This window comes from Dermacentor albipictus, chromosome 3 (genome assembly GCF_038994185.2).
Source record: "Dermacentor albipictus isolate Rhodes 1998 colony chromosome 3, USDA_Dalb.pri_finalv2, whole genome shotgun sequence".
NCBI classification, from domain to species: Eukaryota; Metazoa; Arthropoda; class Arachnida; order Ixodida; family Ixodidae; genus Dermacentor; species Dermacentor albipictus.
This window is the reverse complement of record NC_091823.1, coordinates 5,451,993-5,695,785: the sequence shown is the minus strand read 5'-3', so window position 1 is coordinate 5,695,785 and position 243,793 is coordinate 5,451,993. Positions and strand designations below refer to the sequence as shown.

The following is a 243,793-nucleotide window of genomic DNA, read 5'->3' as shown; positions in this document are numbered from 1 at the left end:
TTAATGTCGCCAAGTTTGCGACAACTTAGCCATGTCCACTTTGAGGGGACAGAAACAGAGATGGGCGCGCTTAGCTGCCAGTGACATAAGGGCGGTTTATAGTCCGACGTAACGCCCGCGCGCACGCTACGTCACGTCGGCGAAAACGACCCCTCTATTCGCGCTTTCCAGATACGCTAGCGCCGCCACACGGATTTTTTCGGAACCCGGGAGGGGGTGATGGACCTCCCGCCCACGCGGTTTCTGCAGCTGTATTGGCGTTTTGGTACTCTTTGATATGGGGGAAAAAAAAACAGTCGACGAGCGAAGAGCAACCGCATGTGCAGTGTGCCACAATGCACAAATCGTGCAGTATTGGGAAAAGTATTGGGAAAAGCACCACTTTCCAAAAAAAAAAAAGACAGGAAGTTGTGGGTGATCAAGCTCCGCATCGGGAAGCAAGTTAGCGAAGAAATAGTCATATGTAGCGAGAATTTCAACAAAAACTTCTTTTGGGGCCACCTTGGTGAGTGTACTTGACTGTTGCTCAATGATTTCATTTTATTTTTGTGGCGAGCTCTTACGAAAGCGGCTGAAGAGAAACGCTGTGCCTTCGCAAAAGATCCCGCTGCGGTCCCACGAAGCAAGACTGAGACCATGGTGTAACTGAGACCTAGCGTTGGCCGAAGAAGGCCCTCTACAGATTCCCAAAGTAAATTTAAGTACACAAGTGTCACCGTTTATTAAGTTTTCTGCCTGCACTCGCGCTGTTTCGGCAAATACTCTGCGACGGTGCCTGACGCTGCGTCGCGAGCATTGCAAACTAGAGAACCTATTCCGCAACTGTTCGTAGTCGTTTTGTGTGAGAACGAAACAGGCGGTCTATGCACAAGGCGTTCGCTGATTTTTTTTCTTTTGCTGTATTCAAAGGTGTGTACTGATCGGGGGTCGAGCGCACGTGTTTCTGATTTTGTAGTTTTGTTTGGTCTTAAAGTATCTCTTCTATAACAATGTTGCAAGAAACAAGGGCCAGGACTACGTACCTGAAGCGGTCATTGATGAAGAATGCGCATGCGAGCTTCCCTACAGCACGCGAAAACATTAATCGTGCTGTAAAACGGGGCGCGCTGGCACACGTCATAGTGTCACTCATATATTGTAAATCGGCACTACTGAAATGTTTACGTATTATTTGGCATCATTAACAAGCATTCCGTATATAAGCCGGTGCGTCTAGCCATTTATCTCATCGTGAATGCACCCAACGTTTACCTTATGCAGCGGCATAAAGCGCATACTGCGCTTTGTTTACATCTGAGCGCTACCGATTAACTGCTTGGTGTCAATTCTTGTACATCGCGTATAGATTACGAAACGTAAGAATACATAGTGACCTTTACGGCGCCGGTTACACTGCAGACTTGAACTTTTATAGTATGCGGCGGGCCTCTCACGGCGCTTGTCTGCAGACAGAGTTACTCGACCTGAACAGTCGCGCTTGTCGTCTTTCGTATTTCACACCATATTATATGGCCAGCGTTAAACGTAGCCTCTCCCTCTACAACACATCTCTGCGTTTCCTTAGCAATGTTAAGGATCGCGCTTAGAGATACCAGAGGCCCGTAAGCCGCCTGCTTCTGCTGATGCGCACGCATTCGTATCGCCTCCATCACCTCTATCCCCGCCATATTGGAACGCTCTCCGCGCCACCTATAGGCGCTGGAAAGTGCGAATAGTCGGGCGCACCGGCGGCTTCCAACGCGCCCCGACGGGCCCGGCGCCGATGTGGCTCCTGAGCCATTCGCGCGTCGAAGTCGGCGGAACTCTCGCACCACAATGCATTGCGCGCGAAGAAAAAGGCGCCAACACAACTTCGTAGACGGCTTTTGCGGACGGCGCGCGACTTGGCAAACCTGCGCATGCTCCGAAGATAGCAGCCTACGGCGCGCGCGTTGTTGAGGGGTTGGCATCTCGGCTGGCGCAGCGCAACCGACGTAGCGTGACTGACCGCGAACGACGCTCGCCCGCGCGCCGATAACGTCGGACTATAAACGGGCCTTATAAACACATGGCGGGCATGCTGCGGAAACGGCGGCATATGTCTTCACTGCTATCCTAATAAAGACATTTAGCCTGTCCGCTATTCCGGCAAACGGAAGTGGTTTGGGCGGATTGCCGTATTTGCGGGGGCGTAGACGTGAGTGGCAAGAGTGGCGCAGCCGCCTGGAGGCGTAGAGTTTAACCAGGCAGACGGAGGTAAAACTGCAGTAACCAACTATATCCTGCTTCGCTGCTGGTGCAAATTTTCGTCAGCGGCGTAATTGTGAACGCGATTACCCCGCTGTCGAAAATTCACACCAGCAGCTAAGAATGTAGTAATTAGCTTTATGTTTGTTTGCTTGAGCTTTGCGCCAGCAGCTGGCGCCACCAATCTGGCCGCTCACGTTTACGCCCCCGCTAAACCGGCAAACCGCCCGCGCTTGCCGGAATATCGGACGCACTAAAATTCTCTAATGTGGCACATTTCCGATCGGCGCGCGGGCGACCGTCGTTCGCGGTCAGTCACGCTACGTCGGTTGCGCAAAAACGGCACCGAGAGCGGCGCATGCGGAGCAAAATTCTATTGGCGGGTGGTACCCCTCTCCCACCTCTCGTTCGCACCGCCTTGATTAGGGAGATTTAGAATAGGGGCCCCAATATTTTGGGGCTCCAAAGAGCTTTGCGGGTGTTAGCGTTGGGGCACGCAAGAGTGAAGAGGTTTAGAATAGGGCTTTGCGTTTGCGGATAGCGTTTTGCGCTGACAGCGCCACTACGGCGTCTAAGAAAAACGATTAAAAATAATTAAATAAAATATTCCATTTTAAGATATGAATAGTAATTTTGACTTGCGTGTATTCGCGTTTAATTACGATTTAGAGGTTATTCTTCAAGCAGCAAACAATTAGTTGTGCTTAGTTTTGAGCAACAAAACCAACTTTACGTGCCTTCACCAGCCAAGCTTAGCCGTGTAAGGCCTACGAGCCATAAAATCCACACTCGAATTCGGAATCAGCGGCGTCTAATGAATCAATCTTAATAACACACGCTAGTTGAGAGAAAGCGGTAACTGCAGTCATTTTTCCTAGCTTGCGAACTTCACGCGTTACCGCGAATCGAACCCAGTTTGGTGCTAGGTTAGAGCCGTCGCTTCGATGGGTGCCGCCATGTTTGTTGACGCAAAGCTTTTGGGAACGCTATTTGAGCTCCCGCTAAATCGGTGAAATAGCGTTCCCAACGCAAAACCCAAACGCAGTTTGCGTCTCGCGCATGCGCAGTGGCTTCGACGCTATTTCTTTGGGGCCCCAAAACGTTTGGGGCCGACCGCACGCCAAGTTTCATCCTAGACGCCAGCGCTCGTTTCTCCCCTGGCCGCACGATTTCATCTCCAACGGGTGTAGGTTTTCGCCGCCGCTTCCGTTCACGATCGCGCCCGCGTACAGTTCGCGCTGCGCGCGAAACGTCTCTAGTTTGCAACGGCGTCTCTTCGGATGACCGGAAATTATGATTGTGTTGTTAACTGTCACGACAGCAATGTAAACACGAAAGGGTTGATGCCACCGGTGAAATTCTGCCGATTCACAAGAAAATGGTATGATAAAAGCAGAAGAGAGACATGAATTACTGCGGTGCGCCGAGCGAAGTAAACAACTGGCAAACGAAGCGAGCTCGTTCATTGATCGCTCCTGAGTGTATGACGATTCTTATATGTAACCCACATGAATTTAATAATTACTCGGTACATAATCCTTTTATTCATAGAAAAACTAAGTTGTTCGACGAGCGCTTGTCCTGTCTTCTTTCTCGTGTTTCGTTTGTGTGTGCGCTGCCCAAGAATGGAAACCACTTCTGTTGTATGCGCTAGCAGCGGCCGAAGTTCACGCGTGCCGAGAAATTGAATATGTGCACGATGCATTGAACATGACCGGAGTTCATTACCGCTTCACCACTGCACCGATCGATCGAGTTACTGGACGATACACGCCCGCGTCTTGGTCGCGCCAGCATTGCTGAAGCAGGAATTACTAATACTTTCAACTTCCGTCTCTTGAGTACTGTTAAAAAATGGCCAAGCTGCCTACATTGCTGCCTCTATTCTATATTGTAAGGGGCGTACTAGTTAAAGTTGTGTGCGCATGTCGCACTTGTGCTATGCAGCGATATATTTTGTTTATTTCCGCACACTGTCGATGGAAATCTGTTGTCGCCATCAGAGAGAACACGAATTTGTAGCAAACATGCGGGAAACTGCAAAAATGACTTTAGCTCGTATGCGCCGTATGTATGTGCCGCATCGTATGTGTTGACAATTTTTCCGGCGGCACATACGATGTCGTTTCCAATTACCTGCTCAGAGTCACTTACAAGGTTCAGCAGACGCTGCCCTTTCGCCGCATTGCAGCCATTAAAATAATCGTCAAGCGTACCGATCTTCTTAAAGGCAAATAGCATCGTGTACAGTCTGTTTCGCACTTAGGGGAAAACTCGGAACGTATTGCCTCGCGACGCGGCAAGCAATGGAGTCGTGCGGCGGCAGCAGCTCGAGCAGGCGCAGACGCTCGAAGGGCGGAGTCGTGATCTGCGTCGTCTGCTACGGCGGCGCGCGCTGGCCGCATTGTCGGAAAGCGTGCTGCTGTCAGGGGCAGTGCACCGACTTCATCGGTACTGCGGGAACTGAGCTGATATCCTTTACTAGACGTTGTGCGTCGCTAAACCCTGAGCCTTCATTGGCGATAATGGAGTTCCACAAACTTCTTTTGACAGCATGCTTCGTTTGTTCTTTCGAAAGGCCGGGGTACTGAGCGCGTGTACGTATATTTCTTCACTGTGTGTGCTACCGTAATAAGCAGCGACAAGACGCACCAAGATGTGTGCGCAACGTGCTCAGTCTTTGTTTGACTCGAAAGGAAAACAAAGCACTCAACAATGATAAATGTGGGGGTCGAACACGATGAAACAAACGGATACGATTAAAGGAATGTTTTACGTTAAGACAATGAGCTGGAAGTGATTTTTCTCGACAATCATTCACTACACCAGACAGACCCTGCCCACCGGCGGGGTATTGGACACGTCACGCTCGGAACGTCAGTTAGTATCTCGTCATGTCCCCAGCGGCAGCGATGACAGCGCTCATCCTGGAAGGCAGTGAAGTGTAGATTGACTTGATCAGGGATGTGTTCATTCGCAGCACGTCTCAGTCGCTGGCGATGGTGGATCGAAGCCTATCCTCGGGCGACTGATGGAGGAGATGGCGCGGCAGCGATACTTTCAACGAGCCCCAGGCATTTTAAATGATGCTGGCGCCCGGGGATTGAGGCGGCCACTCCAAGAGAGTGACTGCGCGCACTTCCAGCAGTTCTTGCACAACACGAGCAGTGTGGATCGGCGACCTATCGCGTTAGAATATATAGTCGCCTTCCAGAAACAGGCAGTCAAGAATGCATGGAATCATTAGGTCGTCTATGACTGTCCTGCAGCGATGAACTTACCTTCTAGGCGTATCAGTGGGCGTCGCACAACGCTTAGTAAAAAAATGGCTGTGGCTTAGCTAAGGTTAAGCCCAGGATGCGAAGCATACTAGCCTTTATTTTAGTTGTTGAACCGCTGTTTAGCCTGGTGAACTGCTGTTGCTTGGCTATATTTGGTTCGACTAGACGAAGAAACAACTCGTGCAGGCGAGCGCACGAGCTGAGACCCGGCTATGTAGCTACGCGGGCGCAAGCGAGCGCACGAGTTGAGCCTCCGCTTTTGCAGCTGTTATAATGTCATATGGTAGCTACGCGGCCGCGCGCGGCGCAGCAAGGAAGAGCGTGGTTGTGCGGCTAGTATGCTTCGCACAAAAATACCGGCTCATTTCAGGCAGTAACGATGAGATCGGCGCCCTGCAACTGACAGTAGAAGGTTTCCTGGCAATGCGGCCAGCGCGCGCCGCCGTAGCAGACGACGCCGTTCAAGATCTCGCCCCTCGAGCACCTGTGCGAGCTGCTGCCGCCGCCTGACTGAAGCGCTCGCCTCATCGCGATGCAATGCGCTTCGAGTTTTCCCCTAAATGTGAAACAGACTGTACATCGCCCTTCGAATCAAATGTCCACGCGCCGCACGCAGGCAGACACCGCGCGCGGCACGAAACGTGCCCAAACACGCGCAGTGCAGGAGGCAATCAAGGCGGTGCGAACGAGAGGTGGGAGAGGGGTACCACCCGCTAATAGAATTTTGCTCCGCATGCGGCGCTCTCAACGCCGGCGCAGCAGCGCCGCTCTCGGTGCCGTTCTTGTCTATAGTGTAGTGTTCTTGCACGCTCCCACCCTTTCTTTTCAAGGCGCGTAGGATGCTGGGAGAAGCGGGTGAGTGCGGCAAATAAGTTACCCTGTGTATATAGCTTAACAAGGCGGTCGTTTAAACGAGTGAATGCTGCATTTTAACTGCACGCGCAGCAAACAGGAATTTTTAGGAAGACAAGAAACATAATGTGACACTTCGTTTTTGCTTAGAAACACCCGCCGCGGTGGCTTAGGGGCTGTGGTGTTGCGCTGCTAGGCACGAGGTCGCGGGATCGAATCCCGGCCGCGGCGGCCGTGCATTTTAATGGGGGGCGAAATTATACAAAAACGTCCGTGTCCCGTGCATTGTGGGAAAGTCAACGATCTCCTGGCGGTCAAAATTAATCCGGAGTCCACCCCCCCCCCCTTCCTCTCACTACGGCGTGCCTCATAATCAAATCGTGATTTGAGCACGTAAAACCACGATTTGATCGTGAGCACGTAAATGATTGACAAATGCGTGACGTGATCATAATTTGCGGTGCCGCCCCGCTGTCTCTGACGGCCTCTGACGCAAGCAAAATTTTGACCAATCAGATGAGGCCAAGTGAACCGGTTCCCTTCTGAACCATTTTAAGATTCGGCCCCTGATTTCGTTTTTTCCTGGTTGGATGAACGGATGTTATGAGCGTCCCTTTTGGAACGGGGCGGTGGGTTGTGTCACCCAGCTCTTGCTATCATACTGCTTAATGTCCTACCTAATGTCCTACCTAGGCGCTACTCTCATCGCGTACCGCCGTCTGCCGAGGGGCGTGTAAATCATTCACCAGCTTGCTCAAGTGCGCATGCGCTGAGTGGCGGAGACCGGCGGCGACGGCGGCGCGGAACGGGCGGTGACAGCGTGTCGTCTGCTAGAAACTCGAGCCCTCGACCTCCTCAATTGGACAGCAACGAAACACACACACACACACCACACACACAAAAAGAGAAAAAAGAACATATGCACACAAATGATAAAAGCGCAAATGAACGCATGGTACCGCTTTTTCTGCACGTATGTGAAACATTTTGCATGTTTTTGGAGGAAACTGATGAAAAGTAATGCTGTACAAAAAGGGCACAACAGGCGTACTTGTTTTTCATGCCTGATCGTCTGCGCGGAAGCGAAGGTTCGAAATCTTCACGTTTCTCGCTTTGTTTGCCATGTCTGCAGCATGTTTATACATGCCAGACGGAACAAGGTATCTTGATACTTGTGCGTGAAGAGACGGATGCAACAGGACAGGAAAGAAGTGTTTTGTTCACCGCTGTAAATCTGGGTATGGCAAAGGATGGGAGAAGTTTTCGCTCTGCACGGCACCATCTGATGCGCAGCTAGTGCACCAGTGGAGACAAAAAATTCCTGAAAGTCAGCGACCGCTTAAAGCAAAGGACAAACTATGTGCGCGACACTTCGAGATGCACCTTATTTTTGAACTTCAGCGAACACAAAGGTAATGTCCTACAAGGTGTAAATAAATTGCCTCGACTTCGAAAGGCAGCCGTCCCTTCACTTTTTGAGGGAACCCGGCGCAACTCAGTGATGCTAAATGCCAGCAGGGACCAGAAGAGGCCGATGCCGAAGGACAGGAGGAAATCAATTTGTCTGCAACTACACACAGCCCTCCCTTCTTGAGACACGTGCCATAACGAAAATTCTCAACCTCGCTTTTGAGAAGAGTCCTTGAGTTGGCAGCCTGGTAGGAATCCATTAAGCAAAGAAAATAGTTTGGGTGTGCCTTCAAAGGAATAATTCGAAAAAAGTGGCACAAGCAGCTCCACTGCTCGAAACGACAACACACAATCCCTGAGCACAGATCGAAATTCACTTTTGCAGGAGCTCTTTCTGCATCCAGAAAGAGTGAAGCTTCCGCCTAACACGGGGCCACAGCAAGATACGAAAAAGTTGGAAATCAAATAGTTGGGTGCTGCTCCCAAAGCAAGAAGCGGGTTTTCCTATGTGAAGACACAATTCCTTCTGTAACGGAGTGCATCTATTTCACGGAAGGCCTTCGCGGGAAAACATTCAAGGCATTTATACTAAACTGCAATTTTCATAACACAATCGACTTTGAAGGACAACCGACTACTATCGTATACTTAGAGCGCATGGTATACAGGCTACTGACTATAGATAAAGATGCGCCGGGGGAGTCCCGCAAAGCAAGAGTACCCCGGCCCATAGAGTTTCTGACTACAGTACCTAGAGGGAAATCTGGTGCTGCTGCGCTGTGGTATGCATGGGAATGCCGGTATGTTGTGGATTCGAATTGGCATCGTTCTCGTAGACACAGGACACCTTGAAGACGCGCTTGGCAAGTACCGTTCCGTCTGTCACAATGATTCATTTTCTACTAGAACAGCACGTAAAAAGGTGTTTTAGCTTTATTATTACGCGAAAATATGTTTTGTTTAACTATGAGAACTTGTTATTGTGTGTACGACTACATGTTACGTAAAAAGTATCAGCGGGCCGCTAAAGTTGGAGGACAGACGACAAGTTTCGCGCTCGCTTTGAAACAGTTCGTCGTCTGTTCTTGCTTTTCTTCGCTTGGTCATGCATCGTGGGTGAGTAAAGATGTAATATGCGCGAATGGAAACATTTTATGAAGATTTTACTTTGAGAACGCGTTATTTGCGTAGCCATATTCACGTTTTAGACGAAGCCTCTTACAACACCAGCCAACACGAGCCTCGCAGACACATATACCGTCATTCTCATGACGGCACGGTGCCCCCTTAAGAAACTCCCATAGACGGTGGCGCCAGATTACCCTCTAGGTGTTATAGTGAGAAACTCTATGCCCCGGCCTGAACGCTCAGTGTGCCTATACGTGGATGTGTGGAGGCACAGAAGGGACGCTGACCAGTGTCCGCACTTCCGGGCGCATTGCGCGCGTGGCCACGCGATGCCCATGACTACTTTCCTCGCTACGCAAAGTCGACGAAAGCGACCATTCGCCACATGCTGGAGGCACATAATCTCAGTGTCTCTTGTTAAGTTCATAAGGAGGAAGCAATGTATCTGCATTATTACATTTTAATGAGAATTTGCGACGGAAGCGAAGGGCAGTGCCAAATGCCCTGCGCTCGAGAAGTCTCGACCGTAGGACTTCTCGTATAAATAAATAAATAAATAAATAAATAAATAAATAAATAAATAAATAATGTTTGGCTGTCTTGGGCATCCAGCGTAAGCGAAACGAACAAACAAATAATTTCGAGTTGAATTTATAAGCCAGATACTTGCGAAGATATGTCAGAGGGTGTTATAAATCTTCTGAAAATTTGGTACAGTAAATTTCATTTACGGAGTTTGTTGGGGATGTCTTGTTCTAGAGGAGGAAAACAAGTTATCGTATGAATTCCGTCACTGCTGTTTCGTATACGGCATTTTCACTGCAGCGTATAACGCACAGCGGGAGGGACCGTAAGCGCTTGTGACCTAATGCGCTGCAGCCAGTTAGTCTACGCATACCACAATCGTCTTTTTTACATCCAAACAAAATAAATCCAGTCTTTTTCAGCACGCGGCACAATATTAACACGAGTCGGAGGTTTTTCTGTCGGTGGCATTTCGAGGCGACGCTGTGCCGGTGTCCCTGTGTGTAGGCACACAGAAAGAAACAAGTGTTCTTATCGTGCACTGAGTTTCAAAAGGAAGCGAGGCCTCCTATAGGTGGGTAAAATCATCGGTGCATCATATGCGCATGATTTTGAGAGCTGTTTAATAGCAATCCTCGTGAGAATTAGTAGACGTTTCAGAACATCCGGGGCTGAAGCCACCGATGTTCTCGTTAATTTTGTAAGTGCTCCCTGCTGATGCTGCAGCCGCCTTCGCTAAAAATTATGTCGAAAACCTCGACTGGCCGCCTGCGCCTACGGATAGCTCTAGCGTAACAGCTTTTTCTTTAATGCGCAACTGTCGGTGGTCTGCTTCCGGGAGAGACAGGACGCGTGTCGAGTGATTTGCTGAACAACAATGCGGTTTGAATCGTGGATCCGGGATCTCAAAGAGGTGCGACGTAATAGCAATTTCTCTTGCATTTACCGCTAATTCATCACTGAATTTCGGTGTGTGTGTGTGTGTGTGTGTGTGTGTGTGTGTGTGTGTGTGTGCGTGTGTGTGTGTGTGTGTGTGTGTGTGTGTTTGTTTGCGGGCCCAGAAATTTGCAGCACCGTTGAAGGTACAATAATATCAAGGGTCTTGTAAAATTATTTTGATGCCACAATACAGAATGTGGATGTTGGCGCGTACCGCGAAAAATCGACAAATGTTTACAATGAGCTGCATGTACTGGTTGGATCATTTATCTGAACTGGTTGTATGAAATGCGAAATAATCAATATGGAGAAAAATTATGAAGGTATAGGTTCGGACTCTGGTATAGATCATGCGTCCCTCTGTTAAATTTTTTCTTCTTCGTTTTCATGGAGAAAAATTACGAAGGTATAGGATCGGACGCGGGATAGAGGATGCGTCCCTCAATAAAATTTTTCCTTTTTCCTTTTCATGGAGAAAAATTACGAAAGTATAGGAAAGTATAGGTATAGATCATGCGTCGATCCCTCTGCTGCATTTTTTTCTTTTTAGTATTTTTTCTTCTATTTTGCGGCCTTATGGTGCAGTTTCTTGCTTTTCGCTTCGACTCAATTATTCAGCAACGTTCACGGCCGCAGACAAAGATAAGCAGTCGCGCAGCGCTCCGTCTTCCTACCAACGCACGTTTTAATATGCTAAGTGGCCTTGCGGGCAGTGTAAAATAAAGAACGTAATGACCAAAGAGGACGAGGCAATCCTCACTCCGCCAGCAAGAGGGTCTGTGCGTGGACATACTTTTCCTTTCTTTTTTCTTTCCTTGACGTCCGCGAAGTAGCGTGTCCGGCGTGATGAAACAGACACCGCAAGAACTGGCACGCACGCATCCATCGTAGGGTCACGTTTAATGCAAAAACATAGGAATAACAAACAAGGGAACAACAAGAGCAGGTGCGGCGCGCCTTTCGATTTCTCTTTTTTCTTCGTACGCCAGCCGTCACGGAGGACGGCTGGCCGCAAACGCGGGTGTTTGTATGTGTTGGGGGTTTTCGGCGGTAAAAGTTACTTTATTGCTCCCTGAAAGCTTTTGTGTGATCAGCAATTGACTGAGCTGGTAGACTTCTCCCGTTCATTACTTTCAACACACTTCTCCATTCTTGAAACTAGCTGTGCTAGCTGTTTTCCAACAGAAAAGTTAGAAAGCAGGCAGTTTCGGTTCCGTTTCTGGCCGCTTCGCCTTTTCGTCCGCTCCCGTTTTTGAAAAGCAGACGACCGGAGCGACGCGGCGAGAGAGCAGACGATGCAACAACCACCATTCGCCGTTCGGGGAAGTGAGGGTTGCGGCGGCGCTATGAAGTGGACAACCGTGGCGCGGCTACCATTTCGTGTGTCCTGGTGATTCGTGACCAAAACCACGCTTCACGTGCCTGTCTTACCGTCGCCACTTTATCGAAGCATCACCCGGATACAGCGCCGAGTACTTGGAAGAACACGAGGCAGGTGTTGTGGTGGTCCGCGCAAGCGTCGGTCGCCCTGCGGAGACAGGCCGCTCCAACAGGTAACGTGATGGTCACCCATCTGCACGTTCGGCGGCTCGGACGCCTTGTGTTCGGAGCGTTCGCCGCCTGCGTGTGTGTATGTACCACGAAGTGACCGTCGAACGCAACGCAGCGGCTCAGGGCTCTGTGTGAGGGACTGTCGAAGCAGGTAAACATTGCGCGCGATAGACGCCCGCCACTGTTTCGCGGAACCTATACGAGGAATAGCGATGTGGGCGCGTTAGTTCTTCCTCCTCTTGCTATTCCTTCGTCCTTTTTTACTTTTCGCGTTGCAGAAATTACACGGCACGGTGTCTTGGCGTAAGCTCGGAAGGTATCATTTATATGGCTCACGATGTTATAAGTTCTCGTGGCAAATCAAATGTTCCATATCGTGTAACGCGGCGTTGTGCTTCTTTTTTCATTTCTTTCCCGTTTAATTCTTCATGTGGTTCGCGTTGCGTGAACTTCTCTGTGGCCGCTCATCGCGCCGTGAATTTTTACACGGCATAATTTCTCGCGAGGGCCTAATGTTCACCATCTTTGCGAGTGACATACAATTCGGCAAACATTAATGTCAACTTTCGCGTGCAATTACGACTTTTAGTAGACCGCGCCACTCTTCTACTTAGTAGCGCACCTCCGTAAGCGTCAAAGTGAAAGAAGCCTCGTGCGCTTCGCGGAAAGCGTGGTTTCACTTGGATTCATCAAGCGTAGACGTTTTCATATCAGCGCCATGTATGGTCTCTTGTAAGAGCTCTGGAGGTGTTCCATTTGGCAAGCCGGTCCTGCGGATGCCCGCTAGGGAACCCGACTGTAGCGCAAAGATATATCACGGCAAAATTAAAGTTAATAATCATCGCCATTGTTTAGTGTAGCTTTAGAGCATGGTGTAAGCACATTTCCACCGCTCCTTAATTATAGTCTGCGGATTGCGACACAAGGGGCGCACTTTTGTTTACAAATGGTGATGTTCAATGGTCAGTGGAGCTTGGAAGTATTAACAGCCATTGATTAAACAAGCTCTTCGTAAAAAAAAAAAAGCAAGCTCAGTACATAGAAATAATTGCTACCTAATTACAACATAATGAATGGACAAAGAAAAGCAGTTATGACGTTTGTTGTAGGAGTTTGAACGTAGACGTCTGGGCATTTGTTCGCGGCGCCAGAATTTGGTCACGGGGTGGGTTTATCCTCTTTTGCTCCCTTTGACAGTAATGAGTTACATCTTGCAAATATATCAAGTGGCTGTGCGTTTTACAGTTACACTGCACTTAAACAGGCCACTGTGATTCCGTACTTGAAGTCTTTTTTTAGTCTTGAGCATAGAATCTGCTTTGCGGTTGCAGCAGAGCGCAGTGAAAGCACTCACAGGAGGTTTACAAGTGTGTGCCGTGTACATGCTCGTGTAATTGCCGCACCCAGAACTTTGCAAAAGAGTGTGTGTGTGTGTATATATATATATATATATATATATATATATATATATATATATATATATACACACTAAAACAATTACCCGTGTATAAGCCGTAACCTTGATTTTTGAGAAGGTTGGCAGTGTTATCTGTTGTGTGGTGCGAAATTTCGTAAGTCTTTTTTTTTTTGTTTTAATCCGTGCTAAAACAAGGCAGCCGTGCCGATTTTCGGCGACCCCAGGTGGCAACAGCACAGCTTCCGAGATTTAGCGGACGCCTCCGAGATGCTGCCGCGAATGGTTTGTGGGGCGTCACCATTAACTCGTCCGAACGGCCTGTACGGACCCGAGTTTTCTGAGCACCCTCAGACCTGTGACGCAGCAGAGGGTGCTAGGAATGCCTGGGTCCGAACAGGCCGCCATTGGAATCTGAACCTGGCAACGTTTAACGCTAGAACGTTATCTAGTGAGGCGAGTCTAGCAGTGCTGTTGGAGGAATTAGTGAGCAGCAAATGGGATAAAATAGGGCTCAGTGAAGTTAGGACAAATGAAGCATATACAGGCTAAAAAGCGGGCACGTCCTGTGCTACCGGGGCTTAGCGGAGGGACGAAAACTAGGAGTCGGATTCCTGATTAATAAGGATATAGCTGGCAACATACATTAATTCTATAGCATTAAGGAGAGAGGAGCAGGTCTTATTGTTGTGGGCACGTCTTGTTGGGGCAGGTACAAATTGAAGGTCGTACAGGTCTACGCCCCTAAAACCAGTCATGATGACCAGGAAGTCGAAAGCTTCTATGAAGACGTGGAATCGGCGATAGGTAAAGTCAAAACAAAATACACTATACTAATGGGCGACTTCAATGCCAGGGCAGGCAAGAAGCAGACTGGAGACAAGTCAGTGGCATAGAGACAAATCAGGATATGGCATAGGCTCTAGGAATAGCAGGGGAGAGTTATTAGTAGAATTTGCAGAACAGAATAATGTGCGGATAATGAATACCTTCTTCTGCAAGCGGGATAGCCAAAAGTGGACGTGGAGGAGCCCGAATGGCGAGACCAGAAATGAAATAGACCTTATACTCTGCGTTAACCCTGGAATCATACAAGATATGGACGTGGTCGGCAAGGTGCGCTGCAGTCACCATAGGATGGTGAGAACCCGAATTAGCCTAGACGTGAGGAGGGAGCGGAAGAAGCTGGTACATAAGAAGCCGATCAATGAGTTAGCGGTAAAAGGAAAAATAGAGCAATTCCGGATCAAGCTACAGAACACTTATTCGGCTTTAACTGAGGAAGAGGACCTTAGTGTTGAAGCAATGAACGACAATCTTATGGGCATCATTAAGGAGTGTGCAATAGAAGTCGGTGGTAACTCCGTTAGACAGGATACCAGTAAGCTATTGCAGGATACGAAAGATCTGATCAAGAAACGCCAATGTATGAAACCTCTAACCCTACAGCTAAATAGAACTGGAAGAACTTTCCAAGTTAATCAACAAGTGCAAGACAGCTGACATAAGGAAGTATAATGTGGATAGAATTGAACATGCTCTCAGGAACGGAGGAAGCCTAAAAGCAGTGAAAAAGAAACTAGGAATAGGCAAGAATCAGATGTATGCGCTAAGAGAGAAAGCCGGCAATATCATTACTATTATGGATGAGATAGTTCAAGTGGCTGAGGAGTTCTATAAAGATTTATACAGTACCATTGGCGCCAACGACGATAATGGAAGAGGGAATACTCTAGAGGAAATTGAAATCCCACAAGCAACGCCAGAAGAAGTAAAGAAAGCCTTGGGAGCTATGCAAAGGGGGAAGGCAGCTGGGGAGGATCAGGTAACAGCAGACTTGTTGAAGGATGGTGGGCAGATTGTTCTAGAAAAAAATGGCTGTGGCTTAGGTAAGGTTAAGCCCAGGATGCGAAGCATACTAGCCTTTATTTTAGTTGTTGAACCACTGTTTAGCCTGGTGAACTGCTGTTGCTTGGCTATATTTGGTTCGGCTAGACGAAGAAACAACTCATGCATTACTTCTTCGCCTTCAAGAGTGGAACGCGACAGCGTTCCCGTCGACCCGCCAAGGGGTGTAAGACAATGGGCTACAGGGCAGCGACTACGCGTCCCGCATTGGACGCGGTGAGCGTCGAGCAAAGCAGCGTTCGGCGCGGCAACGAAATGTGCGCCTGAGCAAGAGACGCACGCCTTAGAAACAGCTCGTTTCTAAGGCAACACCGCATTCACTAGAGGCGCTTTTGTACCGCTTAGAAGCGTCGTACTCGTGGCTCAGTGGTAGCGTCTCCGTCCCACACTCCGGAGACCCTGGTTCGATTCCCACCCAGCCCGTCTTGCAAGAGTTGAGCCAAAGCCACTTCCGTTCCGTTCCGTTCCAAAAACTTTTATTTCCATCAGAGAAGGAGACCCCCTACTCCCTGTCCCTGGCGCGCAGGCCTAGGGACAGGAGTGGGAGTCTCCGCGACTAGATGCAGGCAAAGAGTTGTTGACTCTTCGCGGCCTCTGCCGCCAGATGGATGGCTCTCCTCTGCATGGCGGGGTCCGCGCTTTGCAGAAGGGTGTCCCAGGCTTCTCTACTATTTATTCCTTCCTTGACACCTGGGGAGTCTACGCATTGCCAGATTATATGGTCGAGGGTCCCCCTCTCCCCGCATCTCTTACATTTATCGTCTATATCGTCGTCTTTCAGTACGTGTGACGCCATACTGGATTTATGTAGTTTCCTGCTTGCAGTCTGCGCCAGGCTCTCGCCTCTCTATTTCCGAGCTCCTTGTCCGGAGGGGGGACAGTTCTACGCTGAAGCTTATAGTTTTCAATTATTTCTGTGTAGGTCTGTAGTCTCTCGTCTAGTTCCTTGCAAGCGGGCGGCTCTGTTCCTGCCCGGAAGTAGAGATCTCGGGCTAGGAAGTGTGCCGCCTCGTTGCCTGGGACCGACGTGTGAGCTGGTGCCCATACGAGGCTGATTTTTCTGTCAATTTTCTTTCCTGTTAGTATTCGTATCGCTTCTGGTGCGATTCTGCCTTTTCCGTAATTGTGGATGGCTGTTTTGCTGTCGCTTATTATGTAGCTCGCCTTGGTCCCGACACAGGCAAGCGCGATTGCTACTTCTTCCGCTGCTTCCGGATTGCGGCTGCGTATTGTTGCTGCTGAGACTGCTTCACCTTGGCCATCAACCACTGAGGCTACTGCCGCACCCAGTTTGCCGCTGGCCGCATCCGTGTACGCCACTATCTCCCTATCTATTTCGCTGAAGCGTCTGACCAGTGCTTCGGCTCTCTTTTCTCTCCTTTCTTTGTTGAAGGTGGGGTGCATGTTTTTGGGAAGTGGGTCTATCCTTAGCTGTTCTCTGATTTCTCTTGGTATGTCACGTTTCTTTTGCATGCCTCTGTCTGTCTGCAGCCCCACCATGTTCAGGATAGCTCTGCCTGTATATGTTTGGCTGAGTCTTTCCTGTTGGGCGGTTTTAACTGCTTCGGCTGTTTCTTGCCAAGTATTGTGAATTCCCATTGTTAGGAGTCTCTCAGTAGAGGTGCTTATGGGTAGTCCGAGTGCTCGTTTATAGCATCTTCTGATGATCGAGTCTAATTTGTCTCTTTCTGAAGCCCGGATGTTAAGGTATGGTGTGGCGTAGCTAATTCTGCTGATGACGTACGCTTGTACTAGCTTAACTAGGCTTCTTTCTCTTAGCCCTCTCCCCTTGAGAGCTATTCTTCTGAATATCCCGGTGACTTGTGCTGCATAACCTTCCAGTTTCCTTATGGTTTCGTCGTTGTATCCATTGCTTTGGATGAAAAGTCCTAATATTCTTATCTTATCTACTTTGGGTACTGGTTTGCCCCCAACCGTGATGTTGAGATCGCTGTCTCTTTTCAGCCTTAATGATTTGGGATTGTACATTAAGAGTTCCGATTTTTCTGGTGAGCAAGTAAGTCCCCTAGTTGCTGCATACTCGATTACTGTGTCCGCGGCTGTTTGCAGTTTGTTTTCTATTTCCGCGTCGTTACCTTTGTGTATCCAAACATTTATATCGTCTGCGTACATGCTGAAGTTTAAATTTTCTATTTTCCTGAGTTTAGCCGGGAGGCCCCTCATAGCCAGATTGAAGAGGAGTGGGGAGAGTACAGATCCTTGCGGGGTACCTCTGTTTCCCAGTTCTATTTCTTCCGATTCCAAATCCTGGTATCTAATCTTTGCCGTCCTGTTTGTCAGGAAGTTCTTTATATAGTTGTACCAAAGCCACTTCTCCTCTGTCGTGACGTCACGGTGTCACGTGATTTCATGGCGACACCGCCGCGCCTGAGGAGCTGGGTTGACCTCTCGTAATATGCTTCGCATAAAACTGGCCACTCTGTATACGCAATGCTTCATGACCTCGAGCGTACCGGAATCTTGGAAGAACGCTAACATAATCTTAATCCATAAGAAAGGGGACGCCAAAGACTTGAAAAATTATAGACCGATCAGCTCACTGTCCGTTGCCTACAAAGTATTTACTAAGGCAATCGCAAATAGAATCAGGAACACCTTAAACTTCTGTCAACCAAAGGACCAGGCAGGATTCCGTAAAGGCTACTCAACAATAGACCATATTCACACTACCAATCAGGGGAGAGAGAAATGTGCGGAATATAACCAACCTTTATATATAGCTTTCATTGATTACGAAAAATCGTTTGATTCAGTCGAAACCTCAGCACTCATGGCGGCATTACAGAATCATGGTGTAGACGAGCCATATGTAAAAATACTGAAAGGTATCTATAGTGGCTCCCCAGTCACCGTAGTCCTCCATAAAGAAAACAACAAAATCCCAATAAAGAAAGGGAGATACGATTTCTCCAGTGCTATTCACATGGTGTTTGCAGGAGGTATTCAGGGACCTGGACTGGGAGGAATTGGAGATAAGAGTTAATGGAGAATACCTTAGTAACTTGCGATTCGCTGATTGCCTTGCTTAGTAACTCAGGGGACCAATTGCAATGCATGCTCACTGACCTGGAGAGGCAAAGCAGAAGGGTGGGTCTAAAAATTAATCTGCAGAAAACTAAAGTAATGTTTAACAGTCTCGGAAGAGAACAGCAGTTTACGATAGGTAGCGAGGCACTGGAAGTGGTAAGGGAATGCATCTACTTAGGGCAGGTAGTGACCGCGGATCCGGATCATAATCAGAGGAATAAGAATGGGCTGGGGTGCGCTTGGCAGGCATTCTCAGATCATGAACAGCAGGTTGCCATTATCCCTCAAGAGCAAAGTGTATAACAGCTGTGTCGTACCAGTACTCACGTACGGGGCAGAAACCTGGAGGCTTACGAAAAAGGTTCTACTTAAATTGATGACGACACAACGAGCTATGGAAAGAAGAATGATGGTTGTACGTTAAGGGATAAGAAAAGAGCAGATTGGGTGAGGGAACAAACGCGAGTTAATGACATCTTAGTTGAAATCAAGAAAAAGAAATGGGCATGGGCAGGACATGTAATGAGGAGGAAAGATAACCGATGGTCATTAAGGGTTACGGACTGGATTCCAAGGGAATTGGCAAGCGTAGCAAGGGGCGGCAGAAAGTTAGGTGGGCGGATGAGGTTAAGAAGTTGTTTGCAGGGACAACATGGCCAAAATTAGTACATGACCGGGGTATACAGTTGGAGAAGTATGGGAGAGGACATTTCCCTGCAGTGGGCGTAACCAGGCTGCTGCTGCTGCTGCTGCTGCTGCTGCTGCTGATGATGATGATAATGATGATGATGACCATTAACTCCAGCCGGCAGGTGACGCATTACAGGAAATAGCCAAGAATAGCCTGACCAAGTACAAGCGAGCACTGTAGTTCAATAAAGGCATGTACCACTGAAAATATTTACCTAGAAAAAAGTGTTGTGTCTTTTTCTCTATGTAAGGGCCGCACCCCTGATTCTCAACCCAAATCTCGGGGAAAAAAAGACAACAACCTGCAGCCATTACACGGTATGTACGGTAATTGTTTAAGCGTTAGCTGTGGTGCTGACTAGGCGTTTTCGTAACCCGATCTCGAGCTCGTCCAATCACTTGGGGGTTTCAAGGTACTGATGCCTCGATGACATTTCAGTGTAAATGATGTTCTATAGCGTTTTCATTTAGTAGTTTAGTATTTTCTAAGCACTTGACTTGGAATGAATATGTTGATTATATCAGATCAAAAATATCTTCAGCAGTCGGTGTTATGTGACGCCTGCGCGCTGTTCTTCCTGTTAAAGTTAAGCTACTGGTTTATTACTCCAGTTTTCCGTCCGACCGTACGGGGTACTACCGCTATCACTAATTTGCCCGAGTTACACCTTGAAAAAAAAAAAAAAAGCTGTGAGATGCATTTCGTGTATGCCTTACTGTTTCCCAACACGTGACCGCTTTTTAAAATATGAAAGCTTATCAGTTTAGGCTTTATACAATTACAGACTTTTAATGAGTTTCAAATCTTCATGAAGTGATGAAAATTATATTGGTCATCTTGCACAACTTGAAAAAAACACCCATATTCCGCAGACAAGACAAAAAGAAATGTGGTTAGTTCCGACAGCTATAGCATATTACACTGAACAATCTGTTCCTTACCTAGTGTTTTCTATTCTCTTTTCTTCGAATGTTTGTTTGTGTGAAAGGATATATTTTGTTGTTGGTCTGCTGCATTGCCAAATTAAAAGGGGGCAGGGCCTCTATGAAGCTTGCGAGCTTTTAGTCCTGTCTCCTTCTATAATTCAGAGGAAATAAAAGACTGATTCATTGATTGACAGTAGCAGGGAAACTTTATTGGTGATTCCATAGAGTTTCATATTAGTATACCTAGAGGCAAATCTGGCGCTGCGATCGTTCAGCCATCATGGGAATGATGGGAAGTACAGGCTTCGGATTGGCATTCTATTGACTGGCGAACTAGTCTACAAGTATTTTCTTGGCAGTTTTGGTTTCGCTCCAAGCGCAAGTGCTATAACCTGCAGTGGGACATTGCAACGCAAAGCCCTCTGCCTTTGTTATGTTGCTCGGAGTAGCGATAGCGCGCTGGGCCAGAGACTGGGACGATGCTTGTGTCGCGGTGTGGCGTCGAAGCCCTGACGAGAAAGCGACGGCATCGTAAACGTTGAAAGAACATGTTTTGATCGTTTGGACCTTTGTTAAGTGTGTTAGGTTGGCACTGTACCGTTACGTGCTTTATGAAGCTTCAGAATAGGAAAAAGAAGGCACTACTGATACAAGACATATACAGTTGTACTTCTAGTGGCTTGACAATTAAATTTTATTGAGGACTTCATTATGCATTGCTCGTTTATGGGCTCATGGAAATGCGTGTTGTAGGTTTTTGAGAACACAAACTTACTTGTGGTAGGAAAGGTTGCTGCTTCCTGGCTGTAGTCTAGTGTCGCAAAATGGGGAAGTGCAAAGCCATGCCATAACGCTTCGGAAGCGGTACGTCAATATAAAATATGATGACGAAATACTCGTAGGAGGTCACTAGCGTCCTAGCTAGCACTGCATCAGATGTGCTTAAAAGTACTTGAAGACGTTCAGCAATCGTGACAGCCGACGCAGCCTTTAGAAAGAGTGAGAGTGTTCGCAAGTGTCTGTCGTCTGCTAGAAAAGTCTCGCGTTTGCAGCGAGCAGGCGTCGTAGCAAACGAGACTTGCAGCATTCCGCTCAAGGGCGGAACGCTTTGTCACATTACAACATTTTTATTTACAGAAATACTTGATGAGTACTTTTATATAAGTACATGCACGGTTGTTTTGCTGTTGCAAAAATGAATAAATAATTATTTTTTGGCGTTAAATCGGGAACAGAATCGCACAAGTATGCGTACCCTGGTGTGTCCTGGTGAGAAACCATAGTAAACCATGCTTCCATCTCAAAGCCATACAAAGTTTATGTAGCGTGTTGTACATTATATAACATACTGCAGAAATAAAATTGGATTTTAAGCGATAATATTTGAGTATAGCTTTGTTTACTGCGCCACAAGCAAACGCCACTAGCCTAAAGACCGAAGTCAATCCGAAGCCTGTACTTCCCATCATTCCCATGAAGGTTGAGGCAACGCTCATGAGAACCCCCGGAGACACTAGCGCCACATTTCCCTCTAGTATTTGTTTAGAAACTCTATGGGTGATTCCAACTAAATGCTCGCCACCTAGCGGCCGCGCCAAGGAACAGCCATCCAGGTTCGAGCTTGAAGCGAAAGGAGGACTCCTATCGCGGCGTGCGCTCGATGAATGCTTCGTAGTTCTCAAATCGTCGTGATGTCGCCGCGCACAAGCCCGAAAAAGAAAATACGGATGCCGAAAGACTTGTAGTGTCCCATAATGCGCGTCATCGCGGTGGAAAGACAGCAATGTATGATTTCATCTTTTCGCGAAAGAAGCAGACGACGCGCATCGGAGGGCGACTTGGATAAGAAACTTCGCCTCGGCTGATACGATATACTGGGTTGTGCGTAACACTTCACTCTGGACTTTCTTCCCGGCGAGCAGAACACTGCTTTCAATATGTTGCTGACGTTTCAAATCGCGGAGGCTGCTTTGTTTAGACAAGCTCATTAATAAGTTATCGTGATGCACGTTTAAGCTTAATTTGGTTTCGTTCGTTTATAGCTTTCTGCCCGAGAATCAGTGTTTCTAATGCTTGAAGTAGCAGGAGTATTCTCGCTAATGTACTTTTGTTTGCAGGCACAGTAGCAGGAATTATAACTACCTCCGAAAAAGTCTGAAGTTGATCGTCACACATGTTATGCCGCGATGCGATATATCGTTTTCATAGCGTGCTTTAATTTAGCGGTGCAAGCAGAAGATGCTGTTTCCTCATTCAACGCGTTGAGTTGTAAGTTTACTTGCTCGCAAGAAATATAGAAGCAACAGCAAACAGCGCTCGTGCCAGCTTTGGAGCGCACACCGCCGCTACAGTTTGCTTTCCAACACTGTGCACATGCCTGAATTCCGCTATACAACTGTTCATAACGGCGCTGTTTGCGTAGCGCACGAAATCAAGAAAGGGAGGACCGAGACGAGTAAAGAGCACTAACTTCCAAGTGATCTTTATTTGCGGACGAGCGTAATATATATGCGCGGCAAGCAGGCAAACACACAGAAAAAGGGGGACACGCAGAACCAGCATAAGCAAACCCTGCCACTATATATACTGGTTCATCTCCAAGTTATAAATTTACACTAATAACAGTCACAAATATCAACAGGCTGTACATACTGCAAAAGAAGGCTCTTCGCGCTATTTGCAATAAGCCATACGATTTCCCTTCAGCTTATTTATTTCATAAACTTAACACACCGAAAGTACAGGCCCTTTTAAAGTATCGTTTAGTGCTTGCGTTTAAAAATGAACAGAAAAAGAACATCAACTACATTACTTCTATGGCTAACTTAAAACTACACGAAACTCCATACAGCACAAGAAAGCCAGAGTACTGGCACGTACCAAAATCGCGCACAAACTATGGATCACAAATGTTGTGCTCCAGGCTACCTCGGTTATTAAACGATCTTATTGTTAATAAAATTGATATTGCAACTTGTTCACCTCCTGATATTCTTGATTTTTTCTCTCGTATGTGAGTTGTACAATGCCTGTGTGCTTTTGAAGTGCAGTGAGATTTCGTGTTTTTGCTTGCTTGCTCACATCTTGCTGTTGTATTTTTTTTTCCTCGCCTGATTTGCGATGCGTATGCATGATATGTTGTAATGCTTGAATATGTAAGTACTTGGGAAAACTGTGTTTCCGCTCTGCTGCTACCTTATTTTCTTTTTATATTTTTAAGGGTATTTGGGGCTGGTCAAGCTGCTACGAGCAGCTTTTTTCCCCACTTTACCCCCGCAAAGCTGTATTTAGTTTTTGTGGAAATAAAGCATACATACATACTTTGCCCAAAAGAAAAGCTTCGATAAATTTTGGAAACCTGTTGGAAGAAACTCAACTTGGTCCGATTGGTTGTCATTGACTCCTCGCGTTTCACTGGGGTTTGATAATTGCCACGTGGGCGGCGGGTGTCTGCTGCATTCGCGAGCCCTATAGCCGCGAACACTTCAAGCATAAACGAGCATCGGGCGCAGACGACGTTATTGCGTGTGTCGGCTAACTATAAAAGGTGCGGCGCGAAAACGGAATTCTCACTCGTTTTTTTTTTTTTATCCCGAGCACACTGACCAGGTATACCGTTACAGTTTTTAGCCTCAGTATATATCCGTATCCTCAGTACCCTCAATATATCCTCCGTATCCGTATCCTCAGTATAATATCCGTATTTAGCTCCTTAAAAGCAAGACAGACGTTACTGCTAATATATTGTGAGGTGAGATGCTATATGTGACATACTACGACACGAGTCGCAGTACGGAGTGCCTAGAAAACCACTCGAGCATCGCACCTGTATACGAGTGGAGCAACGCCGCGAAAAAGTGCTTAAGCACCTTTCGGGGGCCCGCTATACGCGCACGCACCTCCCTGTTTTAAACCTCCGGCTCGTTTGAAAGGCTTTACGTCCTTTAAAAAAAAAAAAAAACAAGTGATGCGGCTCGTTGAGTGAGGTCAGACGTTGGCAAGCACAGCACGACGATTTTGCGCGGCTTAGTAGCCGAAACCCTCGAGAACGGTCAAGGTGACCGGCAGCAAAGAACCTCGATTCGACGCTATACAAACGAGAAACGCGTGAGCGCAGCACGAAGAGCCGCCGTGAACCTGGATGTCGTGGGCATCTCTGTTTATTTGGTAACGGTGTTGCCAGCACGAGTAACAGATTCTGTGTTGGCCAATGGATACAAGATTCTCTGCGAGGTCCAATCTCTCCAGCAGGGCCCCACTGGCTTCCGCGGCTCTCCGGGCCTGCTTAAGCTACTACGTTTATCTCCGATGCTCGAGTACTCGCCGGCTTTCTAAGCATACACTGGCGCAGCCGTAGGCGGCATGACGACAATGGATGACGGTTGTGAAGCGATGAAGATGGAATAACGACGACAGCGCGAAGACGTCACGAGGGATGACAAGTGCACGACGGCGAGAATTGGGTGACGAAGCCGGAATGACGACTATGAGACGACCTCGACGGCATCGCGACAATGGTATGGCAACGAATAAATAACGGGAGCTGCGTGATGATGACGCAATGACGATGATGGCATGACAATGGCGTCATAATCACGACGGAATGACGACAGCACAATTACGATAGAATGACGAAAAAGGAATGACGGAACGATAACGGCGGTACGACAACAATGGCGGGACGACAATATGATGACGATGGTGTGACGCTGACGGTGTTACGAGAACCGGATGACGACGATGGAAAGACCGCGAAGGCATTACGACGACTGTACTGCCTTCGCGGTCTTTCCATCGTCGATGACGATGACGAGAATGATGACGCGATGACGTGACGTCATCATTCGATGACGTCAGATGACGTTTCGTCACGTCATTCGATGACGTTTAGATGACGTGACGAGAATGGTACGATGATGCTGGAACGACGGCATCAGGACGACTGTACGACAATGAATGCGTGAAGAATGCATGACGACGGCGCAACGGCGACGATGGCACTCCATCGCCAACATGCCGTCATCGCCATACCGTCGTCATTATTGTGTCCTTGCGAGGCATTCGTGGTCATGCCATCGTGGCCGTTCCAGAGTCGTCGTTCCACAGTCTTCGTCGTCTTGTGGTCATGCAGTCACCTTAATTTCAGCGTCGTCATCCACGTGGTCCGAATGCTCGAGTTGATCGAAGCGTTTCCCGGGGTGAACGGTGAAGACATCAAGGCTGCCAGATTCGAGACCCTCGCTATGAATAAACGGGAGAAGAAGGGAAGCCGAGGGGCTCAATTTTTGCTAAAGGCACCCTGAAACGATTTTGACATTTTTCTACAAACGTACTGAGTCGTTTGAGTAGGTCCTTCTGATCATTAATTGACGCATCTAAGGGCTCTGCGTAAAGCGTGTAATTTATTATAAGGTTTTAAAAATGCACATCACTGCCGATCGCAGCACACTGCTCGGCGGAATTTTAAGCCGCCCCTACCCATATGACCGAAATCACCCATATGACGTCAGTGGTGCGAGCTATTCGATTGGCTGACCAGGGCGCGTGATCGATAATTTTTCCAACTTTATGGTAAACAAATGATGTTTGTAATAATTGGAATGTTAGCTAATTTGATTTTATATAAAGAAAGTAGCATAAAGGAAATGCACAAGGAAAATTTTTCAGCACACTTAAGCCCTTCCGGCACACAGCAAGTGTCGTCTGCTTGTGTTACAACGTGCTCCGTCTTTGACGAGAGCTCCGCCGTCAGTGTCGGTCTGTCTTTTCGCGAATGCTGTGATTAGACTTTGTTGCGTTGTGAACTGCAAACGTAGCGACTGGCAATATGCCAAGCTGCGACGTCGTGTCCCTCTGCAAGCCAGTACACGAGCGGACTGGCTGCAGCGCATCGGACTGCCGCTATCCGATCGGCGCCAGGATTGGCGTGACTGCGGCCGTCACTTTACACCGGAAGATTACTAGACACTATTAGTTACACGTACGCAGAGACTTCACGCACGCAAACGTGAAAGCTAAAGCAAACGTAAAGTACGCAGAGACTTCACGCACGCGCACTGCACCTGAAACGCTTTTAGCTACACGTACGCGATGCACGCTAAAAGCTAAAGCACTTTAAACTTCGTAAAGTAGCGACACTCGCTTCCTCCGCCTTCACTCCTCCTCGTTTCTCCACTCTTTCACGCTCCCTCCTCGACCGTGGCGCCGCCTACACTGCTCGAGCGTACGGTGCTAATATGTGCTCCTCGTCACTTGGTAGACGCTTCTCGAGCAAAAGTGGCGCTGATGCACGGTGCGAGGGCCCACGTGATGCTGTAGGCCTCGTGCACCGCCTATAGAGGCGCCACTGATAGCCACCTAGTGGGCGCTTCCAACAATACGCGCGGGAGCAGTAGCAGACGACAACGCTTTGCAGCAAGGGTGACTGAAGTTCGCGGCTGCGATTTGTCCTTTGTTCGGGCGCCAGACTGCTTCTTCTGCGGTGACAGCTGTAGGGAAGACGCAGACCTCTGTGGGAGCGGGTATGAACAAGATGTTACCGGTGTTTGGGGCAACATGGTCAACATACGCGCCAGGTGCGTCCCGCAGACAAACGCCATGAAGACCATTTACATGAAGTGGAGCTCATGTAAACTAACCGACAAATTTTGTTGACTAATGCGATGTCTCGACCGTTTTTTTTAAATTCTACCCTTGCCGTAATGCTGCTTCTGTGCCTCAATAATAAGCACCCGTCGTTAGTGCAGACTTAGATATATAAATCCGCACGGTGCGATGTCTGCATATGCCGTTGTTATTTTTCTGCCGATGAATACATGTGACGCCGCCGAATAAGTGTAGTGAAAGTCGCCTGAAGAAGAATAATTACGAATTTATTGACAGAAACGCGTACACTATAGTCAACGAAGCCACCGAACGCACGGGTTAATAAAAGCGCGTGTTAGCGCTGTACCGCCGATGAACTGCCGTTCGCGCTGCAGTTTTTGCAATTTTAAATTCCCCAAGGGAGCTGCTTGGAAACGTACAAAGCTATATAGTCTGACTAACTTTTCAGTACTTTTTTTAAATGTTACTAGAGAGAGGTGCCACGTGATATATTTAAAGGCAGAGCAGCGCCAGTCAAATTAGATCCAGCGCTGGCGGCAAGGCCGGGTTTAGTCCTAGGCGGCGTAAGCATAATAAGAAATAATTCAGTTGAGTACAAAATTCACTTGCAAGAAGCGACTACGTTGTGAAACAAACAAATCACTCGGCGTGTTAAGTCTGCTCAGACAGCATCAAGGTGTAATAATAATAATATTTTGGGTTTTACGTGCCAAAACCACTTTCTGATTATGAGGCACGCCGTAGTGGAGGACTCCGGAAATTTTGACCACCTGGGGTTCTTTAACGTGCACCTAAATCTATAGCACACGGGTGTTTTCGCCCCCATCGAAATGCGGCCGCCATGGTCGGGATTCGATCCCGCGACCTCCTGCTCAGCAGCCCAACACCATAGTCACTGAGCAACCACGGCGGGTACAACATATTGTAATCGAGGCCCGAAATACAAATACCAGGCTGCGTTGCGAAGTTGCGGAGATATTCAGCTTCTTCTCAGATTTTATGGTCCGTCATATCTTTTGGCCGCGGGTGTGCAAGGCATGACATGAGTATATTGCATGATGTCATGTTCATTGCAGGCGCGCTCGCTCGATCGGCGTTGACGGTGAGCCTTTGCCCACGAGCCATGATTGTCGCACTGTATCGCAGCCTGGGTTAACAAACGCGCGTTTGTTGACTATCTGTCTGTGGTTCTTTCTCTGCGCCGTATCGACGAACACGACCGTAGCGCCCTTTGTGCGTCACGGCGTGGAGGAACGTCGGGTCCTTTCCTGACTGCACTTGCAGGGTAAGCCCTCGCACAAACCCGTCTCCACAAGACATCGACTACATTAGTTAAAATTTGCAGGGTATACGGTAAGCACACGGGCGTTGGACCTTGCGACAAAAGTGCTTGCTGCTGCGCCAAATATGCTTTTTGTCTGTGCTAGGACGTGCGCCAAAAGGTTAATTGGCTGTTCCACCGCTGAACAATGCTCCCAAGCTTTATGCATGCGCTCGTCCTATCTTTATCTGTGTGTGGAATTTTTAGCGCTGATCCCCCTCGGCAGTTATGGTTAACACGATCCGGAAGGAGGTAGAGTCGCGCCGTGAGTGAGGCCGCAATATTTCTGTGCATGGGATCGGCCCCTTGCAACCCCCCCCCCCCCCTCTCTTGGGCCTCCCCTTGCTTTCACATTCAAGCTTTCCTTTGCATCCACATGTCGCTCTTTCGGAGCCCACCTCCTGAAACTTTCTGTTCCGTGGGAAAGTGGGGAAAGGGGGGGGGGTCGTCAGAAAACTTCGGAGGGAGGGGGTTCGACCACGCCCAGGCAGCGCCAATGCATGCCAGCCCGATAACTATACGCGCAGTTGCCCAGCTTCACGAGTCACTTCTCCAAAATCGGCCTGAAGCATTGCTAAGTATAAGATGATAACCAGCGAAGGAAACAAGGTGCTTCACAGGACGATGCTGGACTAACAACTTTACTGTTGACATAAACCTGCAAGTTCTCACCAAGCGCATGCGCCAGCACAAAGTAACACTATATCCGCCACGAGCTAGACACAATATCACTCAACCGTACTGTCACATTCAAGGTTCTAGATACAATATTTCTCCTTTTCACTTAAGGCGAGTGACGGCACATTAATGCAGATGTCGTTGTGCTTCTTAATATGGAAGGCTTGATCTGGCATTCGCGTTTAGCCCCAGCCAACAATTGTTGCAGAGATGAGTGGTAGAACACACACACGCACATCTACATCACTGACGGGCTAAACGACCATCCTCTCCTGAGGCTACCTTGTTTTTGCGATCTCCATGCCCAGTTTATACATTACCCGGTTTCACTAATGTGGACCTTTCCGCAAGCCACAGGTCTGCATTAGTCAAACCGGATAATGTATAAACCCGGATTGTCTGGCTTGTGAAGCGCAGTTAACATTTTTTGTTGTTATTGCAATGTTGTTTTTTGTTGTTATTGCGAGAGCAACCCGTTAGTTGCTCTCGCAATCTGCCGAGATGCGCGAACACAAAGTACACACTCTTAACGGTTATATGTCAGAAATAAAGTTTTGTTAGTCCAGCAGTCGTCCTTGCGTATGCGTATCTTTCGCTGGTTTTTCGTCTTGTAGTTTACCATATGCCAACTTGCCCAGCACCTATAGCCTTACTGCAGCCTAAAGCACCTGTTTAGCCATTTCAATATATGCCTTCCGGAAAACAGTTCAAGAAAAGAACGTTTCGAAACCACAGAAATCCATGCCAAACGTCACCAAGATGTTTCCGAAGGCGCCAGAACATGTCCAAGCACCGTCCACACGCGGACATACACATCACGGCGACTACGTAGCGGTCATCATTGAGTGTCGAAAAAAAAAACGGCTCATGTTCGTGTGCTCCCTCAACAAATCCACTTAAAAGCAAGAACTGAGCACCTATCCGTCTCCCGAGCAGCTCTGTTACGCACGAGTCGGGCATACTTTCAGTCATTCAGAGCGGCTCCCTTTCCGCCTTGGTTTTCGCGCGCACTTCCGTCAATATCTTTATTTCGTTTGTTCATTTCATTTGACGTCTGCCTGATTTAGGTGCGCACTCCGGAGCATGCACTAATTTCATTCATATGAAAACAACGTGTTTCACGAGTGTGTATACTATTGGAATCTCGGCGCTGACGCCCGTTGTTGCAATCGGACCGCTGGCACGAGTTGTTGCAACTCGGTCGCAAGCCCCAAGGATAGCGTTGGCCTGGCGGCCTGGGGCACAACTGGAAGCATCCGAAGGTCCTGGCAAAGCATGAGTCGACTGCTAACAAAACAACTTGTTTATTCTAGCATCGCAAAAGAGCGGCCGGCCAGGTCGACCGAAGTGGAGAGACGGGAGAGCACGTTACTCAACAGAAGAAATCGGAGCCTCTCTCTTGGCGTCCGGGGGCAGCTGCTTTTATACTCTCGGAGTCGAGGGCAAGAAGGAAGGTCACGGGATGAAGCCACGTGACGGCGGGGCACGGACAAGCTGAGAGACATGTTGAGACGAGTGTAGTGACTCATCCGCCGGGCCGGCGCTGATCAGACCTCCTCGCTTCACACTTGGGGAGCTCCTCTCCCCGGCTGCCGCGCTTTGACAAGCGTGGGCACCAACATGCACACACACACACACGCACACACGAATACACGTGGCATCGAAACATGCCTGGACGCGCTTGGCGGAGAGGCGTCGCGGCAGCGCCGAACAGGCCAGAATGTCCGCCGCTTTGAATGAAGCCCCGGCGTCCGTTGCATCCGCGCCGGCTATACCGCGCGTCGTAGGCGAAACGTAACAATACCAGCAGGTGCCCGTGCGAAGAAAACTCGAAGAGCACGCATCCTCCGAGGGCTTCCGTTGCATCGGAGTCGGGCGAGGAAAACTCCCGAATCGATCGTCCTTATTATAGCGCCCGGCAGAGTCGCGTCGGCTCGTGAACTCCCGATCAGCGATCGCGTGCTCACGCGGACACAGCGTCGTTTGCATTCCGCAGTCCGTCCTTTCGCGTGCGTTATTACTTGTTCTCTCTTTCTTACTTGCCTTATCGCGCGCTGTGAACCAAGGCGAGACCAGGCTGGAACTTCTGTTGCCAATGGCGCCGTATCAATTTCGCAGTGGTTTGGCACAAACGGGAAAACGTGTTTGTGCCCTCACACCTGTGCGGTAGGGCACACATGCACTTCTGCTTGGCAGAGCTCGACTGACATATGCTGTGTGCAGTGAGTCATCGTTATGCGAAAGTGTTGAGCAGAGAAGTGTGTGCCTCTATATAAAGTGAACGTAATGGACTCGCATTGTCTGTACGGTTCAGAAAAGGGCGGTTACAGCGTTCATACATCGGGCTGTGTGCTACCACCGTTATTCATCAGTAAATCGGTATATATCTATGTATACACGCACACAAACACACACAAATATATATAATAGGTTGAGGACGCACGTACGAAAAAAAAAAGAACGATGCTTTATCTCCTACGTTTCGACCGGCGCCCGGCCGAAGCGTAACGCAGTTTTTTTTCGTACGTGCGTCATCAACCTACAAGTGTCTCTTCCAAGTACCGGATCCCGGCAGACTCTCACTTTATACATTTCAAGTGCACTAGCAGCGCATTGCTATTTCCGTGTTGTAAACCTGCACGCACCGCCTATCGCGAGAAAGCAAAAGCCGTTGTAGCCGGCAGGCCTGCCTGCACTTTTTCGATGGTAAGTGCATTTGTGTATTTCACGAGCGTCCTGAAAATGCGAGCGCCTTCTTGCCTTCGAACCAGCTCGTGTTCTATCTCTCGCTGCTTATCTTCGCACGCCGTGTGGTGCAGACGGTTGGCCAAGGCTGAACAGACCAGGTTTACGCGTCTCCGCGCACCAAGGAATGAATACGAGTTACCGGCTGCATGAAGGTGCGACACCACCTTGTGGCCGCGCTTCGAATCGGCGCAAAAGCGGTGCTCGATCCTTGCCGAATATGTTTCATGACCCTGGTTAAGAAAGAAATACGTCAGAGCCTTTTTAATGCGTTAGCATTCTTTGGGTACTTGACGCACTTTCCGGGTGCTATCTGTGTATGTTTATCAAAGCGTTTTCCCCCCTTGTACCTGGGCACTGGGTGGTTCGTGGTCGAAATGTTAGCTCATAGGGCTGCTGTACTGAGGTAACAGAGTTCAAAACCAACCGTCGGACCAAATTGAGGTGCCAAATGTGCCAACGTGTACAGATGTGCCGCTCTTCAACGAACCCCTTTCACGCCAAGATGAGTCACTGTATAAACGCGGCAATCGGTGTGTGTACTGCTGTTCGAAGAAGCTCCGAGGCCGACTGTAGGAGCACCGGCTATGTTCCACTTGGTCCGTGCTGGTCTCCAATGAACGCATTTGACGCCAATTTAGGGTGACCAGGTACGTGCCAGTATGTGTGCCGCTATTCAATCAATGTTTTTGACGCCATCTTGGACTACTATGGGTATGTGCCACTGGGAACGTGCACCTCTGGAATGGCAAAATAAGATCCCTTAAATTTCTCCGAGGCTTAGTGGAATGGAACCCACGCCACAAGAGTTCCGCAAGGACGGCAGCCGGACGAATTAGCAGGCCGTGCCACAAATTCTGAGCTTTCGCGCCCATGCCTCTCGTCTCGGCGGAACTTGAAGGCCGTCGTTGTTCCTGCGTGGTTAAATTCAATTCAGTTTTATTGCATTTTTTTTTCGCATCAAAAACTTTAATACAACTAGAAAAGCCGTAATATAGCCTTATAGATCTATTATTTTTCCTCAAATCTACGAGCACGAGCGATGGCGACGTTCAAGTCTGGCATGCGCAATCCCACACCGTTTCAACTATTTCTACAGCTTCTCCGGCAAAATATCCTTGTGCATTTGATTTTATTGAAAGCGAAAGTCGCAATGCTTCTAGCACAATATGTATACATGGTTTTGGTACAACAAATATATCCAACCGGCATTTTTTTCGGGTACGCTAAGAGCAATATCAGTGCCAGCCGGTGCATGAATTCCCACTGTGTTTCCAGCGGTGCGTGATGCCCTTGACACTGCCTGGTGACGAAATGAAAAGGGAGAAAATGAGAATGCTAATGATACAAAGAAAAGCACTCTCTCGATTGTCAGCGCGTCCCTGAAGACAACAGACCCTGCAGTTGCCGAAGAAGCGGCCGTGGCCCTCGCACTCGCACAGCCGAGCGTGGACACGGTAGTCACCGACTCAAATACAGCCTACAGAAGCTTCCGCAGGGGGGTAATCTCCTCCGCGTCCCGAGCCATTTTATCCAAGCGCAAGCCTCCGGCAAGAGCCATAGAGCTCGTGTGGTTCCCGGCTCACTCGCATGCAGGTAGCAGGCAACACCATCGCCGACTACCATGCCCGAGAAATGTCAATCCGAGCCGAGCACTAGCCGGAAGAGCTACCGCACCCGGTTACCAGCTTTCGGGACATTACCCGGATGTACCGAGAGGAAATGTGCAGACTGCCAGAACCGCACCCAAACTCACCAGGCAACAACAGACGATCCTGCGTCGAGCGCAGGCGGGATCGCTTGCGCATCCCGTACTCATGAACTGCATGTACCCTGCGGAATACGATATGCTCTGTCCTTTTTGCAGAAGAGAAAAAGGCACCCTGCCGCACGTGTTGGCAGAGCGCACAGAACTGAAGACCCCCTCCTCCCCTTCCCACCAACACCCTCAATCCCCAACCCTTGAGCGATGGGAGACCTTGTTATCCAGCCCCGCCCTACCGATTCAGCTCGCACTGACGGACAGGAGCCAGGAGCTGCTGGGAACATATGGGTCCCGTAACTAGGGAACCACCCCGTCTGGTGCCTGCGTGCACCACCGATTTATTTCGGGCCCAGGAAATGTTGCTTCATCATCATCGATTTCCGAGGAATAAAAAACTCATTCTGGCACAAATAAACGTCGACTCTGTAGTTTCAACACCATGTGAATTGGCCATATTACTGAAAGAAATTGCTAAAGGTCTAGAAAGCCGCTTTAAAGGGTAACTCCGGCGATTTTTTGACCATGTCAAGGTAATGGAATATTAAGCTTCCCGAGACACCCCCCCGTAACGCGTCTGATAGGAGAATTGTTCCGCAAATTCGAAAATAATTTTAAATAAGCAAAAGTGCGCGAAAACGAAACTGAAACCTGACCAAGCAGCCGAGCGAACCTGAACTACAGAAGGAGTTTTCTTCATCCTGATGGTTTATTTAGCTTCAGCTCAGTCGTTCAGGCGCGCGAGCAGTAGACGCATCAACTTCGCGACTGTGACATATGGACTTGAGCTCGGCTGAATGCGTTCGGCGTCGACTCAACCTGTGCGTGCAGATGGCGAGGGTGGATGTTCGTGCAGCCAACAACGCAACACCGCTTTCCAACCCCCATCCCGCCTACAGGGAACGCAACTTCTCACGCCATGCACAGGCTCACGATCGCCGCCTCCTGGACGCTGTCGTCTGCGTGATCTCGGCATGATATGCATTGCAAACTCCTGACGTCATACGCAATGCGGCCTGTAACTGAGGAGGAGGTAACGTAGGGTGTTCGAGGCAATAAACTAAATTAATTTGTAGAACTGTGCAACTGTCAAACCTGATTTTTTGAAGACATAACGCGGTTGTTCAGAGGAACGTACCCAGCTGAATTTCATCGACATCCGTCGTCATCCAAAAGTCGCCGGAGTTGCCCTTGTAAGAGGAAGCTTTACCTCGGGTCAGGCACGTACCCAGGGGGGGGCCCGGGGGGGCCCGGGCCCCCCCCGAAATCAAATGGCATGCCCCCCCCCTCCCTACCCACGCCACCACTCCTCACACATTCCTAAAGCGCCGCCAGATCAATGTTGAGACTTGGCAGCTGTTCATCGGTCAGCATTATGCTGCCCTTTTCACTCCTTTTAGATGGCGGTAGCTATCGGCATCTCTTGCAATGTGAAAGACAGTTTTCTCATAGATTCCGTACCCGTGTGATTAACTCGAGATGCGTTCAGTTGTCACCATCTATGTTGCTTTTGTTAGTTCAACCTTCTTTGTTTAGGCTGATCCTGGGACCAGGAGAGGGAAGCGGCTGTTACTCAGCTGGTCTGTACTCTCATGGAACGAGCTGCGGCCGGAGAAAACGCCAATTGCGTTTAACTTTTCCCTTTGCTTCATTATTTCCTTGAGTTACGGCTCGCCGCAACGCTGGCAGATGACCGGAACCATATACACGTGATATGGGTTAGATAAGGTGGGAAATCAAATAATGTGAAAGAGCGTCCATCATGAAACCCTGCAATAACCATTAAATCCATAAGCAAGATGACTGTCGCCCGTTACCTCGTCTGTTTTCCCTAATTGTATAGCACTTTTCGTGCAAAATTGGCAACTGGAAACAAAAATCGCAAGGATTTGAGAAATTAAGCGATCTACTAAGGGAGAGAGCCAAGGCAACAACGAAACTGCAAGCAAAAGCGAATAATAAAAAAAGTTAACCGTTGTTTATGAGAATCTTTATGGATCAACATCTCTTTATTTAAAAAGGAAGTAGAGAAAACGCCGCCGGAAGTGGAGAACAATTACTCGTTTTGAATGACCCTTCTACAGTTATCGGTCGAACCGCCTCACGTAGCCACTTCTCTGCTGTGCTTATGTGGGTGGTTTTCTAACCTCTCGCGGTGAGCGCAGTACGTCTAGAATCGCAGAGTACTGCGCTCTACGCGGTTGTATATGGGACTGGCGGCCGCACAGCGTTACGCAATTCGCAGAACTGTCAAAAGTGACCAACAAGGCCAAAATCACTGATATTCGAAACAATAACATGAGAAAGACTAGAGAAGCCGTAAAAAAATGTGAAAGCAGCCTGAAATCAGTAAAAAAGAAACCTGGCATAGGACAAAACATGATATATGCACTAAAATATAAGAAGGTCAATATCATCAGCAATCTCGAAGATATAGTAAAAGCAGCGCAAAAATTCTAAGCTGACCTGTATACAGTACCCAGAGGAGTCACGATACCTCACTTAGAAAGAGTAATTAACAGGATACAGAAACTCTCCTATAACTAGCAAGGAGGTCAGAAGGGCCCCGCAAGACATGAAACGATGAAGAGCGGGAGGAGAAGGTGGAATAACAGTCGATTTAATCAAAGATGGAGGAGACATAATGCTTGGAAAACTGGCGGCTCTTTATAAGAAGTGTCTATCAACTGCAAGGGTCCCAGAAAACTGGAAGAATGAAGACATTATACTAAACCACAAAAAAGGAGACGTTAAAGAATTGAAAAATTATAAGACCATTAGCTTGCTCCCAGAATTATATAAAATATTTACCAAAATAATCTCCAATAGAATAAGGGCAGCACTGAATTGTGTCAACCAAGGGAACAGGCTGGCTTCAGGAAGAGATACTTTACAATGGATCACGCCCATGTCATCAGTCAGGTTATCGCGAAATCTGCAGAGTACAATAAGCCTCTCTATGTGGCTTACATAGATTACGAAAATGCATTTGATTCAGTAGAGATACCAGCAGTCATAGAGGCACTACGTAATCAAGGAGTAGAGAATGCTAACGTAATAAGCTTGTACAATATTGCTACATGCGTGTGGTGTTTGTTTGAACGAGGCGCGTGGGCGCCATCACTCCATAAAAGAGGAGGAAGAATGAACTGGGCTGGCGTTGTGAATCTAACCGGTCAGCGCTGCAACCGTTGTTGTAAATATAATCTGTAAATAGTTCCTCGTCTTACTACTGACTCGGCCTTCGCGTAAGAATATCTACAGAGGTTCTAAAGCTAACTTAATTCTACACAAGAAAAGCAGGGAGATACCTATATAGAAAGGGGTCAGACAGGGAGACACGATTTCTCCAAAGCTATTCACTGCGTGCTTAGAAGAACTCAAGCTATTAAACTGGGAAGGCCTATGAGTAAAGATCGACGGCAAATATCTCAACAACCTTCGGTTTGCCGATAACATTGTTGTATTCAACAACAATGCAGACGAGTTACAACAAATGATTGGAGACCTTAACAGAGAGGGTGTAAGAGTGGGGTTAAATATTAATATGCAGAAGATGAAGATAATTATAAATAGCCGGGCAAAGGAACAAGAGAGAGACCGCCAGTCGGCCACTAGAGACTGTGAAGGAGTACGTTTACCTAGGTCAATTAATCACAGGGCACCCTGATCATGAGAAAGAAATTCACAGAAGAATAAAAATAGGTTGGATCGCATACGGCAGACATTGCCAGCTCCTGACTGGAAGCTTAGCATTGTTAATGAAAAGTAAGGTGTGCAATCAGTGCATTTTGCCAGTGCTGACATATGGGGCAGAGACTTGAAAGCAAGTTAAAGACCGCGCAAAGAGCGATCGAATGAAGATTCCTAGGCATAACGTTAAGAGAGAGAAAGAGAGCGGTTTGGATCAGAGAGCGAACGGGTATAGACGATATTCTAATTGACATCAAGAGGGAAAAATGTAGCTGGGCAGGTCATGTAATGCGCTGGTTAGATAACCGTTGGACCGTTAGGGTTACAGAATGGGTACCAAGAGAAGGAAAACGCGATCGAGGACGACCAAACACTAGGTGGAGCGATGAATGAAATTAGGAAATTCGCCGGCGCTAGTTGGAATCGGTTGGCGCAGGACAGGGGTAATTGTGGATCGCAGGGACCTTCGTCCCTGTGGACATTGGAATTGTGGACCTTCGTCCTGCAGTGGACATAAAACATGATGATGATGATGATGATGGTGACGATGACGATGATGATGATGATGATGGAGGTGGTGGGCCCCCCCCGAAAAAAAATCCTGGGTACGTGCCTGCCTCGGGTCCTCCTATATAATTACATGTAAAAGGAGAATTCGTTTTTTCTCGGCAGCCACTGCCCTAAATCTGACGAGGTTTGTTGCATTTAAAAGAAAAACTTAAACTCTAGTGACTGTTTCTTTCGAATGCTTGAGTTAGGTCGCTAATTTTTTTTTAAAAAATTGGCAATTCTTTAAAAACGAAACTATTGAGTTTACAACATTGTAACTCAACAACGAAAAATGATATCACAATTCTGTGAATTGCATCTAATAGTACATTTAAAGTGGACAAAATTGATATGTTACACATGAATATAAAAAAATTGTAATATGTAAATGCAGCTTTTGCAGAACCCTTGTCACCAACGTAACAAATTCACGTAAGATGTAAAATGACATACTGAATTTTTCCGCTTTTAATGATCGAATGGGTCCCGTTTACAGAACTGCGATATCTGTTCTTGATGCAGAGCTATTAATTTTGTAAATGTCGTGCCTCCATTTTCTCCAAGCGGTCGAATATTTGAAAATCTTTTAAACAAAATTCAAGCCCTAAATCGAAATTTCGCTTCCAACAGTCACTAGAATTTAACTTTATCTCTCAAATACAACAAATTTCATTAAAATCGGTTCAGGGGTTATCTCAGAAAAACGTTTTTGCGTTTTTGACGAAGTTACAGTTTCGGAGCTGACAAATGTAGTGAGCCAGCTGCCCAATCCAGCGCCAGGTCTCGATGGAATTACTATGCCAATAATAAAAACGTTATATGAGATATCGCCTCGCGCATCATGTTTACCATGACAAGCCACTCTATTAAATATTTGTGGATTCCTCCGGAATAGAGACTTTCAAAAGTAATCCCATTATTAAGAAAGCAAGGTACTGGTACTTCTTAGATAACATCAGCCAATATCTCTTACATCGAACCTAGCAAAACTCATCCAAAGAATCTTACGCGACCGCATAGATAATTGGCCGATAGAAAACATGATTTCGAGCCCATGCCAAATTGGCTTCAGACGTGTGTGCTCGATTTGGTGTGCCCGAGTCGACATAGAAAGTCCAACTAGCTCGATGTCAGAAAAAATGTGCTGGCTTAGTCACTTAGCTTTAGGAAAAGTTGCGCCTAAGAAAGAACGAGCACAGGAAAAAACGAGGTAGACGAAAATAGCGCATACTAAGTTCGCGCTCTTTTCGTCTACCTCGTTTTTTTCCTGCGTTCGTTCTTTCTTAAACGCAGCTCTTCCTAAAACATAGCCATGCACCAACTCGCCCAGCAAAAAGTTCTAAAGAAGTCACTTTGGATGTCGCTAAATCGTATGACAGTGTGGAGTGTGCAAACCTAATAAATGCACTTCCGAACGCAGGTGTGCGAAATTATTTTATTGTGCAGGTTTATGAATTCTTAAACGTACAGCAGGGAATTTTATTGCTGTCTACGTGGATTGTCTTCATGAACGTATGAACAGTCAAGAGGTCTACGCCAAGGACTATCGTCATTGCTGTTTAATGTTTCACCGAGTACTGTACTTTTCAGCAGGATGTGCAACAGCACGTATATACGCCGACAAAATGGAATCTTTTGCTGCATCGGCAGATTTACCTGAATTGTTCCAAACGATACAGTCTTATATGAGTATCCTTGAATTGTGGCTTGATGGCATAAATCTCTCTTAATGTCAGAAAAGGCGGCGTCGTAATTTTCCCTCAATGCATTCCTGTGCAGATTTCGATTTTTTATCGACAAGAGGGTATGTCGCATGTGAATTCACTTATATATTTCGGTGTCATATGCACCGAAAAGCTTAATTGGAGTCCGAATTAAAGAGAGAACGCGCAGTATACTTTACAGCAATCGATCAGGGTTGCGTCGGCATGCCCTCGTTATGACCTATTGCGTGTATGTTCGCCCGATCATAGAATCCGGCTGCGTTTTGTTTTCTGGCGGACCTGCATACGGTCTCTGCTTCTACTGGAACGAGAGGCATCGCGTCTGTGTCTTGGGCTTCCTAAATTTGCTGCTAACGATATATTATACCGAGAAGCATGCCCGCCTTCTCTTCTCGTGCGTTTTCATATCCCAACAGCACAAACTTTTCTAAAGACATGTGCACTACCACAGAGGAGGTCACAATATGTTTTCGTTAATGAATCGGCCTCATTTTTTAACTATCAGTGCTATCGCTCGCGTTGCCCTCAAGTTGTTTTCATACAAAAACTATTGGACCCATTATATGTCCGCCAATGCGAGGTGCTCTTACTGAATTCCTCTGCCCCCGTCGCTACAATTGAATGTGATATTTTTTCAAACAATGCTAAGCAGTTGCCCTATCAATATCTGAACGGTATATTGGAAGACTACCTTGCGCACCTGGATACAAAGACCATTATAGCGAGTGATGCTTCCGTCTGTGCAGAGAAGGCAGGCGTGGGCATTGTATCACCACATCTAAATTGGTCTCTTTTCATTCAACTATACCTGACCTGACGCCAATCTTTCAGGTGGAATTATTGGCAATCGTTTTAGCTTTACGCAAATTACCATCGTCTCAGACGAATACATACCCCAACCTGCACCACCTACACAGAATACCCAACGAGGTTCACTGACGAGTGCCCGTAGTGCACAGACACACCCACACTAAAACACATCACATGGGAGTGTCCCAGGAGGCCTCCGCACATAGACAGTCCCATATTACACGAACATCCACTAATGAGGAATAGGCAGTGGGAGGCATGGCTTGCGGACGAGGGTCGGGAGAGCCAGTTGGCTCTTCTGGACCAAGCCCGGCGAGCCGCTCGTGCCAGTGAGGCCCTGGAATAGGGGCTCCAACCATCGTGCCTTGTTTTATTTACATTAATAAAATTTTACTCTCTCTCTCTCTCTGTCATCAGCCGTAATTTTAACCGATTGTCTGTATTCGCTAACCATGTCCATGCATTGCCACATTCATTAGAAACAAGCTGTAGCGGCGTGACCATCGTCTCCAAAGCAGGCGAATATGTGCTCACGTGCAGGTGTATACCGCGAGAATATGGGACATGCGCTCGACCAGAGGGGCCGCGGTGTCGGCCGTCCCGACATCCCGCTGCACCGTGGGTGGCCGGCCTAAATAAACCGTGGCCATGGGGGCTACCTCATCTCGACGCCTGTCTCTCTCTCCTCCCAAGACAATTGCGCCCCGTTCGTTTAGGGTGGGTGCCAGGCCACAAAAGTCTAGCTTTAAATGAATATGCAGATGCACTCGCAGCAGCATCCCACGATGGTCCTGTAATCCCCTTTTTTACCTACGTCAGCTTTCACCAGTGCGGCGCGATTAAGAAAATGTACTACTGCAAATAACTTGGCCAATTCGTCGTTGTCAACATCTGATTTCCCCGCACCTAAATTTTCCTGGGAACAACCAATGATGCGGCGCTAGGAAAATTGAAGTAACGATTACGAGACTAAGGCGCCGGGTCCCCCCACCTTTACTTCCACAGGTCTGGCCTGGCTATATCACCTCTGTGTCCTTTGTGCAACGAAAGCGAATCTCTGCGATACTTGTTCTTGACCTGTCACCGGTTCATTACTCAAAGGAAAATATTCTTTAGAAGAACCCTTCCAGAACCTTGGCTCGAATTTGACTCTTCCGGCAATTCTTTCCTTGGGGGCTACAATGATGAGTTACAGCCTCAGGAACGTTTGTGAAGCCCTCTGCAACTTCCTGCGCGAGTCAAAAATAATTGCACGCTTAAAGCGTTCTTCACACAAATTTTTACTGTAATGCTCAGATATTTTGGTCATTCATATCTGTAACAGGAGACACTCACATTTGCAGATGGCTCACTCGATTTATTTCGCCAAATGCGCTGACAATAACAGTTTTCTCACCGTTCTATCCATGGCCGCGCGCCTGCAGGCTGGCACCAACGCGCGAACGCGACGATACCGACGCCTCTCGCTCGAGTCGCCGCCGCCAGCCGCGAACTGCGAAGGCGTCGTGCGGCGCCGTGTCGCTAAAACGCGCCTGGACGCCGTCAGTGGGTTCGAGAAAATCAACGCCACTCTGCTTACGAAGTCTCTAATGGCGTCTGCAATGTGCAGAAGCGGAACAAAAATTGGAGGACGCTTAAGCTTCGCTTTCAAGAGTGGAACGCGATAGCGTTCCCGTCGACCCGCCAAGGGGGGGTGTAAGACAATGGGCTACGGCGCAGCGACTACGCGCCCCGCATCGGACGCGGTGAGCGTCGAGCAACGCAGCGTTCGGCGCGGCAACGAAAGGTGCGCCTGAGCAAGCGACGCACGCCTGAGCCTTAGAAACAGCTCGTTTCTAAGGCAACACCGCATTCACTAGAGGCGCTTTTGTACCGCTTTGAAGCGTCGAACTCGTGGCTGAGTGGTAGTGTCTCCGTCTCCCACTCCGGAGACCCTGGTTCGATTCCCACCCAGCCCATCTTGCAAGTTGTTTTTTATTTATGAAGGACCTGCTGGGATTTATCGCTCACGGCCAACGCCGCCGACACCGACGCCGACGACACCGGCTTTTCTGCGACACGAGCTCCTTAACGCTGTCGCGTTAAAAGTGATCGCTTACTCCGACGGCGTTTGTACAGCTTCTTGCACTCGTAAATTGTACTTCGCTGAGACCCTGCACCGCCGTTGGCGCGGGTATCGTTTCCTCACCCTGGAAAACAGTTTACTGTATGCAATCCTCGCCCTTCTCTATAGTTATTAATGCGAAGGCATTCTATGGCTCGCGAGGCGGAAAACACTGCCTTGGCGTGACCACGCGATGGTCCAAAAAAAAAGGCTAAGAACGCTCGACCTTCGGTGGGAGTCGAACCCACGACCATTGGTGTTCGTTATGGTGTTTGTTATGGCAATACGCAAAGTGCCCCGAGCGGCCAGTCGCGCGACAATTTTGTGCGTATTCGCGAGCTTCTGTCACGCTCGAAAAAAAAAAAAGAAACACTTCTATTTGGCACGTATATTGAGCAACAGAAATCTGTATCGGGAGTTTTTCGTGTTACTCTGCAATTTTCTCATCGACACTTTTCATCTAATTATAATAGGTTGAGAAGTTGATTAATTGATTCATACTAATTATGGAATTAGGCTGTATGCAAAAAATAATCTGAGTGTCTCCAAGCGACAGCAAACAACATTACCTTGGTTCCGTCCAACTACGTTGCATTTGCATATTTTTAAATCTTGTTGCATGATAGTAGGGATACCCTGTATAGGTTTGTGCAAAAGAGGGAAATTTGAATTGTACATTCTATGTAACGTACATTAAGACCCAGTCCCTGCGGTCATCTGTGCCAATTTTCGGGGTGGTCGCGGATGTGCTTTTGTCGATTTAACGCCCGAGAGAATTGAAAAGGAAAGCGGTTCCGGATCGTCGATAGGCATTATTCGCTTTGTCATCGACAAGCGCACCGCCAAATAGAACGCAATATGCAGAGATCGATTGAAATATGACGATCGCATTAAATTTTGCGCCCATCAACACTGTATGCGAACTTGATGTTTGGGGTTTCGGGGTCTAGGAGAGACATGCCCGCGTAATGGGAACCGCAGTTGAGGGCACGCAACCGTGCGTAAGTATACTTGCATCGCGGAGCATCGTTGCTTGTGTAGGGCCCGCAGGAGGTGTCTCCTCGGGACACAAGCACGCGATTGTTAAGCACACGTCAAATAATGACCTCCAATAATTCGAACGACTCGCAACAATCTTAATTTGCTAAATGTTGACACAATTACGACATCGGAGGCGTTGCTTTCTATAGAATGCCACGCGTATATACGCTTTGCGAAAAATAAGGAAATCGGGCGATGCAATTTTCGGTGGCCGGGTAAGAAAGAAATGATTCAAGTCCACCGCTAATTTTCTTGCATACCGGCCTCCTCTCGGCTCGCATCGCTGGAGTTTTGAAACTGGTCTCTCATTTCAAATTAACAAACGACCACCGAAAAACATCTCCGATGTCAGCGGTATAGCTCTTCTTTCACCTGGCCGGCTGTGGTAAGCACAAGGTCCGGCAGACGGTCTGTCGAAACGCCCTTTGCATGCACGTGCTGGTGAGTTGGCCGCTTCCGGTGTCTCGCTCGCAGCCCCCTGCGGCGACGCTCTCGACAAAGGGATCAGCGACGCGTGAAGTTCGCGTCGCCCCCACTTCCGTCCTGGCTCGGCCGACGAGTGCGGCAGCGGGCCGCGTCCGCGTTGCACCGTTTTCGCAGTGCGCGTCGCACCTGCTCTGCGAGACGTGTTCCCTCCGAGTGGCTCCGAACACGCGGTGCCAGACTTGACCACGCAGGGTGGCCCACTTTAAGCGGACCGCGGTCGATGCAGCTACGCTCCTGTGTACTCGTGCGTGAAGCGGCATCCCTAGATGCTGGACGGATGCAAAAAGTCCCGCGGCTTTCAGTTCGGTCATCCAAACATTTCGCTTGTGGCGCGGGATGTTTTGCCGAGACGCATTCTCCCGACCGACGAGGCCCGGAAGGAAGCCCTGTCCGCGCCTCCCGTCGGCGCAGCTCGGTCCACTCGCGCACCCGAAGGGCTTCCAGGCGTCGCGGCGGCAAGGTCCGCTCGTTGTCAACACTTGCTCGTGCTGGATGCGTGCCCTGCTTGCATGCACGGCGATGGCCTGGGCTGCCAAGTCCAATGTGACGTCATCGTGACGAGGGAAGAAACAACGCTACGGAGCGGGTTTTATGCCGCGCGCTTGCTTGATCGTGCAATGCATGGTCTAATGGCAAAAGATTGATCCTAGTACTAGTCAACGGAACTAAGGGTTCAGGAAAAAATAACCTTCAAGAAACTCCGGTCCATCCCGGAGCCTAAAGAGCCGTTCGTTTAAGCCGTGATGCGCGGTCCCGACGCCACAATGTTCGGAGATAAGGATACGCGCACAGCACACTCGCCGTATTCGCTCTGTCTAAAATGCGATCGACTCGGCGCGTACACGGTCTCCTTTGCAGCGCTCTGCCAACACTTCCTCGAAGCATCTGTCGCAAGCACTTGCTTCAAAGCGTCCGAGAGTGAGACTGAACTGATTTAACAATGTTGCACTATACATGTATTGGGTTTTTAGCATATGCCCCCAACTCCTCCCCCACTCCCCGAAACAAAATTTTGGCTATGCCTCTCGTCACGGCCTTCTTGATGGCCTCCACGCTTTTATTACGAGGCGCCTTGATAACCCCTTACAGCTTTCGAAATACAAAAAGAAAAAAAAGAGAAAAGAAAAGAAAAACGAAAGGAAGATCAGAGGTGGGCAACGCCATGGAAACAGACGCTGTTCCAAGACGGCGATTCTGGAGCTGTCATATGACTTGTCCCGACGGTGCAGGCAAGATTTGTCCTGCCGCGACTCCCGTCTCTCCTCGCGCACTGAGCAACGCAAACGCCGCATGACCCATTTGCGGTCTTGAACATTGATCGCCTGGCTCTATGACAAGAACCCATTGCAGACTGTGCCTCCAACATCGAAAAGCGGATCAGCATGACTTTCACATTTCACTTGGACTGCCTTCGGCCAGGGCGGAGTTTTCCGCTAACAGCAATGACCCTTAAATTCAGGTTCGTACTCAAGAATGTATGTCTCTTTACTACAGTGAAGTTAAAGGAACCCAGGAGGTCTAAGTTAATCCGGTGTCTCATAATCGTATCGTGGATTTGGCACGTAAAACCGCAAAATTTTTTATGCGAAGCATATTACGAGGGCTCAACCCAGCTCCTCAGGCGCGGCGGTGACCATGAAATCACGTGACACCGTGACGTCACGACAGAGGAGAAGTGGCTTTGGCTCAACTCTTGCAAGACGGGCTGGGTGGGAATCGAACCAGGGTCTCCGGAGTGTGGGACGGAGACGCTACCACTGAGCCACGAGTACAACGCTTCAAAGCGGTACAAAAGCGCCTCTAGTGAATGCGGTGTTGCCTTAGAAACGCGCTGTTTCTAAGGCGTGCGTCTCTTGCTCAGGCGCACATTTCGTTGCCGCGCCGAACGCTGCTTTGCTCGACGCTCACCGCGTCCAATGCGGGGCGCGTAGTCGCTGCCCTGTAGCCCATTGTCTTACACCCCTTGGCGGGTCGACGGGAACGCTGTCGCGTTCCACTCTTGAAGGCGAAGAAGTAATGCATGAGTTGTTTCTTCGTCTAGCCGAACCAAATATAGCCAAGCAACAGCAGTTCACCAGGCTAAACAGTGGTTCAACAACTAAAATAAAGGCTAGTATGCTTCGCATCCTGGGCTTAACCTTACCTAAGCCACAGCCATTTTTTTCCATTGCTGCACTGATGTCTGGTTCCGTTTGGAGGCGTCCGATGATGTACAGTCACGTGCAATATGACTTGCAACACCCTTGTTCATGGTCCAAGGGGTTCCAGGGCTGCGCGCGGCGTCTCTGGCATGCAGAATAGCGGTTTAACAAATACCACTAATTGAAGCTGTGTTTCTGTCTAGAACTCACCCTGTGTCTGCGCAGCCGTACAGTCTTGGAGCCCCTTTGACCACGGGCACCGGTGTTGCAGGTCATATTGCACGTGGCTGTACACACACTGACACACCTGCATGCCCTCTGAATAGCCGAGATCTCGCTATCCGACGACGTATCACGCGTGGGGCTTCACCGTAGGCGATATTTCGCGGCACCGAGGAGAGTCGGGTGCGCGTGTGGACGCAAGCATAGAGTTTCCTACAGGACGCAAGCGTGCAGGCAGCGCCACCGCTGCGCTGGTGGCGCGGAGAACACCTGTACCGAAAGGCTCCTGCAGTGCAGCGCCTTTGAGGAACAGCGGGAGGAGCTCACGTCAAAACACTTGTGCGACTTCCTCGAGCAGTCGGGCCTCGCTACCCGGACGCTCTCGGTGACCCAACAGCACGCCGACGATGTGGTGACCCCAACTCTCTCGAGGAAGAAACTCCACAATGGAACTATGGATAACTCTGGCGTGTAGCCGCTCTGTTGTATATTATGATTTTCTTTTTGTGCCCAGGAAAACAGCGATGGCGGCGGGCGTCAGGACGTCATCAAATGCGTCGGGACATTGATACATTCCAGCGCTCCAGAATGTACATAGAATGTACACTGAATGTACTATTCGCTTCGTAAATGTGACCTCACGTGGAGCTCCTCTGTGGTTGATGTTTGCGGCACAAGCGCAGGGTGCTGCAGGCGCCGTGTGTTGCGGAGAGCAGGCACCTCCTCTATGTAATGTAGTGCACCTTCCTCCAGGAGGTGGAGCTCTTTGAGCTAGTGTTCGCTCCAGAGTCCCAACGGTTGTAGCGGCTCACCCTTGCGTATTGCGTCAGCCACTCGTCGACATCTTCGCCCGCTTTCTTCCGCGAACGAGGGTAGTTCCGTGTAGTGCTGCAAAGGTCCAACCGGCATTGACTTTCGAGCAAGTACAACTAAAGTTGGCGTTTGTCCACCTCCATCTTGAGCCATGGGGATGTCGTTGGCAAGAGCCAGGCAAGATGGCGGCTCCGGTGAAGTTCTAGGTGTTGCGACTCCGTGGTACGTTTTGTCGTACCCCGCACACTCCAGCACTCTGTTACGCCCACGAAAGGCGTCAATTGACAAGCTAGGTAGACTTAGTCGCGATGGTCCCAATCAGCTGAGCACCTGTCTTGTTATTGTTCCCTAATGAAATGGCGCAACCCACTCTGGGGGATCGGCCATGAATCGGGTGGTGAAAAAACTGTTATAAATTTTTTTAATAAATTACGGTGAGTATCTTGCAAATGGGATATAGAGCCTATCGAGATTCAGCTAACCAGCCGCACGTCGTCTTCCTGCTTCACCCGTCTTGGATGACCCACATCCTGTTGAGGCGTAAACCTACTACGCACGTAAGAGTGTCACGAGATATAATGTTGTTTCTGCTACGCGAAAAGGAGTAGGGATTTTCGGGTGCACGTTCAGTGAGCACAACGCACGTCTCGATCTTGTGCTAGGCTGCTAGGGAAAAACGGATTTGGTGCTCAACTCGAAGAAATGTCATTTTGGAGAGCGCCAAACACAGGTTCCGGGCCATCCATCCACGGCGTGCGACCCGATCCAGCGAAGACTGCTGCTGTGGAAGCATTCAAACAACCTCGCTCTGTGAAATATGCTATGCAGTTTCGTATGCCTTTGCTCATACTTCCGCCGGTTTATTCGTGGATTTGACATCGCGTATCCTCTCACACGCCATCTCCAGCAGGGCGTTAAAAATTATGGGGTTTAACGTGCCAAAACCACTTTCTGATTATGAGGCACGCCGTAATGGAGGACTCCGGAAATGTTGACCGCCTGGGGTTCTTTAACGTGCACCTAAATCTAAGTACACGGGTGTTTTCGCATTTCGCCTCCATCGATATGCAGCCGCCATGGCCGGAATTCGATACCGCGACCTCATGCTCAGCAGCCTAACACCATAGCCACTGAGCAACCACGGCGGGTCTCCAGCAGGGCGTTCCCTTTTAACGGACCCCTGAATGTAAGGCCAGTTTTCTTGAGCTGAAGTTTTTTCTGACCTTTATTTCTCGAAAGCCTGTTTGACTTGCCCGGCGGGCTTTGTTTGCGCGGAGGGAAATGCGACACTCTTACGTGCGTAGTGGGTTTACGCCTGAACAGGATGTGGGGCGTTCTGTGCAGACGGGGAGGAAGACGACGCGCTGCTGGATAGCTAATTATTTTTTTTTCCTCTACGTAGCATGGCAGTCTACTGAACCGTTTCGATTTTCTCTCGCTTAAATTCATGTAACAAAATTTTACATTTTTACCTCCATTTTCTGAACACTTAAGCAAAGTCTGCCCGACTCTTGGCCAATCCCCGCGAGTGGGTAAGCGCCAAACTCATCAAGGACATCATCATCATCATCATCCATTCGCGCTGGGCTGGCCGTCGTGGCTGGTCAATAAACGCCTTTCGTGGGTGTAACAATATACGGGGTGTGCCTTTAGCCAGAGCTTAAGCACTCTAAGGCCACGCGACCAAATGCATACTGCTCACTATTGTATGGAGTAACTCACACCATTTCTTTTATTCTGCCTAATTGCATAGTTATACTCAAGATTAATTAACCAACTTCTGAAGGAACGACGTTAGGCAAAAATTGCCAATTACAAAGTTGTAGAGCGCTTTGCAAAACGCCCGATTGAACAGTTTCTAACTTTCTATCTATTAAGTATTAGTGTTTTTCCGCTTACTGCAGGTGCCCGCGAAAGAAAATAAAATTGAAAAAAATACCACGTGACACGCCAGCTTGCGCGTTGGGATTGCAGCGCTCCCAAACATTTCTCGTACAAATGAACATAGCATCTGGCAGGATGTGCTGCGGCTTAAAGGGCGACAGGGCATTGACGCGGGCGTTGGCTGTGCGATTTACGCCACCGATGAGCTTCCCTCGCGTCGATTCATGGTAGCTACAAGCAGGCGCTGCACCTGTTCTCGCTATGCTCGGGCGGAGGAAGACTTTCGCTGAAACGAGCGTTTGTCTACCGACATAATGTAGCGCGGAGGTACAATTCCGAATAAGAGACACAGAACACGTCACAGGCGCTACTAACAACTTTATTTGAAAGACAGCGAGAAGAGTGTATATACTGTTCCCAACTCGCAAGCGCCCCTATACCACTACTGAAGACGATTATCAGGGCTGGCAAGATCACTTGGTAGATCCAAACAAAGTAAGCTTCGCGTTGAACAAAACAACAAAAGCCTTGTCGACCAGGCGACTTTTTGTTTCGCGAGCACCGATTCACCACCGAGGTTTTGAACTATGGACGATCCGTGTGCGGCGCATGGCTTGGCGTTTTCTTCCTTTTCTTTACAACTCGCCAGTCGGCGTGCTTTCCACGCCCGTGCGGTAAAGGCGACGACTTGTGTTGCTTTGGTGCTCCATCGGTTATGCAGGGAATGTGCTCCCCAAACGCTGTACTGCTCCCGGAAGCACGAGTGCCTTCGTCAGGTTTCGACTACCAACCGTCCGGACCACTCTACGACTGCGTGAATCTCATTTTAGGAGACAATGTTTGTTAGTTAGCCCACTTCATTTTTTAAATGTCCATTGGCCCAGTTTTCATACGCCACACGCATGCACTGCTCGATCGCGAGCCCTTGAACTCTATGAGATTACTCCAGCAAATTTTACCACCGTCTCTCTAGAAAAAAAAAAATGTTCGATAACATCCACCCAAATAATGCTAAACGCTCTTCTTCACGATTTCTCATTGACTTGCCGGATGACAAGTTGAGTCATATTCAGACCAACGCTATAGTAGCGACAGATGCCTCACAGAGCAATGAAAAGGCAGATGTAGGATTTTTTTCTCATTCGCTAAATTGGTCCTATTGGATTAGATTTCCTTATTTTACTCCTATCCGTCTAGCAAAATTCTTAGCCGTACACTCTTAATCAAATGTACACCCTTTGGAGCTTATCTTTCCACAACGATAGCCGTCATCTGTCTTGCCCACAATTCCTTTCTTTAACGCTGCGAGCCCGGTACTTTGAAGTCACAAACGGCATGCACGTTATCAGCATGACAGAGCATTCTCGACAGCAAAGTAGCGAGCGCAGATTTTAGAAGAAAGAAGCGCAAGCAAGACAGATGACGATTATTGTTCTGTGGCAAGACAAGCGCCAAAGGGTGTAACTTTGTTTAATAGTCTAGTTTTAGCACTGCGCAGATTGAACTCTTCTCGTTAGTAGGTATAGACGTATAGACTTACTCTCTCTATGTTCATCGCTTACAACGTGTAGTGACTCAAAATTTTTGAAAGCATTATATATCTGTTGGCTTCGTCTCATTTGCGTTTCCGTCGTTTAATTTGAGTGCGTTGGTACAAAGGCTGGCCTTTGAAATAGTGTGCCGACTCATTGGCAAATGTTTCCCTTGGTGGCCCTTCGGTTTCTGCCATTCCTTTGACTGCCTGTATCACTGCCGCTAGGTTTCGGAGATTAACGGTGATGAATGAGTTTTGTGGATCTAGCCTGGCCTCGCATTCTGGCTGTCACCACCTACTTTTCCCCTGGAGCCGTAAATTCTGCCCAACACGGAAGTTAGAAGTCACATTAACGAGGCTACGCTCTCGCATCCCGACACTGCATTTCTATGTACACAGGGTCGGTTTGGCGGCATCTCCTTTGCGTACACAGTGCGGTGAACCGGAATCTACCGACCGCTTTCTCCTTGCGTGTCGACGACTTGCCGCGGTGGGAAAAAGGTCCAGGAACGTCCTGCTTTTGTTTGGAGCTTCCTCGTTAAGGTGCAGTCACCTGAGTGTTTGTACAGCGATGAAACACTTTATTCTTGACACTAATCGGCTGCTTTCCTAAAACAGTCAATTTATGATAATTATATATACATCTTTTGAAACACGTTAACATGATGACTGTTCCACTTTGAACACCAAGCAAAGTGCGTCTTTCCCCAGTATCTTTTTTTTCTTCTAAACTTATTTCACCCATTTTGTGCACACCGCCCAGTTCTTGGCCGATCCCCAACAGCGGGCATGTGCCACTGGCGCAGAGAGACGACAACAACGATAATCGCAAGAATTTGTGTGTCGCAGTGTTCGATTTATTAATTGAAACGAACGGTTTACCCTGCTAATATTTGTAGCTTCGTTCTGCTTACCTGATCACTATTCATTTCACTGAATATGTTTCGCCAAATCCTTCGGTAACCTGTCGTCCTTGTTCTGTCCCCGACTTCTTTGTCAATTTTCCTTTCGTCCTTCCTCTTGATTGGCGCTTCTACTCTCCCGGTCCACGGCGCCCGAAGCCTCCGTAGGGGGCATCGTCTCCGCGACCCAGACAGATCCGAGCGCGACGCTCTCGGTGCTCCTCCGGGATGCTCGCCTCTCGGCTGGACGTTTCGGACCCGCCCGCCGCAATGCAACGACCTGGCCGGCTGTCGGCATCTCCGCCGGCTGATGACGAAGGGGGAGGGGGCCTTTGAGAGCGGTGCGTTGACCTTCCGTGCGCGGGACACACACAACAAAAGTGTGACGGCACGCGCATTCCTGCCCCCCCCCCCCCCCCCGACACTCACGTGGCCCCCGCTCGATGCAAGAGGAAAAGCAGGAACCGGTCTCACCCATTGTGCTGCTCAACTTCTGGCCCTGCTCTCATTGTGCGCGCATCTCGCTCGGCTTTTCCTTCTTCGTGGAGTTTCTTTTCCGTTTGGCTCCTTCTGTGCGCGCATCATCACCCGCCAGGTGGGGTGGCTGCTTACTTCCATGACGTAACTCCCCCCCCCTCTCCCGGCTTGGAACCACCTGCACGGGAGCGCAGAAAGCGCATTTGTGCGAGGCGGCAAACCTCGCGCTGTCGCAACCTGCTCTCTGCCAGGACGGCAAAGATGACCGCGCTGTAGCGCATCGTGTGCTTCCGTACTCTCATATAAGCCGCGCCGTAAACAAAGAACTTCAGTGCGGCTGATTTTTTTTGTTTTTTTTTGTCTGAAGTGTTGCGAACTGCAGTATCAAGAGCTCAATAAGTTTTGTAGGTTCTTTATCTTTTTCTTTTGTTTCAATGGGTATATATATTCAAAAATCGCATGGAGCCTCTACCGCAGTTTTGTATATTCTGGTGGACTACATGGACTGGGGCATTACATAACGGGTGACCAATTAAAATATTCATTAAATAACTTTATAATTATTCACTTCAGCGCACATTGCGAAATCGAAAACGCCTGTAGGACCAGCACCGCGGGCACCTTCGAGATACGTCCGTCCCCCTAAGCTTGCTCAAGAGTGCGCGGCTCTTGCAGCTTGGCTTTCGGGAAAACTGTTGGCTGGAACGCCACATTAACGAACACATTGGTGCACATGTTAAAGCGACCCTGGATCACTTCTCAAGCCTCTCTGTTGCAGGTTGCGTAGGCTGACGGCTGGGGAGGCTTCTAGCAAAGCACGGACACCGCAGCTGCGGCGGCTGGGCGCGGCCATGCCTTCTGCGCCGGGGTCAGGGTCTTGGTGCGTCGACGGCTCGTAGCTTTGTGCGTGCTGTGCGTTCTCGGCGCTCAGCTTGCGCTGAAGTGATAGCGTTTCGACAGCGAGTCTCCACGATTATCGAGTGTGATGTGTTCATGTTTGCTATGCGCGCTGACACCATGCTTGTTAATTTAGTTACCAAGCGAATGTTTACAGGTCGATGCGGCCGATAAAAGTGCTGTCCTTACTTCGTATGGCTGTCTGCTGACGTGCTATCGCAATCGATGCTTCGCCTTTCCGGCGAAACTGCGACTTTTTTTTGAAGTAAACGTAGGTTTACAAAAAGCAAATGTTGCTCAGCCGAGCATTGTCGATACTTTTGCAGCTCTTTCTTGCGTCAACATGGTTGAACGATTCTCTCGTGAACGTGGTTCAAGGCCTTCGCTGCTCGAAGTAATTGACTCTCCCGCCCACGTTGAACACAGAACGACGTAGCGACAGCGAGGAATCAACGACAGCGAGGCAGTGATTACAGACCGTCGCTTGGCACGTCGAGAGCACGCGTAAACGAGACGAGAACCTCGTCTCACTTCCATTCTGTCGGCGCCACGAGAATCGAGGCGTACGGCCGAGCTCTCCCAAAAGGCATCACTGCCTCACCGGAGCTCGCGGTGCGCGAACAGGCGCTCGCGGCGGCCTCTCTTCACGCCGACGGCTCGGAAGGTTTTTGCATTGGGCGGTGAATTATTGACACTGCATGCGCGCCTGCCGTTGCAATTACCGAGTGGGCCTGTCGCTATGGAACGTTACAGGAGCGAGGAACCTGGTACTGGATGGTGTGGGGACCACTCGTGCGTTGACCTATCTAGTCATTCATGTTAATTATGGGGTTTTACGTGCAAAAACTACAATCTCATTATGAGGCGCGCCGTAGTGGGGAAATAATTTGAACCCCTTGGGGTTCTTGAACGCGCAGCTAAATTTAAGTACCGGGGGTGTTTTCGCATTTCGCCCCATCGAAATGAAGCCGCCGTGGCCGGTATTCGATCCCGCCACCTCGTGCTTAGCAGCGCGGCACCACGTCCGCTAAACGATCGCCGCTGGTAATTCGAAGTACATGTCTTTACATATGTATACATGTTTATCTTCTGTGGGATTCCGGACTCATGTACGAAAGTTAGTGTTCTATTTTTTATTGAAATGGAAAACAAAAGAACGATCGAGATTTACTCACCCTGTAATAGTGGCTACCCCTTTTCGTGTAGCAGAAACAATATAAAAATATATGGAGTAAGAAAGGCAAATAAACAACGTGATTGGGCCAGACATCCACAGCACACATTCCTTTACATCCACCAACACACAAGTATAAAAGGCCAAGTGGCATCACAATGAGTCGAACCACAACGCACACAAGGGTTGAAATGTGGGCTTGTTGGTAATGCATCTTCAAGGGGAGTATGGTAGCGCGATTCAAAGACGGGACAAGAGAAGACACAAAGGGACACGCACAGCGCTGTGTGTGTCCTGTGTGTGTCCCTTTGTGTCTTCTCTTGCCCCGTCTTTGAATCGCGCTACCATACTCCCCTTGAAGGAGCACACAAGGGGCCGCGATGTAGACTGCGATGAGCGCATAAACAGATGAGGAATACACACAATTAAAATAATGCACGCACTGAACATGACAGTCAATAGTGAGCTTCAGCACAGAATACAACACCTAATATACAAGCTTTAATAATTACAAATAATGGAAGCAAGTTGTACTTACATCGTGTGACTATTCGGTGCGGTATCTAGTACTTGTTAAGGATGCCTGTTTCTTCGAAAAAATGTTCGAGTGTGTTCAGTGATTTTCGCTGTGTTACCTTCGATGATCACGGACCCAGCAATTTTGCGAGTGAGAAAGGTTAGTGAGGATGAATGGAGTGTAGCTCTTGTTCCAGCTGCCCTCTTTTCTTCGCGTGCCTGGGTCATTCGCGGAGTGGGTGGCGAACATCTCCATCGTCGTTGCCATCGGAGCAAGCCGGGGATGAAGCCCGTTTTGTGTGATGTAGAAAATGTTCGTTGTATGCTGTCCCAAGGCGCAGTCGGTGACTTAGTGTCTCTACTTTTCGAAAGTTCTACATCCGGCCGGTGTTTGAGTTGAGGGATCCACTTCGTAAAGAACCGATTCCTTAGTATTTTCATTGAACCAGGTTGACATAGACAATTCCTTCTTCATTACCCTTAAAATGCGTTGCGTGTCCATTGGTGATAAAGGGACGCGTTGAATTTCTGCATCTTTATGGGTCAGTTTTGCCAACGAGTCCGCTAATTCGCTGCCTGATATACCAGGATGTCCCGGTACCCACTTTGTTTTCTTTCAGTAGCCTCAGTTAAAGTGTTCAGTACTGCGTATGCTATGTGTGCGTGTGGTTGGCTGTCATTAATATATTGAAGACATGCTAAAGCGGATAAGGAGTCCGCACAAATTACCCACTTTTTTGTGTCTCATATGTATCGATAAAGTAAGTGGCTTGAAAGATTGCCACTAACTCCACAGTTGTTGGTGACGAAGTGCGTCCCAGCCGACAAGCGTACTCTACCTGTAAGGATGGCATATTAGTAGCTGCAGTCGCACTTGCTTCGATTACAGAACCGTCCGTGTAGATGTTAATAGATTTCTGGTACGTGTCAAATAGCTGATGTAAAGCTTATTGTTTCGCTGCTAGTGTGGAAACGTCGCTTTTATGTTAAGACCTTCGATTGACGTTTCTCTTTTTGGTGCCTATAGAAGCCACGGTAGGCAGCAGAGGGCTGGATGCCAAGAAAGCGACCATGGAAGTCGTAGTTTAGGCTCATGAAACATGCATGACTTGGATCTGCGCATCCGGGTGGCTCTTTATCATTGAAAGAAGTGGATGCACAGAATGGTGGGTAGAAATTCTGAAGAGATGTCGGCATGTTTCCAGGCTGTGAATTACGGTGAAATGTGGTTCCCGCGCTTCTGCAATAGTGAGGTGACTGGATGTAGCTTGCGAGACTGCTGTAGACACACTCGTAAACCCTGAGCTTGCAACAGCTGTAGACGGTGAAGGAACGTCACGATAACTTGCGCAATACATGGGCGGTGTAAGCAATTTTGTGGTGGATAAAGTGAATGCAGTTGTTCCACCCCACTTCGTACCTGTGATTCTGCGGAGAACGTTTATGTCACAAATAATTTGGTCCTCCAAGGGAGTCAGATGACGAGTCCATCGAAGCTGGTGGTTTAAACTCACGCCGAGAAGACGATGTTTCCGAACCAGGTAGATCTCATGGTGGTCTGCTGAAAGACCGATCTTTTTTTTTAATCGTGAAAGGCAAAACTGCTGATTTGGCATAAGACACATGCATGCCCTGTTCTCTTAAATAATCACTTATTGCAACCTGCAACCGATGCTTGACAACCTCTGGAGACTAGTGCCATGTCCGTGTGCAATTGTCATCAGCATACACAGATACGGTTATGCCTGCCGGAAGTACCGCTGGTAAGCCTGCTATTGCTGCATTGAAGATAAAATACACTTCCTTGCGTAGCTTCTTTGTTGATGGTGTTATGCGTCGCTTTGTCCGTCATTTGTGTTTGTGTATATCTCTGTCTTTCAAGAAGCTAGCGATCCATTTGAGAACTCAGCCATACACTCTGAGCGTTGAGAGTCCAAGCAGGACATGAGAGTGCACTGACCAAGTCAAAGGCCTTCTTAACATCAGTAAACACAGTAGTGGCAATGTTCCCACAGCTAATCTTGTGGTCAACAAACGTTACCAAGTCAAAGATGCAGCACGTTGCACATCTTTGTTTTCTAAAACCAGCCATTCGAACTTTGTGTTGATGTTGACTGACTGTTTTTTGCAATTCATTTGTGCCATCTTTTGTACCAAAATAATATTTTTCTTTGCCAAGCGACGAGTAGCCGGTGCCACCTAAAGGAACCAATCTCTCCAATTACGTCATGCTGATAAAACATATGCTTTGCATCAAAAGTAAATGCGTGACCCCTGGTAGGATCGAACTTGTGCCTTCAAGCACAGCAGCACGATGCACTAACCGTTAAGTCACGACCGCTTTGCTTTCTTTATTGCCTCGCTTGACACATTACAACAACAAACACACAGAAATAGTAAAAACGAACGTGTCAAGCTGGTGTGCTAAGCCACGATCTCTCGTGCCAAAGTCGACTCGCTCTTGGAGACGTTTGGCGCCAGTTCCTCTTCGTGGCAGCTAGCGCTCCAAGAATGCGCTAGCTGCCATTGACGTTTCTCAGTCCTTTCCCCATAGCAGCTAACGCCACGTCGAAGCTCTGCTACGTGTCGCATCGCATCGCATTTTTAGCGCATCACATTCATGTAAACAGCAGTAATGCGCTAGGAAGGCGCATCGCATTAATGCGCCAGGCGAGGGTAGATTTACGGGCGCGAGTCGACTCTCGCGGAGCATGTAAACGCAGGTTCGTCGCATTAGGAATCATGGGAAGGAATTAGCCTCCAACATGGCGGCGGTCCCGGCTGCCCGCTTCGAATTGAATTTGGCGTTGCTTTTGTAAAATGCACTTCGTTCGCAGCAAATGATTGTGTAAACGGTTTTCGCTTAGTCTCAGGTTGCTTCGACGACAGAGTATTATGGATAATCTCGTGGTGTTTTCGAGATCGCTTCTCATTTCGAACGAGTGGAAGCCTAACGAAAGAAACATTCTAGATGTCAGCGCTACCTATCGCTAGAGTCGGAAAATAGCCGCAACATCGGCATATGGCCTCTGAGATCCAAAGACCTCGCTGGCCAACTAAAGCTGCAAAAGACGTGCGCGGCTTTGCGTCCGCTACACTATAGCGTATAGCGTACGCTGTAGGTTGCGTACGCTTAACTAAAACTGTCTATTTCTCGGCACTCAACCACCAACGTGCACTCGGCCTACTACCGGAAACCAGTTGCACCGGAAGTCGGTTGCACTTCCCTTCTAGGACACCATGTGGCGCTACGTTCTCGCGAGAATTAAGGCGCTACATGTAAACGGCGTCGCATCGCCTTTCCCAAATGCGCTTGGAAATGCGATGCGCCACTGTCGCATTCATGTAAACGGGGCTAATTGATCGAGCCAGGCTGATTAGGTTTTAACGTTCCTTCGCCAGAGTGCCAATTGTACGTACGATTGCGTACTCCCAATCCGTGTTCTTTCGCCTCGTATGCCCGTCCACTCATGGGCGGGGACCCAACAGTCGGCATGTTGTATGAACTCGCGTCGAACGGCCGGTGTTTAAATCATGCCGCCACACTGTTGTCGCCACCGTCGTCGTTGTCTTGCTGCTGTCGTCACACACGCAACTGTTTGGATTACACAGACACGTTGCTTTGCGGAACAACAATTGAGGCTGGATAGCCATGCTTCGCATAGCAGTGATTACTAAATGCGTATGCATTATTTATTTAGTTGAATGCCTCGTAACATGCAATAGTGAAGGACAAACGGCGAACCACCGGCATCCGGTCCTGAGCATATACCGTTTCCGCTTCATCCGTGAATTAGCGCACGTTGTATACGTCGATTGTCATTTATGTCTCCCGTGATGTAGCGAAAAAAGATAATAGAGCTGTGCGCTTAATAGAGAAAGAAATGCGTAAATTAAACGGGAGGGTGACAGGTTTACGAATACCGAAACCCTTGCAGGACTGCAGCCATGCACATTCAGCGACCATCTAAGAAAGAAAGAAAGAAAGGAAGATAAACTGTTGCCTCTGAAAAAGAAGAAAAAGAGTATAGACGCACCCGTAACTTACACACACTCTGTCCAGGCAGCGGGTATCTCTTATTCGTCTAGGAGTGCGCTGTCTGCATCAGACGCCGGCGACGAGTCACTGCTCTGATGGACAGAGCATCGAGTGAGCAGCCAACGAAATCTTGGCGTCAGAGAGGACTCGTCCCACGTGCCGCCGCCCACGTGTGGAGTCTTGTCGCATACGCCCTGCCGCCTCTCCTTGAACAAGGGACTCGCTGGCGTTCTCTTCTCGCCCAAGAGATCTCGAGACAAGGGGCCCTGCATCGCGAAGACCAGGATTCGCCCAAAGGGAGCGAAGGCGCTGTCCTGCTTGCGCCCGAAGGACATCTCTGTACATACGGACGCGATCGTGCTTGGTGCAATATTTCAGGAAGCGGATTACCTCTTGTTAATGAGGTCGTTTAATTCTCTTTGGGACATGGGGACTATAGGGTCGACGTTGAGCTCGTCTTGGCCAACTCCTCGGCTCGGCTCTATTTTGTTAGAGCCGGCTCGTTAAGCTATGGTGAACGGTCGTTGCCTCGCGTGCTGCACCGCTCCAACGTCGTGCATCGTGCTCGAGAGCAACGGCTATCGCTTCCAATGCTCCGGCCGAAACTGCCCCTCTCTTGAGTTGGGAGTCGGTGGGAGGGAGTCTGCTCTCTTCTTTCCCTAAGGTTTCGCGCTCTAGAAAAGCAAGGCTTCCCAGAAAGGGCGGTCACTTGGCGCACGTGAGCAGTACTACACTGCATCGTGGCGTGCTGACTGCTTCCCCTAATCTCGACGAGCGTCGACGTCTAAAAAGGTTGCGGCGTAATTATTTCGCTGCCGCGATCTTTCTAACCACGCTCTACGAGTGACAGCCGCGTGGCGCGCACCGCTGGCACATGTCTGCCGGTTGACTCCCCCCCCCTGAGCCGCTGGGGTTTCGATCGCGTCGCGCGGTCACGTTATCACATGGTGGGCGAGGAGGCGCGTTTGAGTCGGTGGTACACACTTGGCTCGTGGTGCGCCTCGGCGGCGGCAGGGCTGGGCTGCAGCAGCGATGCGAGACAGGACGCGGCCCAAGTGCTCTCAACGATCGGTCTCAGTTGCGCGGCCGTTGCAGGCACTGTCGGGGCGGAGGAGCTAACGCGATGGGCCCCGCGGTGCAGACCAAGCGTCCGGCCACTGGTTTGCAATTGGACGGGATTGGTGCCGTTTAGCCCGGCGCGGGAGAGACCCCGCGGCGTTTCCTGCCGGACATCAACGACTCCCGGACGCCCCGAATTTGCGCGCTGGAAGCGAATTGTGCGAGCCCGAGAGGGGGGCGGCCTGCGTTTTGTAATGCACACACGACACGCTGCGAGCTCCAGACTCCAACGAGGTTTTAGGCCGCGAATACACAGCGCGAAAACTACAGCGTGTTTTTCTGTCTTAAATGACATCAATCGGGGCCCCAACCGTCCTCCTGCTCAAACCATGCGCTCGTTCATTTTTCTTGTGCTAAGCACGGTAAGACGCAATGGGGACGAAGCGAACGCCGGAAATGAGGCGGACACAAAGTGACCCAGGGGAGCTCAAAATACAACAGCAGTTCGTAGTTCACAACGACGCATTGCGACTGCGTTAACTAGGTTATAGCAGATTATCTCAGATCGCGTTCTCACCTACCTGGTTGTTACTATTATACCAATGCGTTCTGTGTGTGTATACACGCATTACTTGCGTAAGTGATCTCAACTTTAGTAAGCATGACTGAACGCGTGCTCACGCAGTTGTCATTTTCTTCGTCTATTTCTAATGCTTCTCGGATTTCCCTGGCCATTTTATCTTTATCTTTAACGACGACTGTCGTCTTGTCAAAGAACGCTGTCAATTTGCATATTCTGCGATACATAGCCGGATTGCTACGTGCGGCTGTTTGTTTACATGCGTAACTATGTTCTCAAGCCTGTCGTTCGGACAGCGTCCCGTCTGGCCCACGTATACATTGCCGCATTTAAGGGGAATCTTGTACAACACATTACTTTCGCAGGCTACGTATTTTTGCGCGTTTTTTACGTTACACGTTCCCTGCGCGTTTTCGTTGTCTGAGTTCAATTTCTTGCACAGCCCTCTTAGCCTGAATATCGCCTGGTGACGTCATCACGTCAAACGTGACGTCACGCAATGGTGTCGCCTGATGACGTCATGTGACTCCGCTTGGAGAAGCAGCCCACTGTGCGCTTCTCGCTTTGCACTGTTTCCGGGATCGGCCCACATTTTTGTGTGAGCAAAGGTCGCGCACGTGGACACGAAAAATACTAACTAACTAGAGGTTCACAGATTCGCTCTAAAACGTTGGCGGTGGTGAGTTTCTAACCTCCGACTCTACGCTCAGAAGCCCCGTCTTACCCACTGGGGTAAACACCCACGCTTGCAGGAGGTGAGTATATATCTGAACCATATGAATGTGTTGTACCGGCGGTACAAAACAAATGTCAAAGGAGAACAGTTTCTATGAAAGCTTCGTTTAAAGATCTGGCGGAATCAAAGCCATCTCTAAGGCCACAGCCGACTCGGATCATTGTGGACATCAGCAATGTAATTCCGAAATGTAATGCCAGACACGCCACATCCCCGATGCCATTCGGTGGTCGCGGGGTGCGCCTTCCCTCGGGGGGCTCCACTGCAGAAATGTGTCACTCGCGCAGGCGGCTTTGGCTCTCGGCGCACCCGGCAGATTAGTGGCACGCGCCGCCAAGTCTCGTTTTCGTTTCTTCTCTCTTGTCTTTTTTTTTTGTTCTGTGACCAGTAACGTTGCATGCATCATCGAGTGATTTCACGCAGGTGCTTGTGCCCCTGAATATATGTTGCGATGACGAATGCACAAAGGTGTGTCACTTCATGTTAATTTTATTTAAATTCATACTCGTTACGTTTCAAGTTGCAACTTAGTGCCACACTCATGCCAACTGTTTATGGGGATGTATATCTTTATCGTTTGTGATACTGTACTTCTAATAATCTACACAAAAAGAGTGTCGTAAATGAATATGTCATGTTCTATCAATATCAATCAGCTTGCTGGACAGCCAAGAACAGAAAGACAGTAGACAAGAATTTATTGCAGCAAAATTGTGAGAACAGTGGCAGACACATGAAAACGGGATGAAACTGCGAAATGCAAGTAATGGAGAATACTCGAAAATGAATGGCGTGCTGGAAGCAAGCCTTACACAAGCGTAACAACAAACACACAAAATGTGTTTGAAGTATCCTGATAATGAAACTAAAAAGAAGTACACAAACAAGCAAGCAATTAATTTACTCAAAATGGGATTGTTCTTGAAGGAATAAATATGGCGTTGTTTCTAGTACTTGACGAAGGAGGGTGAATTAAGGTAGCAAAGTTATGTGAGTGGTTGCGGGTCAAAACAAAATGGCTGCATAAACAATGGCGCACGCACCAACATCATCGTCTTTAATGTTCAATCCAGTGGGTCCCTGATTAAACGGCTGCAAAATCTTGGCATCTGAGCCAATTAAGTACTTCGACTATGCCGGGGGTCCGTTTTCTTCGAAGCCTTGCAATCGTCTTCTGATACTTGGAAATTCGCCCTTGAATGTGTATGATGTCCTTTGGCTGTAGAGTGTATGTTGAGGAAGGAATAGTGGAGATTCCTGCAATAATAATAAAAAAAAGCTTTTGAATGTAGATGTTCCTTCGTTTAATGCATATTGGTATTAATGTATGCAATCAAAAAGAATGGCGTAGAAAGTTTAGACTTTCTACGCCATTGGCCGTGGAGTCCTTACCGTAGAAAGGTTCTTAAGAAACTTTCTATGGTAAGGACTCTACGCACAATTAAAACATTAAAACACGTATCTTCAGTCCAATACAAAACAGCTAACAACGCTCGAGCGCACGTGCATAGCACAGAGGCTGTGAGAGCGCAAATTATTGCCATACTGCAAATATTACACGTGTACGGCTTTAGATAAAGCCATATTTCTTTTGCAAAAGCGGCACGCCATGCTTTTTCAGAAGCCGCTGCGAGCAAACGCCTTCAGTGAATCACCATAAGGCCCTCTGCGCCGAACGGCATGTACTCGTATAGGCTGCATTTCTTAACGAACCACTTTCCTTTCTTTTCGAACTTCGTCATTGCCTCGCACGTGGCTCCTAGCTCGCGTCGCTGTTATCGCGGGCACCACCACTCCACAACAAAAGTAGGAAGATAACTATAAAGAAAGGGTCACACGAGGAGACACAATCTCTCCAGTGTTATTCACTGCGTGCTTGGAAGAAGTATTCAAGCTATTAAACTTGGAAGGCTTAGGAGTAATGATCGACGGCGAATATCTCAGCAACCTTCGGTTTGCAGATGACATTGTTCTATTCAGCAACACTGCAGACGAGTTAAAACAAATGATTGAGGAGCTTAAGAGAGAGAGAGAGTGGAAGAGTGGGTTTGAGGATTAATATGCAGAAAACAAAGATTTCTTTATTTTATTTATTTATGCAATTCCCACAGCACCTCTGCAAGCATTATTTTCTTTATTTTATTTATTTATGCAATTCCCACAGCACCTCTGCAAGCATTATACAGTGGGGGGAAATACAGAACATCAAGCGCGTTCGTGCAATACGATTTAGAAATGAACGATACAGTACGAATGGCAAGCATAATGGTCAAATAATTATAGACACTGTTCCCATGGAGAAAAAAAGAAGAAACATAAGTAAAGTCGCATCAAAAACAAGGAATAAAATGCATCATTCGATACCGACGTAGTAGTTCTGCGGAAACCTGCAAGGTGGACAGAAATAATTAATAAAGGCCAAATGGAGACATCTACCCAAACGTAGCTAAGTGCTATAAAGGAAAAGGAATTCGTCCCGAACCAGGACGAATTTTTCTTCAATTGCGAGGCATTTCTTTCGAGGAAACCGTATGGGTTTCCTTTGTAGCACTTACCTATGTTTGGGTGGATGTCTCATTTTCCCTTTGTTAATCATTCGATGTTACATCAACCACTGACGATGATAGTCTATCCATATTGTTCTAGGAAAAAAAGACATCCTCAATAGTTCTGTGTGGCAACACATTTCTCGTACTTTATGGGGGTGGTCGCCTCGAGCTGATGCACAATAAGGTTCAAGTATGTACTGCTGCCATTCAATTCCAATGGTTGTGCGAAAGATCTATGAAAAAGCTTTAAAATAAGTTTTTTCCTGCGATTCTCAAGATACTCCCATGGTAAATTATTGTTTGCATGTGTAGCGCTAAAGGTAAAACTATAATTTCCAGTAACAAATCTTGCAGCTAAATTTTGTACTTATTCAAGGCGTTCCTTGTCACCAACAATCGGTGGGTCCTATACCTCGCATGCAGGTTCTAACACAGACCTGGCGAACGTCTTGTACAGTATATCTCTCTAATAGTCATACTGAACATTTTTAGCGTTGTGCCGTAGAAACCCTAATGATTTGCGTGCACTCGCTGTTGCATGATCAACGTGACGATGCCATTTTAAATCAGTGGTAAAATAAACGCCTAGGTATTTATATACAGACACCCGTGGGGGACAATGCAATATTATCTAAGGTATACTGAAACAAACATGTTTTTTTTTCTTGCTAAATGACATAAAAAATGTCTTAGCCGGATTGAAACTCATGTTCCACTTACAACACCGCTGAGCAATGCGGCTGAGATCACACTGTAAAATGCGGCAATCGTCTTCAGAACTAATAGGCTTGTACGAAACGCAATCACCAGCGTACAATCTCAAATGTGGCAGAACTCCTTCACTGATATCATCGATAAATAAAAGAAACAAAAGTGGACCCATAACTGTTCATTGAGGGATGTCAGAAATGGTACCCGCCGTGGTTGCTTAGTGGCCCTGGTGTTGGGCTGCTAAGCACGAAGTCGCGGGATCGAATCCCGGCAACGGCGGCCGCATTTCGATGGGGGCGAAATGCGAAAACACCCGTGTACTTAGATTTAGGTGTACGTTAAAGAACCCCAAGTGGTCGAAACTTCCGGAGTCTCCCACTTCGGCGTGCCTCATAATCAGAAAGTGGTTTTGGCACGTAAAACCCCATAATTTAATTTCTTGTCAGAAATGGCGTCTCATCTTGATGACTCAGCGCCATTCAAAACTACGTACTGTTTGCGCAGTCTTAAGTTTTCATCAATCCATCCAATATCTTGTGTGTTAATTTTGTACGTATGATGTTTCTCAATTAACAAAGAATGGAATACAGTGTCGAATGCCTTCCTGAAATCTAAAAATACAATATATAGAAAATCGTTCATCCATAGCACTGGCAATATCATGTGTGAATTCAATTGTGTTATGCTAGACAAATTCTTTCTTAAGCCATGTTGAAAGGGATTAAATAGGGAATACCGATTCATATGTGCTGCAATGCTTGAGTATAAAACGTGCTCTGAAACTTTGCATGCAACACACGTTAAAGAAAGCGGACGATAATTAACGACGTCACCTCGCGGACCAGATTTGTGGACTGGAACTAGTGCATCAATCTTCCAATCCTTGGACAGCTAGGAAGCTTCTGCCACTGGTTTTCCAAAGAGTATTTTCAAAAAAAGGAGCTATAGGTCGGGCACAAATTTTAATGAAGTTATTAAACCATCACGTCCTCCGCCTTTAGCAGCGTTCAATTTCAAAAGCAACTGTTCTATGCCACGTGTGCTAATAACGACGTCATGCATATCGCCCATCGAGGCTATCAATGCTCGCAGGCTACTTCTGTGGTCATCGTCGCGTGGCATCACAGTGGAAAACACGGAAGCAAAATACTGATTAAAGCACTCCGCTTTAGCTTTGTCGTCAGAAACGACGCCGTTTCCAGTGACAAGTGACGGAGTACATGTTGCCTCTTTTCCATTTCTTTTCCCGTGCTTCCAGAATTGCTCGGGATTATCTTTGATTCGCAACTGGATAGTTTCACTAAAAGCAGTCTTGGCTATGCGAATCGTCTTCATTTCTGACGTAATTTCTTGCAGCTTCTTCCTGTTACCACTTGACGGCACTTGGAGAAAATGGTGATAAAATTTTTGCCTTTTCTGCGTAAGGCTGCGCAACGCTTTCGAAAACTAAGGGCCAAACAATGAAATCTTGCTTACCTCAGTAAGGAAGCCTTCATTGCGGTGAGGCTACCCTATTCTGAAAGCTTCCTTACTGAGGGGCCCTCGGTGAAGGCTTCCTTGATGCTTCCTCAGCATAAGGTAGCTCCAACCCTATTGCAAAACCCAGTGCCACTGGGACCCAGTGCGCCTGATTATGGGCCCAGTGCAGCGCGCTGGGATCGCGCAGCGTGCTGGGAGGCACTGGCTACTCGCGCGAAAAACAGCTCTAGCGCGTTAAATATGCGATGCCTGGACGCCGTATATATTTTTTTGAATATAGAAAGCAACAAGGAGCGTTTTAGTGCAATAAAAAAAAACGCAAAAAACAAACTGCTACGACCATGATTCGACCGTCCGACCTAGAGATCCGAAGCCCGACACCTTACCACTACGCCACGCTAGCAGACGGAAACACGAGCGTAATTTACCATGTCAAAGCCGAGAAGCAGTTTGTTTCGCAAAGCTATGTCTTGTACAGGCATGGTTGATGCGCTATCGCCCAGCAACTAAAACTCACGCCTGTTCCAGAAAGAAAAGGTTGCTGTCCGTATTCAGCAGCATGCTTGGAAGTGCCAGAACATCGATTTTCACTTGCGATCACTATTTTACCTTCGAAAAAAGTCCTAAATGAACCGCCGACTCGGGACGGTGTATGGACTGTTTCTGCCGATTTCGACAGCCGTTTCTTGTTCTTCACGCAAAGGATGTGCAACGTTTCCTTAGTTCAGTGATGCCTTTCAGTCAACACGCCTGTCTAGTCATATATCTTCGTCAGAGAAGCGCAGGCTAGTGCTGGGAGCCTTCGGCGATAGCGCATATACCTGTGTTTATGACGCGTCACATCAGCGGTCATCGCTTCTTGTGCTGACACTGTACACATGAAAAAATTGTTTATTTAAGAACACCGGTGCGAAAGCTTAAATATAGAGTGATTTATCCTTGTTATATTTCTTGATACCTGAGCCTAGACGCGCCGATAGCGTGAGGACGGAGTCGGCTGATACGCTAGGCCTAAGCTTCGGTGGGGACCGATCTCGGCGCGGGTAGCTGGCGAAAGCTAAGAAGTGCGTATTTTAGCCTCAAAACTTTTTTCAGTACAATAGGGAAAGTGGAAGCGCACGAATCACTTCAGCTTTGTTATCGGTGCGATAATATCATTCAGCGATAAGCTTCGAACTCGGGGTCCGTCGCGCGTCTGAACGACTTCTGCATTTCATGTCCACTCCACAACACTCAGTCAAGCGTTACGTGCGAACTACTTAAAAACGCGGCGTCCTCTGCGTTTACGTGGTTTCGTTCAAGAATTTAGCTATCCGCCAAGTCCAAAGGGAAAATAAAAAAAGCGAAAGTGATTTTCAGTTTCAAGTGCTCATGAATAAACATGGGCAGCTCACGCACCTTTATTCAAAGCTGGGACACGAAATAGGGTTTGATAACCCCAAGATATAGCGTTATTTAGGACAAGAGACTAGTATCAAGCGATAAAATTGCATAAATTAGGTATTAAATATTCAGCAGCGCTCGTCCATGCGTATGGAACCAGCGCGGCACAAACACAACCAGCGCAGTTTCCAGTGCGAACCAGCGAACTGCAGCGAGAACCAGCGCCTGTACAGCACAAACCAGTGCGCCCCGGCGTCATGGCAGTGGAACCAGCGTCTCTTCCAGTGTGACCCAGCTCTTATCCAGCGTTCTCACTGGTGTCCCAGTGAGTCCCGGCGAGTGCCAGCGTAACCAGTGCGACCCAGCGCCAAAAAGCGCGCTGGTTTCACGCTGGAACACGCTGGGAGACGCTGGTTTTTGCAATAGGGAAAGCTACCTTCATGCGTCCTTACGCCGCTCCTGGCCCTGAACGAGCGCTTCACCTAACTGCTTAACCACGGGACGTTTGCTTGCGCATGCGCGCTGTCACCCACCTGCGGAGGAGCGCGAGCACGGTACGTCTTGCCAGGCATGTTCGTTTCAATCACGCGTGCAGCATGAAAGCGTTGCTAGGCGTTGCTAGGCGTTGCACGACGCCCGCGTGCCAGCGTTGATGTAGCACATCAAGTTTTGCACTGTAATGCGCTACTTTTTTAAAGTTTAGTAAACAAAACTAGAAGAAAGCATCCACGCTTCTCTATATTAGCTCTTCAATTTAAAGATTGTGCGACGATACAACATTTTTTTATTGAATAATGGTGTTCGCGTAAAGCTTTTAAGAGATAATCTCGAACCCAGGCATGCGGCAACAGCTCCTTACGTGAGGACGGATGAAGGGAGCTTTCAGAGTACGCTTGCTTCCTCCATTGGTCCTTCGCTGTAGGGAGGCCTCACGTAAGGTTAGGAAGCGCTCGAAGGAAATGAACGTTTCATTGTTTGGGCCTAAGGCTTACTTCAGCTTTATCTTTCATTTAGCATCCGCTACACGGTATAAAACGCTGCCGAAGTTCTAGCATTTTGTTTTTGGGGCGAGTCCATAATTCATCTGTATTTTTATGTTCAGCTTCTGTTGCAAAAACATCATAATGCCCGTCCAAACCTTCATTTATTTTATGAACCTGAGCTTTCGAATAGTTATACATATGTCTCGCCACTGTGTGCGTAGGTTTTACATGTGTAATTTTCATTTCATATCAAACAGCACTGTGGTCACTAATCCCGGGAATAACAACCGTAGAAATAAACAGTTGAGGTTGGTTTGCGAAAATCAGGTCCATAACATGATTTTCTCTAGTTGGCTCAGACACTATTTGAGATAGTGCCAACAAATCAACAACGTTCATCATTTCCTGGCACAAGTGACCCTTACTTGAAATTTGTGATCCCTGATCGCTCCACAGGGCATTTGGGAGATTGGAATCTCCACTTATAACCAACTTGATGGATGATGATGAATAACGATGGTTAGCCGGGCAAGGGAGCAATAGTTCAGGATCGCCAGTCAGCCTCTAGAGTCTGTGAAGGAGTACGTTTACCTAGGTCAATTACTCACAAGGAACCCTGATCATGAGAAGGAAACTTACAGGAGAATAAAAATGGGTTGGAGCGCATACGGCAGACATTGTAAGCTCCTGATTGGAAGCTTACCAAAAGGAAGGTGCACAATTAGTACATTTTACCGGTGGTGACACATGGGGCAGAAACTTGGAGGTTGACAAAGAAGCTCGAGCACAATTTAAGAGCCGTGCAAAGAGCAATGGAGCGAAAAATGTTAGTCATAACGTTAAGGCACAGGAAGAGAGCGACGTGAATCAGAGCGCAAACGGGGATAGCTGATATTCTAACTGACCTTAAGAGAAAAAAATAGAGGTGGGCAGGTCATGTAATGCGTAGGTTAGGTAACCGGTTGTTCATTAGGGTTACAAAATGTGTGCCAAGAGATGGCAAACGCAGTCGAGGACGGCAGAAGACTAGTTGAGGTGATGAAATTAGGAAATTTACAGTCGCTAGTTAGAATCTGTTGGCGCAGGACAGGGGTAAATAGAGATCGCAGGGAGAGGCCTTCGCTCTTGCAATGGACATCAAACAGGCTGGTGCTGCTGCTGACGATGATGATGGAACGTGCTGTCAACTTCACAAAGCTTAAGCGGTTCGTCTCAGGAAATCGAAGAGAGGATCGAAGGTCGCGGCCTCCGCTGGCCCATCGCAACAGTGTGCCTGTGTGTGGCATAGGATTTCCCGTCTTTCATATTCTTTTCGTTAACTTTGCATTCGCGAGCGCCTCATTATTGAAGAGAACGACGAGCCCGCCTCGAATCGGGAGTGGCTTCACCGACGCGGCCTCAAGTTGTGGGAGAAGCCGCCCGGGGGGGGGGGGGGGGGGGGGGTTGGACGAGGAGAGCGCGCACACGCTCACTCTGACGCCTGCCTCCACTAAAAATTTAATCGGACGCCTCCGCCACGCCCCTCGTTACGTTCGGGCGTGGCGAAGTGAACCGGTTGCGTGTAACGCTGGCGTTGTCACCCTGCGTTCTCTGTCCTTCGTTCAGGCACGGCCCTCGAGACGTCCCGCGTGTCCTGACCTTTTAAAATGTTTCTGTGCATTTTGCGGTTCCGCTCTGTAACTTAGTCTGCTTGTGATTTAAGTTGTCTTTATCTAAAACTAACTGAAAAAAGTACTTTCTGGAGCGAATTTCTCTGGGGCTTATTTAGATTTCGTGCGATCCGTCATGTCCTTCCGTGAAATACCGAACCGCGATGTTTATAACAGTCTACGAGTTTCTCCCTTCACGTTCCGTCCGTCGGTGTATACTATAGCAGTTTGGCGTGTATGCAGCGGTCTTGTTGGCACTATTATGCAGCACTTTGACAAGGAAGCTAGCATTAGCTGCGTTTGCGAAATGCCTGTCGTGTTTAAGAATTTGCGGTTGTTCGTAGAAAGGATAGGAAACTACGCGCACACCGACAGAGCGTTTTTCCCTTATGTTTCAACACGGCACATTCTTGGATTAGGATGCGCGCCGTGCGTCAGCCCGTTTCTGTTGGAAACGACCAATAACGGTCGGACAGAGCGAACTCGTCGGGGCAAAGATTGGCCGCTATACGCTGTTTGTTGCAGCTACGCGGGAAGCACGTCGTGAAATTAGAAGGTAACTGGCCCATGTCGTCGTCCAACTTATCCACGCGGAGGACGTTGATGAAAGGAAGGACTGCTTCTCATCGAGAACGAGGAATATGGGTTTATTTACAGTATTTATATCAGTATAACATAACTGCTTGAGAGAGAGTGTAAGTCTAACATGACCGCTTAAGAAAGTGTCCTGAGCAGCCGCACAACAGCAGTTTTTAAACACTCGGTCCTCTCCCGATACTCAGGTGACGGAAACGGCCGTCCAAGCACCGTAGGCGAGTTGACCAGGCACCGAAGGGGAGAACGAGGCACCGTAGGGGCATTTATTCCCCGAACTGCAGCGCGCCCGCCGGCCGCCCATTGTCTGGTGTCTTGTCGGCGCGTGGGAAGGGGTGTCAGTAGATGTTCCCGCGGCTCAGTAACAATAGTTGGTTCGCCGAGCTCGTTTAGTTACAATGGCGACTTCGTCAAACTCGGCTCCAGCGACGGAGATTCGATGACGCACGTATTGTTCTTCACACACAGTCGACTTAGTCACGCCGTGGGTAGAGGTGTGCGGCGACTCTCCCGGAATGTTGACTCCACAGTCGCAACTGGTTGGCAAAACTTGCACTGCAGCTGGCCGTTCTTAACAAGATACAAAACAACCACACACAGAGGTCGCAGGCTCTGGCTGCTCATGCAGAACCTCCAACTTTCCTTCACAACAACTTTCAGACGCCTACGCGAATCGGCAACACTGTCAACATGGGCACTAGTCCGGAACTGGTGATCAGCCGCTCCCTCCCTGATGTGACCTGGACGAGAACACAACACACACTGGGCAGTGATCATTACACGATACAAGTCACTGTACCATTCAAACCACCTCGCCACACCTGCATGACACACAAACTCATTAACTGGGACGCTCTCCGCACCACGCGGACTGCCCTCCCTGACAACCACATCACCGACATCACCGATGGTTAGACTCTCTTCAGACTGACATCCAACACCATACGCAGCAGATTGGAACCACCACAGACACCCCAACACTCGACACCCGACTCGCCCACCTCTGGGAGGCCTACCACAGCCTTCTAGAAAGGTGGAAATGGGGTAAGCATAACGTGACAATAAAAAAAAAACGCTTAGCCGTTTTACAATTCCAAATTCAACTGCATTCGGAGGAGCTCTGCCACTCAAATTGGGGGCAAGTATGCGACGGCATCGCCGGAAAACTGACCACCAAACAGGCGTGGCACCTCCTCCGACACCTCATCCATTCATCGAAAACAAAAAGCACCACCCAGCACCACGTCACCCGGCTCATACATACACATGGACAACACCGATGCCCTTTTGGGTACACTCCGCGACACATAGACCTCACCTGGCATACCATCTCTCCTCCCCTCATACACAGGATAGCCGAACCCCGAACTCGACACCGACATAACAGAGGCGGAGGTCAGAGCAGCCCTCATGGCTCTCCGCACCAATTCCGCGCCCGGCCCCGACCAGGTCACCAACACAACGCATCGTAATCTGCACAATCAATCGATTACTCGCATCACGGAGTACTTCAACCAGTGCTGGAAAGAGGGCACCCTCCCCCAGTCCTGGCGACATGCAAAGGTAATCTACATTCCGAAGTCCAACAAACCAGTTACACTCCAAAACCTTCGCCCAATCTCGCTAACCTCGTGTCTCGGAAAGCTTTTCGAGCATGTGGTATCAGCGAGGCTCACACAGCACATGACAGACCATGACTTAAACCCTCACAGCCTGGTGGGACTCTTCCCCCATTTGTCCACACAAAACACCATGTTGCAAATCACCCATGACATCTTCGATCTGCTCATTCCAAGCCACACTGAGGCAGTCCTGGCTTTGGATTTATCCAAAGCCTTTGATCGCGTCGAACATCACGCGATCATGACTGCACTCTCCCTGCTGAATGTGGGCGCACGTACGTACACCTACATTCAGGCATTTCTCACAGCACGCACGGCTGAGCTTTACTTCGGGCACCCCGCAACGCTCCGTCCTCTCACCTTTCTTATTTAATGTCACTCTCATCCCCCTAGCACGACGATTGGCAACCGTTCCTCACCTGAAACATACTCTCTACGCTGACGACATTACGCAATGGACTACCCATTGCAGTGATGGCGCCATACAGGGCACCATCCAAGCAGCCACCAATCTGACCCAAAACTATGCAGTTAGCGTAGGGCTTTCTTGTTCCCAAGAAGTCCGAGCTTCTGTGCATTCGTCCCAAGAACCGTAACTTGCCCTGCTCCCCAATTGTCAGGATACTTGGTGTGTATATCCGGAGTGATGGGAAGCACACGACTACACTCCGGAGACTCAGGCAGGTAGTGTGGGCGATCTCGCACCTCATCCGCCGGGTCTCGGGCCACCACAAAGGCCTGAGGGAGCGTGATCTATGCCGCCTTGTTCACGCCTTTGAACTCAGCCGTGTACTCTACTCCCCCCCCCCCCCCTATCTCAAGCTCCCTCGCCGTAAAACTGACGCCATGGACGCTCTCATTCGCCGAGCATACAAAGTCGCCCTCCAGCTTCCCAGAAATACACCTACCGACCGACTCTTACAATTAGCCCTCCGCAACACAATCAAGGAACTTGTAGACGCGCACCGCCAAGCACAATACCTTCGTCTCACACAAAGCAACACAGGCCGGTACATCCTGCATTCCCTTGGAATCCGGATGCCAGCCAACAATCCGACATTACTCCCCATATCAATACCCTTGCACGGCGAATTGCTCATTAAGCCACTCCCACCTAACATGCACCCCGACCACCGCTATAAGCGCCACAAAGCTCGAGCTATAGTACTCCTCCGTTATTACGGCTCGGAACCGGACGCCGTATGGGTAGACGCAGCCTGCAAGGGTGATGAACCGGTCGCTGCCGTGGTGGATCACACTCTCTCTCAGATCGGAACGCACACACTCCCCCCAGACACCTCTCCCGAAGCTGCAGAGGAAGTCGCCATTGCCATAGCCATCATTAACACAGAAGCACGGTATGTTTCATCAGACTCCAAAACTGCAATCCTAAATTTCGCACGAGGCCGAGTCCACGTCCCTGCTTTTTGCATACTCGACTCGCCCGTTGCACCCCCGCCCCGTCATGTTGAGCTCATTTGAGTGCCCGCGCATTGCGGGAATCCTGGAAACGAGGCCGCCAACCTCTTAGCCCGGGGTTCTTCAAACCGGGCTTTTGCGGCCTCCGATCCGGGGATGCACGAAGGAGCGCGCGCACACTTTGAACGTGCTGACGAATGCATCCAGGGCGGCGCGTCAGCTGTACCCCCCACCGCACAAATCCCTTAGCACTCAACAAGCAACCTTTTGGCGCCAATTACAAACTCACACTTTCCAATCTCCTCTCACTCTTTCTCGCTATCACTCACTTTTCCTCACATCAGCCTGTAATCTCTGTCCCGAACCTCGCGCTTCTGCTCCACCTCCTTTCTCATTGCCCGGCGGATCTTCCCCCGCGGGGCCTAGAGCACTGAAGACCTGGGAGGACTGGGAGTCCCTGCTGCGCTCTGGAGACCGGGTCGTGCAGACCATGGCTACTTATCGGGCTGCCAGCGTTACGGACCGAAATAACATAAACGTTCGAGTGCAGTGGGGTCGTGCGGGAGCCTGGAGCCTGCATGCCCCAAACTCCTCAGTCTGTACAGTTAAGTTTTTATGATGGTGATGATGCTCTTGAACCAGGCCGTCTGTGGTTGGACAACCAGGCGCCCAGAGACAACTCGCGAAATTTCTATATGGCCCCCTTTCGAGATGTGAACCCCTACGAGAGCCGAGCACCAGGGAACATCTCTACATCTCATTAGAAAACATTCATTAGAAAAAAAAGAACGATGGATTGCCGGTGGGATCGGAATTCGAACTCGGTACCTCCCGCATACGAGGCGGATGCTCTACCGCCAGGCAATCAAAACAAACAAACAAACAAACAAAGCATTGCCTGTAGGGAATGGGCGTCCTTTGAAGGGCTCAGACTTTCGCGCGCATTAAAGAAGGCTCAGGAGGAGAGAGTGGGCCGCTTGTAGCAGGCCTGAGAGTAAGGCGCAAGCTGCTGTTATTTCTCGCATCTATTTTATGCGAAGCATATTACGAGAGCTCAACTCAGCTCCTCAGGCGCGGCGGTGTCGCCTTCAATATCACGTGACACCGTGACGTCACGACAGAGGAGAAACGGGGCTCCAACTCGCGCCGTCGCTCGCGGCGTCGCGGCGGTATATAAGCAGCTGCGCTTGCCTCTGCTAGACACTCACGAGGTGAGATGCCTCCTGGAGACAGAGCTGCCCGTTGGAATGAGAAGCGAAGGTTGCGGCGTGCTACAGAGACTGTTTCTAGGTGGCTTTGCTACGGCGCAGCGACTACGCGCCCCGCATCGGACGCGGTGAGCGTCGAGCAACGCAGCGTTCGGCGCGACAACGAAATGTGCGCCTGAGCCGACGCCGACGACACCGGCTTTTCTGTGACACGAGCTCCTTAACGCTGTCGCGTTAAAATAAAGGCTAGTATGCTTCGCATCCTGGGCTTAACCTTAGCTAAGCCACAGCCATTTTAACGCGATAGCGTTAAGGAGCTCGTGTCGCATAAAAGCCGGTGTCGTCGGCGCCGGTGTCGGCGTTTTGCGGCGTTGACCGTGAGCGATAAATCACGGCAGGCACTCCATAAATAAAAAGCAACTTCCAAGATGGGCTGGGTGGGAATCGAACCAGGGTCTCCGGAGTGTGAGACGGAGACGCTACCACTCAGCCACGATTTCGATGCTTCCAAAAGGTACAAACGCGCCTCTAGTGAATGCGGTGTTGCCTTCGAAACGAGCCGTGGAAAGTTATACTGTGGTGTATATCGGTAATTATGAACATGTAACTTACAGAAGTCGCAATTACACGAGTAGCGAAGTGCGTTTCGCTGCATTTCTTCTGCGCTTTCCGCACACGGAGAGCCATCTTGCGGCAAACACGGAAGACCCCCTCCTCTCCATGTACGGCGCTGCCCCGACAGATGGCGCGCCACGCGCGCATTGGAGCTGTCGCGGCTCGGACTCTCTCCCCTGACAACGCTTCGCCTTGCTCCCTCTGTAGAATCAAGCGTCCTTCCTTTCTTTAGATCACTATCTCTCCATCTCTCTGCCCGTGCCGATCACGGCGTTTGGCTGGCGTGCATCATTTCCCCCTCCGGGATACCGAGTTCTTTGGTTCGCTCCGCTTGCTCAGGCGCACGTTTCGTTGCTGCGCCGAACGCCGCGTTGCTCGACCATATGGCTCGACGCTCACCGCGTCTGATGCGGGGTGCCTCGTAAGTGATGGCTGCCCTGTAGCCCATTGTCTTACACCCATTGGCGGGTCGACGGGAACGCTATCGCGTTCCACTCTTGAAGGCGAAGCTTAAGCGTCCTCCAATTTTAACGCGATAGCGTTAAGGAGCTCGTGTCGCAGAAAAGCCGGTGTCGTCGGCGTCGGTGTCGGTGTCGGCATCGGCGTTTGCGCCCGGCGTTGACCGTGAGCGATAAATCACGGCAGGCACTCCATAAATAAAAAGCAACTTCCAAGATGGGCTGGGTGGGAATCGAACCAGGGTCTCCGGAGTGTGAGACGGAGGCGCTACCACTGAGCCACGGGTCCCATGCTTCAAAGCGGTACAAACGCGCCTCTAGTGAATGCGGTGTTGCCTTGGAGGCGTGCGTCGCTTGCTCAGGCGCACATTTCGTTGCCGCGCCGAACGCTGCGTTGCTCGACGCTCACCGCGTCCGATGCGGGGCGCGTAGTCGCTGCGCCGAAGCCCACTGTCTTACATCCCTTGGCGGGTCGACGGGAACGCTGGCGCGTTCCACTCTTGAAGGCGAAACTTAAGCGTCCTCCAGTTTTTTTTTTTTTTGGTTTCCGAACCGTGGCATCCGCTCGTCCGGATCTGCTTTAAGCAGTGTCTGGCATTGAGTGAGTGAGTGCACTTATCCTTGCACTCTAAGACAACGTCGAAAGTCGTACAGCATTGACCAAATTAGACAGAAAGGTGACCTTCACTAAGGAACTTTCTCCCCGAAGATACCGAACGAACACTGCTGTGCATAAGCACCGCCACTCAGCGACGCAGCAGCGCAAGTGTCCCTCGTGAGTCCCGTTTGTACGCGGAGCGGCATCGAAGTTCCTGCCACGTTGAAATAGGCTCACTTTTGTATAAGGCGCACGCGTTTTTGCCAGGGCTGCAAAGGGCTTACACTGGCTGCGGGCGCTGTGTTCGATTCGGCAGTTTGTCGAATTCGCTCTGCGAAGAACGAGTGAAGGGAGAGGAAAATTCTGCTCATCGCGCCGTGTTGACATCTGCCACCAGGAGGAAGAGGGGCCGTTTGATCTGATTTCAGTTACAGCGTCTACAATATTTCAAAGAGCTACGGAAAGTTCCGCGCTCGTGGAGCTATGAGCGCGGCGTCCGCTAATGTCAATACCGATAATACACACGCAAACATACGTTAAATAATACGCGGGTAGGTGCAGCCGGACATCATTGGTGCACTGACTCGCAGGCTCCGGTTCGTATGCGAGCGGCGTCCTGGCGCGTCAGCGGGCGACAGCGCTCGAGCGTGCTGCCAGTTGGCACAGTGCCACTGGAACGCTGTAGACGCAGGGGCCGAATCGCGAGTAATATATCGCGCGAAGGCGATCGCATTCCCGAGGGAGTACGACACAGGTGGCGCCCTCGCCTGCGTGCCTCGCTGCGAGTGCGCGGCCGGAACGCTCGAGTGCAGTTCCGTCTGTCCGCCACCTGCGCGTGTCGCATCGCCGGGCGTGTACGCGGCCGGGACGGCGGCAGGTGCGTTCACGGGTAGCGTGCATGGCTGTGTCGCTCACGCGCGGCCGAGTCCTCCTTTCACGCGCCGCTCGTCTGTGTCGCAGTCGGTCGTGTCCGTCGTCGACGCGGGCCCCATGCAGACACGCTTCGCCCGAACAGGCGCCCATATCCGAGCTCGCCACCAGGTGTCCCACCGGGCCTGCTGTAACTAGAGTTACTGTATATGCTACCGCAGGTACCTGTGGTAGCATATACAGTAACTCTTGCTGTAACTGCCCCAGAACGTTCCGGAAAGGGCGCGGCGGTGCTGTTTAGCAGTGTGCAAAATATCGACGCGTCCAAACAGTTTAGTGTGCGCGTAGAATTAAGTGAAAGAAAATGGAAAGATTGACGTCGATGAAAGATAAAGTCTTCCTGAGAGAGTTGGGGGTGAGAATTGGGTGATGAACCATATACAGTAATATATTGTGAAAGCCATGCCGGAGTGACAACGTTTGATCGATTGATGGTCATCAAGTAAAGGTTAAATTGCCTTCCAGATTTGTGTCATCGGTTATCATCGTCTTCAGTCATCGTCATAGTCATCACATACCCAGTGGTCCCATGAGCGCACATCCAGGGGCCCATACCCATGTCACATACCGAGTGGTCCGTATGTCCTGTAACTCCAGGGGCACATACCCCTGCAGCACGCCATACTCAGTGCACTGACACTCCAACTGCACTATCTCCGGGATCGGCCCACGAAAGAGGCTAGAGAAACATACGGAAAAGTAGGCCAAGAAAGCCTTAATTCGTCCTTAAAAGGTATACATACTTTCCGACTGGCACACGGGTATGTTTGACTCCGCCTCCATGGGCATGGCTCCTGCACAGATGAATTTGTGGTCGCCTCTTAACAATCTTCGAATCGCTTGCAGCGTACTACACACCTGAAATTGCTCAGTTGGATCAGGTCTTCATGTCCATTTCATTCGAGGCGTTGAGGTCACACCGCACGAAGTGGCGTCGGCTCGAAAATAAGGCGGATGCGCTTCGAGACGATGATTCGACCACTTATACACAACAGTCGACTTAAGGACGAATACGAACAGGCTCATACCTCTTCCGCGCAGACAGACAGACAGACAGACAGACAGACAGACAGACAGACAGACAGACAGACAGACAGACAGACAGACAGACAGACAGACAGACAGACAGACAGACAGAGACAGACGGACCGATGGACCGACAGACAGACAGACAGACAGACAGCCGGACAGACAGACAGACAGACAGACAGACAGACAGACAGACAGACAGACAGACAGACAGACAGACAGACAGACAGACAGCCGGACAGACAGACAGACAGACAGACAGACAGACAGACAGACAGACAGACAGACAGACAGACAGACAGACAGACAGACGGACCGACGGACCGACAGACAGACAGACGGACAGACAGACAGACAGACAGACAGACAGACGGACAGACGGACAGACGGACAGACAGACAGACAGACAGACAGACAGACAGACGGACGGACGGACGGACGGACGGACGGACGGACGGACGGACGGACGGACGGACGGACGGACGGACGGACGGACGGACGGACAGACAGACAGACAGACAGACAGACAGACAGACAGACAGACAGACAGACAGACAGACAGACAGACAGACAGACAGACAGACAGACAGACAGACAGACAGACAGACAGACAGACAGACAGACAGACAGACGGACGGACGGACGGACGGACGGACGGACGGACAGACAGACAGACAGACAGACAGACAGACAGACAGACAGACAGACAGACAGACAGACAGACGGACAGACGGACAGACGGACAGACAGACAGACAGACAGACAGACAGACAGACAGACAGACGGACGGACGGACGGACGGACGGACGGACGGACGGACGGACGGAGTGCCTCTTCCCAGTCGGCTTCGCTGGATAGAAGGCCGTTAGGTAACGCGGGCATTGCCAGAGCACGTGCAGTCCGGACAGCTTGAATCGATGTCTGTGGAGATATGGCTGAGAAAGCCCCGCGAGGGGAATGAGCCCGTCTGGAGCATTCTAAGTGGAACTGACTGATACCTGTCTAACTTTGGGTGACGAAGAGGATAGGCCCTTCTGCTAAACCTATAGTGAGAGGTTACCTCATGAAAAGTAAGGAGCGGATCGTGCTGGATTTCATCCTGTTCCCATATGGCCTCCATGCCGCCGCGGCGTGTTAGATCTCGCGCACGGTCATGGGCAAGCTCGTTGAGGTTAGGCATGTTCTGATGAACGTCCGCACCCACTTGGGCGGGAAACCAAGAGATGAAGTGAGTGCAAGGGTTCGTTCTCTTTTCCAGAATGGAGGCAGCCTCTCGGGCTAGGTTACCCGATTCGAAAGCTTTGATGGCCGCTCGTGAGTCTGTGAATACGTTGGTGTGCGAGGGGTCGGTGATGGCCAGGGCCATCACCGACCCCTCGCACCAGTAACTAGTAACCCTCGCATCTGTCCGAGCAAGTGGTTACTGGTAATCCCAGTACCTTTTTGATGCTCTTGAGCATGAGAATATTAAGCTTATTCTTTTCGGTTTTGGTCCAGTTAAGGGCCGAGGCTACACAGTTGATGTGACTCATTAGGAAAGCGTGATAGATCCTGAGGAGGTTGTCTTCGCCTAGTCCATTCTTTCGTCCGTATACTCTAGCAACTAGTCTCAGCGTGCTCTCGGTTTTGGCCGTGATGCGCGTGAGCGTTTTGGCGTTACATCCACGCGCGTCAATCAGTAATCCTAGGATTCGGATAGATTCGACTTGTCGAATGGGCTGCTCGTTTCTTGCCAAGAGGGATATGGGAAGTTGGTTAAGGGGAGTGAGCCCTCTAACACCTTGCCTGGCCGGCCTGTGCAGTAACAATACAGCTTTGTTTGGGGACAGTTGGAGGCCTGTGTCTTCCAAGTAGGACTCCGTTGCTCGTTGCTACGTCGGTGGCTAGAGACACAACCCCCGATCTCGCCCTTATCAGAAATGTAGAGCAAACAACCTGGTATAACAAGCAAAAAAACCTGGGCAGTGATCACTTCATCATTAGTGTTACCCTTCAGGTCAGAGCCCCCCAGGCCAGGGAATTTAAGGTGACGGACTGGGATGCTTTCCGTAAGCTCAGAAAGGAGGACACGGGCGAATACGCCAGCTTCAGCTAACTCGTCGAGACACTCAGAGCAGATGTTGAAAAGACTACAAAACCTATTCAAACCGAGGTCGAGGTTTCCAGGATGGAGCCGCTCCTCGCACATCTCTTGGAAGCCAAAGCGTCCATTTTGAGGATGGAAAACACAAAGACTTAACCGGAGGTTGCGAAAGAGGGTGGCCGCACTTAACAGGTAGATTGAAATTGAACAGTACTGCGCCGAGTTAGCTAGGCTACAATGAGATGAAATTTGTTCAGCAGTCGATGGGCACATGCGCACAGGGGGGAAAATGGAATCTCCTTAAACACATGCTAGATGACACGCAAACCAAAGGCAATCAAAGGCAGACATTGCGCCGACTCATTCACAGGCACAAAAAACAAGAGGGAGGAACCGAACAAACGCTCTTAGACGAGGTATCCAATAGATATCTCCCGATAGGCGCAGTACACTCGGAGGAGTATCGCACCATCGAATGTGACATGGTAAAGGAACTCGATGACCCCTTCATGGAGTCCGAAATCAGAGCAGTACTTCACAACTTAAATAGCAGGTCGGCCTCAGGGCCGGACGGCATCTCAAACAGACTGCTAAGGAACCTGGCTGATAGGTCATTTGAGCTGCTAACGAAAGAGGTCAACAAGACTTAGGAGAACGGATGCGTCCCGGAAGAGTGGAAAGCGGCCTCGGTTGTGCTTATCCCGAAACCGGGTAAGCCCCTAAACCTTGACAACCTAAGGCCGATATCGCCAACCTCTTGCGCAGGCAAGGTAGCGGAGCATGCGATCCTGCACAGGATCTCGGATTACATAGAACGCAATGAACTGTTCCCGCACAACATGATCGGCTTCAGGCCCGGCCTTTCCGCACAGGATGTAATGATACTCCTTAAGAAGCACATTTTCGGTAACAGCACTAGGGATGTTAGGTGGATCTTAGCCCTTGACCTGACCAAAGCCTTTGACACCGTATCTTATCGATTTGTCCTGCAGGACACGGCGAGCCTAGGTCTGGGAGCAAGGTTTCAGGCTTTTGTTAGTTCGTCCTCATGAACAGAACAGCCATCACCAGGATTGCACAACTCAAGTCAGATGAGTTCGCACTAGAGGCCAGAGGCACTCCCCAAGCAGCAGTCATCTCCCCCTTACTGTTCAACATAGTCATGAAGAGCTTGTCGGAGAGGCTCAGATCCCTTCCTAATATAGGCCACTCGCTATACGCGGATCTGGTGCCCGGGAGGATCACTCGCAGAAGTAGAGCATGCGCTGCGATCAGCCCTAGACGCAGCGCATGTTTTTTTTTCTTCTATTATCCTCATAGTCACGAGATATACTACAACAGCAACACCGCCTTAAATTGAGACTGTCCAGCAACGTTCGGAGGATTAATGAACTTTAAAAGAACGCGGGCGCATGGCGTATTTCATTCGGTAGCCGTGGATCTTTGATTCTCAGAGGCATCCGCAATTTATTCTCTCCAAGAAATCGGTTGCACGTGTGTGCTTGGTACGATCTCACTGTGCGTGTTGGAGAGTCTGCAGCGACGAACCGCGGCGAAGTGAAGTTGCGAATGCTGGGGCCGCCGCTCACTGATATGCTTGGTGCATTGAAGAACACCACGCGGCGCACCATTCCTCCGTACAGGTTCCACCCCTGGGTGTCGTAGCTACGTGGCACAGCGCGCGTGACGCCGCAGTGCACTTTCTGTGCTGCTCCGCGCCCTTGCCGAGAATGTACTACGTGCGGCCCACTCGGAACGTCAGTGAATGCCCCGGCGGCACCCTTAGTTTCGCAACCTTTATTAAAGGCGGACATTTCTTCATCTTCTGTGCACTGCTAAAACAGAGGCTGCGTTGTCACCCTTGTGCACTCTTGCCGCACACCAGTGGCTGTTCTAAACTTCGCGATTGGTAAGTTTTGTTTCTTCGTTTACCGCAGAGTATAGCGCTCGAACAGCGAACCCACTGTGGCCTGGTTTATATGGTGACGAATGTGGCGTCATTTCGTATGCGGCAAAGGTGAAAACCGCGACACTGCAGATAGCAAGTCGGGGGTGTGGCCAGTCCTCTGCAGAGCCCTTCTGCATCCAAATCAATTAGCATGTTAATTTCCTTATTGCCGGAGAACTACAATACCTGATAGCGATTTTTCATGTTGCTCTGACGAACTGAGAAAATGTACACACCAAATATGCAACTATACAGAATATATCGCGAGCCGGGACATCCATGCGAGAAAGGGGCGAGTGGTAAAATTAAAAGTTCTAAAGTTTTTAGAATGAATGAATGAACACTTGTGGTCCGCGATTTAAGTGCACGCCCGGTAACATGTAACAAATTTTCGTGCCAAGGAGATAGCAGGCGAGTTCACGCGCAGGACACTGATCACGCTGTAACAGACGGAGCAGAAATCACAGAGCAAGCAACCGGCAGCGGACAGACACGGATGGGAACGCGAACCCACCGCGAGAGCGTGGTTGCCCAAACGCCGCGTGACAGACCAGTTCTGTATACTGCCCGGCCAGAAGAAGGAACCAAGAAGGGACGGCAAGTACCTATAGTAACCCGTAATGGTGGCTGTACAACGTGACAAACGTACCACACTCGACCGCAAAATACAGACTGTGCTAAGTACCTTCTTACAAATGGGGGCAAATCATACCCTTGATCACTTTGTGTATTTCGTCTTACATCTTCAAGGATTGAGAGTCACACAGAGTCTGATATGCCATCATAAGTGTATTCAGGTCCTAATATACGAATAGAGTCACTTTTTTGAAGACGGCCGGAAAATGGGACTTAGGCGTGTTTGTGGTGAAACAATGAACAAATAACGACATTTTGAAAAATTTAACGCAGCACCTGAAATATTTCCGTGCTCAGTGAAAATTCGAATGCTGCGAGATAAGCTATCTTGATTCCTGAGATACAATGTGATGTCATCAGCGAAGGCTGCCACTTTTACAACACCGCTACCAGGCCATGGGAGATCGTACACGTAAAGGTCTCTCAGTACTGAGCGCAGATATGGTTCAATTGAGGCTGAGCAAGAAGAGTACTGGGGATAGAGGGCACCCTTGGCGAATACCATGAGTATTGGAAAATAGTGCACTTTCCCGGCCATCAAGAAACAATGTACTTCGGATATTTGAATAGGCAGTCCTAATAAGTTCAACAAAATTTGGCGAAAAGCCGAACAAGGTCAGTACATTAAATATGTAGCTATGTTCAAGGAAATCGAATGCCTTGATCTAATGAAACTAAGCGACCACGTGCTGACCTGGTCAGCGTGTGTGTCATTATGTCACGCGTGACAAACGAGAGACTGTGTATCTCTCTGCCAGGAATTGAGCACGCCTGATGGTGTCCTATTAGGGAAGCCATCAGGCTTCCCAAGCGTCGGGTGAGAACAGCTGTGAAGGTTTTGTAGTCAATGTTGAGAAGCGTGATTGGCCTCCATTCCTCTGGACTAACTGATGATGTATCGTGCTTAGGTGTCTGCACAATACGACCGTCGCGAAAACTAGACGGGAATTCAAAGTTCTCGAAGCAGCGGCTGATAACAGACGCGAAAGTGGCACCAATATCTTCCCAGAATGTTAGATAAAACTCCACTGGTAACCCCTCCGGCCGAGCCACGCTTCATGGAAGATAATGCTGCTTTCACTTCGTCAGCTGACGGTCGTGTACAAAGACGTTCAGCGATTTCAGGTGGAACCTGAGGCAACTCACTAAGCATTTCGACGTTACCATGATCCATTCGCATATTCGTACGCGCAATGTTTTCAAAATCCTATACAAAGAGCGAATAATCGCGCGTGGGATGCGACCTAACAGGAAGTGCTCTTGGGGCCACAGAACCGAATACATTCAACGGCCTAAAAAGAGAGTTTCCTTTGAACGCAGAACGCTAGAGTGTGCACACGGATTACGTCTGCATCGCCAAGCAGCAGCTGACAAAAATGACGCTACGATGAGGCGTTGGAAACGCCTACGTAGCTCACGCTGCCATGACCGCAGTGATGCGGGGTGATGCGGTGATGCGGGGCGCCGTCCGAGCAAGAGGATGACGCGTGGGCACGCTTTACGTCTCGTGGGACCGCCATTTCTATCTACATCGAGTCCATCCAGGCTTGGTGAAAGTCCAACTCTACTATCAACTCCGACGCTGAGGCTATTTTCAGAGGATGATGATGATGCTGGTAGTGGTTGGGCTGCGAGATTGATGTCATCGCCGCCGACTACTTCGGCAGCCGGGGGCTGATTCAGACGCAACGGCGCAGTGGCTTTTGCAGAAGAGCCACAAATCGGACGTGGCGTTGTAAACGACGCAACTAAGGCGCATGAAGCCACCGCAGGCTTCGTTGGTGTAGCGAGCGCAGGAATTGCAGGGCCAGGTGTTTTAGCCGTGTCCAAAACTTTCGTGCGACCAGGACATGATGGTAGCAGCCGAAGCGGAGGCGCCACCGGCCATAGCACGCGTGTGCCTCGCTGCCTGGGAGGCCAACGAACATGGCTTGCTGCGATCGGGCACGTCATCAAGAGCACGGTCCTCCCTTTTGGCCGACGAGGCCGGTGAACATGGTGTGTTGTGATTGCTCGAGCTGCATACTTTTTTTTGTCATTTGCCGACGCTGGTTGATGCGGTGTCAAGGCAATTTCTTTGGTTGCGGCGTCACGCGCAGTCGCGACCGCAGCTGACGCCGGCGGTAAGGGGGGAAAGGCACCAGCAGTAGCGTCTGAATACGAAAGCCGCACAAGGAACACGACTGTAGGGTGACAATACCCGCAACGCCGACGAGGACGGTCACGTTCGTCGCTTTCGTGGCCATGGATACTACAACGGCCACAGAATGCTGCGGTGGACTGTGCACGGTAGTGGTCACCAGAGCCACAGCGACGACACACGCGTTGCAAGCCACGGTAGTCAAACGCCACACGATGACCAGGTACTCGCCGATAATTGGGGACAGGAGTTTGTGGTGCTCATTTCCATTCGAACGAAGCGAGTGCCCGCGAACACGCCGCGTCGTCCGCTCATAACATCAGTGTTGAAAGACAGAATCTCGCCGTATGGTGCTTGTACCTGGACTAGGACTTCGTTCGGAACGAAGGACGGCAAGAAGAGGCAGGTCAGGTTGGTGACCTGCGGGCCGACGGGAACGGCGGGACAGCGCTCGCCACTGATGACAAGGCAGCCAGCATCGACGATTAGAGCCATGCTCTTGACGGTGACTTGGAAGTTGAAGCCTCCTATGTGCTGAACGCAATAGACCTCAGAGAGGCTAACTGTTGAAGCCGTCGCGTCGACGACGGTCTCAGGAGCATACCCCGCAGGGACAGCAAAATTGAAAACCTGGGCCTTCGAAGGAGTTCATGGCACTGTAGGTGTAATGGCATGAGAGGTGGGCGCCCCTGACGTGAAACACGCAGGGACGTCAGCAGAAACACTCCCTCTTATGTATATATAGACACAAGGTGTCATTTTGTTGCGAATGTTTCTTTCTGTACGTCCTTGTTCCCAGGCAGCCAGAGCGTGCCTCAAAAGCAAAGCGATGCCCTTAGTGTTGTGAAAATCTGCTTTCGCTGCATTCTTTTTTGACATCCTTGTAAAGCTCCATGAACCTTTGTTTCCATTTCGCTGTCTCTGTTTACTTAACCTTTTTAATAACTCTGGGATGTCTATCTGTGCTTCTAATTACCCTGTTCACATTTTCCATCTTTCTTGACCTTTTCCACCATTCTGTGTCCATGCTTTTGAGGTACAGATATTTGTGCACTCTACTTGCCCGTTTCTTAGCATCCATGTTCCTGACTCCTTTCTCATAACACAATTTTGGTCTGCGTTTACCCTACTCCGAAAAAAAAAGTTCAGACCATGTCACGCAGTACGGCCTCACTTGTAGGTTCACTGAGGGCACTCTAATGCTCATCTGCCCACCGTCCTCTTATTAACTTCAAACCAATGCAAGACCTCCGATTTCAAGCAGGCATTATTTCTTTCCTAATTCTGCATGCCAACACTGCCGCGGAGGCACACCGGCGCGTACATTGACGATCAGCAAACGATGGATGCAGGGGGGACGCACATAAGGTAGCCAAAGCACTCAAGTGGTGTCCACGTTATCGTTCCGGCATGCGTAAGACCCGCGCTGTGCGCATTGTCGCAAACACTGCTTGAGCACGTGATATCCTGGTGTTCTGTCAGCGTCCGCTGTTTTCGAAACTCTGTTGTAGAAGTGTCACCATCATCATCATCATCATTCTATTTTTATGTATCCTGCAGGACGAACGCTTCACATTCCCAGCGATCTCCAATTACCCCTGTCTTGCGCTAGCTTATGCCAACTTGCGCTTGCAAATTTCACAATTTCATTACCGCACCCAATTTTCTGCCGTTCTCGACTGCACTTCCCGTAGAAGCGCATTTGCCGGTAGGTGCTTCTTCGGAGAGGACACGGAGAGCACATCTGCGTCCTCGTCGGGCAGCTCCCGCCGTGGTGTAGTCCGCCAAAGCTCTCCCCGCGGCTGCGCTGCACACGGCATCATCGAAGGAGGCCGCATTGCGGGTTCCCGTGACTGGGCACACAATCCCGTCCCATCGTTCGCGCCCGTAGACTGTACCATTGTGTCGCGCCTCTCGGGCCGACGCTGGATGACTGCCACTGCGCCACAGGGCTCCGCCGCGGCGTGCGCCCTGCCCTCGGTGCGAGGTCGCACCTTGTTATGTCGCGCCCCTGGAATGCTCCCCCCGTTTTCGCGTTCGCGCGCGCCTTTTGTCGTGCCGACGGCGGCTCTGCCCCTGCAGTCAGATAAAAGGGAAAAGAGCGGTTCTTGTGCGTCGTCTCTCTGCCCTGTTGCGGAGGCACAAAGAAGGGAAGGCAAGCGCGATAGAAGGAACTTGACAGTGGAGAATTAAACCGTTTTGGGGGGGACCCGCCTATATAGGATGATCGCGTCGTGAGTCAGCGTGTTTGTGCGGTGAGTTCACTCTTGCGTGCCCCCTCTTTTATATTCGTACTGAAAGATATCTCGCTACCTGACTGAGAAAATCGCGTTAGTGAGCGCCGAGTAAGAAGACGCCTTTCACACGCCGATACAGGCCACCAACATACCGTGTTCTGAGGCAGCAACAACGACATGCAACACTATTTCGCGCCAATCGCTCGCTATGAGGAGGTGCATCCAAGGACAGTGGCTAGGGTGACTGGACAATGGCGTGGTCATGCAGAGGGTGGCACACCGAGCACCGCGCCCCCATCCCCTCCCAAAATTTCTGTATTCCAGCCAACGTCCTCCCTCTCTCACCGTTCCCGTCCACGCCCAAAGTACTGTACGGAAGGATTCTTCGAGTCAGGTGCCCTTCTGTCAGGAACGAGGAATATGGCTACGCCGTGATGGAATACCGCGAGAACTCACCGGCTACGTTTCCTAAATTACCGTGTGCCTTAAAGTAATCAATGAAGAAGTTAATTATTGCATTTTCGTCGTTAGTTGAATACGTGTTTCGATTTTTCGTGCAAGAAATGTCTGCCTCCCTGAATAATCCAGCTCAAGGACTATAATTATGTTATCTGCAACAGGTGATTTTTTTTTTAATCCGGAAAAGTGAGAAATGGCCACTCTGTGTAGTGCGGAAGACTGATACGGGATGGTGCCGCAGGCCACACAGGCGCATCGGTGCAACCTTTCGCACGCGCTTCGGCACTCGTGCGCTGCGCGATGACTTGCGGCGCCGCTGACGATCGCACGGCGGCAACAATGCTGCTTTTGCTCTGCTCCGATGGCTTTTGCGCCACTTGTCCGTAACGCTTGACGGCGAGAAATACCGTGTGTCCTAGCTAACGTTGGCCACGCTGTTTAATGCACAGGAAGTTTCAGCGAACACTTTCAAAAATTTTTAAAGGTTGCCTGTGGCAGATGGCTCAATTCCAGTTCGGGAGGGGGTCTACTCGAATGGGCGGACACTACTTGCACAAAAAATTGGCATGCAAAATCGACAACAAGAATTCACTAACTTTTCAGCTAATTGTCTTATGACGCATATTGCAATCTACAAATTCTAGCACTGGACTTCGCAAGGTGGGTCAACTTGGAACGAATTCTCAGGATGATATATATATATATATATGTATATATATGGTATGTCAGGATCCAGGAAATAGCTAGTATATACAGCTTGTGGTATATATGCACACATTCGGCAAGTCAGCAAGGAAATATGCATAATGTATTCTGGTGATGCTATTAAGTGCCTGGCCTTTGGTCTCGCGTGCAAGGGCAGGTGATACACGATATGACCCGTTTGTACAGGAACACGCACAGGAACACGCACAGGAACACACAGGGACAGGTAACTATATATACAGTATAGTGTGGTTAAAGCCAGTGTCCTGGATGAAAACTTGGAGCACGCGAAGCACAGTCTCCAAGGTCCGGATGTGTGGTGCCGCTCAACGTATCTGTAGCACAGTGTAGGTAAATTTCAAGCAGAATTCAATCGGAAGTGGAGGCCCTTGTGTGTGTATATATAATATATATATATATATATATATATATATATATATATATATATATATATATATATATATAGGAAAAAAACGGCACACGCGGCTATGCGTGTCTTTCTTTCTGCGTCTTCCGCGCTGTGCTCGTTTTGCCAGATTTCAGAGGCACGCGCTGTGCGCACAGACGTGTAAAATGGCGCTGGACCGTTGATCGATGAGCCTTCCGATTCAGTAGAGATCAACTGTACTGAACCCGATTGTGGCCACGAGCCAGTTCATGCCAGCGCCGACAGCACGATCCGCTTCGCCGGTTGCACGGCAGATTCCGACTGCGCCTGCGAGTCTCCCGGGCAGGCGTCGCCTGCGGGCGCTCCGCTTCGATCTGCCGAGCACGGAAAATCCGGCCCCACGCGAGTGCCTCGCAGCTGCTGTGGCTGGGAAGCGGGAACGCTTGGAAACGTTAGTTTCTTTGCCTCCGCAGCTGGACCTTCGACGGCGCATGAGGGAGCGTGATATATATGTGCTCGACGTATCAACACACGGCAGATGTGGTTAACAAGAAGCTTTCGATTCCGCGATAGCGTGGTTAGTTTCTTTCTCCAAAGTTTACGTACGTAAACCAGTAATTTTGGTTGTCCTTTTAGTTTGCATGCAGATCCACATATTGGACTAAGCGATGAAATAATTCATTGGACGTTTGCAATTATTCGTACTACAATATTTAGTGGATGCCGAGTCCTGTACCGTAAAGCATGGTTAAAATTGCACGCGTTGCACAGTGGCGATCGCGCCAGTTGCAGTCTGATTTAGAAGCAGCTTGCGTAGCTTGAAACTGTGCACAGGCACTATAGCATGGCGCCTCGCAACTGAAACACGCGTCCCTGGTCGACAGGGCCGATCCGTCGGTGCCCGCATCACACCAGACAGTGCACTGAGAGTGCCATGCGGCGGCGCTAGGATCGAGCCAGCACTGAAACAGGAACGAGAAGGGAACAGGATAATTTATCGAGTGCTCCCCGCAAATTTCGCCAAGAGTACAAAGCGCCTCTTCAATTATACGACTAGTTCACACAATTTCTGCTGCCTATGCTGGAGGAAGGCTCTAGAAGGTGATCCCAAGTGAACACGTTGGCCCAAAGAACAGCTGCCCCTGATGGGCCTCAGTCGATTAAACAACACCGATGTACATCTGGTGGCCTGCTTCTCGGTGGCCTATTTGCTTTCCTACAGCCACGCATCATTTTGTAAGCAACAACTTACTATGCCCGGAAGAAGATGAAGAAACACTTTATATGCTAAATTCAAGTGCTGCTGCGTATTGCCCTTCCTGGGGCCCCAGCAGTAGGGTTTGGCCACAGGGACGGACGTGTTTGGTGCTGTGTGTAATTTCATGCAAGCAACAAAACGTGTACCATGGTTATTCATAGGATATAAATTTTCTAAATTCCTTCTATTCTAAACTGTTCAATGAATCTTCTTCTTACTTTTTATGAAATATAAGTGTCCATTCGCCTCCATGGTCTCGCTTCTCAATTACGCGCTACTCGTTTATTCGCAGTTTTATGTTTTCAATTTCTTTTTTCCCATGAAATGTCAGAAGCGTCGTCAACAAACGAGTTGCTTTACCATCCTCGACAGGCACCTTTTCGCAACAATGACATCACATGTTCGTGCTTTCGTCCGCATAACTCGTCCTACGGTTATTCATTTAAACTGTGCGATGTACTGTGCGATTTGCTCGTATACGGTTTCCAAGCTCGCCTGTTTTCCTTCGAGGTGACTTTAACTTTGCAAACACTTCGTGGACTGACTCTGTTCCAGTAGCGGCCTGTGAATCATCTGAATGTGTTAGTTTTGTTGACACTTGCATAGAATTTAACTTTGCTCAACTTGTCAAATCACCAACTCGTACTACACCGACTAGTGCTACTATCGTATACCAAGCATTAACATCGCATCGACCGCTTGTGAGATCTGTTTCCTTGCTACCGTGCTCAAGCGATCATTCGGTTCTCAATTTTCTCATAGCGAATGATCTACCTAAAAAAAAAGACACACACACACACACTAAATGCTTTAGAGACTATGGCAGAACTGGTTACGTGGCTATTAACACCGATCTCGAACACTGATCTCGAACTGTTCTTGCATCTCTTCTTTATAAACTTCTCAGAAAGATCGGTGCAGGGTAGTTGGCGTCTTTTTAGGCAAAAAGTCACGTAACCAACGGGCCAGTACATACCACTGCGTAAGAATAAAACGTACAATCGGTCCCCGTGGTTCTGATTCTGATTCTGATTGACATGAAGAGAAAAAGATGGCGCTGGGCAGGTAATGTAATGCGCAGATTAGATAACCGTTCGACCATTAGGGTGACAGAGTGGGTACCAAGAGAAGGGAAAGGCAGTAGAGGACGGCAGAAGACTAGGTGGTGCGACGCAATTATGAAAAAAATTTGCTTGTGCTAGTTGGAATCGGTTGGCGCAGGACAGGGGTAAATGGAGATCGCAGGGGGAGCTAGGCCTTCGTCCTGCAATGGACATATATACACTTAAAAATGTGTGCATTCGTACACGCTTCGCTGAGGCGGCGCTAGGTGGCACAGCGTGTCCATAGAGTAGCCCTTGGGAGGAGCCGGGCTGCATGACGCCTGATACCTGACGCTTTTCGGCGGTTGTACGTAAGATGGTGTGTCGATACATTACTTCACTACTAACGGCATTAACGTCGACATTCATTGTGAAAGGGTTCTGCCAAATTTTTCTGTCTTTTTTTGCTGACAATAGTAGCGCTTGGTCGTAGATACCGTAAGTCACGAAAAAAAGAAGACACGTTATTTGCAGCCAAGGCCACGCTCTTTACACGTATCCTATTTTGAGGGTACAAGTGTCTGACGAGTCAGTTCAGACCTTCGGACTCCCGCTACCTTCGGTGCACAAGCTCTCCGGCGCGTCGAGATGCGAGGTGAACGCCGCAGCTGCTCCACCGGTTCTGCAGGGATCTCGGCCAACGCCTTCCTTGTCGTTCCAGGGAGCACGCGGCGGGATTTACAAGGCTCATCTCCCAGCAAGGAATTGCTGTCAGGCATAGAGTCTTTTACGCTACATTTTAAGCAACTGTTGAATACCAGAGGAGCCGAGCCACAGGGGACATTGAACTGTTGTCCCGCGCGCAGTGGCTTGCATACTTTTGTCAAAGTGTAGTCACACGCAACAATCGCATGTTTCGCACACTGCAGGTTCTGGATTTTATAGCCGTGCGTTAGTCCCGAGCCAGGGATGAGCTGGTGACAATGTAAAAAGAAGCACCGCGGGTTCACGCACTTGTTCAGTGTTGTGCACATCAGAGCGACTGTTTGAATTAACCAGCCTTAACGCCGGCCTATAATCGGGGTAGTGGATCCACCTGAAATGGCAGCGCACAAAGGCTGTGCCGGTGGCGTAACGCCGCCCATTCTCGCGTCCTCTGCCGGAGCTCATCGCCGTCCGCTGCCCCGATTGCCGTCGAGTGTGCGGGGTGCGCGTCGCCGCTGCCTCGGGGCCGCCCTCGCCGCCAACCGCAAATTGCCCCGAAAGAGGAAATCCAACCTCTTCACAATCTCTCTCGTTCTCCACGTGCCTGTCTCGTGCTCGATGAGTTAGTTCCTCTTTCTCGGCTCTGCGCGCAATGTTGCGTGCAGAGCATTCACGTGGCACGCATCGTTTCACTCTTCGCTTTGTCGGTCGTTAACGGCCTCTGCGAACTGTATCTCTGGACCGACGTGTGCAGTTGCATTACATGAAAAATGTGTGTTATGAAGCTTGTCGCCCTGTGGGGGCCATTTCCACGCTTGAGCCCGTGTAATCCGACATCGAGGGGGCTACACAACGTAGCGACAGACCGCCTGTCCGCGTATGTAAATCGCTCGTTCTCATTTTGCCAGCGGCACGCCGAAGCTTTTCAAGCTGAAACGATGGCACCTGAGGGCCAAGCTGTGCCATCTGTCGTCGCACAAGATTATATAAACAGACCAACGCCCCGCGGTTGTTACGCAGCGATGTGTACATGACTTTCTCACCACTATGAAAGTGCAGGAACTTTGATGGAAGAAAACATCCATAATCGTTATTATAATTATTATTATGACGTGTCTTATTACGGAATAATTTATACAGTGTTGTGTTTGGCCGAGCGCATGGAGGCTGTGGGCGCGGGAGACGCCGAGTGCAGTGTATGTATTTACGAGGCGTTTACCGCTGTCTCCTTCTGAGGCGAGAAGCGGCCCCACAGGCTGTCGCTTGACGCACCGAAATGTGCAGCTCGCTCATTGTGAGCGTTGGCAGCGAGCTGTGCTTACCCGATGATGGTGGCGATGATTTAGTGGCATCCTGTATGAAAGGAGGTGGGGACAAATCGTCACCTATAGCCTGGTTGAGTTACTCAGGTATGCTATCAATGATTTCCCTTATGTAGCATTCTGCTGTACATCTTTTTAATCTTCTCTATCTGCCTTGTACCGCTGCCTATGCCTGTAATGGATCCGATCGTATCAGTCCCTTCCCTGCTTCTTTTTTCGCCAATACTCTAAACGTGTGTTGCATATCTCGACTGCTGACAGGTTGATACTTCCGTCTACGTTAAATCCAAGCGCTTCTGTAAGTTGTACGTTACGTACTGGTCTCGCTGGATGTATCCCTCCGCATATTCCGTGAGGATGTGTGCTGAGCGGTCTCCGGACTTTTGCTGCACGTGCCTCACCTAATTGCGAATATTTGCTCCGGTATGTGTTTGTCCTTGGGCAACCAGCTCGAGCTTCAAAAAGCAAGGCACTTCCCTTCGTGTTATCGTACAGATTTTCCCTTCAAATTTCGTTCTTGTAAATCTCCATGGTCTGTGTCGTTTCCATTCTGTGCACCCAAATTCCCCGTCCCTGTGTCTCTCTTTTTCTGATTACTCCTGGTTGTGTATCTAAACTTTCAATTACCCTGTACTTGGTTGTCAACTTTCTTGACCTCTTCCTCCATTCTGTCTCCACGCTTTTAGGTACAGGCACTTGTGCACTTCGGCCACCCATTTATTTTGATCCATGTTGCTGGGCCTTTCTTCAAAACTGATTTTGCTCTGCGCTTCTCTGACTTCAAGCGAGGCCCAACCCATGTCCCCCTGCGCTGCGTCATTTGTGGTTCTTCCATGGGCTCCCAAGGCCAACTGGCGCGCCGATCTTTGGTTAGCTTCCAGCCCCGACGATGTATCCGATTTTTGGCACAGAATGGCACTTACGAATGTCAGCGCTGACGCCGTCACCCCTTTCCCACGCCACATCAATTGCTGGACGCGTCCAGTGTCGCCGCCTGCCCGAGCGCGCAATCCCGGAGGCCGTGCACGTGCACGCTGCTGTCGCGCATACTGCCGCGTCTCCGTGTCAGGTGCACATTTGAGGTTTGCGGCTGTGCTGTTAGTCTGTTACATTCAATAATAGTGACGGTCGTGATAGCTTGGTGTTCGGTTAATTTTCGTCGGTTCAAAAGGTAACATGTATACAAAGGTTGTTTGCTGCTTTGACACAAAGGTTACTGCGGAGCCAGGTCTAATGTTATAACATGCGCCAGGACGCACTGAGACACGTATAACTTGACGTCTGGCGCCACAGTTATCGGTGGGTTGCTTCCGTAAATGAGACTTCTGCCCATATTACATTTAGAGATGATGAAACATATCTAAAGCTAACACATCGGTTGCCGGGTCCACCTTAAATGTACAAGGGCGCACCTTTGTAGCAGCTACTGTGGATTGGCGATGTCTGTGCTTCTTCCAGCGCAACGCTAAACCTAGCTTGCTGTCTGTCACTGCCGCATTTATCTAGTTATATTGCTGCAGCCAGACCAGACGCAGTGGTTCCCCGCCGGCTTTGTATAAGCTGACATCATGCAACCATCTCGCGGAGCGAGCTAAAACATCTTCACACCATTCCACGCCAAGCGGTGGCGACGCATTCAAGCAGCACCGGTCCGACTCGCACAAGGCGAGAAGGAGGAAAGGCTCGCAGGGCGTTGGTTACCAAACGTTTCCTCCTCACCCTTGCAAAAGGATATTCAAATGCGAGGGTAACACAATTGCACAACAAGGCGAATAAGCACCTTTGTGTCTCGATGTGAACGAGAGCGGAGGGAGCAAAAAGAAACGCTGCTGTCACCAAGCACATTATAATGGATGTACTTCGCGGAATATGTGGAGAGCGCATAGATACCGAGTCTCGCATTGTAAATGCAGTAGTATATACCTGGGCTCGGATACGGAATTATTAGTCTCAAAGTTAAGCAAACGGCTATCGGTAGACCAGCATTAGGCATTCCTTCAAATGAAGTAATACAGGCTGAAGTGTAGGTGTGTTCAGTGTTGGAAGCATGACAGGCAATAGAGGAGAAAACGTATACGAAATGTGGTTGAGGCAAGTGGAGAGAAAGCGATGGATTTTTCAGGTGTACCTGTACCGCTTCGCCTTGGACACTCAGTATAAAAGGGCACGTATAACTTGCAAGAAAATACTGATGGCAAGGTTGTGTTCACTTACATCTGCATCTGTGTCAGATGCACAGAGGCCGTTTGTCGGGTGTGGGCAGTTTCTGTCTTTTTCGCTTTCTTTCTGCCCCCCACCCTCCCCCATTCTCCTTCGCCGCTAAGTGTACTTGGAACAAAGAACAGAAAAGGCCACCGTTAATAGTATGGTTGCAGTTCAAATGGGCACGGAGCGGACGGATGCGAAACTTCCGCAGTAAACCTGAATGATGTGCACCTGATTTTCCCTTTCTTCTTCCACATGCAGGTGCAAGGACGACCGGAAGCGGCCGCCATGATGGTCAGCCCTCGCCTTCGGAAGTTGCTTCCGCTTATGGCTGTTTCCTTCTCTTTTTTTGCCGGTGAGTGGAGCGCAGGATACACTCTTTCGTTCTCTGTTACACACTCTGTCAGTGGCCTTCGTGAGGCGCAGCACAGACGCCTCTTTGTCGTAGCGCATTTTAAAGACATTTTGTTGTTTCTCGTTTTTCTAATGGGGTGTTCAAGTATCTTATTTCTATGCACTGTAAAATTCGCATAAGGTTATCATCTGTGATCCTGCTATTTCCCTCGAGGCCATCATCTCCGGGATACGCGTAATGCATTCGCAGCCACAGGCAGCCTGAGCCCATTCCTGGGCCTGCAGCTGCGCGCCGTCGGGTTGTCCGACGAGGAGTCCGTGCTGGTGATCACGGCGGCCGCGTTCGCCAGCCTTCTTGGTCCCGTGCTCGTGGGGCTGGTGGCTGAGCGGCGGCGGGCCTACCGGTCGCTGCTGGTGCTGTCGCTGGTGCTGGCAGGCGCCGGCTACTCGGCGCTGCTGGCAGTGCCCCCCGTGGTGCGCAGTCCGCGCAGCCCGCTGCTCGAGTTCGACTGCCCGTCGGGTCTGTACCTGGAGCGCTGCCCCGAGTGGGACTCCTGCACGGCGTCCGAGCTGAACCCGCTGGGGCTGGCCACGTTCCGCGTGTCCAACTGCCACTACCAGTGCGGCGGTAACCGCAGCAGCAGCAGCAGCGCCGAGCGGCGGCAGCCCATCCACTTCTGCTTCCTGAGCCACGAGGGCAACCTGTGCATCATCCACGAGGCCGGCACGCGTGACAATTCCACCACCGAGTTCGGCGCCAGCTTCCTGGCCAAGACGGCGCGCACGCTGGTCGACGTGAGCGTGGCCAAGTTCCTCGAGCACGAGGGCAGGGGCGACGACGAGCTGGTCGACGTGTGCAGCTTCGACCTTCTCGCGCCCATCGTCGTCAATCAGAAGCAGTTCAACGACTACGAGTGCCGTCCGCACCCGGAGGGATGCACCATCCGCTGCTCGGTGGCCGTGGCCGACAACCTGGGTCGCCGCATGCAGTCGGCACGCTGCACGCAGGTCAAGGGCGACCCGCAGCTCACGTTCTGGGCCACGCTGGCGCTGCGGGTGTTCGCCGACCTGTGGCTCATGACGGCATTCTACCTGGTCGAGGCGGTCACGGTGCTCTCCATCAACGACTTCACCGGTCTCTACGGACGCATCAAGTTCTGGGCCGCGCTGGGCGTCGCCATATCCGCAGTCGTGACCGGAGTGCTGGTCGACTACTACAGCGAGCTAACGGGGGCCGCCGACTACTCGCCGGCGGTGTTTGTCTTCGACGGGCTCGCTCTCGTCTCGTGTGCGCTGGCGGTGTTCCTGCCCGCCGTGGAGGACAAGAAGGCCAACCACCTGCTGCACTACGGCCTCGGCCAGGAGCCCCGCTTCTGCTCGCTAGACGCGAGCGTTCTCTTCTTCCTCGTGCTCGTGCTGGGCACGGTGTGGGGCTACATGGAGACGTACCTGCACTGGATGTACGCCGAGATGGGCGCCAGCCACCTGCTGGTGGCGCTGTCGCTGACGCTGCCTATGGGCTGCGCGCTTCCTTTCTTGGCCATCGCCAAGAACCTGGTGCGCAACATCGGTCGCGCCAACCTGCTCGTGTTCGGCTTCCTCTTCTACGCGACGCGCGCCGCCGGCCTCTCCTTCGTCACGGCCCGCTGGTGGGTCGCGCCTTTCGAGGCCATGGAGACGTTCACGCTGCCCGTGCTCTGGGTCGCGCTGGTCGCGGCCGCCCAAAAGGTGGCGCCCTCCAGCCAGAGGCTTACCGTCCAGTGCGTCCTCGTCGTCCTGCACTTCTGCGTCGGTACGTTCGAGTAGCTGTGCAAGCGAGCGCTGTGGGCGCACGCAGCTTTCTCTGGTCGCAGGCCGCGGAACGGGCACCATCGCGGGCTTCTTCCTGAATGCCACTTTCGGCCAGCGGACCACGTTGCGCGGCGTGGCCATTGTGTGCGCGGGTGTGGGCCTGCTCTACCTGTTCCTGTACCACACGTGCCTGCGCAGGATCCGCAGAAAAAGCCGCCGGCGACAGTCCGCCATGCCCGGTAAGACGGCCGAAACAGCTAGAGTCGGGTTGCGTGCGGCGTGCCAGCTGGGACACGTTCTGCGCATCTCGGACCCAACGCGTATGGTGATCTTGCACTGCACATTTTCCCATGCCTGCTGTTAGGAATGTATTTAAATGGCAGGTTTCATTGCCCCTTGTGCACACTCGCGGAAGCGTAACACCGCGGGCTGCCCTAAAGGACGCCTTGTCGTTCTTGACGACTCGGCATGTAAGTGCATTTTACAGAGAGATGAGGTTTATAACGTAGCGTGTATCATGGGTTAACGAACAATTGCGGCAAAGGAAAGAAACCTATTTTGGGCGACCTTGTAAGAAAACATCCTCCTCCACAGACCGTCTACTTGAACTCTTGTCATCACCTCGTGCCATGCGCCGGTGGAGTTCTTCGGCCGCGGGTGCCGTTTGGGGGTCTGTGGAAATATGGAGCTGGAGGTCCCGTTTCACAAATGCTGTTTTCAAATGAAGCGAACGCAGAACGGGGCTGGTAATCAATCAATCAATCAATCAATCAATCAATCAATCAATCAATCAATCAATCAATCAATTTATTTAACGTGCCCAGGAACAACACTGAAGTCTTAGTACTGGTGCACAAAAAAAGAAGCTATCAACCCAAGCACTCCGTACCAGGCAAGTACCCAGGAGGGGGAAGGGGGCCCGGCGCCCCTCCCCCCCTATGTTAAGCAGCGTAACCCCCCCGCCCCTCCCCGTCCACGCCACTAATCCTTACACACATTCCTAAAACGCCGCCAAATTAATGTTGAGACTTGACAGCTATTTGGTGGTCAACATTTTGATGCATCTTTAGCTCCTTTTGGATGACAGTATTTATCGGCACCTCCTGGGGTGTGAAGGCCAGTTTTCTCATCGATTCGGTGCCCGCGCGATTAATTGGAGATGCGTTCAGTGGTCACCATCTATTCAACAGTCACTCGCATGGCTATTGCTTCGTTAGTTCAACCTGTTAAGTTGAGACTAATCCAGGGACCAGGAAAAGGATTCGGTTCGTAGTCAGCTGGTCTGCATGCTTGAGGAACGAGTTGCAGCCGGAGAAAACGGCAGTTGATTAACTTTTCCTTTTGCTTCATTATTTTCTCGAGTGACGGCTTGCCGCGACGCTAGCAGATCGTCGGAACCATATTACCGCGATATGGGTTCGATAAAGTGCAAATTACAATAATACGAAACAGCGTCCATCATCAAACCATGCAATAACCCTTAAACCCGTAAACAATATGACTGTCACCCGTTACCTCGTCTAGGTTCCCCTAATTGTACGGCACTTTTTGTGCAAAATTGGCAACTGCAATCAAGATTCGCAAGGAGTTGACAAATTAAGCCAAGGCAACAGCCAAACAGGAAGGAAAAGTGAAAATAACAAATTTAACCATTCTTTATTAAAATATTTATAGATCAACATCTTTTTGTTTAAAAAGGAAGTAGAGAAAACGCTGCCGGAAGGGGAGAACAATTCTGTGTATTTTGAGTGACACTTCTACAGTTCTGAGTCGAGCCACCTGACGCAGCCACTTCTCTGCTGAGTTTATGTAGGTGTTTTATAACCTTCCGCGGTGGGCGCAGTACGTGTAGAACCGCAGCGTCCTGCGCTCTACGCGGTGTCAAGAATGGCGAGCTACGAAACAAGATTGCCACACAGTTACGACAGGGCGACACGACGCGCACCTCTCCCTCTCCGTCGCTGCAGCTGGGAGGCGTTCAAAGAAGCGGCCTTTGCGCTGGAATCCGCCGCCTTCCACCCGCCCCATCGACATTGTGACGGGACTAGTTCGGCGTGTGTGAACAATGATTCCGGAGTTCCCCAACGCGGAGCTGATTTGACACGCAGGGACAAGCTGCCGTGGGGACGACGTATTTTGGTGCGTCTCACGCTTCGGCCTAGCACGGAACAACGAGCGACCCTCGATCGGCGCCGATAGTTCCCGGAACGGCACCCGCCAACGCCGTCGTCGGGCATCAGAGCGCGGTTGCCTTTGTGTACGTAAACTGTTCTGCAGAGCAGCGGCGCGTTGGTGATGAGTGAACGATCAGTCGCCGCGTCGTAGGACCGGCGGATCGAGTGTATAAAAACTGTGGTTGTGCGAATGCTGAGGACACTTCTCTTGAGCAGTCATGTTAGACTGAGTCGCTTCTCTCATGCAGTCATGTTGGACTGATACTCTTTTTCTCAAGCAGTCATGTTAGACTGAGTTAATTTCTGTAAATAAACCCCTTTTCCTCGTTCTCGATGAGAAGCAGTTCTTCACTTCATCAACGATCTCAGCTTAAATAAGTTGGACGACGGCATGGGCCAGCTACCTTCGAATTCATGCCGTATTCCGATCTTGGCAAAGGACCACGGACGATGGGATTGAGCCCCCAATCCTGACAACTGGCTGACAGCGGTGAGATGGACTTTGCGACATGGTGCTGTATCTGCGGTGAGTGCTTGGTTTTTGCTTTGACTCTCTAGGCTTCATTTTGGGGTTGTTCTGTTTAGAACAGTAGGGAAGCTAGATTGTTGTGTGTTAGCTAGGTTGTGTTTTCCTAGCTAGATTTAGAGAGCAGAATCAAGGCAGTAAAGCAGCAGTCATGGAGTTAAGGACACTGCTGAGAGACGAGTTGTTGATTGTTGGTGAGGAACTGGGCCTAGATGTACGCAAGGAAATGCTCAAATCGGAATTATTGGAGCTAATTTCCAATCAGGCCAGTGAGGAAGATATTGAAATGGGAATGGAACTTCTCAAAAAGAGAGAGAAACGGGAAAGAGAAAGAGAAGAACGGGAAAGAGAAAGAGAAGAACGGGAAAGAGAAAGAGAAAAGCGAGAGAGAGAGGAACGCGATAAAGATCGCGAGTTTCAGTTAAGGAAAATGCAACTTGAACTTGAAAGCAAACGTTTGGAGTTGCCTCAAGGAAGTGAAGGCGCTCTGGGTCGATCAAGTGAGGCAGAATCGTACCGCATGGACAGGCTATTAAAGCCATTTGAGGTCGGGACCGACATAGGCTTGTTCCTAAGCAATTTTGAAAGGACTTGCGAGAAGATGAACTTCGGCCCGAGTACATGGCCACAGCGGTTGCTGTCTATGTTGCCGTGTGAGGCGGCGGAAGTAATCGCCAGACTGAGTGTGCAGGATGCATATGATTATGCAAAAGTTAAGGCTAGTCTCCTGAAGAAATACCGCCTTTCAGCCGAAGCTTTTCGGCAAAGGTTTAGGAGCACAGGCAAGAAAGATAGCGAGGGCTATCCGGAGTTTGCATATAGCTTAAAGGCCAACCTAGTCGAGTGGCTTAAAAGCGCGGAAGCGTACGACAGCAGAGACATGATCATTGAATGCATGTGTCTAGAGCAGTTTTACAAAACCATCCCCCAAGCTGTGAAACTGTGGGTGCAAGACAGAGGTAATGTAAACACTGTGGAAAGGGCGGCTGAATTAGCCGAAGAGTACGCAACCCGTAGAAAGTTGAACGCCGAGGAGGGAAACTGGGACGGTCGAAATGGACCGCGGAAACCATTTCCGTTCAAAAAGGGTGCGCAAACTAGACGATCAGAGCCCGTAGACATGGCGGAAAAGCCCGCAGAAAAGAGCGAGGAGAAACTTAACGGAGAAACCGCACAAAAAGAACAGAAAAGAAAATTCGAATCTGTTAGACCAATTCGCTGTTACAAATGCCACAAACTGGGACATATAGCTGTAAACTGCGAGAAGTCTAGCGTAGTTTTTTCCTACGTGGAGGAAAAGGATGAGAATATGGAACTTTTAAGTCCATATCTCCACGACCTGCAAGTTAATGGAAAACCATGCCGAGTGCTAAGAGACAGTGCCGCCACGCTGGACATTGTCCATCCGTCTTACGTGATGGTAGATGACTTCACCAGAGAAGTAGCATGGATAAAACAGGTTGTAGAAGAACACAGCGTGTGTCTGTCCATGGCCAAAGTCAAAATCAGTGGACCATTCGGGGAGCTAGAGACTGAGGCTGCAGTTTCCAAATTTTTGTCACTGCAGTATCCCTACATCTTTTCGAATCGCTCGAATCAGTTACTGCGTGACAGAGGGCTCAAACTGGGAGAGGGCATAGTACAGGCATTGACCCGAGGCCAAGTTCGTAAGATCGCGGCGCTTTCGGCTGAAAATGCTCAAGCTCCTCCAGCGGAAGCAGAAAAGGGGATAACTTCCATACCCGAATCCGAGCTAGGCCCGAGGGACAAAAGAACAGTTGAGGAGAGCCTGCCAGCTGACCAGCTCAATGAGAGCGTAGCACTAGAGTGTCAGAGTTCTAGCCTGCAGGAAGAGCAAGCAGACGCGCTCACAAGCGAGACAGGGTCGTTATTATCACCGGCCTCAAAGAACTTTGATCAACTCTTACGCGTGGATAGAGAGTCACTGGCAGCTGAGCAAAAGAATGATGAGAGCTTAGCAAAATTACATGACACAGCTAAAGAAGGCATTGCTAGGCGCAACGTAACGATACATGAGAGAGGAGGATTGTTGTATCGGCATTACAGAGATCGAAAGGGTAGGATTTTAGATCAGTTAGTCATACCTACTAAGTATAGGCAGGACCTTTTGAGTCTTTGTCATGGAAATGGGTGGTCCGGCCACCTAGGCATAAACAAATCAAAGGAAAGATTGCTTATGGAATACTACTGGCCTGGCTGTTTCAAGGATGTAGAAAACTTTGTAAGATCATGCGACGCCTGCCAGCGTTCTGGTAAACCAGGAGAGACATGGAAAGCTCCACTGAAGGTAGTGCCCTTAATAACAGAGCCTTTCAGACGACTGGTAATAGACACGGTAGGGCCTCTTCCAAAAACAAAATCAGGCTACAGGTACTTGTTTACCATGCTGTGTCCGGCTACCAAGTTTCCAGAAGCAATCCCTTTGAAAGAGCTCAGCTCCACCGAAGTAGTAGACGCGCTTTTGACAGTGTTTGCACGAGTTGGGTTTCCAGCCGAAATTCAGGCAGATCAAGGGTCAGTATTCACGAGCGCACTGACTTCCACATTCTTGCAAAAGTGCGGGGTAAAGTTAATACACAGTTCTGTCTATCACCCTCAGTCAAACAGTGTAGAGAGGTGGCATTCGGTGCTTAAGCGAGTTTTGCGTGCGCTCTGTTACGAGCACAAGGAGGACTGGGAGAACTGTCTGCCGGCAACTTTGTTTGCTTTGCGAACGGTTCCACATGAGGCGACAGGGTTCTCACCAGCAGAACTAGTGTATGGGAGGACACTCCGGTCTCCACTGAGAATGTTAAGAGAGATGTGGGAGGAAAGAGGGGAGAGTCCAACCGTGGTTGAATACGTGCTAAATTTACTGGAGCGGCTAAGCGCAACCCAAGAACTAGTCGGAAAGAACATGGCACTAGCTCAAAAGAATGCCAAATTCTATTATGACAAGAATGCGAGGCTTCGTACGTTTAGCGCCGGAGACCAGGTAATGATCCTCAAACCTTCAAGAAAGAACAAGCTTGAAGTTCACTGGGACGGGCCCGTTAGAGTGTTGCACAAACTTTCAGATACTAACTATGCTTTGAGAATGCCCGGTCGCAGGAAGGAAGTGAGGATATATCACTGTAATTTGATGAAGCCGTATGTAGAGCGGAGCGGAGTCGTTAACTATACCGTCAAAGAGCTGGATGGCACTAGTACCAAGTTTGACGAATATAGGGCGACCTCCAACTCTGAAATCGGCCTAGAAGAAGTAGTAGAGCACTCGGTAAGCTCGCACGCTCTAAAACCCGAGCAGCTAGATGAGCTAAAAGGGGTGTTAGGGGAATATCTCGACAGATTCAGCGATCGGCCGGGTAGAACCGAACTGATAACGCATGAAATTGAGCTGACCTCTACCGAACCAGTAAGATCAAAACCTTACAGGGTGTCTCCAAGACAGAGAGAGATTATGGAGGCAGAGATACAACTCATGCTAGAGTTGGGAGTTATTGAGCCCGCTGAGAGTGACTACACGTCACCGCTAATACTCGTAGAAACCCCTAACAAGGACCCTCGTCCGTGTGTTGACTACAGGAAGTTAAATGCCATCACTACACTGTAAACGGAAATAACTCCGAGGTGGGAGTATACTGCTTGTCCTCTAGCGACCCCCCGGTTCGGAGTTTATTATGCTCCGTATGATCGGAGTAGAATTTTTACTCCGTACGAGCGGAATTTTTGCGTGGAATTATGGGAGGTTTTTTTCTGTCTTTTTTTATTTTTTGCTTTGCAATTGACGGAGTTTTTTCGAGTTGCAACGGGAGTATAAAAAGAGGCATCGCGTCAGTTTGCGCGAACATGTTTACATGCAGAGGCTGCTGGTCAAATTTCGAAATATGCACACGAGACCGCGTCAAATTCGATGACAGAAGTCAATGAAAGCACATATATCATGACATACATAAACATTCCAGAAACGCCCAATGCAGAAATTTGAAAGACATCCCACGTACACGCGATACTCAAGATGCAACAGTGCCAGTATATATAGCCACGATACTGTGTGCCTCGAAACCGCCAAGGGAGCAGCTGTGCTGTTTTCAGAATTACGACTCACATGCTCGTTCATACGAGATCTGCCTCTTTGAAACTAACAGAATACGTTAATCAACACAAAACTGTTAATTCAAAATAGTGAGATAAAAAAAAGTTAATGGCGTTATTTTTCAAAACTATGCCATTCTGTGAGTGCTGAAGCGACTTCGCACACTGCCGGCGTTCGCGGCCAAAAAGTAGTGCGTTAGTTACAGTACGCTAGAAAAATGTAAGTGCATGTGCTGCATAGCAAAATTACATTTTTTCGATATAGTGGTAGCGTAGCAAGAAATTATTACGTGTGAGCATGACCCGCAGCAGCCGACGTAACACCGAAAAATGCGCAGACATACATTTTATACACCGCACTACTTGCTCTGAGTACAAGCAATCTGTCTCGGTTGCGAAAAGGAGCTACATCGCTGATCTGTCGAGTGAACCCCTAAACTCGTAGCCAGCCGGCATGCGTCTAAATCAGTGTCTCGGATAGAGCGTAATGTTAATGCAATATCGGAAGCAACGACGTGACCAAAACCTATATGCGCGATAACAATTCGATTCACATCGCTCAATAAGAAGCTTTATTTTAAGCACACATATATACCTATGTCCTACCGTTTTTCTTCGGGCGAGGATATCCGTTAAAAACAGTTGCTTGCACTCCGGTCTTTCTCACTGGCAACACAGCACCGCAACGAACTTGGGTTACGCCATTCATGCGCGACTAGCACGGATGTCGTCGCTCGAACAGTGGCTGCTGTTGCCATTGCTACGCGGTCCTTACACACATTACACCGGACGTTGTCAGCATGTACTCAAAAGGACATAGAAGTGGCATTTCACGTACTGAAGAACACAAGACAGGGTGACGCAGCACGGAAACACAGCCAGAACGTGAGCCGACATCACGAGCCAGTGAGCAGCTTCGAGGTATACCTAAGCCTTTTTCCGCACTTGAAAACGTGGTTCTTGCAATCATCGTTGTCAGCAAAGTGATCACAGCTAATGTACTTGAAGCTGAGATACAGTGAGCTTCAGGCATGCCTATAACACTTTCTGGAAGGAGATACGGGAAACAAATTGACGAAACGCTGTCACGGAACGACACTTCACAGACGTAAACAAACCGTCAGCCATGAGCACTGCCCGCTCCGCCGAACGCGCCCGGTCGCTGGCGAGGCGCACAGCCTCATGGGAAGCGCCACGTGACTAACCTGTATCGGCGGAGGGGAGTTTTTCAAAACTCCCTGTCGGAGTTTCACGGGAGAACAAAATTTTTAAGCGGAGTAAAATCGCGTCATGTCGCCTTAATACTCCGGCAGCTAGCCAGCGGAGTGAAACGAGGGAATGGCGCTGTTTTGCTCCCATACATCGGAGTAAATATTTGAGGAGGGGAGGTTTTAGGGCACATCACCTCTTAAAAACTCTCAGCTGGGTTTATTTTCGTTTACAGTGTAGGGATCAGCTGTACCCGATACCCAACATTGAGGAACGAATTGAAATAGTTAGCGCTGCTAAATACATTTCAACTATAGATCTCGTGCGGGGGTACTGTCAAGTTCCCCTTTCAGAAAGTGCCAGCCGCTATGCCGCATTCATCTCGCCTGTAGGCACTTTTCGCCCTCTCGCACTCAGCTTCGGGCTGAAGAACGCGCCGTTTAGCTTCTCTAAGTTAATGGATATTGTCCTAAAGGACTTGCAGGAGTTCGCCTTACCTTATCTTGATGATGTGGCCATTTTTTCCGACAGCTGGGAACAACACGTATCGCACCTCAAACAGGTGTTCTCACGGTTGAGGGAAGCCGGCTTAACGATGAAAGCGGAAAGGTGTAGGTTTGGTTGTTCGCAGGTTACTTATCTGGGCCATGTTGTCGGTCAGGGCATGAGACGGCCGGCTGAGCTGAAAATAGCGACGATTGGAGATTTTTCTCAGCCGCGCACGAAAACGGACCTTCGTTCATTTTTGGGACTTGTGGGGTACTATCAACGGTACATTCCGAATTACTCGCAATTGGCAAGTCCATTAACAGACGCCCTCCGAAAGGGAGCACCGAGTAACGTACACTGGGATAAGGAGAAAGAGAACGCTTTTCAAAGTTTGAAAACGCTATTGGTTTCTCGCCCTGTGCTTCGCGCGCCAGACTACACAAAGGAATTCATAGTTCAATGCGACGCAAGCGACAGAGGTATGGGCGTGGTACTTAGTCAGGTCGGCGACGATAACGAGGAGCATCCTATCCTCTACGCCAGCCGTAAATTAAATGTAAGAGAGGAAGCCTACAGCGCTTCAGAGAAGGAATGCGCTTGTTTGGTTTGGGCCGCCCAGAAGTTGTCGTGTTACTTGTACGGAGCGAAGTTCATCTTCGAGACCGACCACTGTCCTCTGACGTGGCTCAATCAAATGTCACACAAAAACGGCCGCTTGCTCCGATGGAGCCTCACTCTCCAAGAGTACAACTTCTCCGTTAGATATAAGAAGGGAAAGTTGCATAGCAATGCGGATGGTTTGAGCAGGCTAATTTGAATTCTGCGTTTGAGGGTCCCGCCTAAATTTTGGGGTTACTAGTGTTAGCTTTTCTTTAGGCGAAGAAAATCCCCTCTCATTCAGCAGAATTCCCTCCATTAATTGCTGAATTTGTCAGCAGGAATTTGCTTCAGAAATTGGCATAGTGAAATGTAGCATTTTTTTTTTGTTTCTGCACTTATGTTGTTGTTTTTTTGAAGCCTAGCGAGTCTAAAGCGAGAGCCAATGCACGTCATCTCGGCGCAGAGCCGCGTTGTGGGGTTCATTTTGCAGTTGCCTGTCCTTGTTGGATGTTTTGGGGCGGTGACATCAATGCACAAGTGGTCGCTGCGAGCCAAGACATCAATCCCCCCCTGACCAGCAGCCGTTCTCTTCCTGCCTAGCGGTTGTCAGCGCTAGACAGTCGAGACTTTCCGGGCCATGGAGGCGCTGTCAAGAATGGCGAGCTACGAAACAAGATTGCCACACAGTTACGACAGGGCGACACGACGCGCACCTCTCCCTCTCCGTCGCTGCAGCTGGGAGGCGTTCAAAGAAGCGGCCTTTGCGCTGGAATCCGCCGCCTTCCACCCGCCCCATCGACATTGTGACGGGACTAGTTCGGCGTGTGTGAACAATGATTCCGGAGTTCCCCAACGCGGAGCTGATTTGACACGCAGGGACAAGCTGCCGTGGGGACGACGTATTTTGGTGCGTCTCACGCTTCGGCCTAGCACGGAACAACGAGCGACCCTCGATCGGCGCCGATAGTTCCCGGAACGGCACCCGCCAACGCCGTCGTCGGGCATCAGAGCGCGGTTGCCTTTGTGTACGTAAACTGTTCTGCAGAGGAGCGGCGCGTTGGTGGTGAGTAAACGATCAGTCGCCGCGTCGTAGGACCGGCGGATCGAGTGTATAAAAACTGTGGTTGTGCGAATGCTGAGGACACTTCTCTTGAGCAGTCATGTTAGACTGAGTCACTTCTCTCATGCAGTCATGTTGGACTGATACTCTTTTTCTCAAGCAGTCATGTTAGACTGAGTTAATTTCTGTAAATAAACCCCTTTTCCTCGTTCTCGATGAGAAGCAGTTCTTCACTTCATCAACGATCTCAGCGTAAATAAGTTGGACGACGGCATGGGCCAGCTACCTTCGAATTCATGCCGTATTCCGATCTTGGCAAAGGACCACGGACGATGGGATTGAGCCCCCAATCCTGACAGCGGTTATACGGGACTGGCGGCTATGGATCATTACGCAACTTCCCAAATAACAATACGAGTCGGTTTAGGCATTCACTTGGTAGAGCAGTAAACGAGAGCTCCAAAAGAACTGTGATTGTTCCGCAAGTATATATTTCTCTATAGCTCTTCCAGAGGTAATTTTAAAAAAATGCCACTATAGTAGGATACAACTTACGTCTGCAGTGAAGCCCCGCGCACGCCCTCATAACCGCCAGCGACTGTCCCTCCGCGAGGCTGCAAAAAATTCGTACTTCAACCTTTTCCTGTTCACCAATTAAGCCGGTAGCCACAAAAATAAAATTATTAGCGCGTATTGTTGTACGTTCTCCTTCGCCTAATGTGGTGGAATGGCGAACGCCTAATTATTTATTGAGGTGAAATGAAATGCTTCGCTGCAACTATTTGTCAAGTTTCACTTCGGTTGACAGTGAAATTTCATGAGTGAAACGGGCTTAGCAGTCAAAAGAACTCTACCGCAGACTTTTGAAGTTTTAATTCATTATGGAGTTTTATGTGCCAAAACCACGATCCGACAATGGGGCACGCCGTAATGGGGGACTCCCGAAATTTGAACCACCTGGGGTTCTTTAACGTGCACTTAAATCTAAGTAGACCGGTGCTTTCACATTTCGTCCCCTTCGAAATGCGGCCGCCGTGGCCGGGATTCGATCCCGCGATCTCGTGCTTAGCAGTTCAACACCAAAGCCGCTAAAGAACCATGCCGGGTAGACTTTTGAAGAGTGAAATGCTCAGACTCCATACGCGTTGTCCATGTCTGTTGCATACCTCATTGCTTCCGTCGATGAAAAGACACTTCAAGAACAGCAGACGCTCCGGACGTATCAAGTACGTCGCCATTTGTAAAGGCCGCATGACGACGATATTGTTTGCTTCTGTGATTGGCAGGCGGAGCATGCCAACCACGCGCGGTCCGTGTTCTTTAGTTGCCAACTGCTGTTTTTTTTTTAAGTTGTATGCTACTATAGAAGTATGCTACTATAGAAAGGCCTTCGTCCTGCAGTGGACATAAAATAATCTGATGATGATGATAAAAATCTTGATTTCGCACTTTCATTTGTTTGCTCGTTCTTGACAGAGCTCTTCTTGCGTTTCTTTCCTGCGCAAGTCCATTCGATGCGATTCCTTGTTTGCTAAGTAAAGAAGAGGGAGATACACCTTATTTCATTTCTCTTTTGCGGGTTTACGTGTCTTTATGGCGAATGGCGGGCGTTATTCACATTTGTACTAGTAAAGGTACCTCCCCTTTCATTTGCATAGAAAAGGTACCTTGGGTTGCCCCCCCTCCCCCAACCCGAGAAGGAATCCTGGGTACGTGCCCGCTTCGTACAGATAGTTTACCAGCGAAGCTGAAACGTGCGGCCCCGGTGTTTATCGCGGCTAAACCCTGACTGTTCATTAAAGCCTTTCTCAATTATTGGTCATCTGTGCTTCTTAATTAATTAATCAATTAATTAATGACGACGACGAATGCGGAAGCAGTGGCGCGGTAGTGCCGAGGGGCGCCAACGAGCAAGCTGCGGTAGAAGATGGTGGAGCCATTGATGAGGATGATAATTTTTTTCTACACACGGACACATAGTGGTGAAACTAACCCTTAACAGCTTCGCTGTGAAAGGTAGAAATTATGGTTGGCAAATATTCCATGTTTCGAATAGAAATCGAATGTTTTACGCTAACTATTCGTATTCTTATTTGAGAATAAGTATTCGGTATTTTCGGATATTCGCATATGACGAATGCTTTGTCACAACCCAGTGTCAAAGTATGGTTACGTTTTTGTGCCTGCTAAACAAAGTGTCGCAAGATATCACAAGTGAAACAAGGGCAAAAGTTTTCGAAGTAACGCAAAAACAAGATGGGTAACGGAAGGTTTTTTTTTTTTAAGTTCTGCTTTTCCTTCCTGTTTGGCTGTTGCCTTGGCTTAATTTGTCAACTCCTTGCGAGTCTTGTTTCCAGTTGCCAATTTTGCACAAAAAGTGCTGTACAATTAGTGAAAAACAAGACGAGGTAACGGGTGACAGTCATATTGTTTATGGGTTTAGGGGTTATTGCAGGGTTTGATGATGGACCCTATTTCGCATTATTTGAATTTGCACTTTATCTAACCCATATCGCGGGTATATGGTTCCGACGATCTGCTAGCGTCGCGGCGAGCGGTCACTCGAGAAAATAATGAAGCAAAAGGAAAAGTTAATCAACTGCCGTTTTCTCCGGCTGCAACTCGTTCCTCAAACATGCAGACCAGCTGACTACGAACCGAATCCCTTTCCTGGTCCCTGGATTAGTCTAAACTAAATAGGTTGAACTAACGAAGCAACAGCCATGCGAGTGACCGTTGAATAGATAGATGGTGGCCACTGAACGTATCTCGAATTAATGGCGCGCGGGCACCTAATCGATGAGAAAACTGCCCTTCACACCGCAGGAGGTGCCGATAAATACCGTCATCCAAAAGGAGCTAAAGATGCATCAAAATGTTGACCACCAAATAGCTGTCAAGTCTCAACATTGATTTGGCGGCGTTTTAGAAACGTGTGTAAGGATTGGCGGCGTGGGCGGGGAGGGGGGTATGCTGCTTAATTTCGGGGTGTGGGGGAGGCCCGGGCCCCACCCTGAGTACGTGCCTGAAACACGTCCTACTTCCCAAAGGTTCGTCGTCTCTTTCCTGCATACGTTACGTCGGGTCCTGCGTTTGAACTTTGAAGAAACACTGTATATATATATATATATATATATATATATATATATATATATATATATATATATATGTTTCTGACACTTGAAGAAAATTTCGTGTGACCTCGAAGAATTGCTCACTGAAGTGACAGCCTTATATGGGAATTTACAAGACCTCATACAAGAAGATAGTTCAATTCCACAGCCTGAATGCTCTCCCCACACCAAGAATCTGGCGTCTCTCGATGGTGTAATCTTCTTTCGTGTAATTGTCGTATACTTCGCTATCACTAATACTGCTTCGTGTTTTCGGCAAAAGTGCAGCCTCTCTCTCTCTCTTTCTATGGGTCCTACTATAAGCGCTCGGGTGCGTGATTGCTGTTGATTCTGAGTTGGAGTGAATCCGGCTTGGCCTCATTTCGGTTACTGAGGGAATCATACAGGGTGCCCCCACAATCATGCACGAAAATTCAAAGAAAGAGCAGTTGCGTTACTCGAAGAAAACCTAGTGCATATTGTTTCCGGTACAGTGGGGTAGCCACCAGTAATTCTTTCGTTCCTGAAATTTAATTCGACATTGACAATTAATTATCTAATTCGAGAAGTACTGTCCTAAATATCAAAGTGTCAATGAGGCATTCGTAGGAACCCCAGGTACCCCCAAATGACATCCAGCTGCTGTGTTTACAGCGACGTACTAATTGCGTGAAATTTTTTTTTTCTGATTGGCAAATGAACCTCACGAAATATGAAAAATACCACGTGACAGCTCTTCCACCCGCATCATAAAGCAACACCCTCAAATAAGCTGATTGAAAGCAACTGCATTCCTGTCGCAAACCCGAAGAGACGGCGCATCACTTTGATAATGGTAGAGAAGGAGAACCAACAGCAGGCTTCGCTGCTTTGTACCTATTCCTTCCTCTCTACGTCACACTGATTATCCGTCATTCAAGGCCGGGTGATCACATTGATAACAAAAGCCCCTTGATAACGCGGCCGAAGCGCCGCTCCAACCACGCACGAAACACGAAAAGCAATGTAATAGGCATAGTATGTTTCAAGATCCCGGCGTTGCTTGCACCGCATCGACAGGGTACGCGCGCAGCTACATTTCGTGCCAGAAACTTGCTTTGGACCAAAGCCAAATTAAAGTGACGGTTTTAGTTTTTATGAGAGTGCATACGTGCTGCAAGAACAGGTTCTTGGCGTAAAAGAGAAATTAACAGACCGGTAAGCGGGCCCACGTGTTCAGGAAAGGCAAAACCGTTGCGTTCAAGAGAGTAAACAACCACTTATAAAGTAGCCGAATTGGCAATCGGGCCGCCTGCACAAAAACAAAAACAAAAGTACATCAGATTTCAATGGGACCTTATTATCTATGAATACGTAAGGCCGTTGAACAGCGCAGCTGCTGCCTAGAGGACGTGTTCGAATAGGTCTCCTTCACTCCTTCTGCAGCTACGCTGTACTGAGTCCGCTTTATCACATCTTCAGTGGCTTTCTTGAGGACCGACGTTCGAATTCTACGGCAAACATCCGTTATCCTTGTCTTGAGCCAATCTGACGTCCATCTCGATCATGTAAGCACGATCTTTCACATAACCCCAAAGAAAGAAATCGAGTGGAAAGAGAGGTCAGGTGACCTAGCCGGCCAATTTACAGGCCCGTGCTTTCCAGTGCATTGTGCATGAATTACAGGCAAGGTGAAATTTTTAGGGCTACTGGTGGCTAGAAATAGCTTCGCTAGAAATTGGGTTGTGATACTACAATGTCGCTCAAGTCTGCAATCTCTCTCTCGTTTTCTTTTGATGTTCCGAACGCGGAACGCGGAACGGAAGAGCCGTTCAAGAGATAGTGCACCGCAAGCAATTGAAATCGATATTGTCGAATGTGTAAGAAAGCTTAGTATTGAGATGTCTGCCGTAAGAATAATAAATAACATTTAGTTAATGAATTAGTATACAGTAATTAGGAGCAATGAATATACTGGACGCTTTTCCAGGTTGTTGCTATGGAACACACAGCTGGTGTCATCCGCATCGTTTTCGTTTTACAACTTGGTGTTTGATGCACCATGAATACGTGTAAGGCTAGGTTATGGAGCCTGAAACTGTATGGTGTTAGGCGCTCTATAGCAGGATATCGTCGCTGGTTGGTGTAAACACATGCCGAGGTGCACTGTTTCGGTTGTGCAGCGACCATCAACGGCGGCTGGTACCCGATGCAGAACTCTCGGGCGAACGGCGACACGCCCGCCCACCGGCCCATGATGGGCGACCAGGACGACTCGGACACTGGCGGCTTCGAAGACTCCGGCTGGTCACACAGAAAGAACAGGAACTGACCCCTCGAGAACGAGGTATGCAAGGACGAGCCCTGCCTGACTGCGCAGCATTCACTTTTCTTCTGAGGTGTGTCGATCGTTTCTTGTCGTGTTGTAGGCGGCGTCTTTCTTTTAGTCATGTCCCCCACGGGTATGCTGAAAATTGGGTTGTTCTTTTGTAGAAATTCATGGCTTTGAAAGCAGTGAAATTTTCGACTCGAACCTAATGCATATGTACGGTACGGACAATGGGGGGTTTGAATGCAAAATTTATTACCGCTATTTTTGTTTTCTTTTTCCCTGTCACTTCGAAGAAAAAAAGAAAGCTAGCAAGGTCACGCAAATTGAGAGGTGGAGGTTGGGACGGGAAGGAGCTGAGTTAAGCTGCAGTGTATGCGTGTAGCGATGCATGCTTTTCTCGTCAGGTGGGCCGACCCGCAAGCTTGAAAAACGTGCGAGAATTCCTTTGTCCAGTAAGACTAAAAGAAAAATTGCAGCTCATGGGACTCCATATAATGAATCGCGGACGAACAACAGAAGGCTGGAGTCAATCCTTCGTCAAGAGTACTTGTCTCTCAAGGCGCTGTGGAAGACATTTGCCCTTGTCGAAATTGAAATCTCACATCTACAGATAAACAAGACAAAAATAGACAATATGACATGTACACTTTTGAGGTGTTCTTGCCTGTACGCGTGCCTCGTGGCCGAAGGAGCAGCTCTTTGTTTCACGACGAACTTTAGCTGCACTCAGTTTTTATAGAGCGCAACTCTTAGGCGCCCGTTCCTGCGTTGAGCATTGGCGTGCCACGGCGCTGTACATCGGCGTAACCGAGTGCAGCGGGGGATTAAATACGGCGAGAGTGAAGAGACCGCGATGAGGAAAGCGGAGGAGGAGGGTGCAGAGGAAGCATGAGGAGGAAAGCGGAGGAAGCCACCTTGAAGCACCTCCAGATAGCGCTCACGTCAGCGGTAGTGGCAGCACCGGGCGTCCGGGGGAAAGGATAGATCCAGAAAGCTCGCCTTCTCACAGAGCGTGCGCAGCAAGCGTTTCTCGGTAAAGATTACGGCTGAATAAAGCTGCAGTTGCGGGGAAGCGGCAGCTGAGTGGCCAGTTCATATATAGCACCGTGCATCGCGGTTCCGCCAGTCGGTGCGGTGGTCGGTGTAGTACGTCAATATATCGCGAAATGAAGACGCGTGTTAAATTAATCTCGGCACAGTCTCGGATCGAAGAAGAAGCGCCTACTTCCTAGAGGGAGCCCGTGCTCACGAGCACGTCAAGCCAAGGGCTACCTGAATGACAAAAAATAAAAAGAATGTCTGATGCTTTGAACCTCGCTTCTTGTCAGTAAACCGTACGCCATCTTAAACATTTGGAGCCCAAACCCGGGAGCTACTATCGGAGACCACGGAAGGCTACGAGTGAACTGACCATCATGGAGAGGCTCCTATCGAAGTGGACGTCGAGACGATCTCTGAACACCAGGCTTATCAATGAGACAAGAGCTCTTCTCAGCGATGAAACAGCCACCGTAGATCAGCTCAACACTATTTACGGACGTTTCAAGGTGAATAACGATGAGCTGAACAAGATCAACGAGAAGCTAGAGAGCCACATAGTTGAGAGTTTGAGCAAGAATACAACACCGTTGTGGAATACGAGGACAACGCTACCTGCGTCATGAGTAAGCTGCTTAGCAAGCGAGACCGCGTTGTCACGTCATCGAGACCGGAGCTTCGGACTTCATCGACAGTCAGTACAGCGGGAGTCTCTGGAGCTAAGCTATCCAAGCTTACCGTCGCCCCATTTGATGGTGATTTGTGTCGATGGAATGATTTCTGGGAACAATTCGACCAGATAATTCACCGCAACGGAAGCCTCACAGCGATGGACAAGTTTAACTACCTGAGGTGCTTCCTAAGAGGCGACGCAGCCTCAGCTGTTATGGGACTGCCTACAACAGAAGCTTGCTACAAGGGCGCCATCGATATACTGAAGAAACGCTTCGGCGATAGAACGAAACTCGAACAGGAGTACTTCTCCAGGCTTCGTACTTTGCCATCGGTCCGTTCCGAATCCATGTCCGAATCCAGGAAGAGAGAAGGCACCAAACAAATCTCGCCATTTTCGTGACTCGAAACCCACGCCTTCAGTTCTCCACAACAACACTATGAAAGTACCTGAGAACTGTGTGTTCTGTAAGTCGAGTCAACATTCCACGGAAGACTGTGCACTTGATCTCCCACTATCGGAAAAGAAGCAAATATTATCAGGAGACATGAGGTGCTTTCGATGCACGACTAAAGGTCACAGGGCGTGTGATTGTAGACGCAAGGTTACCTGCTCTACCTGCAAAGGACGTCATTCGACGAGTGTGTGTGATCCGCAAAAAGTAAGCCAGAAGACACGGGAAAACGGCAGAACAACTGCCAGAATACCAACAAGTAATCCAAGCACAAACACGACTGTGTGCGCATCTTTAGGGAAAGATCGGCGTACTATCGAGGATTCATCGACGAGCGTCCTCCTGCAGACGCTCCGAGCTTGGGCAGTAACAGACGTCACCTGTCAATATATCAGAGGTGTCATAGACGGAGGCAGTCAGCGCACATTCGTCACAGAACGGCTATCACGACAGCTGAAGTTGCAGTGCAATATCTTTACGACGCTTTTTAGTGCGAAGGGGTCTACCTCGCGTGATTTATTCAGACAATGCAAGAACATTTAAGAAGACGTCAAAAGACTTAGAGGAGCTTTGCAAGTTGCTTTCCCAAGAGGACGTAACGGCATATACTTGAGCCAGGAGAGTATCACTGAAAGTTTATTCTTCCCAGCGCACCATGGTGGGGCGGCTGATGGGAGCGTCTGGTCGGGACGATCAAGCTTCCACTGAGAAAGGTTCTCGGCAAAGCTCCACTTAACTTTGAAGAGCTGACGATTGTACTTAAGGAAGTCGAAGCGGTCGTGAACTCGAGGCCTCTCACCTACGTTGAGCCGGACAGAGAAGAACCTGGTGCATTAACACCAGCAGACCCCATCATATAGACGGAGACTAATGACGCTACCACAGGGCAGCAACGACGTGTCAGTGGACTTTACGCCCACGGAACCTGTCCGACGACACGCCTACAGGAAACGCCTAACTGAGAACTTCTGGAAGAGGTGGATAGAAAGAATATCTGCTTCAGCTTCGATCAGCGCACTTTTCCCATGGGTGACCCACCAACGAAATGAAGACAGGAGATATCGTCATAGTCCACGCCGAGAAATTACCTCGACAAATGTGGAAACTCGCAAGGGTTCTTGAAGTCTACAAGGGTGTTGATAGCCATGTCCGCTCTTGCAAGATTCAACAACAGCAAGGAGTTATTACCACCTGACCAATACAAAAACTTTATTCGCTCGAGCTGAACGAGTGATTTGGCGCCCGGGAGTGTGTTGAATTAATCTCAGCACAGTCTCGGATCGAAGAAGAAGCGCCTCCTTCCTGGAGGGAGCTCGTGCCCACGGGCACGTGCAGCCAGGGCATACCTGTACGGCAAAGAATAAAAATAATGCCTGATGCGTTGAACTTCGCTTCCTGTCATTAAACTGTACGCCATCTTAAACACACGTATAGAGCTGCGCTCAAATTTTGCCTTAGGGATTATCGTAATCGTCGGTTATTATTTTAGCATATAAATCGGCAAGTGAATGAAGCACTCTGCGACAGATTTGGATCGAAGGGACAATTACAACGGAGCTTTCACGTGGCTTATAGACAAAAATTTATAGACACTTTATTTTCTTGGGTTTCTCCATAACATTTCAATTACGATACGTCATTGGGCCAAACTAGAAGATTTGTCATGGCATGTTTATGTGTACAGCTTCCTGCATTTTTAGTACTATCGCGCGAGCAACCACCCCACGCATGTCAGTGCTTTACAAAAGGTGAGAAGCGGTGACATTGATGATTGACAATTAATGAACTGAACCCTGGCCTCAAGAATAAAGCACAGGGTACCAGACCAGCTACCCGATTAGCCAGTAATTCTTCTTCTGACGAAACTTCCGAAAATAGTCATTACGAGCCCTCAGTTGCCGAAATGTTCAATAAACTGCTTTCAGGACAGGAAAAAATGGCCCTTGACATCTCTACCCTCGGTCAGCCTGTCAATTCTCGATTTCAAAACTTAGAACTTCGGGTTACTGCTCTCGAATCCTCGTCACCTAACACAGAGGCCGCTGCGGATGTTCGATCTAAAATGTCATCGTTTACTCAGAAGGTCGATTCTCTGTTGGCAAAAGTGGTCGCCTTGGAAACAACTTCCTGGAGTTATTAAGTCCAGGTGACTGCTCTTGACTTCTCTTGAATCTTCTGTCTTCTAAACCCAGTGGTGTTATTACTCCTCCTGCCGAGTCTTCTAATGTATTCTTGTCCCTAAGTAACACGGTCAACGAACTTGTTGACAAGAATGATCATCTTGAGAACCGCTTGCGCAGAAATAATCTCATCCTGTTCAGACTTCCTGAACATCCTGAAGAAAGCAATAGTTCACTGCTAAGCAGCATTGCTGCGTTTTTCGCAGAAAAGCTACAGATCAGTTGTCCCAAGATCGAAATATGCCACAGAATTTGAAGACTCCAGCAGGGACATACGCGTCCGATCATTCATAAGTTACTCAACTTTCACAATGAGATTGAAGTATTAAAAAAAATTAAATTGTGGGGTTTTACGTGCCATAACCACTTACTGATTATGAGGCACGCCGCAGTGGAGGACTCCGGAAATTTTGACCACCTGGGGTTCTTTAACGTGCACCTAAATCTAAGCACACGGGTTTTTCGCCCCCATCGAAATGCGGCCGCCATGGCCGGTATTCGATCACGCGACCTCGTGCTCAGCAGCCTAACACCATAGCCACTGAGCAACCACGGCGGGTAAGATTGAAGGATTAAGGAATGATCACAAACTTAAGAACTCGGACAATAATCTAATACAACGCATTAGCAGCCGTAGTATAGCAGAGTGTATTTGTTTCTAAGGATTAGAACTTGTTTTGTTCAATGCTGAGCCTATATGAAAAACAGTTGCGCACAATTGCGTTTACAAAACATCGAACTATATCCATGTGCGAACGAAGCCACTGCAAGAAGTCCGTCTAGCCTTCACAGTGTGTTGACTGCTATGTATGGAACTGCTATGTATAGACTGCGCATATCTCTTAGGGCCGGGCGCGTGTCCTCCCAAAGGGAACAGAGTAGCACATGATGCTGTCCCACTGGCGCCACACCAATGTGCCGCGACAGCAGACGTCGGAGCTGGGAATTGTAGCGGGCACAGCTGTAATCGCTGGGTTTGCCCAGTGAGCGCGACGAATGATAGAAAAATATTGGGAAATGAAATGTAGCGTTGCAAAATACGGCCCACGTTGTTGGCCGGCTCCAAGAAAGGCCTATCCGGAAGGTCGCGCTGGCTTCGCACGCAACATTGCACTCGAATGCCCGCCAACAGAGGGGGCAACGCTGTTGACGTCGTCGCGGAGGATTGGCGCAAGTGGTTGGCCGGTTCTTTCGCACGTAATGCTTTCGAGGTGCGTTTGGCGCTGCGTTCTTCACCGGTCATCCCGTACGGGCGGCACGACGGTGGCCTCGATGAATATTGGATTACCGAATCTAGTTGTGATCGCTGGTTGGGCAGTTGTCGGCGGGTGTCCTCAGCTCTTGAGGCATACGTCAATCTTTTGGGGGACATAGCGCATAACGCGACGCCGCCCTGAAGTGGTGGACGTCCTCTCCGCTGGATTTTAGCCTGTTATTGCTGTTATTCCGCAATGTTCGTGGAAACTGATATCGCCGAGAGTCGCTGATCCGATTGCGCGTGAAAAATGCGATACTGTACTTCGGGAAGACGGTGGCACTCGAGCTAGATCTGCTAGGGAATCTCAGGTAACCCGCACAGAAGTGCGATTATTATTATTATTATTATTATTATTATTATTATTATTATTATTATTATTATTATTATTATTATTATTATTATTATTATTATTAGTTAATATTTTGCTTCTTGCCTGGCACCGCGTTGCGAAGTAACCTTCACCCGAATAGATTCGTGCTTCCACGGCTGCTGCAGCGTCTCCTGGCAGCAGAAGCCACGATATTTCTTTCTTTCTATTCTTTCCGTCTCTTTGGCTCGGATGTAGCCTCACGCCATTATCGCCGCCGGAATCAGCCAGTTGGTGCGAGGGAATGATGCGGAGAATAAAAATAAAAGGTTGAAATGAATCCTTACTAAATACGGCCCTTAGGCACTGTGGATTAATACTTTCCCTACGCCGCTGGGAATATGCCTAATGAGCCGATCCAAGTGGCGTCTGCTGATTTTTTCCCCTGTTCTCCTTCCAGATTTCCGGTCAGGCGAACCACCAGGAGTCGCACGGAAGAGATCGGCCCTCGAAAAGAGGGAACACTTCACCGCGGGACATACCTGCTGTGTGGCCCTGTTGCAGAACTGTAGTCCGTGTTTCCGACGATGCGAGAACAACCAATTCAGTTTTGGAGCTGCTCGGATTCCGCGATAACTAGCGCCGCTGCAGCATCCCGGGCAGCGTAGGCACACACACACACACACAGTGGCAGCTCTTGCCCGGGTGGGCGAGTTGGTGCGAGTTAAACACATTGGCTTCAGCGCAACGTGGATGAATACACTGCGTTGTCGTCGTCCTTCTATGCATCGTTGAAGCTAGTGTACGACGGCGAAAGGCGAGGGAGGCCATAATAATTTGCAACGTTAGGTGCGCGTTAGGATGTGTGAACGCGGAGCGCATGTAGGGTCCGTTGACCAGAGTGGTGCCTCGACCGTACTGCGGCGTCCGCAGTTCTCAACAGCGCTTCTGGACTACGTAGGCTTAGACTGCTGTGGCAAGGACGCGCGCGGATGCATTGTTGCGTGCTTCCTTGAACCGAGCGTTGCTTGCGAGCGCTTGTCTTGCCGGAGTGTCGTGCGCCCTTCGCCTGCTCTATTCGTGCGCACATTCCCGCTGAATGTGCAGCTACACCAATCCATCTGTTTGAAGCAGCGACTCACTGCACGGGGACACAGGATGCGGCGCTTCGTGAAATAAGTTTGTGAGCCGAGTGCGTGGCGAGGAAGGGGAAATTGACCGTGGTAGCAGAACGATCCGAGTCGCTGTGCTGTGCAGTAACTTGGAAAAAATCCAGCTTGATGAACAAGTGCCTGTCGACGAACACTGTGGTCTTTGTGCTGCCAGAACTTCCGCGGTCTGCTAGTTGCGCTTGGTTCCCGTCGGTGCAGCGATCGACGTTGATCGAAGTGCAGAATACGACGAGTGCAAACCGCGCCCCGATAGGTGTCGCAACGCCAGCGAAGTTAAAAATAAATTATGTGGTTTTACGTGCCAAAACCACTTTCTGATTATGAGGCACGCCGTAGTGGAGGACTCCGGAAATTTTGGCCACCCGGGGTTCTTTAACGTGCACCTAAGTCTAAGTACACGGGTGTTTTCTCATTTCGCCCCCCATCGAAATGCGGCCGCCGTGGCCGGGATTCGATCCCGGCGACCTCGTGCGCAGCAGCCCAACACCATAGCCACTGAGCAACCACGGCGGGTACCAGCGAAGTACGTGCACACAAATCGTACTCGGCTTAAATGTAGTAGCGAGAATGTGTCACACGCCCGCTTCTTTTCCCCTGCCACCCTGCGGCATTTGATACTAGAAAGTTCGATGCTTTTGTATTATTGAGGCTCAGTGCCTCGAGTATCTTATGCGGCTTTTGTTAATAGCTACTTTTTCGTCGGCCGCCCTTGCAACTGTGTCACATGTGACTGAAAGCGTTTACTTAATTAGTGATAAATATGTGCGGTGGCTTCTTTGCAATACCGAAGGAAGATTCCAGCCGAAAGCACATATTTTCGCGCTGATCGCCAGTAGACAGAAAAGAAAAACGAGCGCTCTTTCTTTTTTTTCGCGTCTGTTGAACACGGCGAAACGATGAGCAGGCACGTAACGAGCGATGTGTGCACGTGACCTAAACGCTTGCGTAATATCAAATTAGGCCAACCTGCTTGATTTTCAATGAATGATGCATTACAGCACTTAAGAAGCAAAGAACATGTCTTGTGAGCTTTGCGTGCAGTACATGTGCGAGTTCTTCCTCGTGTTCTGCGTTAGCTGCAATATTTTGAGCTCTCCGTGCGTTGTAGCAAAACGCGAGAAAAGTATTACCGGTGCACATGTGCGAATGTAGATGCGGCACGCATACCGGCATTAGAGCTCGAGTTGAAGTATCTGTCATTTGTCGTACACGTCGCAACAGTCTATGAAAGTTGCAAAGCCAGAACTTCGAAGCTTGCTCTACAGCCGACCATTCCTTTCCAGAGAAAATAGTAGTTTCACACTAAACATATCAAACTTAGACTAATATAAGCATATTTTTTAATGTATTTTCTTGAGCTAAGGCGTATATAGGTTTTATTGGTCCCAGAGGAACTGTTGGTTTATGCTTTACTGTTATATTTTCCCCTTCATCGTTCCATCTCAGGGAAGTCAGTAAAATGCACTCAACTGCGTTGAAATGCCTTAAACTGCTCACGCATGATGCCATTCGACAACGACGTGGCCGTTTCTGGGTTCACTGCCAGCGTGCCCACACAACAGCATGGAGCAATGCCAAGGCGCTTATGAACAACTGGTGCTTAAACTTGACGGGCCTACCGTAGCGCGATAACACGCAGCCTAGCAGGCGGAGGCAACAGCACATGCTGCCCGATGTCGCGTCACCAAATTTGCCGCTCATTTTGGGGCACATGCATGCAGCTTCTGGCCCGAGTGGGCAGCGGTGTACTACAACGTGCAAAGCTCGCGCGCTCCTAGCAACGCGCGTGGACAGAGCTCGGCTGTACGCATCGGGCTATGGGAAGCGTTGGTGCAGGCGAGCGTATGTTAGCGTTAAAAATGACGTGCCATTCTTGTGGCCTCCCTGTCGGACGGCGACAGCGTGTTGTCGCTGCGCACTAGAACAGCACCAACTGACTTGCGCTAGCTCCCCGTAGACGCTTTCGTTTTACTATTTCTTGAAGGCGCAGTAAAAGAAAAACATAAGAATGAATGTAACCACGCATCTTGGAGGAACTCCATTAACGGTCTTTGTCATCTTGAAGCCATGTGCCGTGGTCACAGCCTGAGCGCCGGACATGTGGTGCGCCTAAGCACAGCAGCAGGCATCACTGCCATACAGTTGTGGCGGGCGTTCTTGGTAGGATACCCGTGTGCCCCCCTCTCCATTAGGCGAGTTTTCCTGAGCCGAGCTGGGTACACGTGTTCGATGAGTGTCCACGTTCCGTTGGACATTCATTGCTCCAAGCAGGTTCTTTCCGCAGGCAGCACACAGGGGATCTCGGGCAACGGCGCCGCCTATCTCGAGCCGGGAGAGAATTCGCAAAGGAGCACTGTCATAATTGTGGCGGCAATGCTGAAGGCACCTTCGCTTCCGCGCAATCCGCTACGAGCACGCCGCTGCACTGTCGCACGCTTTCCCAGACGAACCAGCTTTGGTCAGTCGCTCCTTGTTGGGCGACAGGGCGAATGAAGCGTCACGCGAGAGAGCCACAACCGTGCATCTGCGCGATGCGATGCCGTGAAATTCCGAAGCCCCCCGTGTAACTGTGCCACCACCGTCCGTGACCGCGGCCTGCTGTGCTTGAAGCTCCCCGTGTAGTTGATCTTAAACAAAGGCACGCGAAGAAAAAAAGAACAGGTTCGTAACAATAATGACACAGGAATGAACGCTCGCGCTTTCTTTTTTTTTTTTTGCCTGTGTCTTCCTCGCCTCATTTAACGAGCTATTCCAGCTTATATACTGTTCGAAACGGCACAATCGCTGGTGAGAAGTCCATGGTTACTGCTGAGCGGGTTACAACGGACACTTAATCTCAATTTACAGTCCGGCAGTCCCGCTCTTTTATACTTAGTGTGCTTAAAGTTAAGCGCACATTAAGTTAAATGAACACGTGAACAACCCAAATGCCTCTTCCAAAGTGCGTTACGCTCCTAGGAGAACACTTCTTTCGCGGTGAGTAAAAAATTATAAAAATGCATAATCAACAAATGTTGATATCTTGATCGCTGTAAAAGAATTGCACAAACTGAACTTGCCTTAGATTACGGCTCTCTGCAAGTTTTCCATGTAAATGTAGACTTTAATCTCCGAAACAAGATTTCGTAATCATTCTGACAGCAACTTGCCCTGTACCGCGTGCCGTCCTCAAAGGAGCTCAAAGCATCTATGGAAGACGTTGCTCCGCCTCGAATAAAATTAGTTCAAGTTTGAAGGCATGGTATATCGCTCGCCCTTGTGCCCGCAAAAGGGGTCCGTCACGATGAAGCTTCACCTCGACTTACCAGTCATTGCGTATCCCGGCCCGCCATTCGGGAACGAGGGTTGTGTACGAGTCACGACTCATTCCGAACACTTGCTTCACTGGACGATGGTCGCAGCTTTCGCTGCCGCACCATTCCCTGCACGCTTGGGATCGTTTATTCTAAGTGCGTGTTGACCATGTTTCCAGGGTGAGCCCCATTATGGACTAGTGCGAACAAGCCGTGTTGTGAGTGTCGTTGTAAATAAAATATACGTTCATCACTGAATGTTTGCACTTCGTCATCACTGAGCCTTCTTGGGGGGTCTAGCGCTGGGAGGCTTCTTACTGCACAAAGCACGTCTACTTGTAGCATCGCGATCAAAGCCTGGGAAACAAAATAAAGATGGTTAACATTCCACGGATTTACGCGCGTTGGACCGGATAGCCTCACCACTACTCCACAACCACATTATTTATTACAGGGAAACAAAGCCGAAGCAATTCCACGGGCTCAAAACACGGCACAAGTGTTTGGTGGGGCAGATGTAATCGCTAATCAATATCTTGAGAAAATCCGGCAGAACCCAGCTCACGATGAATGTCGACTTTAAAGCGATCATTAATGAAGCAATGCAGTGACCCCGCACTGCCACCGCTGAAACGCATCATGTAAGCGGCGTACATGCAAGCCGGCCTCTCGCGCTTCCCTCCGGACATGCTGCTCCATCTAGCGGCACCGCCGCGAAGTCTGCGAGAAGCATTGACATATATATATATATATATATATATATATATATATATATATATATATATAATCTATTTTCTGTTTCATTAACTTAGCACTTTCTCTGATGCAGGCCTTGCCCCGGCCGAATCGGCCGAAGAATGTTTTCGTTTATGCTTCCTATCATTCAAGCACCTGAAATCACTAGATCCAAGGGCACATCTGCTATATATATATATATATATATATATATATATATATATATATATATATATATATATATATATATATATATATATATATATATATATATATATATGTGTGTGTGTCCGTGTGTGCGTGTGTCCGTGTGTGCGTGTGTCCGTGTGTGCGTGTGTGTGTGTGTGTGTGTGTGTGTGTGTGTGTGTGTGTGTGTGTGTGTGTGTGGGAGGGAGGGAGACGCCGGTGTTAAGGATTTTTTTTGTCGTAGGAGAGAGAGAGAGAGAGAGAACTTTAATAAGCACCAGGAGTTTTGAGCGAACAAACTTTTATTGGGTCCAGCAAAACGCGATCGAACGAGAACGCGCCCCCGGCTAATCCCACGACGGGACTGCCAGATCAAGTCTACCGGCCCGATCGTAGAAGAGCAGTATACATCCAATTTTACACACCCAATGACAACACCTGCCACCTCTTCAGGAATTTTTCGTAATTTTTACGAATTTTCGCCCGTTCTCCAACTTAACGGATGCTACGCCGTGTTTTACGAAAAGTAAGTTCGATTCGCGAAAAAGATTTAAAGGTGGTGAAAAATTCACCGACTCGAGATTGCAAAACATTGCATGCAAGAAATTGCGATGGCACTTTCGCCTTCTCCTTACAGCGCATTGCGCTGTTTACCAGTAAGCTACCTAATTGGTTCGAGCAAACTTATTCGGTCAAGTTCCTGAAGCAGAAACTCCAGCAAACCCTCTGAAAAAGTCACTGTCATATAAATATACACGTCGCTTGTCAGTCTTTGCTGGGCCAAGCTTACTACTATTTGTCCTGTGTGTAAAGCTAAAGCGTAGTACTAAAAAAGTGCTTATGTAAAGGCGTTTTCTCAGGGCAAAGTTCTTGAAAAATGTGGTCTTACGGCAAGGTTCTGCTTTTTGTTACATCAGTTTAATTGCTCCGGACTGGATTAATTTCGCAGAATTCTTCAGCGTAAGCTTTTATGGGCTCATTCCAATAGCCATTTCGGTTGGCGATGTTGTGCACTGCCGCCGCCGGTATCGGTAACTTGTAGCGGAAACATGCCCTATAAAAGCGTCCTATAGCGCGCAAAAAAAAAAAACACGCGATGGGACATGCGCGCCACGTAGCGTCCTTACGTGCAGACTTTGCATTGAAGAAGGAAATAACTTTATTGTGTCCTGAGGAACCCCTCCCCACCCACTCTTGGTTTAGTGGTCGGCAGGGGTCGCGGGCCGCACCCATGTTGGGACGGGAAGCCCGTGAGCCTCCGCCCTTTCGTGAGCCCTCTGGACGGCCAGGAGCTGGGTCTGGTGGTCGTCGCTTCGCAGGGCGCCCACCCAGTCTTCTTCTTTGCTGAACACGGTGCCGCATAACGCGGAGCATTGTTAGAGCATATGCGCTAGCGAGCAGTACGATTCGCCACAATCCGGACATTGCGGCTCTACTTCATTGAAGTTGCCAATTATTATTACACTAGGTGACACGAAACGTAGCAGCTGCATAGGTAGCGATCGATGCAAGGTAGATAAAGAAGGTTCGGAGAAGAAATCGAAAATTAAAGAGATGAGTAAAAAATTCTAGAATGAAAAAAGAACTTGTGTACTTGATTAAATCAAGCTGGTTCGGCGACTATGTCAGCGCCCCGTTTCAAAGGGGATCCCAATAAACCATGATCATCATCACTAGCATCGTATCGTGCCACTTGTGATGCGAGATGCGTGCCGCCTAGCGCCTATATGTGCGTCCTTTGCATTGCAGTTGCATATTGTTGCGCCAGCTTGCGCGCCATGTAGCAGTTGCACAGTACGTAGTCGCAGTTTCACATTTCATCATTTATATTAATGATATTGTAAATATAGATCGATCAATAACATACATTATCTATTCAGATTACACGAGCTTATTTTTTACAGGAGCAAACCTAGATGAGTTGATTCAAGCAGCTAATGAAACTTCACCCAAGTTATCCGAATGGTTTGGCGTATAATTCGTTACAAACCAATAGCTCTAAAACCAATGCCCTTCTTTCCGCGCGATAGGAACGGCTTGCAAGTACTCCCTTAAACTGCTACTAAATAATTTTGAAATTCAACTTTCAGAGACTGTCAAAACATTAGGTGTTAACTTTCATCGACATATGCTGTGGGATTCTCACATTGATGAATTACGTATTAAGCTAAGAAACGCCCTCGGTATGCTAAGGAGGTGTCAGTCGTTTCTGCCGGTTCCCCAGAAACTTCATATCTTAATGCGCTTTTTAGCTCCCACCTACGCTACTGCCAGTTGGTATGGGCATCTGGAACTCAAACATCAAAGAAAAAGCTATATACACTTCAGAAGTGTGCTTTGCGGGCTGTTGCGGATTTAGGCTATAGAGATAATAAATCTCATCTATTTATGAAGATTAAGGTGTTAAAATTCATTGTTGCCTATGAACATCCATTGTTGTTGTCGTTGAGGTCTGAAATTCGCAGAAATAGCCTAAACTTAAGAGGTTTAGCGCATTTACAGCCGAACATTTCATTGCGTCCCATCAGAAATTCTGAACACTGGCACATTCCCCGAACACGAACGAATTACGGTCTTCAAATGTTAAAACTCACCATTCCACACAAACTCAGTACGTTCAAGCTTACAGAAAATCACTTGCATGTTCTTTTAGGAAGGGAGCTATTCAACATGTTCACATAATCCGCTACAAGCCTAGGAAAATGCTGTCGAAATAAAGCACTCCTTTCTGTTTACAGTATGTCCTACTGTTATGTTACCTTGCAATAATTTTCTTGTCATTGATTTTGGTTTTTTGTGCGTGAATGATTGATGTACTTTTAGGCACCCAAGGACGCATATAATTATGTCTACTTGACAATTATCGTATAAGTTTTATTTATTTATTTTGTTTCTTTTTCTATCATACGTTAGGACTGTATGAAGTTTGCTGTGCTGCCGTTCTGCTGCCTTGTACGGATGGGAGGTGGGGCTAGTCAAGCTGCATCAGCGCAGCTTTTTTCCCACTTTCCACTCCGCAACTGTTCTGTGTAAAACACACTGTACTGTTGGTGGCGAAAATAAACTTTAACTTTCAACTTTCAACATGGCGGTACAAGGTAGATAGAGCAGTCCTGAGGAAGAAAATATGATGGAAATGTGCAAAAATTGATATTATGAAAAACACGTAAGGCATACCTCATTAAATCAAACGGGCTAGGTGACTGTCACCACCCCGTTTCAAAGGGGATGCGAATAAATCATGATCATCATCATTAACATCGTATCGTGCCACCTGTGATGTGAGATGCGTGCTGCGTAGCGCCTATATGTGCGTCCGTTGTATTGCAGTTACATATTATTACTCCAGCTTGCACGCCTTGTAGCAGTTGCATAGTACGCAGTTGCAGTTCTACGCGGCGGTACAAAGTAGATAGAGCAGTCCTGAGGAAGAAAAGATGATGGAAATGTGTAAAAATTGATATTATGAAAAACAGATAAGGCATACCTCATTAAATCAAGCAGGCTAGGTGACTGTCACCACCCCGTTTGAAAGGGGATGCCACTAAATCATCATCATCATCATCATCATCATCATCATCATCATCATCATCATCACCATCATCAACTTCGTATCCTGCCACTTGCGATGTAAGATGCGCGCCGCGTAGCGCCTATGCGTGCGTCCTTTGCCTTGCAGTTGCATATTATTACGACAGCTCGCGCGCCATGTACCACGTGCATAGTACACAGTTGCACTTGTAAGTGGCGGTACAAGGTAGAGGGTTCTTGAGGAATAAAAAGAAGTTTATAGAGATGTGTTTATTGTGTGCACTAAACATTGGCGCACCCATTTCTTGGCCAATCCCCCATCGTGGGTAGGAGCCACACGCATCACAGGCTACAACAACAACAACATACCTTGAACATTTATAAGTTATTTTGGTGGTGGTGATGGTGGCGGCGGTGGTGGTACAACGGACGGGTATATATATGTATGTATAGTACGCTCAAGAGACACGGCGCAAACGAAGACGACCATCTGGGCTTGGTACGAGCTGGTTTCCCTCTTGGTCTCTGGCTGCGCTGCTATTTTAAATACTGTGTAAATAGCTCCTTTTTGTCTGTGTCTTTCGAGGAGCTCCGCAGTGGTTGCTACATCGAGCTCGCTACCATGCCTCCCGGAGATGAGACCACATTAGCGTCGGCTACGACTCGTCAGACAGCTCCAGTCGTGACGCTTTCCCAGGCTCGCGACCCTGGTCTGTTTTCCAGATTGGACGGCATCGACTTCGAAGAGTAGATCAACGTTTACGAACGAGTCAGGACTAATAACAGGTGTGATCCAACGAACATGCTCGCTATCGTTGTAAAATACCTGAGCGGCACCCCACGCGTCTGGTACCGAACCCACGAAGACAAATTAACAAGCTGGGACAACTTTAAAGACAAACTTCGCGAACTGTTCAGCGACGCCTTCAGGCGCACGGTCGCAGCGAAAAAGGCCCTTGCGACGCGTGCTTAGAGCCCCACAGGGCCCTACGTCTCATACATGCAGGACGTCCTGACTTTTTTTTATCGCAAAGCTGACGACATGTCTGATACAGACGAAGCGGTGCATATATTAAAACGTATCACGGATGACGCCTTCAACTTGCTGCTTTTGGGCAACGTCTCTACATTTAGGGCATCATCGAAGAATGCCGCCGCTTCGAACAAGCAAAGAGCGGATGTATCGTGCCCCACATCGTGCGCCTGCCAAGCACCGCTGCTACGTCGACTTGCGAGGACCATCCTCGCCAGCCAATCCCATGTGACAACGTAACTCGCGTCGTTCGTCGGGAGTTCGAGGCCGCCTATTCGCCATCCTACTCCGCGACGTCCACCGATCCATCACCAGCCACAGTTACTGTGATTTAGGCCACGGTCCAACAGGAATTTGAAAACATGCGTCTCAACTCCGTGTGCTTGTCGACCCACGAATCCGGCGTGCAACACTTCTCTGGGGACCTCCAGAATCTACCGCCTTCTCTCTGCCGCCTTCAGGCAGGGAGCTCCACCCCATATGCTCACAGACCGAGGCCGTATCTTCTTGTACGTGGTCATTTATGACATAATGCCCGTCTACTCTATGCAGCAACACCTTACCACCTCATACCATCCACGAACCAACGGCCTGACCGAGCGATTGAACCAGACTCTTACATATATGCTGGTTAAACACGTTTGAGCCGATCACCGCAATTGGGACATCGCTCTACGTTACATTACCTTTATACATTACCTTTATACATTACCTTTATACATTACCTTTATACATTACCTTTATACATTACCTTTATACATTACCGTTACATTACCGTTACATTACTGTTACATTACCGTTACATTATATTTATTATCGCATTGACACTACCAGCTATTCCCCGTTCTACCTCTTGTACGGCCGTGAATCCGCACTAGCGGTAGACACCTTGCTACGATCGATTACGACCTCGACAAATGAATAAATTATGCTCGTGATGACATCGCTCGCGCTGACCGCGCCCAACTTGCACGCGCTTGCCTGTCGGTGTCACAAGAGAATCAGAAGCGTCGCTACGACCTCTGTCACCGTGACGTGCACTTTTCACTGGGCGCCTTAGTGCTGCTTGGTCGCCTTCCCGTCGAGTACGCCTTTGCGAGAAACTCCTGTGTTTACAAAGGCACATATCGCGTGGTTCGTCAAGTCACTGATGTCACCTATACGAAATCTTTCCAGCCAGCCTCGCAGCGTCCTCCACTCCTACCACCAATGACATCGCTCTCTGGCCCTACAATTGTCTGCTTGTCAGTGTTAAATACGGACTAACATCGTTGCTAACCTAACCTAACTTAACCGATGCTAGTTAGATATTAACTAGATCGGTCAAGTTCCCCGAACGCATTCCAGTTGTGGTGCGCATGTGCGCGTCGACCAGACCTGCCAGACAAGACTCCACGCGCGCCCTCGTGTGCCGCGCGTGGAGCTTTTGTTTCCGCCCTGTGTGAGGCTCCCCGAAAGTGCAACTGGAGGCCGGGACGGTTCGAGGTAGTTGACCTTAGTCCCAAGAAAAGCTGCTTTGAAGCAATAGAAGGTCGTTTCAAGGACGACCAGTTCCGCCTGCTGAGCGCCTACCAGGAAAGGAAGCAACGCCGGACGGAGGCAGCCATGGGAGATTAGAGCCTATGGAGTGCACCATTGGCCGAACATGACGCCACTTGCACGGGCCCTACGATTGGATGAAAATGACGACACCTGTACGGGCTCGCTGATTGAATGAAAATAACGACACCTGCACGGGTTCGACGACTGGCTGAAAATGGCGTGACCCCGACGGGCTGAAGGGGTTATAAGCTTCGGAAAGAGAGAGATGTTCTTCTTGCTACGGGCCGCAGCGTACGATTTGCTGCCGGCCGCGGATTACCTTTTCCATGATAGAGTGTATAAGCGCGACTGAACGAGGACGTAGAAAGAAACAGATACACAGAGAAGAGCCGTCTCTGTGTATATGTTTCTTTCTACGTCCTCGTTCAGTCGCGCTTAGACACTCTATCATGGATTCTAGCAACAAGCCCGCCAACGTGATTACCTTTTACTGCTATCTTGCTTTGGACCTATTCCTGTACATAATGTAAATAAACCTTAATTTCTCTAGTCCTCCTCAACGTCGGCCAACTCCCGTACTCAACGGCAAGATCAAATACCACTGATATACAACGGCACCGGGATGGTGCTTTCGTTTCGCCGCCAGGGGTTGTGTTGCGATACAACAGATGCTCAAGAGACATGTCCCAAATGAAGGCGATCATCTGGGCTTTGGCATGAGCTGATTTCTACCTTGGTCTCTGGCTGCACTGCTTTTGTAAATAAATGGCCTCTTTTGTCTGTGTGTTCCCACGCGTAACAATATAAACGCGAAGAGTAGTTTATCGCCGCTCCCGGAACCTGCGCGATATGGTAACCTCGTCTTAGACTACAGCATCTGTTCCTGCCTGTTGTCATCCCGGAAATGAACCGCGTTGCAATGTTTGTGGGAATATGACATCATCTAAGACTGCTAGAAGAACCGCATGAACTTTTTTTTTATGTCAACAGCGATTTTACTTGCAACCGCATTAACGTCATCAACATACTTGAGTGTTCAGTGTGTCATATGCAATACATCGGTCAGACCGAAAGATCCGCTCATATCTGTTTTAACAACCACAAGTCGCATACTAACAACTTGCCGTATATTCTATTGTCTGAACATGTTTGACCGCCGGCTCATTCGTTTGGGGATGTGAAGCAACGATACTACAATCGTGTTTTAAGTCACACCGCTACCGGGAAGCATGGGAATCTTCAAATTAACAAATTGAACACTGTACTGTTTAGTATAACAATGACAGGGTAGAAAAAGTGCCGGATATCTTTGTGTTATTATTATGGTTGTATGTTGCTTATGGCCTTTGGTTTACTACTGCAGCATGCTATCGCACTTAGTCTAAAAAATTCTTGCTATGCAGTATTTGCTTTCTCACTACTGCTGCCCCATTTGCAGGCATCGCGAAATGTCGGGCCAATGCAGCAGTTTGTCGACTGACTCGGAATTGACTTTTCATGTGTAGTCGATGATCCTGTATCACACTTAGATTTGCATCTTTCACTCTTATCTTCTTTAGCATTTATACCCTCTTGTATCTTTAATATTACCCACACGTGGATGCCCATAAAAGCGTTTGTGTGCTTGTATATCGGTTTACTCTGACGAAGGCCGTGGCGCAACCGTAACAACTAAACACGTTTTTTTTTTCGTATGTGCGCGCCTTCTTTCTAAACTACGTGCATACCGGACCTACACAGCATTCCCTTTGGAATTAGGTATTTATATTTACATTTATGCTGCAACTGATGGTGGACTGCTCCGGACCACCGTCAGTTGCACTTCACTCCATAGGCAGGAAGTGTGTCGAGTGAACTCCTGAACAACACTTTACAATGTGGTGGACGCGGTCTGAATCTATATGTATCTGGGTCATCAAGGAGGTGCGACGTAAAGCTAACGCATTTCTCTCACATTTACCGCTAAATCCCCACAGTGTTCCTTTCTTTTCAAACTGCGGGCTCAACCAGACGAAGTGTTTTACATCATCAACCCCACCCCATAAAGCAAAAATGGGGTAGTGGATTGTCCAGTCTTAAATAACCATATTTGAATATGTTGCTGGGCTCGTGGGTTCATTCTTGCGGGGAACAACAAGCGCAATCTTTAGACGAGACAGTGTACCTTGTCTGTCTCACTGTGGCGTCTAAAGCTTGCGCTTATTACAATTGCCGTGCATCTGTGTGAGTGGAGCCGTTCTAACTCGATACAGGATGATGAAAACAATATGTCGCAGTAAACGCAACGCCATATTCGAGGGTGCCCTATTGGCGAGTAACCCCCGTATTCAGAAATGCATGTTAACTTGAAGCCCAGGCTTGACTTGAGTTAAAGGACGCCTATCGTGAACGCACGTAAGGAAACGCTATGAGCGCCTTGGGCACGTTCACGCGAGGCATCATTTGTATCAGGCCAAGCATGGGCTTCAAGTTAAGATGCATTTCTGAATACGGAGGTTCTTGATTGCACAGGTTAATGCGGAGTTTTATGCAGCGTCTGCGATCATATTCAGGTTCTCATCAGTTAGCGTATGTAGTTAGTTTGCGTTAAGATTTTCTTTGTACTATTGTCTTTGCTAGTGCCGTAAGTTAGCTTATGCTTGTTAGTACAACTACTGCCATTTCTGTCTAGAGCGATGGAGAGCTGTGCTGCTGAAGGAATACACGCATATTTGAGAGCAAAGATAAGGCTTTAGAGACAGTGCTAGAACTCAAGGAAAGTCGCACGAATCTCATGACGTACCTTTAACTTAGAGAATGTTGAGTGTACGCTTTCTTTTCTCTACACCACAAGGCTACAGCCCTTGAGATGTGGTGATGGCTGTATAGGTTGGCACACTGGACAAAAACTTGGCCAACGCTTCCTGGAAACTATTGTCGGCGGCCTTTTTTGCACAGGAGCAACATTTCTTAGTGTGTACATATTCTCGTCGTGTATCCCATTTTTAATGCGTCAGCATTAGAACGCTTGTGCGACCGGAAACCTGGCGGCGTCCGTCGGTTACCTTTCGGCGTGGGAGAGGAGGAAAGATTGGAAAGGATGAGGGAAGTGTGACCCTTATTTCCTTCACTACCGTATCCTGCCCCCTGCTGGCGCTGAGCCTAGAGTTACTGTATATGCTACCGTAGGTAGCATATATACGGTAGCATATACAGTAACTCTAGCTGAGCCGTGCTCCCGCAAGGGTTGCAGAAGATAGTGCCAGCCTTTCCTCCTTTCCCTACAAGAACCACTTCTCTCCCTCTCTCTATTTCACACCTGGAGAGGAGGAAGAAATGAGTGAAATGAGAGAGCGTGCGGAGTATGGGGGAGGGATGTGTGACGTCACACCTTAGGAGCCAATAAGAATACAGGTGGCGCGTGACGTCGAGCTTCGACACTCCTCGGGCGTCTTGTTAGTTACCCAAGGCTTGAGAATGGACAATGAACGTATTTCCGTCGGATCAACCAATTGACCGACCTTTTCTTTTTTTTTTTTTTTGCTTCGGCACCATGGACAATATTCGCAGGCACTGTTGGCCGATGCATTGTCCAATTTGATGGGGACCTTAGTGTGATCGGAAAGGAGCAAGAGCCGGCTGAATGTTTGCAAGGCCGAAAGGTCTTAAAGACACTGAAACATCCACAGATATACGTCTTCGATCACAGACCTCCCGTCCATGGTGTCGGCTGACTGTTAGCTGACTCTTGTTATGTGTTTGTATGTGTCCCAGTTTACCACTTCGTGGACATATTGAACGAGAGGTACATGGATGAAAGGGAAACTCTCTACCTGCGCATAGAAGTCACCATTTACTGGATATCATGTGTGTCCTTACCTGAATGTAATCGAAATGCCATTATCACAAGCTACTCGCAGTGAGTGCTTTAACCCACAAATCAGCACATCCGTCTATGGGCACATGTAGCTTCGTTCATGCACATAGTAGCACACGGTTGCTGCAACGCCGTGGCGGCAGGGGAGCTCATCTTAAGAATAGCGCACCACATTCCGGTGCGCAGTGCTTCCCACAATCCTTGACGAGTTCCTCGAGCACGATGGGGAGATCTTATGCAGTTCAGTGCGCTCCATTCAATATCTCTCGAGGAACTCGGGAACTACCCGAAGATGCTGAATGCGAACAAGCAAAGCATTAACCTCATTTGTCCTTTGTCTAACACAGCGCCATGTTCATGCTCGGCAGCATCTTGGCATCTGATTCTCATACCGAGCACCATGGACACTGCAAGTAGCATTCCTGCCTGTGTATACACCTGAGCGATGAGTGTCTGTGAAAGCGCGCTATTCGCACGGCACAGTCTTGTCTTAACAGCACCTCCTCCCGAGAGGACAGGCATTCGGCATCGTGGAAGTCCACTTAGGCCGGTAACGTTGCTGCTTCGCGAGGAAATCTGAGTGACAGTTTGCTTGCTATCGTTGGACGCTCACGAAACGGTGAGCGTGGCCAATCTAAGCGTCTCCGCTCTCTCCGGAAACTGTCTTCTCAAACACGGCACTAACCTGTGCCGAGGGAATCCCATTAGGTTCGCTTCTGCCTATACGGAGCCTAAGACGGCGCCTTTGGTGTTTGCCATCTTGGGGGCCTCAAATGCACTTGACGCCGCATGCATCTTCGTATGTCCTAATTCGCGCAACCGGTGAAGGACGTGCGAGCACTCCTGCGCCCGGTCGGCGCATCTCCGCAGAATGGCGCGGTGTCGGAGCGCTCAGCAGCGACTGACTCGTGAAGCACAGCGGCGCTCCCTGTTACGAGACTTCGGGCTCCGAGCGGCCCTCGCCCGGCGCCTTGGCCGCTGCGCCGGCGTCCTCGTTCCTCGCCGGGCCGTCGGTCGCCGACGACGCGGCGGGCGCGTTCTCGGCGGCCGGAGAAGGTAGCTTGTCTCCTGCGCGAACGGAAACGAGAGAGCGGGTGACAAACTGACCAAAGTGCGAACAAATGCACACAAACGTCGCTGGCGCGATACTGACCTGTGTTGCTCTTACTATTTCCGCTCGTGATTCCCGAGCGCTAACTCACATCTGTTGTTCCCCGTCGCGATGGGAATCTATCTTTGGTGTTTAGTACCGCGAGAACCGTAGGAAAACGATGCACGTTATCTACGGCAAAGGGTAGAAACAGCCCATAAAACCACGACGACAGAAGAAACGAGAACGCACACCACGAAGCGATTGTGATCCGCCTGAAGGTCAGTGAACTATCGTCTCTCTGAAAGAGAGATAGAAGAAGCGGCAGAAAATGGTGCTCGTCGAAAAAGAAAGGGGTAAATATATAAACAAAAGAACGAAATGGATGACTGAAAGAAAAGGGAACTTGGAAGATGATCGACAACCGAATTAACGAGAGAGAGAGAGAGAGAGAGAGAAAGGCTAAGCAAATCACTGAAAAATAACTAAAAGCTGTTGCCTATATAGTTTGAAGTTTAACATAGCGAATAGATTCTAAAGCCGGCAAAACACTATGCAGCAAGGGAAAGCTGTATCGGGAGTTTTTCATGTTGCTCTACAGTATACTCATTGACACTTTTAATCTAGTTATAATATTTGAGGAATTTGTTCATTAATTAAGACTACTTATGTAATTGGGCGGAACGCAAAAAATAATCTGAGTATCTTCTAGCGACGGCAAACAACATTACGTTGGTTCTGTCCAGCTACGTGGCATTTTCATATTTTTAAATCTTGGTGCACGATAGCTGGGACACCATGTATACATATTTTTTTGTAAAAGTGCTACGACTGTGAGACATTTGTCGTCTTCCCAAAGGAGTTCTACGATGATCGAGGCGGAAATACTTTGCCGCTGCTTAAGTTAATCTAAAGAGACTAATTACCGAAAAGGTGTTGTTAACTGCATTATAATTAACTTGAAGGTAGTTGTTTTATGGAAAAGTCGTAGGACGTCACAATTTACGGCAGCGCTCGCAGTGCGCGATACCGACACACAGCGGCCCGTGCTTGGCGGGCGGCACAAGTCGGCCGCGGCTTTTGATCTTCCTCGCGCGTCACGGGTCTGACGTGGCGATAGCGGGGCCGCCCTTTCTGCGATTCGCCGTTGAAATTCGATGACAGCCGTTTCAAATTAGCTGCGATTTTCAATGTATCTTAAAAATGAAGGTCCATTAAGATGCGACTGCCTTTAAACTCGCCATTTAAACAACCGCCCCTAAAGTACTAATCAAAGGCTAATTGATAACTTTTTTTGTAATTAGCCTTTTCAGTGTCACTTAAACACACACACACACACACATTATATATATATATATATATATATATATATATATATATATATATATATATATATATATATATATATATATATATATATATATATATATATTGCATTGCACTCGTGGCGTCCAAGTAGGTGTAATTCTTGTGCCAACTCCGCTGGTGAGTAACAATAGAGAGTTTCAGAATAGGGGCCCGAATAGTTGGGGCCCCCAAAGAGCTTTGCGGGTGTTAGCGTTGTGGCATGCAGGAGTGAAGAGCTTTAGAATAGGGCTTTGAGGTTGCGCATAGCGTCTTGCGCTCACAGCGCCACTACGGCGTCAAAGAAAAGCTATTACAAATGACTAAATAACATATACCATTTTATGATAGGAACAGTAATTTTGACTTGCGTGTATTCGCGTTTAGTTACTATTTAGAGGTTATTCTGCAAGCAGCAAACAATTCGTTGCGATAAGTTTTGAGCACACGAACATTACGTGCCTCCACCAGCCAAGCTTAGCCGTGTTAGGCCTACGAGCCATAATATCTACAATCGAATTCGGAGTCGGCGGCGTCTAATGAAGCAATTTTCATAACACACGCTAGTTGAGAGAAAGCGATAACCGCAGTCACTTCTTCTAGCTTGCGAACTTCACGCGTTACCACGAATCGATCCCAGTTTGGTGCTATAGGTTGGAGCCGTCGCTTCGATTGGTGCCGCCATATTTGCTGACGCAAAGCTTTTGGGGCCGCTATTTGGGCTCTCGCTAAATCGGTGAAATAGCGTTCCCAGCGCAAAACCCAAACGCAGTTTGCGTCTCGCGCATGCGCAATGGCTTCGACGTTATTTCTTTGGGGCCCCTATTCTAAAGCTCTCTAAAATGCCTCGTCGTGCAAACTTCGTCCCGAGAGGAGCGCGTACCGGTGGCGCCCCCTGGCGCCTGCGTCGCCGCCGCCGGTGGCCGAGCGGCGGATCGCTGCCAGCAGCAGAAGCAGCCGTACGAGGCCGAGGCCAGCGCCGCCACTGCGCCCATGATGCGGAAGGCCGTCTGGGCGCCCAGGAAGTACATGGCGGTGCCGCCCACCAGGCTGCCCGTGCTGCGACCTGCGACGCGCGCCGGACACAGGGTGAGAAGACGCCGAGCGGCAAAGAGCCGCCCGAGGAGACCCCGCAGATACCAGCATTGCGCTGCGGGGCCTCGAAAAGCGCCGGCGCCCGCAAGAGAGAGGTCTCGCACAGAACGGTATCGCGTTTGCTGACAGACCAAAGCAAGTCGCGGCCTATCAAATGCACCGTCGTGCGGGGGGCGCTGGACTTGCACTTAAAATGCTGCTTCTTCTTCAAAGTATAAAATATCTGAAACCCAGAGTTCTCTTGGGACATTGGGAAACCTAGCTATAGTATCAGTAGCGTGATACTCTCGAACACTTGCTCGCAATTGTTTTAACGCCGTATTTGATCGACACGCATTTATCATCGCACATAAACTTGGCGTATTGTTCCAGTTGTATTCGCAAAATTTGGCCTCAGTTGTTGTAATTATGCCAGCGCAGCCGTCTAAGTCTCACACCACTCGTAAAACAGACCAATAGCGCTATGGACCACTTGCATGCTTATTCTACGAGAAAATGCGCATTAACCCACCCATTTGGAACGTTGCCTACGCCTTACCTATACCATGCCCCTAACTTTCCTTGGATATAAACAAGATGCCTCGTTTAGCTCACCGAGGACACCGGAGAAACAAAACACCAATCTCGTAATGCCCCATCAGTCACACCATTAATTGAACGATATAAATTTTACACATTTATCGACAGTCGATCGCACTTCGTCACTGAAGGTATTTCATGAAAATACATGAAAAAACGAGGGTTTAGTAATTATCTGCGACGCTTGCATATGAAGCAGGAAATGAAAGTTCACGCAAGACCATTGCGCTTAAAATACTCCTATTTTCACTGAATTTCACGTCCGTATCTCGTGCGTTGTTTTGGGAGCCTAGAAAATATCTAAATTAGCGGTAGTATGACGCGCTCCAATGAGTAACTTTCTACCATGGCTTTAATGAACCTACACAGTGTAAACATTGTTAAGAATGGCGAGCTGCAAGGCAAGATTGCCACCCAGTTATGACTGGGGGACAAGACGCGCATCCCCCACTCACCGTCGCTGCAGCTAGGAGGCGTTCGAAGAAGCGGCCTTTGTGCTGAAAACCGCCTCCTTCCACCAGCCCCGTCGACATTGTGACGGAACGAGTTCTGTGTGCGAACAATGGTTCCGGAGTTCTCCAGCGCGGACCTGATCTGATACGCATGGACAAGCTCCCGCGGGAAAGCCGTATTTTGGTGCTTCCCATGCCTCGGCCAGACGCAAGACAATGAGCTACCCACGATTGGCACCGATACTTCCCGGAACGGCAACCCTCCAACGCCATCGTCGGGCATCGGAATGTGTGTGCCTTTGTGTACGTAAACTGTTCTGCGGAGGGGCGGCAGGTTGGCGATGAGTAAACGAACAGTCGCCGCCTCGTATGGCCGGTGGACCGAGTGCATAAAAACTGTTGTTGTGCGAATGCTGGATACACTTCTCTCGTGCAGTCATGTTGGACTGACACTCTTTTTCTCAAGCAGTCATGTTAGACTGATTTAATTTCTGTAAATAAACCCTTATTCCTCGTTCTCGATGAGAAGCAGTTCTTCACTTCATCAACGTCCTCAGCGTAAATAAGTTGGACGACGGCATGGGCCAGCTACCTTCGAATTCATGCCGTACTCCAATCTTGGCAAAGGACCACGGGCGATAGGGATTGAGCCCCCAATCCTGGCAACATATATCGCTCGCCACTCGGAACATTGTTTCGTGCGTAGAACAAATATAAACACCATGCCTCGCACATTTTGCCGAGGATACCGGGGGGAACAACCAAATTCCGTGTATAACGTATGAAAATTTAGATAAAGGGACCAGTCAGTTAGTGTTTTCAAATTACGTAAGCAATCTACACAGTGCAAATTTTCGGTACACATCACCAAAAAGTGGCCCTCATTTTTTCAAAATACGAAATATCTGCTGTGTTTGTTCCTGCCAGGAAACAAGTAATACTGCAGCTATTATTTACAAACACCCTGAAAATGAAATCGTCAGTCAGAAGTGACACATGTTTTTAGAAGAAGTCATCGTTCTATTGGTATTCAAATGGATGTGCGAGTACGACCAAGGTCATTTTCACGAGCATTTCTACGATAAATCGCGACTACACAATAAAATTTGTCAGTTTTACCTGTAAGTGCTTTGACTGTATTTCTGATGGTGATAAGATATGGAGCTGTAACGCTGCAACAGACAGAAATTAAATAGTTCCAGCATTTGACAATCCAGCGATTTCAGGCCGTAAGGCACACCAGTCGTTGAAATGAGTGCGTCGGACGTAATCGACTTTTTTTACAGTGAAGCTGTTTATAGCTAGTATATATATATATATATATATATATATATATATATATATATATATATATATATATGATAATTTTATATATGTGATAATTTTAGTGGGTCGCCTTTTGTACAATCCCCGAGTGCAAAGCGTACACACGCAGCTTCGGCAATGGTAAGAACATGCTGGTATCTAATTTACAGTTATACCTTTAAGCCCGGTATTCGATGCTCAAACAATTCTTTTTTTTCTCACCACACAGCGCAGACGGCACTGAGATATACGCGTTCACTGGTCATCGCGTCTCATTCATTCCCAACTGTACGAGAATGACGCGCCCTGAAGTTCTGTCAACGTCTGGTCACTGAGACTCTCCTATATTACACGTCATTAGCGTCCACAAATTCGCAAACATGAGGCATTGCTAATCGCGCGTCTCTCTCTCTCTCTCACACATACACTCACACACACACACACACACACACACACACACACACACACACACACACACACACACACACACACACACACACACACACACACGCACGCACACACACACACACACACACACACACACACACACACACACACACACACACACACACCAATGTGGTCCATTTCCCTACGCTATGCAAAATTTGTGGACGAAGTTAAATGTAATATGTGGACCAAATACAGCTTTTCTAAGAAATTCCGTCAGCAAGTGCTTGAAAGCGTTATATGGCCATTTTACGCCATGTTTTCTTGTGCCCCGAGGGAGCTCGAGGTTGCACAAGGTTGACATTTCGTAGGAACCGTAAGGGAAATGTGTAGCAAAACTTCAACGTTTCTGACTTAATTAGGGGCGTTAAAAAATTGTTATTTAATCCTCGCTTGTTCATTGTATCAGACGCGCGTGCGCTCATTGTATGGGCCCTTCGCCTGTCCCCATCTCTGCATGACGTGACTTATCAAGCGGTCACCTGAAGGCTATATATATGGTCAGGCGATCAGGAATAAATGTCGTTATTCTTGTTGCGCCCACGCTGCGTGTTCTTTGCTGGACGGGGTGGCAGAAGTTTCTCCGCGCAAGCAGTAGCGTGCAGGCAGAAAAGGCGTCGCAGGGCATGGCGGATCTAGCGAAGCCGCGTATCGAAGCACTGCGAAGAACTGGAGCCGGAACAGCTTGCATGGTATTTCGGTGCTTTATGCATGGTTCGCCCGGTGTCCTCGATGAAGTAAACGAGGCGCCCTTTTTGAAGCGATATTTCTATGTCTCACTGATTCGTCCGCGAGTGCCGAAAACGAACTGCAGGAAAGCCAACTTACACATCTGCGCAGGACATTACAGCTTACACACGCAGTGCCGTGCCAGCGCCGACTGGCCGACCGGTCAGTGCCTGATAACGGCGTGAAACGACGAGCTCAGCGAGAGTAGCGCATGTGCACAAAGCGCAAGTTGCGCCTGCTAGTTATGACACCACCCCAGTCGCGATTAACTGAGCGTCCCTACTTATCGGAGACAGCAAGTGCGCGTAAACACGGGCTTGTATTAGGGTCTGGAAAACGCAATTCTAAACAAGCAATCAAATCACGTATGCATAGCATCGGGTCGTTCAGCATCTCTTGGGTTCGTTGCGTGGTCGTTGGCTTTGGACTTTGATTCAGCTTACATTGGGGGAAAGCTTCGCGTTCAACCATCTTTCTTTAAGAAAGGGGCTTTGGATTTTGTTATGTTTTGTGAAAGAAATTAAGGGGGGCCAGGTAGCTGGTGATGTTGGTGTGTAGGAAAAGTTCAAGGTAGGTTGGTAATTGTGGATTTGCATGCAAGCGCTCCGGAGCCTTATGAGCATATGTAGTGGAGATGGAGGTCATGTCAAGTGCAATGCGCGTCGAGACGATAACGTTCGTCACGTAATTAGAATTGTCGCAAATATTTACTCCACCCTCGTTTTTACTCTTTTTTATGTGTTATACGAGGTTTGTAGTGCTTTGTTATACGAGGCTTTCTCGGTGAAATAAGCAAGTCTCTCTTTCTCTCTCTCTCTCTCTCTGTCTTAAACACAGAGAGAGCGAGATCACGTGCATACTGGACTAAGGCCACCTCACTTGCCCTGTAGTTTATGACAGCATCGATGACAGAAAGCAAATGCAGCCAAAGCCGAAAAGAATTACACGGAGCGAATATACGGTGAATGCTAGCTAGCAGTTCCAGGTCTCCGGTGACTTTATTTTGCGGCGTGTGGTTTCACCGCATCATTAGTCTTAATGCGGTGAAGCCTACTGTCTGGCAGCTAAGCAGAAGTTTTTCGAAACTGATCGGGGGCCGTATCCTGAAACGATCCACTTCGGCGATAGTTCGCCGTCAGGCGCGCGCTGATTGGTTGTTTTAGCAAAATCGGGTGAGCTAAGTCATCTGATTTTGCATCCCCCCCCCCCCCACTTCTAACCACCTGGGTCCGTATTCAAGGACCCCGGCTGTAAGAATGGGGGGGGGGGGGGATGAAAGCAGCAGATGACAACGGAGGAAGCGGGATGGTTACAGAACCGAAAAAAAAAATTGTCTGTGTGGTTGTAGCGCAAGTAACATCAAAAACAAAATAAAAAGAACAAAAGTGGGACGCTGAATAGCCAATGAAACGAAGTGCTATTTTAGAAAATAAATAAATAGAACGTAGTGAACTGGTCCTCCGATGTCACCGCGGCGCCATGACGACAGTTAAATAATTGCCGCGTCGCTTCATTACAGCAGCAATGTGGTCGATGTAATTTTTATTGTGCTGCTGGGGTGTTCACCGACATTCTTATGCGTTTAATCGAACTCGTTCGGTCGCGCATAAGCAATTGACGTTTAAAAAGACGGTTTCACTTCAGTGCACATACATATTCGCATTATGCGCAGCGTGTAACAGTAGTTAAAGTGCGAATTGTCGAGATGGCTCGCTGTCCGTCGGAAGCGCTTGCCTCCGTCTGCGCGATCACATGCTAATGCGTGCTAAACACGCATCAAGTTGCAGATCCTCATTTGTTATTTTTGTAACACGCCTGATTGCCGAAAGAGGTGAAAAACGGCGAACTTAAAATTCGGAAGTCTAGCCAAAAAGAGGGGAAATAAATCTTATGACATTTATGCAAACCTTTACTAGGCATGCACGCACTAACACCACTGAGAGAAAACCCGTAAAGTCCAGTATAACATTACTCAGGTTTACACAAGTTCACAAAAATATCGTCAAAAGTTTCAAGGCCTTCCGCCTGATTCCGCTGATCCATACCGATTGACGCTCAGAGCGATTTTGCTAACTACGGGCTTTGGCATGTCGTGCACGCACTATTTGAGCCCTGTATTTACACAAGATTCATTCGGCTCGTTCCAAGGTTTAACTAGATTCATCCTCTCGTCTGAAACAAGTGGCTCGGCACTGTTTCAGTGGCTCCGCATTTTAGAAAGTGGCTCGGCACTTTCACTATGGCAAACTTAACCACAAAGCCTATATCACGTGGTGCGACTTTACTTGACATTTGGCGACCCGCCGCAGTGGCGTATTAGCTTTGGTGTTGTGCTGCTAAGCCTGGAAGACGCGGAAACAGGCCCCGTGCACCCTGCGTTGGGTGCAGACGTTAAAAGACCCCAGGTGGTCGAAATTAATCCGGAGTCCCCCCACTACGGCGTACCTCATGATCACATTGTGGTTTTGGCACGTAAAATCTCACGTAAAATCGAGGCAGATGACGATTATCATTGTGTGGCAAAAGGGGCACTCCAAAGGGTGTAAACTTTTCTTATACTCTTAGGCAAAGTTACACCCTTTGGAGTGCCCCTTCTGCCACACAACGATAATCTTCATCTGCCTTGATGCGTTTCCTTTCTTTAACGCTGCGAGCCCGGTACTTTCCAGTAACGAACGGCATGCGCGTTATCAGCATGATAGCTTTCCCGACAGGAAAGTAGCGGGCACGGAGTTTTCAAGAAAGGAAACGCATCAAGGCAGATGACGATTATTGTTGTGTGGCAGAAGGGGCATGCCAAAGGGCGTAACTTTGCCTGAGAGTGTAGCGTGTAGTTTCCCTAGCTTTACCGCAGCAAGCACATGCTTCTTCTTCCTTCATATATATCTCGCTTTATAGGTGTTCTAAGGCATCCCGATCACACTTCGAAAAGTAATGAGCTTCCCTTTGAGTTATCACAAATGGTTTCTTTCCTGATTTCTTTTTTTCCTCTTAAGCAGTTTCTCATGGCAGGTTTCTTTTCCATTGCCGCCACCCATGAGATTATTTCAGCTTCTCTGACTTTCCGCTTGACCTTCTTTGTTGCTGTGTTGCCCGCCCTACAGGCCGCATACTTGCTGGTAAGCTTCCTAGTTCTTTTCCTCCACTGGGAATCAATGTTTTTCCTGTACAGATACCTGCACACTCTCCCAGCCCATTTACTTTCTTCCATATTCCTCAGTCGTTCTTCATACTCAATTTTACTGCGAGCTTCCCTCACTTCAAAACTAAGTCCAGCCCATATCACCCTGCACAGCTTCATTTGTAGTCTTCCCGTGAGCGCCCATTGCGAGGCGACCCACTGACCTTTGGTTCCCGTCGAGTCCTGATTGTACCCCTGATTTAAAGCAAACGACCGCATTCCCAAAAGTAAGCCCTGGAACCAGTAAGTCCTGGAATACAGTTCGCTCGCAGCGCCCTCGCACAATTTTTCCACACGCGGAGCCTCAGTGAGTGAGCGCCGTTTGGCCCACTCGACCATTGTCTATATAGTACACTCTAATTAAGACACGCAAATGTGTCACTTGCGCAGTTGTTTTGTGGAACCATGCGGTTGGCGCGCAAATGTGAAAACCTCAGGCGCCAGGGTTTCTGGATGTAATACCGCGACAAACTGGGAGACTTGGTTATTATGGCGCGAAGTTATTGCACAGAAGGGAAGCGCACTTGTACCTCCTGCTTTCCACCGTGTAGTGCATTGAGGAATGTGTGATTGCAGTAGCGATGATCGCAGCTCCGAGCATATAAAATAATACCACGTACTCGACAGGGTCCTTGAATCAGACTTGTACACGTTAGAGAAAAAAAGGAATTAATTTTAATTGCTATTTCTTCCTTCAAAAATGATATTGCTTACAGTAGTCAATTACACGCCCGAACAAATTAATTGAGGAATTACTACAAAGTAATTTATTACTTTTAGGTTACTCTCCTCGCGGCTTTTATCAATGCAACACAAATACAGTAAATGAAATGAGCTGGCCTGGTCGTTTCACTGCGTCCACTGCAGCGTTTTATACACGTTGGTTATCTCCATTAACAATTTCTTTTCAAAATTCTAGTCTGTTATCTTCCCTAGTTTCTTTGCGAAGACATGAGCAGCGACACGGAAAACTCGCTCAATGTGCCCGATAAAGGGGAGGGCGGTGTTGTAACGTGCCAGCACCTTGCGCCTAAGGTTGCCATGCTCGCATCTGCGTCCTCTGTGAAACGTTTACTGTTGCTCGGGGAAGACGTCCCCGTTATAGGGCCAATAAAAAGCCCGAAAAAGTTGTTCGCAGGCGAATTCCTAGCACCAACGCCTGAATGGTCCACGGCTATCGAGTCATAGCAGTGCCAGTTAACTTAGTCGGTCAACATGTGGTGGAGCGCTGAGGGACACCCGGATTGCGCGAGGTTGCTCCGTGGCAATGTAGTGGCCGCCAAATCCATGCTGCGCTGCCTGCTGAAAGCTTCTCGTCAATAAGGTAACTCGTTGCATGCGCCGATTACTGAAAAATAAATAAGTAATTGAACTACAGGGATCGTTGCAAAGGAAAAAAAGAAGTAATCGAATAATTAAAAAACCACCAAAGCTGTAATTGAGTACATATGATTCGTTACTCCGTTGATTCCTCGAATGACGTTCAGTTTGCAGGAACAGTCCCTATATCTCAGTATAAATTAAAACTGAAACCTATGCATTCTACATTGTTCACGAAATGAAAGGCGGGTAACACGCCACCTATCGCCATGTTTTAAGGGCGAAACTATGCTCGTCGGTAAGAAGAGTCGAAAAGCGCGCGCCGTTTATTATAGCATTCACTGGAACGGCGTGTAGTAGATTTCAGAATGTTCCGTAAAAGGTCGCACACGTGACCGCCAAAGAGAGCGTGCGAGCTAGACACAGACGCGTGTTCGAAGTTCCTGACTGCTGAACACGCGACAAACACTGTTGTGAAGGGGCGTTCATTGTACAAAGCCGGCGGTTTCCAAAACAAACAGATTACTGACGCTTAAGTATGCGGCGGTATGAGTTGCTCGTGAAGCGTTAAAAAATGTTAGGAAAATAAATGGTCGCGCAGGGAAGTGGGTTCTTCTACGGGCGCGCCAGACTTATCGTCACGGGCAGAGCAAGGCCGTTAACACCGCAGCGCAAGTTTCCCAGCTCGCACGTACCTGCCGGCGAAGGCGATAGCGCAGCACCTCCAGACAACGAGGCGCGTTCGTTCGCTCCTGCACGGAAAACAGTCGGGTCGGAGTCCGCCGCGAGCCCAGTTATCGGTCACGTCCACCACGGCGAAAAACGCGCAGCTCCGAAGCAGAGGCACCCAAGCGTCGACGCTTCGTTGCGCGAGCGGCTCCTTCGCTGGAGCCGCGCCTCCCGAGCATGGACTCGCCCGTTACGTCGGCGACGTCGATACTGCGTTTGCCGTCTCCCTTTCTATTTAACCGTCGATTGCCTACGAAATCCTGCGCATACATGGACACCGGATTCGCGGGCAAAAAGCCACAGAGAAAGCGGTGGTTCTTTTTTTAAACGACCAACTCACGATCTCTTCCGATGTCTTTCCAACTCTCGTGCAATAAAGCAGCGAAACAGTTGCCTACTGAAAACAATGCGTAAGCTGATATGACATTTGACCGCGTCTTCAGCGCTGTTTATCGGTACGCAACTAACTGGCCCAAATCAACACCTCACTAAAGCGAAGCGTGGCCCAGTCAAGTGCCATTTTAGTAGGACATACACGGAGAAAATATGACCGATGGCTAGAAGATAACACGCGACGAAAAAAAAGAACTTAGTGCCTTTCCACTCTGTGAAGAAGGATGACCAGCGAAGCTGTGTATGTGGGCCCTTTAATGGCGAACTGCACCTCCGCCGCTGGTCGGCCCAGCGTTGCACTATCTTCGTTATAGTGCAATGCCCGCGTATGGGGAGTGCTTACCGTCTGCTTCACCTACGCCGTGGGTCAGCCCGGCATTGCACTATCTTCGGAATCGGCCCACGTATGGGGAGTGCATAACGCCTGACTAGCGAAGCTGTGTATGTTGGCCCTTTAATGGCGAACTGCACCTCCGCTGCGGGTCGGGTCGGCATTGCACTATCTTCGGTATAGTGCAATGCGCACGTATGGGGAGCGTTTTGCTTACCACAACGACACGAAAATTTCCTTGACGGTAGAGGTATACACATAGCTTCGTTGTAAAACACACATACCGGACTTGCTCGACGAACTAACTTCCATTGCCTCATTTGCTCTCTAACTAACATACATTGCCTCATCAGCTGATCACGTCCAGCGACCCTTCGATTTAAGAGGCGCGGCCCACCTGTATATAGGATGCGCGCCCTCGGTGGCCGTTTGGCTATTGTGGCGAGGTTTGGCACGTTGGAAACGCCCAGTCACCAAGCCTAATCCGGAGACATTTACTACGGCCTTTCTACCTCTGTTGCTTTGAGACTGCATTACGATCAATCAACGTCCCCGGGTTGCGACAAAATTGCAAGTTAGGGCTGGGCATTTTATTGATAAACCTATAGATTAAATGATTAATTCTTCAATAGCGGTTAACATTTTTTTTTTCACGATTGAGTAGTTGATGCCCCGTGAGCAAAAACAGGCAATTGTCGGCACAGACGTTATTGCTTCGCTTCCCCAACAGCGAGGTAAAGAACCACAGACTGAACCGTAGTATTCTAAATAAGCGTGCGTTAATCTCTGCTAGAAATCAGGACAAAATCCGCTCCTGCGCGTTGCACTTGAATCCACGGAGCAGAACAAGTGGTCAAATGAACACTCACTGCAGCTGGAGTTACGACTGCCTTCTGTGTGGCTTTGATGCGCTTGGTATGTGTCCTCACAAACAAGTTGCCGCTCAGGTAACATTAAGGGCTATTGACCGTAAAATGGCTTTTTTTTATTTGGTGGTTATGGCACAAATCTAGTCGGTTGATATTTTAGCTCGCTTATGTAAGCCCAGAAATATGATTAATAAATTAAAGGTTCCGATTATTCGTGCTTTCAGCCGAAATAATGGGAACCTCTTAATTGATTAATTGCACCAGGCCGGGCCCTGGTGCAAGTACGCAGCCGTCAGCCTTTGCAAAACACTCTTGCTTACATAAGTAGTAATGTGCGTTTTGCTCACATAAGTAACTTATAGTTGCGCACCGCTACTTAGTTATGACATCCTTCCTTGTATACCGTACACACAAGAGGCGACCAGGGTGCATACTTGGAATCGGTGGCTTCACGGCAGAGCTCCCGTATACGCAGCCCCGGAGGTGTGGTTCAGCCTCTGCGTAATCGCAAGCTGCGCGCACGCTCGTAAAAACGCGCTTACCGAGGCCGAAGTAGATGCTTCCGACGCAGCTCTGCAGTGTTGGCTTGAGTCCCCTGGGCGCTATCTGCGTGCCGTAGGTGCCGATGGCGACCCACAGAAGGTGAAACGTCATGGCTTCAAGTCCTTCCAAGAGTATGCACCACAACGGATGCTGGCCGATGTATGAGTAGCCCACTAGCCTGGCGCAGTAAACCAGCCCGGAGAGTGCAATGATATTCACGACGCCTAACTTGTCTATAAACCACTTGGTTTCATAGAGAAACAAGAAGCCGGCGAACCCGCCGATGGATATTGTCAGACCAAGAAGGTAGTTGGCGGCGCCCAGGTCGAGCAGATACCAAAACAGGAAGTACTCGAGGAAACCGTAGACGCTTCCGAGGCACAGCACAAACAAGAAGAGGCTAAGGAATTGCGGCTGCTTCAAGAGTCGCCGGGCCTTGTAGAAGACGTTCTTGCCGGGAGTGGCCACTTGGATTTCCAGCACGTACGTGAAGATCGCCGTGAGCACCGTGAAGACGTTGAACATGTAGAAAGCGGGCGAATAGTCGAAGCCCGTGATGACGTGCTCGCTGCTGAGGTCGATGAAGAATCCCGACAGCGGCGCGCAGGACACGGAGCCGACGATGGCCCAGAAGCGCTGCCACGCGAAGCGTCCCTCGTGCGCGTGCACCATCGACACGGTCGTGGCGTCCACCAGGGTGAAGCATATGGAGACGAGCACCTGGAACACGATGCGCAGCAGGAAGTACACCGAGATGGTGACGCGCCGGTCGCTGCCCTCGGGCGGCGTGCACTCGGCGTGCCAGAAGTCGGCGGCTGACACGGCGTCCACTTCCTCCGTGTCCTCGACGGTGCACTTGAGCGAGCAGTTGGTGTGGTCCTGGTCCGGAAGATGCTTGAGGCACGACACGTTGTGAAAAACCCTGCTCTCCCACGTGATGGCCGTCACCGGGTGCAGGCACAGGAGGTCGGGGTCCCTGGCAGGCTGCAGGTACAGGCCGAGAGACGTACTGCGCGCCAGGGTGTCGTTCTCGCTGACCACGTGGCACTCCTTGTTGCCGTAGTCGTCCGTGAAGCAGATGCCCGTCTCGTCGATGGCGTGCAGCCACTCCGTGTCCGGGCACTCCGGTCTGCAGTCCGAGAGCAGAACGGGCAGCGCCAGTCCTGGCGAGGGCTCGGGACACGCACCGTGCTCGTCGCCGCAGTGGTCCACCACCACCTCGAGCTGCAGCGACGGGCCGCAGTGCAAGTGGATCGCCGGCGGTGGCACGGGGGGTCCCAGGGCCTGTGGCACCAGCAGCAGGCTGGTGCCGGACAGCGCCGTCAGCATCAGGCTCCCCAGTAGCGCGCACTTGTAACTCCCATATTTGTCGCCCAGGAAGGTGGCCGCGTACGGCCCCAGAAGCTGGGCGAACGGCACGATGCTGTAGATGATGGCCGTTTCCTCCACGCTGAGTCCCAGCTGGCGCATGTGCACCGTCAAGAAGGGCAGCAAGCAGGCCGTACCTGCGAACGTCACGGGAGCGGCGCGCCGTCAGCCGTACGTACCGCGCGCATTTCACAGGCGCTGCCACGGCCACGTGATTGCGCCTTATATGATGCCACCAGGCGCACGTACCGCTGTGCGACCTCGATGCGGTACAACCTCAGCGGCACTGTTGCTGCTCTCTTTTGTCACGAATGGGCTGTTTAGAAGAACTTCTTGTTTTAAACAAAAAAAGGACCACCACAGAAAAAAAAAACGAAGTAGATGGAAAGAGTAGATGGAAAGAGTAGATGGAAAGAGCGCAATTTTCGTCTACTTGTTTTTTTCCCCCCGTGTTCGTTCTTTCGAACGCACAACTCTTCCTAACATGCATAGGCTGCCGCGGAAAAAGTGTGGTACTGAATGTCTGGGCTGCTTCACTTCAACCAGTTGTACACAAACAAGTGTGTGATGATAAAGCTAATTAAAAAAATTAAATTATGGGGTTTTACGTGCCAAAACCACTTTCTGATTATGAGGCACGCCGTAGTGGGGGACTCCGGAAATTTCGACCACCTGGGGTTCTTTAACGTGCGCCTAAACCTAAGCACATGGGTGTTTTCGCATTGAGCCCCATGGAAATGCGACCGCCGCGCCGGCAAATTTCCAGGTTTATACAATTTTCTAATAATAAGGCTTGCACATTCATCTCTCGTGTACTAGAAGAGTAGTTAGGTTGCTTCAGTTGTGTATAGCGTTACTCAGTCTCATCGTACTCTGCATTACAGTGGTGCTCACTTGCTACGCAGATTTCCTTGTTTTAGCATTCTTTAGGATCATTTACTAGATTGATTTTTTTTATTTCTATGGTTCTTTTAATTCGCTCGCTATTACTATATTTGGTGTACCGTATACAGGCAATATTTTCGAGCTTAACATGTTCCCGTTGTTTTGCTTTTATCAAAGGATTCATTTTTGATGGTATGTGTCGTTATTCCTTTTTGTGTTCTTTTGAAGCTTCTAGATTATTGGTAACATATGGTAGGCAGATACCATGCGAGTAAATGTCGCATTTTCATTCTGCTTCTTGCAGTTGCCGTGATATCAATTTCTAAATAACTCTAGTCTGTTCTTCGGATAGCACGTGCTCCCTTTACTGTGCAAAATAAAAAAAACTTTAGCACACTTCGCGTTCTTGCTGTTCGTCATTGTATATGTGTACTTACGAATTTCGTTTATGCATGTTCCAGTCAATAAATATCAATTTCTAGTTCATTAGGAATTGTTTCGGTAGTTTTATTCATTGTTGATATGCTTTTAATTCGGTTTACTCTGAATTTCTGATATATTTTGCTCAAACCTTGCATAAGTATTATTTTTTGCAATAAAGTGTTGCTTTGTGATATGCTCATTTCCTGCGCTCTTGGCACAAAAGCTCTGGGCTGGCCGATCGTCAAGACGGGCCCATTTCTTAGCGGGATGTCATTCGCATTTTGGTTGTAAACATCGTTGCTGCATACCAAAGGCGGCATTGCGAATTCGTTTTCGTGCACATGTTCCTTTTCAGGCGACTTTGTCGAGGATGCGTCGGCCTCTATAGGCAACAGTGCTTGGCACTGCGCCAGGGGCTCGGTAGCACTAGGCACTGACGCTTTTACTCGTTTGGAAACCGCGACAACGAGCTTCTGATTATCGTGAACCTTTCAAGACTACTTCTAGACCAGCTGTTAGGTAACGTCTTTAAAGCGTTTGGAAATCATATATGAAGAGCCCTGGCAAAGGGATTATTTGTATCTTTCCCAATCCTATTTCAAGACCAGCTTTTCTAATACGTTTTGATGAGCTGTTCTAGATCGTCTGTAGAAAGTAATTAAGCCGGGCATTAGCAGGCATATACGACGTTTTACCAACGAGGTTCTCTTACTCGTGTCTTCTTTAAACCATTTTTATCGTCTCGGATAAACTCTATATAAACCTTATGTGTCTCTTTTGTGCTACCTGGGTTAAGGCGTGGTAGCACTGGGTCGATACGAGACTGACAAGACGCTGACGCCGACGATTGGCCGACTATTCAGCACCGTCTCACTGAGACCATTTGATCATAATAGGCCGACAACAACGCAACCGACGGGTGCGAGTTGTCATATAGCGCGACGGGCTTTCTTGTCGACGGCACTGACAAAATCAGCGTGCCTACCATGATAGCTTGACCGAACCATACGTGACCAGCTGTCGAACCGACAACGCGATAGCTGCAGATCATTCACTTGCATACATATTTATCCACGCTCAAAATGCGTCGACATGCCTTCGAAGTTGAAATGCACAAGCTTCAGACCTCTGGATCTAGCCGTGCACGTGAAGTTTGAGCCACTGTTGATCCTGTTTAGCGAAGGTGGGGTTAGGCCCGACCCCATTGAGTTCGTGCACCCGCTACCGATGTACCTGAACTTAAAGAATAGGCAATCAGGACGAAGGAAACCGCTCTTATAGTTGAGTTGTGACCCTATAGCGATTTGATATCAACTACTCTTCACTTCGCACGGCACGTACGCAGTAAGCGGCAAGCGGCGACACAGCGCTGTGCCAACATATTGTACTTTGGTCACCGATTCCGAACGCTGGCGGTCGCATTCGCGTAGATGGTGGGTCTATGTGTGTTGTTATGCAGGCACATTTCTCAATTCCAGAGATGCACTGCTTACCTCTGCGTCAAAAAAGAAAGAAGAGACAGTGCATTAGGTACAGCAGCATATACTCGCTCAGTTAGCAACGGTGTCAACATTGGCATCCGCGTTTTCACGAGAGAACTACACAGCCTATAAGTGAGGGCGTATGTCGAGCACAGTTTTCTCTAATAATACTCTATGGCAAGCGCAATCTGTGTGTATCATGAAATTAATCAAAAGCGAGAGCCAGTAGTAACCGCCTGTAATATATATGCGTCTGGATCACAGTTGCAGTTGTTTAAGTGGCTCGGCCGCTCATATTGACTCGTCTCAAGGTATAACAACGCGGCTAATATGTGCGAATATGTACGTTTTGCTACGTTTTGAGATTTCAGATCAACGATGCACGGTTTCTACAATATCCGAAGCTAACAGCGATCTGAAGCTGTAGATGGAAACAAATGCACCGCTTTGGCAAATCCGACATGGAAGGCTGCGCTAGAAGGCTTCTTGAATATACGAAATGTTTAGTGAATGTGTAAAAGGAATGCAAAAAGCGATGTGCAAGCGCAGACATCAGCTACAACGAACTTTAAGGCAGCCGCGTCAGCAGACGGAACTTAGCGTGCCTTTGTCGGCCGCATTGTTACCACAACAGCTTACTCGGGCCTTTTCATCCTGTCCATGGGTGAATGACATGCTGCCCCGGAGAACCCATTAATAATTCATCGCGATCCAGGAAACGCACAACCGACGCTCACTCAACATGCGCGCAGATACACAAATCAACCGGCGAGATCCCCGGCACCCTTCCAAAACGTTTCCAGCGGCGTGCGTCAGAGGGCAGCACAGGAACATGAAAGAGGCGGATTGTCTACTAGAGCCTAAGCATTCTTTGCCACCAAAAAGGTCATGGGTAGACCTGCATAAGCTAGGAAAAGGCAAGTAAGCAACACTAAGCAAAAACGAAGCCAAAGCCGAGCCAAATAAAGCTTGCGCTTTAGTAGACAATTCCCAGAATTTCTGTCGTTTTGTTGCTAATGTTAATGTTAATGTTTCCTAATGTTTTCCTAATAAATACAGAAACGCCCGTGCACCTCTACAGATTTGCGCGCACATTAAAAACCCAGGTGGTTCCCATCCACGGCGTGCCTCACAATCATGTCTTGATTTTGACACAGAAAACTCCAGAATGTATGTTCAAATTTCTTTCTTCATGCAGCCGCAGCCGTCGCGCGCTCAGGGTCACGATCTCGTGACTCAGGCACGAAGCATCGCGGCGAGCAGAGCCCACGCAGCCGCAATCATTCACGAAACGTCCGGGAAGGGGCATTGTGGTTAAGCAGAAATTTTACACGTTTCATCACAATTCTAGTCATTTGGTGTTGCATATTTAAAACTTTTGCTGACAAGAAAAGTGTAATGATCTTACTGATAACGGCTCATCTCGAACATTAGTTGCACCAATCTCTAACATGTTTCGCAATCGTCAAGCATGTCTTCCACTATTTTTTTTTTTTGCAAATACCTCATTACGACATTGCAATGCGAATTTTGCAATGCGAATTTTTCTTTTTTGTTTAAGTTAGCATGAGACTACTTGAGTTCAACGCGCTTTCAATCTACCGGAAACCACTAAGAACACATCTCTTTATCAGCGCCAGAGTAGCTACTATGTTATTAAATAGGCGCAGAAACAACAATAAACTTCTATTGTGTCTTTGTACGCACCCCCTTTTCTTTAAATGCGTAAGCGTTTCTATGCCTACCCAACGAGGAAACAAGTCCGTCCACCTGTCAAGTAAAACGATCGCTTTCAATATAGGGCCCGCAGCAGCGAGATGGTTCACCTTCGTGCTGCACTTCAACGCGAACTAAGCGGCGAGAACACAGCGCACGCGAAGCTATCAGCACTCGGCGCACTTTGTCCGCGTCGCAGATCGCTTTCAGGATAGGGCCCGCGCGGCCGCACCATACGCAGCCGCCGCCGAAGTACGGTCGATCACGATTGATAATGGTTCGATGCGGATGGGTAAGGCGCTGAAGCAAGATAACGGCTTATAATGATCGGAACGTCCTCAGCCCGCCTGGCGCCTCCACTTGCCGTAGTTTGCTTGGGTCATCAATTCGTCTTGCGCCGCCGCCCGCAGCCGTTAATGTCGCCGCAGCGCTGCCGTTTATACTGGTCTGATTCAAGTTTCCCAACATTCATAATGACATCATAATGTCATAATAACATCATAATGACACAATGCCTACGCATACTTAGGCAACTCGCAGAGGAGTTTCTGCGTGCTTTCTTGGGTGTTTAGCACTGCAGCTACTTTTTCGGTCAAGTACCAGCAAACCCAAACTTCTCAATTTTCTTCTCTTACATATAAATACGTATGACGCATTTACGAAAAAAAAATATATTGAAAACGTTGATCTAGGCAAAGGTTGTCGCCTGTTTCTGTTACGCGATAGCACTAATTTTCATCGTCGGATGAACCTCGCCCGCGAAATATGCCCGCTACCTCTGCAGGAGCAAAGAAAATATAGTCAGTTAAGGCTAAGCAGACTAAGATACAGGGGTGAACTGCGTTACGGGGAAGGTAATCAAGATTGCTTATCTTGTGAAGGTCAGCACTGCAGCACAGGACTACGTAACTTTGTCAGCTTTGCCCACTAATTTTGTACTGCCTTCTATCAGACATTTCATAACCGCCGCAAGCCTGTGGATCGGGGATGCAAACTCGACGCGAGGTGGGTTAATTCTGTAGTGTTGAAGCCGAACCTTTAAATTCAATGAATCGATAACATACTCTCTTGGTACATCACCTTCTCTTTTTTTTTTTTTACCAAAAGCACAGAAACTGCCTGTTGAAAGTGAAAGATGCACGATCGAGCAAACCTGGTATCTGACCATCAACCATACAATTTACGTTTTCACAATGCGTTCGTGCTTTCCGAGCAGGTTCGACTTGCATCGTGCCGTACCTTATCTAAAGCTGCCGATACATTACTTACTTGCCTTATGTCACATTTGCCACACTATATAGCAAAACACTGCAGTTTTCTGCAATGCCGCTAAAGCAATGCACAGATTAACGCACCGCAGCAACCACCTAATTTTTTTAAAAAGAATAACAACAAACGTCTTTCGTGATATGATTAAAGCGCTGTGTAGGCAGCAATAAAATAGATAAGTCTGGCCATCGGATCGGGGGACTGAATATATGCAACGCGTGCTGAACGCAGACAGCACTACAGCGCAGACACGCTAGCCGAATGCTGCAGTTCATTGTGAAAAAAAAAAAGGGGGGGGGGCACGAGAACGGAACAGCGACCACGAGAAACGAACGCACGAGTGGTGCACTGGTAGCAGACGACACCGTCCGCACTATACGCGTGGTGCCGACGGCAACTCTGCTCAGTTTCGCAGGAAATTGTGTACTGGGGCATTTCGTGCATACTGTGCTACAAATCTGCACACTCGCACTTCAAAAACTCGAGCAAGGCAGGTCGGCCGACAACGTCAAGTTGCCTTCACGTAGCGAGCGCCGACATCAGACGTGAGAGGGCGCCGCTCAAAGATCTCGGCTAGAGTTACTGTATATGGTAGCACATACAGTAACTCTAATCTCGGCTGGTGTACGCGGACGACATAGTGCTGCTAGAGAACAACGCAAGAGATTGACAGAGATTTGAGAACATGTGCGGCAGCGCAGCGATGAGTCTAGGATTTAAGTTTAGCACAGAGAAAATGACATTAAATTATGAGGTTTTACGTGCCAAAACCACGATCTAATCATGAGGCACGCCGTAGCGGGGGACTCCGGAAATTTGCACCACCGGGGGTTCTTTAACGTGCACCTAAAGCTAAGTACGCGAGTGTTTTATCATCTCGCCCCCATCGAAGTGCGGCCGCCGTGGCCGGCATGTAGCACAGAGAGATCGGGAATCTTTAACAAAGTGAGAGCACCCACCAAGATGATCGGAAACTAAATGGGAAGCGCAATGCAGCAGGAATGAAACATAGAACACTGTAGAGCTAAAATAATTACGAGGTTGCGCGAGGAATATGGAAAGGAGTAATGGTGCCAGCGCTAATATTCGCAAATGCAATTCTGTGCTCAAAATCGGACGTCTTGTCGAGAATTGGACGTTAACCAAAGATCGGCAGGCCGGTTGGTTGTGGGGCCCCACTACAAACGAGGCGGTGCAGGGTGACATGGGTTGGGCTTCTTTTGAAGTCAGAGAAGCGCATAAAAAATTGTGTTCAACGAAGAATAAGGAACACGGAGGAAAATAAATGGGCGGCTAAAGTTTACAAATATTTGTACCTCAATATGGTGGATACAGAGTGGAGTAAAGAGTTCGAGGAAGTTGGCATCCAGGTACGGGGCTATTAAAAGTTTACATAAGCAAAGTCATCAAAACGGAAGCGAGATAAACAGATACTGTGAATTGGATGCAATGAATGGAAACAAAATAAACCATGGCGATTTATAAGAATGGGGAAAAGGAAATCAGAAGGGAAAATCTGTACGATAACTGTGAAAGATTGATGGTAAGTATTCGCCCTCTCCGAACCGGAGGGGATGGGGTGACAACAAACCCACCCTGCGTGCAGTTATGGATGGTTCTACTGCTGACCGGCGATATAGTCCACGCCTGATAGACCGCGGACCAGAGGCATGAAACGGGAGGCGACGTAAGAACACATGCTCAATTTAATAATATAAAATCAGGCCAGAGACATGATGAAAAAAAGAATACGCAAGAGCTAAAGCAGTCTTGCAGGAAATAGAGCAGCAGAACCAACTGGCAGCTACACTCTTAGCACGGTAACCTTTACTAAAGGGGTACATTCTCACAGATTTGTGCACCTTTAACTTATAAGTTACAAATCAACCTTTACAAATTTAACTTCTATTAAAGGTAAGAAAGCGTGCACCTCAACTAGAGGTTACAACACTTTAACCTCTAGTATAGGCATACAGTATTGAGTGTCTTTGCCTAAATATAAAGGTTACTTTTACAATATACCGGTTGAACGATTAAAATGTTCACACAAAGCGGCTTGCAGGAGGTGCCAGATGGACACCGTGCTGCGCATGCTCCGTATATAGAGCCGGTGTCGCCTAGCAACGGGGACGCGGCTCTTCTTTCTGCGGTATGTTTCATAAAAGCCCGTTGCTCTGCGCATGCTCCGCCAAGGCAGTTGTCGCCTAGCAACAAAGGTGCGTCTCTTCCTTCTTTCGCGCTTCTTTCTGCTTGCGCCTCTTCTTTCTTGCGCGCTTCTTTCCGCGGCCGGATTAAGCAGTCTACAACCGGGCGCGGAGAAATGTGAGCCTTCGCGGAGGAAGCCCCTCGGCCAGTCCTTTCCGGACGCTGCCTTTACATGCGCTTGCGCTTCGAAATAGTTCACGTGTCCACCTCGTGCGGTTTTCGGAACAAAGGGTGTCGCTGTGTCTCTCTGAACCTAAGTAAGAAAAAAGAAAAAAAAAGAAACATTGCGTTTTGCAGGCAACTTAGACCTTACGGATACCGCAACATCTCTTGTTTGGCCTAAAAAATATTAAGACAAAATGCAGCCTACTACCCCAAAAAGTACAACAAAGGTGACCGCGGGAGCCAGAGAAATTTCTTTACTTTTGAATAGTATATTGTAAGTGACAGACTCATTTTTTCGGGCTACAGTTCTGTAGCTGCTAATCAATAAATGAGGCAAATTTTCGCTTTGCCAACGACAAGTGTTCAGACTTTTGGCTCACGCTGTTGCGGTTTTTATCCTCCTGCACATGCGTTTGTGTTTACTCGGTGGATTGTTCCTAAGGTATCATCTAGCACGCGAAAATGAAAAAAAAATGAATTTCAGCTCACTGATTCTACTTTTTAATTTTTGCGTGCTGAATGATACCCTTGGTACAATCCACACAGTAAACGCAAATGCATGCGCAGGAGAAAAACACAGCACGGGTAAAGGGCCTGAACACTTGCCGTTATTCATAAGCAAAGCAAAAATTTGCTTCATTTATTGCTAATAGCTACACAATTGTACCCAAAAACAGTATGCGTCTGTCACTTGCTATGCCATTCGTAAGTGGAGATCTGTACTCCCGCACTCCTCCTTGTTGTGCTTTGTGATAGCTAGATAATTTTTTGACTAGATATCATTGCAGTCGAAGAGATGTTACGGCTTGCGTAAGTTGCCAGCAAAACGCAGTTTTTTCTTTTCTTTTTTTTTTTGCTTAGGCTGAGAGAGACACAGAGACACCCTTTCCTGTGGAAACTACACGAGGTGGATAGGTGAACTATTTCGAAGCGCAACCACGTGTAAAGACAATGTCCAAAAAGGACTGGCCGAGTGGCGTCCTCCGCGAGGGCTCACGTTTCTCCGGGCATGGTTGTCGGCTGCTTAATCCGACCGCGAAAAGAAGCCCGCAAGAAAGAAGAGGCGCAAGCAGAGAGAACCGCAAAAGAAGGAAATGACGCACCTCTGTTGTTTGGCGGCAGCCGACTCGGTGCACCATGCGGAGATTTGGCCTTTCTGGAACAAAACCCAAGGTGGCGCCTCCCCGTTGCTAGGCCGCACCGGGCTCGTCGGACCATGTAAAGAGCGGGGCCCACATGAAATTCTCTGAAAAAAAAGGAACGCTCAACTGAATGTGGTGTCAAAAGTTTACTTTCATTTAAATCACTTAAATCGTTGTATTTCAGCCAACGAAGGGCTACCATGATACTACTATACTGTATCCCTTGGGATTTCTGACGAAATGAAACTCCCCGTGCGGCACCTTTTGAGCAAATATGTAACGGTAATGTTCTCAAAAATACAGTTCAAAACACAATTTGAACGCCTGAGGAGGAGGCGCCGTTAGCTTGTATAAATAATCTGAGTATAAATTGACAGTTCCACAGGCAGTATAAGGTTAACTTCAGAATGCAACATCTTTATTTGAAAATACAACATAGAATACACCAGAAGTACAGCAGGCCTTGCTGGCACATGACTAGATCTGAAAATTCAACAGAATACTATCACTTGCATCATAACACAGGAATTTTTAAAATCATATCACCGTGTTTCAGCCATGCATGTCGTCAATAACTTCGTGTTAACTGTCCATGTAAAAACTTGTACTGCTGTCAGGAAGCAAGAAAACAAGGCAAATATTAGTATATGAGATTGAAGGAACAAAAACTGGACACTTGTGTTCAGATCCACATTGGACACTACATAAAAAAAGCTTTACACATCAATGTGCAGCATTAGAGCAGGTCAATAAAGACGTTGCCAATGCAATGTAGCCGATACAAAGAATATACAGAGTATTGGCTATAGGTGAACCTAAAAAAGAAGACTGGACCACAAGGCCATGCATGCATGCAGCCCATCTATACCTGAGCAACGTTTCCTTAGTGTTAGCATTGACCACCACTGGCATCAAAAGACAACTTGTTGCTCTTACAAACATCAGACAAAGCTTAACCAGGAGATGTGCGAAGTGCTGGCTTGTGGGCCAAATGACAAAAGGCTGGAAGTGGTGATGCTTACAGCATAGTGAACTCTCAGTTTAGATCCTTTTGACAATGCAAACGTGAACATTTTCTATTAAAATTACTACATGACACATTTTACTGTCTAGCTAACAATATCAAGGATGGGATTCAAACTTCTTGAATGCACTACCTATTTAAAATAAATATTGAAAAAGGTCATTTGGGCACTGCTATGCAGAGTACTGCACAATTACTCTATCATCTAGAGGCTGGCAGTTAGAATAACTCAGTGACAAAGAAAGGCCGCCATAATTCACATTGCACGAATTTAAGAATTTTGAGTAGCTAAATAAAATACTTGTGCACAATGCTAAATGCCACTTGCATGAATGGATGTATTACCTCAGTAATTTTCAATAAAACAGTTATAGAAAGGCATGCAACTGTAATGCACAAAATGATGCATCTGTTCACCACCTCCTGGCAACAAGTGAACATTAATGCAAGGTGAAAATTGTTAACTAGACTTTGAATCAAATCACATTCTTTTTCTTCAGAAGAGCAAAGAAACACTTCAATCTGTTATTTATGAGCCCTCTAGGCACAACATTGCTGGGAAGCACAAGTTTCTGCATCAGCGCCAGGAATGGTGCAAATGCATATGGATAATCGAGGTTCTTGATGTAGTAGGTTAAAATACAATAAATTACAGCTAGCTCCAGGCTGCCGTTCGAGACCCAAATTATTTCTTGCCTGCTGCCAGCATAAACACACGTTTGCTCGCTGCATGTGTAGACGTGGGGAGCTGCAATCTGGATATCACCACTGGGCAGTGGAGCCTACAAGGACACTTAGAGCCTATAAACATTCGCCTATCAAACATTAAATATGCACAGCATAATGTGAACTGACGAAGTAAAATTTATCAAAAACGTGCAGTACTGCAGATGCAGAGCACAACTCAACCCGAAAGAGCCCAACCATTCTAAATCAAGGAAAATTAGAACTGGCTCACCTTTAGCTCTCATTAAAGCATGCAGGAAAAAGCAATGAAATGTTATTTTACCGAAAGTAATCAGTATAATACCAATTTTCGTTTGTTTGCTCAACTATATACAACTGAAATCTCACTAAAGGATACTACTGTTTAGCGCGTAATTATGCCCTGTTCCCACAAGATACGCATTAACGAGATTTCACCAGGTAAATTGGTGCAGCATCGCACACTTTATGAGCTGGCTGTGTGCACGTTCCATCCGGCAGGATGTCTCTTACGGTTTTTGCTTACCTCAACTTTATTAACTTTGAAATGCAATAAATCACATTTAAATTAAATTGTTCAATATAAATTAACAATTTCGTTCTAATTTCATTAATTTGCTCCTTCTCTACATTCTGTGCCTTCATGTGTTAATTATGGTGCAGTCTAGCTAAGCGGAAGTAGTGAATAAAAAATAACACCAAAATACTACCATACCTCAATTTACGCGCATATAAAGTATGAGCAATGCCTCCATCCTTAGTATTATTTCAGGGGAAGAAAATCTAAGGCGACAACATTAAATCGTGTAATGATGCTCCGCTCGACTCGCACCACTGACCAATACAAATGATAATGCTACAATATAAGTACTGAACAGGAACACAGATGTGAGTAAAAGTAATCACAAGGTGAATGCAGAGAGCTTTCTGGACGATATGTGAAAAGTTTACAAATGAGTGTAATATTTAGTATCGTTACATTTGAGATGTTTTCCTTATGAACTAGTAAATTATATTTCACATCAACTACCTTGGCCACATTCAGTATCGCGGATCTCTTTGTCCATGGCAACCACTGGGCTGTCAAGTGGGGGCTCTTGCACATGGGACTACGGTGCGGAGTCTGGAACAAAAAAGTGAAAACAAAGCACCCAATAAAACCAATTCTTTCCTGTATGCGCTATGCATTTACCTTTAGAGCAGCCAGGTTGTGATTCTTGCACAGGCATTCAGGCCGATTCATTTTCTATGGAGGCACCAACTGGGACAGTCCTCTCTAAAGCAAAAAAAAAGAAAAAAGAATATATATAGATCCCACGCACTGTGGGAATCAATGCAAGCAAAGCTTTCTGTGCTGTTTGCGTTCAGTGGCAATATTTGGCGGTGATGTTGACGGCCTACGACAGTCGTGATGCGATGTTAAATGTTACCTTACGTGCACCACTTGTGTTTGCCTACGTAGTACACCAAACAGCGAGGCGTGTTTGCTCGAGGCATTGTTGTGCGCCATTGTTCGTATGCTGCAAGCAATTTAGCACTGCCATTCTTCACACGGGCGCATGGCATCGTGGCTGAAATGTTTATTTGCTCGACAGCCGCTTGCGTGTTGTCGTCTTGACGCTGCGTGTTGTCGTCTTGACGCTGCGGTACTGTGTGCAGCTTTGCGTCTGCACGCCTGCATCAGTTGTCATCATGTACAAACTTGCAGGGTGTTTATTTTTCAGAAATAGCAGAAACGTGCCGTTTCATTCTTAAACTAACATTTTTTACAGTTTCTCCGCAACTGTTGCCATGTCTAGTAGCGACTCTTCTTTTATTTAGGCGACCCCAAATGAAGCATGCTTTCTGGTGGCGTCTTTCCATTCTTCCACATCATACTATGTATGCAAGGCGCCACGAGCGAATATCAACTATTATTCATCCGTTTGGTGAGGGCGTTGGCTTTACAAATTCTCTGTAGTATCTTTCCATTGACTATCTCCCCTCTGGAAATTTGCACGTGAGTACAAAAGCGCTGCAGCTTCTACAATGCTTATACCGCAGGCTAACGCGTAATTACAGCGCTCCAGAGGTAATTGTGTCGATGGCCGAGGAGTTTCAGAGGACATTGTGACGACTAAAGAACTCCAGAGGGCATTGTGGCGACGCCCGCGCAGTTCTTGCTGGAAAGGGCTCACAGACGTCACTCCCGCGTCCCTACTATGTACAAGTACAATGTAATTTCTCGTACACTGCGTACATTATGTACATTACGTACTCAACCACTCCCCGACGCCGCGTGCAGGTCAGCGACAGCAGCAGCAGTGGAAAAGCCGAAGGAAGAGGCAAAAAAAGCTTCGCTTTAAAATATTTGATACACTAGGCAATCAAAAAAGCTTTGGCCAACATTCCACATTATACTAACCATATTGCACTGAGGAGACTAGATGTGCAAGCTTCCACAGTTTCATGTGACACTGAGGCCTCGAACAGCGGTGCCTGGCACATTGCATTGCACCTTTGCCTCGGCTGCATTTTTCGTTTCTGAAATTATAGACGCAACGATACGACATCATTAGTGTTCACAAAGTAATGCAGAGCGCATTGCAGAGCTGTAGGCAAAAAAAAAAGACGCGTACATAAGCAAAATTCGTGCGAAAGCTATACAACATTTATTCTCTGAAACAACGCTGTATATAATTATACATCATTGTGCGAAATTGGAATGCAAGTTGTAAGAGAAGGGGTGACGTTGCGGTAAAAAGAGAATTGCGTATTCTTCGCAGTTAGTCAATGCTAACCACCGATTCTTATGTTAAATTACTGGCCCGTTTGACTAAAAGAAAATAAAAAAACACGCATTTTTACCCAAAAAGCGAAGCACTAATAGCGATAGCAAAGCATTAGACCACTACTCAAACTAAGGTACGTAGTTTTACCTGCCGTAACAGTAATCATTAGCTTACCAATAACCATGGTGTCACGCGAGCACAGGCATTAATGAACATATCTCATTTGACGACCGCGAACAATCGCTATCAAGTTGACTTGAAGAACGCAGAGGGGAGCGAACATTTGTTTTGTTGCTCCCTTAAACGCGTCTCCGAACTTTTGAGATTACGCTACCTCCAGCACTACTCGCACCGAAAGAAAGCAGAAATGCAACCACGAACCGCCTCGGCTTGCCCGACCTCTGCACACACCGCAGATTACCTCCAGGCCAGTGCGCGGGCAGTCACGCACCACCACAGCATGGCTAACGGAGGGTGCACGAGGCGAGTTGTGCAATACTGAACGATTTCTGTCAAGTACATCAGCACAAAGTACGGCGTCAGTACAAGAAACGTATTGTTGAGGTCATTTAGTTGCCCTGACACAACTCATCCCGCCGACAAGCTCAATATTTTAGAAAGGTCTAATCCAATATTTGCACAAAATGACAACATGACAACATCGAATTTAGCTCAATGTAAATCGAAGAGCATAAAGAAGCAAACATATCAACAATAACCTTTTTCAGAAACACTTACGCGAAGCGAGAGCATGCATCATGTCAAATGTTGAATTGCGAACTATAAAGAATTCACGTACTATCCACCCAAAAATAATTTAAAGCAAAAGTTCTGCTTACCGAGATCACATATTTTTCCGTGTGCATTTGGGACGTGGTCACAATAGTCACACCTCACCAGGTTGTCACTTTCCGACAGGCGCAGAATGGTGTATCGCTTGCACTCACAACCCGGCTCGTTGCAGCGACCGCGCAACACACCGAAAGGGTCTCTGCTGCACAAAGGCATGAGGGTGCAGCGGATCGCGCAAGTTCCCAGTAGAAGCGGTAATAACTACTGCAGGCTACAAGTGGTGGCAGCACACAATGGTGATCGGATGGTATCCAAACAAGTCAAATATAATGGCCGTCTCAGAACGACAACAACGACAGGACGACAGCGCGCTAACCACTCCCGCCGGCTCCGAGCCTCCCGCTCCCGCTTAAAATCTTCCCAGCGTGCAACTCGAGCTATCTCGATTGGGCCGAGGAGGAGAGATGATAGCACCGTGGATGGCCGCGCTCCGGTGTGGCTGATGCCTGCTCGCTGCCGCCATGTTAGAAAAAGGCACTTAGAGGCACAAGCAAAAATGAAAAAAAAATGAAAACAAGCAATGAATTACAGAAATAAATGTCAGAGGTGCCAGTGATGTTATTGGTGTGATGGTGGAAGCATTTCGTGTTTGGACAGTGGTAAAGATTTCATTTCTCAGTTGGCGGCTTCACACATTTAACGCTCTTTTCATCTGTCTATGTCTACTAAAAAAGACAACGGAGCGGACGGCGCTCGCTTGTATGTGAGTGTAGCGGCATCCTGTTCATTTCACTGAACGTTTGGCGCGTTTCGTGTCTGCTGTAACTTAAATTTGCGGTCGTTGTAATGCCAATCTTCGGCACAGCTTATAATGCCCAAAGAAAGTTGGCAGTGGAATCAGTTGCTACAAGTTTTTAAAACATCCTAAGTGCAATGCAGAATGGTTCGCCGACATGTAGGTTGTTTATTTCAAAGCAGTTACGCCGGTCGCGTAGCGCGTACCGCATCCCCAGCTCCCTCGCCGCGCGTTTATACTTCAGTACGCACGCTGCCTAGCTGGTACCGCGTGTCGGCATGGTTTTCTTAGGCATGCGCTTCTTGCACACTAACTATTAACCTCATCTTGAGCGCTTATGGTTGAATTAAGCATGGGAAATTTTTGGTTGACAGCAGCAAGGCAGTGCAGGGAATGAAACGAACCCGGTTAAAGGCAGAAAATGTATGCAGACAACTGAAAGGTTCTGAGCAGGGACATTTTAGTAGACAAGTTGAATTATATTGATATGTGATAGAACCATTCAATGTTTTCAACAACCTTTTACTGAAAGACCCAACACGTTCGTGTGCTTTTCTTCTGCTGTTCTTCCTCGCCTCGTACATGAATTTTGTTAAAACATATTCATTTTTTCTAAAGAAACTCGCCCGCTATTGTTTCTCGTGTTGAAATACCGATGTTCCATGCCTGTCTCATGGTGGCTAGAATGCGTGCGAGAGCAGGGGGCTTCCGTCACGTTCGACCACTGGGTTTCGGCAGGCAGTGCACGCCACATCATTCGATGACACAGTCTTCGTTGCTGATATTTCAAATAAGGCTGTGTGCCAAGTATGGAGGGTCGTCAAAGAACAGCGCGCAGATGAACTTGCAAGTGCGATCATGCCTTGATTTATTTTTTGGTTTTAAATCGTGAAAAATGTAACTGCTTGGCTGACAGAAATTAAGACCGAATACAGCCCGAACTGCCGAAGTCCTACGTTTGTAATAACCAGATCATAAATGCAGAGCACGAACACATTAGGATACATTTATCAGCAAACGTCCAATCCATCATGTAGGTCTCCTCACTGATGCGCTGCAGTGTTCTTTAGAGGTTAAAATCTAAAGGTTACAAGGCGCTTTGCGCTGAATTAACCTTTAAATCCGTCAATTTTGACTCTTGTAACCTATAGATATATATATACGTAACAACATTTAATTAAAACATCAACATATTTCGCATGTAACCTTTATTTTATAAGTTACTCGTGATTACAGGTTACCATAAAAGGTACCGTGCTAAGAGTGTACAGCTGATGCTGCCTGGGTGAAAGGTAAAGAAGCATATGCGGCCATTGTACCAAATTATGAAGGAAAGGTGCAAGACGCTATCACTATTTTTACCAAGGACCCCATGGTGGCGGAACAACCGGCAATTGCTCTAGCCATCAGGTGTAATAAGGGGGCCTGCATTTACAGTGATTCGAAATCCGCTATATATTGTTTTGATAAAGGATATGTAGCTGGAATTGCAGCAAAATGTTTTTGAAAGCATTGGGATTATGAGAACTGAAATCCGAGGTTTCCTGCGCATATGAGGAAAGTGGACGAGACTCGGGTAAACCTCAATGAGGTTGCTCATGACTTGCCACGACGACTTGCTAACCATGGCAGTCACAACCGAGCCGTTCACCATCAAGCCAGTGAATCTAGAGATCATTTATTAACTTACAAGGACATAACCAAACATTACTATTTAGGACACAGGCAATTCCGATTGTAATAGGAAACATTGATTGCGCTTTCTAGACAATCACATGTAAGAAGACAGGACACATGTGGTTGTCTAGAAAGCGCAACCAATGTTCCCTATTACAATGAACCAACTTGCCCAACAACGCATCCTGCCAATTCCGATTGCCACATTCAAACTGAACAGGGCTCAGGCAGTCTCAGTTCGCTTATTGCAAACAGGTACCTAACCCACGCCGTACCACATTAATAAAATATATCCAGAGAGGGCGATTAAGCTGGAATGCAACGATTGTAATGGCATCATTGGAATCGGACATATGCTGGCGGGTGTCCCGCGACTCTCCCCAACCTCGTTGAAGAATGGACACAGTGGGAAGAAAGGATTCGAAGCCCATTGTTTGAAGACCAACTAAGGGCCGTCCAGAGGGCCCATGATGTCGCTGAAGGGCTTGGCCTGACAGTGCCAACGTGGGAGCGGCCCGCCTTAAAAAGTCGAGCCTCCAGACCTCATTACAATCAAAGCTTTCACACACACACCGAAGCACTGATGCGCTTCTTCAAGGCAACTTTTGTAGACGAGCGCTTGTCATATACGTGAGTGAACATTCATTGACTCGCACGCTGAATCTCCTTATCTTTTTTTCTCCCTGTCCACGCGTAAGGTAGCCAACCGGGCACGACGTGGACTAACCATACCTGCCTTTCCTGTTTTATCTTTTTCTCTGGTCATACAGACAATGCCAGCGTGATATGTATATGCCGTTTAAAGCAAGCGGAGAGTTCGAATAGACCGACGTCGTTAAGCCGGCCACAAAGAAGCACTGCCGTCGCCTGCTCGTGGCGCGGGAAACTCGGTCGGGGGCACAAGCGGTGCGTCGGCCGATGCGCGTCGATTTCTCGAGCCTCGAAATTCTTTGGCGCGGTGCAATCGCCAGGTCTTGTATACGGCTAGGAAATAAACAGTTGTTTCGTTACGAAGATGTGTCACGTTGGTTCCAGACTAAGTACGTATTCCACGTTCACGTATGTGAATCGTGGAGATTTTGCTCCATAGAACTTTGCTATCGAGCTGGGCTTTCCACGACCAGTCGATATTCCGTGTGCAAGATAAGAAAGTCAGAAAACAACATTCACACTATTACCTCGGTCCCTGCTGAGTCGGGCCCAGACCTATGCCTACAACAGCCGCTCTATTCTCAATTGTATTTATTCTCGTAATGCTGCCGTCGAACCAGAAGGGGGTCGCAGTGTCTTAGTGTGGCGCCGCGGGCGCGTTGGCTAAAGATATCCCATCAATAATATTATGTAGCATTCCGGTGCGGCTATGACACTGCGCGCAATAAAAAATTTCTTCTAAAGTTGTATATAAGTAACTACAGGTTGCTGCCGGCAACCTTAGAAACCCTTCAAAATTCGCAATGTCCAACACCCAGTATATACGGTGGTTTACTATTTTCCTTCCATAAAGTCAGTCTCCATGTGCACTGATCCCAGCATTGTCCAAGCCGCCGTAAGCTTTGCAAACTGTCTTTCGCTAAGGCTAGTTTAGAAATATGAAAATGATCTTAGGCTTATGTAGCGGAGCGATACCTCTCCCGTATGCCCGATGAGACGTTGTTCTCACTGCGCGTTGATAATACGGTGCACCGACTACACGTACTCCGAGGCGGTCGACGAAACTTGCTGGACTGCCACGCGAGGAGCAGCATTGGCGCCGCAGCAACATTTTCGCCTGCCCCGTTCTCAGCTCGGACTATCACTGATGTGCGTTTCAGTACCAAAGGCGTCCTTTCCCACTCTTGCTGGCCTGCCTATGCGACCAAATTCCCACGCGTTAAACACCCGAGTCGGCCACGGCTGCTCGAAACATATTTATTTGTCCCTCTCACTACAATCGAACACCTGCCCTGAATGCGCAAGTGTGGAAGCTCGTTTCCACCAGGCTCGACGGCACTCGACGAACTCCGCCGCCGTCTCCCGCGTCCTCAAGACGCCCGCTGTTGTCTTCCATCGGCTCGTTATTGGTGACGAAGGCCGGCCGAATGCGTTGAACCTTTTCCGTGGGCCACTTCCTCATTGGCGGTCGTGTGCTCCGAACAATCGGCGTTGCATAGCAACACCGGGAATCGGGCGCCAGAAAGCGGCACTATTTTTTTTTTATTCCCGCACAGCGGAGCCTCTAGTGCGGGGCATGCGTCGCCCCCCTTCGCGAGGGTCGACCCGCGAAGGAAACGCGGATCTCCGAGTGACCGCGTAACGACGTTATGTGCAGGCATCGGTTAATTATATACACAGGCTCCTTCGTTTTCGCAAAGAACCCGATAGGGCCCCGATTTTTGCGCCCCGAACAAAATTCGGGAAAATCAGGTTTAACCCGATTTGTCCCTGACGTTTTCTCATCCTCAAATAATATATCAAATGCGACAAAAACAAATACATTGAAAGTGGACTGGAAAACGGCGCCGAGGCAGCTAACTGGTTGAATCAGAATCAGAAAATCAGTTTATTCAAACGGCTAATCAAAAATACATGTGAATCATCTGGGCCCTTAGCCTTCTCGGCTAGACTTGGGCCCATGCAGGAAGTGCGAAAAAATAATTATAGCGAGACAACTCAGTATTTTACACAGGATTCACGTAACAGCAGTTATACGACAGTTATACACAAAGGCAGGCGAAATGCTCAAGAAATTATACAATAGTTCGGAGGACAACATAAAAAACAAAAAAGTAAAAAATAATAATAAAAAATAAAAGGAAGAATGCATCAAAGAGAAAACACAGACTTATAGAGGAGTCGAATATTGCTGGCTTCGGAAAAATTTTTTTATATCGGCGATTGAGAATTGACCTACTTTTAAGTTAGCAGGCAGCCAAATTTTAGCAGTGGCATAGGCGATAGTTCTTTTACCATACACATTATTAACAGCTGGAAGGTTAAATCGACAACTGAAAAAATTTCTAGTTGGACGGGATGGATATACAAAAACAGATGATGATAGTGGGATGTTATGGTTTAGTATATGTATAACCACACAAGCTAGTTTGAAATCCCGCATAGCAAAGAAAGGTGTAATGTCTAAGTGACGAAATAGCGGAGCGGATCTATCTGTGTGTTTACTATGTGTTATTATTCGAAGTGCTCTTTTTTGTAAAATTACTATTTGATTTAAGTACGTGTTATACGTAAGTCCCCAGGACTCCACGCAGTAGGTCATATTGTTTTGAAAAAGGCAATAATACAAAATTTTTAATGTGCGAAGCGGGAAGAACTTTCTAGCTTTAATTAGGATAAAGCAAGCCCGTCTCAATTTACTGCTTACTCGAATTATGTGAGGATTAAAATTGAAAGCTGAATCTAGTGTTATACCAAGATATACCTGTTGATCGACTCGTTCGAGGGGGTTTGCGCCTATTCGTAACTCATTTAAGCTATATGAATTTGAGTATCGAACGCGCGATGCGAAGACGTGGGATCGTTCCCCACCTGCGGCAAGTTGTACTTTCATCCACTCTCGTTTCCATTAATTTATCACTTATTTAATTCAATTAGTAAGTATAAGTAATTTCCCCTATGTTGTCCTTGGCGTCATTGTTAGCTTAATTCTTATGATACGATCAATAAAAATTGGGCCCCTCGGTTAAACCCCTTTCTTCTCGTATATTAAATGCGACTGTCACAAAACTAATAAATGCTGCCAAACTTTTGTGAGCGAGTGGTTGGTTAAGGTATATCATAGTATTAATAATATATTAATATACAAATCTCGCATATGCCTCGTTTTCCAGCAATAACCGGCATATATAAATATATATTCAGCTCCTATACCGCCGTTGTGTGAACGAAACTTTATTGCTCTTTTTGTTAGTAGCCGCGTTTTATTGCCCACAACAGTGGTGCATTGCATTGCACTTCCCTCATGTCACATATGATGTCACGTGCCAGTCTGTGAACACCAGAATTCGTAAAAATGCCCCAAAAAAAGAAAATTACAACAACAAGAGAGGGATGGGGGATAGCACGCTTACAAGCTTCCTCTGGGTGGCTACGCGCATACTTTATTAACCTTTAGCCGCAGTACACAAGCAGCTGCAACCTTGCAAAAGCAGAGAGTGACAACATTGTTTCCAGATCAGCGACATGGTCAGCTGAAAAGCTTTCGGCTGCTCGAACGTGTTTGATCTGCGTAAACTTACTCGCGGCATACTCCAATACTTCCTGAATCTTGCCACTTCGGAGAAAGCGGCTTAGGTGCCATCGCAACCTCTTCTCAGCGTGAATTTTGTTGCAATCGTGCGCCGCCTCTATCTTTGAACAGCTTTAAAGCATTTACGCGAACAGAATCTATTTTTCGTAAAACTTGGTGCAACATTCGGAAAATTGTAGAGCAATCCAAACGTTGCGAAAAATTCGGAAGACGCATGATGTAATTCAAGCTGCGGTAACGCGCTAGGAAGCGAAATAACGCAGCGCTGACGTTGCTTTGCTTTCCGAACGGTAGCCGTGGCATTAAGGTGTTCACCCATCTGCACTGCGTCCAAGGAAGATCAATTCCATCAATTTCGTTTCATGAGCGTATATTTTGAACCAGTAAAGAGAACCAGAACAGGCAAGGACAAAAAGCCCGACAGATCCCCTGTACGATGGACACAGAAATGCTCCCAATGCACTCAACTAATATTAATGTTATGTCGACAAGGGCTTGCTATATTTATAAGGCATTATACGCCTGGCACGGCTGTGCACACAGCGTTTTCTACGTTTTGCTTCGTTAATTTAAAAAAGATGAGAGAATAGAGCAAGAAAGCGATCGACAAACCGCTTTTATTTATTTGTTGTTTTTGTTAACGTGGTTTCCTTTAAATGTATTCATAATGCCAGACTATGAGGGTTTGTAGAGGTGGGTTGCTCACACGATTTGCGAGCGGCAGCTCTGTTCGCCATTGCAAGTTGCTGCACGTGATTTCGCATGTTTACATAGAACGTTTATGTCCAAAGTAGCACCACTGCTTGTGTTAATCGCTTGTAAATGTTAAGGGCAAACCGAGAACTTTGGGCTGCCATACAACGAAACCACGATTTGTCCCCGATTCTTCTGTCAGACAACATGAATTTTATCCCCGATTTCACTCTTTAAAACTAACACCCGAATTTTACCACCGCATTTCACTATATATATATATATATATATATATATATATATATATATATATATATATATATATATATATATATATATATATATATATAGATTGTGACGTAGCAGTCGTCACTACGTTTATTCCGACTCGAAGATACGGCGAAGCGATCACGCCCACAGCACGGATCACACTCGAGAGCCAGCCCCACAAGCGATGATGAAGAAGAACCCCATATGAGCCCCACATGATGATGATCATGTACAGATGACAAAGAATAGCTTATATCTCGCTACACTAATGTCCCCTCGCGCGAGAGCGGCCATCCTGGCCGCAATTCAAAGGGGCGGCGAACGCCTCGTGAAAGGCTTCATACGGGATACGTGGACAACCTCAGCGGCACGGCAGCGGCGGTCACTTGGAACAATAACTGGTACCATGCGATAGTTAACCGAAGAAGTCTGCTCCAAGACTTTGTAAGGGCCGATGAACCGAAGCTGAAACTTGTCACACAAGCCAGGAGTACGAACTGGTGTCCGGAGTGGCACTTCGTCGCCAGGGCGGAAGCACACGACACGATGAGAGGCGTCGTAATGCTGCTTGCAGTACTGTTGCCGTGCTTCGGTGTTGATGAGGGCGGGCTGGCGACAACGCAGAATGCGGGACACATATTCTTCACAGGAGGATGGGCATTGATGGACAGTTGGCACGAAGAAAGAGACGTCAAGACAGGAAGAGGGCGAATGGCCATAAACAAGGTAGAATGGCGAGTAACCGGTCATGCGTTGAAAGGCGGTATTATACACAAAAGTCACGAATGGCAAAATTGCGTCCCAGTTTCTGTGATCCGGTTCGATGTACATGGCTAGCATGTTTGACAGCGTGCGATGAAATCACCCTGTGAGGCCGTTGGTTTGCGGATGGTAACTGAAGGTAGTCTTGTGGGTGGTTCCGGAGGCTCTGAGTACTTCGTCTAGTAGTTGCGAGAGGAATGCTTTTCCATGGTCGCTCAGGAGGACGCGAGGAGCTCCGTGACGCAGTATTAAGGATTGAAGTATGAATGCAGCAACTTAAGAGGCTGAGGCAGAACTCACACAGGTTGTTTCGGTGTAGCGTGTCAAGTGATCAACAGCTGTCACAATCCATCGTTTACCGGTGAGTGTCACAGGAAGAGGACCATACAGCTCAATGCCAACGACTTCAAAAGGCTGCGACGGACACGGAACCGGTTGCAGTTGTCCGCTTGGAGCTGATGTAGGGAGCTTTTGACGCTGACATAGGGCGCAGGAAGCGACATACCTCGCTACACTGGTGGACAATCCAGGCCAGTAGAAGCCACCTTTGATGCGGTCATAGGTTTTCTGGAAACGAAGGTGACCGGCAGTCATGTCGTCGTGAGAAGCCTGTAGGACATGAGCACGTATAGAGCGTGCCAGGACGGGAACCCAGCGTTGACCGTCAGGGTGATAGACATGGCGGTACAAGACGCGGTTGTCAATCTTAAATTGCGTCAGCTGTCGACGAGAGCAGGCGTTAGGCGGGCGCGAAGCTCCATGAAGGGGGTCTATGATGCGCCGACAGTAAGAGTCGGCAAGTTGATGAGATTGGAAGAATTTGTTGTCGTGTGGAGGCACCTCGACGACAGTGGCCAACAAGAAAGCATGTGAGGAGGGATCGTGCGAAAGCTTGTCACGGGTGGTAGTTGGATGGCCATTGCATGGTGTCTAGGAAGCGGACAGCGAGAAAGCGCGTTTGCATCTTGGTGTTTTTTTCCGCACTTGTAGGTAATAGTAAAGTCGTATTCTTGCAGACGAAGAATCCACCGACCAAGTCGTCCAGACAAGTTCTTCAGCGTTGAAAGCCAGCATAATGCATGATGGTCTGTAACGATCGTAAAATGGCGGCCGTGAAGATAAGGTCGAAACTTCTGCACAGACCAAATGATAGCTAGGCATTCCTGCTCCGTGATGGTGTAATTCTTTTCGGCGTTTGTCAGAACGCGACTTGCGTATGCGACGACCCTATCACCTAAAGTGTCGTCTCGCTGTAGGAGAATGCCACCAATGCCGTGACCACTAGCATCCGTATGCAGGAGGGTAGGAGCAGCTGCATCAAAATGGCGTAGTACTGTTCAGATGTGAGATTATATATATATATATATATATATATATATATATATATATATATATATATATATATATATATATATATATATATATATATATATATATATATATGCGACAGTGTGGCGCGACCGTCGATTGTCGCACGGGGGAAGTTTGCGTCGATGGCCATGTTTCGTCCGGGCTCTTAGAGGAGACTTGCAGTCAAGGTGAACTTTGTGTATCTGCAGATACTGTTGTGCCTGCGTCCACCTCTGTGTGCGTGCCGGTTGTGTGTCGCGGTGAAGTTCCAGACAGTTCCGATGCCTCCGTAGAGCCAATGCATCTAAATTGTATGAAGAAGAACATTTTTGTCCCTCATTGTGTGGTATCCATCGGCAAGGGGCGTGCTGGCTTGTGGACGGCCAACTGCTCGACAGAACCCGTCCTGCTTCCAGATGGCTTGAAACTCGCCTACTTTACAGAATACTCGTCCTCGTCCGTAGCCGTACTAACAGATCCGCCATGTGAACCTGCTGACCTTCGCCAAGTCTCAGACAAAAAGCTTCTGTCTATGATCAACAAGTCACTCAGCACAAGGGAGCGCCATACCTTGGTGGATACGCTTTCTAAGCATCTGTCAGTGTTTGACTTTGCGCAGCCGGACAAAGCGTTCTCGTTTCCCGAGTCACGAACACGCCACACTATAGATACGGGATCTGCGCGCCCGATCAGGCAAAAGCCTTATCGCGTGTCGCCTAACGAGCGGAAGATAATCGGGGAACAAGTGAGTGACATGATGAAAAATGGAATAATACAAGAGTCCTCGAGTCCTTGGGCAGCTCCGGTCATACTTGTCAGAAAGAAAGACGGTAACTGGAGATTTTGCGTAGATTATCGAAGATTAAACGCCGTGACTAAGAAGGATGTCTACCCCGCACCTCCACCAATTTGTTACAAGCACGGGGAAAAGGGGTTTATTTAGGCGTGCGAGAGCAGGAACGGCAGGCTACGAACAACAGGAATGGCCGCTGCTCAGTCTTCGTTCTTCTCTTCTTCCCTCTTCTTGATCCCCGCGTCCCTTTGACGCGCTTGGACGTAACATAATATATATATATATATATATATATATATATATATATATATATTGTTCCCTTTGTGTGGTCTCCCGAATGTGAATCTGCGTTCGCCCATCTGAAGCGCGCCCTCACATCTGAACCAGTAACTACGCCATTTTGATGCAGCTGCATCAAAATCTGTATTATATATATACGGGAAGAAAGGGGGTAACCGAAGGGCCCGATTTTTATTAGTCATATCATGAGAAGCTAACAAACACTGACACCAAGGACAACATAGGGGAAAATACTTGTGCTTAATAAGTGAAATAAAGAAACGATAAATTAATCGAAATTAAAGTGGATAAAACAACACTTGCCGCAGGTGCGAACCGAACCCACAACCTTCGCATTTCGTGTGCGATGCTCTACCAAATGAGCTATAGTTGCTTTTTCATCTACTTTCATTTCCATTAATTTATCGTTTCTTTATTTAATTTATTAAGCACAAGTAATTTCCCCTTTGTTGTCCTTGGTGTCAGTGTTCGTTGGCATCTTATGATATGACCGTATATATATATATATATATATATATATATATATATATATATATATATATATATATATATATACCCGAAATCGAATGGCCCTAATTGCATACCGGTGATCACCGTGCCCGCGATGTTTTGCCGCCAGTGATGAGGCGACTTGGCCCGCACGTGATGAAACTACGAGGGGCAGTGCGATAAAAAAAAATACCATGCGTGATTGTCGTTGGTGAAAGCGAATAGCCGAATGCTTCCAGCAAGCTTAATAAAGGAATGACGCGCTTTAACGCATGTTGACGTACAGTTCGCTGTTCCATCGCGTGTCGACCAGCTCATGTTTAGTGCTAGTGCACGGGGCACATGCATGCATGCCGATTCCTCGTATGTGCCTCCGGCGACTTCCCTCCTCCTCTACCCCTGCGCGGGAGAGGAGGAAGGCTGTCGCTCCTAAAGCCCCTTAAACTTCGTAAAGTAGTGCCACGCTTTGAAGAATGCCGCCTCCTCCTCGCGCGCTCTGGCCGAGGCCGACGCGGCGTCGCTATTGGCCTAATAGCATCACGTGGGCCCTCGCGCTGTGCATCAGCGCCATTTTTGCTCGAGGAGCGTCTACGGCGTGGCGAGGAGCGCATGTTGGTGCCGTTGCTACGCTCGAGCATTGTAGGCGGCGCCATGGTCGAGGTGGGAGCGTGAAAGAGAGGAGAAATGAGGAGGAGTGAAGGCGGAGGAGGAGAGTGTCGCTACTTTATGAAGTTTAAGGGGCTTTAGTCGCTCCCGGTTGCTCCACCGGAGGCCTCGAAGCTCTCGCCCGCGTCGACTGCGAGTTCGGGACGTCGCGCCACGCAGCTGACCGGGCGAGAGCCCTTTGTATCGGCGCCTTCGTGTGGTAGCACCGATAGAAATCCGACCACTAGGAGAACGGACGAAGGAAGCTGTCGACTGTCGCGTGTCCTGTTCGCAGAAGCACACTGCATGGCCATCTTGGCAAACGCTGAGGAAACGCGACAGTGCTTCGTGAAATCACCGAAAGGTGTTCCTGCCATGGTGGGAGGTTCCCTGCCGAATGATGAAGTGCACCTCCCCGAAAAAAATAAAATAAAAACCACCCGCCACCCACTAATCAGGGATCAGTAAGTGTATATGTAGGAGCATGCGGAATATCACGAATACGTCCCGTTCGACGCCCAGACTCTCGGTTCGGATGCCGAGGCGCGGTCGCCGAACCCCGAGCGAAACCATTCCGTGCTTCTCGCTAGAACCGTCGAAGCGTTGCGCTTGGCCGCCTACAGCTGACGCGCACGGGACTGCCCCTGTGGTCCGCATGTGCGCACGCTATCTAGACGGACTTTCCCCGGCAGAGAGACAGCAACTGCTCCAGCGGCGAATGCCGCCCGATAAAAGAGGCAGCGAGACAATTTCCCAAGAACAGGGGAACCGGGCGCTGCGATAAGAGCGCCGCCACGGCGTGCCGTACGAGTCGCGCAGATGGGCTCCCTTCCTCTGGCACTCGTTCGGTGAGAGGTTCCGGAAGTCCCGGCACCGCAGTCTAACTCGCAGGTTCGGAATTATCCGAAACTCAGCTCCCGCGTGGCAAGCTGTGCAGATACGCGATTTTTCAATCGTCAGCGACAGCGTTGTACTGTATGTTGTTTCGTATGGTCAAAACATGAAAGTGGACAGTCCGCAGTGCACACAAAACATGTAGAGTATGAGTACCGTGTGTGCTTACGTTTCTTTCTTTTTTTTTCGGCTACAAGCGAGACGTGTGAACGGGCAACTGGCGATGAAAAGTAGCCGGTGAATTGCAAGAAGTGCCGTGACGGAGGTGTGCGGGAGGATTTAAGCGGGCTCGGAGAGACGATCACAGTGGCTCCTCCTTCTCAAATCGGGGGCTTTCGGATGCCGCCCACATAATCGAAGCCACGTGCTGCGCTTGGAACGCCACAAGTCACGGGCTGGGTGGCAAAGTAGTTCGCAGGATTGAAGCGGGACAGTGATTGAACACTTTGATAGGCATACGTTCTGCAGTGCATTTAAGCGATGATGGCGACAAATTTACGCTTAGCGTAAATTCAGCTCCAGGCTTCTGCAGCAGTTTCCCGCACAGTGGTAAATGTACCACGGTGGTATCGCACGGCGGGCCAAACCATTGTGCCGTGGCTCAATGGCATAAGCGGAATCGAGCCACGGGACGCCCTGAGAACCCAAGGAGTGGCTCGCTGCCAACATTTCCCTCGGTCTACGGTCTGAACCGACTGTCGGCACTTCGTGTCAGTCTACGCGTAAGAACATGCAACTCCCACTGAAACGGCAGAGTGATGACAGGTGATCGCATCACTTTGTCAAGACAAACACTTGTCTTCCTGATATGTAGGCAGTAACCACAACCAAGTAGCACTATCAGCTGAAAGGAATGTGTATAATAATTAATATGGCTGAAAGCGCAATAATAACCCGTCAGAATACAGAAAAAGCAAAGCAACGTATGGTACGGTGCACGTTCTGCACACTCCAGTCAGTATAAGTGTCTTCCACGTAACCGAAAAGTTGATGCGCCCTCGTGGCCTCGTTTCTATCAAATCATGCTGTGTGATTCGACTTGGGAAACCTTTGATTTGCATGAGTTTGCGATTTCCTTTCACTGCACATTGGCCGCTCCTTTATAACTTACAGTTCCTTCGCTTCTAAATCAAATTTTATTCGAATCAGTTTGTCAACGACGATCCGCCTGCCAGCAATTTTGTTAAAGAAGTGAAGTGCTTGACATAAACTCCTCTTGTCGGGATTAATCATAGTCATTTGAGAAGCAAACAGCGACCACTGAAATAAAGGAATAAAGGGAAGGCGTTTCGACTGCCATATACGGCATGATGCCAGGAATGGAAATCGGAGTTGAGGCGTGAGCAGGTGGCTCAAGCATAAGGAAGCGGTTCAACAAGGCTCCCTTATACGGGGGCCGAAACGCCTTGTTTTATATTCATTTGCGTTTGCGATACTCCGATACCAGCATTCACAGAGGCAATAAGTAAACAAGGAGTACAGGAGGCTGACGTAAATATTTGGGAAAATATCTTCAAAGATTCTACAACTACCCTAATTCCCCACAAGAAAAGTAGCAAGATATACCTATAAAGAAAGGGGTCAGACAAGGAGACATAATCTCTCCAATTCTATTATCTGCGTGCTTGGAAGAAGTATTCAAGCTATTAAATTGGGATGGCTTAGGAGTATCAACGGTGAATATCTTCGCAACCTTCACTTTGCAGATGACATTGTCTTGTTCAGCAACACTGAGGACGAGTTACAACAAATGGTTGAGGACCTTAACAGAGATAGTGTAATAGTGGGGTTGAAGATTAACATGCAGAAAATAAAAATAATGATCAATAGCTGGGCAAGGGAACAAGAGTTCAGGATTGCCAGTCAGCCTCTAGAGTCTGGGAAGGAGTATCTTTACCTAGGTCAATTACTCACAGGGGACTCTGATCATGGGAAGGAAATTCAATAAGGTTAGGTTGGAGCGAATACGGCAGAAGTACTCAGATCCTTACTGGAAACTTACCATTATTACTCAAAAGAAATATGTACAATAAGTGCATTCTACTGGTGCTAACATATGGGGCAGAAACTTGGAGACTGACGAAGAAGCTCGAGAACGAGTTAAGCACCGGACAAAGAGCGATGGAAGTAAGAATGATAGGCGTGACGTTAAGAGACAGGAAGAGAGCGGTGTGGATCAGAGAGCAAACGGACATAGCCGATATTCTAATTGACATTAAGAGAAAGAAAGGGCGCTGGGCAGGTCATGTAATGCGTAGGTTAGATAACCGGTGGACCATTATGGTTACAGAACGGGTGCCAAGAAAAGGGAAACGCAGTCGAGGACGGCAAAGGACTGGGTTGGGCGGCGAAATTAAGAAATTCGGAGGCGCAAGTTGAAATTGGTTCGCTCAGCACATGGGTAATCCGAAATCGGAGGGAGAGGCTTCCGTCCTGCCGTGGACTTAAAATATATGACGACGACAATGATGATGATAATGATGACTCGTTTGCGGCCGGTGTGTATGCGGCGACTTCAGCGTAACGGTTCTGCGGCAGCGCAACCTGCCTCAAAGCCATGGATTTGTTTTCAAAATGTAATTATGAGTGATTATGAAACAAAAGCTACCTAGCATTCATGGTTATGGTTATAGCCATAACCATGCTTCCTTGCTTCATTGCTTTACTAAATGCTACCTAGCATACCTCGGATACGCACGCGTTGGTTTATTTTGCCCAGTAAGCCATAATTTCTTGCTGACGACGTGTTTCGCCGGCTCCGCATAGAATTCATCTCGGAGTTTGCGCGGCTGCGGCGGTGAACTCAGCTGACGACGATGTCAATCAAGGAACTAAGATAATGTAATTTGTAATCCTATAGTAATAAATTGTGGGTTTTACGTGCCGAAACGACGATGTGATTGCGAGGAACGCGGCAGTGGGCGGCTCCTGATTATTTTCACTACCTGGGATTCTCTAACGTCCACGCGATGCACGGGGAATTTTCGCATTCCACCCCCACCGAAACGCGACGGCGCCGAAGCCGGGATTTGAACCCGCGCACTCGGGTTTAGCAGCGTGGCGCCATGGCCACTAAGCGAGCAAGGCGGGTAATGTGGTTTCCACGGAAAGAAGTTGGCAGCGTGGCATGCGTGAAAGGCCCGAAGCGTCGACAGGGTGGCGTCGGTGACGAAACGGCTAGCAACGCGTGCCACGCGCAGCTCGCATCGGTGCAGCTGGCGCAGGACGACAGGAACATGCCTCGCGTATAACATGCTATTATCGCTATTATCGGTTATAGCGAAGCACCTGAAAAGGCTCTGGTTGGCATAGCGAAGGAATGAAGGAATCGTCACCGGGTGTTGCGAGACGCTTCCGCAGTCTTGGGTCTGGCCTTGGTGGCCCTCACGCGTAGAACTGCTTCACTCTTCTCCACACACGGGAAACTTTTTCTTTAACGGCGGAGGGCAGGAAAGAGAGTGCGGCAAGCATTTCCTCCTCTCTGGCTTGTGCGAAGTCATGCTTGAATGTGTTACCACCGCGTGCTGAGGAAACAATTTGGAGATGTTTTAGCTCACGATCTGCGTAAAACTTACTTGCCAGTTCACACAAGGCCATCGCGGAACCACTGTGAAGACTTTGAGTACAGCAGTAACTACAGTGTAATCATCATCATCATCATCATCATCATCATCATCATCTTCAGCAGCAGCCTGGTTACGCCCACTGCAGGGCAAAAACCTCTCCCATACTTCTCCAACTACTCCGGTCACGTGCTAATTGTGGCCATGCTGTCCCTGCAAACGTCTTAATCTCATCCGACCACCTAACTTTCTGCCGCCCCCTGCTACGCTTCCCTTCCCTTGGAATCCAGTCCGTAACCCTTAATGACCATCAGTTATCTTCCCTCCTCATTACATGTCCTGCCCATGCCCATTTCTTTTTCTTGATTTCAACTAAGATGTCATTAATTCGCGTTTGTTCCGTCACCCAATCTGCTTTTTTCTTATCCTTTAATAACGTTACACCCATCATTCTTCTTTCCATATAGCTCGTTGCGTCGTCATCAATTTAAGTACAACACTTTCCGTAAGCCTCCAGGTTTCTGCCCCGTACGTGAGTACTGGTAAGACACAGCTGTTATACACTTTTTCTTGAGGGATAATGGCAACCTACTGTTCATCATTTGAGAATGCCTGCCAAACGCACCCCAGCCTATTCTTATTCTTCTGGTTATTTCCGTCTCATGATCCGGATCCGTGGTCACTACCTGCCCTAAGTAGATGTATTCCCTTACCACTTCCAGTGCCTCGCTACCTATAGTAAACTGCTGTCCTCTTCCGAGAATGGTAAACATTACTTTTGCTTTCTGCAGATTAATTTTTAGACCCACCCTTCTGCTTTGACTCTCCAGGTCAGTGAGCATGCATTGTAATTGGTCCCCTGAGTTACTAAGCAAGGCAATATCATCAGTGAATCGCAAGTTGCTAAGGTATTTTCCATCAACTCTTATCCCCAATTCTTCTCAATCCAGGTCTCTGAATACCTCCTGTAAACACGCTGTGAATAGCATTGGAGAGATCGTATCTCCCTGCCTGACGCCTTTCTTTATTGGGATTTTGTTGCTTTCTTTATGGAGGACTATGGTGGCTGTGGAACCGCTATAGATATCTTTCAGTATTTTTAGACACTCTCATCGCTCCCATATAGATTACTAATCACTCTCCATCCCAGGTATGGAAGAAGTGATGCAGGCCTTATGGCTATATACATGAATACGTGTTGTGTGTAGAACTGCAAGAAGTTGGCTCTGTCTTGTAAAATAGACAGACTCCAGATGAAAGAAGGAACTATTTTATTGCCCGTCCTCTCGCATCACATCTTGAGTCACCTCAGAATGTGCTGTGAGCATTAAAATCTCCGATTACAATATAGCGTTCAGGAAGCTGGTCAATCTGCTTTGGAAATGATGCTGTGTCAAACCGTTCATCAGGCGACATATATGGAGCAAATAGCTATTGGCAAGACCACATGCTGCTTTTGGCAGCGCGCGCACGCGGCCTTTATAAGTTGATTGAACAATATAGCCCTAACAGCCACTGCTTCAAGTGAACTCAGGAGCGATACATGCTGGCATGCTATTGACTTTTGGGCTATGATTGCCACACCGCCTGAAGAAGAATTACCATTATTTCGATCTTTACGGAAAACTATGTACTGCCTTAAGAAGTTCTTGTGTGTCGACTTTAAATGTGTTTCTTGAACACAGAACAGTCGCGGCTGATATTCCTTTAGCAGATCTTTGACATCATCTAGATTGTGAAATAGGCCCCTGGCATTCCTTTGAATTATTTGTGTAGCTATATTCAGGAAGATTTTTGTTGTCTGTGTTCAACAGCACGTGGTAAAGATAGATAGATATGTATACAAGCACGGTAACCGTTTAGGTTACCGGTTCCTTTCTCTGATCGCTTACAGTAATTTTATCCCTCCTAGCGCGTTCCTGAGAGCGCTGATCTTTCGACGTCGATGACGCCAGGGTTCTTTGATCGGCCTCCATAGCCTTCGCTGAGGCGCTGGAGGATCGAGAACTAGGCGCTGAAACTTGCGTCCCAGGCCGCGGAGTTCGGTTTAGATTTAGGACTTGCGGAAGCGAAGTCTGCAGCCCCACCTTCGATGATCATGGAGCAGCACTTGCAGCTGCCACCAGGGGGGAAGGCGGAGTGATTACCGGACCACTATTAGTGACCGCGGTAGACTCCGGAGACATTTTTGACGCTGCCCCCCATCGCGCCACCTCGGAAAGGCTTCTGCGATCTAAGTACGCAAGACGTTTCCTTGCTTCGTCAAATGTTATATTTTCTTTGATCTTTAGTGCAATGATTTCTTTTACTTTCTTCCATTTAGCGCACGCTCTGGAGTAGGCTGGATGGCTTCCATCAAAGTTCACACAATGTGAAGATGAGTCGCAAGTGTCTGATAGATGATCTTTCGAGCTGCATTTCGCGCAAGTCTGCCTTCCTCGACATGTCTGAGATCCATGTCCATACCTCTAGCACTTAAAGCACCGTCGAGGATTTGGGATGTACAGGCTCACACGTACTTTGATGTAGCCTGCATCCAGTGTGCTAGGGAGCACACTAGTACCAAAGGTTAGTATAGTGTGCTTTGTTGGAAGTTGTTCATTGTTCCTGCAGATTAGGATTCTTTCTACCTTGATCACATTTTGAACCTGAAAACCTTCAAGCAGCTCTTCGTCACTAAGGTCCAAGAAGTCGTCTTCCGAGATTACTCCACGGCTCGTGTTCATGGTTCGATGTGCCGACACAGTGCTACATCGCCAATGCGTTTCAAGTCATTCATTTTCTCATATTGAGTTTTGTCCTTGAATTCAAGGAGCAGGTCTCCATTGGACATCTTTGTGGCTTTGTATCCAGGTCCTATCGTGATTGCGAGGCATTTCGTCACCGACAAGGGGGAGTATTTACGCACGCTCGTGTTGCCTTCACTGTGGGTTACATGGTACTTAGGGAAGTGTTCCTCATTGTTTTTCAAAAAGAATTGGAAGGTTGCATCGGTGCACCCGCTTTTTAGAGGGCGATCAAGGGAAAGCGGTTTACTGGAAGCCATAATATAAGGATCATGAGTTCGCCAGCAGCGCCAACCCCCACCACCGGGCCCTCGCCTGTTGTACGGTGCTACTATAAAACCCAATCTGGAGTACCCAAGGTTGGCCACCCACACAAGGTTAACCCTCGCTGCCAGGAAAGTCGGAAGTAAATAGAAGAGAGGAGAAGACAGGAAAGATTGAAAGGGAGAGAGAAAGACGCAGATTGGAGAGTTGGGACAGGAAAAGGCAACTACCTATTTCCCCCAGGTAGGTCAGTCCGGGGGTGCCGTCTACGTGAAGCCGAGGCCAAATAAACGTGTTGCCTCCGCCGAGGGGCCGTAAAGGTCCAAACACTCGGCATCGGCTCAACCCCCAGGATTCCTTTTCCCCAGACACGGCTAAGCCGCGCACCGTTAGACGCGGGAGGGTCCAACCCTCGTGTGCTCGGTACGTGGTTTCGCAACACAACCAAACGCCTGCTGACGCAGACGCCCCTGCGGATACTAAAGTAACAGATGAAAAGGACACACGCGTCGGCCTCATGGGCATCGGAGTCGGGAGGATCCACGGGATGACGGGAGAGGCAGTTGGCATCCTGGTGCATTCGGCCGGACTTGCAATTGACATGAAACGTATACTCCTGAAGCTTCAATACCCGGCGACCAAGTCGTCCAGTAGGGTCTTTAAGGGAGGGCAACCAGCAGAGTGCATGATGGCCTGTAATGATCGAAAACGCGCGGCGAAATAGCTTTGGTCGAAATTTTGCGACCACCTAAACGAAAGCGAAGAATTCCCTTTCAGTTATTGAAAACTTGCGCTCTGAAAGGCAGAAGAGTCGACTGTCATAGGTGATGACGTGGACTTGTCCTTGTTACCTCTGGGCAAAGAGAGCGCCGATGCTGTGTCCGCTGGCGTTGATGCGAACTTCAGTGGCCGCGGACGGGTCGAAATAGGCCAAGATGGGTGGGGCAATAAGTAATCTAGTGATAGTGCGAAAGGCATCAGCTTGTTCAGGACCCAACGAAAGTGATGTCCTTCTTCTTGCGTTAAGGGACGGACAATGTCGGCGAAATTCTTGATAAAGTGCCGAAAATAAGAACACAGCTAGGCCGACGAAGCTCCGGGCGTCTTTGGCTGAACGTGGTACTGGAAAATGTTTCGCGACAGGAATTTAGTGGGAATCAGGCTGTACGTCACGAGCACGGACATGGTGACCTAGCACAGTAATTTCACGACGGCCAAAACGACGCCATTTTGATTAGTTTAGTTGTAGGCCTGATCACCGGAAAACATCAAGAACTGCTGAGGCATGTAAGGTGGCGCTCAAATGTCGGAGAAAATATGGTGGCGTCATCTAGATGGCAAAGGCATGTGGAACATTTGTAGCCGAGGAGGTGAGAGTCCATCATTTTTTCTAACGTTGCTGGGGCATTACACAAGCCAAATGACATCACGTTGAATTGAAAAAGTCCATCCGGTGTAACGAAAGCGGTCTTTTCGCGGTCAAGGTCATCTGCAGAAATCTGCCAGCATCCTGACCGTAGGTCATTGGAGGAGAAGAACCCATGGAGGCAGTCGAGAGCGTCATCGATTCTAGGCAGAGGGTATACGTCCTTTCGCTTGAATTTGTTCAAGTGACCGTAGTCTATGCAGAAGCGCCAGCTGCCGCCATTCTTTGCTAGCATGACCGGTGACTCCCAGGGACTGCGGGAAAGTTCAATGGCGTCTTTGGCGAGCATTGTTTCGACCTCGCGCTGAATTACTTGCCGTTCAGCATGGGACACACGATAAAGACGTTGTCTGATGGGGCTGGCGTCTCCAGTATGGATATGGTGAGTGACAACAGATGTCTGGCCCAAAGAACAGTCATCAGAGTCAAAGATGTCGCGATAAGACATCAACATGTGCCTGATATCGACAACCTGTGCTGGAAGGAGGTCAGACACGATCATCTTGGTAATATCACGATCGGCTCTACGGCTTGAGGTGAGGAATGCAGCTGGGAGCGAAGGATCGCCGGCAACTGATGCAGAAACGGCATACTCATCGATAGAAGAGACAATAGCCAGAGTCATGCCATTTGGGATAAGTTGCGTGCACCAGCTGAAGTTCGAAATGGGAAGAGACGCGCAGTTATTAGAAATGATGACAATGATATGGGAAACGGCGACATTTCTGGCCAATAGAACGTCAACAATGGGAGTCAGGACGTAATCGCAATCGGGACTAGAAGGGAGAGTCCACATACGTAACGGATTGAGGTGCCAAACGAATGTAATCCACGGAACACAAACGTGGTTGGGTGATCGGAGCGTCATAGCAGCGAGGTAGGTCAAGATGAAGCAGTCCGGCTGCATGATCAATAAGGGCGGAGTGGGCAGATAGAACATCCATGCCTAGGATGAGTTGATGGGAGCAGTGCTCGATCACAGCAAGTAATGCAGTCATACAGCAGCCGGCAATACTTAATCGTGAGAAGCACATACCAAGGACCGCGGAAGCGTTTGCTGTCGGCGACTGTGATGAGCAGTAAGGTAGGTGGCGTGAGGACCTTCTTAAGTTGACGGCGAAGCTCCGAATGCATTACTGATAAATGTGCCCCCGTGTTAACGAGAGTAGCGACAGTTACCGCCCAACTGAACGTCAGTTAAGTTGTGTCTAGTCGGCAATGTGGTCAGAGGTTTTAGCGGGCGAGTCGTCAATGCAGCTTCACCTCCGGGAGCTGCATCGTTTAGTTTTCTGGAGGCAGGCGTTCAATTGGCGATTTAGAGCGTCGGAATTGTGGAGAGCGGGATAATGGGCGACAACAGCGAACGGGACTGGTGACCACGCGGAGATGGTGAATGACGGTACGACATGGTTGGAAAGTCGTCACCGTTGGCCTTAGAGGACTCGCGGTAAGGCTGGAAGCGGCCAGGATCAGTCTCAGGGCGACGGTTAGGAGTATAGGGTGCATGTGGCCAAGACCACCGGTTATTTCAATAGCGGGCGACATGACCAATCCGACAGCAATCAAAGCAGATGGGCCGGTCTTCAGCAGTTGTCCACTCGGCTGGATTGCGGTGAAGTGGCCTCTGGCCTTGGGCATAGAAACCTGGGAAACAGGCATAGAAACCGGGAAAAAAGGGAGCGATGGCGCACACAGAGTCCAGGTCAGCATTGGATAGCTCCTGACGAACGATGGCTTGGACAAGTGGAATCATGGCAGTGCTGGACTCACAGGCACGGAGAAGCAGGAGACGTAGCCTCAAGTTCACGCCGTATGATCTTCGTCACGTGTTCCACGGTTAGCTGTAGCTGTGACGCAGGTACGTCTTCGCACGACGATGTTACTGCCATGTGGGGAAGTTGAGTGAACTGATGGGCAATAGTTGCATTTTTGGCGTTTACAAAACGCTTGCACTCATCAATGATAGCATCCACTGTGTCACAGTCCTTCCAGATTAGCAGACTGAAAGCAACATGTGCTATCCCTTTTGAGGCGTGCCCCACTTTGTCAGACTCGGTCACACCATCATCCGATTTGCAGCAAAGGGCCAACACATCCTGTATGTAATACAGGTAAAATTCCGTCGATGTTTGGGCACGTGACGCCAGCTCCTCCTTCGTCACGATCTATCGACCAAGAGATTTGCCAAACAAAGCACGAATCTTTTCCTTGTAGGTATCGCAGCTTCCAATATCCAGACCCTTGATGTCCCTTGAAGATAAAATAGGATGTTGGCCAACATGACTGTATCCTCGCATCGGTTGTTCTTATTTGCACGCTCGTAGATCGCCAACCACTCTTCAATGTCGACATCATCAGTTCCACAAAACGTGCCTGGGTTCGGGCAACGGCAATCGTCGACGTTGCCACTGTTGCGGCGGGAACCGTCTCTTCTGTCACTGTGGGAAGAACTAAATGTCGGTCGCTGCGGAGCTCCGTGGTGTCCAGTTGGTACCCCGCAGCTCCATCAAAAATGTGACCGGTATAAGACTAGGCAAAACAAAAGGGAAAATGTATTTACGTAATATATAAAGAGAGAAGTCGAGATGGCGAAACAACAACCACACAAGCGCTTCTTCGATCTTCGTCTTCATGAATTTGCTTGCGCCTTCACCAATATACGGAAATGGCTTGTAACAACATGCGCAAAAAAAAAAATCCAATAGTGATATCCATGAGCTGTCCTTAGTAAGATATCCAATATGAACTCTTGATCGAGACTTCCAAGAGTTCCTTTTTTTTTTGCGTGAGACACTGATATTGGGAGGTCGTCTGAACACCGGGCGGAAAAAGCGTGTTTTCGGAGAAGTGACTTAAAGGACATCCCGTCGAGCCAAACGTTAAGAAAAACCACGCAATACAGAGCGTTCGAGGTTTGTCCCTTGTGCCAGCGTAAGGACGGGGCCGTCTTTCCAAGTGGCCGCCGATGAAAACCCAATCGCACGTGAGAGAACGGGACATGCATCATTGGAGCGGTTGCGTACGCGCATCGTGGCGCTTGGTCAAGGTCGTCCTACCACGCCTCTGAACGGCCTCGCGTCTGCGTCGCTGCGAGCGCGCTTTCTCGGTGCTCGAACTCGGCGACAGCGGACGGCAGTCGGCTCGCGCATGCGTGTCAGGCCATGTGCTCCTCGGACGAACGCAAACGCTTGAACAGTGTTTTCCACGTTCGTCTTTTCGTGGCTTTCGCATCCTTGAAGAAATGCGGACGACTGTTCGCAATCGAGGCAATAGACGGGTGGAACTATATGGCGGAAGCCTATAAGCAGCGCATTATTGGGCTCATCTTTTCCGAACATTTTGTTTCCCGTGTTCGTTACAATGGGTAACTGACGTCTGCTTTCTTATTTCAATAATTCACGACGTAGAGGTCGAAACTGGCGGAATATCATTTTTCGGTCCTTTAAAGATCACATTGGGGTCATATCCTACATCGATACCTACTCCACGGTCATTCGATCATCGACGCAGATGAAGTTCTGCACACTCAGCCCAAATGACTGAGCAAGATATTTGGAACGGAGCGAATGTGCTGGGGATACTCTTGGGATGAAGCGCCCGCATTTCTTTATCTATAAGAGTCTAATAAGTCTATAATCTATAAGTCTAATAATATCTATCTAATAAGAGCGCTAATCACAACACAGCGAGAAAGCAGACAAATGATAAAGCAAGTCACCACGAGGTGCTCGTCGTCGGGATGGGACAAACGAATCGGCCGCCTTCAGACGCTGCTACTCGCGGAAAGTGTCAAGCGCGCGTCTATAGCTTTAGGCGCACAATTTTGGAAGCTACGGGAACAGACTCCTCGAAGGTTCTTTTAATTATTATTTCAAGCATAACTACGCTCCTAGATGGTGTAAGCGTCAGTTGTGTGCATGTCGTTAATGTTGCGCACTTATAGACACCCTTCGTGTTGAAAACAATCGTGCTTGTGCCACAGCTTGCCCGCTGCTCTTTCTTTCTTGCGAAAGTTGCAAGAAAAAGTTGTTATAAAATGTGAGCTCCGAGTCTGCCAAAGAGTGCATGTAGATCCAACCTAATTTGCACAATTGAGTTATGCATGGAGCTTATTCTCCTCCGATGTAAAGCCACCTTTGGTAAAGAGAAACTTATGCCCCTTTCAAGCGGGCAAGTTAACTGCACTTACGACAGTGCACTCGGTTTTAAGTGAACTTTCCCAAGTCTAAATGTCGCAAGCGGGTTGTACTCGCAGAAGAGTACACTCCGGTCGGAGTGCGGTAACGGAACGCACTTTGCTGGTCGAGTGCGTATATAGCCTCGCCGCCAGCGGTTTCAACGATACGAAATGTTGCGCATAGAAAAAGGACATAGAAGTTCATTCTAGCTGTCGAACAGCTTTTAACAAAATAATCAGAACTCGCTGACATTCTGTTCTAACAGGATCACATGCCGCCTCGTCGCACGCTAACATGTTGTTCTGGATGGGCCAGGCATTTGTCTTGGGCGGCCTTGACTTGTAACACCTTTATGATAAAAATATTTTCGTTTTTTGTTGAGTAAACACAGATTACGACGGTTTTTCATTTATAATACAACTAAAGTGATCGTTTTTTAGAAGGTATTTTTATCTTAAGCTACATCTTCAGAAGACATGATTTTAGTCTGTCGCCATTCTTTTAGTGCGAGTGCGCTCTGTTTTCCCGCTTAGCACCGCGTAGCCTAAAGTGTCACTCAAGGTCCCGAAGTGCACATCCCGTAAGTGCACTTAACCTGCCCACTTGACAGGGGTATTACGTTGCGCGTTACGCACTAGTGTTACGCAATGCCTTCACGCACAAAAAAAAGAAAACGTAAAGCTTAATGATAGCACAGTAACACGTTCTGTAACACACGGCAGCGGGCGTCAGTATCATCAATAATTTAATGCTGCACATCACAGGATGCACAATCGATGCCGCACTTTTTCTGTAGCGTCGTCTGGCGCACAGAAAACCGTGACGCAGAAGAATCGATTCTCCGAATGAGTGCTAAAAGCTACTTCGATCCTTCGCACTCCTCGAAAAGACTCGATAAAGAGTCACCATGCGTACGTGGGTACTTCATCCACTGCAAATTCTTTTACATTTCTATTGCCGGAGATGTTAGCTCGCACTTCACAGTTTTTAGCGCACGTTTTCGAGTACAGACTCATCGCCCTCCATAAGCCAAGGTTTCCATGTATTTTTTTTTTTAATACCAACGGTTTCGGCGTTTGAGCTCAAATCGGAAAACGCGCGATACGTCGCCTTCTCGCTCCGCTCTCTAACTTCGGGAACACAGCCCTCGCCGAAGGCATGCATTTACGATAAGGATGGAAGAGAAGAAAATACTCATACAGGTCAAACCGGCAAAAAGCCACTGCTCGATAAAGAAATACAAAAGACGCTGTCGAGTGTTTTCGCAGACGGACAGGTCTTTCAAGAGGAGTGAAAAGCCATTTTAGTATTCTTCTTCGTGAAGCCTTGGTTACGCAGATATTTATAAACTTACCGGACTTCGACATGCGTTGCGCTGCCAGGCCCGAGGGCGCGAGATCAAATGCGGGCCACGACGGCCGCATTTCGACGGGGGTGGAATGCATGAGCGCCCCGGTAGCGTGCATTTGGTGCACGTTAAGTATTCCGGGTGGTCAAAATTAATCCGTAGCCCCCCTTCTACAGGGTGCCTCATAACCATATCGTGGTGGTCTCCGTTCGTAAAACCCAACAATTTATTTTTTTTACTTCGAATTATTCAGAGAAAATAAACTCTGACCGTATGAATTAATAAAAACCAGCAGTTATATCACAAGCCAGCTCATGCAACGGAACACAACACACCAATTACTACTACGTCAGGTGGTAACTTATGTACTTGATGGATGCGAGACTTCAAAATAAATAAGGGAAAATAAACAGAGACCGTACGATTAAAAACTAATCATAAATGATGAGCCATCTCGAGCAACTGAGCAGCAATTACTATTGCAGCGGGCGGTAACAAGTGCAACTGATGGATCGCGTTAAAGACAGCCTGGCGTACGAGCGGTCGGCTTGTGTGCAAGCGGGGCAACAAGCACTATATAGCTCTGCCGTTCAGCGCGCTACTCACCTCCGTACCAAAGGAAGAGCACGATCTTGAGCGGCACCAACTCGGTGTTGGCCTTGCACATCCTCGCCTCGCCGTCGTCCCCAGCCATTTCCGAAGCCTGCGCGGGTGCCACGAGCTCAGCTGTGCCTCATCTCGCGTACTTGCTCCGGCACCGTCGGCCACTGCAAGCCTCGTCGTGCCGATGCAACTCGCAGCTCCAGCGTTGCGGCACCGACGGACTGAGCGCGGCTACGCCGAGTGTGGGGCTCCCCACTGGACTCCACGTGACCGGCCCGTGCCGCTTTTTATCTTTGCCGGGCCGCGCGCATTGTCTTCAAGTGGCTCGTGGCGACGACGCTCGCGCGGTCGGCGCGTCCACTGCGGTCCCTCCCGGTGTCGCACACGCGGTTCGGCCGAGAATTGGGCACCGCGGGTGCGGCAGTGTTCCTACCTCCCGGGTGACGCTCGCTCTGTGGCGTCCACAAGACGGGGAGGGCGGCGGAACATTTCGCTTGCGATGTAGCCGAGGCACGTGCGCCGTACATACGCTAATTCGGCAACGTCGGAAGTTCGAGCGTCGAAGGTAAGGAACTCGATTGCTGCCCCCCCCCCCCCATCACCTACAGATGTCGCTGGTATATCGCTGTTGAATGTTTGACTTCGAATCGCATAATCTGGCGATATTTGTGCAGATCCATTATTCGGATTGCGAATGCCAGCAGCAATAGCTGCAGTTTCCGCGGCCATTGAGGAGACCAGGCGGCCCAGACGGCCAGATCATGCAGCACCGAAAGGCGCAATCAAATACGCCCGCTGGCACAGTTATTATAAACCACGTTAACCGATATTCATCGTCTGAACATGCATACGTTCGGGTAGCTGACATGGCGACAACCTATGTGCATGCATCGTCCGATATATTTGCTACATTTCCCTTTAGTCAATCGCAGCCTACGCGGTGCACGAGGATACTGGCTATATAGCTGGACACGTCTCTGCCAAGTCGCCGTGCGACACCTGGGATTGCGTGCGCACGTCAGCGGCGTGACCACTACGAAAGCATCGCTTCAAGCCACACAGAGTCTTTACTTGGTGGCAGTGACGTCGCGCCTTCACTTCGTCCGAGCCACGGTAATTGCAAGGAAGCCTGAACAGGCCGAACAGGTTGCGATCGCTGTTGCGCTCACCGACGACAATCTTTCCCATATCTACAGCGACTCCATAGCCGCTATCAGAGCTTTCCAAAAGGGCACGGTCTGCGCACAGGCTCTCAGGATTGTTTCAAAGAAAGTGATTAAGAACCACTTAATATACTGGTTCCCGGCACACTTAGGACCAAAGATCGGTGACGTCCCCAACCTTAACGAGACGGCACACGAGGCTGCGCGCGCGCTTACAGACCGCGCGGCTTCACCCAACCACTCGAAGAATAAGGACGCGCCCACTACATACAATGAAATCACTAAACACTACTACCTACAACGCAGACAGTATAGCACGCCACACCGCACGCTCACTCGAGCTCAAGCGGTTACACTCAGAATGCTACAAACAGACACATGCCCCCCGCAAAACAGATTACACCATTACATGCCTGAGCTCTACGACAAGTCTTATTGCACCAATTGCAATAATAATAATAATATTTGGGGTTTTACGTGCCAAAACCACTTTCTGATTATGAGGCACGCCGTGGTGGAAGACTCCGGAAATTTTGACCACCTGGGGTTCTTTAACGTGCACCTAAATCTAAGCACACGGGTGTTTTCGCATTTCGCCCCCATCGAAGTGCGGCCGCCGTGGCCGGGATTCGATCCCGCGACCTCGTGCTCAGCAGCCCAACACCATAGCCACTGAGCAACCACGGCGGGTTTGCACCAATTGCAATACATCCCTTAACGTATATCATTTACTCTGGCCGTGCTCACAAGCTCACATAAACTCCACACCGGACAAGCGCAAGTTTGAAAAAGCAATCCGAAGCGAAGAACTCTCTCCCCAACTCTGGGCCGTCCAGCAGGTCCACGACGCCGCCAGGAAACTCAACCTCCCGGTTCCGTCGTGGGAGACGCCCACTCCATGAGAGCCCAAAGCTCTCGTGGCCTGCAGGACCTGAATAAAGTTGATTTCCTTCCTTCCTTCCTTCCGAGCTATTCGTTAGATTTCGCTGAAAGTTGGTGGTAGCATTTTTTGTCCAGATTCTCAGCTACCACGATCGACACTGCTGACAAGCTTTGCGCATGATTACCCTAATAGCAAAAGGAAGCCGACAATACAATAAAAAAAGCGACAGGACAAGCTGTGTCGTCGTCTTCCTTGGAGGAAGCTTTTGCTTGAGCGCTCATATCTAAATGCATGTAAAAGGAGAATTCCTTTTTCTCAGCAACCACTACACCAAATTTGACGAGGTTTGTTGCATTAAAAAGAAAAATCTAGTGACTGTTGGTTTCGTATTTTTGATTTAGGTCGTCAATTCTTTATTAAAAATTGGCGAAAATTGACAATTTTCCGTAAACGACACTATAAAGTTGACCGCTCCGTAACTCGGCAATGAAAAGTGATATCACAATTTTGTGAATTGCATCTAATAGTTCACCTAAACCGAACAAAATTGATTTGTTACACATAAATCCTAATAAATACATTAATATGGAAATACAGCTTTTGCAGAACCCTTGTACACAACCTAACAAATTCACGTAAGATATAAAATAACATATCAAATTTGTCCACTTTAAATGATGCAATGAATGCTGCTTACAGAACCGCGATATCTGTTCTTGATGCAGAGCTATTAATTTGTAAACTTTGTGCTTCTATTTTTCTCGAATTTAAGAGAATTGTTGAAATTTCTTTTTACAAAATTCACGCCCAAAATCAAAACTCCGCTTCCAAAGGTCACTAGTATATACCTTTATCTCTCAAATGCAACAAATATCATTAAAATCGGTCCAGGGGTCACCTCAGAAAAGCGTTTTTGCGTTTTACATGTACTTGAATAGGCCGCGTCGAAGTTGGGCCCGAGCTAAAGATTCCTCTTGAGGAAGCTTTAGCTCGGAACGTGAACATCACGAGGTGTTATGAATCGCCATGCGCCGCTGACACGCGTTTATTTTGTTAGAGTCACCGGCCACGCCTCTTGCGAATCGGCAGTGGCTGCGGGGACGTCACAAGATAAAGGCTATAAAACTACACTAACCTTTAATAAAGCGTTCGTTCTTTGCCAACCGCTTGTCGAGTTACTTCACGAGGTTTTGGGGACAACCTATGTACGTACAAAGGGCACCACAGCAAACTTTTTTTCCTTTTCTGTTTTTCTTGTTTCTTAGCAGCCCTTTGAACCATTTGGAAAGCATCTCGCAGGTTAGTGATAGCAAATTAACAGAATAACCAGCCTTCTCGAGCCTATCTATCTGTTTTCAAAAGCTTTCTTGTGTACTGTGTGGACATGACTTAGCAGTGGCAGACCTAAGAGCTGAGTACGGTTTCCCCTGTTCAACAAGTTTGGAATGGCGAGAAGAAAACGCTTGAGCTTATCCAGAACAACAAATTACAGTTTCTATGATCTGTGCTTAACGTTCCAACAGGAACATGTTTGTTGGCACTATTCGCCTAGGGCAAAGAAACCATGGCTTGAATTTTATTCTTGCCATTCCAAACTCGCTAAACATGGGATAGCGCACTTCGTTCTTAGGTCTGTCATTGCTAAGTCACGCCAATCGCGTGCCCAACGCCGCAGTAGGCGCCGCGCTTGACTCCACTCTGTACGGAGCGGTGGGCGAAGAGGTCATCGAGGCACCCGGAGAAGAACGCCCCTCCTCGTTCGTTTACCTCCGTGCTTCGTACACGAAAGGCCCGCTTCCGGCCAGATGCCCGAAACACTGCAACACGTACTGTGCGAGTGCCCAGCATACATGCTGGAGCGAAGGACGTTAGACAGTTTCCTAGCCAGCGTTGGCAGACAACTACTGTCGGAGGAAGCTATCCTCGGCCCATGGCCTGACACTGCAATTTCAATGCGTGCCACAAAAGTATTGTTGAAGTTCCTGCAGGACACCAAGCTCGACGAGCGGCTCTAGCGAGGCAACTGTCTCATGTACATAAGCACTCACCACTTCTCTTATCATCATCGTCCATCCTTTCACTCCCCTTCCCTCTTCCCCAGTGCAGAGTAGCAGACTAGAGCGCACTAGCTCAGGTCTTTCCCATCAATAAATTCTATTCATTCATTCCGGCCCGCGTGCCTCGCTCGCGCACCCGAGAATGAGCCGCGTTCGCCGGCTCACGCTTTCACGTGCAGCGGGCCGCGACGCTTTTAGCGCCCTTGCACTTTATGCGGAACCTCACGGCGACGGAGTGTCCTGTAGAATGCGCCTGGAGCGTCCATGTAATTGCCATCGCAATAAAAATTGGCTGCGGCTTAGCACAGCGAACCCTGGATATGCAAAGCGAAAGCTTGGTTTTGCCTGGTTAAGTCTATAGGTTTCACGTGGTTAATCTTTGATTTATCTGTAATTATTCTACTTAAGTATACAATCATGGTATGACGATTGTGCCTAAGTCGGTGGCTAGGCATGACTGTGATTAAGCTTGGGTTGCGGAGAGCGCATGCGCAAAGCCAGCGGCGGCGGCGGCGGAGCTCGGCGCGGCGAGTCATGTGATGCGTTGTCAAGGTCAAATTGCTGGCGACGGCGAAACTCGGCTCGACGCGGTTAGTAAAGCTTTAAAAATTTCACCCCCGCCCGGGCCGACCCACGGCGGAGGTGAAGCAGGTGTTAAGCACTCCTCATACGTGGGCCGATTCCGAAGGCAGTGAAATGCCGGGCCGACCCGCGGCGGAGGTGGAATTCGCCATTAAGGGGCCCACATAGCTTCGCTAGTCATCCTTCTTCACTGAGTGGAAGGGCATTGATTTTTTTTAGACATGTACCAGCCGGCCCAAGTTAGCACTTTTTTGAAATGCTACATAACAGTCCGATGCACCGCATACATGACGCGTTTCAACTTTTCACGTGCTTGAATGGACACCGTAGATGAGTTCTGCCGCAATTTCATATATTTGGTTTTGTAATATATTTTAATGCCTTAGCACTATAGAGTGCCAAATTGCGAAAAATGTCTATGTGTGTGAATAGTGGGAAACTGGTTACGTGGTAATATGAAGGTGTCTTTAGACAATATATTCTTTTATAAAAATGCTATGACCGTAATGATATACCTGCCGTCTTCGCAAACGAGCTCCACGACGACGCGGAAATACTATGCAGCTGCTTAAGTTAATCTAAAAAGATTAATTAACAAAAATGTGTGAATTACCGTTTTGTTAATAGCTTGACGGTAGTTCTTTAAATGGAAAAAGTGTAGGGTGCCGCAATTTATGTCGTATGCATTTCTCAGAAATAAACAAAATAACTGAATGCCAAATCCAGGCACTATCGACAATGAACCCGTCCCGCTGCGCGTCAGACGGCAATGCCCCGTAAAGAAGTGTCGGGCGGACGATAGCATGCCGCGGCGAGCCCTGACCCCGACACACATCGGCACATGCTGGCCAGGCAGAAGCGTGCTGTATCAGTGGATGCTAGGGAGCTTTCATTTGCCCACACGCACAATTGGGACATAGGCGGGCGTATGAAGGCTTCCTTTGCAGAATCCCAAAAGATACTGGATAGCCAGCTACCTCCAAATTGACTCGAATAATTTTATACTTGATTTCTGCATGCGTGAGATATGCATGCTTTTTTTATCGCAATAGTAACTATGGGGTGACTCCAAGCGAATGTTTGCCGTCTGCGACGCCGTGAGGCTCCAAATATATATTTAGGCATAGACCGTTTTATCGGCGAGGAGGAACGCAGCCTCGAACCAGCGCCCTCCGCCGCTCTCCTCCTCCCACCGGTATGTGCGGATTCCGTTTTCGCCCAGCGGCAGCTTGGAAAGGTAGCGGTCTAATTCGCGATTAGTGCGATTTTAACGTGTCTTGATTGGAATTTCTGCGATGTCAGATGACACAAGGTCGACAAGCTACCACTCTGCTGTGTTCGGCTGCAAAAATAACTTTCGGAAGCAAGCGTGAAATGCATCTTCAGCCGCGGCAACTTCGTGGACACCGCCGCTGCGATAGCAGAGAAGTGTCCGCTTTGTATTGCCGGAATACACAGAAAGGACTTGATGCCATCGCGTGTGTGTTCGGAAGGTTTTGTTCCCAGTGAGCGCTCGGCGACGAACTCGGAATTCGGCGCCCATCATCACATTGGGAAATGAAAGAAAGGTGCGTATTCGAGTCGGTCAACCATTGCGACTGCTATGAAGTTAGCTATTTCTTCGTTCATGCACATTAAACTTATTCTGTACAATCGTGTTCTAATATTATCATGCTTGGCAAGCAATGTTCTGGCGGAAGTTTACCGAGGGCGTGTGATGAAACAGTACGTGCCGACTAAGAAATGAAGGTGTGTTCTTTTCCATTCTGTAACCAAAGCCACGCCATCCGTGTGTCGGCCGGCCCTAGTTCACACGGGCTCTGCCGTGCTTCCAAATATCGCCGGGAAGCTGTCGACGCCGCTCATCGCGCGCTGTATTACTGCAGGAGATGAAGTCGCTGTTGCAAAGAGTTGTTCGTTTTTCATATCTCTCGAGTGGGCGATGTGCCCTTGCACGCACAGGCACCATTCCAGACCTAAGAGTGCGCATAATCTTTCAACACGTCGCGTGCGTCTAGTTGATCGCGGCATATTCGCGGCCACTATCATAAGCTCATTTTATCCAACTTAACAGCCGGCTCTTAACATGGATAAAGCGAGCTTATCTAAAGGGCCCTTTCGATCAAGTTACTTTACAGTTCTTTATTTTGTAAAGCTTGATGCCCGGGTGCGAGACAAACAATGTTTAAAATATCGTACCACGAAAATTTTAGCTAGCGAAACGTGTGTCCTCGGAGCATCGCGGTTACCTGGATCGGGATGTATACGCTGGTGCCGCACACCACGTGACACATGGAGACACCTATGATTGTTGTCGGAGGGATACCGTGATAGAGTTTAAGGCTACACATACGATAATAACAGGTTACATGTAAACGTTACGTATCGACAATGTTCAGACTTGACTCGCCTCCTATTTCGATAGCTGCCGTGGTTGCTCAGTGGCTATGGTGTTAGGCTGCTGAGCACGAAGCCGCGGGATAGAATCCCGATCACGGCGGCCGCACTTTGATGGGGGCGAAAACACCCATGCACTTAGATTTAGGTGCACTTTAAAGAACCCCAGGTGGTCAAAATTTCCGGAGTCCTCCACTACGGCGTGCCTCATAATCAGAAAGTGGTTTTGGCACGTAAAACCCCGTAATTTGATTTTTTTTCCTATTTCGATCGTGGGCAGAGCTGCGGGAGCGCCTCTAGGCCCGTCGCCGTTCGATATAGCGGCTATATCGAAGCTAAATGCTTAGCGAAGACACGCTAACAAATTTCCCAATCCAAACAACTTGTTGACACCTCTAGGGAATGCGCGAAAACTTGTCACTCGTCATGAACAGCACGTTCGCAGTGCACCTTCCAGCGCGATCCTACATACCAGCATGGCGCCGGACGATAGACGGCGCTGTGATCGCAAAATGGCGGCGCTCTCAATAAAACGGTCTATACGTATATTATATGCCATGCGATGTTATATGTCATGTATTATATGTGGGTTATATTGCTGCACGTACACTCTTGAACAAAATTACACCCTTTGGGTCGTATCTTGCCACACAACAATAATCGTCATTGGTCTTGTCCGAATTTCCTTTCTTTAACGCTGCGAGCCCGCTACTTCCAAGTCAGGAATGGCATGCGCGTTATCAGCATGATAGAGCATTCTCGACAGGAAAGTAGCGAGCGCAGCGTTTTCAGGAAACGAAACGCAAGCAAGACAGATGACTATTATTGTTGTGTGGCAAATATACACCCAAAGGGTGTACATTTGTTTAAGTGTGTAATGCTAAAGTAGCTCATATCAGATCTTACATTCCTGTCTAAATTATTCCTCAGAATTTTTAGAATGGCATCCCACAAACAAATGTCAGGAAACAACACTCACAGCGCATACTTTTTATTTTAAATCTTCTCATACTATTCTCTTACTTCATGTGTCGGTCCTCGAAGACGTCATCATCACACGCTCACACAAACATATAAATGACAACTATACAAATACCATGGTTGGCTTCCGCGCTAAACTTTCTCAACATGTCATGATTCAGCTCAAGCACCAAATTATCGATGGCGATAAAAGCTCCAGGCTGGACACCAGAACCATCTTGGGCTAGACCTAACCAAGGCCTTCGATAACGTCATGCATGAGGCCATATTGACCCAACTGGCACAACTCCAGGTTGGAAACCGAACATATATCTACGTCAAGAATTTCCTTACAGGTCGCACGGCCGCCGTCACCATCGGAGGGTTGCAGTCGCCAATTATTCACTTCGGTTGCAAAGGCACGCCGCAAGGATCGGCTCTGTCCCCTTTTCTGTTTAACGTAGCCCTACTCGGACTGCCACCTGCATTAGCTAGCATCCCCAACCTCAAGCATAGCCTGTACGCAGACGACATCACCTTGGTCACCGGAGGTAGCGAGGGGGACATCCAAGACACGCAGCAGGCCATCAACGAAGTTGTTGCATACTATAGAACCGCGTGGCCTGGAGTGCTCCCCACAGAAATCGGAGTTCCTTGTATACAAGCCTTCGTGGGGAGGTCGACGCCCAGATCCTCACACCTCTCCCGAGATACAACTCCACGTGCATCAGCAACGCTTTCCCTACGGTGCCCCTAGCATCCGTATCCGTGGCTTATGCACCCAACAAAACGGCACAAATATGGGAATACTCAAGCAATTAGATACTAATATACATCAAAACACTTGCCTCATTGCACACATCACAAATCGACATCACGTCCTGAGAGAAAACGACCTGATACGCCTGGTGACCCCCTACGCCCAGAGCAGGATCACCTATGTCGCCCCGTACCTTAGCCTCAGTGCGACTGACAAGCTCAAACTCAATACCATAATCAAAAGGGCCTATAAACAAGCCCTACATCTTCCTATTTCCACCTCTAACAATAAAGTGGACGACCTCGGCATTCACACCACCATAGACAAGCTTATTGAAGCTCAGCGTACCCGATACGAACAACTCGCCAATTCCACCGCGGGCAGGCACATTCTACGCATCTTAGGCACCTTCCGCCCGGGTAGGTACGGAAGAGTGACGGGCGGAGGAGATGAGGAAGGAGGCGGTGCGTCGCGGAGGAGGAGGGTAGATGGAGGCGCGCTTGGTCATTGGCTGGGTCACCTCCACTAGCGACTCCTACGATCTCTCTGCGCCAGTGCGCGCTATCGATGCACATGGCTCCTCTGGCAATCGAGAGCGCCAAGTGAGAAGGAGGGAGCAGCAGCTGCAAGCGGCGCAGGCCGAGCACTAGTCGACCGACCCCGAAGTCGTCGGCAAGCGCCGGGCTGAACGAGAGCGACAAAAGGCGAGGCGTGCCCAGGAGTTCCTTACAGTGGCATATATCATCTCCCTAATAGCAGTTCACACTTTATAAAGTATGAAGAAACTGGCATAAAACGTGCGAAATAAAAACTAAGCCTAGGAAGACTGCAATGCTTACACAGAATCAAAGCATCTGGAAAACATTCTGCGCGCAATGCACAGAAAGCGAATAGCACGCATACGCTTGCGCGTAACCCGCGTTCACGATGGGAAACGTCACTGTAATTTTTCAGGCTGCTCTATCTCCGGGATCGACCCACGAAATAGGTTAGAAACATACCCCATACGTAAAAGTAATGGTAATTCCCTAGCTCTAAAAGATGTTGAGAGGCTATTCGTACAGATTTCTTTATGAAAATTAGTGATCTTGTGTATAAAAGTGATATTTTGCTCCTGATGGATAGCCGTCTTTCTTGCACTAGTCAGTACAGGCGTGGTACACAATCATGCCGAAACAAATGTTCCTGCTGTAAATATATGCGTCTGTGTTTTACTATACGATTCGATACTTATTATTCTTACTTGGTTCGTATTCGAAAAAGTTTATATTCGCTCACCTCTATTGACGTGCCCTCGTGGTTCCGTAGTATTGAATATTACAGCCCCTCTTACTCGCAGCAATCAACCTGAAAGAATGCTTCTCTTCAAAGCGTCTTTTCAAAAATGGGAAGTAACGAAAATAAAAAAAGGGGGAGAAGAGAGATAATAGGAGCTAAGGTCCAGAAGCACTACTCGTTTCCTTACGTGTTTTTTTGCAAAATGCTCCGAGCGATATTCTCTCGTGTCATCGACGCCTTGTTCCGGACGAATGGACTTGGACCAACCCTTGCAGAGGATGACAAGTGAATTCACAAAGTAGACATTGTGTACATGTGCTCTGAGAGATTGACTCTCTGAAGTGTTCCAGCACTCAGTTTATTTGTCCGAGCTCATCAGAATCGCTTGAACATAACATCAAAAGTGTTTCACGTTTGACGTTATGCCAACAAGTTATTTCCGGCAAGAACCGGTCCTTCGTATGGACCGGCGCAAATCCATAAGGAATGTGCAGTGATATCGCGCTAAAATTATTGCTCCTGACTTCATGTGTTCCACATCACAGTCCTTCATTTATATTGCCCAAGGTGATTTGTAGTTTTAATAACACAGAGTTCTTGATGTCTTCCGTGAATTTGGACAGACTCGCATTTATTTACCTTACGCAGCCTCTTTTCCAAATCGCGTTGTTCGATGCAACCGCAGACTATTCCGAACTCTTGCCGAGGTTGTGAAGTTCTGGAGCTTCCTCGCTGAAAGCTACGACTTCGTGGAGCATCGGGACAATTTTGAGGGGCATATCTTTGGCACACAGAGGGTTTTGAGAGCGTGGAGCGAGGGCTCAGTTGAGCTCGTTGAGCTTTCGATGTGAACAAATTGTTGCAGCGGTTCCTGCGGCGAGAACAAATTGAAAAGAACGCGTGCATGAAGCATCAACTTTGAGAGGTGCCCAATTTGGTCACAAGTTAAGCAGACATTTCACTCAATGGGATAACGCCATTTTATTGCGTGAACGTCATGATGATTTTTGATGCAATCTGATTGATTGATTGATTGATTGATTGATTGATTGATTGATTGATTGATTGATTGATTGATTGATTGATTGATTGATTGATTGATTGATTGATTGATTGATTGAAACCAATCAATGCTCAGCACTATAATGTTAATTTCCTTGCAGCTTTCACAGCTTGTCGGGTAAATATGCAAGGCAGTCGCTAATTGAGGCCCCTCGGAAAGAGGAAGATAGATATATTCTTATAAAATACCGAAGCCAGTAAGACAGTGAGTTGGCATGGAATAACAGCAACAATGCAGGCCCCTGAAAACGCCTTTTCTCTTCTTGGTGCACGTTGTTTCAGCTACTAACTAATCTGTAAAATAACTGATAATGTTTGTTGTTGTTGTCGTCGTCGTCGTCGTCGTCGTCGCTTCCATGCCCACAAGTGTTATTCTGCCTTGCTTGCGAATGTATTCATGCGTCTAAAATGTTACTGCTATTTCGGGATGTGGAGTTGATACTGGCCCTCCTCCGGTTAATGACGACGCCTGGAAATAATGTAACGAGTTCTTGTCGCTTATAGAGGGACTGTATGTCAAGGTCTATGCAAAACGTGAGGAAGTCACGACTTCTCTTATCGAGGTCAGAGATGCCCAGAATGAGCTTGAAAAACGAACTGCATAAATTGACAATATGCTTTTTGCAGTTGAAAACAGTATTCGGCCGTCTGAAGGCAAAATGTACGAAAGCTCCGTCCCTCAGGTGAACCATCGACTCGACGACATCGACGACCGAACACGCAGAGAAAATCTAATATTTCACGGTATCGCTGACAGCGCTTCAGAAGCGTTGGAGCAATCTGACCAGAAATTTTGCGCAGAGCTTAATTTAACGTCGCATTAAACCTAAAATCTGAGAAGAAGCGACGACCGCGTATCTCGTCCGCATAGATCGGCCAAATTTGTTCCTGAAAAATGTCAGCCACTTATTGTAAAATGTCCATCTTTCAAACTGGAATATAGTATACTCTCACCACGAAGAAAGCTGAAAGTTTCTAGAATATCCGTCAACGAAGGTTCTTGCCGGACAACGACAAACTTGCGCAAAAAGATTTTTTTTATTCCAGTAAAGCCAGTGGTCTGCAGTTCTCCGTATCACATAATAAATTGTACATAAAATAAGGAATGCTACGTTTACTCTCCTTCTACTAACAGCGTCCGTGAACTTTGCCAAGGCAATTACAAGGGCCGAGTTCTTCCCTTGCCGGTATATAGTGGCACACTGGTGTCTATATCTAACAACGCGCAGCATAGTACAGCTTGTACAGGTTTGTCTTTTTTTATTGCTGACGTCTTTGTGCTCACGCAAACCAGGCTGTCCGAGAAAATCGGGAAGACGCGAACTGTTTAACTGTGACAAAGTATACACCATTTACTGCTGGGCACGGCGGACCAGGAACTGCCATGGCACTGACAGAAGCCGTGTTGTTCATTGTGCAGGTTGGTTCCAATACGAGCTCCTTGCGTAGCGATTATCGTGCTGTTATGGTGCTTCCGTGCACACGCGGCTACGCCTTGCAATGGCTGATGAGTGTCTCATTGTGTGTAAACTGCTACTTTGCGGCGATGTCGAAGTAAAGCCCAGCTCTACACAGGCCGCAATGCTGAAACACTTATTAGAGGGGCAGCCTGACCTTCGTAACGAAATCCAAGAGCTGCAAATGCATTTCTTGAAAACTGAGAAGCTGATTTTTGGAACTTTCCAGTATGTTTAATAAAAATGCAGACACAGATCACGGAAACAATACATACCTCGGTAGCAAATACCAATAGCTTACAGTCTATTGAACATATGATCAGCTTCCAGGCTAAAAACCTAACAGACATTGAGGATCGAAGCCGACGCTCTAATCTAGTCATTCATGGGATACCTGAAATTCCAAACGAGACTGAAAACACACTCAAAGATAAAATTGTTAAGAATATATTTAATAAAAAATTTAATGTGCAATGTGATTATGACGGTCGTATTCACAGATTAGGAAGGCAAGGTGACAAGCGACCAGTAATTCTGTATCGTCAGAATTTTCATGAGAAGATAGAAATACTACAAAATGCAAAAAAAAACTGAAGGGAACTAGTTTCTTCATCCAGAATGACTACTCGGAATGTACCTTAAAGAAGCGCAAACTTCTGTGGGTAAGTGCAAGAAACGATAAGCTTCACGGAAAGAAGGTCACACTTGTATACGACAAGCTCAAAGTATACAAGCATGTTTTCTTTTGGGACGAATGGCAAAACAAACAGGTACAGGTTGCAGATAGTCGCCCTAGGAAAACACAATCGGGAATCAATGAGCCTTCACGGCATAAGCGACTACGATTATTTATTATTCATGCTAGAAGTATTGTAAATAAAACAGATTCCCTAGAAGTACTGCTGCTTCAACACGGCCCACACATTGGTGTTATTACTGAAACTTAGCTTCGCGAGGATATTAACGACCAAGACATCTTTCCTCCCTGCTATAATGTTTATCGCGTAGATAGGTCTTCTGTGGGAGAAGGTATGGCGGTCCTAACTAAAAGTCAGATAGAAACTGTCATTCTAGACATAATACCTACGTTGGAATGTATCAATGTATATATATTAAGATATCTCTTTGGGGTTATGCCCTCGTTCTAGTCGCAACTTACAGACCTCCTGACGACCCTCCTGAACTTTCGCATGAATTATGGTCTTGTATCAATAAATATTTAAACATTAAGACTATTCTGGCAGGTGCTTTTAATTTGCCCGGAATAGACTAGTTGCACCTTCCGCCTAGACCACATCATAGTCAGGATATTCATGTACTATTTGATATCATGTTAACACATGATCTCAAACAAGTTGTTCTTGAGCCGATACGTGCACAAGTTTCATCTTCAGTTTTGGGCCTTGTTTTCCTTGCTCGCAAATTCACTGAATTCACTGTGCTGATCGAGCAGAGGCTGTCTGAACGCTATTTTGTTTGTGCTTCCTGACTGCTTGATTCCTGTGCTAAAACCAAAAAAATCATCTGTCCATTTTGTCAAAGATTATTCTTGTGCTAACGATGCATGCGTGATTGATTACTTGGAAAATTGACTAACTAATTTTGACGAAAATATTGTTAACTTACTTTGGACCCGCTTTAAGGACATGTGTAATTTTTGTCTTGATAAATTCATAAAAATAAAAAAAATCAATTTGACAAGCAAACACGATGGATCAATCGCAATGTCATTCAAATGAAACGCAAAATTAGAAAGTTAGAAAAGGTCCATGCGAGCCAACCTTGATATCTGACGTGCAGGGCAAGCTAGCACTTGCCGTGCATAGTTCAAAGGACTCTTATTTTAACTCATCACTTCCTAATTTTATCACTAAGGATCCAAGTAAATTTTAGAATTGCATTCCCGCGAAGAAACCAATATCCCAAACGACTGTAATTGGACAGATGGTTATGAAGAAGGTAAAACTTGCTCATCACTTTAATATGTTTTTTCACAGAGTTTTCTCGAATCCCAGTGATTCTTCCCGTAATTGCACACTGTACCAACCGTGTGAAGTAAATTTTATATCATATGCCGGCGTCCTCTCTATGTTGTTGAACGTAAAACCTAAATGTTCAAGTGGGCCTGACAATATCCCTAACTTGTTTTTCCCTAGATATGCTGTAACCTTATCGAAGTTACTTGTTATAACATTCCATGCTTCATTATTGCCGTCTGAATTACTGAGTGATTGGAGGACAGCCCGAATTGCACCAATTCATAAAAAAGGAGACCGTATATTTCTTGAAAATTACCGTCCTATTCGTTTAACGTCATCATGCTGCAAACTCATCGAATATATCATAGCAAAAAGCATAACCAAAAATCTAGAAAAGCATTCAATTTTAACTAACTTTCAGCACGGTTCAGAAGAGGGCATTCGACTGTCACGCAGCTGGTCACTGTAGTTCATTCCTTTGCATCAGCCCTTGACAAGAACGGACAGCTAGGCATAATTTTCCTTGACTCCCGCATGATAAATTCATTCGAAAGCTTGAAAATGCAGGAATTCATCAGATGTGTATCTCTTGCGTTTCCGCTTATTTGTCTAATCAGAAACAATTCGCGGAGATAAATGCTGTAAAATCGGGCAGCTTTCCAGTCACATCGGTGCCAGTGTCCTTGGTCCTCTTCGTTTTGTTCTATATGTTAATGATATTGCTAACACAATTGAAGGTGGCGTACAGATCTGATTATTTATAAATACTTAGAAATGACCTTTAACAATACACGATCATATGGAACGATCACATAAATAACACTTGGGCTTCAGCCCTCAAAAAACTATGCCTGTTGAGACACAAACTTAAGAAAGCCCCATCTAACATTAAAATGCTATGCTACATCTCCCTATGTAGACCTAAGCTGGAATATGCATGCATAGTTAGGGATTCGTACAGAAAAACTATCAATAGTATTCAGAGAATTCCGAGAAAAGTGGTCAGATTTTTATTCAAGAAATTCCAATATCTGATTCCCCCACCGAACTTATGGAAATTAATAACATTGAACCACTCGAGCTTAGAAGAAAGAAACTTGAATTCCTTAACCTACTTCACACTAGCAATTTATCCCTTGACCCAGCTGAATATGTATCGCAGTTATCAACCAGAACTACACGCCACCGCAGACATCATGCATTAACCCCTTTGCATGAACGAACATATACAAGTTTTCTTTTCATCGAACTGTAACCGAATGGAAATGTTTAATTGAATCCACATCCTAATTTTGTAATTTTATGGTTTTGTAAATCTTATTTTCATTGTATGTACCATACGCTATTGTATGCCCTCCCTGGCTGTCACACGTGCCCGCAATATTAGATAAATAAATAAAGAATGTAAAATAAAAAAAAGAAACAAAGCCCTAATACTCGAGGAATTGAGGTAAATGCAGGACATGATTAGATACTCTACCGGGACATTTAAGTACTTGCCCGATGACGAAAGCACTCCACAGTTAAATTCTGTCACCAGTACTGAACCACTGGGTAGGTGGGTGGGTGGGTGGGTGGATGGATGGATGGATGGATGGATGGATGGATGGATGGATGGATGGATGGATGGATGGATGGATGGATGGATGGATGGGTGGGTGGGTGGGTGGATGGATGGATGGATGGATGGATGGATGGATGGATGGATGGATGGATGGATGGATGGATGGATGGATGGATGGATGGATGGATGGATGGATGGATGGATGGATGGATGGATGGATGGATGGATGGATGGATGGATGGATGGATGGATGGATGGATGGATGGATGGATGTTATGAGTGTCCCATTTGAAACGCGGTGGAGGTTTGCGCCAGAAAGCTCTTGTCGTTATATTGCCTAATGTCCTACCTATGTTAAATAAGAAGAAAAAAGGAAAGGAAGAAACCACGATGAATTCCCATAACCGAACTTTCTGAGCCCCTATTGTGAATTTAGTTTTTTCACGCCTCCGTTGTTTGTCGTTTCCCTACTTTTCTTTCACCAATCTTCCAATCGCCGCTTACTAATCTCTATTGCGGACATGTTTACCTCCCCCCTGCGCTTGCTGAACCCAAGGACTTCAGGGAGGCCAGAGATGCCTAAATCGACCACTGGGCAAATATCTTCAATATATAATAAAACATGCTCCATCGTTTCCCTAGCTTTACCGCAGCAAGCACATGCTTCTTCTTCCTTCTTATATCTCGCTTTAAAAGTGCGTGTTCTAAGACATCCCGATCTCGCTTCGAAAAGTTATGAGCTTCCTTTTGTGATATCAAATTCTTTCTTTCCTGATTTCGTTTTTTCGTACTAAGTAGTTACTCAGCAGGTTTCTTTCCCCATTGCCGCCACCCATGATATTAGGGACCTTTAGCTTGTCTGCTATTCCGGCAAACGGGGGTAGCTTGGGCGGATTGCCGGATAGACGGGAGCGTAAACGTGGGCGGCCGGAGCAGTGCAGCCGTCTGGTGGTGCAGAGCTCAACCAGAAAAACATGACTCAACCCATCACTTTCGGTGGGTGTCGAACTCATTTGGAGATCTGGGCGAACCGACCATATATCCAAGTTCGATTCCATTTGACACCCTGAAGCTCGAGAGTCAAACTCACGACCTTTGATGTTAATTAAGACGAAATTAATTAAGGCACTCGAACCCACGAACCAACATAGAGATATGGGCGAACAGGCGATATCGCCAAGTTGGATTCTAATTGACATCGTGAAGGTTGAGAGTTGAACTCACTACCTTTGATGTTAAGGCGAAGTTTATTAAGACGCAGTTAACTAATATATAGTTAGTTAAGACATTCGAGCTCAATACCATAGGTGGGAGGCGAACCCGCGACCTTTGGTGTTGATTAGGGTGAAGTTAATTGATGCTCGCTTAATTAAGGTAGAGTTAACTAAGGCACTCGAACACACGAATTTTGGTGAGCGAAAACAAGTAATAGGAGCTGGTTAACAACGCATTCGAGTGAAAATGTCAAGTAACGTAATGAATGTCTCGTGAGCGCGCAGGCCATCGGCTTCATCCTCTTTAGCTAAAGTTACTATCAACGTTTCATTATTATAACTTCAGGAACCCGTCATCTATTCTCATCTGCATGGTGTGAACCTTGGAATGCATTTTTTTTTTCAGCGAATCTCGGCACGGTTTCCGTAAGTACTATTCCTGTGATATGCATCTATTATGCTTTACTGCTTACACAGCATGAGTTTTAGACAAAGGCTCAGTTACTGACTGCATCTTTATAGACCCAGACAAAGTGTTTGCTAAAGAAGCCCATCAATTACGTTTCTACAAAATGAGAATTCTAAATTTTGACTCTAATATATTTAAATGCGTTGAGTGTTCTTTGATTAATCGCGCACGATACCTAACCACCAACGACTGCGACTAAAATTTTTGTAATGTAAAATCTGGCGTTCCACAGGGGTCGGTTTGGGGCCTCATCTTTTTCTAATTTATATTAACGGGCTTCCTGACACAATAACTTCTAATACCGCCGCGGTATCTCAACAGGTTAGATCATCGTACGCGTAATGCGAAGAGGTGGGATTGTTCCCCACCTGCGGCAAATTGTTTTTTTCATCCACTTTCATTTCCAATAATTTATCGTTTCTTTAATTCAATAAGTAAGCACAAGTAATTTCCTCTATGTTGTCCTTGGTGTCCCTGTTTGTTGGCTTCTTGTGATATGATTAATAAAAACCGGGCCACTCGGTTAACCCTCTTCTTCTAGCTCCTTCTAATACCACGTTATTTGCAGGCAAATTTGTTATTCACCGTGAAATAGCTAACGAATCTGACCTCTCTGTCCTCCACTCTGACTTGGACAATAAATCAAAGGGGTGTAGGTAATAGGTTATGACCCTGGATACAAATAAAAGTAAGAGAATTACACTCTCTCGCTGTTCTAATTCGACTGACTTCCTTGCTTATGAAATAGATGGCTCATTACTAGAACACCTAATTTACTATAACTATATTATTGTGCACATAACGGATAACCTTTCATGGCATACGCACATTAATTATATAATCAACAATGCTAACCGTGCACTAGAATACCTACGTCGCAATTTAGCTGAAGCACTAAACCATTTAAATTTATTACTATATCGAGCACTAATTATACATAAACTCGAGTATGCGTCTGTTATCTGGGACCCGGCCTGACGCGTAGCCTTGCGGATGCAGTAGACTGCGTCCAGAATTGTTGAACTCGCTTTATTTTATCAACCAGCTGATCGCCTACTGCCAGTGTATCGCTATTGAAATCTAATCTTGGCCTTCCGAACTTGCTTTTAAAAAAATTTTCACATCTTCGTCTCTTTCATAAATCTTTTTTTTTCTTGGACCAGTCACGAAACGCGAACTTTTATCACAACCATCGTGTTTGTCATCTCGCACTGATCACCATTATAAAGTCGCCATTCCTTTCCGCAGTACCAACCTGTGACATGATTCAGTTGAACACAAGATTAGCGTAGAATTAATGGAGCCACCTTCCCGCAACCAGCGCCTGCACTGAAGATCCCGTCTTTTCAGGCTGCCGTTATTGACCACTTCTCAGATTAATTTGCATTGCTAATTGTTAGTTGATAATTTTTGTAGTTTGCATGTGTAATAATGTTGCTTACGGTATTGACATTTAAAGCATCCGTTATTGATCACCTACTATAATAGCCTGCACTGCTAGTTATTAAATTTTGTACTTAATTTAGTTTCCTATATAGTAGTGTGTTTTGTTATTGGGATTTATACGAACACAATGTACCCCCCTACCCCTCTGTAATGACTTTGGGTCGGAAGGGTACTGCAATAAATAAATAAATAAATAAATAAATAAATAAATAAATAAATAAATAAATAAATAAATAAATAAATAAATAAATAAATAAATAAATAAATAAATAAAAAGCGTGAGCATTCCACAGATGTAGTTTTATAAGAGCTCTCACTACGGCACTTTTGATGTCGTGCTCTGGTGGTCCACAGTGATTTCTTTAAATATCTTTTAGCAAGTCAGCGTGCACGCATGTGACCGATACAAGGACTGAAGCTTTCCACTTAAGGAGGCTCCCAGAAGTTTTCAAAACAGGGAAGCCGCCATGAAGCTGCACTTCCTATACGCCTTTGCCAACGGCACGAAAAGATTACGTTACACAAAGAAGGGGGCATAAGGAAGCAAATCGTTGATGAGGAAGTTGTCGTCAGAAAGGGTTTTTTTTTCATATACGACGCCCTGGTACGTTTAGTCACATTCGCAGGTGTGTCTCCATCTCTCATATTTCCTTCTCATCTACGAGCCCAAAACAATTACCTTTCCGGAATAGACTCGGGTAAAAGTTTCACTGACACAGGCGCGCCTTGTCTTTCTTTTTTATAGTTACGGGCAAAATCAGCACGAAGAAATGTATATTTATACATACCACGTATAAAGTATAAGTATCAGTTATTTAAGCATAAAACTAAAGAAAATGAACACTATGATAGCACCACCAATAATCACATCGACTGTATGTCTTTGTTGAAAACAAGACCGCCACAAATGCTGTATCGACTTGCGTGGATGACACAGCAACATCGCACGGGGAATTTCACTCATGGGTTGCGATGCTCCGGGTAAATGGTAAACTTATATTGAGTGCAGCCAGCAAGATCAGCGGTGAACATTGAATGGCAATGCCAAAGGCTTAATTATGATTACGAATAATGAAGTAAATGTATTTCAGTTTTTATTGTTTGGTTCTTTGATTATAATACGCTGGGATATTCAGAGTGAAAGACTAGCAAAACCAATTATAAGAATTAAAGCGAATCATTGCCGTATTATTTACCGCAAGAACTTAAAAAAAACATATATGATTCATAAATTGGGCAGGGATGACTGCCACTAACATAACGAATGTATTCAGATCTCTTGAGGTGAGGTGAGTACTTTTCTGTGACAATCAATGGATAGCTTCTGGGAACGCAGATCACCTGTTTTATTCTGTAACACACTTTGACCAGCTCACGGCAGTAAACGTGCATTGAAATGCACGGCGAAGTATACTGTCAATTGGGCTGAGAACCGCGTCGTCAACATAAATATTTATTGGGTATTTACTCAAGAGTACAGTTCGGCCTAAACCTCATATTCGGGTATCCTCTATTTAATGATATCTGTTATTCACGTTGGAACAAATTCCTATCTTTGTCCAAAGCTCCACACCCACTACATTTGCGCGACTCCGTGGGGATCAGTGCTTTCTTATTCTTCGATTTTCCAAGGCCATTAGCGCTCGAGTCCCATGTACATCCTAGTGAGACCCACTTATATATCTTAGTACACCAGCCTGTTTGTACCTAAGTGACTAAGACGCACGTAAAAGTGCACAGCAAGGTTTCTCTACTGTATGTGCAGTGGAGCTGCTCAACGTGCTATTCCTGAAAGATGAACGCACAACATTTGTCGCTGTACAAATGTTTCCCGGGTGCATTGAAATTTCCACGCTGTAGCGGGTCATGCCGGAACCTGGCAGCTCAAGGGCCTGCGAGTGAGCCTCACCAGATCCCTGCTGGGGCTTGCGAACAGGTCCATGGATCCTGCGCGCTGCAGCTGCGAGCTCCAGGCCATCACGTCAACCCGCGCGTGCTCGGAGACGGTGGAGCGGCGGCCTGCCAGCCTGGACGATGGGGGCGCCTGCAGGCGGCGCCACAGCGACCCCAGGGAGCCGAACAAGGTGCGCAGCAGACGGCCAATCTTGGACAGCCAGCGGCCGTGTCGCGGCGGCAGGCTGCACTCCTCGCGCGCTGTCTGCAGCTCGATCTCCACGAACGGGTCCAGGTCCGCGGCATCCTCCAGGATCATGGCTACAGCCGCCGCCCTTCGGCCCGCTCACGCCATGCCAGGATGATAATGTCCATCACCATCTGAATGTTGATGAACGCCGAGAATGTTTCGGCAAAAGACGATGGCATGGAGAGTTCCTGTCATTTGGTTTCATGACAATGCGCCCTTTTCATTTTTCTTCACAAGGAACAGGCTGACGATGTGTCCAATCTCTTCCTTTTAGAGCGTTAGCTTTTCTTTGTTTGTTGCTCACTCTAACACCGTTAGCCCCGTACACAGCGAGACAGTTGAGCGAGAGAGGCGCCAAAAGGTGTCTGCCATGCATCCGTAGTTATGCCGTCGTGGTTGCTCTATCGTCGTCATTGCAGCTTCTTCATCTGATTCGCATCATGCCGTCGCCGTGCTATACGCCTGCCACTCCAGCACGTGCCCTCTTCGTCATGTAGTCCTTGTCGTTCCAGCTTCGTCAACTGATTCTCGTCACGTCGTCGTCGTTGTACAGTCGCCGTCACGCCATCATCGTGATACACTCGTCGTCATCAAATTGTGGTCATGCCATCGTCATTATATACAGCCTTTGTCGTTTCAGTAATGTCATCCCTTCTCCGTCATTTCACCGTAATCCTGCTGTCGTCATTCAGTCGTGATTATCGCGCCCTTGTCATGCTATCACCGTCATGCAGTCGTCGTCATGCACGCGTTATCTTACGTTCCGTTGTCGTCTTGCCAGCTCCTGGTCCAATTCTCGTCACACAGTCGTCGTCATACACCGTCGTCACACAGTCAGCGTAAACGCATTGTCATCGTGCCGTCGTCTCCACGCTGTTGCCAACCGTTACATCATCGTCATCTCAGAATCGTAACCTCTATTGTCGCCATGCCGTCGACGCGTCGGCTGCACCAGTATTGCGGCGAGCATTCGAGTATGGGAGAGTAATCAACGACAAAAAGCATTTACACTCAAATATCATCGAGGAAGCAGGACCTTCAAACCAAGGTGTCAACCGGAAAAGCTTTCGGGTTTAGTTTTGGTTCAGGTTGCAGACGTCTGTATATTGTCACAAACCTTCAGAAGACTCTTGGGGTTTTAATAAACCTCAGAGCAGCGGGCTCTTGAAAAACGCGTCCGTCGGGGTTGGCTCGCGAGCAGGGAAGGCGCGCGGCCTTCCTTGTTCTTCAGGGCTCGACCCACTCTTGCCCTCGACCCACTACCTACATGTGGAATTATCCCCCCTTACGATCAAAAGCGTCGTCTCGATGCGGCAAAATAAGCGTAAGCAATAAAAACAAAACAAGCAAACTAAAAAAATAACACAACGCCGACAAAGCGAGAGTACGAAAAAAGAAACCTGCCGCGGCACAGTCAATGAACAGAGAGGCAAGCTCACGAAGATAGATGAAAAGCAGAAACAAACAAAGGTGAATGAGAGAAAACAAATTATGAACGCGCAGTGCACGGCTTCATGTGCACAACGTGAACTATTTCCGAGCTCGGTTGTCTTTGTGTCCGGGTCCGTGTCTGCGATGTTGCGTCCGGGACCACTTCGTAGTTGACGTCACTGACGTGGCGTAGTACTTTATACGGACCAAAATACCGGCTCATGTTATCGTCCTGATGCAATTGTGCCCTGATTGTGACTCAGTGTTCCTACCGTCTCTTGTCGAAATAAACGTTTTTTTAAGCACAGTAACTTTTCAGACAGGCCACGGCAGTGAACAGGGGTTTAGACCCAAACTTGGTCTCCGGGGTTGTAGGACACGTCCCTGTGGCGGATGTCGTAGCGTCCTTCTGCTGCTGCTGGCCGATGTGCGGCCGCGCGAGCTGCCGAGCTTCCCCGGCACGCTCAGCAAATTCATCGGCGCCAGTTGTCAAGTGGTCGCCGTCGTGACATGGCAGCATAGCATCCAGCATAGTCTAGACTTCGCGACCGCAAAGAAGGCGAAATGATGTGAATCGCGTCGTCTCTTGCACGGCGGTGTTATACTCGAAGGTCACGTCACTGCTGAGGCTTCGACTGAATCAAACGAGAAAGCGTTTGATTCAGTCGAAGCCTCAGCAGTCGTGCAGGCATTACGGTCAAATTCGCGGCGAACGGCGATACTCGGCTCGACGAGGTTAGTAAAGCTTTCGCTTTAAAATGACCCAGGGGAGGAAACAATAGCGCACCGCGCACCGGTAGTTTCCCCTTTTTGGCGCTAGACGCCGATAAAGTTCGGAGAACGTGATTTCAACGTACTGCCAAATTCCTAAAAGGGTTGCCACAGCTCGCCGGTTGTCAGCACCCAACCTCGGCATTCCTGAGCCGTCAACTGGACACTGAGCGTTGTGAGGGAGAAAGGTACGTTCTCAGTTAAAGTGCAAATTGGTGTGAGCCAGGCCACCGCGTGGAGAAAGGGAAAAAGGGGACGGACCCCGACCTGGCTAGTTTAGCTGGCGCACCGCGGAGCGTCGCAGTCTGTTAGATCCTTGAATGATGCCGGTATAAAGATTTTCTTCCTTCCCCCACTTGTCCTGATGGTTGCTCCGGCACGACACCAACGCGAGATCGCATCGGCCACGCAACCCCAGTCCCAACGCCCCTGACGGCCACTCTGTTATCTTTGCCCATCACCGACTTGGCTTCAAAGCAGCAAAAATACCCACGGATAGCCGCTCTTCTTAACCTTGTGGAGAATCATGTCGGACCACCCTTGTCTCGGGCGCTATGCCTTCAAGCATCACATTTCGCACTTCGAGATGGACTTCTTTACAGCCGAAATTACCATTACAATGACCGCAAGTGGCTTCTAGGGGTCCCGCGTCAACTCTGTAGCGATATCTGCGCTTCATTTCTTGCCGACCCACAGTGTGGCCATGGTGGCCTGTCCAAGACCTACACGCAACTGCGACTTCGATTTTATTGCCGGGACATATACAATTACGTCAGCAAATACGTCCGCTCGTGCCCCGATTGCCAAGTAGTGAATTGGCTCCTCCTCCGGCCGCTCCGTTGCATACTTCTAAGCCGAGTCCGCCTCTCAGACCGTGTAGGGATTGATTTACGGTCCTCTCCCATGTACGGCTGCTGGCAACCGTTGGGTCATAGTCGCGCTCGATCACCTGAGGCGACATGCGGAAGCCGCTGCCCATCACAGTGCACGACGTCGCTTCCTTCATCCTCCATCACCTCGTTCTTCGCCACGGCGCTCCTCGTGAACTCTTGAGTGACCGGGAGCGCGTGTTTTTTTCTGCAGTAGTGAAGTCTGTCCTTCATCATTGCAACATTATACATCGCAGCACTACCGTCTATCACAGCCAGACCAATGACCTGACGGAATGATTCAACCGTACGCTCGACGACATGCTGTCCATGTATGTCGCATCGGAGCATTCCATCTAGGACCTCGGTATACCGTTCGTAAGGTACGCCTACAACACCGCCAAACAAGCCACAAACGGATTCTCTCCATTTTTCTTCTCTACGGTCGTTCCTGCTCTAGTGCACTCCGCTTTCCACCGCCGCCAACATGCTGAGGAATGTCGGCAGCTCGCTCCCTACCGCAGAGCTTCGACATCACGACGGCCGACCTGCTCCTACCTTCCCAACTGAATCCCTTGTATGGCTTTCGGTCCTTATCGGTCCTTGTAAGTTTGACGGTCCTTATCGCGTCGAAACTTTGCCCGTCGACTACATTGTCGAGCCACTGACGCCCCCAAGTTACCACCGTCGTTGCGGGCGTGAGGTTGTTCATGTAGCAAACAAGCCTCATAATGAGCCCTTCGTTTCGTCGTCGCCATAGGTGGCCAGGATGGCTCCTTTTTCAGCCAAGAGGCGATTTTAAGGAAGTGGAATTACACTGGAAAGTCCCATCGCCATCGCGTGTCGCGCGGTCACTTCGCCGAACCAGCTGAGCTATCGCTGCTGCCGCTGTATTTGTGGCTGCCGTTTGACTAGCCCAGTAAATCTCGTCATCTCTCGAATAGTTTTTTTTTTAATAAAAAGAAAGTAATTTTCAGCTTTAATATCTTGAAATTAAAGGTGAAAACAACTTTCTTTTTATTGAATACCTATTTGAAGCTATCGGACATTTCATTTAATTCCTTGCCATGCACTACACTACGCTTATCTCATTCGGTCTCGGACATTACTATTCACACACCCCTACTATTCTTATAAAACAATGTTTATATGGTGGAATTCACAACGTTAGCAAGTTTATGTCATAACATGGCACATTATGAAGCATTGTTTAATAAAGTTTCAGGTGGAGCATTCTGAACAAATAAGCAGTTCGTTCGCGCACCAAGAATTATTCGGGAAGCGCGAACCCTCGTGGGTTCAGAAGAAAAAATCTGTGAGGCGATGTAGTCCATCGGGGGGCACTCCGCCACGTGACATAGCGTGTATAGTCTGCTATGGCCGTCAGGATTATGTTTTGCCGTGCCCCAATTTTATGTTTGATCATGCATACTTTGTGATTTAAACTATTCGAAAACATTCGTAGTTACGAATAGACAAAAACAAGGATTATTGGGGTCTTTAAGACCAAGAATCGAATGGAATTGTTCGAGGCTTGTTTCATCAACAAGGAAGATGAACTTTGTGTCAGCGCTGCGTCTATTGTGATGTAACAAAATGCTAGAAATCTAAGCATTCTTTGGCTCGGCTCCTACTTCGTTTTTGCTTAGTTATTTAGCTAGCTTAAACATGTTTACCCATCGCTACCAATCATCTAGTATTACACTGTTAGCACAATTGCACGTGGTAACTCGGCCAATTACGCAATTATTTTGCAGGTGTGTCGTATCAACTGAGCCGAAACGCCGTCGCAACCGGTGTTTTTTTCCTCCACAAATATTCGTTTATTTTTGTTTTCGTTTTTTTACAACCTTGACGCGGCGTCAGCGACGTCACCACTTGTGTTTTTTTTTTACTTTCTTTAAGCCTATAAATCATATACTATTGCACCATTATCATATCTACGAGTACCAATAAGATATTCTATCATTTTTTTATACGTCGCAATCCCAAAGCAGGCTTCTTTGCACACACACCGGTAATGTGAAAAAGCAAGGCTTGAAGGGGTAAGGTGGGAACAGTTATCTCGTTTATTGTGGCTATAGCAATTATGTGGACACTCTAAGCGCATTTCCGCCTTCGGCGTCGGCATGGGCGTCTGCGTTTACGTCGCCGTGAGGTTCTGCATAAAGTCCAAGGGCGATAACACCGCAATCGCGCACCCTGCACTGTATGTGCGAGTGAAGGCGTCCGCGGGGTGTCGACGATCACGACTCAATCTCGCCCGCGCTAAAGAAACGAAAGCGAAGAGAGGAAGCGCGCCGTCTTTCGTTGTGCGCGAGGCACATAGGGAGGGGAGAGAGGGGGCCGGGCAGGGTTCTACTCCAGCTGCAACTGCGCATGTGGCGGCGGCGTGCAGTCACGAGGTCGCATCTTGAGCGCGAGCTGCGTTGGGGGCAGAGTTTGGGTGCGTCGGCGGCTCGTAGCTTTGTGCGTGTTGTGTGTTCTCGGCGCTCACTTCGGATCGAAGTTATAGACAGCACGAATGTCACTTCGCTCGCTACCGCTGCCGCGTTTACTCATGCCAGCGTTTGAACAGCGAGTTTCCGCGGTCATCGAGTCAGATGTGTTCATGCTTGCTCGTGCGCGCGTGTCACCATGCTCGTTAATTTAATTAGTATGCATAGTACAATATTACAGTATTATCCTCGCCACGTAGCGAAACGTCGTGCAGACTGCGAGTGTATGTATCCAATGTATACGTAGAGCCCCACAAATCAAGTCTAACACTTCTGCCACGATGCGATGCGCCATGTGAGACAATGATATAATGCTCAACCCTCTCGGACGTTAGCAACAATGGCGCACAACAACGCCTCAAGCAAACGTGCCTCCCTGTGTGTCCTGTGGACTACGCAGGCAAACCGCAGTGGTGCACGCAAGGTGACGTGTAACATCAACTCACCACTCTCGTACTGGCCGAAGAAATTACACATTCGCCGCCAACATCACTGCTAATTATCGTCAAAGCAAACAGCATACAGAGCTTCGCTTATATCGATTCCCATGGTGCGTGGGATCGCACTGTGGGAAAAATTTAAATAATGAGTTTACTAAGTCACAAAGCCGTTTGAAGCCAGAAGAATGAAGTTTAGGCAAATATATGTGTTAACCACCACTCCTATGCTTACTGACAAAATATCGCGGCGGAGGTTCGCGGGCCCCCAAGTAGGTGGCGGTAAGCGCACAGAAGTTTGCTTATTCACAGAAATTCATCTTTCAAGCCTAGATGGTGGTACGGGCCTTTTCGGACGGGAAACAGTGGAATAACGGAACGGAGCAGGAAATGACGCCGGGCACCTGTCCAAAGAATACTATACGCATTAAAAAACGCATTTATTTTAACTGGAGTGATGCCTCGTTTCCATGCGCGATAGTTGTGAGCGTGGTTGATGATAATGCTCTCAGTGGCAATGTATTTGCAAACACCCGACAGTGACTGCTGATTAATTGAAGGTCGATGCAATTAATTGCCAATGGCTGGCCTGAAAGGAAATCCCTTCCACCTGAGCTACTACCCTATTTCGCTTTGAGAAATGAGCTGTCCTATGTAGACAACTTAGTTTTCCGTGCAGACCGAGTCAGTATTCCCGCTTCACTGCGTAACAGGCTCGTCCAGCTGGCTCATGAAAGTCATCCTGGCATCGTCAGAACTAATCAGCGTCTTAGAGAAGGATATCGGTGGCAGGTTGAAAATGCAGTTCGTAACTGTATTGTATGTTAAGCAGCAGACAAGTCTGCCAAACCGGTTTTTGCACCCCTGCAGCCGGTCACCTGGCCAGGTAAACCTTGGGAAAAGCTGGGAATGGACATCGTTGCTCCACTTGAACATGCTCCATACGACTGCAAGTTCGCCATTACATTAGTAGATTACCACTCTAAGGGACCTGAAGTTTACTCCTGCAGTCACCTCCGAAGCTGTAATTGCATTTTTGTCAGAACTTTTCAGTAGGGAAGGTTTCCTGCATGCAATTGTCACGAACATTCGTCCTCAGTTTAAGTATCAGTTGTTTGAAACTTTCCTCTCCGACAGAGGCACTGTCTTTCTGCCCTTTCAATTACTACCCTCAAGCCAATGGCCAAGTCGAAATATACAACCGCGTCTTAAAAGAGCAAATCCAGCTTGCTCAACTGGATTGTCGTCCGGTGAAACAAGTTGTCACTGTGTACTTGGGCACATACAGGTTTACGCCTCAAGCTACAACAGGTCTGCCAATTGCACAACTTCTGCATAATCGCCAGCTTCGTTCTGGTGTGGACATTACAGGGTTATACCTAAAGCCTTCTGCGCCTTCCCAAGTTTCTGATCCTGTGAGAACCATGGTGTTCCATAGGCAACAGGCAGCTCAGCAGCATGTACATCGCAAGCGCGAAGCGAAATCTCCTAAACTACAGGTTGGCCTTTGAGTAGAAGTACGCCTACCAGGTAAGCAAAATAAGTACATGGGTTCCTATAGAATCTGTACTCAAGTTGGATCTAATTCTATTATGCTGAGTGTTCGAAATGTGTGGAACGCATCCAAGTTAGTTATCGTAAATATAGAACAGAACGCTAATAGTGACCAACCGGATTCGCGTACTTCCCCCCAGAACTCTCTTTCCATGCAGTACGGTACTTTCCCTCAATCTTCTCTTTCTTATGCAGCACCTCCCTTAGTACGTATGCGGTTACCTGCCGCGCAATCGTCTCCTTTCGAGGGGAGGAAATATCAGGCAAGCTGTCAAATACCGGCTGATGTGCCCAGCCAACATGCTTCACTCCTTGGACCCCCTCATGAGTGCTTACCGGAACAAAGTTCAGTACAGCCACCTACTCAACAAATAGCTGAAGTGTCCAGCTCTCATGCTTCGCTCCTTAAGTACCCTCGATAGTGCGTCACTGAGCAGACTGGCTCAGTCTTCACAACAAATGGCTGAAGTGCCAAGCTACAATGGTTTGCCTTCAATCACGCCTCATCTATCCGAGCCGTCATGCTCTACTGTCGCACGTGCTGAACAGTGTTCGCTCTGAAACTTTGTGGAAGAGCGCTGACCCCCAATGCTCAAACTGTGCTGATGTCTCCGAGTCAATCAAGGCTCCAGCAGTGAACACAAATTCGTGCTTACGTCCTGTACGCTCTCGTCCCAAACGCAGCGGAAAGCGACCGGCTAGTTTTAAATACTAGATACCTTAATATACATATATTCCTTTCTTTCCTATGTCTCATTGTTTTACAATGAGACATAGGCAAGAAATGTTTCTGTTCAATGTCTTTCTGTTTTTCTTTTATAATCCAGTGTGCGAGAGAGCGCCATGTCATGGCACGTGAACACCATATTTCTTACACATGCTTGTTAAATGCTACTTAACCGAGTCATATGCGTACTCATTGCCTTACCTCATGTGCACGTTCTAGCCTGAATTCTGTTCAGGGCATCGCACAATACGAATCCACCCTACTGTAGTAATAAATAATGAATACCTGTAATCGTACCTGTGATAACCACTGTATAAAGTTGCTATTTTTATATTGCACAAATATCTACAAAAGTCTTAATGGCTGCTCATCGAATCGGTACTTTGCACCAAAGCATTCTACTATATTGTTACTAGTCGATCTTACGCATGTCTTTTCGCATTCAGTGCAATGTTCAGTGCTTCGTACTGTGTAACGATGATGTCCACAATGCAACTGTGGCGTTAGTTCTGTATAATTCGGTCGTGTACTCTTATGTTATACGCAGAGGATCCTACGTCTCTCCTAGCTTTCTTTCTAGGGGGACATGATGTGGTCTCGCGGATCTCCGAGTCAATTCTTTGATCTCTCAGTCAATGTCTTGGCTTTTTAATGAATGGATGGATGGATGCTATGAGCGTCCCCTTTGGAACGGGGCTGTGGGTTTCGCAACCAAGCCCTTGCTATTATATTGCATAATGCCCTACCTATGGTAAAAACAAAAAAAGAAAAGGAAAAAAAAACACAAGGAATTCCCATAACCAAACTTTCTCACCCCCTATTGTGAACTTTGTTTTTGTACGCCTCCGCTGTTTGTCATTTCCCTACTTTTCTTCCACCAATCTTCCGATCGCCTCTTACTGATCTCTAGTACGGACATGTTTACTCTTCCCCTGCTCTCGCTTAACCCAAGGGCTTCAAGGAGGCCAGTGGTGCCTCAATCGACCTCTGGGCAGATATCTTTGCATTCTAATACAACGTGCTCCTTCGTTTCCCTAGCTTTACCTCAGCAAAGCACATGCTTCTTCTTCGTTCTTATATATAGCTTTATAATTGCGTGTTCTAAGGCATCTCGATCTTGCTTCGAAGAGTGATGAGCTTCCCCTCGAGTTATCATAAATTGTTTCCATCCGGATTTTGTTTGTCATTAGGATTAAATGGATGGTGCAGCGCCCCTCTACCAGTCACGCGACCATGTAGAGTGGCATCACGGAGCTCCATAAATGCGCCTGGTGGGTTCATTAAAAGCAGTTCCTGCCCAACTCTCGTCTGATTACATCTACGCGCGCCCCTTTGTTCGCCGGACGGCGTCTAGGACGTTGTCGTAGACATCGTCGTAGACTACTAGACATCGTCGTATCCACTAGACAAGTTATGTGAAGAATTACACTAATTATTATTTATGACATTCCTGTTTTATTTATATTAGCTGTTGTTTCTTTTCTTTCGCGTTTTTTTTCGTTTTTCATTACTATGCATGAGTAAATCATGTTAAATGTAGTTGTATGTGTTTTATTGTTCCTGGAAGAATCAACCTTGCTTTCGCTTAATGCGGCACCGCTTTGTACAGTGGTTTTGTTCTTAGGTTTTACTGAATTCGTTATTTTAAGAAAAATTCATGAAGCCTCCGCTATTTTTTTCAGTTGCATATGTTTGAAGCTTACACTAGTTGTATAGCGGCACAAATTTATATCATGTTTTCATTTCATTTGGTTGCTTTTACTTTTTGCACAATTGCGTTTCACCTAGCTTTTCTGTTAATATTTATTACTCATGTATTCCTTTTATATCAAGTTACAATCTATACTTGTTATGTACAGTATTAGGTGGTGCCCCTGACAGTTTCATAACCATGGGACCACCAAATGTAACAACGTCACTAATGATGTTATAATGTACGCTATTCGTCCCTGCTGGTTTTGCCACATAACGACTTCTTCCTTTTTTTTTTTCAGCAGTAAATGCGCCTCAATGTCCACGTACACCCAAGAAGGAAACAGAAGGGAGTCACCGCGCTTTATTGCGACCGACTTATATCGGCCGGTTGTTGTCTGGCTAAGGGCCGATTTACGCTCGAGCCACCCATCGCCGCAAGCCGCACCGCACGCGTGCGGTCGCGCGAAAAATTGCACGTATCAAACACTTGTGCACAAATTTCGGTTTACAATGTGTAAGGTATGCACTGTGCACACAGTGTAAATGGTAATTTGTGCACAAGTGCTGGATACGTGCAATTTTTCGCGCGACCGCACGCGTGCGGTGCGGCTTGCGGCGATGGGCGGCTCGAGCGTAAATCGGCCCTAAGGACGTCGCCCGACTAACAGGGATGCCGGACTGAGGGCTCTTCCCACTGAGCACTTCAAGCCGACTTCATTTCAATAAAAGGTGTGCCTCTCTCTCTCTCTCTGCGTCGCATCACTCCATAGCCACAGCTGTGTTGACATAGACAGCCCCCAATCACGTCGCCATGGTCCTCAGCTGCTTGAACAGTTTCAGTGCCTCGATGATTCGGTCTTCGGTGGAGCTCTCCGCTTTTCCGGCGAAGCGGCCTTCTAGCGAGCCGTAGTCGCTCTGCGGCCGCCAGCGCGAGCCGACGGCAGGCAGCCCGGCGGCGTGCGATCCGGGCCAGTGGGCCGGCGGTCTCCTCGAGTAGAAGTCGGCCAGGCGCGCCTCTGGCTCGATCACCACACTCGGCATTCTGCACAGTGAGAACGTTCTACGTGTCTGCTGGAGAGCTTCACGCAAGACGCACGCGTAAAACACAAGCACTTGGCTTTCATGCGGTGAGCACAGAGTCTCAAAGAAAATTCCAAGGCGTTGCAGCCTGTTCGAACCGGCTGATCGACACGTCAATTTTTTTTATTATAACTTACGAAATGCTGCGCATGCCAATTTCAAAAAGGGGGGTCGTGAGAAAATACGGATTAATAATAGAGGTTCATAGCAAGGTAACCTTCACAGCAATATGAAGGACCCAACGTTTAGTCAAGGGTCATCGTGAGGGCCTGGCAAAGGCTCTTGTCGAAGCGTTGACTCCGCGGATGCATCCCTTTTTGTTCAACTGCTGTTGATCACTGCATATGAATAAAACAATTAAAAGATATGCATGCTTTGCCACAGGTCATGGGGCAATGCATCAGTCAGTCAATTCAAATCTGTTATCGTTTGAGGGGAAAAAAAAAGATTCAGTGGTGATTTAGCGGCAAATGGGAGAGAAATGCGTCAGAATTACGTCGCACCTCTTTTAGGTACCGGAACTACGACTTAAAATACACGCGCGCACGCGCACACATATGCAAGAAGAAAGGAAACTGAGGGTCCCGATTTTTATTAGTCAACTAACAAAACGCCAACAAACAATGACACGAAGGACAGCATAAGGGAAGTAATTTGTACTTGTTAATTGTAAATAATGTAATGGTATTTGTTAATATAGAGTGTGGACTAAGAGTCCCACACTCTATATAAGCATGTTTGAGTTTGGGCCTAAATAAAAAAAATGGCGCTGTTTGGCATCCGAGAGAAAGTATAGCTTTGGCTCCCCAAAATGTGGTTCCCCTTACTGACTCAAAGGCTAGCTGAGGCAACTCTACCGTGGTCTACGGTCCATCAAGTTCCCGCGCAAATCACAAGCCCTCGCGAAAGAACTCGGAAGCAAAGGCTTCACAGTAAAGATTCGGTGGATTCCATCCAACTTTCGTATATTGCAGGAAGCGAAAAAGCTAATGTCTCTTGCATATGCAGCCCTCTATCATTCTACCAAAGTCAGGGTCCCAAACAGTAATCAAGTTAAAATGTCTGACATTCGAAATCACTTTGGGTCACTTTGTCTTCCACCACATATGCCGTGCGTAACCAAGAGATTTCATCGAGAGGAAGCCTCACCTCTATGTCGAAAAAGGACAGGATCTGCTAGTGCACTAGCATGGTTACTTAAGACGGGGAATATGTATTCTTCTAACTGTACGATATATGCGACGAGACAGGAAGCACTGATCACTTTCTGTGGTCGTGCCCGAAATCCTAACAATTTACCCCGTAGATACCACTCGCTCGGGGCAAGCCCTACATGGTCACGTTCAACATCGACGTGATGGACGGACTCCTGAATGGTGCCGTCGGTGTACCTCAAATGATTTAGTACAGTGAAGGCGACGCGCGCGTTGCAGCGTGCATTTGGGTTAAATGTGATGTGCCACATACTGGCCGTCTGGCTCAGATCAAAGCCAAGCCCCTCGTGTATGCTGCTCGGTGACGGGTGATCAAGATCATGGCCGATTGGGTGCCCATCGAGTTGCGTACCTTCACCCTCAGCCTGGATAGAAACTCGGTGCCCTTCCACTCTGTGAAGAAGGAACGAACAGCGAAGCTGTCTAATGTGGGCCCCTTAATGGCAAACTGCGCCTTCGCCGCGGGTCGGCCCAGTTTTGCACTATCTTCGAGATCGGCCCACGTACGGGGGTGCTTGTAATTCTACCAAGCACTTACAGTTACAATATGATAACGATTAAATGTCTTAACTTAGCCAATTACGCACTTATCTTACAGTTATAAGGCGTTACGGGACAGACACGGTTTCCTTGGTGTACTCGCCAAAGAATGCTAACGCATTGATGTGACCAGGTTTTTTTTTTTACGATTGTAACGCTACCAAGCATCTGCAGTTACGCTATGATAACGATTAAATGTCCTAACTCGACTAAGCGTTACGGTGCAGACACTGTTTCTCCGCGGCACTCGCCAAAGAATGCTTACGCATTAAAATCGCATAAATGCGTCACCTTCGATAGAGGACCGCTGGCGCATGGTTGGTGTGCGAGATCATGTCCGGCAGCGGGTCATCGCGCTGTTCCGTTCGCGCGCCGTCGGCGTCGGGATCGCCTCCGCGTGGGCCGAACAGGTTCCGCAGCGGTTGGCGCAGCCCGCCGAACAGCTGCCCGCTTGGCGTCAGCAGCAGGAGAGAGAACACCGCAGCCTGCGAAGGGTCGGCTACAGCTTATAGCAGAAATTTATTTCGTCGAGATTCCCAGCACACTCGTGGAATCCCGAAAAGGTTAGTCGTAGCGCGACCTGCAACAAGGTGAGACGCAGGAACGAAATATTGGTGGTCATGGATTTCGACACCCTCTGCCCGGAACTGGCTCGTTGATTTTTGGATCGAGAAGCCCCCAAGCAAGAGAATATTTTCAAATCTGTGGCATAAACGTTTGTCTGCGCTGAGGTTCAGGTCCGTTACATCATGAAAGTAGAACGCTTGAGGTACCGCTTTCTCCGCTAATATCCAACCTATCACCGCCAAATAAATAAAAATCTTCTAGAGTTCTGTTTGCTGATCATTTGCACCTATGTTAATTGTAGAGAAAGCGATCATTGCCAGAACTCCTCCCGACGCAGCCGTTGTGCCACACTGTATATATATATATATATATATATATATATATATATATATATATATATATATATATATATATATATATATATACTACCTATCATTTTCCGGTACTCGTGCTTCGACCTCTTCCGGACTTCTTTATGACAACCAAATCAATCGCGCTTCACGAAATCATCTAACTGCGCCTGGTCTTAAATTGCAGGAAACGAGCGGTGGTTGCTCTGACGTTCCCGCGAAGTCGGGAGTGAAGCTAACCGAAAGGTTCTACAGTCACGCGTGTGCAGGCAGCAGGCATGTGGCATTCGCGTCAGACAGATTATAGTAACAACATTTTGATGTAGGCTTCTTGGTTTATCGTCGGCCTTTATGATCGAAACAGCACGAGAAATTCGCTTAAATAATTAGAAGAGGCAGCACTCTGTCTGTCATCGCTTAATTTCAAGCACATAAAGATATTCAATTTACAGGCGCCGACGTCATGGCAACTATATAACTTGCTCGAGTGAAAGCCACACTGGCGAAGCTATCTGCGGCCTCCCCCCCTACCCCCCCCCCAAATCCATGCACTTAAACATACTTCATGCATAGAGAAGTGCAAGCACTTTTTCAAACAGCCAACGGCAAACTCGTGAGCGTACGCACCGAAAGCGCGTGCATTGTGCAGAGTCCTGAGGCAGTGTATAGAGTGGCGCCTCTTCAGTTGGGCTTTTATAGCGAAATGAGGGCGTTGTCGGTCTTTGGGAGACAAAGTCTACAAGCCGTGATGAGATCAAGATACTTGTTCACACTGCCCGTGACCTTGCAAGTGCGATATTGCTGTTGATTATGTCAGCGAATGCAGCTTTGACATCCCTCGACGGGCTGTTTCTCTCTTTCTTCACCCAAGGCCGCTTAAAAAAAAAAAAAAGCGATACTGCGTTTGCTTTTCTCGAAAAGAAGGGCTACTTTCAGGAGTGGTATGTACACTACGTCGACGACAGAATACACGTTTAACGCAAGCTTGGAGTAGATACAGCTGACAACGTGTCGATGCTAGCGAAAATTTATTTTTTTATTTTCACAATACTGCGGACATCTGTCCAAGCAGGAGGGCGCTACGTGAGCAGATACAAAAATAAGCAAACATACAAACATATACAAGGGTTACAGTCGACAAGATTCATCAAGTGGGTGGCTGTAACCAGTGGGAAATTGATAGACATTGGTGCCACGTCAGCTGGTATGCGACGCCTACAAGGGCTGATATGGAAGCTGTGTTTGCTGATGTCACTGTCAAACTCGAAGGCCCATCTCAGCAGAAAACTGCGATGCCGGCTTGTTGATATGCTATCCTCCAGCCAGGCACGTACCCAGGATTTTTTTTCGGGGGGGGGGGGGGGGGCCACCACCGCCACCATCATCATCATCATCAGCAGCAGCAGCAGCAGCAGCAGCAGCAGCATCAGCCTGTTTTATGTCCACTGCAGGACGAAGGCCTCTCCCTGCGATCTCCAATTATCCCTGTCCTGCGCCAACCGATTCCAACTAGCGCCCGCGAATTTCCTAATTTCATCGCTCCACCTAGTGTTTTGTCGTCCTCGATTGCGTTTTCCTTCTCTTGGTACCCATTCTGTAACCCTAATGGTCCAACGGTTATCTAACCGGCGCATATTACATGGCCTGCCCAGCTACATTTTTTTCCTCTTGATGTCAATTAGAATATCGTCTATACCCGTTCGCTCTCTGATCCAAACCACTCTCTTTCTCTCTCTTAACGTTATGCCTAGCAATCTTCGTTCGATCGCTCTTTGCGCGGTCCTTAACTTGCTCTCCAGTGTCTGCCCCATATGTCAGATTTGGCAAAATGCACTGATTGCACACCTTACTTTTCAATAATAACGGTAAGCTTCCAGTCAGGAGCTGGCAATGTCTGCCGTATGCGATCCAACCTATTTTTATTCTTCTGTGGATTTCCTTCTCATGATCAGGGTTCCCTGTGACTAATTGACCTAGGTAAACGTACTCCTTCACAGTCTCTAGTGGCCCTGCTTTTCTTGTGTAGAATTAAGGTAGCTGTAGAACCTCTGTAGATATTCTTACGCGAAGGACGAGTCAGTAAGACCAGAAACTATTTACAGATTATATTTGCAACAACGGTTGCAGGGCTGACCGGTTACATTCACAGCGCGAGCCCAGTTCTTTCTTCCTCCTCTTTTCTGAAGTGATGGCGCCCACGCGCCTCGTTCAAACAAACAAATACCACGCGCATGTAGCAATATTTTCCAACCTTTTTACGTAAGCGTTCTGTACTCCTTGATTACGTAGTGCCTCTATGACTGCTCGTATCTCTACTGAATCAAATGCATTTTTGTAGTCTATATAGGCCACATAAAGAGGCTTGTTGTAGTCTGCAGATTTCGCGATAACCTGATTGATAACATGGATGTGGTTCATTGTAAAGTATCTCTTCCTGAAGCCAGCCTGTTCCCTTGGTTGACAAAATCGAGTGTTGCCCTTATTCTATTGGAGATTTTTTTTGGTAAACATTTTATATAATACTGGGAGCAAGCTAATGGTGATATAATTTTTCAATTCTTTAACGTCTCCTTTTTTGTGGATTAGTATAATGTCTGCATTCTGGCAGTTTTCTGGAACCCTTGCAGTCGATAGACACTTCGTATAAAGAGCCGCCAGTTTTCCAAGCATTGTGTCGCCTCCATCTTTGATTAAATCGACTGTTATTCCACCTTCTCCTCCCGCTTTTCATCGTTTCATGTCTTGCGGGGCCCTTCTGACCTCATCGCTAGTCATAGGAGAGTTTCTGTATCCTTTTCATTACTGTTTCTAAGTGAGGTACCGTGACTCCTCTGGGTACTGTATACAGGTCAGCTTAGAATTTTTCCGCTGCTTTTACTATATCTTCGAGATTGCTGATGATATTATCCTTATCTTTTAGTGCATACATCATGGTTTCTCCTATGCCAGGTTTCTTTTTTACTGATTTCAGGCTGCGTTTATGTTTTACGGCTTCTTCAGTCTTTCTCATGTTATAGTTTCGAATATCAGTTGTTTTCGCCTTGTTGATCAGTTTTGACAGTTCCGCGAATTGCGTAACGCTGTGCGGCCGCCATTCCCATACAACCGCGTAGAGCGCAGGACTCTGCGATTCTAGACGTACTGCGCTCACCGCGAAAGGTAAGAAAAACACCCACATAAGCACAGCAGAGAAGTGGCTACGTGAGGCGGGTCGACCGATAACTGTAGAAGCGTCATTCAAAACAAGTAATTGCTCTCCACTTACGGCGGCATTTTCTCTACTTCCTTTTTAAATAAAAAGATGTTGATCCATAAATATTCGCATAAACAACGGTTAACTTTATTATTATTCGCTTTTGCTTGCAGTTTGGTTGTTGCCTTGGCTCTCTCCCTTAGTAGATCGCTTAATTTCTGAACTCCTTGCGATTTTTGTTTCCAGTTGCCAATTTTGCACGAAAAGTGCTATACAATTAGTGAAAAACAGACAAGGTAACGGGCGACAGTCATCTTGCTTATGGGTTTGAGGGTTATTGCAGGGTTTCATGATGGACGCTCTTTCACATTATTTTATTTCCCGCCTTATCTAACCCATATCACGTGTATATGGTTCCGGGTATCTTCCAGCGTCGCGGCGAGCCGTAACTCAAGGAAATAATGAAGCAAAGGGAAAAGTTAAACGCAGTTGGCGTTTTCTCCTGCCCCAACTCGTTCCATGAGAGTACAGACCAGCTGAGTAACAGCCGCATCCATCTCCTGGTCCCAGGATCAGCCTAAATAAAGAAGGTTGAACTAACAAAAGCAAAAGCTATGCGCGTGATGGTTGAATAGGTGGTAACAACTGAACGCATCTCGCGTTAATCGCGCGGGTGCGGAATCTATGAGAAAACTGTCCTTCACCTTACAAGACATGCCGATAACTACCGCCATCTAAAAGGAGTGAAAAAGGCAGCATAATGCTGACCGATGAACAGCTGCCAAGTCTCCACATTGATCTGGCGGCGCTTTAGGAATGTGTGAGGAGTGGTGGCGTGGGTGGGGAGGGGGGGGGGGGTATGCCACTTGATTTCGGGGGGGGCCCGGGCCCCCCCGGGGCCCCCCCCTGGGTACGTGCCTGCCTCCAGCACTGGTTGATTTGCCTCAAAATAAGGCTCACGTATGTGCACACTACGGGGATTGGCCAAAAATTCGATGGCATCAAAAAAATAAATAGTAAAAAAAAGCAACAACGAAAATGTTCGATAAAATTATAAAAGTTATAATCATTCATCATATATATTAGAAAGCAGGGAATTATCAAGAACGTTCTGATCCTGTGAGAAATTAAAAGTGAAATAATGTTCTTAGAATGGTAGTAAAGAAATCGTACTGAATGAACTAAAAATTTCTCTACGGCTGTGAAGACATCCCATAGAAAATTCCTCATAAAGGAGGCTACCCAAAGGCAGGATATTAGGCCATGGAAAGATTCATTGCAGTACGCTGAAACGGTGCCCCTAAAAAATTTCCGTCACTATGAGAAACGGTGGTGCAATAAGATATGATTTGTCGTCTCGTCATCACCGCATATAATGGGCACAAGGGGAGGGTGCCAGATCAGCTTGTGCAGATTAATGTTTAAGGCAAAAGTTCTACCGCAACCAATCTAGTAAAAAGGACTTAAATTTGTCAAGAATCCTCCTGAACAGCGATGCAAAACTATCTGTAAGCCGACTATCTATCGACAGTATCAGAAACCACCAATACCAATTGAGTACCTTTTTCTCTTTATTTATAATATTGTTACGGGGATGTTGCGAATACAGAAAAACTATATCTACAATATATATATATATATATATATATATATATATATATATATATATATATATATATATATATATATATATATATATATATATATATATATATATACTGCGTATATATATATATATATATATATATATATATATATATATATATATATATATATATATATATATATATATATACTGCGTATATATATATATATAAACTGCGTATATATATATATATATATATATATATATATGTGTGTGTGTGTGTGTGTGTGTGTGTGTGTGTGTGTGTGTGTGTGTGTGTGTGTGTGCGTGTGTGTGTGTGTGTGTGCGTGTGTGTGTGTGCAGGATGAGTCAGCGTAGTTAAGATGGCTGACCACCAACAACACGCAGCAGCCAGCGTCTCCGATTTTCTTCTTCCCCTCTCTTCTTTCATACTTCCGTAATAATATAACGCAGCCTTCGGTATCAGCACTCTTCATTACTAGACACAGTCGCAGCAAGTTAACCGGCAATGGCTGAACCAGCGCAAGGCCTGCGCTGCTGAATGAACGTCTTCTTTCTGCGTGAGCAGCACACTCGGCTTCTACGAGTAGTGCCGGCTATCTATCTATCTATCTATCTATCTATCTATCTATCTATCTATCTATCTATCTATCTATCTATCTATCTCTCTCTCTCTCTCTCTCTCTCTCTCTCTATATATATATATATATATATATATATATATATATATATATATATATATATATATATATATATATATATATATATATATATATATATATATATATATATATATATATATATATGCAGAAGCTACAAGTGGCTCATTGAGCGAAAAAGCCAGCGTAATTTCGGGAATTATACAAAGTAGCATCTGTCATTTGTGTAACCTGGTGCTCCAATAGACGAATTAAAGTTTAGATAAGTAATAAAACACTCAAACCGAACGTCTGCGCGCTTTTGTTTTACTTCGGACCACAGCAAGAGATGTGTACTTCCGTTTCGTCTGCTCGTTCCCGCGTCGTCTAGTCGCGCGCGCAGGCAACGATACCTATGTCATTTTCTACCGTGTTGCAGCCCGCGATCGTACTCTGTGATCCACTCGTGTCTGCCTCAGTGTTCGTGTAGCACTGACGTATACCGTTAGTCAGGTGTTAGTCAGGTGTTCTTGTGCACAGCGCGCACAATCGTACGGTGCGCGAAACGAGACAAGCGCGACAGCTCGCGGGCGACGCAGTCAGCGGAAGTGCGCCCCGCAGCCAAAAAGCGAGGAGAAAAGAAAATGAAGGCGGGGCCGTGACGTATGCGTCACGCGATCCTCGAGCTCCGGTATGGGAGAATGCAGGGAAGGAATTTCGCTTGCGCAGGCTAGACGGGGCGAGTGGAGAGAGTGTCTATCTTGGCAGTGGCGCTCGCCTCCCGAAATCATGGTTTCGCAACACTGAAATATTTTTATCGCCGCTATCAATGAACCAATTTGAAAAGTCATTGCGGCAGAACTTTCCCTAGAGGTAACGTAACCACTGGCAGCGTAGAACCGAAATTTGCTAATAAGCCTGGTGAGGAGCCCTTTAAAACAATGTCGTCGTTAGCCCCCACCCTTTGTACAGGACCACATTACATACGCTAGTTACTGTCCAAACAAGTTACAAAAGATATTGCTTCTGAGTTCTTACTAATGTGTGTTCACAATATCACCCAAGCTGTATTTACTAGTACGCTGAAGTTTTATTTACCATTTCAAATAGCGACGTTCCAAAGATACCAGATAGGATAAGATAGGATATCCTTCTTCTAAGGCGCGTGCCCACTGCGGGGGACTGGCCAAGATTTGGATGGTGTTAGGAAGGTGTTGGTATTACAAAAATTGGTAAAAAAAATGTCAGGTGGAAATGGGTCAAAAATGTCTGAAGAATTTAAGAGAAGCGCCTTGAAACATCTATAAATTCCTCCCCCCACGGGTGAGCAAACATCCCTGTAGTAGTTTCCAAGAGGGAAGGCTTCTAAAGAAAGAATATTTAAAATGGAAAATTTTAAACCAAGTTGCCTGAACGTTGGTTCTAAAATGTTTTTTCCTGATACAGGAAAACCGCCGGCAGAATAAGAAAACGTGATCTATGGTCTCATCTTCTGCACAGATTGGGCACAGAGGGGAGAGTGCCAGACCAGCCCTGTGACGATAAAATTTTACACTGGTGTTCAACAGCGTCACTGGGTAAAAATTACTTCAGTTCTTCTGGTGTGAAAGGAATTTTTGTGCCAAGGGAATAGGAGGTGTCGATGTTCTGAAAAATTTGCTATAGCTGGGTTCAAAAAGTCTTGAGCTATTGCATATCTCCTGCACCTAACTGCAGTTAGGTAAGCTTATGTAGGAAGTAATGATAGTATATAGGGCCATTGAGGGGCGCTCTCGCGAGACTGCCAGCCGTTTCGTTCATGTATAATTCCTTATATGAGCAGGTACGCAAAGTAATCCAATTAAATTTATGTGGGCATTCACTAGAAGATGAAGTGTGCGTAAAAGGTTAGTACCACTATTTGTTGTGAGCGATGTGCATGAAGATAAAGAATCTGTTATGAGTACCGTCGATATTGATTAATTTAGTTTACGTAAGGCTAACACTACAGCTAGAAATTCAGCCACAAATACGGAGTAGTCAGGAATCCTGATTGAGAATGAGTGCTAGCAGGAGCAAAAATTCCAATTCGATATTTTTCTTCACAGTGTGAGGCGTCTGTTGAAATGACCGTATTTACATCTAAACTCAATAAATGGTCTTGTAATAGTCCGTTTAGGACATTATGAGAAAGAAGTTTTGCATTGTTTGGGTAGATACCATCATAGATGATTTGTAGGCTCTCTCGCGCCTCACAAGCAGGTGGCACCTCCCAAATACGTACATTTGAGAGATTGATCAATGTTTGTACAAATACCACCTGTGGTGCAAGAAACCGGGGTCAGTGTACTCCGAAAAATAATGCAGGCTGGGAAATGAATAGGTTTTCCTATCATGTAATAGGGGTATTGTACATATTTAAGACTGTTTTCACCATCAGCAAACGAAATCTGCCCAATATCGAGGACAACCTGACTTTTTGATGTAATAGATTATTAGCAATAAATTTCGGTAATCCGCCGCACATTCGCACGGCTTCCTACTCAAGCAGAACAAGGGGGCGTAATTTATAAGCTGGCGCACCAGAAGATAGTGCACATGCAAATTCTAAAATGGGCCGCACGTATATTTTATATATCATTAGTAGTGGGTCTCTCCGCATTCCCGACCGTCTGTTGCATGGCTTACGTAGCATGCCAACTGCTTTCACTCCTTTTTAACTATGTAGTTAATATGGCCAAGCCAACTGGGGGAACCGCCATAGACTACACCCAAGTTCTTCACCGACTCCACTTGAAGTACACTCTAAACAGAAAAGAAGGAAATGGGGTATTGAGGTTACTCCTTTAGGGGAGGAACTGATCTTCCACAACCATTCCTCCCTTTAGGGGGTAAGTGCGGGGGGATGAACCGTTACGATCCGCATGCGGTTACTCCTTCGAGGACTAACAGTTGCCCTTTTCCCGTGCTCCTCAAGGGAGTAATGGTCATTCTTTCCGATGCTTTGCAAAGGTGAAAATAATAAAATTAGGCATTTACACCCTGATAAAAAAATGGCAGTGGCTTAGCTCGGCTATGCCAGGATATACGTAGCGAAAGCTAAGGCATAGCATGGTTAGCCTTAGTTAATCTTGATTGCAAGTCCAGGTTAGTCTGGTTGTCTAGCTATGTTGCGGTGTTTAGCCAGTCGTTCGGCGCGATGTTCGTCTGTTTCCTTGGCGATTCGTTTCCTCTTCATCTCGTTCCGATGTCGATTTCAGGCCTCCTCCTGCTTATCAGAATTGTCGCCGTCCATACTGCAGCCTCAACTGTGGTTGCGGCGCGCGCAAGCTCTACTTTTTGCGTGCGTCTAAATGTCGTACAAAAATCCGTCACGTGACCTGATCCTAGGTGCCTAGGGGCAGGATCGTTAAGGGGTTTTTGAGAAGGCACGATGGTAGCGCCGAGCGACGTCGTGGCGTGTTGTCGGCTAGATCGTTCTCTGGACCGCGCGTTTTTCAACATTGCTCATGTGATTGTGCTTGCGCTGCATTTGTGTTGGTTGTAGGTTCTGTGTTACTTGGCGGTAAGCCGTGGGTAGTGGTAGTGCGGCTTTGGCCTCTGTGAGCTCTGGCAGTACAGAATTTGCGTTGTGTGACCTGTGCTTCCTTGAGAACCCGGCGTTGGTGACAACTGAAATGTCGAAGTGGCCCAGCGCATCGACAGCGCAGTTCAGCGAACCGCGATGTGGCGTCGCCGTGTCCGCCTTTGCTTAACGGACATCGAGGGATGTGCTGCTAGCTACAAGTCATGTAAACGCGACTGTGTCGACCGCCCGCTCTTCAGTGCTGAATGTGTGGTTGGTGTGCTGTGCTTGTAACGAGTGGTGCAGCGAATTAGGTGGTGGTGGAGCAGAGTGGCTTAGAGGCTCCATTTGTACGTTCACAGACATGTGCTCCCGTTTTAGTCTCATAAGCGGCTGTCGCGGGATTGTGGTGTGCTCCTTGCCTTGTATGACGTTTACGATGCTAACACACAGCATGTTCACGTTTTTCATTGCTATATATATGTCATTTGCATGACGACCGAGTTGAAAACGAGGCATATGTCTGTGTTCTTTGCGTTTGTTTGTTGTAAATTACTTTCTACTGTGGAACTTCCGGCAGTCTTATTACGCAAGGAGTACGAACGTGAACATAAACATATTTCTGTGTGTCTTAAGTTTTGAATTACGCATAATACCCTTTACGACTGATAAGTGGGCTACACGGCCAGTGTGAAGCAGCTACCTTTTGTTGCGACGCTCTTCCGTGTGATAGACTGATGCATGGTGCGCGTTTATTCCTGTACTGTTATAAAAACCATTTGTTTATTCAGTCAATACAAATGTACTGCTTCTTCGCCGCAGTACATTTGTATTGTATTTATTGTACAATATACAAATACAAATGTACAATTTCTTGTACATTTGTATTTGTTTGTATTTAGTTACGCGGTGAATCATACTAAAAGTGGGAGGGGGCCGCTATCACCCAGCATAGTATGTCCACTTAGGAGGCCTGAGAAGCAGCGGGTGCGCGAGTGTATAATAAAAGAACTCTTATGCCCAGTGACAGTGGCCCCTTTCCACTTTTAGTATAATTCACCGCAAAACATTGGTGTATTGCGAGAAAGGTAATTTTTAAAAGTCTCAATTATGCAACGTTTCTTTTGTACGTTCCTACACCACAATACATGGGTGGAAATGATAATTGTGGAGTAAAGCATACTAGGAGTGGAAAGGGTACATAGGTTTACTCTGTGCTCATTATATTCTATTGTGATATAATTTGCAAGTGCATCTGTGCTCGTAGTAAGCCTCATTGATAATTCTTTGCTCATTACAAATTCATATTGCAGGGAATTCTACTAAAGCACATTCACCATTATGGAACGCGTTATTCACCATCAATGCAGGAGCACAATGTGGACTCATGCCCATGCTTTTGGCTGGACTGCACATGCTCTTTGAGAACTGATTCGTTCATAGGTGCGCGGGTACATTACTCTAGACTGGAGGGCTGATGTTGATATGAAAGTACAAATTTTATTAAGGGGACAACATGTTGCCAAGAGGGTTGCAGCACAGCTTCTTTTTTTTTCTTCCAGGCACCTTTTCTATTAGAAGCTTCCATTGCAGTGTTTCAAGCCTCTTTGAGCCAGCACATAATGTATATAAAAATTGCGACACTGATTGGGAACATCACCTATGCTCTCTGCAGTAAGCTGTGCACAGGAGAAGTTCATGCCTATCTATAGCAAAAAAATGTAGCACAACCAGACAAAATAAAAGAAGGGGGTGGGCCGCAGCAATGCTAAGTGTTAAATGGTGCTTTATCCTTTCCCTTGACTTTTTTGTTTTTGTGCTTTTCAATACGGATCCAAGACGACCGACTCTCAAGACGACCGAGAAGGCCAATTTCTCTGTCGCTAGCGTGTCCCGTTTGAGCGACACGTCGCTTCAGTTAAGTTCGTTAACTCCTTGGAACGGAAGGGACGGTGCTATTGACCAAGATACTCTCGCAGTCTATCAATGAATTGCGCGTTTAATGTGTACCGCTCACTTATGGTGTGCGTACGAAGGGCATGGCCTATGCATGGCTCTTCACATTACAGCTTTTAAATTTCACGCACTTTTCTCACGAAGAGGCAAAGTGCTGCTTTTTCAATAAATTGAAGTACGCTGCAGAGGGCACCGTACAAGAGCAACCGCAGCCCGTGCAAATCAGCTGTTTGAAAATTAATTAGTTGGTGGAGAAGAGCCCGTCTTTGCGGTTGCCTCGACAGTGGAGATCGGCAGTTCTTGAAGACTAAATGGACAGCGATCACAGATTGTTTTTTTACGAGGCAGGAATGGAGGGAGAGGTATACACAATATTGAAGAGTGTCGTAGTTCACAAGGACATGAGCTACATAGTATCTGCCCGCGGAAAACTGGTGCCTGCGTTGCCCATGGATATTGCAATCACTTAAAATCACATAAAATGATGAACGTGACCTCCTGCATGAAGTGCAAAAGGTACACAATGGCTTCACAAGACTCTACCTCCTGAAGCAATGCCTGTGATTGAATGCAAGTTTGTGACTGGCAACCTTGTTTGACCTTCAAGGAAACTGTTTAGCTGCATGAAAAGCGTAGAACAGACATTGTGCAAGCATAAAAGAAAGAAGCCTTTGGGGACCTTTTCTGGGGGGTTTTAGATGCCCTTGCAAGACAGAGACAAACTGTATCGGTTGCCCAGAGCATAGCTGGGATTTTACAGCACAGATTGTACACTTCTATTTGGTCCCATGAATGCACTTTTTTCCCGAAAGAAGAGCCAGGAGAACGACAGTGCCAGTAGAGCTCGGAGGGAACGTAAAAAAGCAAAGCTCGTGTCAATGGTAAATGAAGTGAAAAGGAAGGACTCTGAAAGTGTGTGAAGAGTTTTAATAAACTATAATATGCTTATACAACTCCACTACAACATCTCTGTAATGTTTTTATTTATTTTATTTATTTTTTTATTTATTTATTTTATTTATTTTATTACTATTTACCAGAGGTAGCAGAGTATGTCAGCATTATATGCATTTATCAGGTAGCCGTCTATATGTGCCTTCGAAACTAAGAAGTCGCTTTACGGAACCTCTCTAAACGACCCTGGAGGGTGCATCTCATCCTTCTAATATCGGGGGAAATATTCAAACTTCGTTGTTTCAATTTTTGTAAAGCCTGACTTGCGCAATTTCGCGTTCGGAAAACAGGAATAAAAATTATTGGCGATCAGCGTGATTGATACAGAGAGGTAGCGCCACCTTTCAAGCGCAAGTGTGATCAATTGAAGCGGTCAACAACACAAACCCCCCTTTCCTTTTGTTCCCCCCCACCTTTCCGTCTGTGGAGTGTCTCCCCAACTCCCGTGTTTCCCCCCCTCCTTTCTTCAAAAAAGACGCTTTAAAAGCGGCACACCGCCACCCCCCGAAGAACAACCCCCTGAAGAAGGAGCCGAATGGGCTCCGAAACGTCGGGCTAATAAAATTCAGTTATTTGGTTGGAGTCAGTCTCAAGTTCTAATCAATTTCCCAACCAGACAGGCAATTCTGTCGAAACGTTTAGCTTCAAGTCTTTACGTGCAGACTTCGGGCTAGAGGCAGTGCAACTTGCAAAGAACTATATAAAAGCAGTGAAAGGAATATCCACCTTCAAGACACACCTAGACTTCACCCGGAAATGCAAAGACAAGAACGTCGTGCCACGAAGTCTCCAGCTACGCCAACCAATCAACACACCAGAAGGCCGGGACATCATCGACAAGGCCCAGCAAAGATTGGTGACAGCACGGATACATGAGTGCCACATGTTGATCCGGAAGAAAGAAGTCGACGCGTTCTTCGCCAGAAGACAACTTGAACACAAGGTACCCCATCTCTTTTCATCAATTGAATCGTTTGCAAAGGCCGTAGCGTCCTCAGAGGAAATGAAACACAGTCAAACGCAGAAGAAGAAATTCTCTTCCCTAATCAACGAAAACGAGAAAACAGGAGTGTTAAACAAGCACACAGTAACCAATTTATCATCGAGAAAGCTCACAAGCGAAGAAACTTCAATCCTGGCAAAAGGTCAAAAATTCAATGTTACGACAGATAACCCACCCCTCCCCAAGATGATCGCCGCCCTTGAGAGCGGCATCCAGCAACTAGACCCCAAAGTGCGGGAACAGGTCAGACTGAAAGCAATCGGCATAATAAGGTCCAATAACAACCGCAGAAGAGAACGCAACTTAACTTCCGACGAAATAAAAGCAGTGAGAACGCTGAAAGAAGATACCAACATTGTGATCCTACCGGCGGACAAGGGGAACTCAACCGTTGTTTTGAACATAAAGGACTACGAGGATAAGGCGTCCGCCCTACTTGACAGCCAAGATTACGAGAGACTAAAGAAGGACCCCACTACGAGAACTCAGTCGTTGCTGAACAAGACGCTGATTGAAATATTCCGCAGCCACCCAAATTCTCGAAATCTCTACCTAAAATTAATCTGTAGGAACGGATCCGCTCCAGCTTTCTACGGCTTGCCAAAACTCCATAAACCCGGAATCCCCTTACGACCAATCGTAGACTTTTCGTGTTCCCCACTACGATCACTATCCACTTACTTGCATCAGATCATATCACCACTCACCGGAAGGACAGCATCGCACGTGCGCGACTCCGAGAATTTCATCAAACTCACATCAAAAATCCGTATCGAAGATGATGAATGTCTGGTCTCTTTTGATGTAATCTCTCTGTTCACAAGAGTACCCATTAAGTTGGCTGTTTCCGCAACTAGAGATGCACTGGAACGTGACGATACGCTCAGTGAGAGAACCCCTTTGAGTGTAGACGAGATCTGCCGCCTTCTCGAACTGTGCCTGTCCAATACCTATTTCACCTTCCGAGGCAGCTACTACAAACAGGTTAAAGGAACTCCTATGGGGGCCTCAATTTCCGTTGCCATGGCTAACTTGACTATGGAGAGCATCGAGGAGAGAGCTTTAAATACTTTTTTCCCGAAACCAAAAGTCTTCCTCAGGTACGTGGATGATTGTTTTTGCATCGTGAAGACGAGCCAAGTCGAAAACTTGCAGAAACACTTAAACTCCATAGACCCGGATATACAGTTCACATATGAGCGCGAACAGAACGGATCACTCCCATTCTTAGATGTACAAGTTACACGAAAAGACGGCATTCTAAAATTTTCAGTCTACCGAAAACCAACCCACACAGGCCGCTATCTTCATTTCCAATCCGACCATCCGGCAAACCACAAGGCGTCTGTTGTAAGTTCTTTATTCAAACGAGCCGAAACTCATTCCTCATCGGAATCGGATCTAAAGAAAGAAAAGAGAACGGTTCTCAACGAACTTAAGAGGAATGGCTACACAGATGACTTCATTCGAAAGACAACCAGACAACAAAAAAGAAGAAGCAAAATGCGGGACCTTCAGCCGTTTACTTCTCCCCAACCCCAGAAGCGAGTGTCCATCCCGTACATCAGAGGTACCAGCGAAGCGCTCAGCCGAATATTAAAAAAAGAAGGCCTCAAAGTGGCGCACAAACCAATAAACACTTTCAATATCCTCCTCCCTAAACCAAAAGATCGTCCACCAAAAGAAAAAGCTCAAGGCGTCGTCTACAAAATCAGTTGTGCTGACTGTCCGGCGTCGTACATCGGGGAAACCAAAAATCTAAAAGAAAGGATCAGACAACACGAGAACGACGTCAGGACATTCAACCGTATTCGCAGCGCCGTCGCTGAACACTCTGAAGTCGCCGACCACAAAATTGCTTTCAAGGAAACTGAAATCCTTCAAACAGAAACGAACTGGCGAAAGAGACTACTACTGGAGTCATGGCACATTCAGAATACGGAGAATAACATAAACCGTGTGAAGGGCAACCTACCCTCGGTCTATGTCCATGGCCTTGGCGACATGACGAAAAGAAGAAAAGGACGCACAGCCAGATAGACTCCCGCTCGTTTCACCAACACAGAACGTCGGCGCGACCCTGTAACCTCACCCCCCCCCCCCCCCCCGCGGCCCATCAAGGGCACCCTCGTGAGCACTCCACCCAGCACCGGTCATCGCAGCACCTTGGAAGCGGTCAACAACACAAACCCCCCCTTTCCTTTTGTTCCCCCCCACCTTTCCGTCTGTGGAGTGTCTCCCCAACTCCCGTGTTTCCCCCCCCTCCTTTCTTCAAAAAAGACGCTTTAAAAGCGGCACACCGCCACCCCCCGAAGAACAACCCCCTGAAGAAGGAGCCGAATGGGCTCCGAAACGTCGGGCTAATAAAATTCAGTTATTTGGTTGGAGTCAGTCTCAAGTTCTAATCAATTTCCCAACCAGACAGGCAATTCTGTCGAAATGTTTAGCTTGAAGTAAACTCCTCATTTCTTCATACAGATGCGGGAGGTATGAAACGCCAGAGCCGAGATGCGCAGGCGATCAATTAGCTTCCCATGATTCATAACATTGTTTATAGATGTTTTGATCACTAAACGTTGATTCATACGCCATACATGCGACAGCGCAGTTTTCTACAGCAGGTTTAAAGCGTTTAAACGCATTAAAAACCAAAAGTGCAAAATGCACACGCCCGAAAGCAATTATTCTGTCGAAAACGATATGTAATCACCAATGCCCACTTTTTTGTAAATCACGCATACGTGGGCTAACTCCTAAAACTTGTACAGCGCAGATAATGACGCCGTGAAGCGTGAGCAATGCCTTCAGTTAAGCTCCGTGCGAAAGCACAACGGAACGCTATGCGCCTGTAGCAGACGACGCGCTTCCCTGGCGCACACTTGGACAGCAGCGCCGCGGTGGCGGGCACAGAGGCGGGCCGCATACTCGCTGCGGGCGCGGCGAGGAGATGCGGAACTGAAAGTTATCAGGCATTAAACAGTGGGTTGAGGCAACGTTACTAGACTAGGTTATTAGACTAACCTAGTCTAGTAACGTTGGGTTGCGGTAGAGTGTACTAGAATGTTTACTCTAGTTGCGGCACCGTGGCGGCGAACTCGACCACTGGAAAAGCTAGCCCCACCGTCGGCGTGACGTGCAATGAGGGATCACGTGGACACAGCGGCCGCGTCGGCTGCTTCGGAAGCGCCGAAGCGAGTTGAAAACGAAAGTTTATGAAGTCCCGGCTGCGCTGCGGTTGTGATTAAGTGGTGAGGCTTTACCGCCTTGGATGTCTGCTTGACAACATTTGAAATCACTATAATAGGTAGTGGCTGCCTTTAAAGGCGTGCAGCATGGTAGGCTACTGTTCGGTGCCGCAGTGCCGGGCGCACGCAGCGGAGCCCGGTGTCAGCGTTATTCACACGTAGCCACAGGGCAAGGAGCTGCGCGAAGCTTGGCTGGCGAAACTTAGAACCGGCAGACAGCCATCGGCTACAACTCGGGTATGCAGCAAGCACAGTCGCGAGGAACATTTAAATTATGGGGTTTTACGTGCCAAAACCACTTTCTGATTATGAGGCACGCCGTAGTGGAGGACTCCGGAAATTTTGACCACCTGGGGTTCCTTAACGTGCACCTAAATCTAAGTACACGGGTGTTTTCGCATTTCGCCCCCATCGAAATGCGGCCGCCGTGGCCGGGATTCGATCCCGCGACCTCGTGCTCAGCAGCCTAACACCATAGCCACTGAGCAACCACGGCGGGTCACGCGCGAGGAACATTTCTGGTACGGTGCCGGGGGCGCCGGGACTGCGCGATGTTCGGTGAAAAAACGCGCACTGAGACGCTCGCCCGCGCCCGCTGCACGGCTAATGTCATGACGGTTCGGTCTATGAACTTGCTGATGCTAGATACCGGCAAGTTCACTGGAACGGAAAAGGAGCGGTAAGATGCACATAATAAAAAGGCACAGCATATGGTCATGTTTGTGTTATTAATTAATGCACTGGATTACGAAAATCAAGAAGAGGGAAATCGCACGCTGAGAAGACCGATAAACATGCAGTGCGACGCAACTTGAGAAATCATATTGAAATGTCCAAGAATTTAGAAGACAAAAAAAAATATTGAATCGTCACGACGGCACATTTGAACAGTTCTGATAGCGTCCACGCAATAATGGCTGCTAGTGTACTGTCAAATGTTCATATGCTGCGGCCTAAAGCTCACGGTATGGTGCGAAAACGCACTCACAGCGAAAGCAAAACATTGTGCGCGGACATGCATGCAGACGTGCAGTCGGTCGCTGCGAACCCATGCGATCGCTGGATTGAGGTTCCATTCCGTTATGCCCCATTTGGTTATACAGACAGACCACTATAAGAACATATTTCACATAGTTTACTCTTAGCGTTTGCCTACCTTTTACGCAAGAAGCCGGTTCGGGAGACTCCATCGCGGCGACCACGCGCAGTGACGTTCACGTACTGTACGTATTCGGTAAAGAGATGGCATCTGTAAACGATTCTGTGCTTTCAGTTTGTCCAAGATTATTATATCGACAGTCAAAAACTTCCCTCCTTTTGAGAGTACCTGCATAAAAGTCCAGGAA

General features: G+C 48.0%; 3 protein-coding genes and 2 long non-coding RNA genes across 7 annotated transcripts; 2 read left to right on the top strand and 3 right to left on the bottom strand.

Annotated features, from left to right (window-relative positions):
- The first annotated feature begins 11,613 nt into the window (after positions 1 to 11,613).
- LOC135920193 (major facilitator superfamily domain-containing protein 6-like) lies at positions 11,614 to 123,103 on the top strand. 2 transcript variants are annotated; one of them, XM_065454352.2, is made up of 6 exons: positions 11,614 to 11,914; positions 95,010 to 95,103; positions 95,353 to 96,894; positions 96,956 to 97,132; positions 112,322 to 112,485; positions 118,841 to 123,103. In XM_065454352.2, the coding sequence occupies exons 2-5, from the start codon at positions 95,037 to 95,039 to the stop codon at positions 112,468 to 112,470; spliced, it is 1,935 nt and encodes a 644-aa protein (XP_065310424.1). In that variant the 5' UTR covers positions 11,614 to 11,914; positions 95,010 to 95,036; the 3' UTR covers positions 112,471 to 112,485; positions 118,841 to 123,103. The 2 variants fall into 2 exon arrangements, with proteins under 2 accessions (XP_065310424.1, XP_065310423.1); XM_065454351.2 differs by lacking the exon at positions 11,614 to 11,914 and having other exon boundaries at positions 94,100 to 95,103.
- Positions 123,104 to 133,665: 10,562 nt separating this feature from the next.
- Positions 133,666 to 192,120, bottom strand: LOC135920164 (major facilitator superfamily domain-containing protein 6). Its single transcript, XM_065454309.1, has 4 exons — positions 191,165 to 192,120; positions 148,135 to 149,640; positions 137,046 to 137,228; positions 133,666 to 134,796 (listed from the first exon to the last, which is right to left on the bottom strand). Exons 1-4 carry the CDS (start codon positions 191,250 to 191,252, stop codon positions 134,660 to 134,662), a joined length of 1,914 nt encoding a protein of 637 aa, XP_065310381.1. The 5' UTR covers positions 191,253 to 192,120; the 3' UTR covers positions 133,666 to 134,659.
- On the bottom strand, positions 157,109 to 164,734 carry LOC135920172 (uncharacterized). Its single transcript, XR_010570187.2, has 6 exons — positions 164,129 to 164,734; positions 162,923 to 163,041; positions 161,711 to 161,794; positions 161,549 to 161,641; positions 158,751 to 159,399; positions 157,109 to 157,735 (listed from the first exon to the last, which is right to left on the bottom strand). It is a non-coding gene; the product is annotated as an uncharacterized lncRNA (long non-coding RNA).
- Positions 192,121 to 196,805: 4,685 nt separating the features above from the next.
- On the top strand, positions 196,806 to 214,116 carry LOC135920176 (uncharacterized). 2 transcript variants are annotated; one of them, XR_010570190.1, is made up of 2 exons: positions 196,806 to 197,414; positions 212,369 to 214,116. It is a non-coding gene; the product is annotated as an uncharacterized lncRNA (long non-coding RNA). The 2 variants fall into 2 exon arrangements; XR_011512620.1 differs by having other exon boundaries at positions 212,293 to 214,116.
- LOC135920175 (uncharacterized) lies at positions 201,774 to 212,644 on the bottom strand. The gene is made up of 2 exons (XM_065454318.1): positions 212,342 to 212,644; positions 201,774 to 202,112 (listed from the first exon to the last, which is right to left on the bottom strand). Exons 1-2 carry the CDS (start codon positions 212,642 to 212,644, stop codon positions 201,981 to 201,983), a joined length of 435 nt encoding a protein of 144 aa, XP_065310390.1. The 3' UTR covers positions 201,774 to 201,980.
- Positions 214,117 to 243,793: the final 29,677 nt, after the last annotated feature.

Bases quoted from the DNA above. Each gene is read 5' to 3' on its own strand.
- LOC135920193 (XM_065454351.2), top strand. From the start codon at position 95,004: ATGCAGGTGCAAGGACGACCGGAAGCGGCCGCCATGATGGTCAGCCCT. The intron at 95,104-95,352 runs GTGAGTGGAGCG...ATGCATTCGCAG, and splicing joins TTCCTTCTCTTTTTTTGCCG to CCACAGGCAGCCTGAGCCCA. The intron at 96,895-96,955 runs GTACGTTCGAGT...CTCTGGTCGCAG, and splicing joins CGTCCTGCACTTCTGCGTCG to GCCGCGGAACGGGCACCATC.
- LOC135920164 (XM_065454309.1), bottom strand. From the start codon at position 191,252: ATGGCTGGGGACGACGGCGAGGCGAGGATGTGCAAGGCCAACACCGAG. The intron at 149,641-191,164 runs GTGAGTAGCGCG...TGACGTTCGCAG, and splicing joins GCTCTTCCTTTGGTACGGAG to GTACGGCCTGCTTGCTGCCC. The intron at 134,797-137,045 runs GTACGCGCTCCT...CCGTTCGCGCAG, and splicing joins GGCGCCAGGGGGCGCCACCG to GAGACAAGCTACCTTCTCCG.
- LOC135920175 (XM_065454318.1), bottom strand. From the start codon at position 212,644: ATGATCCTGGAGGATGCCGCGGACCTGGACCCGTTCGTGGAGATCGAG. The intron at 202,113-212,341 runs GTGAGGCTCACT...TTCTCGCCGCAG, and splicing joins CAAGCCCCAGCAGGGATCTG to GAACCGCTGCAACAATTTGT.